Source organism: Xenopus laevis, chromosome 2L (genome assembly GCF_017654675.1).
Source record: "Xenopus laevis strain J_2021 chromosome 2L, Xenopus_laevis_v10.1, whole genome shotgun sequence".
Lineage (NCBI taxonomy): Eukaryota > Metazoa > Chordata > Amphibia > Anura > Pipidae > Xenopus > Xenopus laevis.
This window is the reverse complement of record NC_054373.1, coordinates 143,482,931-143,726,723: the sequence shown is the minus strand read 5'-3', so window position 1 is coordinate 143,726,723 and position 243,793 is coordinate 143,482,931. Positions and strand designations below refer to the sequence as shown.

At 39.3% G+C, this 243,793-nt stretch overlaps 4 protein-coding genes and 1 long non-coding RNA gene across 8 annotated transcripts; 1 reads left to right on the top strand and 4 right to left on the bottom strand.

The window, feature by feature from the left end:
• Positions 1 to 2,773: 2,773 nt before the first annotated feature.
• On the bottom strand, positions 2,774 to 12,262 carry LOC108708559 (protein S100-B). 2 transcript variants are annotated; one of them, XM_041582494.1, is made up of 4 exons: positions 11,612 to 12,262; positions 7,274 to 7,425; positions 5,931 to 6,066; positions 2,774 to 3,299 (listed from the first exon to the last, which is right to left on the bottom strand). In XM_041582494.1, exons 2-4 carry the CDS (start codon positions 7,324 to 7,326, stop codon positions 3,162 to 3,164), a joined length of 327 nt encoding a protein of 108 aa, XP_041438428.1. In that variant the 5' UTR covers positions 7,327 to 7,425; positions 11,612 to 12,262; the 3' UTR covers positions 2,774 to 3,161. The 2 variants fall into 2 exon arrangements, with proteins under 2 accessions (XP_041438428.1, XP_041438427.1); XM_041582493.1 differs by having other exon boundaries at positions 2,774 to 3,302; positions 11,612 to 12,258.
• Positions 12,263 to 13,404: 1,142 nt separating this feature from the next.
• Positions 13,405 to 34,825, bottom strand: kcnh3.L (potassium channel, voltage gated eag related subfamily H, member 3 L homeolog). Its single transcript, XM_018247385.2, has 16 exons — positions 34,512 to 34,825; positions 32,637 to 32,750; positions 30,329 to 30,562; positions 29,944 to 30,078; positions 29,608 to 29,735; positions 27,983 to 28,232; positions 27,376 to 27,533; positions 24,184 to 24,391; positions 23,233 to 23,502; positions 21,546 to 21,745; positions 20,831 to 21,080; positions 17,501 to 17,718; positions 15,731 to 15,984; positions 15,569 to 15,660; positions 15,359 to 15,399; positions 13,405 to 14,273 (listed from the first exon to the last, which is right to left on the bottom strand). Exons 2-16 carry the CDS (start codon positions 32,701 to 32,703, stop codon positions 13,776 to 13,778), a joined length of 3,003 nt encoding a protein of 1,000 aa, XP_018102874.1. The 5' UTR covers positions 32,704 to 32,750; positions 34,512 to 34,825; the 3' UTR covers positions 13,405 to 13,775.
• An 8,946-nt stretch (positions 34,826 to 43,771) lies between these two features.
• spats2.L (spermatogenesis associated, serine rich 2 L homeolog) lies at positions 43,772 to 110,563 on the bottom strand. Of its 3 annotated transcripts, none has more exons than XM_018245137.2 (13): positions 110,417 to 110,563; positions 89,266 to 89,430; positions 63,067 to 63,146; positions 60,968 to 61,076; positions 60,348 to 60,397; positions 59,406 to 59,667; positions 56,879 to 57,079; positions 56,370 to 56,505; positions 50,344 to 50,402; positions 49,467 to 49,576; positions 48,452 to 48,554; positions 46,026 to 46,225; positions 43,772 to 45,839 (listed from the first exon to the last, which is right to left on the bottom strand). In XM_018245137.2, the coding sequence occupies exons 2-13, from the start codon at positions 89,288 to 89,290 to the stop codon at positions 45,531 to 45,533; spliced, it is 1,644 nt and encodes a 547-aa protein (XP_018100626.1). In that variant the 5' UTR covers positions 89,291 to 89,430; positions 110,417 to 110,563; the 3' UTR covers positions 43,772 to 45,530.
• A 6,666-nt stretch (positions 110,564 to 117,229) lies between these two features.
• dnajc22.L (DnaJ heat shock protein family (Hsp40) member C22 L homeolog) lies at positions 117,230 to 123,661 on the bottom strand. Its single transcript, XM_018247384.2, has 2 exons — positions 122,692 to 123,661; positions 117,230 to 118,043 (listed from the first exon to the last, which is right to left on the bottom strand). Exons 1-2 carry the CDS (start codon positions 123,532 to 123,534, stop codon positions 117,864 to 117,866), a joined length of 1,023 nt encoding a protein of 340 aa, XP_018102873.1. The 5' UTR covers positions 123,535 to 123,661; the 3' UTR covers positions 117,230 to 117,863.
• A 39,613-nt stretch (positions 123,662 to 163,274) lies between these two features.
• LOC121399659 lies at positions 163,275 to 164,438 on the top strand. The gene is made up of 3 exons (XR_005965245.1): positions 163,275 to 163,364; positions 163,993 to 164,047; positions 164,373 to 164,438. It is a non-coding gene; the product is annotated as an uncharacterized LOC121399659 (long non-coding RNA).
• The last annotated feature ends 79,355 nt before the right edge of the window (positions 164,439 to 243,793 follow it).

The window sequence follows — 243,793 nt, the reverse complement described above, 5'->3', positions numbered from 1 at the left end:
GCATGCCACTGTCCAGGTCGTTGCACCCTTTAAACAACTTTAAAATCATTTTTCTGGCCAGAAATGTATTTTCTAGCTTTTAAAATTCGCCTTCCAATTGAAGTCTATGGGGTTCGCGACGTTCGCGAACCGTTCGCATTTTTGACGCAAGTTTGCGAATATGTTCGCGAACATTTTTTCCGCCGTTCGCTACATCCCTAGTCATTATTGGAATAAATGTGAACCACTGTCCCTGAATCCAAAAGCACCTGTAATGTGGAATAATGTTGTGGTGGGATTGGGGCAAAGATAAGCTGCTGCTACAGGTTTAGGTCTTGCTGCAAACAATCTTGCTCCATAGGCCTAGCATTGTTCCCGATTTAATTGGTTAGAGCACAGAGACCCTTCTAAATGTTAGGAGTGATTATATGTTTTAAGGAGACATGGTGGGAGGTAACAGTGAAAATTTTAATTGTATATTAAAAGAGAACTATTGCGCAAAATGAAAATGTAATATTAGCTTTAGCATACTGAAATAACAAAATTTCTAAATACAATCAAGCTAAACATTCTGTATCATTTCTTTTGCCTAGAAGATGTATTAGAGCTCACTCTATTCAAATCCTGTGTCTCTACATGCAGAATTTGTGCAAAAGGCAGTTATTTTGTTTATACTGGAATCACTTATTTGGGTGAGCTCTAATACATCTGCTAGGAAAGGAGCCCCCCTATAAGATATATTGGATCATTCATCTGACATCCAACTGCTGCATGAATGAAGAGAAAATAGTGAATATAAACTTGATTATTTCAGACACAATGTCGAATTTTTAATTGATTGTATTTAGAAAGTTTCTTACTTCAGTATGAAGAAGCTTATATTACATTTTCATTTTCGTGATAGTTCCCCTTTAATATGCAAACATTGGAGCTTATTTATAAACACTGGGCAAATTCGCATCAGGGCAGTAACCCATAGCAACCAATCAGTGATTACCTTTTTTCAGTCAGTTGCAGGTTGAACAGTGAAGGCAATCATCTGATTGGTTGCCATGGATTACTGTCTAGGTGCCAATTTACCCAGTGTTTATAATAGATACCAGTTTTCACTAATACAAGAAGTTTGACTGGTAAAATGGTAAATTTGGGGTTTATGGAACTTGATAAGAAATATCATGGTATTGGTACTTGTACATGGGTGAATGACAGTACCATGCTTCAAATGGGATTATGTCCATGGTAACCATGCTGCAAACCTTGCTTAAAGGAAGCATTTACTGGCGTCTAACAACAAATTTGGGTTATAAAACTGGAAAATAATGAGCGTTACACAGACAAACATGTACTGGGTCAGCAAAATTACTAAACATCAGGAAAGAGACATTTTAGATCCCTTCAAGATCATTGCTTTAGTGTACGTAGTCTAGTGTACTTAGTCTAGTGTACTTAGTCTAGTGTACTTAGTCTAGTGTACGTAGTCTAGTGTACGTAGTCTAGTGTACTTAGTCTATTGTACTTAGTCTAGTGTACTTAGTCTAGTGTACGTAGTCTAGTGTACTTAGTCTAGTGTACGTAGTCTAGTGTACGTAGTCTAGTGTACGTAGTCTAGTGTACTTAGTCTATTGTACTTAGTCTAGTGTACTTAGTCTAGTGTACGTAGTCTAGTGTACTTAGTCTAGTGTACGTAGTCTAGTGTACGTAGTCTAGTGTACTTAGTCTAGTGTACAGCTAGTGTACTTAGTCTAGTGTACGTAGTCTAGTGTACTTAGTCTAGTGTACTTAGTCTAGTGTACGTAGTCTAGTGTACTTAGTCTAGTGTACGTAGTCTAGTGTACTTAGTCTAGTGTACTTAGTCTAGTGTACTTAGTCTAGTGTACTTAGTCTAGTGTACTTAGTCTAGTGTACTTAGTCTAGTGTACTTAGTCTAGTGTACTTAGTCTAGTGTACTTAGTCTAGTGTACTTAGTCTAGTGTACTTAGTCTAGTGTACTTAGTCTAGTGTACTTAGTCTAGTGTACGTAGTCTAGTGTACTTAGTCTAGTGTACTTAGTCTAGTGTACGTAGTCTAGTGTACTTAGTCTAGTGTACGTAGTCTAGTGTACGTAGTCTAGTGTACTTAGTCTAGTGTACGTAGTCTAGTGTACTTAGTCTAGTGTACTTAGTCTAGTGTACGTAGTCTAGTGTACTTAGTCTAGTGTACTTAGTCTAGTGTACTTAGTCTAGTGTACTTAGTCTAGTGTACTTAGTCTAGTGTACGTAGTCTAGTGTACTTAGTCTAGTGTACTTAGTCTAGTGTACTTAGTCTAGTGTACTTAGTCTAGTGTACGTAGTCTAGTGTACTTAGTCTAGTGTACTTAGTCTAGTGTACTTAGTCTAGTGTACTTAGTCTAGTGTACTTAGTCTAGTGTACGTAGTCTAGTGTACTTAGTCTAGTGTACTTAATCTAGTGTACTTAGTCTAGTGTACGTAGTCTAGTGTACGTAGTCTAGTGTACGTGTGCGTGTTAACTATCTGTAAATGAAATAGACCACCTGTGAATGGGGAGATATTTTCTAAGTTCACTTAAATTATAATACATTTTTCTTTATTTTTTGGCACTATAATCATTTTATCCTGTGCCGATCCTGTTGTAACCTTACCTCTGACTGGAATATCTCTTTTACCCCCAATAATAACATCCTTGCGAGGCCTACAATGTCTGTTCACTAGCCTTCTGATATTTAGTTCAGGTTGTGGCCTACAAGTTAACAGGGCCCTACCAATCGAGGGCCCTAGTCATGGGTCAGCAAGAGCTGTTAAGGTGTAATATAGCTTTTATTTACTTTTACACTTTCCCCCTAATTTGCTTAAAAGTATGTCCATATCGTCCAACATTTTCTGTTTGTACCATAAGGTACAGAAAGCACAACATGAGTTTCTGTCTCAATTTAAAGAGAACATAACTACCAACAATGTTTCTTAGTCATCCAAACAGGTGCCGGTGCCATTCCCCAATCTGCGATTTCTACTCACCAGAATCTGGTTCCAATACGCTTACTTGTCTCAGTGTCAAAGGACAAGTCTAACAACCTTCAATTTAGATTCTGGAATAATATTTAATAACATATTATAATTGAATTGGGCCTTCATGGTATATTTCAGATGAACCCAAGCTGTGCATTTTGTATATGTGGCTACTGTTCTTCAGTCTTCATGGAATGACTTATGGCAGGCAGATGTGACCATAGCAATGAGTGCAGCATATTCACTGAAGTCTATCTCCTGGTCATGGTTCTCATCCAGGTCTGTGAAGATGACATCCAGTGTCTGGGAATCTTGGATCTGCTGCATATAGAATTAAAATTTTAGCAAATATGCCGTTTCAGCAAAGTACAGGTATGGGATACATTATCGGCAAACCCGTTATCCAGAAAGCTCCAAATTACGGAAAGGCTATCTACCATAGACTCCATTTTATCCAAATAATCCAGATTTTTAAAAATAATTTTCTTTTTCTCTGTAATAATAAAACATTAACTTGTACTTGATCCAATTAAGATATAATTCACCCTTATTGGAAGCAAACCCATTCTATTCACTTTATTTAACATTTAAAAAACTTTCTAGTAGACCTAAGGTATGAAGATCCAAATTACAGAAAGATCTGTTATCTGAAAAACCCCAGGTCCCGAGCATTCTGGATAACAGGTCCCATACCTGTACAGTCAATCTACAGAAACGGTATGACTTTATATCTGTAGATAATAAATGACCTACTAACTACATGCTACTGTTTTGTGAAAGGTGCTTAACTTCATATTTATTCTTTACATAGTACATTAGAAAGCATGTCTATCTACACAAGGTAGTTGTCATTCCTGTGACTCATTTCTATTACTGCTCTTGTTATCTGCAGAGCTGGCCTTAGGCCATTAGAACATACAGGGCCCAGTTGGGTCTTGCAGGTGTCTGAGCCAGGGGAACTTATACCATCAGCACCAGCAGCAGCGGATTCTTTCACAATTATTTCCCAGGCGGTTCAGGAAACAGAAGACTTTCCAAAGCAGTATGTTATTTAGTGTGTGTAGAACAGAACACTTCTTTCCCTCAGCATCTCAGAAGTTTTGCCAACTTATCAGTGGTTGTACGTGTATGATTGGCAAAATAAATATTGAAATCTCATGCACAAATATAATAACCAGTTTGTAACTGTGAATACATACAAATGCATAGACCATATTGATGCCCCTCCTTTCCCTTTAATCCACTGTATACAAACGCACAAAAGCATGTATAGTGGCAGACTATTCAGGCCAAGTGACTACAAGAGGCCCCACTTAGCATACACGCCTAATGCACAAACACAAAACTCCTTAGAAATAACTTCCAGCTCACACTCCCCTATCAAATAGCCCCAGGGCAGAGCTCCAATATACACACATCAAATCTGAAACAGGAAAATAAAAAAAACAAGTTTTTCTAAAAAAGAAAAAAAGATAAAAAGAAAAGCAGATGCAGAACTTTAAAGGAAACTAACACTCAAGAAAAGTGTGTAAGGGCTCATTGCACAACGGTGGGCTCACCATTCAAAGGACATGTACATGTTTTTCTTTTGGCACAAGTCTGCACAAGTCTGTCAATGCAAGCAACAACTGCATTCATTTTTGAGCAACTGCAATAGTGGCTGTGATCATAAGTGAGCCCTGTAGTCTCTAGCCACTATAGACCATTGTTTTCACATTCTTCATTGGGGATCATTGGATGTTTGCCACTCCATCATTGGAAGTGGATTTCTACAGCTGTGGCCATTCATAAATAAATGTTGGGGCAGCACTGGCACTGCATTGATGTAGAGTTCAGTTTTATGCTGGGGGCCATCAAATATTCTATCTACAAACTCAACAACAACCTGCTGTGCACAGGTCAGTGTTGTATAGTTGCGCTGAAGGCTGTGTGGTGTAATTATGGTAAACATACACTCCCGAGATTCACACCCTTTGCAAAACCATCATCTCATTTACAGAGCTAGGGGGTAATAGATCTATTCAAATTGAGCAACCAGTCAGCAGGAAACATTTCCTGGTCACCTTTGTGAAAGTAAACAGCTTGATTGTTATGGATTACTACACATGAGCAAACTGTGCATCTGTTAGTACATTCCAATTCTGTTATGACACACATACGTTTAACCGTGGCAGTTTTTAAAAAGGCCGACCGCTGTGTAAATACACTAACCTTAACTTGAAACTGCGGTAGGCTTTTTTAAAAACTGGGGCACAGAGTGTCAACAATGCCAGATTTACATAGCAGGCAACCCTAGGCCCACTGTTGTTCATCGCCCTGTCCCCTCCCTTTTATTCAATCAAATTTTCATCATCAGGACCAGAGCAATGGTTTTAAAAACTATTGTATCTCCTGCGCCTCCCCAGTGTTTTCGAACCAATGTGGGTGTGCTTGGTCTACATGCCGCCCCCTAAAATCCTGCCACCCTAGGCCGGGGTCTTAGTGGCCTCTCCACATATCCGGGCCAGACCGTCGCGGTTAATCGTATGTGTGTCCATAGCCTAAGGACTTAACTGACGGATGGAGTTGAATCAACAGAACGCATCCTAAAAATCACGTATAGTCTCATGGGTCACAATATAGTGGAATTGATATTAAACTCTGATGTGTAAACTACATGGAAGCTTTGCCATGTGATGCAACATGGCTGTTGGAAGGGAACACTGCATGCTGCATCTGATGAGATGAAATTCAGTGGTGTCTAACCAACTTTTTCCTTCTTGAAATACATTGAATGTCTGATGTAGATGCATGAACAAAACACACCATTGACTTAACCTTACAGCTATGGGGATCTGATCTGTAGGATCCTACAAAATATTGTGCTGTTACATGACCCACAAAATCTGATCAAGATCTCCCATGTAGTTTAGCCCTTAGACAAATACCCAATCCACACTCTGCCTTTACCTTAACGAATGTAGACAGTTGACTGTTGATAAGTTCTTTCAGATCCCCCTTTTTCAGCTTGCAGTTTTTCCCTGAATAAGAATGGAAGATCTCAATAATATTCACCATGGAGTTTTCAAGTTCTGTCAGGTCCTGTCTGAAAGGAAGAGGGAAATTCATGACTTAAAACATGAACATATTAATATATTTACTCTATGCAAAACTAAGCAACCTTCCTCTTCAGTTGCACCTGTTGTTGCCTCAGATTTGCTTATAGTACCGATATTATTTAGCTTGCAGTTATCTGGTTGAAATATTTCTATACAGTAGGTAAGGAGCTAGTAAGTTCTCCTTCACTAACTTCCCTTACAGGCCAATGAGTGGCGTAGACAATTTCTGAATGCTGTTCCTATTGGTCACTATAATGGTCACTGTTATTCATCAATCATAGCAGTGTAGTGTTGGGACAAAGCTTTAGACAGAGGTTTGGAGTTGTACCTGTGCAGAAGTTTGAAGGAATGCTGGCATGTGGTCTCATGGTGGAGGAAGCCCAGAAAGCAAGTAATCCCTGTTTTGCCCAGTCTTATTTGGTGAACAAAAATAGAAAGAGAAGGCGCACACCCTTTTAAATTAAATTACAGGGTGCTAATCCATAGGTGACTCCCCATGAGGGTCTCCATGTAATATATAACTGCTGCAAAGAATGGATAGCACAACCGATTTGAAAAAGCCAAAATTAGTTTATTACAAAAAAGAAAAAATATCTAACAGAAAAAAATATCTAACAGAAAAAAATACACAAAACAAAATCATAATAAGCCCAACGCGTTTCGACCTTAAGGGCAAAAATTTTTTGTTTATTTTTGTGCCCCTGATGAAGACCCTTAAGGTCGAAACGCGTTGGGTTTAATATGATTTTATTTGGTGAACAAAACAGCATAGTGGTGGAGGTCTGAATATGACTCTGCAAAGCTCAATCAAAGTAATTATCATGCTCAGAAGAATAGCAAAAGAGAGCTGTCTAATTAAAAGCTTCCCCAGCACAGTGAGGATCCCAGAGACCCTGAAGAAAGGCTTCGGCTGAAGGTCTTCAGAAAGAATTCCTATTCCTTAATACCAAAAGTATTGGCTCTTAAAGTGTGCCCAGTAGGGGCACTACTAAAGGGGTCTATGTAGGAATAAAACAAACTCATTGCTCCACAGCTGGACAATATTTCCCCTTGACCCATCCAGTCAATAATTCTATGTTCTCTAGGTGGTTTTCTTCCATAATAAGCAAATGGAACATTTCATTAACGTTCAAACATGTTATCTCTCAGCAGAAAGCTAATAAAATAACTATAGCATCAGTAAAAATACTTTACCTGGCATCTACAGACAAAGTAGCGGTACCCTGGGGCTTCAGTGTATTATCCATCCCCAGCTGAAGTGCCAGACCCTCTCACCAGCCAAACCCAACCTGCACTGCCTCCAAGCTTCACTCCAAGCCTCTTTTGGCAGATTTACTCTTGGCTCTCTGTAAATCAATAAGCACTTAGCTCAATTTCCTCCTGCCTAGTAATTAGGACTTTGTGATCTTAATGGTGTATTAATGCAGGAAAACAAGACATTAGAATTTTGAATGCATTTTTACATGCACAAAGAAGACAACCATGACTGCCTGGAATTGTTGGAACTACAAATTAACCCCATGCTACCCACAGTTCGGAATACATTTCCAATTGTCATATAGATTTACTGGTGGTGGGTGAAGTCAAGTCAAGTTCAGGTTTATTGACTTAGTACTCAGTACCTAGCAACTAGGGATGCACCAAATCCAGGATTCAGTTCGTGATTCGCCCTTTTTCAGCAGGATTCGGATTCGGCCGAATCCTTCTGCCAGGCCCAACCTAATCCGAATCCTGGTTTGCATATGCAAATAAAATGTTTTTCCCCTTCCCACCCCTAATTTGCATATGCAAATTAGGGCTCGGATTCGGTTCAGTATTCGGCCAATCTTTCACAAAGGATTCGGGGGTTCGGCCGAATCCAAAATAGTGGATTCGGTGTATCCCTACTAGCAGCTGGCTTTTTGAGTGGACAGGCAGGGGTATAACATAGGATACAGTAACAAGGAAACACTTATTTTAATATAATACACAAGAGCCATGAATATCCTGTAAATGATGTCCTTATAAACAGTGCTTAGTGATGTCATTGGATATAATCAGGGCTTAATGATTTCATTTCTGTCACATGACTCACTGAAACTTAAAAGTCAAATCGGAGTTCCATGACCTGTCTAAAAACCAGCCTTTTATATGGTCATGGAACTCTTCGGTAGCTTATAATATCCTTATATTTCACAAGAGGGGGTATTTATTTATCTTGCTGGAGCAGTGAACATGGTAGCCTTGTGGTGGAACATGGTCATAGTTAATAGATATTTATTTTCTTGAATAATAGATAAGAATATGCATGCCTGTAATATACAGTTTCATATAAATTTATATAGTGAGAAACTTATTGGTGTTTTGTAGCAAACTTGTTCTTTAGTTGCATTGGGTGATTCATTCCTGGAACAATAAGTCTTACCGCTGTTTTTTTTTAAAGTGGACCAGTCATCCAGACATAAAAAGCCATATATTAAAAGTCTTTTTCAAATTAAACATGAAATCCAAATTCTTTTTTTTTTTTATTAAAGCATTCATAGCTGTTTTAAACTCATTTAAAAATCTCAGCTGTCAATCAAATATTGCCTGCCCCGCCTCTATTCCTTTAGCATAGGGGCGGGACAGGCAATTACTTTCACTTTCCATTCAGCGCTTCCTAGATGTCACTACTCTCCCCACATTCCCCCAGTTCTCTTGACCATTTAATTGTGTAGCCAGGGCATGGGGATGGACATTGGGTCCCCCATTCTGGTGCACAAACAAGATTCTGAGATGATGCAAGGCTTGTCTTAATAACAGTGTCCACAAAATGGCTCCTGCCTGCTTGCTATAATTATGAGTTCCCAGACAGATGGAAACAAGATCGAAACAATTTATACAGTGTAATTAAAGTTAATTTTGCTTGACGAACATGATAATAGAATTTGGAATCGTTTTTTGGGGTGAAGGGTCCCCTTTAAAGAAATTTTCTGTCCTCTTGTTCCTCAGATTATATTTGTGATCCTTCCATATCAAGAGGTGAGGTGAAGGGAGTGATGTATCCCTTGTAATCAGTTTGAGTCTGATACTGCAGCATGCCAGATCTAGACTGTGCAGACGGGTAGGTTTGGATCTTCTCTACAGTCTTGATGATTCTTTGCAGAGTGTTCTTATGCATTGTGCTGCCAGACCAGACAGGGATATATTATATGAGTGTGCTTTCAATGGTTGCTTAGTAGAACATAAAAAGAGCTGCCTTGTTGTGAACACATCTTTTCAATCTTTTGAGGTAGTAAAGCCTCTACACAGCCTCCTTCCTTATAGTTCTACTAGTGTCTCTTATAGTGTCTCTCCAGAAAAGGACTTTAGTAATATTCAGTCCAGAAATGTGATGTTTTCCACTAGATCTATCACTGTACCATTGAAAGTTGGTGTGTTTGTTCTGAAGTTCTCTGTTATCTCTTTAGTTTTTTGTATATAGAACTTCAACTAGATCACCGTATTTCCTTTACTTGATCATTTCAGACATCAGTTAAATATGTAACGGGGCTACTCAGCTCAGACAGCACTCCATTACAGAGAAGGGAAAAAAGAAGGCCTTACTTGTGCAACGTAGATATCTCATATTCAAGTGCAAAGCCAAACACAGATGATCCAACTTTGTTGCTTTACAGTTACATACACACCAAATAAATGCTTCACCACAAGGGTTCTCATATACCCTCTCTCAGCATTCCTCTCGTGAAGCCTTCAGTGCCACTGTCATATGCATGAACACTAGCAGAGTGCAATTAAACATTGATGACTCCCCTCTCCTTATCTCACTGCTCCCCCTTCTTTGTTGTGTCCACATACAGCACATAAACTTCTCCCAGCTGTCTCACTACAGTCCTTAGGTTCCCTACTAACCTATACCTGAACACTCAGTCCCTAACTAGTGCACAATCACCCAGGATACTAACCCCAATCACTACCTCCTCAATGGCACCAAAGATTGCCCTTGCTAACTAACAGCTACCTAACCATCTCTGATGTTATTCTGGCACACTGAACTCCTAGTTACCCTAGTCCCAGCTAAATACAGCCATCCTTACGGTCATGTGCAGCTGCTTGCTATCAGATCTTTATTGGCCAAACATGAAGTACCAGCTCAAAAACACACTTTTATAGACTCCTGCAGGAGAATATAAACCTGTGTGCAATCTGTTAATGGGCCTTTGACAAAGTCATGAAATGCGTCAGATCTTGTGTACCTTTTAACCTAGGAAACAATAAAGGTTGAAATTTAATCCATAATGTCTGTACTGCAGTGCTAAATGCCAGTTGTTTTGTGATTGGAGGATTTGGAAAATACTGCATGCATATTAAACTGAGAGCTATTATCCCAGGGAACAGGCCAGAAAGCTACATTAAATAACATGTCAAATCATAAACACACACGGGCACCCACAGAAGATTTTCCAAGGGGGGACAAAGTCATCAACCAAAAGTGACTTGTTTTTAGACTAAGCTTGTATGCAGATACTAAAGTAATTGGCAGGGGCATACAAATGTATTTATTGCACTGTTTAACAAAATAATAGGTGATATTTGGGAAGAAAGTTTTTTCCACCTGACGCAGTCCTGTCATACATGGGGGCCCAGGCTGGATACCCATTTCACATACTTACAAGTACTTGGGAACTCTTCTAGTTTCCTCTGTGTTCTCATTGTCCCCTGCCTACACATAATAGTCTAGATGAGAGAAAAGCCACAGAACTTTCCATTTAAGCAGCAGGGAAACAAATAATACAGATTTCATTCCCTTCAGGTGCAGGAAAAAATACAATAGTTTCATTTACAGCAGAAAACAATGGTTCTGGGGTCTTTGGTCCCCTATGGTAAAACTATTCCTAAATACACAGATATTAGTTATCTTTATATACCTGTAGTGGCCACATTCAGTGACTATCCAGGGTGCATGGGCAGTGACAGCAAAGCTCATGTGGCCACATGATTAGTTTATATAGTGAATAAAGTACCCCCTCTTGTAAATTATAAGGATATTATAAGTTACAGAGGAGTTTCATGACCATATAAAAACACGAGGCCGAAGGCCGAGTGTTTTTATACAGGTCATGGAACTCCGAGGTAACTTCTAATATCCTCATATTTTACAACTGGGGGTACTTTATTTATTATAATACACAAATTTCAGTGAGTCATGTGACAGAAATAACATCAGAACTCACCGTTTATAACTGATGACATCAGAACTCACCGTTTATAAGGATATAATTTAAAATATATTCATGGCTTTTGTGTATTATATAGTGGATAATGTACCCCCTACTGTAATTTATAAAGATATTATGTTACCGAGGAGTTATGTGACCATATAAAAGCACGAGGCCGCAGGCCGAGTGCTTTTATACAGGTCACATAACTCCGAGGTGACTTAATATCTTTATAAATTTTCAGTGGGGGGTACATTATTCATTATAATCTACAATTTCTGGGTTCAGTTTGTACTTTCTGACGAGTTCTTTGCTTTTTAAATTATGCCATACTTTAGTATATTTAGCTGGGTACCTTTATTTCTTCTTGCTATGGTCATGTCACATGTGTGTTGCAGCTGGGATGTAGTTCTTTCCTTTTTTTCTTCACAGGATTCCTCTCCATTTTTTGCGCCCCCCCCCTCTGCATTACCAAAGTCTCCTCCCCTTTGTATACACTACCTGGAGTCTCTCTCACCCTCCCTTTACATTATCTAAGTCTCGCTCCGCCTACCATCCACTCTGAAGGCTAGCTCCCGCACTGTGTGACATTTTCTTTCACTGCATCACAGACGGGTGAAGGCAAGGGAAGGAGGCGGAGCGAGTCTTCAGAGAGTGGACGGGAGGTGGAGCGAGACTTTGGAAGGGTGAGGGAGGGGGAGCGAGACTTCAGATAGTTGATGCGAGGGGGAGTGAAAATGGAGAAGAGAAACGTTAGTGAGGCAGCTGCAGATTTTTTACTGGAGTGAGATCTGCTATGAAGGAAAGAGAAGCCGAAGGGAGGGGGTGGAGCGCGTTGTGGGAGGTAAGCAAATGCAGAGCCGAAAGCTATAGTGGTGGGAAGGTCGGGTAGAGGCGATGGCAGCAGCTGCGAGTGCTGTCCCTTTAAGTTTATAAACGGCGCGTTCTGGCGTCAGAACGCGCCGTTTATAAGGATATAATTTACAGTCTGGTCCCATTGGGAAATGACCAGACTGTAGATTATATATAATATACATACATTTGAGTCTTTAATTAGGAATATGTTTTTTAAATCGTATTTACAATTTATAGATCCATGGAGAGCAGAAGTAATCACCCCTTTAAGGCCAAAAAGTCCACTACATGGGTTATATGAGAGAGTTTACATAGACACATGGCCAGCTACTATTTTAAACATATAATTGATGGTAAATAAATGTTTATATTGAGATATGTATTGGGATGGTTTCGAAGCAGGACAGGCAAACAGCAATAGAACTGCTAATCAATGCGGAGACTGAGTCACAACATAAGACTTTATGGGAAGTGATATCTACCCAATAGCACTTACATTCTTATTATAAATTATATAAGTATTAAATCTATCCTTAACTTGCATTTAAAGGGGCAGTATATCCTTTGTTCAACAGGAGTGCAATGAATCGCATATGTGTTGATTTTACTTTTTACCTATTGTTCTGATCACAAACATTGTTTGTTATTTCTTGTGTTTAATAAGAGTGATTTTTTTTGTGATTAAAACAATAGACAAAATATACTGTATGTTTAGCACAAAGCTCATTTAACTCATTAAAAAAATGTAAGGATGTTATTTCTGGCTTTTCATGACAAATATTCATTGGTTTCTGACGACCTCTGAACCAAATCCTGGACCAAATCCCTACGTAGAATCAAGCAGCAATTTATTTATTAGCCCTTTTTTATTTGGCTCAGCAGCAGAGCAAGTTTCAAAGCTCATTAGACATGAAACAGCTGCAAAGTTTCCTGAACATTCCGAACTTAAGGGCTATTCTCATGCATAAATAATGAAGCAATTGTGGATTTGGTAATTAGCAATGGACAGTACAGTCTGAAATTACAACACTAGCTCATTCACTCAGTAATGGCAGTTGTCTTGTGGCCTGCTCCATGATGTATTTCTCATTGTATCCTGACACCGCACAGATGCTGCAATAGAAATATATTGTGGCTGCCTCTGGCTGTGTATATGCTGATGTGCTGAGGGCCCTGAGTCTGGGTAAATACCCACCTATTGTAATATTTGTGTAGCAAATAGCCTGACTGGTCTGTAGCCATCAGACCAGTCACTCAGAAATCTTCAAATAATGCTTTTCACCTTGGTGTGAATATAGTTCACATGCTCAGGATTCATTTATTCAACATGTATTATATTTAGCTTATTGTAACTACATAAGCCACTGAGGATGCAGCTTCCTATAACTGCGCCAAAGACAACAGCACAGTTTAAACAATTTATACACATGCGCATTGAAGTTCCATCAGTACTGGAGCTCTGATTTAATTGTGCACCCCTGACTCCAGGTTTTTCCTTGGCCCTAGTTCCCAGACTTGGTGGAGAGTCACAGCAGAGGCCACTGGAGGCTGCTCTTGACCTGTCTCATATATTAGCTATTCCTTGCTAATGCCTGCCCTTTAAAACATTCTGAGAAATTATATTAAAATAGTCGGAATAGGCACTATACTGTGAGGCCATCGTGTCATACTCCTGTTCCTTTGTCTCTAGTACAGAAGCTTGAATCTGTGTCACCTCCTTTCTGAAAAGGGATGGGATGCATTTCTAGAGCTTGTGGATCAGAGGTCATATATTCTTGCTTGACAGTTCTGTCATTTGGATCTTCTACTGAAGTCGATGGAGGCCCAGAATGGAGCAGGTCTTTCTGTTCAAATCCTCTATAATGGAGCCACAATGGGGTAGGTGGGGCCCAAAGCCAGGATAAAGGTCTCTCTGAGCAAGATGGGACAGGACTTATATAGCAAACATGGGAAGTCTTTTCTAACCTTGGAGGATGAAAGAGTGATGGGCATGTGGTTGAAATATCTCCGGTAGCGCGTGCACCGGCCTCACACTGCATGAGCAAGTCTCTTCCATGGAAGCAGGGAGAGGCACTACAAGGCATGAGAGATAGATGCATTGCATGACGTAGAGCCTGCAGCCCTTCCCTCAGCTCCTGCACCTGGGAGGACAGATCTGACACCTGAGGGAATAAAGTGATTTCTCGTTCAGTCTTTATTCCTATGTTATGATTTTTGTGATACTGACACACTTGCTGCCTTTCATAGCAAGCTGTTAGTACCACTGTACATTTGTATAAACCCAAATATGAATAAAAAAAATATAATGACATTTAGCAATGTATCTAGTGAATTTAGAAATTGGATGGTGGCCAATAGTCACAATATAATGACAGGACACATTATACACTAAAACAGGAATAAGTTAGAAAAGGAATGTCTTTTGACCTGCAGAGTCAATGTGTTGCCCAAAAAAAGTCGCTGAAAGAATGTCACTTGTAAAATACCAAAATAACCAAACCAGGAACAATAACCTGGGGATAAACAACAGGATATGATCCTGTTTCACATAGAGGTAAGGGTTACATTATCAGGAAACCCGCTATCTAGAAAGCTCCAAATTACATAAAGGCTGTCTCCAAAAGACTCCATTTTATCCAAATAATCCAATGATTTCCTATTTCTCTGTAATAATAAAGCAGTACTTTGTACTTGATCCAAACTAAGGTATAATTAATCCTTATTGGAAGCTAAGCCACTCTATTGGGTTTATTTAATGTGTATATGACTCTCTAGTAGACTTAAGGTTTACAAAGATACAAATTATGGAAAAATCATTTATCTGGAAAAGCCCAGGTCCTGACTATTCTGGATAACAGGTATGCCAAGCAAGTTATTTTGAGTAAATCGACTTTTCCTCATAAACTATGTTATAGAATTTAAAAAGCCTTCATGTTTTATGTGCGTAATGCTCTAATAACATGTATATGTGCACACAATCAGGAACAATATAAATGTTCACAGTATGAATATTTGCTTCAGTTTGCTCAAGATCTAGAGCAGCCAATCATTAGGAAGCCTTTACTGGTTACAACAAGCATTTAATTGGTTGCTATGGGTTAGTAGCCAGGCAAAAGTTAGACATTCTATCATATTTTAAAGTTAAAAAGAGACATATTCAAACCCTATACATTTTATACAGTTTTAATACAGTACTGGAATTTTTAATGTTAATGCTAAAGTTCTTTTATGAGAGCGTTGCACTCACCGCTTGGCTAAGTCTGTCCATACTGTCAGTAGCTCTCGGCTCTGTGGATGAAAACAAAGGCTGTTAGCAGAATGAACAAATGGTGAACAAATAGAGATAAAATATTGCTTAACTAAAAATATGTTCATATTCGTGGCTACAGCTACACCCCCAGTAGGCATATGGTCTGCTCCTGAATAAATGCCTACACAACAGATTGCGTGCAGTTACCTCCGGAAGTAGCTGCAGGGTTGTTGCAAGCTGGAAAGTTAAACCTCTCCTGGACTGAAATGGAATTTTCCTCTTCTATCCCATCTACCACCCTGCAAAGAAGAATATCATGTTTTAAATATGAACAAAACTAGCCGAGACAACAAATGAAAGACTTCCTACCTTGGGCTCAGCTCTGTAGGTCTGGCATAGGGTACATGTTGGATGCCCATTTCTCTAGCAGAAGTCCTGCTGGGTGTGTGGCTAAGTGTCATTTCTTTAGCAGAGTGCTGAGGGCTACAATGACAAAACCGTGATGGAGAGGAGCACAGATGAGGGGATTTACGGGGCGTGAGGGACACACTGAACCTTGGTGAATCTTGTTCTTTGTCATGAGAGTGCTGAATTCCAAATGATTGTTGAGTGCAGACTTCACTCTAAGAAAGAAAACCACAATGTAATCTCACAAAACGAAAGCTTTTTGCAGTCTTGCCCAACTATATTTCCTGGCCCACTGCTTTCACTTAGTATTCACTTATACTTCGAATAAATTGACAATTTTAAAAAACACAAATGTTACCTTATTTAATAAAAAAAGCCAAAATACCTCCCATTTTTTTTACTCATCATTTTAGTGAGTTTTCAAGCTGAAGAGAATCCGAAAAACTTGAATAAATAGTTTAGATATTAGCTAGGACAGTTCACATTGATTTCTACATGGCCTCTTGCGCTTTTTTAGATGCCAAAGTTTTTCTTTAGAGTTTAGATAAATATCATAAATTCATATTCAGGGTTTTTTTAAAGGTTTTTAGGTTCTATCGTCTTTAAATAAGCTCACATTTTTAAAAACCTCTAATGTTTGCTTATTTATTACAAAATTTGAATATAAAATACACAATTGAATTAAATCACGGACAAAACCTAAAATACCTTGAATTTGTAAGTTTAAAAGCTCAGAAAAGATTCAGTTGCTTTAAATTTGCCCAAATGCCATTGACTTCTACATGAACTCAGCAGCTTTTAGATGCCGTATTTTCCAATTTGAATTTTTGAGTTTTTTTGGTGCTCAATAAAGCTCTAAAATTTGAGGTTTTGAAACTCTAATTTGAGTCTGATTTGAATTTGTGAGTTTTAATATCAAAAAAAGTGGTAAAAATCCAAATTCAAATGTTGATGAATCAGCCCCTTAATGTTGCTGTGAATGGAGAGCAGTTGTGGTCTCTTTATATTCATATTTTTATGCAGAGTCCAAATTAAATCAGCAGCTTGCTATTAATAAAAAAAAAAGTTCCCAACAACTGTAACTTTCTATGTATTTATTCTGAATGTGTCTTCTTTTGAATTCAGCAATTAGCAGACTTTTCTGCAGATCTAGCACACTGTTTGGTTAATTAACTGCCTGATAAACATTACTATTTGACAGTATTGCCACCTTCCTGCAGATTTGGAATAATGTTTATCTGTTGGCATATAGGGTTACTAAATTCCCTGCAAATTGACTGTGACCTGCTTTCCTAGAGATGGTGGATGAGAAAATAGAAAGAAATTAGATAGAAGATGAAAGCAAGGGAGATGCAAAGGAGGAGGAAAATGCAAAAAAACTGGATATATGAGAATTGTGAGAAAGAAAACAGTTGAGAGAAAAAGACAAGTGGAGTGGAGAGAGAATAAACATTAAGGCATAAAAAATAGAGATAAACCAGGGTTTCTTAACCTATGGGTCACCACCCAAAAAATGTGCAAGGGTGGACCCATTTGGAGGGCTATTTAATGGGGAAGTTGATTCATTCTAAACAATTTATGGGTCTTGCTACTAACTGCCACCTGCGAATAAAGAGAGTAGGAATGCAAGAGAGAAAGATAGAAAGGAGGAGGAGGGAGATCTACTGGAGTGGAGGAGAGAACAGAGATGTTTTCCTTAACATGTTAATCTTTTGTGTTCTTCAGTCTCACCTCATGTGCACACTTGCTGCCTCCCAGGTTGTAGCTCAGTTGGTTTGTGATCTGACATGCAAATTTCTGGGCATATTCAGGGTAAAGGGATAATGTGTCACGGAGGCCCCTTTGACTGATCCCCTGGAGGTCACAGTAGGTTAATGCTTTGACATCAGCATTTGATTTAATTACTACATCCTCAGAATAGAGCTCACAGCCAATTAAATCTCCCTTTCCTAAGCAAACAGAGAAATAAAGAAATGCATTTTGCTGTATGACTTGTTGTACTGAACATTCACTCTGAGCAAAGCCATTTATCATCAACAAATATCAAAGCTACAAGATTTAAGTTACCAAATCAATGACATTTTGCCACATTGTATATATATATATGTATTCATATATACTATATGTCTAACTTATGTATATTTCTTCACCAGAAATGGGAAAATGTACTTCCCCTACCTAATTTTCACAAAAGTCAAGTTGTCGTTGGCACATTCACATGAACTGGACTCATGAAAATTGTGGCCATAACATTTCTTAAAAATACTAAAAAAAAATTTCCATATCAATAAGATATGAAACAATTGACATTAAAAATAATGAAAACTCCCACAAATCAATACTTGTATCTTTGATGTAGAAATGGTTCTGCACAGGGATGGCAAATCATTGAGCTATGCCCAGGAGGAACCACTTACAGCTCTTTACTTTTAGCTTTGGGAGCAACATATATTTTTCCGTTTCATTAAAAAAAAGGAGCAGTTATGAAATATTAAAACACGTCAACACTGCATTCATCCATGTTGTATTTCCAATGTAAATATTCTATCTTCACAAGTCTTACCTCGTGACAAAAAGAAAATATATATTTCCTTTATGAAGGACATCATCAGATCAGAAACAAATAATTGCTATAAGACAACTATTAAAAATGGCATCATAACTACATGTGTCTGTGTTTATTCACAGCAGAGAAAGAAAGGTCACATCAGAGTGAGACCTATAGATGGAAACAACAGGCCAGTGCTGGCTTTGTTGGCAAATGTCATGCCAAACTAATGATGTTCAATGTTAAGACAGGGTGTAGGAAAATCAAATAATTTTGGACGTACAGAGCTGAAGGTAGTTTACCCTATAGAATTAGCTGTCAGTGTGATCAAACTCTTAGGCAGAACCCTGACATTAAAGGGCATGTAAATGCAAAAAAATAAAATCCCATTTTTACTTAAATAAAAAAGAAACCTATCTCCAATATACTTAAATTAAAAAATGTGTACCGTTTTTATAAGAAACCTGACTGTATGCAGTGAAATTGTCCCTTCATTTACTGCTGTGGATAGGAATTGTCAGACAGACCCTACTGCTCTGCAGGGAAACAATCATACTTATAAACAGTAGGGTGAGCCCCCACCTTACTTCCCAGCCATGCAGACTTCAAGCAGACTTTGTTTGTTTGCCTGTAGAGCAGTCGGCGTCTGTAGAAATTTGTATTGGATTTTTTTTTTTGCCTTTACAACCCCTTTACTGTTTCCAACTCCAGCTACAGGGACAAAGATCATGGAGCCAGATTTAAACAGATAAACTGGGATTCTATTTGGAGGATTATTCTGCTGCAGCCACTGGTTCTGCAGAGTTGGAGAAAGTTTATATTAAACAATAAAAAAAATCCACATTAGATTACATGGCAACACAGGACCCAGTGCCGTTTGCATATTCTGATTATTAACCAGTCTTGCTGGATCGGCTTCTGGCAGATATTATTTGACTTGAGCTGTTTTGATTATTTATGACGATCCCTAAGCAGCCCAGACCACATTGAGCATGTGCACAGTCTTGGTCTTGCAAAGATGTATAACAAAGTTACAAGATGGTGACCCCCTGTGGCCAACTTTGAAAGCATAAATCATTTGTTTGATTAGGCTCGTGGTGCAGTAAGTTCATGTTTATGTTTAGTATAAAAAAATACAGCGTTTCTAGCCTTATTCTATTTTAGACGTTATGTTCCCTTTATCCACAATGTAAGCCGTCAAAGTAATTTATGGAAGTTGTATTGCAGGTATAATAATGTTGCAGGTATAATAATACCTGAGAACTGTCAATGGCTTAGAGGTGTTCAAGGGGTGGTTCACCTTTAAGTTAACTTTTAGGCATGTTATAGAATAGTCAATTATAAGAACATTTTCAATTGGTCTTGATCATATATTTTTTATATTTATTGAATTATCTGCATTCTTCTGACGATTTCCAGCTTTCAAATGGGGGACACTGACCCCATCTTAAACAAATGCTCTGTAAGGCGACACATTTATTGTTATTGCTACTTTTTATATTCATCTTTCTATTCAGACCATCTTCTATTCATATTCCAGTCTCTTATTCAAATCAGTGCATGGTTGCTAGGATAATTTGGACCCTAGCAACCAGATTGCTGAAATTGCAAACTGGGGAGCTGCAGAATAAAAAGTTAAATAACTCAAACCCCACAAATAATAAAAAATGAAAACCAATTGCAAATTGTCTTAGAATATCACTTTCTTCATCATACTAAATGTTTTGCTCAACTTCAATCATTGGTGCCACAAACAATGCATGAAGCAAGAGAGGGGTTAAGGACAGTAACGCTAGCTTGTGTTTGATTTTATTTATTGGTTTCTTAGATTTGAAAACTGTAATAAGATTTGGTCATGAATTTGATATTTGTGCATTTTTGGGGAGATTTTTTGGTAAAATATGTTTTATCCTGAATTAAATGTGATCAGCAGTTAAAATGCCTACGGGCAGCTAATACTAATTTATGAGTAAAAGCACTGAGGCCTCTTTTTTGATTGCTCTTTAAAACTTTAATGACTTTGTTTGTTAAGGTTACAAATGTTGCCCTAGGCAGGGATCAAATCACTTTATCTCTTAGAATCTTCAGGGCTGTATGCACAGAGAATTCTAATTCATTAAAACAGGATTAAAGAGAACAAATGATCATTAGAGGGCTATAATATTAAAGCTTGTTGTACAGCCAGCATTATTTGGCAAGTGACCTCTTTAGGCCAAAGTTGCATTTTATAGTCCTATGTACAAAGGTAAAATTATCACCTGTCGGATACATGGTCAGGAATTGTGACCAGATATCTATTAATGAGGACCAAATTGCTTTGAGGCCAAATGATTGTTTCAGCCTCATCTGACTTGGTATTGAGCTGCTTGGTCCATTACTTTATACTGACTGCTCTGTCTCTGTATTACTGATGTGATTGCAAGTGGCAAGAATCCATCAGTGACCTAACATTTGACTGCAAATAGAAGGCACAGGCTTACAACAACACAGCACAGGCTTGCTCTCCTGCAGACCTAGAATTGCCAGCACCACTCCATCCTTGAGAACTTCCATAGATCCTGAGCACACACAGTATAAGGCCTCCAAAGCATCACCCTGTCGGATTAGGTACTCTCCTGGGATACAGAAGGAACGCCTGATGTTTAGCGACAAGGACCGCAGACAGCCACGACTAGCCAGGGAAAACAGTGGGGACTGCAAGAGCTCCCTGTTGAGATGCATGGCAATATCAGCTCGCAGTTCATCTGGAAGACTCTGCAAAAGCTGTGAAATGATGAAACATTTTATTAAAATGGAAACAGTGGTTTGACCATCACATATTAAAGATCTCTCTGGGGTAGCTCTTTCACTGCATTGTGAGGACCACAGTATTACTGCCTTGTTTATGTTGAGATTTGAATATATAGTGAATAAAGTACCCCCTCTTGTAAAATTGAAGAATATTATAAGTTACCAAGGAGTTTAATGACCATATAAAATATGGTCATGGAACTCTGAGGTTACTTCTAATATCCTCATATTTTGCAACTGGGGGTACTTTATTTCTTATAATACACAAGTTTCAGTGAGTCATGTGACAGAAATGACATCAGAACTCACCGTTTTTAACTGATGACATCAGAACTCACCATTTATAAGGATATAATTTACAAGATATTCATTGCTTTTGTGTATTATATAAATATATATAGATACAGTATATATATCTAACACAACAATTGCTCCCACCTGATTAGTATCAATGCCATTGTTCACGGTCCATGTGGTCTGCACATACTCCAGCATGCGCTGTTTGAGAGGTTTTGGGATCCCATGGATACGGATGTAATCTCGTAGATCCCGGGTGCGACTATGATAGAGGAAGCGTCTGGCGTAAAGGCGCTGGATTATTGCAGTTACATTTCCAAACACCAGGGCGTGCATCAATGCTGCAAATAAAAAGATCCATTGATGAGAGGGTCAATTGAAACCCTGTGCTTTTAAAATGCTGCATGTACAATGCTTTAAGGTATATATATATATATATATATATATATATATATATATATATATATATATATATATAGTGAATAAAGTACCCCTCTTGTAAAACATAAGGATATTATAAGTCACCAAGGAGTTTCATGACCATATAAAAACATGAGGCCACAGGTCATGGAACTCCGAGGTTACTTTTAGAAATGACATCAGAACTCACCATTTATAACTGATGACATCAGAACTCACCGTTTATAAGGATATAATTTACAAGATATTTGTGGCTTTTGTGTAATATATATATATATATATATATATATATATATATATATATATATATATATATATATAGATAGATATACAAAGTATAATGAAGACAAACCTTTTACAAAACTGCAGTATGCTTTGCAGCAATGTAAATTTCCTGGCAAGTTTGGATTCAAGTTAACTTACTCGCATTCATATAGAAATCTTTTTAAATTAGCTCTAATTAGGTTCTAAGTGGAAATGTGATGACCATGGCATACTGTAGCTCCACAAGGGATGCATTAAATCCAGGATAAAGATTTGGCCAAATCCTTAAAGCCAATTCGAACTATCATTCCCATTATAAAATCCGTGCAAAGCTTGCCTATCTTTCTGTGAGGTCTTTTTCAAATATTAAATCCATGTTACTGTTTTAATTTGTCTCCCTGCAAATTGTATTTGGGTTAACGGTACCTTGGTTGCCTTGCCTATCTTGAAGGTACCCAAATAGACCTAGCCAACAAATGGTCACACAAGGTACATTCAGTTAGAAGGGAGCAAATATTTCAGCTTTACATATTGTTTTAGATAACAAAAAAAGTTTCGGGGTGGATATGTTTTTTTTATTAAAGAGAATGTCCCCCCTAAAACTTTTTTTCCATATTGAAAGAAAATGTTTAAAGCCCAAATCTCTGTCCTTCTAGTGGTGGAGGGGTGAGTAAGACATTAGTATACCTATATATTTTGTTAATTTTTGAATAGGTGAATATATTTATATATAATGTAGACAGAACATTTGTAATTCAGCTAAATCATATTTTAAGCTACTGTTTAAAGGTAATAGTGATTGTAGAACTATTTATTTTCATGGCCCCATTGGAGGTCTATACTTTGGTCAGAGTTCCCCTTAGCTCGTAACAAGGTTACAGATATAGAAAAAATTTGTTGTGCCTCTCATTCAGCCTTAGTTTCAAAAACATCTGGAACAGCAAATATGCTTTCTCTACAAATCTCATCCAAACTGACCTCCAATGTAGGTTTTCAAATATTTTGCAAAAAGGCAGCGCTAATGACTCCAAGACCGCTCAGGGGGGCAGTTCAACAGATTGGAAGCCAGTGCTGAACAGTGAGTCTATAGCATATTGTGAAATGTGTTTTTAGTATTTTCTTTTGTTTGTTTTTCAAATCTTACCCCCAATCAACATGATACATATGGAGAAGATCTTCTCTGTGTCAGTGTTGGCAGACACATTGCCAAATCCCACACTAGTCAAGCTACTCAGCGCAAAGTACAAGGATGTGATATAAGAACTCCTAGGTGAGGGTCCTCCAAGTAACACCATCTCTGTTCTGTTTGCTGCCTCCTCACTGTTATTATTCTGGGGAGTCAAGTATTGGCTGCTGTTTCTTTTTCCAACAAAGTAAGGAGTTTCCAAACGCCTGGCCAGCTCCTGCAGCCATCCTGCAAAAAGTTAGGACAGTTGTTAGTCTTCATTTTCCCATCCTGCCAGGGCATTTTCCTATGTTTATATATATATACATATATATATTAAAGGGGACCTGTAACCCTAAGAAATACTTCCAAATTCAATTCTTTTATATTTTGCCAATCAAGCAAAACTTTACTTACACCATATACATTATTTAAATCTTGTTGGAATTCACAATTAATGGCAGGAACCATTTTGTGAATACTGTTATTAAGGCATGCTTTTCATCATTTCAAAATCCAGAACAGGGGACGTGATGCCCATGCACTGGCTACACCATTATAGACAATGAGGAGAGAGGAGGAATGTGAGGAAGGCAGTGACATCTCGGAGGTACAAAATAAAAAGTGAAAGTAAATCGTCTGCCCCACTTTTTTGCCTGAGGCATAGGGCGGGGCAGGCAATATATGTTTGACAGCTAAGACTTTTAAATGAGTTTATAACAGATATGGATGTTTTAATAAACAAAAAAATTTCGGTTTCATGTTTAATTGGAAAATTACTTTTATTTTACAGCTTTTTATGTATGGGTGACAGGTCCCCTTTAAGATGACAGACAATGTAGGCAGTAAAGACAATAAAAAGTCTTTATACCTGATAATCATAAGAACAACCGTCTCAGAACAAATCACTGTATATTCTGTATGTCTTACCAATCTCCGGCACTTCTGACTGATTGCTCTCAACCTCCTTTTGACCAATGAAGTACCAGATACAGGCCACCCAGTGCGCTAGGAGAGCAAAGACTACCATGAGAAGGCTGAGAACCACAGCGCTATACCGAGAATAATGATCCAGTCTCGGCAAGAGGCGGAGCAGGCGCAGCAAACGCACGGTCTTCAGTAGGTGAGCCCCAAAGTACTTTCATGTGAAGGAGAGAAAAAAAACGGAAGCAGGTTTTGTACAGTACAATTTGTAGCTTAAGAAAATGATTTAAAGAAACACACATTCTGTGGCTTGATATAAAATCATTTTTAACGTATCTAGACTTTCACCAAGTGCACTTGCCTGTTTATAGATCAAGCCGTGCTGCAAAACGGGACAGCTTTTCAGAACCTACGATGAATTTTCCACACTTTCACCAAACCGATTATCCACAACAAAACAGTTGCTTTGAAAGCTGAAATTGTGAAGTGGCTTCAGATAACTAATCTTCCACCCAATATACCAAAATATTCATGGAACTGTCATATATTAGTGATGGAGGCACAATTCCCGAATTCCATGAGTCTGACTATTGCACAGTTGCTTTGAATTTGGTAAATGGGCAAATCTCATGTAATCTGACTACAAGCCAATGACTGGACTGCCAAAAGGTTGGCTCCTGTGTGATTAGCTCTAATTGAAAGCTGCCCAATTAAAGGAGAAATAAAGCTTAACTGTAGACATAGGCAAGAAATGTTGTACATTATGTTTTGGGCTTCTGTACCAGCCTTTAGCAGTAAAGATCTGTGTCTTCAAAGATGCCCCAGTAGCTCCCCATCGTCTTTTCTGCTGATTCACTACACATGCTCTGTGCTGCTGTCACTTACTGAACTTAGGCACCCATAGTATACAGTACACATAGAATAGAAATGTCACAATATAAGGCTGATTAGTAATTAATACAGATAATTACTATACAGCAGCACAGAAACCAGTGCAACTAACTCCAGAATTTAATAATCATTTTATATTACAGACAAACCTTATTTTCTGCTGTATAGTTTGCCCTGTGCTCAATCTGATGGTTTCCAGCACCATCAGATTGAGCACAGGAGCTCCTCAAGGATGTGTTCTCAGCCCATTGTTGTACACATTGCTGACACATGACTGCACAGCTAGACACAGCTCAAACCGCATCATCAAGTTCGCCGATGACACAACTGTGGTGGGGCTCATCAACCACAATGACGAGTCGGCGTACAGAGATGAGGTTCAGCAGCTGGCAGTCTGGTGCAGTGAGAACAATCTGTCATTGAATGTGGATAAAATGAAAGAGATGATCGTCGACTTCAGGAGAACTCGCCCTGCTCACACACCACTCAACATCAACGGCTCCACAGTAGAGACAGTAAAGAACACCAAATTCCTGGGAGTCCACATCTCTGATGACCTCACCTGGACCACCAACACCGCCTCCATCACCAAAAAGGCTCAGCAGCGTCTTCACTTCTTAAGACGACTGAAACGGGCCAGCCTTCCGCCTCCTACCCTCACAGTGTTCTACAGGGGCACCATAGAGAGCGTCCTGACGAGCTGCATCTCCATCTAGTATAGTAGTGCCAGCTCTGCTGACCGGAAAAGTCTAGAGCGGATTGTCAGAGCAGCTGGCAACATCATTGGAGCGGCTCTTCCATCACTGCAGGACATCTTCCACAAGCGCTGTGTAAGAAAAGCCTCCTGCATTGCACTGGACTCCACACACCCCTCACACGGACTGTTCACGATGCTTCCATCCGGCAGACGCTTTCGCAGTATTAAAGCCCGAACAACCAGGCTGCGCGAAAGCTTTTTTCCGCAAGCTATCAGACTCCTCAACTCACTGCCTGTCCTCCCACTACATTCCAGACACACCCGAACTGTGAACTTAACTTTGTGAACTGTTAATTTATTTGCATAATTCTAAAGGTTTACACATGTATATCCAATTTCTGCCTATATATTGCACATTTCATGTTTACATATTTATTGTGTATTTTTAAGTGCCTTTTTGTGAAATGTACTAGCTGGAGCCACGTCGTCTCGTCTCACTGTATATTTGTATACTGCTGAGATGACAATAAAGTTTACTTTACTTTACTTTACTTTACTTAACCCCTAAGTTTAGCTTCTCAACAGCTGTTCAGAGCCCACTGAGCATGAGAGTGTCACAGACACTTTCCAAGATGGTGACCCCTGTGACAAGTTTGAAGTCCTGGATCATTGCTGCTATTGACAAGCTGAAACTTTAGGCTGGTGCAATAAGTTCAGTATATAAAATATGGTATTTTTAGCCATATTCATTTTTAGGGTTTAGTTCTCCTTTAAAGAGTTTAAGAACATATACTTTATCTCTTTTTTGTATTATTTTCTGCTCAGACTGAACTTCAACCTAGTATGTATTCAGGTGTACAGAAACAACATCTGTGGCCCCCAGGGAAAGGCAAAAGTAATAGAAGTCCAGGAATTATTAAAATCCTAAAATAGGTGGAGCATCATTTAATATTTAACATAGTATAGTGCTACGCAATATGTTGGCGCTACATAAATACATGTTAATAATAATAATAATAATAGTGACATATGAAGACTTATGATTGACCTATTTTTAGGTTTTATTGTTTCCTATGGTAATACCCATGATGGCTTATTTATGAATGCAAGCACAAGTAAAAAAAATTCTCTGGGGTACAAAGTAACAGTAAGAATAGGCTGTCTCACTGGGAACAATAAATCCTCATTAAGCAGTCAAGTGATGCAAGAAGCTTAAATTGGCCCTGTTTCTAATGGAGGACAAGTGAAGGCTTTTAATGCCTGAAGCTCACACTTATGCACTGATGTATAATATTAATATACCATCTACAATAGCTTAATGAGTACTGTCAAAATGCTCAACATTGTGCATTGGGATTTTTGGCCAATCAGAGCCTCCTGTAGACTGCCAGTCCACATAGGGGCTACCAAATAGCCAACCATTTTTTCATGCTTGTGTGTGAATGTGGCTCACGGGTAAGGTTGGGTACCCCTGGTTAAGATCATCAATGAGTGCACTTTGTATTCATAAAACAAGATATTCTGAGTGTGTTCCTGACAGTACCTTTTAATTGTGAAGGTAAAAGGAGAAACTTATGAGACATAAGAGGAGAAATGAATGACTAACTTACCACATTGACATTAAAGCTATAGAGCAAATCCACAGGCAAAGCCGCCAGCAGGTCCAGCAGGAACCATGTCCTGAAATAGTGGTATACAATGAGACGAGGTGAGAACACCACCTTTCCCGACTGACTGACAAACGTGGTTCGGAAATTCAGGACTATGTCTGTTGATTAACGGAAAGTTTGTGAAAATGACACCTATGAATATGGTTGCTAATATTATTTCTCATTTCTAAAGATGAGCAATATGATTCAGAAACTTCCCAGAACGTGGAATTGTTCTAGCTTCTGAGACAGTTCTACTAGTTCAGGAAAAATCTTAGCTGCTCTGTTTCAAACCCCAAGATTGTGATGCCTGACACAAAAAAGCCTGGCAGGTTGTGTTAACTTTGTTATGTAACAATGGCCTTGGGATCAGAAACAGACTCTGTTGACCTGTGAATGTGATCATGTACTGTACACTGAGCTCTTTACAATTTATTGCAGGATCAACAATAAGAGCATGCAATATGTGCTTATGCATTTCATTAACTCGTTTAGCAACTGGTATCGTTGTTTCCTAGCAAGCAGTCAACCAATCACTGAACAGATGAATAACAGTTGAAATAGTTACCTAGAATAAAGAGGATTTCCACAATAAGGTCACATGCAGTGGGTGGGCAACGTGGAATGGTTGCACCTTCCTCTTTGCTGTTGCTGAAGCAGACATTATATGGCACAGTTACGGCTACATACAGCGTGGCTAGAAAAATTAAGCAGTCCCAGCATGCCTTAAAGGTTCCATAGTGCAGAAAAATGAGGGGAGACTTTCGAACCGAAACCACCTTGTATTCTGGAACTTGAAGCTTCTCACCAAAAACTCCCTATGAAGCAGGAAAAAGGTACATTTCAAAGGCAGTCATCGGTCTGGAATCAGCCCATGTTTAATCATAATCTCTACATACAAAGTGAAGAATGGGGTTTCTGTACTGGGCCAGTATCTCTTGTACTGTAAGCTGAGCTGGTTGTTTTGCTCAAAAATAAGAAGGTTCTTGTGGCCTGACATAGTAACATGATAGTGTTTGTAAATCTGATCATAATGCTACAATTGCATTCTATATCTCATTTTCTGAGTGGTGATATAATAAATAATAACAATAATAATTGCTCAAAGCTTATTTAAAAAGAACCTCTAAATAAATATTATGAAATACTGTAGCTTCACAATATCCAAAGAATAGAAAAGAACCCCCACTAGAACAGACTAAACTCAGGCAGTCACAAAGTATTATTGACACACTTATTTATAGTTAGTTAAATAGTAAACACTTGAATAAACACCACTAATCAGTGCATGAGGCTGAATATGCCACTTATTAAATTGTTATAAAGTGCTGTGCAATAAGTTATAAAGTGCAGTGCAAAGGATTATTAGTGAGGAGCTTGAAAGGCCAAGTTTCTTTTTTCCCACATTAATATTCGGCAATTAATAAAGTGATACCAAAATTGATCACCAATTTCTAAATTACTAGTAATGCTAAAAGAAAATAAGTTGATAGTTATAATAGATTGACTAAAATGAGAATATTGAATACATTAGATTATAAAGTGCTACAGTGCTGAATGAATTTAGTGAATGAATTTAGTAATCCTTCCTAATTAATAAGGTTCGTTAATTAACTAGGCTGCCATTGGATAGGATAAAAACTCACTAATAATCCTTTGCACTGCACTTTATAACTTATTGCACAGCACTTTATAACAATTTAATAAGTGGCATATTCAGCCTCATGCACTGATTAGTGGTGTTTATTCAAGTGTTTACTATTTAACTAACTATAAATAATTGTGTCAATAATACTTTGTGACTGCCTGAGTTTAGTCTGTTCTAGTGGGGGTTCTTTTCTATTCTTTGGATATTGTGAAATTTTTGAATACTGACTGCAGTCAGACCTCCACCGGAATTAGAAGGATAAAAACCAAGGGGTGATTCGTGTTTGTATTGAAATACTGTAGCTGTGATTATTATTGCAAAATGTATATACAAAGATATCTGGTGTGTCAGAAATACCAAATGTGAATAAATTGTATTAAAATGATGGTTTCATACAACTAAATCGATGGGCCCTTGTCAAGTCCTGAGGCCCAAGGGTCACTTGGTAACTGCATTTTGCCAAGGGGCCCAAGCTGGATAGAATGCAATAACACAACATGGTCCACACTGTACGTTCCATCCATATCCAAAAAATCAGTTAATACCTTGCCAAATTTGCCTTTGGTCCTGTTCTGTCTTTGCAGTTGACCAGAGAGGTGGTACAGAATGGTCCTGCTCCACCTGCGATCTGCTTTATATCCGTTGCCTGCTGGATATTCCTGATTCCTGATTTCTGTCAAGACAACAATCTATAAACAGCAAGTACTAAAGTAACAGTGGCATGTCCAAAATGTATATTTCTAAATTAGCATTTAATCATGCTTTAACAGCTAAATAGTTATGGCACAATACAAATCAATACAATATTGATGAATCCCAATTGATATTATCAGCCCAGCCCCAGAATGTCTCATTAAACAGACAAAAGTTCTTTTTTATACCTGTTTCCTTGCAGCTTTTTGCACCTGTTTGAACTTTGGTGTCTGTGATGTCTTTAAAGGAGATGAGAAAGAGAACCACTTCCCCTTTTTCATTCTTGATTGGCACAACATCCAGTAGGCACCAAAAGGAACAATCTATTAAAACCAGAAAATTAGATTTTTCCTTATTATAATAATCAACCGGAGGACAATGTGGCCTTCAAAATAGTTTTGGCCCAAGCATGCTTACGTCCTCCATTTACCAATCCATGTGGCATCACATCATTGGCAATATATATAATTTCACCCATATCTGGTATATCATACTACTAGATACTGTATCATGTCCTGGATGATGTACTGTTATTTGTACAGTACATGGTTACATTAGCAACAGCATTCTCACCATTTTTCTTGTTCAGAACCAGCTCTGCTTTGAGCTCCTGTTTCTCGCTGAGAGCTTGCTGGATGCAGTGCTGAATCTGCTCAGTGGTGTCGGCTCCATAGAGAAAGGTACAGGCACACGATCTCTGCATGACTTCTGCTCGGGTGAACCCTGTGAGCTCACAGAATCCATCTGAACAGTACACCACAGGAAAGGATGGAGGAAGCTGAGCGTTCCCAAGGACAAAGTTACTGTCTGCAGAATAAGAGACATTTAACATATTAAAGTCTATAGGATAAGTCACACTACATTCATTCAGTCTAAGTAAGCAGAATATCACATGTCCTTTCATCTCTATGGTACCATAGAGAATTATTTTAATATAAGCAATGTTCCTTTTTTAAAAAGGAACCAGTTTCTTTATGTTTACAAATATTACAACATACCCTAAGGGCAATGACACACGAAACATGCTACTTCTGAAGTATCACTTTTCACATATGCTTCCCCAGCAGCATTTTCATGTCAGCCACTGGAGAGGAAACAATGGACATTTTATCTTGCAGTGCAGACAAGATTAATAATGGGCGACAAAACAACAGGTGTGTCATTGCCCTAAAAAGCTAGATAGGCCTCCTATGTCAAGGCAAATCCTATATGGTGTCTCTGGTTATCGTAGGCTGGGGACCTCCCTGAATGTATGGCATTATCTTGGGAAATGTGTCTCCTGACCAATGAATTTGGGGAATACAAGATGTTCTCTGCACTCAACCCACTAGACATTTTTGCAGGAAATGTAATAAAAGTCGCAAAGAGCAAAACAATTTGAACAGATAAGAATAAAATTTTGCATTTTGCGATGCAATACTCTTCCTTAAACTGTTACTGCATTGCGAATTTTCATTGCGCATTGCCCACTTTTAAGAAGTGCTTGAAGGTATTGTAATATTTAGGAGCAAATGTAACAACTTTTTCAGTAAGAAAAGTACATTGGCGCAAACTATAAAAAGTACATTGGTGCTATATATAGCGGAAGTGGTCGCTAAACAGTTTCCGGGTTCGCAAAAGCTATATTAAATTCGCGCAAAGGAAATTTTCTTGCACAGAAGCATAACTTTTCGCATTGCGAATATTTTTTCCGTTACCGAGTTTTATTACATTCCCCCTTTTGTGCCTCATGCTACTAAAAATGTCCTCCCCTTTAAACATACTGGGATTGTTTGTCCATATATTGCAATATAAGCTGGCCAACTACGTCAAAGTCATTGGTCGGATGGCAAAAGAGGCATTTACTAGTTGGAAGACAAGGGTAACTGCTTTTGGCGCTATCAACTGCAGTAACAGTTTACAAAATTACATTTTGTCTTTTTTTTAATATTGAAAGGGTTAAAAAAATCAAGGCTGGGCTCTAGGGTCTTCCAGGCATTGGTTATTTATTTAGATTAGTAACACTTTGCCTAACTATTAAAATACTGTACATAAAATAAAAAAAGAATGCAATCTTTTATATTTTCTAAAAGAACCCATACTTATTTCATACTGATAATATAAAGCTTCATCCAGCTGTTGGCTTATTTCCCAAGTTATCTAGTTGCTGAGCTTGTTACCCATTGCCACCCTCTGTATAAATAACATGTTAATGTTCTCCGAGGAAGGGAGAGAGCTAAAGAGTGTCATTATTGCTGCATGCAGCCTTCCCTGGCACTGCTGGTTACACAGGAGGAGGACAGAATGTGCAGAGCTGAATGTGTCTCTTCTATGTGGAAGCGGCTGAAAAAGAATCGCTTCCAGCTCTTGATTACATTGCGTCGTCTTTATTCAGAATAGACTCAATGCTCACCTGCCAAGGTCCCTCATCATTGCCAGCGCTTGCACATATAATACATAGGAAACATATAATTAAGGAGGTGTTCGATGATTAAACCGCTCTCCTATTGTTCCGCTCTGAGGCTTTATAAAAAATTATTACTGTGCAATTTTTAACCTCTTGAAATCCAAGTTTGACACAAATATACTGTATATGAGCAGCATTATGGGAAGAAGTACAATTGTGGAGAAAAGGAATTTATTTGGAGAAAATATTTATAACCAATCCAAGCAGTGTTTTAGGCCAATAGTAACACTTTATCAAGCTGATATTGGCCTGAAACGTTGCGTTGTTCAGTGCTGTATAATATCCTCATTAATACATTCCTACAAGGTGCAAACTTCTAATTTTAGACAACAGCGCAATGCAAAAAGAGCCCGCACTATATTATGTGTGGGAAAGAAGTGCTAATTTATGAAATGAGAGGAGTAGAGCATCTGTAATATAGCAAATATGACTCACGAGTTCCATCAAACCTTGTCGCTATGGTATCTAAGAAGGTATTTTGTGGAGCAAGAAGACCTCTCATGGTTAGTGTTAGGCTAGACCTCTCTATGCCAGTTCTTCATTGCTGGACTGAAAAAGAAAACATAGCATTTCATTTATAGTATGAGGCATTAAGAGGGTACCACTTAAAAAAGAATCCTTATCAAAATGAGTGTGTGTGTGTATACATATATTATATATACTATATATAGTGTATATTTATATTTATATATTTATTTATAATGTCACTGTATCATTACATCACAGCAACTACTATTGTTTATCTGTCCTTCTGTAACGACAAACCAACCAAAATGTCAACATGTACTGCATGTTAAAGCTAAGGGCTTGGTAGGAACTATCCTGGCTGCTACATTAGGTCTTGTTGCAATATAGATATAAACATAATTGTTCTTTAGATTTGAACATCACTTGCACATATATACACTCCAGGGCAGATTTATCAAAAGTCGAAGTGAAAATTCGAAGTAAAAAAATTTAAATTTTGAGCTATTTTTGTGTACTTCGACTACGGAATAGTCCAAATTTGATTTGATTTTGAAAACATTTCGAAAGTTCTAATATCATAATTCGTCAGGTACTGTCTCTTTAAAACTTCGACCATTCGCCATCTAAAAAACTGTCGAATTGCTGTTTTAGCCTATGGGAGACCTCCTAGAAATGATATGGAGTCAATTGGTAGACTTTGAAAAATCAAAGGTTTTTTTTTGAAAATACATCGAATTCGATCAAATTTGATCTTACTGCCATTCGAACTATCAAATACAGCCTATTCACCCGCAAAAAAACTTAGATTTTTTTTAATAAATTTAGATTGGTCTTTTTTTAATCAAATTTAAAAAAAAAAAACCCCATTACTGCGAAATTCGACCCTTGATAAATTTGCCCCTTAGTGTTGAAACTGAATTAGATGCTGACATATTTGGGAGCAAGGAATCTGAGCCTTAGTTGTTACAAACTGCAGGTATGGGATCCATTATCTGGAAACCTGTTATCCAGAAAAACTTCATTTAATTCAAATAATGCAAATTTTTTTAAAATCATTTCCTTTTTCTCCATGATAATAAAACAGTAGCTTGTACTTGACCCAAACTAAGCTATTATTTAATCCGTATTGGAAGCAAACCCAGCCTATTGGGTTTATTTCGTGTTTTTATGATTTTCTAGTAGACTTAAGGTATTAAGATCCAAATTATGGAAATATCTGTAGTCCAGAAAACCTAAACATTCTGGATAACAGGTTCCATACCTGTTTTATGCATAATAACATGAGAATATGAATAACGTCTCAACTCAAAGCAAGGTTCGGACCATTCCCATGATATGCTATTGAATGTAAGGCTTCATTGATTGCAAGCTAGTGTCATTGACAGTTTTTCTAAAGTACATACAGATTTGGGAAAGGACACTGCTATTGTAAGTAAAATAGAGGACTTGGGTGCCACTGTGGTACTACGGGTTGTTGTTGGGAGTCACAATCCACAGCAGCTGAATGGGCAACATCTCAGTAGTGCAGATCTATTAGACGAGCCATCGATTATCTCAATAACTTTTATGCAGTGGTATACATGCCCAGGTGTTTTATGAAAGAGCCTAAAGTTAATATATAAAATTTATAAAAACAACCTTCATTTTAAGTGAACTATACAGTTATATATTAAGGCTCCAACAAATGATTCACGGCTTAGACAAGTGTAAGAGACCCTGTTATTCAGGATATTCACTTTCCTGAGAGACGTGAGTGATGGCATGAATCAATATGAGGGAGCACACACGCCAAGCCATCTTCTCAAAGTTATCTGCCCCAGCTCTCTGACTAAATCTGCTCACCTGACATCCAGTTTCCCGTCCAGTGGAGCAGCAGAGGCACAATGATGTTGGCTCCTATAATGTGGCTATGGCAATGGCCCTTCCATCAGGTCTCTCCCAGCTCTGCCTCTTCTTCTACCTCATCCCTCTGGCTCTGTGAGCTCTGCTGTCTTTTCTTAGCGGGTAGGGAGCAGATTTGTCTTTATTCCCAGCTTGAAGTTTCCATAGTTACTCATGGCACACCCTGTCTTCTCCTTTAAAGGAACAATGCACAGGAAAAATAAAGTAGCTCTTGCTTATATTAATCCAGCAGATGGGGGTTACGCTGTATCAGAGATAAGACATTAACTCCTCATGGTAGAGAGAAGCAATTTCTATTTTTCTAACAGCTAAATAAAGAATCATATAAAGACAAAATATGCAGAAAGTAATGTATATATATTTTTGCTTTTAGTGATATGGGGGTCTAAACACATGGACAAGTATGCGAGGGATCTCTATAGCTGTTGCTAAACTACAACTCCCATCAGCCCCTAACAATCATTATTAGGGATCCTGGGATTTGCAGTCTAGCAACAACTACTATATGAAACATGTGTATAATTCATCTGGATAGACTGAGCTGCAAATCCAGACTTCACCCGTATAATATAATATAACATAACATAATATATAGTGCATAAAGTACCCCTTATTGTACAATATATAGTGAATAAAGTATCCCCTCTTGTAAAATATAAGGATATTAGAAGTTACTGAGGAGTTTCAAGACCATATAAAAACACGAGGCTGAAGGCCGAGTGTTTTTATACAGGTCATGGAACTCCGAGGTAACTTCTAATATCCTCATATTTTACAACTGGGGGTAGTTTATTTATTATAATACACACATTTCAGTGATTTATGTGACAGAAATGACATCAGAACTCACCGTTTATAACTGATGACATCAGAACTCACCGTTTATAAGGATATAATTTACAAGATATTCATAGCTTTTGTGTATTATAACATATTATAATATAGGGATACATTTATCTTGCTACTGGGACAATAATGGAAATGTTAACACTGATGCTCTTTTATATAAGAGTGGGGCAGTTGTCTGTAAACAGCAGCACAAAGTGACCCTGCTAAGGACCTGAACCCTCCCCCCATTCACCCTCTGCCTTCACGGCCTGAGGGTGAAAGACTGGAGGGTAACATTATGGAGCATATTTATCATACCTGTGTAAAATGAGTGACCCTAAGGGAAACAGTGTAAAAAGCTGTGTAAAATAAATGCCATATTTATTAAAGGGGTTGCTCACCATTGAGCTAACTTTTAGTATGATGCAGAGAGTGATATTCTGGGACAATTTGCATGTTTTTCATTTTTTTAAATTATTTTTGGTTTTTGAGTTATTTTGTTTTTTTATTCAGCAGCTCTCCAGTTTGCAATTTCATCACTCTGGTTGCTAGGGTTCGAATTATCCTAACAGCTATGCATTGATTTGAATAAGAGACTGGAATACGAAAAGGAGAGGCCTGAATAGAAAGACAAGTAATAAAACGTAGCAATAACAATAGCTGTATAGCCTTGCAGAGCATGTGCTTTTTAAATGGGGCCAGTGACCCCCATTTGAAAGCTGAAAAGAGTAATAAGAAAAAGGCAAATAATTCAAAAACTATGAAAAAGCAAGAATAAAAACCAATTGAAAGGTTGCTAAGAATATGCCATTCTATAAGATACTAAAAGTTTACATAAAGGTGAATCACTCCTTTAATGTGTGTGTTTTATTTTATGCCACCTTGACGGCACATTTGATGCCATTATTTTATACCACTTCAGACCTTGCATAATCTGTTAAAGTCAATGGGAAAAATTCAATCGTCAGGTAAGTTCCAACAGAAGTTGCTCTGGGAAAAAAAGTGTAAAAAAGCACGATGGATCATATCCACGTCATCTCACTTGGTATGCTACTTTTGTTCATGCTATTGGTTCCAAGGAATCTTTGGGAGCAGAGGAGGAGTGCACTTCTTCTGTCTGACCCAATCCTAACCCACTATAGTCACCAAAATTCAAACCCAAACCCACCCAACAGGTGGTAATCGATGGGCCCTTGCGGGTTTGCGGGCACATCACTAGCGGTCACTGAAATCAGTACATAGCTTGATAAATATACCGTTTGTTACATAGTGTTGCCTGGTGATGTGTGGTGTATTTGGTCGCCATGCTTTTACACAGTATGATAAATAGGCCCCTATGTATAGGGGATTGCGAATATTACGGCACCTTACGCCACTGTTTCCACTTCATCAGTCCAGATTCTGATCTTGAGAAGTCTAAGAAAATAATGAAGTTTGAAGTTAGGCAGAATTCCAAATAGCTACCTTTATATAAAGCAATATATAGAGTGAATACCAGAATATATAAAGAAATACAAAAAGTGAAAAAATAAAATGTAAACACAACAGGTAGAAATGTAAACAGCAGAATTACTTAAGGATTCAGAAAGCACAACTGCAGTATTTCAAACTGCAAATTCTAATTAAAGCAGAGAATGTTGATATTACACTTGACAAAGGACTAGGCTTAAAACATGTACAGGTATGGAATCCATTATCTGGAAACCCGTTATCCTGAAAGCTCCAATTATAGCAAGGTAATCTCCCATAGACTCCATTATAAAGTGAATGAACTACCCCCTCCTGTAAAATATAAATATATATATTACCATGGACTTCCATGACCATATAAAAAGCACAAGTCAGATCACGGAACTCAGAGGTAACTTCTAAAATCCTCATATTTTGCAACAGGGAGTACTTTATTTATTATAATACACATATAAAACTAAGTTTTAGTGAGTCATGTGATAGAAATGACATCACTAAGCTCTGATTATAACCGATGATATCTCTAAGCACCATTTATAAGGATATAATTTACAGGATATTCATCAAATAATTCAACATTTATAGCATTTTTCCTTTTTCTCTGTAATAATAAAATAGTATCTTGTACTTAATTCCAACTAAAATGTAATTAATCCTTTTTGGAGGCAAAGCAATCCAAGAGGGTTTATTTAGGGGCAGATTTATTAAGGGTCGAATAGTAAATTTGAATTTTAGGATTGTTTTTTGGTTTCAAAATTCACATTCAAATTTTAATCCCCCAATTCAAATGTAAATTAGAATGTGACATTTATCACACCTCGACCATGGAAACAGTTCTAATTTTAACATTCGCCACTTAAAATTTGCAAACCATTTGAATATGTTTATTGCCTTCCTGACATTTGAGTTTTCTTTTTGGAGGAAAACTCGATTCGCACGATTAGAACATTATCCGAATTCAATTTGAATTTTGCTATTCGATCACATATTAGACATTCACATTTTTTCTTAACCTCCCATTCAAGTTGTGAGTATATTCAAATTTTTTGTTAAAAATGTTTTATTTTATATTATAAAATTTTATATTTTTTATATTCAAATTTATTGTTTAAAAAAAAACATGAGTTTGAAATTCGACCTTCGATAAATCTGCCCATATAAATACTTTTTTTAGCAGACTTATTAAAGTATGGAGATCCAAATTATGGAAAACCCCAGATCCTCAGAATTCTGGATAACAGGTCCCACACCTGTAGTGTATGTCTTCACTGCTTTAATTGGAATTCACAGTTTGAAATACTGCAGTTGTGCTGCCTGAATCCTTACTTCATATCTCTACAATTAGCTACTGTTACCGTAAGTGTAGCACAGACTCCATTTGGATCTGCAGCCTTACTGACTTTTCAATTGTTATTTGAGACAAATGTTAATGATTAAATGCTTTACAATGTCAGCGTTACCAGGAATCTATGGTTCAGTGTGAAGCTTGCATCATTTCATGTTCTTTTACAGTTTATGGGGCAAAAATCCCTACCATTGAAGGAGCTGACCTGCTAGCTTAATATAATATAATAGCCATCCTTACTCTAAATATATAATTCATATGTAGGGAGACACAGGAGCTCACAGCCATGGTTATCAATGTCACGTGTCACTTGCTTTCAGCCCTTCTGCACTGCACACATAGACAGCAGCTATTTAAGTTTCCCAAGAGAACCAATCATCTTACATCAGGTGATGGAGAAACATTCCCATTAGGGCTTTAAACATAACGAGAATCTTTGTTTGTTGCAGAATAAAAAAGCATAAAGCAGCAGGGATTCTGGGTAACACAATTTGCTGTTCAGGGGAATGTACAGTAACCTCACATTATAGAGATGGTCACCCTCTTGCTCAGATTTTGTTGCATTACAAATGCCATCTTATTATCCAGGGATTCTGGGAGCTATAATTTAACTGCAGCAGTTGAGCTTTAGGCCAGAGATCCCTGATGTATTAGATAAGTGTTTATACCGAATAAAGCGCTGCATAGAAAATAGAAATACACAGAGAAAGGCCACCCTGAATACTTTACACAGAGGCTTGGCCCAGATTTCACAGTTGAATGTGGGAGTCTGCTCTGCTTGAATGCACTTCTACAAAAGTATCAGAATATAAAATAAGGCTAAGTTGTAATCACCGATGATTTCAATGTATGAAATGATGTGCTGCTTCCATATGATATCCTATATGAGGAAGGGATTCAAGATATTCCATGACTAATTTATCTGAAGGCCACAGCAAACAGTTTGTTTTGTACTACAGTATTCCCATTACTAGTGTGTAGTTACTTGGCAGGACACGTGGAATAACAGTGGAAATACATGGAAAGAAACCCAGGACACCAATCCAATCTGGGAATCCAAAGGCAGGTTGACTTTTATACAGAAAAAGAAAATATGGTGCAAAGCAGATTCTCTGCCCCTGTGATATGGAAATAAAGAAGATTGCTCAAGGGTGACATAAAAAAATAAACCTGCAGTATATTTTGGTATTACCAAAAACACAAAACTACTAAATCAGTCAGTCAGCCTTTGTTTAATTAGGGGTTCCGTGCTATGGAGCAATTTCCCTCAAGTTCTCCAGATACTCGAGGTTGGATGCACCTGTTATCTGTACTGGGACCTGGTATCCAAAATGCTTGGAGCCTGGGGGTTTCTGGATAAGAGGTCTTTCTTTAATTTGAATCTCCATACCTTAAGTCTACTAAAAAATAAGCCAAACATTAATGAATCCCAATAGAATTGTTATGACTCCCTTAAGGATTAATTATATCTTAGTATGGGATCAAGTACAAGGAACTGTTCTATTATTACAAGTACAGGATCAGTTATCTGGAAACCTGTTATCCAGAATTCTCTGAATTACAGAAAGGCTATCTCCCATAGGGGTATATTTATCAAAGAGTGAAGTTAATAGTGAAGTTCCGCCACTAGAGTGAAATTCCGCCACTCTCCATTCATTTCTATGGGATTTTTATAGGCATATTTATCAAAGGGTGAACTTTCACTTTCACCCATTGATCAAAATCCCATAGAAATGAATTGAGAGCTGCGGAATTTCACTCTAGTGGCGGAACTTCACTCTTTGATAAATTTACCCCATAGACTCCATTTTAGCCAAATAGTCCAAATTTTTAAAAATGATTTCCTTTTTCTCTGTTAAAAATAAAACAGTAGCTTGTACTTGATCCCAACTAGTGATGGGCGAATCTCTCCCGTGAAAAATCGTGAAATCAGAAAGATCACGAAAAATTTTAAAATTTGGCCGTTTTCCTGAAAAAAAATGTAAAATTCAACCGTTTTCACAAACAAATTGTGAAATTCGAACGTTTTCACTCAAAAATCGAGCAGTTCGAATGTTTTTCACTATAAAATCTAGCAATTCAAACCTTTTCACGCAAAAATCAAGCAATTCGAAAGTTTTCACGAAAAAATCAGAAATTGATGCTGGTGAATTTTCGTGGGAGATTCGCGAATTTATTCGCTGGCAGTGAAACGCGGGAATTCATGCCAGCCAAATTTATTCATCCATCACTAATCCCAACTAAGATATAATTAATTCTTATTGGAAGCAAAACCAGCCTGTTCGGTTTATTTAATGTTTACATGATATTTTAGTAGACTTAAGGTATGAAGATCCAAATTACATTCCAAAGATCTGTTATCTGACAAAAACCCCTGGCTAAGAGGTCCCATACCTGTACTGAGCAAAAGGAAATAATTTTTTAATTACTTGATTAAAATGGAGTCTATGGGCGATGGCCATCCCGTAATTCGGAGCTTTCTGGATAATGGGTTTCCAGATAATGGATCCCGTACCTGGTGCTGTACTGTACATTGGCACTACGGCTGAGTTGAAAAGTTGGGAAAGCAAAATCATTTTCGCTGAATATATTTGGATTCAATTTCCTGTTTTTTTAATGAATATTTTAAAGATGTGTATCACAGAGTGGTGCTAAATATCTGCACAAATGTGTGTGTGGCACTGCTAATATAAATCTACTTAAAGGTGAAGACACACAGAGCTAATAGTAGCAGCAACTTGTCACTGCTACAAAATAGACAATAGTGATAATTGCCTTTGCTAAGACACTATTTATCAAAGGTAGAATTTCTAATTTATGTGAATTTTTTACTCTAATAAATTTGAATGTACTCACAACTCGAATGGGAGGTCATTTATGAAAAAACTTGAACGTCTAATATTCAATTAAATTCGAATCCAATTTTCCTCGGAAAATAAACCTCTGTCAGGAAGGCAATTAACATATTCAGATGGTTCAATGGACCTCTGCCATTGACTTGTAAATGAACTACATTTATCCCACTGTCGGAATAAAACACTGCGTTTTCATCCGACAGTCGGATAAATGTAGTTCTTACCTGCGGTTTCTCCTCCACCTCCTGTATCTTCAGGACATCCGACATTTCACATGCGTTTCATTGCATGGCGATGGGTCGGCTCGAGCAGCACTGCGTTCTAACCTGGCGAATATTCTAATAAGAACTGTGACATGGTCGAGAGGTGATAAATCTCACATTCGAATTGATTTTAAATTCGAATTTGTGAGTTTTGACAAAAAAATCTATAATGAAGCATTTTCCCCCCCAACTGTAACATAATCGTTGCCACACACAGATTTGTGCTCTTTACAGTTGTGTCCAATGCCATTAATTATGTGCAATAGCGCTTCTTGTGCATCTTCACGCATCTACTACAATAATGGTTTCCCTTGGCTTTGTTTCTTAATGAGAATTTTACATTATCCTGAAGCAACTTATGTAGACCTGAGCTGCCCAAACACAGCCAGACGGTTTTTTTTTAGCAAGGTCACCACACTTAGTGGATCTGGGTATGACTTGGCCACCCATGTGCTTAGAGGGTGGGGCTTACAGGCAATTGCCAGACATCCGCAGTATCAATGCGCTTACCTGATAAGATATTCAAACCTGGCTATTGATATCAGTCAGACAGGCCTGTCAGTGGGCCCCATACACATGTATTTAGATTACAGATGTTCTGAGCCATGGTAATCAATGGCGTTGCTTGTACATGAATCTAGGCCCTTAAAGAAAATGACAGCTTGGTGATCATACATATTGTGCTGACATAGCAGTAGTTCTGTCTGTATTCCATGTATTATGACTCTTAAAGTGCTGTCAATTACTTCATATGTAATGATTTCTTATAAGTATTTGTATTGAGCATCTAGGGTACCCCCGGCCTGGAAGCTGTTTATTATCAGTTCTGAAATTCTTCCTGTCACCTCTGATTACATCACTTCCTGGTGCAGAGAGGAAGCAGCCATCACTAGAGTCTGTAAAATCCTCATCCATCCTTGTTTCCAAGCAGGCCTATCCAAGCATCGTTTGTACATTTGCATTTTGCCTTTATTATACTATGTGTATCATTATACTATGTGTATTTTACTGCTATGTGCATCCAGGTTGTAGTTTGTGACTCAATGTTTCCCTCCCAGCTGTAACTTGTGTAAAGGTGGCCACACACGGGCCGATAAAATCTGCCGACAGACTCGGCAGCTTATTGGCCTGTGTATGGAGCTTCCCCGATTGATTTCCGACTGAAAGTCGGTCAGACAACGATCGGACGGGACTATAAATCCTGTCGGATCGCGGCCACATCTGTCCTGCGATCCGACCGCCCGTTAGCCATCGTTAGGATCCGATCATTGGGCTCTAGGGCCCACGATCGGATCAGCCTGATATTGCCGACCTCAAGGTGGGCATATCAGGGAGAGATCCGCTCTTTTGGCGACATTGCCAAACGAGTAGATCTCTCCGTGTATGGCCACCTTTAGGCCTCATTAAAACTGTATTACGCATATCAGATGTTTATATATGTTTAATTGTATTTCACCTGTATCTTCTGTATCCATAGTGTATTCTGATACCACTGTATTATTTGTATGTACATTTCTACCTTCTTTTGATCATCATTAATCCAGAATGTATACAGTGTGGTGATTGAAGGGCGAGTAAACTGTCTGTTGATTCACTTCTCACAGTGACGGGGACAGGACACATATGATACATATATAGTTAATGTTAGACTTTGTGGTTATGTTCAAGGCAGAATAAACATTAAAGCACTTTAAAGCGGATTGTGTAATTATAACTATAATTTGCCTTTCCTTCCTAATGTATAAACAATGTATTGGGGAATAACCATCATGGCTACCTCCTCAGAGGTCACGTTCCAGTATCTTGCATTGAGCCAGGCAGTCTGCAGGTTTGGATATATGGCTTCCATCAATCTTTTGGTTTAAAGGTAGGGTATGAGCATGTGAATATCTTCTGATTTCAGAAGGTTACACAACAGTGTATTGGCAGACACTCAGTCTGTGTTGTATTATGTTATTTGCCTTTTTTTTTTAAATTGTTTTCTGTTCTTCAGCCTGTTATTGCCATGTAAAAGAAAGCACATGCAGTAGCACACTGCAACAGTCTGGCACATGCAGTTGGCAGCCATAACTTATGGGGGTACAGTTAACTCAGCACCTCCAGCCCACAAGTTTTCTATGTTAAAACGGTTTACAGGTTTGTATTTCTCAGTTAAAGAGCAGAACTCCGCAATCCGATGGGCTGGGTCGCGCTGCCAGGAAATGCAGGGACCAGTCGGAGGGGCAGAATATAATGTAAGTTAACGAAACTTTGCAGCTACAAACTATACAAGCATGCGGCTTTCACACACCACATCGGATCAGGGAGTTCTGCCCAAAGGGGTAAATATACCCCCTCTCCTATTTTGCAGGAGCTCAAACTCCTGGTTATCACACACCATTTTGTTTCCTTAGGTTCAGTCTCCTTACTAGGTCAGCAATAAATATAAAAAGCCACCCATTCCCAAAACCAGAATGTCCCTTTAATATTGGATTACAGCACTACAGGAATAACTTCATAATATACTTAAAGGGACAGGAGCCACATTCATGGTATTTGATTCCTGACAGAGCAATAGTACTACGACGCACCAAAAACAAATTCAGCTCTATGGCAACTGTGTATAATGGATTATAAACCTTTCTAGACTGTGTCATTTTCTTACTAATATATAAAAAAAATGTTTTGCTATGGTATATGAATGGAGAAGACATTATGAAAATGCTTCATCTATATCTGTAACTAGAGCCACCATTGCTGTGTAATGTTACCACCCTGAGGCTACCTTCCTATGCCCAGGCAACCCATTTTGTTGCACTGATTATTGCTTTGAATTGGATAGTACAACGCCAAAAGCTCTTGGAGCATATACTCCAAACGTATGGCGGCAATGTGAAAATGAAAACAGAAATGTACATATTGTAATGTTGTAAATAGAAAACTGAAACATGAACATTGGTGAAAGTTGCATCTTTGGACAAAAGCAATCAGGAACAGGGAACCGTCTGAAGGATGTTTAAAGGATCCTAGAGAAATGGGCAGCCCCAACTGCCATTTACAGTCAACTACGGAAAGCGCAATGTCACTCTTTGGTCCACATGCACATTTGCTTGGCAGAAGGAAGAAGACAGACTAGTTTGGCTCCAAATGTATATTACAATGCTTCTGTTCCTGAGCAGTAAGAAGTTGCAAAGTGAAATGTATACACTTCCAGTCAGAACAAAACAACATGTTGTGATGTGACCCTGTATTGGACACGGTCAGCCTTCTAAATTAACAAGCTAAACCAATGTCTACAAACATCCAAAAGGTAATTTGTGAAGTGGCTGCTGTTGGTTTCACCACTACTGGTGCAGAGTTCTTTCCCTCCATTATTCGGATTGACGGTATTGAGAATAGAAAGCACATCCGTCTCTATTACACTGTGTCCCCCACCAACAAAGGAGGAAACTGATGAAAGGTGTTTAGAGGAATGTAAAAGAGAAAGGGAATAAGAAAACCTTGCAGACACCAGTACAAAAACAAGGCACTTTGAAGAGTGAGGAAAGTGAAGGGTGAGGCACATATTATTTTATTATATATATCTATGTGTGTGTATATATATATATATATATATATATAAAATAATATGAGTCAAAAGTAATTGGGATTATTAACAGCAAAAAGAATAAATCCCAAATAACTGCAAAATACTATCTGTTGAATCTTCAAGTTTTACTAAACTAAATTAATTTAAGAAGCATTAGCAGCCAGGTATCCATGAACTTTGTTAGAGGGGACTACAAATGGAAACAAAATGCATTTGAGAGCATAGTCTAGCTGAAGCATGTGAGGTTCCATTCATTGCAAGGGATGAAAAACATTGTCTGCTCCATCTGCACTTATGGTATATTGCCTCAGCTAGCATATTCAATTCATCCCAGGTGGGGGAGGAAATCTTAGAAATATGGCAATGCAGAAATAATGCAGAAATTTGTCAAAGAGCTTACTGTTATATTGGAAGCAATGAAGTGAAAACTAAAGCAGCGAAAAGAACAGGTTCTGAAATATATGAGAAACAGACAAGGTAATGCAAGGTATATAGAGAAGACAAAGAAAAGAAAACAGTGGCATGGAACAGCTGGCTGTAAACGTTTCTCTGTTAATAACAGTTCTCTAAAGTCACTTTATGGAACTGTATATCGAAAGTGCGGGCTAGAGGATTGGTGCTCGTGCTGTTTCAGGATGCACTTGCTAAATTCACCCTCGGTTTGCGTTGCGGTAGTGCCTTGTTATCAGATTCTGTGACTTCTGTTTGGGCAGGCTCTGAAGTGGCAGTGGGTCCATTCATTCCAGAGGGGTGAGCAGATGTTCTACCACTGTGCTGGCGCGGGCCTTGTGATGGATAGCTCTGGTTTCGAGAGTTGGGATGATACCATGAAGCGTTACGGTTCCTGTTCCCATTATCATATCTCATGTTGTTGTAATAGTTTTGTCGTGGGCCTTGAGGTCTCAAGCCCTGCCCTTGTCTCTTATTCGTTGGAAAACCCTGAGAAGCAAATTTGAAAATGAAGAACAGGTTATATTGGGTTATTTTATTTTTTTAAATAAGGTCAATTATACTGATAGTACACAACACTACAATACCAAGAACATTTCTATTTTTCTTTACTGGATATCTAAATTTGCTACAATAAGATTTAACAGAAGAAAAACGATTTCTGAGGTTTCATACTTGTCTAGGTGGCTGGACTGGACGGGTGCCATAATGGTTGGTTGCTGTGTTAGCTTCTACTGCAGACGTAGGCTTCCTATTGGCTGAGGATATGTTGGAGGTTGATGAAAGCTCAGGAGTGGATGGAGCAGAGATGTCACTAGGAATTGTGAGAGAACAGCCACGAGAGCGAACAGAATAATTGTTCTTTGGGTGGGAAACTGAAAATACAATGAGTAAAAATAGTCACAATGAACATTAATTACTGCTAAACAGGTGATAATACTTTCAGCAACCACAAGGTTTGAATTCTTCCTACCATTTTGGCATAAATAAATAGAAACTATTTTGTTTGCTGCATGCAGCAAGTGGAAAACAAGACTTTGTCTATTTATTAACAGTCCCACAATCGTATGTGCGTTGACAGAGAATAACAGCACAGTGTGTGTGTGTGTGTGTGTGTGTGTGTGCGTTAGAATAAAGCATCCCTGGGCCAGCACTTCCCTTAGTGAAACAAGTGTATTTTATTTTCCACACATCACAGTGCTCCAACGTTTCGGTCACTCTTGGGCTCAAACATTTGGGACCTTTCCGAAACATTACAGAACTGTGATGTGTGGAAAATAAAAATACACTTGTTTCACTAAGGGAAGTGCTGGCCCAGGGATGCTTTATTCCAAACTTTGATTATATGATTGAGAATTGGCCGTGCACCCTTGAGATTGCTTTATAGAGATTATATTGTATTATATATACACACACACACACACACATAGCAGTGGTCTCATTAGTGATTGTCATTGGTGTATTATATATTAAATTCTAGGGATTTCATGCAAAAGAGGTGTGTCAAAATCTAAAAATGGCACCAAGAACAAATTTCCCAAGATTCAAAAGCTAATGAAAACCCCTTACAAAGGGCATAAGAGAAAGGCAGTTTCCCCCATGAAGGCACTGTTTTGTCTTCTAATAAATGTTGAAAAGAACAGATGATAGATCAGCAATAAAACCCAGAGTTTTACATGTCTATGATTTGCCTGGCAGTGCACTTGTCTACACGAAAGCTAGATGACATTATTATGCCAGTGCCCCAGCACCCATGTGTATAACAGGTAGGTGACCTCTGTAACTGCTCTCAGATATACAGCCCTTATATTGCCTTTTAAACTGGCTGAAAAGCAGTTTAAAAGTGAGAGAGTGAATGGTCCTTCCTACTAGAACTGGGCTGGTGCCTACAGTATTTTAGTTCTTTACTTTTTTATTCTTGGGGTCTCTGTTTTTATCTTTTTAAATATACAGGGGAGAATATGCAGATATAAATATGTGGGTGTCTCTGAAACTTCCAATGAAAGCAGGATCCTCGGATCTCTGCTAGAAGATAACTTCTAAAATAAAGTTATCAGTTTTAATAGAGACCTCTATACCCTGATAATATCTCCCCCTATCTTAATGGTGAGAGTGGTGTGTCACTTTTCCTGTACCTTCCCAGAAAACAAACGCCTAGCACTAGGATCAAGGGAGAATTCAAATTCAAACCTGAACTGTTCCCCACAGCTTTTAAAGGGGAGGTTCATTATTATTACTCTTATTTCTATTCAGACCCTCTCCTATTCATATTTTGACCCTAGCAACCATACTGTGGACATTGCAAACTGGAGAGCTGCTGAATAAAAAGCTAAATAACTCAAAAACCACAAATTAAAAAATTAAAACCAATTATAAATTGTCTCAGAATATCACTCTCTACATCATACTAAAAGTAGGGATGCACCGGATCCACTATTTTGGATTTGGCCGAACCCCTGAATCGTTGGCGAAAGATTCAGCCGAATACTGAAGCAAATCCTAATTTGCATATGAAAATTAGGGGTGGGAAGTGGAAAACATTTTTACCTCCTTGTTTTGTGACAAAAAGTTATGCAATTTCCCTTCCTGTCCCTAATTTGCATATTCAAATTAGGATTCAAATTCGGTTCGGCCAGGCAGAAGGATTCCTGGATCCCTAACAAAGTTAACTCGAAAACATGAGGTGCAAAGGTATTTATTTGTAGCAGATCGAATAGGTGAAGAAAGGGCACGTATGGGTGGTATGAAATGTCCAGACAAAGGAATAGGCAAATCTCAACAGAATTTACACAATGCTTAATATCATCATCATTGCGCATAACTATTTCATGGCACCCATGCCCCTAATATAACCGATTTGTTCTTCCTTTACGGAGGTACTTGCATCTACTTCTGAACCATTTGCCTAATTCTCTGAGCCAAAAGTCAAATGCTTGGAGCATTTGCAGACCCACAGAAAGGCTAATAATCAAAAGGGGACAAAGCTACAAAACAATAGACACATAAAAATAATGGTACTTAAAAAACCTGGCCTTCTGTTGGACAAGACTGAGGTGTCATAGTATTAATATATTACATACATAAGGATGATACGTGCTTACCTTGACCAAAAGACTCTACACTCTTTTTCAGGGTATCTAGATCTGCAGTGAAGCGAGCGGCTCGACCCAGTTCCTCATCATATTTCCTTTCACTAACAAAATGCTGAATTTAGAAAAAAATAAAGAAAGACTTTAGAAAAGTATTTAGAAAAAAATAAAGGCTTAATGCCAAACTATGCATATACGTTATTGCTTGCTTATGCAAGGACAGAAGACACCGTTTCTAACAGTACATTTTATAATTGATCACCAAAGCTTTGAATATTAAATTGAGGCATTTTGGGGAATTAAATACTTTTGTGGCATATTGATGTGAATATAAAAAAGTACCAAAAGAAACATGCTGAATTGCTGTATAAGTCAATGGGAGAGGTCCAGTGAGCAATTTGGAGATGTTTGCAGCCTTTTTTTGTATATAGACAGCACCATCCAAAGTAATTTTTCTTAAAATCCTTTATTTGAAGGGCTTCACCTCAGACAAGAATACAGTTCAGCAACGTTTCAGGCTTACACCAGCATTTCCTCAAGCTGGTGTAAGCCTGAAACGTTGCTGAACTGTATTCTTGTCTGAGATGAAGCCCTTCAAATAAAGGCTTTTTAAGAAAAATTACTTTGGATGGTGCTGTCTATATACAAAAGTTGCAAAATTTCGTCTGGAAGTGGCTGCCTGAGACGTGCACCTGATTGACATACTAATTCGTTGGTGAGTGCTGACTTTTTATCTACTGTGATGTTTGCAGCCTTCCTAACATTCGAGTTTTTTTTCCAGAGAAAAAAACTCAAATCGAGTTTGATCAAATTAATTTCTAATTAGATTCGAGTTTTAGACTCTGTAAAATTTGTCTGAGTTTAAGATATTTGATTTTTATAATACATGACAACACTATAAAAATGGAAATAAAAGCTAAAATCATACATGGGACACATTGCTCCTTGGTAGATCTAGTGATTTGGGATTTTTGAAACATTTTAAGTTTGCACACAATTTGCACAAAACTGTTTGCAGCTTAATTACCTTGATATCTGCTCGGAGTTCTGATAGCTTCTCTTCAGACATGCGCACAGCCACATCGGTCAGCTTCTTAAGCTCCTCTGCCTTTTTCTGTCGGCTGTCCAAGATTTCCACTACACAACAGGGTAACAAACAGAAACAGACTTGTTAAAAAATATCTTGTATTGAGAAAGTTGATAATATGGATTATGCATCTAAATGGAAATTTAGCAGCAAATCCCAACTATACTGCCTCATTACCGTACTTCCATATCCTAAACATATTAAAATATTTCCATGGTGCTTTATTTATAAAAGGGTTCTGGGGGTCATTTAGGTAAAATGGGTGCACTGATCAGATTTTTTTTTAAACTATACCTGCAGTAGAATGCTCAAAGCTAATTTGTTTGCTATTGTTCACTGCACTTGTAAAAATTAAGTATTGGAAATTCAAAAAAGGTGCAATTTCCTGGGTGGTGTCAATTTGTTTTCAATGAGGGCTGCCTAACAATTACATATTTTTTATCCCAAAAAAAACGCACCAGCCCTGGTTCGTTCACCTCTGAGTGTTATTCGCATAGTAATATCAGAAGTTTCCTGGACAGTAACAAGGGATTTCTTTTAAGCAAAAGGAAACAGCAGACTGCATGTCTGTCTCGCTTTTGGCGATATTATATCAGTTTATATATGATGACAAGTTAATGCTATATAGTTTCCAAACAATTAATAACTAACTGAAGACTTAATATCACTGCATTTAATACAATTAGAAAGTAACTATAATGTGAGATATTAAAAAGAGCACTTAGTAGCAACGATCATCAGGCCAATCAACAGAACATATTAGCCAAGAAAGAACCACTATAAAACAAAACTTTTTAAACTGCATGGCAGTGCTTACTTGCTTCTGCTTTAACCTTGTCCATTTCTGCAAGCAGTGCTACCTCCCGATCCATCATGCTGCAGCAGAGAAAAGCAGATAAGAGGTCAATTAGGGAGCACAATCACATTCTGTCACCAAAAGAAATAATTCCAAATACTTTTCTATGGTTTCCTTCCGACTTGGAATTAATTTGTTTATATAAACTACAGTAGAATTTCCAAAGCAACATTACAATTTCACCAGTGCAGCACATTACATTATATTTTCATTACTTTAAGGTCAAGAGCATTCTAGCATTCAAGCTCCTACGTGGCAGATGTCAGATTATTTAGCTGCAAAATGCCATTACTTTGTTTGATTTGTGTATGGTTTACTAGCAGGCAGGAGTGACTGTTTTTGGTACTGATCACTTTAAAGTCAGGACTGTAGTTTATAGTAGGAAATACCCAGGGTAATAGGTAAAATTCAAAGAATTCAGACTACTATTTCAGAGCTGGTAGCTACAATTTACTGGGTGGGCCAGGTGTGCACAGGTGATCACTATATCCTAATAAATGTACCACTGGATTGAGAGCGAGTCTAAGCAAAGACCAAGGCCTGCAAGGTATATGATATAGTGAATAAAGTACCCCTTCTTGTAAAATATAAGGATATTATAAGTTACCGAGCAGTTTCATGACCATATAAAAACACGAGGCCGAAGGCCGAGTGTTTTTATACAGGTCATAGAACTCCGAGGTAACTTCTAATATCCTCATATTTTGCAACTGGGGGTACTTTATTTATTATAATACACAAATTTAAGTGAGTCATGTGACAGAAATGACATCAGAACTCACCGTTTATAACTGATGACATCAGATCTCACTGTTTATAAGGATATAAAGCACTGCGTATCTTGACAGCGCTATATAAATAAATGATGATGATGATATAATTTACAAGATATTCATAGCTTTTGTGTATTATTTATATATATATATATATATATATATATATATATATATATATATATATATATATATATATATATATATATATATATATATATATATACACACACACACATACACCCCATCACCCCATTACTAAAAGGGAATTTTTTTTTTTATCTTTGTTAACAAAAATGTGATACTTTGAATCTAGGTAGAGAAAACAATGGCTTTCCCAGGCAGCGCTGGCAGATTTGCAATGAAAGTCATGATCCATGAACACATATCATTCACGTGTCGTGCACCCACAGAGAACAGGACATTGCCTATTCGTTAGGATTGTTACGTATCACTTCACTGGATGGGGCAACCAAGTCACAAGTAACTTTATTGCGCCTTGTTATATTCAGTTTCGTAGAATTAAAATTCACAAAACACCAGAGTCTGTTTAAGAGACGACCTCTTCAAGAAAGGTTTTAAAATTTAGGCAGATTTACTAAAGCCCCATTGTGGACTCCTGGATACCATCATCAGCTGTGATTTATTCAAGTTTTAACAGGCAACTACAACCTGCCTTAAAGAAAGGTCAACTTTAATTCAGATTCTATATATATTACTATATATATATATATAAGCTGTGCACCTTGCCTCAGCAAGCAAACCTATATTACAAAACAGAGCCTAATGATCTGCCCTCACTAACTTGTATTTCTGGAATACTGTACACTTAACCACCTCCTGAAATGAGAACAATGTACAAGCATTTGCTTCAGGAAAGGACCGAGCCAGAACAATCTTGCCGTTTTTTGTAATTTAAAAATTCAAGGGTATTTTGGGAAAAATGTAATCTCCTGGAAATCAGGCCCTGAAGAAGATAATAAATTTGTGATAATGAGCAGGGATATACTGAATCCAAGCCAATTTCTGCAAGGCAGAACCAAATCCCTGGACAACGGATATTGCAGCTAAATGCATGTAAGTAGCCGATGTGTTTAGATGCATTCAAACATGCATCTCAAACGTGTGCCAAACTGATAGAATGATGCCTGTGTGCAAGAGCCCTAAAAGAGAATTCCAAAAAGGAAAGTTGAGTTTTGGCAAAATTTGCTTTAGTCTAATGCCATCATGCCACAGTCACATTTAGAAGTAACACACAAACGCCCAGCACTGTTGAATGGTCTTGATTCACACGGGTGCTCCGTCACTGGCAACCACAAGATTAAATTCAATATGTAGAGTGAGTGAACCAAGAAAAAGCAGAATACCTGCTATTTAGTATTTATTGTGCATCCACACGACATGTTCGGGCAACAAGGGCCCTTTTTCAAGTGTGTACAAATTAAGTGAAAAAGTGCTTTAAAGGGTCAAACAGGAAGTCCCACCTGTGGTGGCGATGTAAGAAAATCCCTTGGACAACGGGAAGCGTATTGGATAAAAAGAATGAATACATTGGCTCCTGCAGGCTTGAATGATTTTTGGAGCTTTTCTCCCCTTTTATAGTTAGATTGTTTATGCATGTATCTCTTTCTTCACAGATATTGACCACAGCTTTGATTAGAATACATTGTTGCGAGTATTGGCTAAGGGTAAGACCTTTTGTAAAATGTGAGCAATTTATAAATAGCAACTATTGTACAGGCAGTTGAAACAAGGTAACCTTAGGGTATGCTCTTTCGATGAGCAGTTCCTACAAGTAATTCTCTATTGTTTTTATCTATATTTATGTGTAGTTTGACTTCACTTTTTCATGAAATCATTTGGGATGATTGTATTTTATTGGTTAACAAGTTTTGGCACTACGGATTGAGCCGGGAATTCTGTACAGTTACAAGAACTTTTATGATATTCTGGACTTTTTATACAAATTTTATACAGTTAATCTTATATTAATATACACTGTGCTAATATTTTAATTGTATTTAAACCTGATTGTAATACTCCACAGTGGTAAGGGTTAACTGTGGTTCACATCATTGATTAAGAGGTGAGACTTCCTGTATGACCCTTTAAAGCACTTTTTCACTTTGAAACACACTTGAAAAAGGGCCCATGTTGTGTGGATACTCAATAAATACTAAATAGTAGGTATTCTGCTTTTTCTTGATTCACTCACTTCATCATGCCAGAGACCTGATGAAATTTCCTTTATTAGTTTAATATAAAAATAAGAACCTTAATTATGTACCGAAACACACTGCTATTGTTTTCTCTGTGTACTCTGCGTATAAAAGGGCAGATAAACACACTTTCTGGAATGGCGTTGCTGTGAAATCCGGTCTGTAGCGCAAGCAAGAGTAATTCCGTTGCTGTTTATTGAAGGAGGTTCCAGCTGGCACCAATCCAAAGCAGCTGGGAGAAGTTCTGCATTCTCCTCCACCATACGGATCTGAGATTCCCGGTTCACATTCACAGTACATGCGTTTGCGCACCGAAAATGAGCCTGCCATTTAGGCAGTCAAATATAAACTGAATACACTAGTCTTTTGGCCAGTCTATAGCCTTTAACAGCAAAGCTTGATGCTGTAAATACAGTTCAAAGACAGGCACATTGGACTGTTCCTTATAAAAAACAAACAAAGTATATACTGAAGTAGTAATGGCCTTGCAATACTCAGAATTACAAGAAGCCTCCTTCCAAGTACTGTCAAAGCCACTTCGTCATTTGCAAATATTGGGGTAACAGTGAGTAATACATAAAGCTTGTGAACAGACATTGATAAAAAAAAAAAAAAAGTAAATCTTTGCACAGTTTGACCACCTACGAATGGGGCCAAAATGGATGGTTCGTGGGCCTATTAAGGCAGTCACCTCACTATGCTTATGCAGTCCTCATCCAGTGGAATTTTTAAACCTGCCCAATAGATATCTGTCTGATTTTGTGTCAGATGTCAGTTGGCCTGGTAGATGGAAAGTGCCTAAACAAGACTAATGCGTTGTGATTTTGGTCTGGAGGATCATTCCTCAAATATACAAATAACCACTTATAAGTTGATTTCTTGCTGTGTGTATCCAGGCTGTGTGGCAAAACCTTGACTGCAGCCTTGCTTATACGAGTTGTTCTCTGTGGCTGGTTAAATAATGATTTAGCCTTATAAATCTTTGAGGTTTGCATATGTGTTTTTCAGGTTCATTTACATGTTGGTATCAGTTTGACTTGAGCCCAGGTGTTCTCTGTAGAAGAGAAGTAATTGCCACTAGAACAGGAGCCAAGCGGGATGACAGTTACTTCATGTGGGCTATAATCTTTTAGGTCTTGGCCGTCCAACAGAGGCCCTTGGTCCAGATGTGGCTTCTCCAGGGCTCTAGAGACTTATTTGTATGGCATCATTAACTAAATTTAACCTGGCTCCTTGAACATGCCCATTACACAAGTTGGACAGCACTGTTCTAGGTGATACAACGAACAATGCTTTAGCATTTCCAGTCTAAGGACACCTTGTAAAAAATACCAAATTAATTACAAAAAGGCCCCTCAAGAAAAATTTTTATTAAAGGGATCCTGTCATCAGAACGCATCAGGTAATAGTGCTACTCCAGCAGACTTCTGCACTGAAATCTATTTCTCAAAAGAGACATTTTGTCAATTTCCCAGCTCCCCCTGGTCATGTGACTTGTGCCTGCACTTTAGGAGAGAAATGATTTTCTGGCAGGCTGCTGTTTTTCCTTCTCAATGTAACTGAATGTGTCTCAGTGGGACATGGGTTTTTACTATTGAGTGTTGTTCTTAGATCTACCAGGCAGCTGTTATCTTGTGTTTACGGAGCTGCTATCTGGTTACCTTCCCATTGTTCTTTGTTTGGCTGCTGGGGGGGAAAGGTAGGGGTGATATCACTCCAACTTGCAGTACAGCTGTAAAGAGTGATTGAAGTTTATCAGAGCACAAGTCACATGACTTGGGGCAGCTGGGAAATTGACAATATGTCTAACCCCATGTCAGATTTCAAAATTGAATATAAAAAAATCTGTTTGCTCTTTTGAGAAATGGATTTCAGCGCAAAATCAGTATCCTTTTAATACTCTCCCAGAACACTGGGTTCATTTATGTCTAGTAGTGCATGGCTTGCACCCACCTATGGAATGGCTCATGTCTACGGTTGCCACGTTGCCAGTAAAAATGACGCTCAATGCTAATGTTATTAATAGGGAACGAAAAATAAAAATATGGGAAGGACATAATTTTTTTTTTCCAGGAAAGGGGGCAACTTAACTCATGTTTCACCAAAGTGCCAACCCTAACATGATGAGAGAGTGTTATCCTCCAACAGCAGGTACAAAGACTTATACCTACTAACAGTAGGCCCAATCACTACAGCATGACCTGAGAAAATAGAGCATTACAGGTTCCATATATACTTTGCAGCTTGCATCACTATAGTAACTGAGCCATCAAGACTAAACTTCTTTGATAATAAGCAGCAGAATTTCATGGAAATCTGGGGTTAAAGTCCTCACGTTTTTGTTGTGCTTTAACATTCTACAGTTTACCTTGTCAGTATGAAGAGGTGGAGGGTATTACGGGTCAGAAACACTCCCTTATAAGATCAAATCCTACTGTAACAAGTGCGTGAAACAAAAACAGCCGAAGGTCAGGCTTCCTGAGTCACTCACAGCACACGGATAGAAAGAAACGAAACACAGAAAGGCAGAACAGAAACAGCTTTACTTATAGCTGACCATTAGGAACAAAGGGCCACTGTATTATTCACTTTCTATTTTATCTTTGTGTATGCCTAATGGAAATATTAAAGAGGTAAACATATATTTATTTTACTTCAGGCTTTCTTGTCTCAATTCTAGAAGTGTTAATAATTTGTCTTGAATTTTTAATGCACTCCTTCTTGGAGATTTTTTTTCCAGATTTAAAAAAAAAAAAAAAATGCTGGGAAGTGTCTAAGAACAAGTGTATATTACCAACTGCTGCAGTTATAACCCCTCCACAAAAACAGCAATTGCTGCCTTATGATATCCAGCTACCTAGCCAGTCTGGTATGTTGGTTCTTTTTTTGTATGTTTATTGCTTAGGAACCCTGTGTAGTCCAGTTTGCAAGAAGTTAGCAAAAGACCAAACTCTGTTGCTATTTCATTACTTAAACCCAGCCTATTGATCCATACCAGCTCTGCAGCTCAGAGAAGGTTTGCTTCATCTTCTTAATAGAGGCATCCATTTCTTCCTTCACCACTATGCGATAACGGGCAAGAGAAACGGAACACCGCTGAAGGTCCTTCACCGACCTCTCTATATTGGAGCCTGTAAAATAAAAAAGTAGTACTGACATGGATAAAGCAATCCTAATGTGCTGCCATGCAAAGGTGTTTTTGGGTGTATTGCCTTGCAAAGAGATATTCAATGGGCAACCAAATGCCCCATCTGCCTTTCCTCTTATAGCTATACACCAGTGTTTACGTTACCCAAAAGGATGTCTAATATGCCGTATCCGAGGAGGGGAACAAAAAAGTCCTATTCATGAAGTTTTGAAATATTAAACTTTTTACTTGTGAATATTTTCATGGTGAACATAAAAAACGACTTTACATTTTAGTTTCAGTCTTGAAAATGTAATATAATGTATACACTGCTAGTAAAAAGAGAAAAAATGTTGTGCAAAGAAAATTGTGCATACCAAGCTTTTTAGATCCTGAGGATGAAGGGACATCGTCTGCTGCTGATGAAGCTAGAGACTGGGAGCTTGATAAGCTTCCAGAGCGTGTTTTGTTGTTGTGCCTATGATCAGACGGACCTTTCTTGCTGGAGGAACTGTGAGGGAGGTGAGAAGCTGTGAGTTTTAAATCCAACTCTGAGCGGCCATTCTGGTATGTAGCAGCTGCAAATAAAAAAAAAAAAAAGTTTTGTATTTAATGGATTTTACTGTACCAAAATGTACATGAACTTTACTTGACATGATCAGAATTACAAAAAAAAAAAAAAACTTAAATGGCTGTTCACATTTGAGCTAACTTTTAGGATGATGTAGAGAGTGAAATTCTGAGACAAATTCCAGTTGATTTTAATTTTTTATTATTTGTAGTTTTTGGGTTATTTAGCTTTTTATTCATCAGCTCTCCAGTTTGCAATTTTAGCAATCTGGTTGCTATGGTCCACATTACCCTAGAAACATGTACTGATTTCAGCAAGAGACTGGACTATGAATAGAAGAGGGCCTACATAGAACAGTGAGTAATAAAAAGTAACATTAATGGGGCTGTTCACCTTTGAGTAAAATTTTAGTAATAGGGAGTGATAATCTGAGACAATTTGCAATTAGTTTTCATTTTTTATTACTTGTGGTTCTTAAGTAATTTAGTTTTTTATTCAGCAGCTCTCCAGTTTGCAATGTCAGCAATCTGATTGCTAGGGACCAAATTACCTTAGCAACCATGCATTGATTTAAATGAGAATATGAAATATTAATAGGGGAGGTTCGGAACAGAAAGATGAGTAATAAAAAGCAATAACAATATATTTGTAGCTTTACAGAGCATTTGTTTTTAAAAGGGGTCAGTGACCCCCCTTTTGAACGCTAGAAAGAGTCAGAAGGCAAATAATTCATAAACTATAAAAAATAAATAATGAAGACCAATTGAAAAGTTGCTTAGAATTAGCCATTCTATAACTTTTTTTCAAAATAAATCTGCACGCACTCCTGCAACCATGGCCATGGAGGTTAAAAATGTAACTTTATTCCATATTAGTTAAAAGATATGCGTCCTAACGCGTTTCGTATCAACAGATACGTAATCAAGTGCCTATGATTACGTATCTGTTGATACGAAACGCGTTAGGACGCATATCTTTTAACTAATATGGAATAAAGTTACATTTTTAACCTCCATGGCCATGGTTGCAGGAGTGCGTGCAGATTTATTTTGAAGACAGAGTTTGCCTAAGCTACGGGTTCGGGGCACGGCACCCGGACCATTCGGCTAACTTGGTGAGTGTAAAGCTCTCTGGCTGTTTTCTATTATCTAACAATTGGAGTGAAGGGCCTGGGGTCTGGACACCCAGGTCAGATTTTTCTGCTTGGTAAGGATTGCCTAGCGGTTTACATCAACGTAAAATTTGAGCAATTTGAGCAAGTTTATAAGTGGTTTTGCTCTATTTATATATTATAATCAGTCCAAAGGAGATTGGAGCCGGCATTTTCTCTTTTTTGTTTACATGCCATTCTATAACATACTAACAGTTAACCAGAAGGTGAACTACCCCTTTAAAAATAAATGTGTAGCCTTACAGAACATATGTTTTTAGATGGGGTCAGTGAGCCCCATCTGAAAGCTTGAAGGGGTCAGAAGAAGAAGGCAAATAATAAAACTATATAAAAAAAATAATTAATGAAGACCAACTGAAAAGTTGCTTAGAATTGGCCATTCTATAACTTGAAAGTGAACCACAACACTGCTCATAGAATGAAATCAAAAGTAAAATTAAACCACTAAAACTTTTAATGAGTTCTAATAACCATCTGTAATGTATCTTAAAGCAGGAAGCAAAATAAAATAATCAGGTGCTCATTAGTAAAAAGTGAAGGTTAATTAGTGGTAACTGATTCAATTATATTTAGCTAGACAAATATTTCTTAATTGAATACAACTTGACAAAGTGCACAAAACTTGCTGCTTAATGGCAAAAGGCCACACTTGTGCAGCATTGTGACTGCAAATTATCACCTCCACTTTTGTTCCCAACATGAATGCTATACTCATACGTGCATCTTCCTCCACTCTTATTTCTTTCCAGATCACTTCCTCCAACACATTTCTGTGCACATGGCAGTAAAATCAGCTACAATTTTCTAATCTTGGACAAATCATCTCAGGTATGTACAGAGAAATGCCATGAAGCAGGTTCCTAACTTGTTGATGTAATGATGTAATGCTCCCTGGAAGAATTCTCCTAGAAAATGGCTTTTCCGTTGTTGTATAGATATACCAGCAGAAGTAGTAATGCAGTTCAGTTTATACCACGCAGCAAGTGCATGCTGAGCCTCCAATAATTTCTACTATGAAGGACCACGATTGGAAAGAGGTTGGAAAACACAGGGCTAGAATTATATACAACTAAGTGGTCCTCAGTCTAAGGCATCAATTATACATACAAATTCATAAATGGGCATTGGCTAATTTGTTTACATACTAACAAAATCTTCTTACCTGGGACCTCAGGCACATCAGGAGTGGTGGGCTCAGAGTCTTCCATTTCTCTGGCATCTAAGGAAAGTGTGTCTAAGCCCTCACTGAGAGAGTCTACAGATTCTGTATCAATGGTAGAGCCATTGAGGTGGTAACCGTTTACCTCATCCTTTTCGGGGACTGAGGTATTCTGTTCTCCATCAGTGGGTGCCATTTTACCAGCATCTGCTGTGGCACTGGTCGCAAGTGCCTCTGTCTTAGGTTTACTCTTCTTCTTCTTATTCTGAGAGAAAAGATACGAACAGGATATTTATTACAAAAAGGGAAAAACTATTAAAGAAATCCTAAAATATTAAAAACATAAATGGCATTAAAATTTACAGCTCTCAATATCACTGGACCATAACCAGGAAGAAAGCTTTTGCCAATGAGAGCGGTGGCTGTATTAGTGTGTTAAATATATCAGGAAGCCTTAGTTCAGTGATCCCCAACCAGTAGCTCGTGAGCAACATGTTGCTCTCCAACCCCTCAGATGTTGCTCCCAGTGGCCTCAAAGCAGGTGATTATTTTTGAATTTCTGACTTGGAGGCAAGTTTTGGTTGTATAAAAACAATATGGGCTACCAATAGCCAATCACAGCCCATATTTGCCGCCCCCAGGAATTTTTGTCCTGCTTGTGTTGCTCCCCAACTCTGTTTACATTTGAATGTGGCTCACAGGTATAAAAGGTTGGGGACCGCTGCCTTAGTTTATCAGTCTCTATCTAGTATTGCTGCTACTGACATTACATGGCATGCGTTACTATGGAAGGTGAAAATGGTTGAATCATACTTTCTGAAACCATATTCAAACAGGTGAAGGAAAAATGTGGTTTTATCAGAACACATAATGCCTCACAAATAAAAATACATGTCGTCTATTCATGCATGGCTTAAAAAATTAATATGTATTCTGCTTAATTACCTTTTTCTTACCAAGTACAGTCCACTCTTTCAGCACCTCCACAGCATTACCTGTTGGAAGAAAGAAGATTATAGTAGGATAAAAAAAAAAAAAAACAGGAAAGGCATTCAGTAAATTTGCCTGAAAGGGAGCATCACCTAATTTCCAAGAAAAACAAATGATTTTGGAAAAATGATATATTCCGTATTTATATATGTGGGTGTATGTGCGTGTAAGCGTAAATGCACTTGTCCTTGCATTAATACGTTTTTTTTATTACATCATAAGAATGTCATATTCAGAATCCTGCAATCTTTGTATAACAGATATAAATGATTTTAAACTTCTTGTATTATGAGTAAATCCTACAGATGAAGGAAATACTGGGGGAGTATCTCTCTGATATTTATCATCCTATAGAGCAGAGTCATGGGTTAGATTTGATTCCCCGCAGACCTGGATGGGATAATCACTAAAAACATGTCATGATTATTAGCTCCCAGCAATTTACATTACAGGAATAATAATCTAAGACAAAAAAAAGCTGAAATAAAAAGTACTGCTCTCATCCTGAAACACAAACCATGACTTAACCTATGAAGACCTTAGCGATGCCGGTAAACACAGAAGATCTGCTATACCTTCCATAAAGGCCTGCACGGTCCTGTCCACACAATTATCAAAATGCTGGAGCACAAGGATGATCTCATTGTTGCTTTTGTTGGGAACAACGGCTCGCACCGCATTGATCTAAAAAAAAGCAAGAAACAAGGTAAAACAAACAGATTTTCATGCATAGATCCTTCACAGGGATATATGCAAATGTGGCAGGAAATATCCAATCTATACAGGCACAGTTTATAGAGCAAAGAAATACTTCTGTTAAAACCTAACCATAAAGTAAGCAGGATTCATTTAGCGTAACGGCAATGTTTCAATGCTCTAAAATGCGTTGCTTTGGTGAATTGTAAGAACGGATTAAAGTCAGTTCCTACAACAAGCATTAATTGTTTTTGAACTATTTACCCTTTTAGATTGTTTACTTCCCTCACTTGCTGGCACTGTGAACTTTGCCCATTCTCACAAGTCATGCAGCACCGTTTATCGGTTTGTCCCTTGACAGCTATGCCTCAGATCCTTTCAGACATAATCAGCTGTGGAGTATTGCTTTTGCTTCCTCACTGTTCTGCTGCCTGAAGGAGAGTATTTGGATATAGTCCAGCTATTGTGTAAGGAGTCTTTTGGCAATCATGTATGAACTCCAGATGAGCTTCAGTGTGCCATGCCAGCTGGTCTCCAGTGGATATTGTAACTTTACCGGTGTCAAACCTTTAAAGCAATAGGGAGGGGGGAATGTTGACCACTCTCATAATAAAGAAGGATCGGTGATTGGTAGGGATGCAACAAATCCAGTATTCGGTTTGGGCTTCGGCCAGGATTCTGCCTTTTTCAGCAGGATTCAGATTCGGCCAAATCCTTGGGCCTATCTAAACTGAATCCGAATTTCCCTATGGGACGGGAGATCAGGTGACTTTTAGACACAAAACAAGGAACTAACATTTTTTTTCCACTTTTTCCTTTCCCGTCCCTAATTTGCATATGCAAATTAGGATTTGGTTCTTTTTACGGCCAAATCATTCACCAAGGATTCGGTGCATCTCTAGTGATTGGTGCCAAAAGTCTGCTGTGAGCAAAAGTTAGCTCATGAATTCTGTAGATAGGACTTCACTGATTTTTGCTTTTAGTTTCCTTCAGTCAAATTCTGCTGCTGCTTAAATGGCAGTCACTGGTCAGTGGAGTCACTGGTTTAAGTGAAGTTGTACAAGAACAGAAAAATATTCTTTTAAATCTACTTTACTTTAAAGTCCCGATCAGTATTTCATTCCAACATGATGGGAAAGGCTGATGTAAGGGTCCGTTTACTGTTCCTTCAGAGGGCACTGAAAACATGCCTGGCTTGTCTGAATTAGCATACTGTAACACATACTAAATAGATTTCCAGCAGTGTGTAAAGATTAAAGAAACATTTTGTCCCTGAGTTTATATTGCAGTGGAACGAAGTGTCCTTTTCCCCCACAGCACTGTGGAATATATTGGATATTATAAACAGGATATACAATTAGCTCATTTTTTAATTTCAGACTTTGTTCAAAGGGGCCATGTCTGAGATATTGGGGCATGCATTTGTAAATTAATTGCCATATTTGCAATGCTAAACCGCCTGAACTTCTTGGGTCAAGTCACTAAGGAGCACTGAAAATTAGGTTGCTGCCAATTCTGCATAAAAATGTAAGCAGAAACCAGACTTTCAACAGGATTTCTTGAGTCATGAATTTTGGGTCACGGTTGTTCCAGAAAAGGGTGTGTTGGAAAAAGTACCCACACTACCCACCAGACAGCGACATACCGGGATTTTTACATTAAAAAAAGTCAGTACACTTCAAGGTGAACCTGGCCCTTGAAATAAGAACCAAGAGACTATTGTAGTTAATTTCTAAGCAGTCTAAGCGAATATCCACACCACAGCAACTGGGGAAACTGTTTTCTTCCACGGTACAGATGTTTGCTATGGCAGCATAAGAAACCCATTACACTGATTTAGGATGCTGTGGTGCTATCAGACAAGGCAAGTATGCTAATGCCATAGGGACATAACAACTGAATGCTGAAAATGCCTTTTGTAATTGCAGGGATGATACTCCAGTTGGCAGCATAGAGAACTAGACAAAAACATATATACCTTTTCCTTCATATTCTCGTAGGATCCCCCTTGGGCCATCACAGTATTGGATTGGACGTCAAAAACAAAGCCAATTTGATCTGTAAACAGAAAAAAGGGTAAAAATATGAATCCCTTTTTAAGAACTGAGAAGTATACTTTAAACAGAGGGATACAAGTAAATTGTGCTACTTGGTTAGTGGACACAATGGTATAACTCAAAACAGAATACAGGTATAGGGCTGTTATCCAGCATGCTCAGAACATGGGGTTTTCTGGATATGGGGACCTTCTGTGATTTGGATCTCCATACCATAGGTCTACTAAAAATAATTTAAACATTAATTAAACCCAATAGTATTGTTTTACCTCCAAAAAGGGTTAACCAAGTTTTAGTTGAAAACAAATATAATATACGGTTTCATTATTATATACAGAAAAAGGAAATGGTTTTTAAATGTGAATTATTTGTTTTTAAATGTGAATTATTTGATTAAAAAGGAGTCTATGGGAGATGGCCTTCCCTTAATTCAGAGTTTTCTGGATAACAGGTTTCTAGATAAATGATCCCATACCTGTGATTGAAATCTTAAAACTGCAGGTTAAGGCTGATGGCAGTGTGCAAAGTGCTATTTCGAGTGCAACTGCCATGTTTTTTCCCCACAATGAATTTCTACACAACTCACTGTAGGCCAAAGCAAAAGTTGCAACTGTGCATGCAAACGTAAAATAGCCCGGAGTTGTTTTATCCTATAATGTAGATCAGGCAGAGAAGCACTTGAAACCAGCCACCCCATTTCTAATTCAACTGTAAAAAAACAGGAGGAGGAGTGATTTGTAGCATTAATACAGGGCAGTAAGTGTTTTCTGGATAAAAAGCTCCAGTACTGATGCGGTCAGGATTTTCCCATTCAAATGAATAGTTGTTGGGGTTCATTAGTTCATTAGCTGTTGAGTTGTTGGGGCTCATAAAATATTCTGGAAATGGCTCATGGTGCATTTTGTAACTACTATCTTCCTACTCAGTACTGTGCATTTGCACCAAGCCCTAATAGCCTTTTAAAAGTATGGGATCCGGAAAACCATTGTCCAGAAAGCTCAGAATTACAGAAAGGCCGTCTTCTCATAGACTCCATTTTATCCAAATTTTTTTAAATTTCCCCTTTCTCTGTAATTATAAAACAGTACCTTGCACTTGATCCAAGCCAAGATATGATTAATCCTTATTGAAAGCAAAACCAGCCTATTGGGTTAATTTCATGTTTACATGATTCTCTAGTAGACTTAAGGTATGAAGATCCAAATTATGGAAAGATCAGTTATCCGGAAAACCCCAGGTCCCGAGCATTCTGGATAACAGTCCCACTTGGAAAATATTGAGCATAACTGCATTTTGTTATTGGCCACAACCAAGAAAGACAATGATGCAGATCAAATTCTAGAGCAGCACAATAAAGTTGCCCATACACAAATTAGTTAGTGTTTAGTTTGTGAAGTCCCCAGGGTGATGACTAGATCATAGTAGGGGTCCACGCAAGCCTACTGAGAGAAAACAATCCCATGTTTATAAAGTGAAATGCCAACGGTGGCCATGCACGGGCCCTTCAGACTGATTTGCCAGCTTATCTGCCCGTGTATGGGGCCCATCTGAATTGTATGTGGTCAAAAATCGAGCAGACGTTTTAACAGGCAAGTTTGATTTTCCCATCGTATTGAGGTCTGCAACTGCTCGATGATACGATCCTCAATCTGACCACTTGCATAGCAGCAATTACGATCAGACCGTTTGCCCAAGGGCCAAACGATTAAATCAGCCAGACATTTCAGACCTCGAGGTGTGTATATCTGTGAAAGGTCCGTCCATTGGAGACCCCTTTTATAATGTATGGTCACCTTTAGTCAGCTGCTTATGTCAGCCAAGGCATTCCAGCTTACAGTTAGCAATTGTTTATGGGTAAAGAAAGTTTAAATTAGACCTGTGTACATTATATAGGTGCGGGGAAGCACACACACAACTGATTAGCATTGGCACACAAAGAGAACAAATGTGTGAAGATTGTTTACAGGCTACAAAATGCAGATAGAATTTCAAGGACAAAGCAGTAATAGTGTTTACAAGGAAGAGAGTCTGCGTGCAATTCTTTGGTTCAGAAAGCCTATATCACAGCCAAGGCTTTCCAGTACTAAATGTCAAGCAATTTACATCTGGTCTCTGAATAAAACCTGCTCCAGTGACAGAAAGCTGCTCCACCCCAAAACCAAGCTGGTCTACAAACAGGATTATGTCAAGCCTGTTGCTGGCCACATCACACATTCATCCAACATGGAAAACACTTAGAAGCTCAGTCTTCCACTGTAAACTCTTAACCACTTCAGCCATCTGCACGGAACACACTTAACCAGTTATCAGCCAAACCAGCTAAAACTAACTTTAAAACAGATTATACCCTGATAAAGACAACAAATTATAAGGCAACATCACAAACGGTGATTGGCACGTTTGCCTTCCCATCTCTACTAAAGGGCAACATACCACCTTGTTCAGCATGAATTCAGTAATTGGGGCTTGGGCTGAAAATACTAGCAATTTTTTCTAGAGAAGGTGGATTTATTGCACTGTACAGGATAGAACAGTGAAACTGAAAATACATTTATTTTGCAGCTTCCTGCTGCAAAAAGGAGGAGGAGAAGGCTGTAAGGCATATTAACAGTCCACAGATAAAACCCAAAAGAAGGCTGTAAGGCATATTACCAGTCTACAGATAAACCAAAAGAATATTTAACTCGGCCTTATCTGTAAACCCGAGACAAGAGCGGGAGCTCATTAGCTCTGTGTTAAACCAACTATAAGAATATTGTATAATACAAATGTGCAGCATAACAAAAAAAAGGCACAGAAATCATTTTGTGTGGTCACTAGTTTTAATCTGTGGGTATTAATAGAAATAATGCAGCTCTTATTTTAATATATAAGGAATTAAATCACCTCCACGTTTACAATAGGGATACACAAAAAGCTACTCGTGCTTGCTATCAGACGTAAAGGTACAACGGACCTGCTATTTTTTAGGGGATCCTTGCCTACATAACCTTAAGAACACTACAAGACTTATCTTCTCCTCTTATAACTTCCAGTGTTGGGTGAAGGTTTTGCAGTGTTACAGGTCTGTAGACACGTTAAAAAATGGTCAACAAAAGACTCTGCTAGGACGGGCAGAATTTATGGATTTAAGGTCGTAATTGCTCTGAAATAACTGCTAAGCTTGTGCAACAGACCCTACAGTGCATTATGGGACATGACAGACATAGGAGCATGGAACTGTGTAATCAGTGGCAGCAAAAAGATGTAAATGGCTGCTTCACTTGCACCTGGTGCCCCCTCAAAGTACCATGGGAAATGTAGTAGATACAGAGGGGTGCAGCATTATGACTGGTAATAAAGATAGGTGATGCTCGACCCTATCACTGGCGTTCTGACCTGCGCTCCCCTGCGTTTCGTTTTTTGGCGTTCAGCCGCAGGGGAGCGCAGGAATAGACGCATTTCATTATTTCAAATGGGGCTGTACTCACTGAGGCGCATGTAGGCTCCGAACGCAGGAAAAATGCAGCATGTTGCATCTCAACCTGCGTTCGGCGCCTACACGCGCCTGAGTGAGTACAGCCCCATTTGAAATAATGACATGCGTCTATTCCTGCGCTCCCCTGCGGCTGAACGCCAAAAAACGCAACGCAGGGGAGCGCAGGTCAGAACGCCAGTGAGTAAGAGCCCTTAGTAGGATGCAGAGTGATATTCTGAGACAATTTGCAATTGATTTTCATTTTTTATTATTTGTGGTTTTTGGCTGCTAGGACCCAAATTACCCTAGCAACCATGCATTGCTTTGAATAAGAGACTGGAATATGAATAGGAGAGGGCCTGCATAGAAAAGAGTAATAAAACATAGCAATGACATTTGAAAGCTGGAAAGAGTCAGAAGAAGAAGGCAAATCTTTCAAAAACTATGAAAAAATAAATAATGAATGCCAATGGAATAGTTGCTTAGAATTGGCCATTCTAGAACATACTAAAAAAGTGAACTTAAATGTTGAGCCCATTAGCAGGCATAGCATTCGCAGCGGGCAGTAGTATATCAGCCCTCATCTTATTTGTTACCAATTCGGGCCCTTAACAACTGTTGGATTAGAAAGGGAGACTGGAGTCAAAATATCCAAAATTCTCTACACTAAAACAGACAGTGGGTGTTGTCCAAATAAAAGACCCAAACTGATGTATTATCCAAGCTTAGGACATGCATTGTTTTATCTCTGTGCTGAACAACTTATTCCATGTAATGGGCCAATTATTCAATCTAACACATCTGGGGCCCATTCTGCTGAAATAATGATTTCATACATCTATAGGAAGGGCAGGAAAGGAAACCATTAAGCTCACGGGGCACAGCTGTACAGACCTCTGTATTAGAACACTCTACTAAAGTCAGTGTGCTTACAGACAGACCTTGTATAAAAGTGCAACTGCTGAACATCACAATGACTGATGGGAGCATGTGTACAGAGCCACTGCTGTTCCAAATTGGCCAAAGATCCCTAAAAAGAAACATCTGGAATGTTCACAGCAAGACATAAATTGTGATGGAATGAGGAAACCGAACACAAATCAGTACAGCGAGACTTTCAACAGGTGCCTCTCGCAGCTGAAGTCTAGTATCCTAGAAGGGATTTTTTTATCACCAAAACAGAACATAAACATTGTTGAAACTATCGCGGAACCATTCTATAGAGATGAAGGATGCAAACTTGTTAAAGGAACAGTAATATCAAAAAAAATTGAAGTTTTTTTAAGTAATTCATTTATAATTCGGGATGCACCGAATCCACTATTCTGGATTCGGCCGAACCCCCGAAACCTCCACGAAAGATTTCGCCAAATACCGAACCCTAATTTGTATATGCAAATTGGGGAAACAATTTATTTCTTCCTTCTTTTATGACAAAGTTATACAATTTAATTTCCCGCCCCTAACTTGTATATGCAAATTAGGATTCGGTTGAGCAGGGCAGAAGGATTCGGCCGAATCCTGGATTCCTTGCATCCCTATTTATAATGTACCATTGTGCTGCACTGTTAAAAATTATGTGTTTGCTTCAGAAAGACCACTATAGTTTACATAAGTAAGCTGCGGTCTTATCAATTGGGGCAGCCATCAAGATGGATAAGCTCAGGTATGCATAGCAGATAACAGATAAGCTCGGCAGAATACAGTGGGAATTTTCCGATATCTACTATACAACTTGTGCCTTTTTTCAAACTGAATGGCTGCTCCTGTGGCTGCACAGCAGCTTGTTTATATAAAACTATAGTAGTGTTTCTGAAGCAAACCACTGCAAGGCAACACTGCATTATATTTTATTTACTTTAAAACACATTTTTTGGTGTTACAATTCCTTTAAGATATGGCGTTCCCTTTAAAGTCACTTAATAAGATAAAGGTGAGTGATCTTTATGGGTTTTTTTGTGTGTTTTATCTTGGTCTTTTTTAAACGAGTTAGCTTTTTGTTGAGTGGCTCTCTGGTTGCTCATGCAGTGGTTTGAATGAGACTGGAAAATTAATAGGAACAGGCTTGAATACAAAGATAAATAGAACAAGTAACAATAAAGAATATTGCAGCTTCACAGAGCAATATTTTTATGGCTGTAAGGTCAGTGACCCCCCCCCCCCCCCATTTGAAATCTGGAAAGAGGCAGAAGAATGCAGCAAATAATTCAAAACATGAAAACTTGCCAAGAATAGAACATACTGAAAGTGAACTACCATTTTAATATTTTTTAGGTATTTAACTACCTGCGTGTGATTATTCTTAAAAGGTTCTGGCTAATGATTTGCATATACAGGTATACAGCCCTTTAGCAGTAACGATCTGTGTCTCCAAAGATGCCCCAGTAGCTCCCAGTCTTCTTTTCTGCTGATTCACTGCACATGTTCTGTGCTGCTGGGGGGGGGGGGGGAACCACTCACAATATACAGTACACACAGAATAGAAATGCCACAATATAAGGCTGATTAGTAATTAATACAGATAATTACTACATGACAGCACAGAAACCAGTGCAATTAGCATCAGAATTTAATCAGCCCTGTAGCACCAGCTTTTATTAAAGGCCAACCTCATTTTCTGCCAGATAATTTGTGATGACCCAACAGCTGCTCAGAGCCCACTGAGCATGTGAGTGTCACAGACACTTTCCAAAATGGTGACATTAAACAGATTGTGGAAAAACTGTAAAAAATAAACAATGGAAAGCAATTGAAAAAAAAAAAAGACTTTCTGGAGAACAATCTGAAAACAACTCAACTGAAAAAAGTTTAACATTTGCATATTATTACTGAATATATCGTTGTAAAGCTTTACTGCTATTACTCTATTATCTGGTTTTACATAAAACACCACAAGACATTTTACATTATGAAAGAAACTGTAATAAGTACATTTCCAATATTTATTAAAAATTGTATTTATGAAGTTTGCAAGTGAAAGCATCTTCAGACTCTTATAATCCCACTCACACACTTCTGGAACCACTATAACCTTATATCTGTTCTCCTCTGGCCAAGACTCCCATTCCCACAATGCCTTGCAGTGCCGGACTGGCCCACCGGGATACCAGGAAAACTCCCGGTGGGCCCAGGTGTTAGTAGGCCCTCTTGTTTCTAAACATTTGGCCTATTTCATGGTCATTCCCTATTTCTTTATGGGGAAAAATGCTTAATAATGGGAGAATATTGTAAGTATATATACAAGCAGGGCCCGGGGCTGAAGTGGGGCCTGGCAGTGCTGCACTTTTCGAAGAGCCGGGCCCCCCTTGACCACTCCACAGCTGTGCCTCTGCTTGTGAAGTCCCGAAGAGGCAGAATGTGGAAGTGCCGAACATACAGAGAGACCCGAAGTCACAAAAGGAGCATACACTGAAGTCCTGAAGTGGTGAAAAGACCCGAAGTCACGAAAACAGATATAACTGAAGTCCTGAAGCCACGAATTCAACTCTACTGACACCAATGTGGGGGTTTTTTTTTTAGTTTTTTTTAACCCCTGGCCACCAATGTTTTATTTTAATAATCTATAGGCCCCTGCCACCAATTTTTTTAAAAAAAATATTTTATGGGGCCCCAATTTTTTTTGAACTTGTAAGGGGGGCCCTGGCGAAAAGGTTTTTTTTTTTTTAAAACTAATTTTTGGGGCCCCAATTTTTTTTTTAACTTATAACGGGGGCCCTGGCACCAATGCTTTTTTAAAAAACTTTTATGGGGGGCCCTGGCCCAATGGTTTTTTTTTTTTACCTTATAAAGGGGCACTGACCATCAATATGTGTGGGGGGTTACTTTTTTAGCGCGGATGTCTGTGTGGTCTTTTAATTGTGATGTGGAGTGGGCGGGATCAGGGGTGGGGCTTAGGGCCCAGAAGGCCCCCCAAAATTTTGTTGTATGGGCCCCCGTGATTTCTAATGGTGGCCCTGTATACAAGACTAGGAGAATAAAGTGGGTGAGTGAGTAGAGGAGGAATAATAGTTTGGAAAGGTCCACTGTCTAAGGTTTTCTGGTGGGCTCACAGTTTTAGGTTTTCTGGTGGGCCCAAGGCTTTCTGGTGGGCCCCTGGCATCCCAGTCCGACACGGGTGCCTTGCATGTTCTGTGCAGAAATAAAACAATGGAAACATGCAATGCATTGTGGGAACTGGAGTCTTGAAGAGGTGTAAGTTCTGACACATTGTGACAGACACTGCTTTCAATTGCAATCTATTTATTTATATTATTAAATATTGAAAACTATAGATTATTTTCTAGACATTTTCTTTCATACACATCCACAAAATATAATTTTCTTGTACAGGAAATAAGAAGGTAAAAAAAGAAAATATAGCAGTAGAGCAGAAGAAGATGCAGTGGAGCTCAGTTGAAGTTTTGATGCACACCAGTGAGAATATCAGACCTGGGCTTGTATCCAGTAAGAGCTGACACACAGAACTGTGCAAATACTACGTGGCTGCTGGGGGAAGAAATTCTAGGTACCGTTCATTTTTAGTACATGTCGCCTCTGTGTGGAAGAAAAACCTTGCATGCAGTGTTCATCATTATGCCATACTTTTACAATATGGTGGCTCAAGTATAAACCAAGGAGCAATCTAAAGGCACTGCTGACTCCTTATGGATTTGCAATTTCTCAGTACTGAGGTGCCCAAGTAGCAGTATGGGGTCGCCATCTTGATCCCCCGTGAAGAGTTAGGACAAATGCGTATTAGCAGTCTGGGATATTCCCAGAAGTAAAGCAGGGAGCTTGAAAAAAAGTTTGGCTCAACCTATATACTATACTCTATTCATACACACTTGGGCTGACTGAATGTTGGACATACATCCATACTATAAGGACCCCTGTTGCAGACATGACTTACATTTCTAAAAGCAACATTAAACACATGAATCTAAATTGCATCTTTATGTCCTTTTTGGAATATCTATACCGGTATGGGACCTGTTATCCAGAATGCTCAGGACCTGGGGTTTTTTCGTAATTAGGATCTTCATAGCTCAAGTCTTCTAAAAAATAATGTAAACATTAAGTAAGACCAACAAAACGGTTTTGCTTCCAATAAGGATTAATTATTGGAATTTGAATTATTTGATTATAATGTAGTCTATGGGAAAGGCCTTCCTGGAAATCAGAGCTTTCTGGATAACGGGTTTCTTGATAACAGGCTCCACAGAATCGCTCTCTCTCTGTTAATATGGAGAGATTCTCTGAGCTTAACAACCATCACTCACCAGAGCAAGCCAGTGTCATTTCCTCGGTGCTGAGATGAGAGAGGAGCTGCAGTTTTCAGTTTGCCAGGTGACAGTGAAGTGCAGCCAAAGGTAAGAGAACAGCGCAGTGTAGTGAGCCGTGTGTCACTCATGTTACAGGTCACAGTGTTGGGACACGCCTCCTATTCTAATAGCAACCCCAGGCGGAGCAGAACCCGCACCCAAAGCAAGCACAACTATCCCTCATCATAAATGCATAGCATGCCGGCTGACGTCAATTCAGCTGGGAGGGGGTGTGGTGTGCTCGATAATAAGCAATGGACTTGGAAACACAGGTTCAACTCCAGCTCCATAGGTTTTTATCAGTTTACCAAGGTATAAACTTGTTCCTTCTTCACAAACAACGAAGAATTCCAGCCATAAACAGAGGTGTACTAAAGGATAAGTAGAACTGCCGCTTATCTGCAAGATAATGTCTAATGTTTAGCTTAATGTATTCATGCCAACATCAGAAAAGCAAGGAGCCAGAGAAGCAGAAATCACATTATTTTGAGGGATAAATAATTAACAAATTTCTTACAAATTTCTTCCATGCAATGCAATAATACTGTATTTCCTATTGCTAAAATGATCCAATTGCCACTGAAATGATTAAGCTAAGTTTGAGGTTAACAACCTGAAAAAAACCCTCAAACTGCTTGAGTTTTTGGGCAAAACCCTTCTAAAAAAAACTTGATCAGGGAGGCTATTAACATCTCCAAATAGTTCGAGGGACCACTGCCATTGACCTCTACATGACAGGTTTTAGAGGATGTATTTTCAGATTCTAGCTATTTCCAGGGTTGGGGTATAATAAATCTTGAAAACAATTTGTGGTTTTTTTTTTTTAAATAACCTCGAAATGTTTTTTTTTTTTTTACCCCCCCCAAAAAAATATCTGTTTTTGAATTAAAAATAACCTCAAAAACTCAATTTTTTTCGTGAAAACACTTGAACCTTAATAAATCTGCCCCATAATGATATACATTTACGATACAGGTATATGGGGGTTTTCCAGGTTTACTATAAAATCATTTAAACATTAAATCAGTGATCCCCTACCAGTAGCTTGTGAGCAATGTTGCTCTCCAACCCCATGGATGTTGCTCAAAGTAGGTGCTTATTTTTGATTTCCAGGCTTGGAAGCGAGTTTTAATTGCATAAAAACTATATTGCCAAGTAGAGCCTCCTGGGGCTAGCAAACAGCCAATCACAGCCCTTTTTTTGGCACCCCAAGGACTTTTTCATGCTTGTGTTGCTCCCCATCTCTTTTTACATTTGAATGTGGCTCATGGGTAAAAAAGGTTGGGGACACCTGCATTAAATAAACCCAACAGGATTGTTTTGCCTTCAATAAGTATTGTTATAGAATTATGTAGAAAAAGTTAATCATTTAAAAAAAAAAACTTGAATTTTTTCAATAAATGGAGTCTCCGGGAGACGTTCTTCCTATAATTTGTAGATAATAGGTTTCTGGATAATCTATCCCATACCTGTACAAATATATTGCCTCTTTGACATAGCACAGCACCAGACAAACTCAATTCTTATTTTTTTCAGAAAAGGGATAGTAATTTAGTATGTTATAATGCCATAATTAGCATTTTAACGGACTTGCCTACTAATGGTTCATGTTATCAGAGAGCTAAGTAACAAATCCTTTCTAGCCTGGGAACAATAAGCCTCCCCATAAAAGAGATTAAAGCTGGCCACAGAGGGGCGAGGCGAAAGATATCGGACCTACCAGTAAACAGGCTTGAATATTGAATACATTGGATATTAGTCCAGTGGCAAGTTTGCAAAGCTATTACTGCACTGGTATAGGATCTCTTATGCAAAAATTCAATTTCCAGAAAGTCATCTCCCATTTTAAGCAAATAATATCTTTAAGGGATCTTACTCACTGGCGTTCTGACCTGCGCTCCCCTGCGTTCCGTTTTTTGGCGTTCAGCCGCAGGAATAGACGCATGTCATTATTTCAAATGGGGCTGTACTCACTCAGGCGCGTGTAGGCGCCGAACGCAGGTTGAAACGCAACATGCTGCATTTTTCCTGCGTTCGGCGCCTACACGCGCCTGAGTGAGTACAGCCCCATTTGAAATAATGACATGCGTCTATTCCTGCGCTCCCCTGCGGCTGAACGCCAAAAAACGGAACACAGGGGAGCGCAGGTCAGAACGCCAGTGAGTAAGAGCCCTAATATTGGGTTTATTAGTTTCAAATTTTCGAAAAACACCAGGTCCTGAGCATTCTGGAAACCAGATCCCATACCTATAGTCACATTTGAGCTCAGCACAGCTCCCCAAACATCGACAAAAAGGACAGGACCATGGGCAGCTGGGTGAGTAGAGCTATTCAGAGGGCCCATATGTTTTTGCGGTGGGGGAATAAGAATTTCTAGTTAAACCACTTCTACAATACGGTGAAAAATGTACAAACCAGAATGAGCTCTAGGGTCGTGTTCCTAATCTGCAAATGCTTTTACTGAGGAGTTTAAAAAGGGGGTAGGAAATGTTTATGAAAGTGTTCATGCTGTAGACAATGGTCTTTAGAAACTATTAGCATTTTTGTTTACTAGCTCTACCCCATTTGTCCTTTAGACTGTTCTATTGACCAGACTCAGAGAATAGAAAATGAAAGTAGAGTGACTACAGAGAAATGAAAGTAACAGTCATACAAAACGTAGCCTGATTGTTGACTTCCTTGTTTCGGGGGTTACTTACCCTAGCAACTGGACTGGCATTAGTATGTACAGAGGGAGGAAAGGAGGTCAATAATTCAATAAAAAAAAAAAAAATAAGTTCAACATTCATTTCTCTAGTTTAATATTTGAGAATTATGAAAGATTAATAACTTTTAAATAGCTCTGTGTATAAGCAGAAAAAAATATCAAAGAATTTGGAGGTGATTTTCTTAAGACTAATGACAGCTCATAAACAACTTAATTGGGGAGGGACTACTCAATCTGAAATAAAGCTGGCTTTTGTAGCTAAAAGACTAGTGCCATAAATTACAAGGAGGAAATGGAATGTTGCTTCCTAACACTGTATGAGCAGGAGTCACAAATTGAGCATTACAGGGATTAACTAAAGCACAAAAACAAAATATTGCAACATGTATCTATGCTAAGGCTTCTACAGGTTCTTTCAAAATTAGTTTTTATGTCCACTATCTTACTATAAGGACTCTATAGTAAACCAAGGGACACTGCTCAGATTATAAAGCGTGCCGATGAAGTCTGCATTTAATCTATGATATATAAAAATTAGGGGAGGGCAGGCCCTAAAGCTGGCCATACACAAGGTCAACAAACAAGCAAATCTTTCACCAATATGCCCCACCTTGAGGTGAACATATCACAATGAAGGAGATACAGGCAGAGGGATAGACGACCGCATCAATGAGCTGATGCAGCCCTTGCTCCGACTGGATTTTTAAACCTGTCCAACGGATATCTGACCTGATTGTCAGGCAGATATTGGTGGGGGATGCCTGCGATGGGTTCAATACATGGGCCAATAAATCACCCCGTGTATGGCCATCAGGGCCAGGGCCAAATGGAGGCCGAAATCAGCAAGCTGAAATCTGCTGCCTCCTCTCTCTTCCACTCTGAATCAGCTCGTTGCAAACAAAATTCAGCTCAAATTACAGACTCATGTTTCTTCTCTGAAACCCGTAGCGTCTGTTCGCATGGGCATACCGGGATCGACTTCGCCAAACGAGCGGATCTCTCCGTGTATGGCCTCCTTTAGTGTGTACCGTTCGGCAATTTTATTAACGAATATGTACAATTGCAAATAATGGAATGAATAAAGGCTGATTAAAGGATTCCAAAGGTGTACAGTCAATGTGTAGGCTTCTTACATATAGTTCACATCCTATCTCCTTAGAGTGCATAAACAAAAAAAGGGTTGTAAAACCTAATAAAATACCTCTGAAAAAAAAAACAGTCCATGTTTGAAATGTGGTGTTTCTCTCTCTACCTTTCCATGGGCAGTTAACTGAACTATGTATCAGATGTGGTATAGTTGGGGACAATCTCAGTCCTAAAGTAATGCCACATGGTCACTGTAAATAAATACACGCCAGGGACTCTAGTCACTAGCTATGAGGTGGCACACAGCATTTATTGTACACCTCTAAAAACAGGAAATTTCCTTCAATGAAAATGTCTCAAAATACCGTTGTAGCCACACCAGCCGCTTGACGTGCCGCATTCCCAGGCTGTTCTAGAGAGTCGCTGGAATTATGCATTGCAGGATGGCAACCAATCCCCATCTTGCGGGCGGAAGCCAACAGCATGCATATGCAAATTATGATTTGGGATTCAGGTGAATTTGTCATGAAGAATTCAGCCAAATGTTCAGCCAACCAACTCTTCTCCCCCATGTGTGTGCTGTCATCTCTTCTGATTGGTTAAACACGTAGAGGATAAATCTCTATTTTTTTTTTTAAAGATATATTTAATACAGTTAACGGAGGAAACGGGGAAATTGAGGGAGTGTGAGATCTATTAGTTTGAGGTCCACCTTGGGGTAAAAACGTTATTTGCTTTCTAAGGGTTAAACTACACAAGAGATTTTGTAGGATGCTCTTGGATTGATAAAACGCATCCTACACATCAGATGTAGTCACATGAGTTAAATTATAACGGGACAGATACAAAACATCTGATGTATAAATTATATGAAATATTTGCTGTCCGAAACTACTCGTCTGTCGGATGGGAAAACCGAATACAGAGTCTTCAATCGACAAGCTAAAAATTGATGGTGTCGGAAAGACTTTTTTCCCCCTCATTGAAATACATTGCCAGTCAGAAGTAAATGTGTAAATAAACCTTTAAACAAAAGGCCCCATCCGATATTACATTACAGCTGGGGGGAATCAGATTTTGTAGCATCCTACAAATTGTGTGCGGTTGTGTGGCATTTTGCTGCGTTGCATGGCAAGATCAGATAAAATCTGACTCTGATCAAATTCTCCAGAGTTGTTTAGCTCTTTTTTTTTAGATTTTCTAAGACCCTTGTCTGAATGGCAGATACCCACTTAGACTGTAAGCTCTACGGCGCAGGAACTTCCTGCTTACGGAGTCTCATACCACCTAGAACTTAATCTCAATGTCCTTATATAAGCTGTGTACTGTGCATTTATTGTATTATGTGACTTCTTTGCATTATACAGGTATGGGACCTGTTATCCAGAATGCTCGGGACCTGGGGTTTTCCAGATAACGGATCTTTCCGTAATTTGGGTCTTCATGCCTTAAGTCTACTAGAAATCATTTAAACATTAAATAAACCCAATAGGCTGGTTTTGGTTCCAATAAGGATTAATTATATCTTAGTTTGGCTCAAGTACAAGCTACTGTTTTATTATTACAGAGAAAAAGGAAATCATTTTTAAAAATTTGGATAAAATCGAGTCTATGGGAGACAGTCATTCCGTAATTTAGAGCTTTCTGGATATCCGGTTTCCGGATAAGGGATCCTATACCTGGTGCGGCTCCCTAACAGTGCTTTACAAATAAAGTTATACATACAGCAATGTTTTCATAAATCTGTTCCCCTTTGTAGCTAGCCAGGAGATTTTGGATCTGAAAGGGGCCTTCAGATTGCTACTACATTATGGAGATAGTGGGGGTCATTTATAAAGTTCGCGCAGGGCAGATTGGTTCGCAAAGTGAATATATTTGCCCTGCGCATGGATATATTTATAAAGCTGAATAAGACGGTGCAAACAGAATTGCAATTTTTTTTTCACAATGCAAATGTCTATAGGAGCTTTTTAAATATGTCACAATTCGCAAATATTTATGCGCACACTCTACGACTCAATTACGCCACAACTTTGGTGGCGGATAAAATATTCGCAAAACAGTTTCGCAAACTGCGAATTTAAGTTGCTGTCAACGCTATTTCCGTGCACAACAACCTTGCATATTGGGTGCGCTCGCTCAAACTCCCGTCTTATTTGCGTGCCATTTGCGAAAATTTATTTGCAATGCGAATTCGCAAAAACCGGAAAGACGGGCAGAGCAGTGCAATATATTTGCTCTCAGGAAAAAACATGCGCGATACAATCATTTGCAAAAAATATGCACTGTGCGAACTTTATAAATGACCCCCAGTATTTCATACAATATGGTCCCTGCTGGTATAAAATATCACCAACATAGAACACCATGCTTTATTGAGATAGTGCTGTCTTTCAAGTGAGCTTACAATCTTATTTTCCAAATAACGTAGCTATTGATAGAGAACAGGGAACGGTGTAGTTAAAATACAAACTTGTCCAATATGATCCATATACACACAGACATATTCACAGAGTCTGTTTTGTTTGACTACACAGTTCTTAAATGTTGTTAATATGTAGAATAAATATGAGAACTGAATATATTTGCTTGCATATATTAACAAAGCTTAAGATATCCAATCCTAGCAATATAATTTTTCTTAAGTGTTCATGGGTTCTTGTTGTGCAAAACTAAACCCACCTGCCAACTACATGAACAAAAGGTCTTTACGGACCATGAAGAAACCATTCTGTGCTTTCTCTGATTCACTGCCCAGTATGCCTGCATTGCAGTCTTAAACAAATTGCTACACACTCAGAAAATAAATCATACTGACGTGTATGTCTAGTGGGATTATTACACACCTCCTCCCACTTTATTTGCATGGACATAATACAGGTTAGATTTGTAATGGAACGCCCCAGTGAAGCAAGAGAGATTATTTAGGATTTCTTGAAGGCATCAATGCACTGTACAAACATATTCCATTCAGATTCTAAACAGAATGCACCCCCCTCCCCAGTGTACACTGGAGAAAGGTAAGAAAAAAAACGTACGCATCGTATAACCTTAATTACAATATAAGACAGGTTTATGTTTACTTTGTGCTGGTATGGGACCTGTTATACAGAACGCTCAGGAACTGGGGTAACGGATCTTTCCTTAATTTGAATCTTGATACCTTATGAGTCTACCTCATGAGCCTATGAGTAAGTGCCGCAGGAGGCATGAAACACGCCTGGCTTTGGTCCTCATCTCCTAATAAATGATTTTGAACTTTTACATTTTTTATTATTTTTGGGACTACTCACATTTCTCTTTTTGATTTGTTTCTTCATGCCTTAAGTCTACTAGAAAATAATTTATTAAATAAACCCAATAGGCTGGTTTTGCTTCCAATAAGCATTAATTATATCTTAGTTTGGATGAAGTACAAGTTCCTGTTTTATTATTACAAAGAAAAAATGAATTTTTAAAAAAATAATATTGGATTATTTTGGAAATAATTTTTGGATTATTTTGGAAATTTGTATTATTTTTTGGATAAAATGGATTCTATGGAAGATAGCCTTTCTATAATTCCTCTTTCTAGAGGTTTCCGGATAACAGATCTCATACCCATATGGGTAGAGTTGCAAAGCACTAGCTATTGGTCTTCCATGAATTATCCTGTAATGAGCACAAATATGCCTTAAAGGCCACCAAAAGAAGGAAGAGTAGGCAAAAATCCCTAGAACAATTAAAGGGGGGACTATAGCAAAAATGAAAAATGTATATAAGATTCATCATGCTGAAGTAAGAAACTTTCTAAATACAACCAATTCAAAATTCTGCATTGTTTCTGAAATTGAAATAATCAACTTTTTTCTTCACTATCCCTCTCTCAGCATCTGTTTCTCTTCATTCTGTCTTCATGCTGCAGTTGGTTGTCAGGTGAATGATCCAATATATCTTTATAGGGGGGCTCCTTTTGCCTAGATGTATTAGAGCTCACTCATTTTGTTCATTTTCGTGATAGTGCCCCTTTAAAGTGCAACACTGATCCCATGACATTATTAAATCAATCCAAGTGATATCTGGCCAAATAAGCTGCTGATTCTGTCTAAAGGGACTAAGTTGGCAGCTTTCACTGACCCTTGTAAGACCATCTTTTGGTGGGTACAAAAAGGTGTTTACAAGATGTAATCTGTGCACCCTAGTAAGTCTCTAAACTGACTTCCTAGTGTGTCCAATGTTTTGCACGACACTATTAAAATTGTCTTCGTCCTATGGTTTAAAGTTCATGGAATAAAATGTAACCGTGCATTGATATTCAGAAATGGGTTGCTTTTAACACCCGGATTCCTGCAACAGTAGTTTACTACCATTCACTTACAAAACCAGCTAAATATGTAAATTTGGCCAGGGGCGCCTGAACTTTTGCATTTGACTAAGTCATTATTTATACTGCAGCTAAATGAGAGGAGACGACAATTTCCAAAGCAAGGAAAATGTTTTCTTTCAATGCATTTCATCTAATTTGGCAGAGAGTGAACTGTGTCAAAGTGACCTGCTTCTAAGCTGATAAGAAGATACCTTGTGTAAAGTAAAAATAAAAAAATACAGTGGTCCAGCGCTGACATTTTTTCCAGGAGGCCTTTTATTTAGTCAGAGGTAGGTCACTGTGACCCCAAATAACTTTACATAAAAGTCAATAAATCAGGTTGCAGGACAAAGTGTGGTTACAGCAGCTGACGAGAGTGTTTTAGGCTTTAGCAGAGTTAAGGGAACCTATTTGTGAAACTGTACATCACAGACTGAGGAAAGAGCTGCTGGTTTATAAAGTTTGTATATAACAAGAAAAAATAAAAAATAAAAACTATAAACGTTGGTTCAATATTGATAAGTTTTTCCAAAACTAACCCTGAAGTTGATGAAGAGACCTATACTAATTCATCGTTCTCTTATCCAATATTTTAGGTTCAAACCAGATCAGTTCAGTGTACTTCCATAGGCTTACTGGTGGGAGGTAAGAGAACAACTGCCTCATCAATTATAAAAAGCTTTCATTGTAGATTAGGGTACCCTAAAGTAGACTGACTCCACTGGTGCTCCAGTCCAGCAGATGTTTCAATCCACCAGGTGCTTGAATCCAGTGACTGCAAAAACTGGGATATTCTGCAGCGATATCTTGCATTGATGTCCTTTTTTGCATTAGCACAGGGGTCCCCAACTTTTGTTTTACCTGTGAGCCACATTCAGAGTTTTGGAGCAATACAAACATAGGAGTGCCAAGTAAGGGCTGTGATTGGTTATTTAACAATGTGTACAATGTGGGCTGGCAGCCTACAGGCACACGCCTGGTTTTATGCAACTAAAATGTTCCTCCAAGCTTGCAATTAAAGCTTGCAACATGGACAACCTGCAGGGCATCCGATTCACTTGAGTTCCAAGCATTCGGCAATATACACCGGACATACATATCTCCTCTATAAAGAAGGCTACTGCAAATAACACAAATTGAACCAATATAAATCCCCAATGACACAAATGAGTATCAAAAATTTGCTAAAAAAACCAAGGATGACAAAGCAGAGCAGTGATGCCTGCCTTTGACAGGGGAACATACGCAATGACTTGCTGGTGATCCATTGGCCTGTGACCGCCTCTCACCACTTCCCTCTTCCTAAACATTTACCCAAGCACAGGAACGGCAAGGAAAACAGTTTATGCACCACCTTAAAAACAATCCATGTCCCATAATACCGAATGCCTGTTCAATGCCAGAAGAAAGCTGGGGGGGGGGGGTAGAAAGCAAAGGGTGCCACTTACCTTGAGGTTTTGGACCTGAGGCTAAAGAAAGGGTCCTGTTTAATGGTTGCCTGGTAAGAGTTGATAACATAAGATTCACAAAAAGTGTGTGTTTGTGGGGAGAGCAAATGTTTTAAATTTTCTCTAAAACGTCAGCTGTGGATTTGCATTCGTTATTTATAAAATACGGATACTAACATGGGGCTTTCCCTCTGCCTACCAGAGAAGAGGCACTGCTTAACTCCTCAGTTTTCAAAAATTACCTTCTCACAATGACCCTTTCTTAGTGCCAAATGGCAGACCCCCACTCCCCACTGGGAATATAGCGGTCACCCTGCAACTGCCCAAGGACGATACAGCTGTGGCTACATGGACGGAAGCAAATCTTAGTGGGCACTGGGCCTGGCAGCACCCCAGATAAATGATCTGGCAGACAGAGGTAAAATTTTAGTTTGTATGTGTACAAGACACAAGAAAGACACACAGGCCGCACACATAAAGAACAACAATAGTAAAGAGTTGTAACATTAGATAAGTTTGTGTGCATTATATTGTACAGTCACAATAATTTCAGATTGTCCAACTTTCCTGTTCTTTGTCTCTCCCCTTTCCACCAACCTTCTCTTAGGCAAGTAAAATGCAGGGACATTTGTGAAATTCTTTGATATATGTTATGGTAGGGATCTTTCACTGTAGAGGCATTAACCTTCCACAAATGTATTTTTCCTTTTCTGTTAGAGGTGCCTGACTCCATCTGCAGGCCAACTTTGAAACAGTTTGCAAGCGGCATTCTTTTTTAGAGATGTAGATGAATGAAACGATTTCTTAGTAATATTTTAGCTTTAGCTAACAACAGTTGAACACACACATTATTTTTCCCATAAAGAGAAATAACGCCATCCTATCAATGCTTAAATCATTGTGAAACAAGGGACCAGGGAGCCTACAATCTAACTTTAGAGTTTAAAGCAAATAAAAGTGACTTTCCTAAAGGTGGCCATACATGCAACAATTACAATCTTTTCTGTGACGATTGTTTTCATTACATACCTTAAAGGAGAAAGAAACCCTTAATTAAAAAAAACATACCCCCTACATAGACCCCCCCCTCCCTGCTCCCCCCAGCGTAGCTGTGAACTCCGATGCCCCGAGTTAAGGGAATTTACCAGGGGTGACAGCTAGGCTGGGGGTAGAGTTTTTTTATTAAGGGTTTATTTCTCCTTTAAGAGCTGAAACATCATACATGCAGGTAGAAACAATATATTTCTACCTTTAGCGGACGATTCTGCAGTAAACCCTGGGCGATGTTTAGGTGCCTTCAAAGGTGCCAGATTAAATGTTTCCGACTGATATCCAAATCTTTTACATTTATCGGTCGGCTCTTCTTCAACCATACAAGCACCAAATATCGTACGATAATATCTGTGCGTGTATGGCCACCTTAAGAATCCATGCCCTTGGGCATGTTGATACAAACCAAATACAGTAGAACCCCAATTTTACAGTTACCCCGCAGGAACAAATCAAAATTAAACACACTAGTAGCGGCACTTGTCAGGCAACGCTTGCCCCAAAAAGACAACATGCGTTCATGTAAAAAGTTCTGGTGATGTGGGCAACCAGTTGGAGTGCCAGAAATAAATGCATGAATTTGTTGCCATGTTACTGAAATTACTTTGCAATGAATAACTTCCCAAGCATATCTTGGTTCTAGAACTGTTCAGTATACATATACATTGGGAATGCTTATAACAGTACTGCCAAATATTCAGTGGTATTCAGTTAAATTTGTATGGTAAAGCAGGACGTATGCAGCCATAAACAGGCAGATAGAACTGGCTAGTTCTGACCTGACTGACATTTGCCCATGGGAAAGGCTTGATGAACCGATTGGAAACCCATTAGCCGGAAACTTGTGATGTGTGGGTCGAGAAAAACTCAACCAACACCCGACCGTTACCTGTGCTCTCCCATTTATATACCTGCGCCAGCCCAGACGTCATGGAAGGGGGGACCCCAGTAAATAAAAAGGAATGCATCTGGCAGAAAGCGGGGCACTAGGAAGTCGACCCAAACAAGTCGAACCCGTGGGCTTCGAGTCAGCCCTCACATCACTACCAGAAACCCATTACGTAAAACTCAGGTTACAGAAAGATCCCTTATTCAGAAAGCCAGACAACAGATCACAAATCACCTACAAAGACAGATTCTAAAATGCACGTTTTACCTGTTTTTTTGAGCAACAATTGAACAGTGTCCAGCTGCAACTGCCAAAAATACAGTTTAAAATCAAATTCATAGTTTTAAGCTCATATAATTGGCCTATAATATGAAAATGTATGAGTCATTACATATTTTGAAAATAACCTGAAAAGTAGAAAAAAACATACGGATAGCCAACCTCCAATAGTAACAGTTATACAGTAAAAAGGCAAGAAATCGAGCACATTAATGCTTGTAATCGCACCTTTGTGAACAATCTGATTAGGAAAATGTGGCCTGCATTCAGTAGGCAGGCAGAATAATAGCAGCAAGCTGAAAAGCAGCTATTTTGAGCTCTACAGAAACCTTGTATGTTTAAATGACCATACTGTATATAAAAGTGTGCTGTGTCTGTTATACATGTAACTACAACTAAAACTGATCACTGTAATACATCATCTGACAGGTAGATTACCAGTGCAGGAACTGCATGCAAATAAAGATCAGTTGGACATTAGGGCCCCAGCATTGTAATGCAACAATGTATATTTCAAATTTTAAAGCATATAATGTCCCAAAGTATTTCTATAAGCAACTAACATTATTTAGTTGTTACCGTATATACTCGAGTATAAGCCGAGTTTTCCAGCCCCCAAAATATGCTGAAAAACTGTACCTCGGCTTATACTCGGGTCAAGCACATAAACGGTCGCCGGCGCCTAAGAATAGTCGCCAGCATCCAAGAATGGTCGCCGGCATCCAAAAACGAGACGCGGCACCTCCAATGGGACCAGAAACCCTCAATTTTTTGTTTGAAACTTACCAGAAGCTGCTGCATTTCTCACCCTAGGCTTATACTCGAGTCAATAAGCTTTCCCAGTTTTTGGAGGTAAAATTAGTTACCTCGGCTTATACTCGAGTATATACGGTAACCGAATTATAAAATCCTCGCTTTGGTGCACCACCAGCGATATATGTGCGGCCCCGTGTTTGCAGAAGTGACATCACATGATGTCCGACGTATAAATACAGCTCTGCACACACCACCTCAAGGGTCAAAGACAGGATTGTTTGCAATCTTACCAAATGAGTAGATATTTAAGTGTCTGAATGCCAAAAACCCGAAAAAAATCTTGTTTTTTTAGTATTAAATCAGAATTTGTAGTGGGGAAAAAAAAATCCACAAATTTATTAAACCCAGAGGATGGAAAAAGTCAGAATCCAAAAATCCGGCATCTCGGAAATACCGAGGTTGCATATAAGTCAATGCGAGAAGTCTCAAAGATATTTTGATCTGCGCTGTGTTTCGTGCAATAATCTGAAGATTTCATGGTTTTAGGGCAAAAATCTGGGTTTTCGGGTGGAAAATCAGAAAAATTTGTATGATTTTTTTCAGTTTTTTTTTCCCGCAAACAAAACTTTTGGGAAAGTGTATTGATCAAAAAGGAGGAGAAGAAACCCGTAAGGATTTGGTCTGAGTTGTTTTCAGAAAATATTGAGAAAAATGTTACTTTGATAAATGGGCCTCCAAGCCTTATGCTATTAAAAGCTATTGTGCTTAATACAGCAGTCTGTTATCCAGAAAAATTCTCCAATTATCCATAACTAAGGAGGCTCTGAACATTACGTTTGTTGTCGCTAGTGTCCCTGTTCACATGGCAGCGACTGAGCTTGCTTTGGGTGATATTTCCACAACATTTAGGTTTATGTCACAAACAGTTGTCTTAATGGCAAGGGTCATCTTTGACATAATTGCATGGAATCCCCAAGGACATGGTATACACAGGAGATTAAAGTCTAAGAACTCAATACAAGTCACCAAGACAAATCGTTCTTTGATCATGATGGAATTCACTAGCAGTGGCGTATCTACAGAGAAAGCAGACCCCGTAGCCCTCTGTAGGGGGACCATGGCCGACTCATGATACACAAGAAAACATGGGTCATCCAAGGAAGGTGGGGCCTGGAAAAAAATATTTGCAGAAAAAAAAACAGGCCCCCAAAGTAACACCATTGCTGTTTCACTGGCAATATAAGTGCTGCACATTAGTGATGTGAGGGCGACCCAAAGCCCGTGGGTGGGGCAGGTATATACATAGGAGCGTCCAGCCGGTTAGGGTCGGGTGCAGGTTCTCGGGATTGGGTTAGGGTCGTGTGCAGGTCAAGTTATTCTCGACCCGCACATCACTACTGCACATATATTTGATATTCAAGAATGGAAGAAAACTGCAATCCCGACAATCACATTGTTGATAAAAAGACAATTGAGCTTGACACTCCATAAGTCAAACAGGATTTGGCAGATGTCATTTCAGAATAAATGCATAAATATCAGAAAGGGGACAGTCAGCAAAAGGAAGAAAATACGATTTAGTACATCCCTATGTATAAATGTTCTAAAATTATTCAAAATTCTGCACCTTTTGGAAAAAATAATTTTCACTCTCCTCCAACACAAGTCATTGTCTCTAGTGCAGTGACTTTTGGAGACAAGTTCCCCTTCTTACAACACAATTACAAATATAGCAAGAGGGTCACACCAGATTTGGTTTTTTTTTGTTTGTTTTTTTAAATGTAGTAACACAGAATGAGCTATTGTATTATTAAACTTAAAAGCTTAATTTGTGTTATAGTAGCTGTTTGACATTAGATCTCATTGAAATACACTTCGGGGAGTGAGTACAATATAGATAGTACAATGTAGTAGGTATTAGGATTAGGGTTGCCACCTTTTCTGGAAAAAAATACCGGCCTTCCTATATAATTTATCTTTTTTCCCTATTAATAACATTGGGATCAACCATCATTCTTACCAGCCAGGCCAGTAAAATACCGTTGTTATTTATCAACAAAAGTTTAGTTAATGCCCATTGTGGATATATTTCTTAAATATAAAGAAAAAAAAAACATTTGGGTTTTAGCAGTTGTTCATCTGACCTGAAACAAAGGGGGAATATGGTTGAATCTTAAAGTAGACCTGTTATCCGGACATAAAAAGCTGTATAATAAAAGTAATTTTCAAATTAAACATGATATCCAAATTAGTTTTTTTATTGAAGCATCCATACCGGTTGTAAACTTTTTAAAAAATCTCAGCTGCCAATCATATATTGCCTGCCCCTCCTCTATGCCTTAGGCAGATTCAGTCTAGAGCCTTCTTTCGGCTCTACGGTAATCTTCGGAATAAGAGCAGAGCTTCTGCAATTTCCGTGACTTTTGGCGCGAAACAGAAAATTGCTCCAACTGCGCATGCGCCAATACGGCACTTACTGCTGATAGGGGGGTAGGGTTTTTTATTTACTTTACAGTTCAATTCTCCTTTAAGGATTTAGACAGTCCAATCCATGAAAGCTCTGAAGACATACAGTAAGACCCAAAAATCTTTGGACAGAGACAATTTTTTCTAATTTTGGTTCTGTACATTACCACAATAAATTTTAAATGAAACAACTCAGATGCAGTTGAACTGCAGACTTTCAGCTTTAATTCAGTGGGTTGAACAAAAAGATTGCATAAAAATGTGAGAAACTAAAGCCTTTTTTTTTTTTAACACAATCACTTCACTTCAGCAGATTAAGAAGAATGGGGTGTATGGTAAGATGAGCGAAGCTGCAAAAAAACTATTAAATCCTTTGAATCGAATGATTCAAAGGATTTTAATCCATCGATCGAACGATTTTTATTCGACTAAAAAAAGCTTAGAAAGCCTATGGGGACCTTCCCCATAGGCTAACATTGAGGTTCGGTAGGTTTTAGGTGGCGAAGTAGGGGGTCGAAGTTTTTTTTAAAAGAGACAGTACTATCGAATGGTATATCGATTTTTAGTTCGAATCGTTCCATTTGAAGTCAAAGTAGCCAATACGATGGTCGAAGTAGCCAAAAAAAACACTTTGAAAAAAGTTTTTTGCATTCGAATCCTTCACTCGAGCTAAGTAAATGTGCCCCTACGTGTATATAAACTTAAGAACTCAATTGTGCTACTTGATGAAGGGGCTTGTCCCCGAAATGTTTGCCGAGATCTCACTTAAATAATAAGCGTTTTTGCAGAAGCATTGAGTGGAGTGTGCCTTTGTTTCGTTTGGATTTGCATATTTGCAATCTGAAATAAAACAGGTTAGAAACTTCCCTGGGGCCAAAAAATTAAAGAAAAAAAATATAGATTAGAAAGCTTTAGCTTTGTTAAGAGAACATTTTCAAATGACAGCGGTCTAAAGAAAGAATGAATCAACACAAAGATATACAGTAACAGCGGCACCAACAGAAATGTGTACGCTTTACCTAGGGAGGTGGTAGTAGGTTATCTTGATTGACTGCCTAAAAGGCTATAATTACAAAGAAAGAGGTTTATAAATCACTGATGTGTAAAGAATACAGTATAATACTGCAGAACACTGCACTGAAACAGACGCACTGAGCTTCCAGTGGCATCTGTTCAGTTTAAAGCGGCTGGAGATTTCAACAGTGAGTGAAACCAGTTTTTCATGTTCCTGACTTAGAAAAGACTATTTCCTTAAAGGCTTAAAGGAATTGTTCAGTGTATAAAATAAAAACGGGGTAAATAGATAGGATGTGCAAAATAAAAAATGTTTCTAATATAGTTAGTTAGCCAAAAATGTTATGTATAAAGGCTGGAGTGATTTGTTGTATAACATGTCAGTCAGAACACTACTTCCTGCTTTTCAGCTCTCTTGGTTTACACTGACTGGTAACTCTGGTTACCAGGCAGTAACCAATCAGAGACTTGAGGGGGGGCCACATGGGTCATATCTGTTGCTTTTGAATCTGAGCTGAATGCTGAGGATCAATTGCAAACTCACTGAACAGAAATGTACCATGTGGCCCCCCTTCAAGTCGCTGACTAACTCAGAGTTATAGAGCTGAAAAGCAGGAAGTTGGAGTCTGGCTGTTTTATTAGGCATCTCTTCACTCCAGCCTTTATATATTTACATATTTGGCTAACTAACTATATTAGAAACATTTTTTATTTTGCACAGCCTATCTATTTACACCGTTTTTATTTTCACACTGAACTGTTCCTTTAATATGCACAACTGTCTCAAGTACCCATGCTTTCTTTTTTATTCAGTCCACCTACACAGCATGCCTGGGTGCAGGTAACCTTCGGTCTCACACAGAGTGAAAATGGGTTGTTTTCCACTCCAGATAAAGGTCTCTGTGTGATTTTTTGTGCATTCATATTTTTTTTTTGTGGATTCTTTAAATCCAAGATGTGCTGACCTTGCTCCAGTATATATTTTTTGTCCTAGCTCCCAGGTTTTGTTGCTACACATGGTGCACACCCTTTGGATTAATTTTATATATAAAAAAAAATTACATTGTGACTGCAGTGTTGTCAGATATTTTCATACACAATATTGTGAGAGTCAGTAGAACCACCCTCCAGTTAGGAATATTTGAAACATCCTCCCTCTTTGAATAGTCTATTAACTGTTCAATACATTCAAAATGGTTTACATTCATTACGACAGAATTCAAGTTATGATCCAAGACTTGAGAGAACAGTCCACACACCAGGCAGCATAGTTGAATCACATAAAAAAAACAAAAAAAAACAAAAAAAAAAAAAACAACTTACCCTTGTGGCCATGCTTACGAGACATCTCCCCGTAGATACGAAGCTCCAAAGAAAAAGTGCCCCCTTCTTACAACACGTTATTTTGATACTTCAACAGGACACGTTTAATCTGGCTGGCTGTTCATAAATCCCAAAGAATACACATTTCCTATGGTATTACAGGTTCTGCAAAGATAAGAGCAATTGCATCAACTTCGTTTTGAACAGGATATTAATATCATAGGTATTTAAATGACATACACCTCTGACTACGCCCTAACCTGCATAAAAGTTTACAAGGTATAAAAACAAACAGAGCAAAATATAGTGGAAACCAAAGAGGAAAAGTTAAAAGCCAATGAACATTTTGCATCAGTAAACATAATACAGGTAAGGGACCTGTTATCCAGAATGCTCGGGACCTGGGGTTTTCCGGATAATGGATCTTTCCGTATTTTGGGTCTTCATGCCTTAAGTCTACTAGAAATTCATTTAAACATTAAATAAACCCAACAGGCTGGTTTTGCTTCCAATAAGGATTAATTATATCTTAGTTGGGATCAAGTACAAGATACTGTTTTATTATTACAGAGAAAAAGGAAATAATTTTTAAAAATTTGGATTATTTGGATAATAATTCGGAGCTTTCTGGATATCGGGTTTCCGGATAAGGGATCCTATACCTGTATTGTGATTACATGGCAACATCAAAGTAATCACAAGCTTAGCATATGGAGGGTTATTTGCAGGTGGTCTGTAAGTTAGTGTGGAGTAGAGTCCTACACGGAACCATTTCTAAGACCCAGACCCGACCCCACGACCCGAACCGCAAACAGCACATTTACCCACTTTGATCCACTAACCGACCCGGACCCGCAACTGCCTTATCCGCAACCCGACCCGCAACCTGCCGACCACCATCAAAAAGGAAGTGATGGTGCTGCAAACCAGAAGTGACGTCATCAAAAGTGAGCGGGACAGAAACAAGTTTTGTAAAACTTTAAAAGGAGTAAAACATAGACAATATTACATACGATAAGAAATGTGGACGAGATCCGCAACCCGACCCGCGGCTATACCCGTACCTGAAAATCCTCCCCTCATTCCACAGGGTGCCCGCTTTTTTTGCGGGTAACCAGCGGGTACCCAACCCGCTGCACGACTGGGTTATTTATCAAAATCCAAAAAATTATCTAATTTAGGATATTTCTGAAATATACTCCGACCAAATCTGCACGTGTTATTTCTGGTTATTTATCAATACATTTTCCCAAAAATTCCAGTTCTGGAAAAAACTTGCGAAAATGGTCCGAAAATTCTAATTTTTTACCCGACAAATCAGATTTTTTCTGATTTCTGCCAGAAAACCAGCACAGATCGGGATATGTTCTGAACTTTTCCCACTGACTTATACACAACCTTCGGCAGGTCTGAGATGCCGGATTTTTGGATTCTGACTTTATCCATCCTTTGGGTATATTAAATAACAAAAAAAATATTGAGTTTCTTTTCCCACCAGTTTTTGGCATTTGGAGTTTAATAAATAACCCTGTTTGTCACAGCCATTGTCCTTAATAGTGCATGCGACTTTGCACAGTACCATGCAATTCTTGCAAATGAAACATTTAGCTGCCCAGGTTTAAACTTCAGAGCGGGCGACATCACGTCGTGCATGGTTTTATTCAGGAATCAGTGCCAGTTACCGGAAGAGAAGCAGCCAAACATGGTGGCTGACAACTTTTATGTAACTAGCGCTTTAAATGCAAAACATTCAGGGAAAGACAATTTGTTTGCAGCATGCAATTGCCAACTTTACACCCCCTGATGGCGAGCAGTTTGGAAATCTATGTCCTTCAGTAACCATCATAATCTCCAGCTCAAACAGCAACAATGTGTTTGTGGTTTTAAATCATTTCACAAAAGAAAAACCAGAAGATCTTTAGAAAATCTCCATGGAGAAAGGGAGCAGGTATCCCTAAAGACATGCTATAACCTTGTTATAACACCATAGTAACAACTGTATCTGTGCAAGCAAAGAGAAAGGTGGAACATAAAAGCACCTATTGTAATGCTGTCATGGATGGATTTTAACACAAAACCGTTTGTGAAACATTTCCAATATCAGAGCAAAAATGATAAAGTCGATAAAAAAAAAAAACTGGCATACAAATAAACATACATGCTTCCCACTGCATTTATTACTCTTCACCCAAAACATTTTATTTTTCTTTGCATAATGAAAGCGTCCTTCTAAGAAACTTGCCAATATAAACCACTGAAAACCTTCTTATTACAAAATTTTATATTTTTATGTAATTGCTACAGGTATGAGTCAATCCAGGCATTTACATTCTTTAGACTGATGAAAAGGACCATATACCAACCCCCCCCCCCATGACATGAGCTCATTTATTTGGGCTTATGTATAAAACATGCATAAATGTCTGACTAACCATTTGCCATGTATTGCAAATGATCCCTCAGCTTGGATGGATTCTAGGACTTTCCATAGTGGGCAGTGAACAAAACAAATTTACATGTCTCTCTTTACACGAGAGCTTTAACTATCGTTTTATTCCCTATCCCTTATTTGTTAATTTATCATTAAGATCTCTTGTATTATATTATTGTTAAACACAGAGCAACATGACAACAGTATTGTTATAAATTATGATTATCTGCCCAATAGAAAACCAAGAAATCTATTTCCAGCTAGCTTAAAGAGGTGGTTCACCTTTAAGGTAATGTTTAGTATGTTATAGATTGGCCAATTCTAAGCAACTTATCAATTGGTTTTCATGATTTATTTTTTATAGCTTTTTCATTATTTGCCTCCTTCTTCTGACTCTTTCCAGCTTTCAAATGGGGTCACTGACCCCATCTAAAAACATATGCTCTGTAAGGCTACAAATGTATTGTTATTGCTACATTTTATTACTCATCTTTCTATTCAGGCCCTCGTTCTTATTCATATTCCAGTATCTTAGTAAAATCCATGCGTGGCGGATATATGGTAACTAGGACCATAGCAACCAGACTGCTAAAATTGCAAACTGGAGAGCTGCTAAATCAGATAAAACAGCTAAAAAAAAAAAAAGAAAAATATATACAAATCAATTGAAAATTGTCTCAGAATATCACTCCATACATCACACTTAAAGTTAATTTAACGGGGTTGCTCCCCTTTGAGATAACTTTTAGTATGATGTATAGAGAGTGATATTCTGAGACAATTTGTAATTTGTTTTCATTATTTATTATTGAAGGTTTTTGAGTTATTTAGCTTTTTATTCAGCAGCTCTTCAATTTGTATCTTAACCAAGCCAACCAAATTACCCTAGCAACCATTGATTGATTTGAATAAGAGACTGAAATATGAATAGGCCAGGGCCTGAATAGAAGGATCAGTAATAAAAAGTAACAATACATTTGTAGCCTTACAGAGCATTTTTTTTTTGTAGCTCCTTTTTAGAAGGGAGCTACATTCGAAAGCTACAAAGAGTCAAAAGAAAAAGGCAAATAACTAAAAAAAATAAATAAAAATCATTTGAAAAGTTGCTTAGAATTGGCCATTCTATAACATTATAAAAGTTACCTTAAAACTATACCACCCCTTATAATTGTGAACACCCCCTTTAAGCAACAACTAGTAGCCTCCTGCATGCTCCATGAAGACACAATAATTCCCACTCTACAACCGCTGTATTTAGTGCTAGAATTACTTAAAGGAACAGTAAGATCAAAAAAATTGAATTGTTTTATAGCAATACAAATATAATGCAGTGTTGCCCTGCACTAGTAAAACTGCTGTGTTTTCTTTAGTAAAACTACTTTTTGTTTATCTAAATAAGCTGCTGTGTAGCAATGGGGGCAGCCATTCAAAGCAGATAAGCTCTGTAGAAAAAAAATAGTGTTTCCACTATTTAACCTGAGCCATATAGCCTTTGCTATACAACAGCTTGTTTATATTAGCTATAATAGTGTTTCTGAAGCAAACATATTCGTTTTATCAGTGCGGGACAACCGTAAATGATATTTTCATTACTTTAAAACACTTTCATTTATTGGGGTTACCGTTTCTTTTACAGGTTATGCAGTTAAGGAAAGCTATCCATAAGGCTGCACATACAGATGAATGTGGAAAGAAAACCTGTAGGACACAAACTCATCTTTAAAGGCGATACATCCTCTCTCTTACTTCAGTTTAGAAATTACTTGCTGAACGTATTTGCCATGTTTCCTAATTCATGCCTCATTTTTACCATGAAAGAAGCAGATATTCAGCTTTGGTTCAGAGGGTGTAAATTAAAACGCATATTTTCAAATATCTTTAATCTTCGGGCAACCATTTTATCTGGCATTAGAACCAGAAGATTTGCCAAAAGCTTGTTGGAAGCACAAGCAAAATCTGCAGCCTACAAGATTTTATTAAATGTCACTAGAGATTTTGCAGCTTCAATGTGTTTTGCTCCTTGACTTAAAACAACAAAGTCAATATCTTGAGGTAACATCTGGCTAATTGGCTTTTGATTAAAGCTGTCCCTAAACAAACTATTTTCAGCCTGTTAACTGAATGCTGGAAAATAAGCTTGGCACAAATATTAGCTGTGCTGTAAATGCCTTTGTAAATATTGATCCGTCACTAGTATACGCAACCAGATCCCTAGGAGCCTGGGCAGTGGGGACATCTTGGTATTCACTCTCAGCTCTGCCACAAACCATCCCAAAGTCAGATGATACTAAATTAACACCCCAATTCAGCATTTTATACTTCTGCTCATACACCAGCTCTGTGAGGTATAAAGCAGTTAAGCATTGCATTGGGTTATGGATGGAACCAGAGCTATGTACTTCACTGGTAAGTCATTAAGTAGAACCTTGAAGATTAAAAATTACTTTGAGCTAGTGTAAAAATGGAACTGTACTGCTACTCTAGGCAATACAGTATGTTCATCCCCCACTGGGATTAAATTTATCCTAACATTGTTCTACCTTTTAAGGTGGCCATTCACAGACGCAACAAATTTTTGTAGGATATTCGATGCGTGTATATCAGACCAGCCAACCGATATCGACAGAAGGTTTGGATATCAGTCGGCTCGTCGATCTGGCTGGTTGCAAAATTTTATTGGTTGCCTTTGAAGGCACCCGAACTAGTGATGTGTGGGCCAGCCCGAAACCTGCCACCTTCAAATGCTGGCTTCCCACTTCCAGGTTAGTCTTTTATAGACGCTGCACCTGCTCACCCCGTCCCTTTTGTGACGTCATTGTCGGGGCGGGTCTATAAAAGCAACACGGAAGTTCGGATGTGGGCAGGCGCGGGCTAAGGTAGAGCGGGTTAGGGTCAGGGAAATCCCGACCCGCACATCAGCCATTGTTAGCGCTGAATCGTCAGATATTCTATTGTTTCTGCCTGTATATCCGACGATTCAGCTCTACACGTGTGTACTGAAACAAACAATCTGTTCGTTTCAATACAGAAAACAATCTTTTCCAGGAAAGATCATAATTGTTACCACCAACGTTACCTACACAAAGTGGAAGTGGAGATCAGCCAAAAAGGTTTTTTTTTCAGGCCGGCCTCTACTTCCCCCTGTTAGCTACAAACTGTGATTGTCAGTACAGCTACACAAAGATGCAAAAGGGAGCAGATCAGCTTCTTTCAGCCTGCAGCAAAAAAAAAAAAAAAAAACGCATCCATGCTCCATGCAGACACGTAATGGTAGACATCAGCTGTAGTGAATGCCACTTGTCGCATTTAATGGCCTGACGGATAATGTAGATCTCGCAGTATGTCTCTCCAGATGGTATACTTAGGCAATGAACACTTCTGAATCCAAGCTTACATTTATGTTTTTTCCTTCATATTGTTTTTCACTGGAGATTGCCGTCATTGCAAATAACGTAGATTAAATAAATAAATCTTTTAACTGGGTTATGGTAAACTAAAATAACTGGGACGATTTATTTTTACACCTGGGGAGGTGGGGCTCCCAAAAGGCTATGCTGATGGAACAGCTGGAGACAAAAAACCATGCAATAGCAGGAACAAGACAAAAATCATCATACATGGAGGAGCAAATTTGCCCAATGACACCCAGCAACTGATAAGGAAGTGCCTGTTGTTTTACCAAAAAATTTTAATTTACTTCACTTCAGTGCAACTGTGCAAGGATGAAAAGGTAGTTAATCAAACCACCAGTCCACAGAAAAACCTCCTGCATAATGAACTATTTTAAATTGTGAGTTCTACTGAGCAGGGTCTTCTTTAACTCTTATGTCATTAATAAAAAATAAGTTATAAAGTTTGCACCTAGGCTAGTAACCTATGACAACCAACTGCATTTGCTTTCTCAGGCAAAGCTTATTTTAGACACAAAGATACCATCATATGAAACAAAGGTTCTTATGATTTTCGGATTGTGTGTGGATTGTCCAGACATTTTTTTTACATACCATGGCGATGGGTCAGTCGATCGGACACGTTAAAAGATTTATATTGGCTACCGATAACATCTCTGCATGTATTGCCTGACGATATCAATAGGAGATTGTCACTACTATTTGTCGGACATAACTTCCGTATGATTGCCATCTGTGAATTAAATTGCCAGAAAATTGTCTAATTTGTTCTTTTTACTACTTTATTTAATCTGAATGGTTAGTGGTAGGTCTGGAGATTGCAACGTACAATCGTTCGTCGGACATAAGGATATATCTGCACGTCTATGGCCAGCTTAATATCTGCAGTGTAGCAAGAACAGATGAACAATCTCCCCCCTCAACAGGCATAACCCTAAACACCATTTATGGGGCTTACAAAGCGCCTACCAGTATAAACTTACCCCACGAAACGCCAACACTGGTTATCTTCAGTTTTCCTGCACAGTATTTTAAGGACATACACTTTTGTGTAGTATTTACAAATATTAAATATTTTTTAGTTATGTTGTTGCTAAGGGTGAGTTAAAGTGTATAAAACTACTAGTGGGTTAAAAAAAAAAAAAAAAAGACCAACTCCCATGAAATGGAGAAGAAAAATCCCAGCCTCCATCCCGAATCTCCATTCAAAAACCATCACTGGGAACATATCACTCCTGTCTGACTGGGCAGGAAAGCTGAAACCAAAGGCTGCGACTGCCCAGCTGCACAAAGGAGGCCTGTGTGAAACAAGACAGCCTACCTGAAAATAATCCCAGCTATGGCAAAAAGTCTCGAAAAAGGGAACGCTTAACCCTTTCCCTGCCAGAAGGATCACTTGTCACTGCCATAAAACATTTCTCAGCTGCTATTCATCACGAACACGGAGTCAAGGCCAAATGGAAAATATTAGCAAACCCTGACAATGCACAATATATTGAAGTCATAAGGCTCTATCAGATTCCAAGCGGATCTTACAGCTAGCAAAATTGGCAGTCCATTTCAGAAGCAAGTGCGTGCGTGGCATAGCTACACCAATGATTCGCCAAGAGCTAACAGGTACATATCTAATCTGCATGGGGAAAAAAATTAACATTCACTACAGGTTAGAAAATAATTGGCAGCAAAAATCAGATTCTTCCCCACCGGCCAGCCCGTCTGCTAAGCCTTGGGGTTGCAGGTAGAGCCTGTTGGTCTAGTGTAGCCGTGCGGCCATGATTTTGACCCCGGTGGGTGTTTCCACCATAGGGGGCTAACTCAAAAGAAACAGGTAGCCCTGTTCTTGGTATCACCCCTGGTGTCAGTGCTAGATCTGACCGTAGAAGAGTAGTCATCCCTAGGAATGAGCTATCCACCTTCCTGGAAGCAGGGCACTTAAAAACCGAATGGAATGGGTACAGTGCAGGGGTAAAGCCACACCTGGCACGCCCCTTAACTTCTTAGTGTCCCTGTATCCCCTTGAGACAACAGAGAGATGCAAGGTTATGCACTTTGGCAAACAATAATAAGTAATACACTAAATGGCAGTGTGTTGGGAGTTTCTTTAAAGGAGAAGGTAAGGTTAAAACTAAACTTATTAGAAAGGTCCACCTAAATATATCAGTAAACCCTTAAGGTAGTGCTGCTCTGAGTCCTCTGTCAAAAGAAACACTGCATTTCTTTCCTTCTATTGTGTACACATGGGCTTCTGTGTCAGACTTCCTGTTTTCAGCTTAAACCTCCTTGTCCCAGGCGTGAGCATGCTCAGTTTGTTCCTCTTCCCCCCCCCCTCTTCTCTGCTGTAATCTGAGCCCAGAGCTATAAGTGAGCAGGGAGAGGCTCGGGGAGGAATTGATGTCACACCAAGCTAATACTGCAGCTGCTATCCTAAACAAACAGAGCTTCTAGAGCTTTTTGCTCAGGTATGGTAAAACATTCTACAGAATAAATATAGCATTCTAGCTTGCACTATTGGAGTTAATCTATTGGCAATAAAATGCCTCAGTAGCTTCCCTTCTCCTTTAACTGAGAAGGATCTTGTGGTTTTTGTAGATAACAAGTTGTCTAATTCTGGGCAGTGTCATTCTGTGGCTAATAAAACAAATAAAGTTCTGTCTTGCATAAACTCAAGGGATGGAAACATAATTATGCCTCTTTATTGGTCTCTAATAAGGCCTCACCTGGAGTATGCAGTGCAGTTTTGGACTCCAGTGCTTAAGAGGGATATAAATGAGCTGGAGAGAGTGCAGAGACTTGCAACTTAACTAGTTGGAGGGATGTAAGATTTAAATTATGAGGGTAGACTGTCCTGGTTGGGGTTGTTTTCTCTTTTTACCCATAAAGCAGATCACTGCACTAGAGGCCACCCCATCAGACTAGAAGAAAAGAACTTTCCTTTGAAGCAACGTAGGGGGTTCTTCACAGTCAGGACAGTGAGTTTGTGGAATGCACTGCCGGGTGATGTTGTGATGGCTGATTCAGTTAACCTTTTAAATGCCACAGATCGTAGAATCTACGTTCTGTGGCAAAGGTACTTGAAATGCCACAGAACGTAGATTCTACGTTCTGCAGCATTTCCTGGTTCAGGAGCGGAGGAGCGGCTGTTAGAGCCGTTCGCTCCGTTCCTGCTCGATCCCCTGCCCCTAGGCAACGAGCAGAGCAGGGGATCGAGTGGCCCCTGGGGCGGCGATCGCCCAGGGGCCCAAAACAGCAGCAGGCACGTGTTACTTACGTGTCCTGCTGCTGCAGCCTGCACCGGATCGACGATCTCCGCCCCCACAGCACACAGACAGGAACCACGAGGCAGATGTCTTCCAGAGGCTCTTCCTGATCGCCTGCAACAGTCTCCAGCGACTTTTTCAGGTTAGTGCAACAATTATACACACAAACACACCAACACACACTTATTACAGTAATACACACTTAGATTCACACATACATTTTTGGGGATTGGGGGGGTCACTTACACTCACTGCACTTACAAACATGTGCACACGCACACACGCGCACATAACATGTAATTTACCATTTGTACACACGCACACGCACATACATGGCATTGTGGCTTTTTTTTTTTTTCTTATCGCATCGTTTCTTTTTTGGCTGAAAAAAATGTTTTATTGCCATTACGCATAGCGTATTCGCTAACCGTACTGTGCAATACCTTTTGTATGTTTATTTCGGTGATTATATTGCAATTTTGGGTATTTTGGTGCATTTTTAGCCATTTTATTGAATTTTTAGCCATTTTATTGCATTTTCAGCTCTGCATATGTTGTGTTCACTTGTTTCTAGCCGTATAACCTGTTTGGACCATCTAAAATATTCAAACTGTGATTCTGACGGCCGATAACACTAGTCTGGAAAAAAAACATTGATTTTTGTGGTTTTATTGGATTTTTTGCATTTCACCCTTTACTGCCTTATTTTGTTTTGCCTTGTAAATTTTATCTACTATATATCCATTTGGGGGTCTCTGTGCGCCACATAGTTTGGTATATCTATGCATATTGGGCATCAAAGTGTTCAGTAGACCTCTGGCGTTCATATTTAGGATGTTTTATGCTGATACGTTACGAAATGTGGGGCATATAATGGGGTAAAATTCAAGCTTTCTGACAATTTTCAGAAATTTGATAAAAACCGTTATGTTCAGCATTGCTTTGCAGTTTGGCAGTTTGCAGTAGAAACACATATTTACCCATATTGGATTCGTCAGAATGTGTACTTTCTGAAAATATATGGTTTTCTGGGGTCTCTGTACTGTTAGGTGGTCTAATGTCGCATATTACACACACCAGGTGCTTATATTGCAGCAGCCAGCGCGTCAGCCGTGAAATGTATATACACTATTGTCATTTGGTGGTCTCTGTGCGCCGCATAGTTTGGTATATCTATGCATATTGGGCATCAAAGTGTTCAGTAGACCCCTGGCGTTCATATTTAGGATGTTTTATGCTGAAACGTTACGAAATGTGGGGCATATAATGGGGTAAAATTCAATCTTTCTGACGATTTTCAAAAATTTGATAAAAACCGTTATGTTCAGCATTGCTTTGCAGTTTGGCAGTTTGCAGTAGAAACACACATTTACCCATATTGGATTCGTCAGAATGTGTACTTTCTGAAAATATATGGTTTTCTGGGGTCTCTGTACTGTTAGGGGGGTCTATGTCGCATAATACACACACCAGGTGCTTATATTGCAGCAGCCAGCGCGTCAGCCGTGAAAATGTATATACACTTTTGTCATTTGGGGGTCTCTGTGCGCCACATAGTTTTGGTATAATCTATGCATATTGGGCATCAAAGTGTTCAGTAGACCCCTGGCGTTCATATTTAGGATGTTTTATTGCTGATAAGTTACGAAATGTGGGGCATTATAATGGAGGTAAAATTCAAGCTTTGTGACGATTTTCAGAAATTTGGATAAAAACGGTTACGTTCAGCCATTGATTTGCAGTCTGGCAGTTTTGCAGTAGAAACACTTATTTAACCATATTGGATTCGTCAGAATGTGTACTTTCTGAAAATATATGGTTTTCTGGGGTCTCTGTACTTTTAGGGGGTCTAATGTCGCATAATACACACACCAGGTGCTCATATTGCAGCAGCCAGTGCGTCAGCCGTGAAAATGTATTACACTATTGTAATTTGGGGGTCTCTGTGCGCCACATAGTTTAGTATATCTATGCATATTGGGCATCAAAGTGTTCAGTAGACCCCTGGCGTTCATATTTAGGATGTTTTATGCTGATACGTTACGAAATGTTGTGGCATATAATGGAGTAAAATTTAAGCTTTCTGACAATTTTCAGAAATTTGATAAAAACCGTTATGTTCAGCATTGCTTTGCAGTTTGGCAGTTTGCAGTAGAAACACTTATTTACCCATATTGGATTCGTCAGAATGTGTACTTTCTGAAAATATATGGTTTTCTGGGGTCTCTGTACTGTTAGGGGGGTCTAATGTTGCATAATACACACACCAGGTGCTTATATTGCAGCTGCCAGTGCGTCAGCCGTGAAAATGTATATACACTATTGTCATTTGGGGGTCTCTGTGCGCCACATAGTTAGTATATCTATGCATATTGGGCATCAAAGTGTTCAGTAGACCCCTGGCGTTCATATTTAGGATGTTTTATGCTGATACGTTACGAAATGTGTGGCATATAATGGAGTAAAATTCAAGCTTTCTGACAATTTTCAGAAATTTGATAAAAACTGTTATGTTCAGCATTGCTTTGCCAGTTTGGCAGTTTGCAGTAGAAACACTTATTTACCCATATTGGATTCGTCAGAATGTGTACTTTCTGAAAATATAATGGGTTTTCTGGGGTCTCTGTACTGTTAGGGGGTCTAATGTTGCCATAATACACACACCAGGTGCTTATATTGCAGCTGCCAGTGCGTCAGCCGTGAAAATGTATATTACACTATTGTCATTTGGGGGTCTCTGTGCGCCACATAGTTTGGTATATCTATGCATACTGGGCATCAAAGTGTTCAGTAGACCCCTGGCGTCATATTTAGGATGTTTTTATGCTGATAAGTTACGAAATGTGGGGCATATAATGGGGTAAAATTCAAGCTTTGTGACGATTTTCAGAAATTTGATAAAACGGTTACGTTCAGCATTGATTTGCAGTCTGGCAGTTTGCAGTAGAAACACTTTATTTAACCATATTGGATTCGTCAGAATGTGTACTTTCTGAAAATATATGGTTTTCTGGGGTCTCTGTACTTTTAGGGGGGTCTAATGTCGCATAATACACACACCAGGTGCTCATATTGCAGCAGCCAGTGCGTCAGCCGTGAAAATGTATATACACTATTGTCATTTGGGGGTCTCTGTGCGCCACATAGTTTAGTATATCTATGCATATTGGGCATCAAAGTGTTCAGTAGACCCCTGGCGTTCATATTTAGGATGTTTTATGCTGATACGTTACGAAATGTGTGGCATATAATGGAGTAAAATTCAAGCTTTCTGACAATTTTCAGAAATTTGATAAAAACCGTTATGTTCAGCATTGCTTTGCAGTTTGGCAGTTTGCAGTAGAAACACTTATTTACCCATATTGGATTCGTCAGAATGTGTACTTTCTGAAATATATGGTTTTCTGGGGTCTCTGTACTGTTAGGGGGGTCTAATGTTGCATAATACACACACCAGGTGCTTATATTGCAGCTGCCAGTGCGTCAGCCGTGAAAATGTATATACACTATTGTCATTTGGGGGTCTCTGTGCGCCACATAGTTTGGTATATCTATGCATACTGGGCATCAAAGTGTTCAGTAGACCCCTGGCGTTCATATTTAGGATGTTTTATGCTGATAAGTTACGAAATGTGGGGCATATAATGGGGTAAAATTCAAGCTTTGTGACGATTTTCAGAAATTTGATAAAAACCGTTACGTTCAGCATTGCTTTGCAGTTTGGCAGTTTGCAGTAGGAACACATATTTACCCATATTGGATTCGTCAGAATGTGTACTTTCTGAAAATATATGGTTTTCTGGGGTCTCTGTACTGTTAGGGGGGTCTAATGTCGCATATTACACACACCAGGTGCTCATATTGCAGCAGCCAGCGCGCGTCAGCCGTGAAAATGTATATACACTATTGTCATTTGGGGGTCTCTGTGCGCCACATAGTTTGGTATATCTATGCATATTGGGCATCAAACTGTTTAGTAGACCCCTATGTTTATATTTAGGATGCTTTATGCTGGTAATGATACATGGACAATACGATGCTGGAAAGTTGAAGCTTTGAGGCAATTTCCAGATATTTCACCAAAACCGCCAAATTTGGCAAAGCCTTGCGACTCAGTAGTTTGGAGCAGAAAGGCATGGGTACCCATTTTAGATTCCGTAGAATGTGTACTTTCCAAAAATATATGGGTTTGGGGGTAAACATATATTTCTGTGTTTTTACCCCGCAAAAATGCAGTCAATGTGTTGATTTTCATTAGCTGAAGTTACCCACGGGACTGTTGTATGCGCTAACTTCATTTTGGGGCCTCTAAATGCCAGATACTTTGGTAAACTTATGAACAATGGTCACTAAAATGTTCAGAGGAACCCTGGCAATCATATTTAGGGTGCTTTTTCTTAGTACGTAATGACACATGGGTGATATGGTGCTGGGAAGTTGAAGCTTTGAGGCAATTTTCAGATATTTCACCAAAACCGGCAACTTTGGGAAAGCCTTGCGACTCGGTAGTTTGGAGCAATAAGGCATGGCTACCCATTTTAGATTCTGTAGAATGTGTACTTTCCAAAAATGTATGGGTTTGGGGGGTAAACATATATTTCTGTGTTTTTATCCACAAAAATGCAGTCAATGTGTTGATCTTTCATTAGCTGAAGTTACCCACAGGACTATTTGTATGCGCTAACTTCATTTTGGGGCCTCTAAATGCCAGATACTTTGGTAAACCTATGAACAATGGCCACCAAACTGTTCGGAGGAACCCTGGCAATCATATTTAGGGTGCTTTTTCTTGGTGCATAACGATACATGGGTGATATGGTGCTGAGAAGTTGAAGCTTTGAGGCAATTTTCAGATATTTCACCAAAACCGACAATTGTGGGAAAGCCTTGCGACTCAGTAGTTTGGAGCAGAAAGGCATGGGTACCCATTTTAGATTCTGTAGAATGTGTACTTTCCAAAAATATATGGGTTTTGGGGGGTAAACATATATTTCTGTGTTTTTACCCCACAAAAATGCAGTCAATGTGTTGATTTTTCATTAGCTGAAGTTACCCACGGGACTGTTTGTATGCGCTAACTTCATTTTGGGGCCTCTAAATGCCAGATACTTTGGTAAACTTATGAACAATGGCCACCAAAATGTTCAGAGGAACCCTGGCAATCATATTTAGGGTGCTTTTTCTTAGTACGTAATGACACATGGGTGATATGGTACTGGGAAGTTGAAGCTTTGAGGCAATTTTCAGATATTTCACCAAAACCGACAACTTTGGGAAAGCCTGGCGACTCAGTAGTTTGGAGCAATAAGGCATGGGTACCCATTTTAGATTCTGTAGAATGTGTACTTTCCAAAAATGTATGGGTTTGGGGGGTAAACATATATTTCTGTGTTTTTACCCCACAAAAATGCAGTCAATGTGTTGATCTTTCATTAGCTGAAGTTACCCACAGGACTATTTGTATGCACTAACTTCATTTTGGGGCCTCTAAATGCCAGATACTTTGGTAAACCTATGAACAATGGCCACCAAACTGTTCGGAGGAACCCTGGCAATCATATTTAGGGTGCTTTTTCTTGGTGCATAACGATACATGGGTGATATGGTGCTGAGAAGTTGAAGCTTTGAGGCAATTTTCAGATATTTCACCAAAACCGACAATTGTGGCAAAGCCTTGCGACTCAGTAGTTTGGAGCAGAAAGGCATGGGTACCCATTTTAGATTCTGTAGAATGTGTACTTTCCAAAAATATATGGGTTTTGGGGGGTAAACATATATTTCTGTGTTTTTACCCCACAAAAATGCAGTCAATGTGTTGATTTTTCATTAGCTGAAGTTACCCACGGGACTGTTTGTATGCGCTAACTTCATTTTGGGGCCTCTAAATGCCAGATACTTTGGTAAACTTATGAACAATGGCCACCAAAATGTTCAGAGGAACCCTGGCAATCATATTTAGGGTGCTTTTTCTTAGTACGTAATGACACATGGGTGATATGGTGCTGGGAAGTTGAAGCTTTGAGGCAATTTTCAGATATTTCACCAAAACCGACAACTTTGGGAAAGCCTTGCGACTCAGTAGTTTGGAGCAGAAAGGCATGGGTACCCATTTTAGATTCAGTAGAATGTGTACTTTCCAAAAATATATGGGTTTGGGGGGTAAACATATATTTCTGTGTTTTTACCCCACAAAAATGCAGTCAATGTGTTGATTTTTCATTAGATGAAGTTACCCACAGGACTATTTGTATGCGCTAACTTCATTTTGAGGCCTCTAAATGCCAGATACTTTGGTAAACCTATGAACAATGGCCACCAAATTGTTTGGAGGAACCCTGGCAATCATATTTAGGGTGCTTTTTTTTTGGTGCGTAACGATACATGGGTGATATGGTGCTGGGAAGTTGAAGCTTTGAGGCAATTTTCAGATATTTCACCAAAACCGACAATTTTGGGAAAGCCTTGCGACTCAGTAGTTTGGAGCAGAAAGGCATGGGTACCCATTTTAGATTCAGTAGAATGTGTACTTTCCAAAAATATATGGGTTTGGGGGGTAAACATATATTTGTGTTTTTACCCCACAAAAAATGCAGTCAATGTGTTGATTTCTCAGTAGCTGAAGTAAAGTCCTGATCAATTTGGATGTGCTAACTTCATATTGGTGTCTCTAAATGCCAGATACTTTGGTAAACCTATGCATAATGGGTATCAAACTGTTCAGTGGACCCCTGGCAATCATATTTCAGGTGCTTTTTCTTGGTACCTAATATAGTTTGGGATATGCGGAGCAGCAAAATAAAACCTTTGAAATGATTTTTCAGAATTTTGAATTTTTTTTTGAAAAACCGCTATTTTCAGACAAGCTTTTATGTTTGGTAGTTGGGAGTAGAGAGACATAGTTACCCATTTTGTAATCGGCAGAATGTGTACTTTTCAAAAATGTATGGTTTTCTGGGGTAAACCTACGGTTTCAGGATTTTTTGCCTTGGAATCTAAAGCATGCCGTTTTCTGCCTTAGTGCTTTCAAAATTCGGTAATATACTGCCGGGAGTTTTTGCTGTACAGAAATCCTAAATCTCCCTAAAACTATACATATCTGGTATTGGCACGTTCGAGAGACATAAGGCTTTCCAAATCAGTTGGATTTTCATCCCTAAAATGAAATATTTTTCTGGTATAAATTGATATACGATGAAAAATGGTAATTTTTCATTTTTTTTTGGTATTTAGCACTATAAATTTTTTTGCACAGGTGGAAATACATGAAAACTCAGGCAGATTTAGAAAGCTCAGTTTCTACCGAAAAAAACAATGTATAGTTTTCCTAGGTAAACTATAGGTTTCCCCTCAGAAAATGGCCCTAAAGTGAGAGAGCACAAAATGTTTCAAAAACGGCTGGCATTTCGCGTAACCAAAATGTGAAATTCTGCTGGCACTTAAAGGGTTAATGCCTTTTTAGAGTGGCTTGGATGGTTTTTTGAACAGACATAATATCAAAGGCTATTGTGATACTAAACTCTATAGTTAGATAGATATGGGTATATAGAATTTATGTGAAAGTAGAGAGGGGATGTGTGTGTATGGATGATGGGTTTCATTTGGAGGGATTGAACTTGATGGACTTTGTCTTTTTTCAACCCGATTTAACTATGTAATACAATATGTAACTATTAGGCAATGTGCCTCTGCTTCTCACTGCCCAAGTTCTGTCCACAGGCAGAGAGAAGCTGTTGCGCTCTCATCCACGTCTTTGTGTCTCTGCACCAATAAGTATGGCGTCAGCTTGTCTGCAGATAAATGTAGCAAATTTCAGCATAAAACTATGCATTTTTCCAACAAAATCTGCACAAAGGCTGACGACTCCTGTAAGCAAATAGGAACACATTGACTTCTCTCTGTGGAGAAAACGCAATGGTGTAGTAAGAAAATTTCCAGAAGCTAGGGACGTATTCTAACAGAAACATCAATTTCATGGATTTGGCCAAACAACAGACGTCCCATATACCGGACATGCTGCATTCAAAATCAGTTACCTGGGAACCATTACCGACTAACCTTTGTCATTATGTAATCAATAGATTTTCCTTTAATTATTTTACGCAATTCAACCCATCTGGCAAGGTCACAAAACAAACGGATCTTCCACTCTACGGCATTCAGGCACAATGTGTATAAGCTGTGCGCCCTAAATTCCCATTGTAAATGATGGGAAATGATTTTGTGCACCCAGCTTTGAACAACTTAAAACAAAGCTAACATACTTGAACTAGCACATACGTTATTTAAAAAAAGGAATGGCCCTGTAAAAGGCATACTTATGAAAACAATAAGGCTGAGAAGTGATGGAGAGAATGTACACACAAGGCATTCACTTTTATCCATGGTTGACATGGTAGGCATTCCAGTAACTACAACCTCTGTCAACAGGTTGGTGAACAAATATAGCCACAGCCCACAGAGGATACCTGCATCATACCTACTATTTTGGTTACCAGGAAACCCGTTTTATATACCGAAAACTCTGAATTAAGGGAAGCCCGTCTCGCACAGATTCCATGTTATTCAAATAATCCACATTTTTCAAAAGTATTTCCTTTTTCTCTGTAATAATAAAACAGTAGCTTGTACTTGATCCAAACCAAGATATAATTAATCCTTTTTGGGAGCAAAACCAGCCTATTGGGTTTATTTAATGTTTACATGATTTTCTTAAGGTATGAAGATCCAAATTACAGAAAGATTCACTATCCGGAAAACCCCAGGTCCCAACATTCTGGATAACAGGTCCCATACCTGTACAAGCATCACTCCAATTTCAGCAGCCAGTTGTCAATACAGGCAGTCCCTCAGTTACAAACATCTGACTTACATACAACTCGTACTTACAAACGGAGGCTATTACAGTAATGTACTGTGGTTTGCTTGGCCTTTATTAGAATTTCTCTTAAAAACTGCCCGCACAGGCCCACTCTGGCGTGTTTTGTCTACTGCAGAGCACTCCCTACCACTCTCTTGCTAACATGCATCTTCACTCAGAATGCACAGAAAGGTAAAAATAAATACTACGTTTAAGGGGTTGTCCACCTTTAAATTAACTTTAAGGATGATTTTGGGATGCATTGAATCCTGGTTTCGGTTTGGGATTCAGCCGAACCTAATCTGAATCCTAATTTGCATATGGGCAGGTAGGAAAATCACACGATTTTTCGTCTCAAAAGAAGACTTTTTTCCACTTTTTCCCTTTCCTGTCCCTAATTTGCATATGCAAATTAGGATTTGGTTCAGTATTCGGCCGAATCTTTCACCAAGGATTCGGCCGAATCCCAAATAGTGGATTCGGTGAATTCATAGGATGATGTAGAGAGTGATATTCCGAGACAATTTGCAATTGGTTTTCAATAATTTGGAATTATTTAGCAGCTCTCCAGTTTGCAATTTCAGTAATCTGGTTGCTAGGATCCAATTTTCCCTAGCAACCATGCATTGATTTGTATAAGAGACTGGAATATGAATAGGAGATGGCCTGTATAGAAAGATGTGTAACAAAAAGCAGAAATAATAAATGTGTAGTCTTAGGGAGCATTTATTTTTTAGATGGGGTCTTTGACCATTGACCCCCCCCCCCATTTGAAAGCTGGAAAGAGTCTGAAGGAGAAGACAAATAATTAAAACCTATCTAAAATAAATAATGAAGACCAATTGAAAAGTTAAAACAGGCAATTGCACAACATACTAAAAGTTAACGTAAAGACGAACCACCCCTTTAAGACAAACATCTAAGTTGCATTTCATAGGTACCTGTTCCAATTTACATACAAACCTACAGACCCTATCTTGTACATAACTTGGAGACTGCCTGTACTGGAAAACGCTACATTACATGCATCAATGCCCTAAAGTACATGTCCTAAATAAGCAAAAAAACTCCAAACAAAATGATTTTTCAATTTGGCAACGCCTGCCAATGGAAATGAATGAATATGCAGGTGAAATTCAACCCAGCCCTGGCACAATCTATCACACTCAATATGCAACCTGAGCTAGGGTTAGTAACAGGGATTGGCATCGTTACACATGTCCAAATTTTGCTTGGGTTTTTTGGTACAATGCAATCAATATACAGGTATGGGACCTGTTATCAAGAATGCCAAGAGGTTTTGCAGATAAAGCAGGAAAGGAAAGGTGAAAAATTCTTCTTTTGTGACGAAAAGTCACGTGATTTTCCTACCCGCCCCTAATTTACATATGCAAATCAGGATTCGGTACGGCCAGGCACAAGGATTCGGCCAAATCCGAATCCTGCTGAAAAAGGCCAAATCATGTATTCGGTGCATCACTAGTTTTATTATTTCAAAGAGAAAAAAACATTTTAAAAAAAAAATTGTAATTATTTGAAACTGAAATTATAAAAAATTTAAATTGTGTTTCTGGGAGATGGGCTTCCCATAATTTCTAATATATATATATATATATATATATATATATATATATATATATATATATATATATATATATATATATATATATATATATATATATATATATATATATATATATATATATATATGTTTTCAGTTCCACGCATTCTAAAAACTTAATTCATAAACTTAGATGTTCTAATTCTCTTGAAGCGATCAGGCAATAGGATTAAGTGAATTAAAAGCCCCAAAGCCCAATCACATTACATTTCACCAAAATTTAAATATTTGACGCTGTAAGTCACAACCATTATCCTGTAGCAGCCTCTCACTTTTTCTCCAACAAACTTATGTTTTATTCCATGCCACATTACTACCCCATCATAACTTCAAAAATTCATATGAGAAGTCACAATTTTAACCACGCTGAAGCATATTGTGCTGATTTTTTTTTTTTTTTTTAAAGATGTAACGTGTGATTTTTTTTCTTTTTCTTTTGAAAGAGCAATCACATTTTGTTAAAGGATGGCATGGCCCTGTGCTAGATGCTAATCCTGCCCATCATTAGTCAAGAGCATCAGACAATTCGTGAAACTGCCTGTTCATTTTCAGAGGCTGAAGAATTTGCGCGGCTCCCTCCCGAGTCTGTTCTACAAAGCAAGCGATGGGTTTGTCCCCTTTGGGAAAAATGTACTTCATGTCTCCAGCAGACAGCAGTGACATCATTTCGGCAAAACGGTTTGCGTTTGGCTAATAAAAAATCGAGGGGGGAGGTTAGTGGGAGGAGAAGTGCCAAATCAGTGCCAGATGGCAAGAAACTTGAGCAGGTCACCCCAAAATGTCCAGTTTAGCCCTGTTCCACAAGTGTGCAGTATGAGAGGTGACGCTGCCCTGAAATCAATCCTAATAGCCATTGCCTGATATGAAAGGGATTCCCTGTAGAGGCCACATAAAGACATAGCAGACGGTTGCCAAATATACACCCATTCTCAGCCGAGACATCCCAAAGCTGCTCCCATCATAGGTCACTGGGCACATGTACCTTCCATCAGATGCATTCCAGTGTCAGCCTACAATGTGAGCACCCAGCCCTGTCTTACTGCAGTCCCCACACAGCATTCACATGCCAGCAGCAGCAGCAGCACCCATTGCTATGGACTCTCTGTACAGGTAACACAGGCAGCTTTGGCCCTCCAGCAGCTGCTTTATTACAACTCCAGGCACCAGTTGTATTCAGAGGATGGAGGGCCACTGGTTGGACGTCCCTTGCCTAATAAAAGACATTGCATATAATGCTGAGCTGTGCTGCCTTTGCACGACACCCTCCGCCCATACATTGCTGCACACACTGCGGCTATAAGGCTTGCTGGACTACAATTCCCATCACCCCCATCCCTCCGCGCAAGCTATTAGCATCCTCAACTACTAATCTCCCCAGTAGCCTCTGCAGCCACATTCCTCCGCCGCTCTCCGGCCCCAGCAACTCACAACACACCATGGCAGCAGCACAAACGTGTTTTCTCTGCTCTCTCGGGAGTATCGGGGCCTGCTGGTGGCGACATATGTGAGGTGATGAGGCCAGATAAGCCACACACCTGAAAGACCATTAAAATAAAGGCTCTTAAAAATGCTTACTGAGGCTCACTTGTTCCCCTGTGGCCCACTGATGGGCGCGCCAAACACAAGGCCGAGCTACAGGACCATACCTTTACAACGTTGCCGTGGGGTCCGACCACAGCTCAATAGAAGCGCCGTGTCTCCGGTGATGGGTTCCGCTGGATTTATGGAGGAGGAGAATCTCGAACGGAGTTGGAAGGCGGGGATTGGGCCAAAAGAAAGAATGGACGCGGGGCGGGTTTATAATTCCAGCCAATCGAAACGCCGTATTCCGCGCGCCTGGAAGGCGGGACCAGCACTAGAACAAAAACGCGTAACCCTCAAAGTGCTTTCCAAGAAGGAGGCGTAAAACGACTTGCTTCTCCAGAGTGCGAAGTTGTGGCGGAAATAGTGACCACGACAACTTTTTGGACATTTTTAAATACCGAGCTTTTCATAGGTTTTTAATAGCAATATGGCTTTGCTAAAGCAATGGGTACTGTTCATTACTGTTCATAACGGGGACTCTTGTCCTTTTTGGGGAGCTGTCTTTATGGGGGTGGGGCTAAAGATTTGAAATCTGGGGCCACTGTGTGGGTATTGTCTTTTGCTTGTTCTTACTTAGCAGAGCATCATTTTCATGGGGACTTGGTGGATTTTGGCTGGCAAATGGTGACCAGTGTACAAACTTCACCCTGTGTGTGTGCAATGTTGTGGGGCATGTTTACTTGCATTGGATATAAATAGCTAGAGAGATTTCTGGAGGTGTTGCCCATGGCAACCAATCAGCAATTCGATTTAAACAGCCGTCTATAAAGGTGGCCATACACGGGCTAATAAAAGCTGCCGACAGACAGAGTCAGCAGTTTATTGGCCTGTGTATGGGGCCCTCCGATGGGCTTCTCTGATAGATATCTAGCCTAGGGTTGCCACCAAAAGCCCGGTATTTTGAAGGACTGCCCTGGTCAAAACTCCCTGCGCAGTATTCCAAATAAGGAAAACCGGGCAGGATTCCCTGGATTGACACGGCGATCGGCCAAATGCATCATAGCCCTGCCCCTGACATATCCGCTCCTATCTACGTCATGGCCCCGCCCACTGATGTCACATCCCCCCGCCTAGTATCAGCCATATGGAAAGGCAACCATAATCTGGTCGAAAGTCAGCTACATGTCGATCGGACAGGACCGCATCTGTTCGTTGATAAATTCCTGCGATCCAACCACCCGTTTACCCTTCATTATGATCCGATTGTTGGGTCCTACAGCCCACGATTGGATACCTCAAGATGGGTATATTAGGGAGAGTTCTGCTCGTTTGGTGACAAAAGAGCGGCTCTCTCAGTGTATGGCCACCTTAAGTTGCAAAGATCTGATTGGTTGCTATGGGTAACATCTTCAGAAATCTCTACAGATATTTATCTGCAATGTTAGTAAACATGCCCCAAAGAACATTTCTTAGGCGAAGTGCAGGTGCCAATCCACTGGAATCGGCCCACAAATAATCTCAAACCATTAAGCAGAAGCTAAGGGATTGCACACTCCAAAAATAAAAATACGAAAGTTTTTATTAAATAACTACATTATAAAAAAGCTCAAATTTGTTTAAACCACAAAAGTTGGTCTTCATCAGGGGAAAATTTTAGAAAACGTGGCACTGCCACTCTGTGTTGCAGAAATGTGTCAGCACTATATAATAGAATTTCGGAAATGGACATTTCCGAAATTCGATTGTATTTGGTGGATTGTGGCCACTACTGGAGCGTGCACCGGACAACTTGAAGGAGTGTGTGCTGACCCAAGTATTTCTCAGCACTATATAATAAGCAAAAAAAAAATAATTAGACATTCCAGCACTCAGTCCCTTGCTTATCTTATTCACAGGTTAGAAACTAGCCCAATCACAACCTAAAACAGCCCCAACAACCAGAAATACTCACTGCAACCATCTACAGTACTGTTGCCATAACCTGTATAGAATCTATGTGGATAAATCTATTTGAGAATATGATTTAACAGTAACTCAGTGCCCCTTGTAGGTTTGTAATTCACCAAATGTTAGGACTTTCTTACCAATTTATCTGTCAGGACTAGACCAAGCATAAAAGCATGTAACACCATAAACTGGTCAAACATGTTCAGATTTTAATCGTCATATGGCAAACGTTCAGATATTGATTGTATGTTTTAATGCCACAATCTAAAACTAACATTCAGATTTAAGATTCAAGTAGGAAAAATAACAAATTGGACAATGTTCTGACCATTTAATATATTATGATATACAACAATTGTGTATGATAGACAACAATCGTATGAAAGTTATGTCCCAGTGATGGTCACCCATGAATATCGTCAGACAGGCAATACATGCAAAGATATTATCATTAGCTGACAGAAATGTTCTAACCTGTCCAATAAACTAAACAACCAATTCATAAGGCCATACAATTATATATGTGCATGTTTGGTGCGAGTTAGTCTATAAACATAGATGCTGGCAAGTTCCAGATGGTAAGTAAAGGGACAGCATGCCCTATTTTGCACATTTTACTTCCTGCAAAGTCAAACAAACCAGTAGTCCACTAAGAAGCCTTCTGTATAAATAAACCCCTCCCTCGTTGTACAGAGGCTTCTCAGTGGGCTGTTTGTGTGTTTGGCTTTGCTCAGTGGGACCAGGAAGTACAATGTGACTTTTGTTTAATTTTACAGTCCCTTAAAGGGATAATGTCATGGGAAAACATGTTTTTTTTACGAAACGCACCAGTTTATAGTGTTGCTCCAGCAGAATTCTGCACTGAAATTCATTATACAAAAGAGAAAACTGATTTTAAATCTGACATGGGGCTAGACATATTGTCAGTTTCCCAGTTGCCCCAGTCATGTGACTTGTGCTCTGATAAACTTCAGTCACTTTTTACTGCTGTACTGCACGTTGGAGTAATATCACCCCCCCTCCTACGTTTCCCCCCAGCAGCTCATCAGCAGAAAAATGGGAAGGTAACTAGATCCCTGATAGATATAAGAAAAAAATCCATGTTCCACTGCCAAGGCCGACATTAGAAATCATGAGGCCCCATACAACAAAACTCTTTGTGCCCTGCCCACCCGAGTCCCACCCCACAACACAGTTAAAAGACCACACAGACAGCAGCGCTAACAATGGTAAATCCCTCCCCCACACACACACAGGTAATAAAAAGCCATTGATGTTCAGGGCCCCCTTATAAGTTAATAAAAACCTATTTGCACCAGGGCCCCTCATAAAAGCTTTTAGAAAAATCATTGGTCGTCAGGGCCCTCCATAAGTTAAAAAAATGTTGGCAACAGGGCCCCCAGAAAAGTTTTTTTAAAAAAAACATTGGCGCCAGGCTTCCCCCTTACAAGGTAAATAGAAACATTGGGGCCCCAGAGAATATTTTTATAAAAAAACTTTGGTGGCAGAGGCCTGTAGAGTATTAAGATAATACATTGGTGGCCAGGGGTTTAATAAAACATTGGTGTTCAGTAGAACTGAACTTGTGGCTTCATGACTTCAACTTCAGGCTTTTTGTGGCTTCGGGTCTTTTTGCAACTTTGGGGCTTCGTCGCTGTCAATGGGGGCCCAGCTATTTCAAAAAATGCAGCACAGCCGGGCCCCCCTTTAGGCGCGGGCCCGGTACAACAGTACCCCCTGTGTCCCCCTGATGGCGGCCCTGCCACTGTGACAGAAAGCAGTTCCATAATGTAACACTGCCTCTTTCTGAAAGCACATGACCAGGCAAAATGACCTGAGATGGCTGCCTACACACCAATATTACAATTAAAAATATATATATTTGTTGGTTCAGGAATTACATTTTATATGGTAGAGTGAATTATTTGCAGTGTAAACAGTGTAATTTATAAATAAAAAGTACACCATAAAAAGCACGACAGAATCCTTTTAATCTCCCACACAGGGACATTAGTTGCCAATCGACAAATCTTCGCTACTGCTGGCGACATCTCCCGAAATGCCTTCCCGCCGGCAATAGTGTGAATCGCTGGCAGGATGGCATACATGTCACTTTGGTTTTCTGAAGTCACCCAAAGTTTCCTCGTGAGGCATTTTGGGGAGATTAGTCACCCGCAGTAGCAAAGATTTGTCCCTTGTCAACGAATCTCCCCATGTGCCACTACCCATAAGAAACTTCTGTTAAATGATCTATCTTGTTTCTTTTTTTACAAGCAACACTTTGAGCTGTGCCAGTTAACCTTTACCTGGCTTCTATTATCATCATATTCTTAGGGACCCTTTGTAATTTATAATCCAGCAATATGGCATCCTAATTAAATTATCAATTGTTTATCAATCTATCAGATTGTGATGATGTCCGTACTCGCCAGTACACTTCTCCTGGATTATGCTGTGTATTATTATCACGGGATCCTGTAAATGCAATCTACTAAATTAAATAGCAGTGACACATAATATATAATGGAGTATCCTCTATATTCCCTTTACAATTGTTGTGAGTTTAACAGTGAAGAGACATGCCATAATTTACAGAGAGAATGTTTTTTAATGCTGATGAAAACTCAGTTTTTGTAAGAATCAGTTGATTATTGAACCCAGTCCCAGGGCTGTGTACTACCACTAACTGCTGAGACACAGGAGTAGCTTGCTCAAAAGCTACAGTATGGTTTGTAATATTGTCATTTCCATTAAAGCTGTTATCAGTATTATTATTTCACCTGTCTCTTGACTTGGATCCTTGGCCAAATGGATGTGCATTGTGGTTTATGTGATCTTGATTTTTTTAGGGTTATTTTCAAGTAATTGATTTTTTTATCTTTAATTAATAACTCTTGTCCCACATCCAACTTATTCCAGGGCTATATAATCTTGCTGAGACCTTATTTTCCTTCTGTATTTCATCTCACAAGAGGTATGTATAATGTATACCTAAAATGAATACACTGGACATCAGCATCCCTTATGAAAATCTCTCACACCTTCATTGACCTTTAATTTAAAGATAAATTTGTTTTTCTGCTAAAAATGAGATATTAGTTTCATTTAAATTAATGAATAATAAACAATTTATAAACAATAAAAAGAAACCTGCATACCTGGGACTTAAAAGTAAATATTGGAATGATTATATCACATTCTTCATTTCTCTATTAGTTCATAGATTCTACATTGTATAATACTACTGAATCCCATCAAGTGCTCACTAAACTCTTCCGGGATCATGGGAGTAATTTAAAATAACATCGACAACTTATAAAAGAAAATATTTATTGTAGAAAACATTTTACAGCCACTTTGATAAAAATAATTTTATTCGCAACATGAATTGTTATTGTAATAGTAGTAGATAATCTCCTTAAAAGACAGTTATATCCTGTACATGGTCCCTTCACATTGTCTTGAATAGGTATGCACCAAATCCATAATTTTTGTATTTTTGCACCCAGAAATTATCTCCCTGAAAAAATGGAATTCAAACACGACTTTACATAAACAAATTTCAGGGGAAAAATACATTTTGAAAAAAATTGGGGGAAGAGGATTCAACCAAATTCCACAAGAAGTACTAGGATTCGACCAAACTAAATCCAGTTTCAAGAAAAGATTGGATGTATTAATAATAATTGACAAAGTACACTACTACTGATATAACCTCAGTATAATTTTAATTGTGGATTTGAGCATTTGCGAATGGGAGTCACTAAAGATTCAAGCAATTGCAATTTTGCAATGGAGTCACTAAAGATTGGAGCAATTACAATTTTGAAATGGAGTCACTGAAGATTTTTTTCCCTTTTGAGGCAAATAGTAGCTGGATCATCTAGAAGTTATTTAGGGTTTACTTGTGTTTGAACTTGATGAGCATTTGTCATTTTATAATCTCAAAGGGGAACTCTGTCTTTCAAACGAAAATTTGAGGCACACATAACACAGAAACCCCTAATATACCCATCACAATTACCTGTTTCTTCAAAAAGTATGAGTAAATGCCATTTTCTGTGCTAGAATCCAGCTGTTTAACAGTTCTTTCTACAACTCTTTCTGCATCATTTGAAATCCTGGCAGGGAAGGTAACCCTAATGTTACAAATTGCAAAAACTTCTCCACAGCTTACGGACAGCATGCAGGAACCACATAACCCACAATGCATTGCACTGTAATGTTCAGTTCCTTATCTTATTGAAATTATGTGTGCAGGAAATTGTGAGGTTTGGAAGATGCAGGCTAAGGACAGATGGCTGCCGATACAAACTAGCAGTAGTCAGCCAGCTCAGAAAAGTAGTCAGACATATCAGCAGGAGAGCAGGGAGCTAGGCTTAGGGAACTGTTCCAAACCATTAAAAATCATGAAAAGTCTGCATATTTTTGCATATATTCAAAAAGCTTAAGTTATGTTTGTGTGGAGTTCCCTTTCAACTATCATATAACTATGTTTTCTATAGTTCCCCAAAGGAAAGATTTTACAGTATAGAGCTTTTGCTGGAGACATTTAAAAGCAAATCGGACTATAGGAGAGGGAAGGGGGTTTGTAATATTTTTTACCTGGCTGAAGGGCAGTACCTTTTATAAACTTATTAAAGATTTTTGTTACCTGTAGGCATTGGTCAGTTTTAACACCCAGAATCCCAACACAAGCAAATGGCTGTCAAGGGGTGCTGGGACCTGTAACTGAGAAATAACTAGAGAGGGGGGTTTGTAATATTTTTTACCTGGCTAAAGGGCAGTACCTTTTGTAGACTTACTAAAGATTTTTTGTTACCTGTAGGCATTGGTCAATTTTAATACCCAGCATCCCAACATAAGCAAATGGCTGTCAAGGTGTACTGGGACCTGTAACTGAGCAATAACTAGAGAGGTTTCCAGATTTCCTTCATTTATTTTGCTGTTTAGGGTCCAGACATCCTGCTTTTTCTTGGGACCATTTTCTATATGGTGTAGCATGTGATGAATTCAATAACTCCCGGGCCCATGAATGCTACAACAAACTACAGTATGTGATTTGAATGTACTCCTTAGTGAAAAACACCTTGGTCTAGTAAGGGAGTAGGAGTATACCCTAAATTCCATACAATGAACACAGTAAGCCAAACTACTAACCAGAACAAATGATAATGTGAGCCAAAATGGTTATCTTGAAGTTCACATACAGTAAATATCAAAAAACTCTGGCTTGGCAATGTACATGAAGAAGAAAAATCAATTATAGCGCAGATTACTATTTGATGCCGCTTCCCTGATGCAGTACAGGCTACTCACATGTTAACATGTTATTACAAACGCTATGCTTTTTGTGTGCATTGCCATGCTTCCTCAAGAGAAGAGAAAAATTGCATTTCCACAAAAGCATTTGGGGGGTAGGTGACGTTGCAGCAGCAATCAAAACTGCTTTTTAATGTTACTGGGTTTTTTTATAGCGGAGCACATTAATCTCTGAATTCTTTTTTTCTACCTCTGACCTTGTCTGGTGTAGTTTGAAAATGAAGCTATTTTACAATGCTTTGCTTCTCCTGAGGTGCACAAGAGTCTCGTAAGCTGCTTGGATCTCAAGAAAACTTTCTTGAGCCTCTTCTAGACGATGCCGGTTGTGATCTGGATGCCATATCTTCACAAGCTCCCTATATTTTCGAGTGATGTCGTCCATTGTAGATTTGGAGTCAATTCCCAGTACCTAGAGAATAATCACAAAATGTTATGTAAGAAAGCTGGGTTTTTCTATACAGGAATGGGAGCCATTATCCGTAAAAACCCGTTATCCAGAAAGCTCTGACTTAGAGAAAGGCTGTCTCCCATAGACTCCATTTTATCCAAATAATACATTTTTTTAAAAATTATTTCCTTTTTTTTTTAATAAAACAGTACCCTGTACTTGCTCCAAACTAAGATATAATTAATCCTTATTGGAGGCAAAACCAGCCTATTGGGTTTATTTAATGTTTACATGATTTTTTTTAGCAGACTTAAGGCAGGAGTGGCCATACTTTACTAAGGTGAGGTCTACTTTTAGTGATGTTGTCTCATTATGATCTACATCCATAAAAGCATTGTAAGCATTCTGTTCCATGGAAAATATTACTTAAATATTATATTGATTTATGAGAGAATTTATATTTCTGTATTTAACAAAAAACTATTTCCTATGTAACTGTAACATAATAAATATCCGAATGAAAAGAATGAAAAAGGAGGGTGATCTAGACAAGCTGTTTGTTGACAGTGTTGACTACTGATCAGCAGCTAAAGGTTTACTGGTAGATCCCGATTTACCTTTTGGGCATCTCTGACTTCAGGTATGAAGATCCAAATTATGGAAACATCCATTATCCAGAAAATCCAAGGTCCCAAGCATTCTGGATAACAGGTCCCATAAGTGTACACTTACAACACATTAATATTTGGTGCAATACTGCTACGGTCAAAATGCCCTTCTACCTTAACAAGTAATAGGATTTGCCTGGACCTACAGTGCTGGTCTCTTAGTTGCCTTTGACTTCACACCACACATGTAAACTTTTGTTTTTTTCCTATTGTAATGACCATCCCCATTCTGCCTCAATAGAAACAATTTGAACAATGCAAATATTTTTTTCCGCTGTGTGAATAATTATTCCTATTGGTCATAGTTAATATATGATTAGCAAATTCCATGCGACCAACTGAAGAAAGATTACATGCCATTCTCACTAGGCACAATGTATGCCATGTTACAAATGAGCAATGTGCAAATAATACTATTAAGTTGTTAGATTACAGTTTTTCTTATTATTTTTTCAGATTTCAATGTTTTTTCCACATTGAAGACATTTTGTAGTGATGCTTGTTATGTTTAAAGCTTCTTTTCTGTGATAAAAATGTCATTGGTGAAACAGGGTTGATGACTGACCTCTAGCTGACAACATGTGAAAAACAAGAATGTGCTAGTACATTATACTATTTCTGCAAATCCCTGCTAGTCCCATCCATCTGTTCCACTTCCTGCTTCCTCCTTTCCCAGGCTGTGCAGGGGAGCCAGCTGTACTCAGCACACTGCACTGTAGGACAGGAACCAATCAGAAGCTAGGCTGAACTGATAAGGAACTGAAGCCTGCATTTTATGTGTGTATGTATAAATTTATAATACACAAAAGCCATGAATATCCTGTAAATTATATCCTTATAAACGGTGAGTTCTGATGTCATCAGTTATAAACGGGGAGTTCTGATGTCATTTCTGTCACATGACTCACTGAAACTTGTGTATTATAATAAATAAAGTACCCCCAGTTGCAAAATATGAGGATATTAGAAGTTACCTCGGAGTTCCATGACCTGTATAAAAACACTCGGCCTTCGGCCTCGTGTTTTTATATGGTCATGAAACGCCTCAGTAACTTATAATATCCTTATATTTTACAAGAGGGGGTACTTTATTCACTATATTTGTAAAGCACTGTTAAGGAGCCGCAGTGCTGTACAGTGCATAAAAGTACAATATATATAAAAGTATATATGGGGGTGACAAATCACTTAATAAATATATACAGAATCATATGACAAAGAGCTTAAGTGCTATGTGGTAAGAGACATAGTGTGAAGGAGGTCCCTGCCCCATAGAGCTTACAGTCTAAGTGGATGGGAGGTTAACATACAAGTACAAATTGGAGCTAAAAAAGGGCACAAGGTAAGGCATAGTCAGTAGGGACAGGACTAGGCTAATGGTTTAGTGGTCCAAAAGGTAGACTCTTAGTTTTTTCTTGAAGAGATTAAGAGAGGATTCCTTAGGAAGGAATTCAGGGATGGAATTCCAGAGGTAAGGAGCAGCAAGATAGAAGGGTTTGAGAAAAGTGGTGGCAGTGGATGGTGTGAAGAGATTGTGGCTCTGAGAAGAGCGGAGAAGGCGACCAGGAACGTATAGTGAGATAAGAGAAGAAATGTAGTGAGGAGCAGAGGAGTGAAGAGCTTTGAATGTTAATAGAAGGGTTTTATATGCTATCCTATGCAGCCATGCTAAGTAGTTTAGTTGGGGTTGAGCAGGTTCCCTTTTAGGAGAGAGCAGAAGGATCCTGGTAGCAGAGTTTAAGATTGATTGGAGGGGGGAGAGAGAGAGATGCTTGTGTGAGTGCAGGGCTGTGATTGGCTATTCCCTTTCTACTGTACTTCTGGCAGGGACCATAGCTGATCTATAGTGAGCTCCAATATAGGGCAATTTTTAATGCTAATCATCATTTTTAGCTTAAAGTGAAACAAGCTCCATATATTATTTGTTACTGCCTACAATATTAGGGAGGGGGTTCACATCCTATATGTCGCCTGGTTTTAGGGCAGGTCAAGTTTGGATCTCCATACATTACCAGGGGTTATTTACAAAATCTGAATTTATCTAATTTTTAATTAAACAAAGCTCGACCAAACTCCCATCCACGATTTTACCTAATTTAGAAGTCAGGTCGGGGAGAAAAAAAATGAATTATTTGATTAAAATGGAGTCTCATGTACCTTCAAATGTACCTTCAAATTAGAACATGTGAGATTTCAGCTACAGCAATGGATACGTTTTATTGTGAAACTACTGAAGTTGTAAAATGTTGTGACGAGAGATACAGAGAGGATCAAATGCCATTTTCTAAAGTGAAACAATTCAAGGTTACTGGTATTAATAGTTGTATTGCAATATTGCTCTAGGGGCTGGTCTGATAGTTAAGAAGGAATTATTCTTAATCTTTTAAGGCTAACTAGAGAAAAATTCATTGTTTTGCCATTTTATGGATTAATAAATAAGAATTATATGAGGGTTTAATGATTAAACTGTTTTGTTTGAGAGTTGCCTTTTCAAATATATCCACTTTTCTACTTTGTAGTAAGTGTATAATGGAGCCTCTATTGACCTTTGTAATGTATGACCTAATTATTGAATGTGGTGACCTCTAATATCACTATATACAGAAACACAAGGTGTAGAATTTGTACTATAATTTTTGTTATAGCTTTAGTTCTCCTTTTATTATGTAAACTGCAGTATTCTAAAACAATTTGAAATGTGTGATTTATTCATGTTTGTATTTGAAAGATTTCCTTCTTTACTCTGCAGATCTCAAGGCTAGGAACTTTAACTACTTGTTGCCAGGGCTTATAAAACTCTAGAAACCAATTAGCAGTTTGGAAGAATAGAAGATCAAAAGAATAGAAAAAAAGTAGAAAAGTAAAAAAAAGTAATATCTATAAAATTGAACCCTTACACTCAATCTGTTTCAGCTACTGGATCGGTGTCCCCAACAACTATATAGTATTTTCATTTTCAGTCTGTAAATAGGCCGTATAGGAACATAATTTAAATACAGGCTTGGAACCTGTTATTCAGAATGCTTGGGGCCTGGGGGTTTCCAGATAATTTGGATCTCCACGCCTTAAAAGGGGTTGTTCACCTTTAAATTAAATTTTAGTATGATGTAGAGAGTGATGTTCTCAGACAATTTGCATTTGGTTTTCACTTTTTATTATTTGGGGTTTTTTTTTCAAAATGTATTTATCTTTTTATTCAGCAGTTCTCCAGTTTGCAATTTCAGTAATCTGGTTGCTAAGGTCCACATTACCCTAGCAACTATGCACTGATTTGGATGAGAGATTAGAATATGAATAGGAGATGCTTAATAAAAAGTAGCAATAAGAATATATTTGTAGCCTCACAGAGCTTTTGCTTTTTACATGGGCTCAGTGACTCCTATTTGAAAGCTGAAAATGGTCAGAAGGGGAAGGCAAATAATAAAAAAAATGCTAAAAAAAAAAATGAAGACCAGTCGAAAAGTTGCTTAGAATTGGCCATATCATAACATACTAAAAGTTAACTTAAAGTTAAACCACCCCGTTAAGTCTACTAGAAAAGCATGTAAACATGAAATAAACCCAATAGGCAGGTTTTGCTTCCAATAAGGATTAGTTATATTTTAGTTTGGATCAAGTACTACTAGAAAGCATGTAAACATTAAATAAACCCAATAGGATTGTTTTGCTTCCAATAAGGATTAATTATATCTTAGTTTGGATCAAGTACAATATTCTGTTTTAATGTTACAGAGAAAAAGGAAATAGTTTTTAAAAATGTGGATTATTTGGCTAAAATCAAGTCCATGGGAGACAGCATTGCCATAATTCGGAGCTTTCCAGATAATAGATATGTATCATACCTGTACCATACAAAACAAATAATGAGGCCCAAATAAATAATTGCTTAGAATAGCTCCATCTATAACTTTAAAATGCATGCTTTGTGACCAAGAGAAAAAAGTTAAAGGTGCATGGGCATGAGTGTGTACAGAAGGACATTGGAATGGCACAGTTTTTACCTTGCAGGCCAACTCTTCCTTCTCGTTTTGAAATGTGGCCACAAACTCATAGATCTTCTCCCATTCCTTAAAGTATTGATCTCGAAATACCCCTCCACCTGAAAACATTGCCCAGACCCTATAAGGCAGAAGCAGCAGCCGCTCCACTAGTGCACTGACACTGGGAAAGATACTAAGCCATTCAAGCATAGATCCAATGCTCCCAGCAACATAGCTCACAGTGCGACTTGTGTTCAGCAAAGCACTATAGGCTAACGGGCCAGTAAAGGCCAAATACACAAGACCAATGCGGTAGAGACGGAGACTAAGTTTTTCCTGCTTCTGTTGGTGCAGCCTATATCTTCTGTGTTGCTGAGAGGTAATGGTTGCAGTGAGGCTGATTGGGAATATGGAGACAGCACGCCCGTAGAAGATTGGGGAGGTCAAGAATGCTGCTATAAGAGTGTTTTTCAGATCTGAAGTTTGTTCACCAACAGTGGCCACAAGGTGCACTCCCAGTCCAACTGCCAGTGGCAAAACTACCATATAGAAACTGCTAAGGAAAGAGAGTCCAATAGCTGACACTATCCCAAAGTAAACCCCTGTTGCCACCTGTCCTATAAAACGAATGGTACTAGAAGGTGGTTCCCCTTCCTTCACCTCAGAATTTTTTTTCTCTTGACGATTATATTTGTATACATGTCCAGGAATCTTCCAGAAATCCCACACCCAACCCATACCAAATCCTCCAAGTGTGAGCATCCAAAGCAAGGCATGGCTGTCTCGTTCAAGGTAGATATGATAGAGTCCTAATGGGCCCCCCAGTGCCCAGAGTCCATATGTAGCTAGAAGACTTTTCCCCATGCTGAAATATCATAGCAAGTACAATCCCAGAGGGCAGGATAAAATTATGTGCATTTTTCTTGTTTGGTATATTCTCAGAAATGGAGCTGAGTGCAGTTTAGTGCAAAATGACTTACTATTCATGCTGAATCCGGAATGCAGACTTTGCACTTATCAGCAGTGACTTCCTTCAGGTGTTCAGAGCTATTGTCCCAAAGGTCACATGTTGCTGCAATCCTTTTACCTCTGCTGTTTACATTAATAGTTACAATGCAGTGAAAATATACAGTAACATCACCAGCATACAGTATACATTTGTAGCTGTGTAAATCCCTTTAAACTTTCATCCACAACCACCTTTCCTAATTTCAGATATTGTACAAGAAGAATAATTTGTTGAATTATAATCTCTGCACTTCCTTGCTGAAACTCAAACAATAGAAATTGTAATCATATTCCTGCAACATAGTGAAAAAGAGAATGGCTGCTGACTTTTGGCCCAGGGCAAGCACAGATAGGTGGCCCATAAATCAGTGGCACTAATCCACATGGCAACACTTAGGTGCAGATTAATCAAAATGTGAATTAAAGTTTAACAAATGAAAAACCCACGTTCTGTTTATTCCTAAGGGATTTTTATAATTGTATTTGTTGAATGTTGAGTTCTAACTTGCACCCATTGATAAATACAATTCTAATAATCCCATAGGAGTGAATAAAACGTTTTAATTTATTATGATCTAAACTCACTTTTTTATAAATCTGCCCCTAAAGTGATTGCTTTCCTTTTTTGATAAATGGTATATGCCCTTCAAGTTTCCTTCAGTGCTTATAAACTATAACTACAGAAAATGTATTATAATAAATGCCCCTCTGCGGCTTCATAAATGGTATTAGTGACCAATTTTTGCAATTTTGCCCATTGAGAACTAGAACTTCTGTATGCTTTCCAAAAGAAATATAGGCAGACCCAGTGCATACAGGTTATTGTTACCACTTAATAGTGAAGCTGTGGAAATAATCCAATTTCAGTTTTCTGTTTATGCTCTTCTTGGTTCATGGAAACATTGATTTGATTGCATTGGCCTTTATAAAATAGCAAAAATACAAATTACAAACTGAAAATGTTATTAAATGTATCTAGAGAATGTCAGGAGATGACCGAAGTAAGGACTAAAGGCTAAATGGGGAAAAGAAGTACTGAAATATAATTAAATATGGTGGAATATTATGGATTTAAATGTACCATTATCAATAATGGGTTATCAGTTGCCAAAGATGTTTAAAGTGATGCATTATTTTTGGTGAAGAGAGGCCTCTTGAATTTTAAAGGCACAGTGGAAAGGCTCCATAATAAATCACATGTTCACATTATTCACACCCTTGTTGTAGCCTAGTGAAACCAGAATAGTATGTGTAAATATTCTAGACATATGTATTAGACATATTTCTTTTGTCAAAATACACATACTCATTGTGGACTGGCCTTTAGGGCCTTCCAATGTGGCACTTGGAAGGAGGAAGCAGACTTATTTCCACTGTATGAAATCTTCCAACAAAATATTACAATGTGCTGGTTTGTCCAATATATCTGCCAGTAAGTATCCACTAAAAGAAAAGAGATGTAATATGAAAGAAAGAAAGGTTTAAGAACCCATGCACTGTTGGCTCTGGCCTAGCTTAGCTTGTAGTGTGATGGTTTTATAGAAACTAAAGCTGCTCTTCATGCTCCAGATTTCCTCCTGCCTTTGTAAAGAAGATTATTCTCAGTACATTTCACATCTAATGTATCTTGTCGTGAAAATTAGCAACACTGCACTACGAAGGAGTATAAGTAAATCGGGGGCATGATAGTGGCTAGAAAGCACTATCATCATTTGGAGATCATGGGTGCAGTCTGTAAACACAGCATTGCAGTTCCCCGTGGTGCACATTATTATACTGTGTAAACACTTCTCATCATGTGTTGTTTGACTTTTTAAGAGAGACACAGCAGTGCCTTGGAAATGCCCCATTATCAGCCATAGCAGAGTGCAGTTTCAAAGCATGCTTTCCATTAACGCTTTAGAGGCTCAATGGGCTGTATTTCTAATCTCAGAAAATGTCTGTACTCAAATTCGATCCTTTTCAGGTTTTAGTATGTATGGAAGCTTTTCTAAAAAGACATACTGACTCTTCTGAATTTGTAACTCAGAGGGAGAATAGTTGCCTGTGTTCTCTAACACACTGCCATATCAGTTCACAGACTGTGGTACTGGCCCCTCAATGGAGGCCTAGAGCAATGGCTAAGAATCTGTTCTATACACTAGTCTGGCCATGTGTACATTTTGTGCACATATGTGTATATGTGGTTCGAGTGCATGGGGCAGTCGCTTCAGTGCTAAATCAAACACAATTTGTTGCAAATTAGTTTTGGTGCAAATGAAAAAATGACTGTGATGACCTTATTTATACAAGATTGCATCTGTCTTTGTAGAGATCTTGCTGAAGCCTTTGTCCTTGCTTGATTTGACTTACCTGCCCAAAATCTGGACTACGCTTTGCTGCCTGCCCAAACCTTTATCACAAATCATGCTTTACTACATCTGCTGTCTGCCCAGGCTAGTCACCCATTAGTCCTGTGTTTGAGCACTCTGGAATCCAAAACAGGGAGGAATCTTTGTAGGTGTCACTTGAGAAGACTGGAGATCCAAAAGTGTGTTGATAAACAGCTCTCTAGCTACATTGGCAAAGCCTAATGCTCAGTAGTGTGTGAGTCCACACAGCCCACATTAAACCTACGTTTCTCACTGGAATGTCAGTTTAATGAGAACTTTTTTAGAGGACCTCTACATTTGCTAAGCATTGAAGTGGGACTCAAACCCCAAAGTTTGAAAACCTCCACTCTAGGGATTTTTTGCAAAGACTGTTTTTTGCAATAGAAAATGTATTCCTCTCATCAGGCATCCTTGGCAGCTGCACCTTTAATAGGATCTCTAATAGTCTGAATTGAACTCTTTCTCTTTACAAGGCAGTACTTGGTTTCCTGTTGGCCCATAATAGACTGTTTCTCCTCAGAAAATAATGCTACTTTTTTGCTACCATCTAATATATGGCAGCTACTAAAAAAACATTTGTTGGCATTAGCCTAAGTTGGGAACAACTTGAGAGCAACTGGGAGTGCCTTATATAGATATATATAGAAGTTGGTTGTCAGGTTCTGTTTGTTGTTTTTTTTAGTACTGAGCACAAGGTAGAATGACTTTGTATGTTTTGTCATGGGAACTGGAGAGGTCACTGGGGCATGCCTAAAAATGAGTCTTTCCTCAATATTTAATGAAACATTTTTTTAAGTTATTTGTAAATGTTATTTGTTACTAAAACCAGTGCTCCAGCCAAGAACCGCAATTCCCTTAAAGGCTCACATTGTTTACAGGTCTGGCTTTTAAAAATTCTTTCGAACATCAGAAGCAGCAGTGCAAATAATAAGAAAAAGATAACGCTATTAGCACATTTACAAATAACCAGGACCAGACTTAAATATACAGTGCCGCTAGGCCAACCTGCCCCCCACACCTCACAAACACCCCTCCACTCACAAACTCACACCCCCATTGCTTGCACCCCTCTTACCAATTTGCTGCTAGCAGATTCCCCCAATTCGCTTCTTCTGGTCAAGCGTAATAGCCTCCATTGTGATTCAAACAGCTGGGAGTTCTCCTTAATAAGGATAACACTGTATTGCAATACACAGTGATAGACTGCCCACTGAGATGCCAGAAAACTCCCAGTAGGCACAGATGTCAGTGGGCCCTCCTGCTTCTAACCATTTGACCTGTTTTGCAGCCAGTCTTTAATTTCATAATGAAATAAAGATGCATAATAGATGGGAGGATACATTATAGTATGTAAAGAAAAAAAAAACTAGGAGAATAAAGAGATTGAGTGAGGAGAGGAGGGGAAATAGTTTGGAGAATGGGCCTATGGTTTTCTGGTGGATCCCTGCTGGCATCCCAATCTGACAATTGGCAATACATCCTTTCAGGGGCACAGCTACCTCATGCCATACACTATAAACAAGAATGCCTGGTTATACTGGGACCTCTGGCCAATCCAACTTAAGTACATAGTGCCAGCAGGTAAGGTAGGGTTAAAACATTCTTCACCCTAGGAAATATACCCACATACAAAACCAAAAAAATAAAGAACAATATTGTGTAAGATACATTGGACCTCATTTACTACTGCCCATGCTGTTAAAATTACACCCCTTAGTGCTCATTCACTTTGTAATAGTGGCAGGGGGCAGTGCTATGCTTAGATCTCTTGTCTATGTGCTTCCCCCTGCCCTCCCTTCATGAATGCATTTGCTGAACATAGCTTGGAATGCTAAGTCCTGTGGCTATTCTAAGTAGAGCAGGGCAGGCTGCAAATGTGCAAAAAATATGGTGTGTTGGACCTTGCACTCTGACCTGCACTCTGTAAATAAGATTTGTATTATCACAAAGAATAAAGCAGTTTTAGGTTGTATTTCCAAATAGGGGCAGTAGAGGGCAGTGACATATCACTAGATAGATTATTTTAATGGCCAGTAATGTGTAAGCTGTTTCCCTGGGAATTTAAAATGCAAATAGACAATTGTACACAAGCAAATGCTGACTGGTAGGCAAATAATCAGATGTTTTCATTATATATTAGGCTGGAAAATACCAAACAGTACAAAACACAGTTAAGTCTGCGTACTTTGCAGCTCAAAATTGGTTTTAGGCAAGAGTACATTGGCTATTTTGCCAAGGAATTCAGCATTAGCGAGGTCCCTGATGGATTAAAGTATAAAGGGCACATTTTGCTGTGTACTAATGTCAGCATATGTATATCACACAAAGAGTTCCTTGGGACGCAGGAAGTTGTAGTTCAATAACAGCTAGAGGGTTGCAGGTTGGCTAGTCGATATGCTGTTAGGTGCACCCAGCAAATGGAGTGTAGACATTTCAATAAACAAACTGGTGTTGCATCACATGAAATAGGTCCCTGGTTTTGTTCATTTATGTATGAGTATTTAAACTTTAGTGATATAGCCATCTCCTAGTACTTTTACTAGCTATAGGTCACTTATTCAGCCAACAGAGAGTGCCCTTGTTTCATTACAGAACATACAACCTATAACTATTACATTCACTATCAGGAACAGGAAAGAGATACACTTCTAATCCAGTTCTGACCAAACAGACAGCTGTATAAAGTTATTTTGGAGCAAGTAATTTTAGAGTAATTTTAGAGAGTTCTGATACTAATTTCTGTTGCAACTTCTTGTCCGAGTATGTCTGCCTTCCATCGTGGCAAGGGCCTAATTTCCAGGTATGTTTTTTACCCCCACATTTAGTCTAACTTATTGGTCTTTAAACATTATGGGTTTCGACCCATTTGCGGTCAAACATATGGTTGGGTCCCCTATAACAAGGCTAGTCTGTAAATATATGAAAACATAGTTTTATCAGTCACTCTCCTAAAGTTCCAGGAATGTGCGAGATTACATGTCTTATATGTATGTAAGCATTTGCTTTCAGGTACCTGCAGAATAAAGCGGTTAGGAATCAGGCTGAATCAGGCAAATTCGGGGGCAGGCTGGTCCCTTACAAGCAGGAATTTATAGGTAGAAGAGTGAAAATTTACACTTCCCTGAGTAACCTGTCAACATTGTGATGTCATCACGTCTGGTTTTCATGACATTTATTCCATTTTTGGTAATGCTGTGGAAGTGAATTGGGCCTGAATGGGTGTAAAAAGCTCGGATTTCACTTTTGGTTCTTTGTGGTTGTCCAGCTGTTGCTTAAGTATAACTCCACACTGGTTAAGAATCAGGCTGAATCAGGCAAATTTCGGGGGCAAGCTGGTCCCTTTCAAGCAGGAATTTAGGGGTAGAAGAGTGAAAATTTACACTTCCCTGGGTAACCTGTCAACATTGTGATGTCATCACTTCTGGTTTTCATGACATTCATTCCATTTTTGGTAATGCTGTGGAAGTGAATTGGGCCTGAATGGGTGTAAAAAGCTCGGATTTCACTTCTGGTTCTTTATGGTTGTCCAGCTGCTGCTTAAGTATAACTCCACACACTGGTTGTGTCTAGTGATGAACGAATAAATTCGGCAGGCGCGAATTAGCGACGATTTTCAGCGTTTCGCCACCGGAATCAAAACATTTTGGACGTGTGTCAGAAAAGTCGCTCTCGTCAAAACCATCGCGCATCAACATTATTCAGACGCCCATTGACTTTAATGCCGGAATCAAAATTGATGCGAGTGCCAGAACTGACACAGGCGTTAACATTTGCATTTGCAAATTTTTCGCTGTTTTGTGAATTTTGCTGAAAATTCGTTCATTTCCTGGTGAAACAGGACAAATTCACCCATCACTAGTTGTGTCTTGTGTACTGTGAATTTAAGATCAGAAATAGCTTGAGAACGGCAGAGTGAAGCTTCCTACCTTAAAGAGAAAACATACGCCCCTATTTGACATGAGCTCATTCAGTTGGACTTACATAGAGAATGTGAATAAACACTGTCTGAATTCCAGAAATAAATATATAGATGTGTTTCTTAAAGCTTTGGTTGTCAAAACAGTGTATAGGGAAGGCCTTACATACTCAGATCAGGGGCTCTCTCCTGGGGGTAGATTTTTTAAACAGCGAAGTGGCTAACGCTAGCGACTTTTCACCAGCATTGCCACCCGTAGGGACATCGCCAATTTACTAACAGGTGCAGGCGCCAATTAGCTACCGATAAAGACCGTCACTAGCGGTCATTCGCACTCTAATGCCAGGCAACTTTTCGCTCTGACAGACGGACGCTACTCCGCAAATTCACTAAAGTGCGGATTTTACTGAACGTAACCTTTTTCGCCAGAGTTGCCTTCGCCACCTCAGACCAGGTGAAGTGCTATAAAGCAGCTAGATCTTCATCAATCTTCTGTCACTTACATCATATCCTGTGAGCTGAAAATGCATCAAAGTTCAAAGAACACTGGTGTCTTTTCCTTTTTTCAGCGTGCTTGCCTGCAAAAGTCCTAACAAACTTTTTTTTGGGAAACCGTTTTTTTCAGACATTTCATAACATATGGAACATTAACTTACAGTGGGCTCATGTGTAGGGCATTATATTAATTCTCTTGTCTTTATTAAGGTTCCCTGGACATGTGTAATATAAACCGCTAACTTAAACCATTTGCAGCAACATTTAGCTTAATATCTCAAAAACCACAAATAATAAAACATGAAAGCCAATTACAAATTGACTCAGAATATCACTCTCTACATCAGGGGTCCCCAACCTTTTTTACTCGTGAGCCACATTTAAATGTAAAAAGAAATGGAGAGCAACACAAGCATGAGAAAGTCCATGGGGATGTCAAATAAGGCCTTTGATTGGCTGTTTGGTAGCCCCTATATGGACTGGCAGCCTACAGGAGAGTCTGTTTGGCAGTGCACCTGGTTTTTATACAACCAAAACTTGCTTCCAAGCCTGGAATTCAAAAATAAGCTCCTGCTTTGAGGCCACTGGGAGCAACATCCAAGGGGTTGGAGAGCAACATGTTGCTCGCGAGCTACTGGTTGGGGACCACTGCTCTACATCATACTAAAAGTTAAGTCATAGGTTAATAAGCTCTTTAATGTCAACAATCCCTCATTTTTTATTTCCCCGTTTATAATATCACTTGTATTGTCTGGTTAATACACCTGTGCTTATGTTTGCTAACATGGTCAGCATACCTCCCAACATTTTGGAAATAAATTCTTTTATAAACTATTATAAATAAAAGTTGAAAATTTGCTTAGAATAAGCCATTCTATAACTTGCTAAAAGTTAACTGAAAGGTGAACCACCCCTTTAAATTGTTACAAAAGTATCTAAGTGCAACTGCCACATATTCTTGGCTCTCTGCCAAAAGCCAATTAAGTTAGTATCTTTTTCTGGCTGTTTAATGCAGGACATCAGGACATTTCAGTAAGAAACCAGGACTGCTGGCTGGGCTGTCAAAATCGGTGGTATGGGTCAGCACTATTCTGTTCATGCTATGTTAATGTCATTTTTGTAACATAAAAGTAATCCTAAACAAAGAGATTTACTGGTGCTGGAAAGAAGCAGAATATGAAGGCAAGTAATAATAAACTAGAAAAAAAAATAGAAACTTAAGACCAATTAAAAAGTTGCTAAGGATAGGACATTCTGTAACAAACTAGACAACATCTTTAATACATAATATCTCTGCTTTATACTACAGCACACAGCTCAATGACAGTCTGAATGGCTCACCTGTAGTTACACAGAGACAGTATAGGTATGGAATCCATTATACAGAAACCCAGATGGCACCCAGACCTGCCCTTCCTTATCTGTTATTTGCTAGAGAAGCCTATCCCAGCCAAACTCAGTAACTAAATTGTGCTAAGGAACAGGATTTCCTAGAGAGGCCTATCCCAGCCAAACTCAGTAACTAAATTGTGCTAAGGAACAGGCATTTACATAGGGAATATAAAGAAAGTTAGCATGATAAGAACATGATTTACACACAGTAATATCACAATAATCATTTCTGGCACACAGCAGCCCAACATATTCCACCTTACATGCCCCATACAACCCATATTAAATAATGTAGGAAAAATACATCTATCACTGTAATAACAGATAATGGCCTAGTTACATAACATTATTCTGTTCTTTGAAAAAAAAAATACATAACCATTATTCTTTCCATGACGTCTTTCCATGTATTATTTATATGGGATGGATATAATCTCTGTAGTTTTACATTTTTTTTGCCATTGTATTGTTGCATCTCCATCTATTTTCAATCTTTGTTCTGCCTTGGGCCCACCCTGAATGAGACACTACTTAAAAGCAAAAGACATAAACTGCTATTTATAAATTGTAATTGTTTTTAACTTAGTTTCCCTTTTGTGTGGCCTTTGTTTTTCCCTATAGGTCTGCTGGAACACTTCAAGTGTTTATTTCTTGCGGTGCAAGGTTTTTGGGCAAACCCCTTTGTCAAGCATTTTGGACTATTGCTAGGAGGTGGCCGAACCTCCACCTGTGTGCACCAGGCATCTCTGAACAGCCTATTGTGCAAGGTCCTACACCATTTGTATTCTGTACATCTTTATAGCACTCCAGGCATTTGGTGTCACCATTCTGGCTGTCTGTCATAGACTTGAATGGCAGCCATAGGCCTAAGGAGGTATGTACGATCAGAATTATTTAGATAAAAAGGGGCTCACAGGAATGCCCCAAAAATATAAATATAAATAAGGAATTTACAGCCTGTGTATAGGGAAGGGACCAATGGACAATAGCTTGCCTGTTTTCTGGAATATGAAGAAGTAGAGCATTGTACCTGGAGCCATTGTTAAAAAAAAGAGAGTGTTTTGCAACGGTATCACGTTATCCTTGTCTTGAATATGAAGGAACTGACAATGTCTCAACTGTCACTGAGTCCATTGTCCTCACACAGATCTTGAGGCTAAAGCAAATAAAAGAGGGCACACATGTCCATGTTCCAAGTGACAGCAGCCATGGTCTCAGCAGATATGGGGCTGTGCACTGAGGCTAGCAGCTGGAATGATCTCTTCATACTGTACATGCACACAAAGGATGCACAGTAAATGGTGATGGATGTCCCACATTACCATATTATTCTGTAATTTCAAATTAGGCTTCCAGAGGGTGGAAGAGGGAAGGAATTGCCATTCCTAAGCAATACAAATTTAATAAGGACATTGTCACTATATAAATAATCACCCCCTCCTTCCCTGGCCTCAGGGGGGTGGCTGGTTCTGTCCGTCGTACACAGTCACATAGCGCTGTCTCCCCTATTTACACAGATTAGCATCGAGCATGCAGCTAGCTCCAGCCAATTTGTACTAATTCATTATTAATCAGAGAATTCTCCTTCGTTAAGGACACTCAAGGGGGGGTTATATTGTGTTTAACCCTTGATTTACTTTTCTGTCCCAAGAGATCATATACAGAAGGGAAGATTTATGTCCCAACATGTTAGGCAAAGTAGTCCAAATGATGAATATTTCTTTATTTATGTTTAAGTACATAATGTAAAACACACGTGCAAAGAAATCGAGCTTGACCTGGGTTATATAGCAGGGACAGCAAACTCCAGTGGCTTGCTGAGGATCATGGGAGATGTCGTTTACACCAGATCTTTGTTATAAAGTCCCCCGGCCACGATAGACAGTAGACTTTGTTGCCTGTGGGCCATGTAGTTGCCACAAATACCAGCCCGTCCACACATACACATTGGAATCCCTGCAAATAAAATGTATCACTTTACACACATGTGGCAATCCCAGGATCTTGCACAAAAAATGTGGAAAAATAAATTTTGGCATGATTATCTTGGGGGCCCCAAGTAATAGGGGAAGGCTGGGAAATTATTATGAGTTGCACACTACAGAATGCATCGTTGACACCATATAAATTGCACACTACAGAATGCACCATTAACACCAGTGCAACTTGCACCTCTTTTTACACCAAGGATGGGTAGGTCACGGGTTGCTATATATAAATACAGACAGCTCAACATTTCAAGTTGGGAGCAGGGGGATTATGGGTGCATCACTATTACATACGTTAATTAAAGTCTGTGCTGCTGTTTGCTAAAGTGCTCCAACCAGGGGTACTTCTATATGAGCACCACGTAGGGATCATCTTCTTCCACTTCTTCTTCCACTTCATCATTCTTCAATGGTCAGCACAGGCTAAATAAAAATAAAAAGGCCGGCTTTTCAAACCCGGCATGAAGAACAAAAAAGTGAAAGAAAATTGCTACATGGTGCTCCTATATCCTGAGAAGGAACAGTAGAACAGGAGAAATGGCCTTGGTTATCAAGGTAAGTGATTATAATAACTGGGGTGTGCACCCCTCCCAGTGATTATATGTTCACGTCTCCTTTAATATTCCTGAGTCTACATTATACAAAGTTATTAAGAAGTTTGAGCCATGTGGCACTGTAGCCAATCCCTCTGGACATGGACACAAGAGAAAAATTGATCAAAATTTGCAGAGAATGATTGTTTGAATGATGGGTAAAGAACCTTGATTAACTGCCAGGCATATTCAAGCTGACCTTCAGACACCAGGTACCATCCATCACACACTCAATAAGGGGGGGCACTGTAGTAGGAGACCCAGCTAGATCCCACTGCTGACGAAGCATAATAAAGTCCAACTAGATTTCATCAAAAAACATCTGATCAACATTCTGGGAGAATGTTCTGTGGACAACAGAGACAAAATTAGAACATTTGGGAAAGTACAACATCTCTTTGTTAACAGGGTTAAAAATGAAGGCTTTATAGAAAATAACTCCATGTCTACAGCTAAACATGGAGGAGTTTTGCCAATGTTTTGGGTTGATTTGCTAACCCTGGAACTGGGTACCTGGAATCAGTGCAAGACTTAAAATCAAGAGATTACCAAGAAGGGCAAAAGATAGAAGGCTTGGTCTCAGTCACAGATCATGGATCTTCCAGCAGGACAATGACTCAAACTACAACCTCCCCCAGTCTAACACTGTATCCACCTGTCCTCCCCAGCACTTCCCCAGGCCTGCACCCAACCCACCCAAGTGTACCTGCTTCCCTACCTCCTCTCATACCATTGGGCCCTTTGGAAAACATCAACCCCTAGTGATATATAGTCAGAATATTTTTCGCTACAAGAAAATATCAGTTTAATATTATATGTAGTCCGTTAATGCAAAATAATTAAAAATGGTGATACTCAGACCAATGAAAGGGCAATGCTAGAACCTATAACTGAGTACAACCCTGAGGGCAGCTGAAGGCATATCATAATATGGCCGGTGGCCTCCTCCCATCACATTACTGTTAAATGATAATCAGGTCCCTGCAGTTGATGAAGATCGAGGCTGTAGCTGGAAGAAATCCCCTGACTGACTTAGGATACAATGTATGCAAATAACTGACACATCGGATATGTTCATTGCAATGTACTCTAGACATTAGATTAATATATGTAAAAAAATGTACCATTCAAAGAGTCTTGATCTCTTTATATTCTCCACACAAACTGTGTTTGGTTTAGTTAAAAGAAAAGGCAGATATGCAGTATAGTTAAAATTACAACAGTATTAGATTGTCCTGAGCTGGTCTTTATAGGGCACAGGGCAATACCCTGTATATGCCCATTATTTATATTATAACTTGGCACTAGCTGTTACTAAAATACAGCGCTTGGCTATGGGGATGATGCATTTCAACAATAGCTGGAGGCTGCAGATTGGACAGTTCTGATATGTGTCATTCCTTCCAGCAACCCAAAGGACAAAGAGAACATTTTAGCCCATAGACGGATCCACTAGGCCATGCTTACTTTCATCAAGCCAGGCTCTATGTTTCTTGACTTCCCTGTTGAATACAATTACTGCTGGGGTGTTCTAAGTGGTTATTAAGTGCAGGGCTGAAAAAATAGATATATCGCTTGAAAAAGCATATATGCTCAAAACACATAAAGAATTATTGGTGCGAGATCTCTGAATGCCTCCCCTGGTTGCTATCCATACCTGACGCCATATTTTGGATATTGTGTGGTTGTGTGAATGTGACTTTTTGGATATATACTGGCTGAAAGAGATCTCTGGTAGCAATTAACAATTAACAAGTTACAATTATTTCCGGCTGGGAAAGTAATTTTAGCATAGTCTAGCTTTTGAATTTATTTTATTGTTGCAATCAGTACATACAGGATCCAAAGCAAAGCATTATAACAGCTTTTTTGGTATACTGGCTAATAATTACTGTGTCTGCCTCGGAACCTCTTGGGATCCACATGTCAGTCATTCATCATTCTGTTTATTAGCCTACGGGTGTGGCTTCTAGAGCAATGCTGAGACTGACAGCTCTGTTCCCAAAGCGCTTGTGTAGCTGCTATATTCTGTCACTCAGACATCCTACCAGATCATAAATGACAAAATCTGGTAAAACACTGGCATAAGGAATAAATTACATGGATTTGTTTTAATACTAAAGACGACCAATCCTCAGAGTGTCAGCTAAGACTTCAGCTCCTTTTATGACTATATCATCAAAGTTGAACAGAGGCTGATGAGAGTTGTAGTTTTGAAACAGTCCTATTCATCCTTCAATATGCAGATACATGCTGCTTGGTTTCTAGGCCCCAAAGCCCAGCATGTATAGGAAAAAAATATGTCACCATTTGTCGTTCTGGCTTACAAATTGTCATGTATGGAGATTTATTTTGCATTGCTATTTCCAGTCTCTACCTAATTAAATGTCCCAAGCCCAATTTTTTGCTCCCCCATGGCATATTCCATCAGTGACCTTTAGTAAATACCCATTAGATCAATGGCAGTGCATTTATATGACGGCGCATTGTCAGCACGCCATGCAAATTGCTGCACTTTATATTCCTTCTGCTAAACGATGAGATTTCTATTTATGCAAGTAAAGCTGCCAAATTCTCATGTGATTTTCCAGTTGCATATCAATTTGGACCTTAGTGACTAGTGGCCTTTATTAAGGTACGCTCTAAGTCTAGAAACACCACTCTCCTTGCTATTCTTTACCAGCCTGGAATTTGATCTTCTTTAATTGAATAAAACAACCTTTGGTTAAGATAACAGAATAGTTGCACAAATCCGAGGAGGAACATTAATATCAATCAGCGGTATCTGACCTGCAACTGGGCTGGGAATAATAGTTCAGCAGCTGAAGCGCAGCAGTATGGGTGTGCCTGATGTATATACTGAAAACCTAGTACAATTGTTTTGCAGTATATAGTTTAAAAGAGAGGTGTAAAGTGACAGATGAATAGAACCGTAATGATGTGCTTGGGTTTGGCTATACTGTGTTTAAAGGGGTGTTTCACGTTTAAGTTAATTTTTAGTATGTTATAGAACGACTCATTCTAAGAAACTATTTAATTGCCCTTCATTTTTTCTTTTTTTATAGTTTTTGAATTTTTTGGCTTTTTCTACTGACTTTTTCCAGCATTCAAATGGGGGTCACTGACTGACTAAAGAAACAAAGGCTACAATTTTATTGTTATTGCTAATTTTTGTTACCGGTACTAATTTTTCTTGTCATTCCCTCTCCTATTCATATTCCTGTCTCTTATTCAAATCAAAGCATGGTTGCTAGGGTACTTTGGACCCTATCAACCAGAAGGCTGAAATTGCAAACTGGAGAGCTGCTGAATAAAAAGCTAAATAACTCAAAAACCACAAATAATAAAAAAATGAAAACCGATTGTAAATTGTTTCAGAATATCACTCTCTACATCATACTAAAATTAATGTAAAGGTAAACAACCCCTTTATCCATTTAGTTGTCACTGTGAGATGGAATAAGAACATGGCTACAACTGTAGTGAAAGTGTTAAGAAAGAGATTTTTAAAGGGGACCGGAATATGAAGGTGTGAAAGAAGGGGAGCGAGACAGACCTGTGAAGCATATTCCCGCACAAGCCACTTTCTCCCTCCCCTCTACGGCTCATATGTCACTATTATTGAGCTGTCGTTCTGCTACAATTGTTTTCCTGAAATTGTTGTTTTATTAACTGGCTGCCTGGAGTTGGGGGCCTGTGACCTTGCGGTGTATGTTTTTATATTAAATGCCATTGAACGGCAATCACTGTATGCATGTCTCCATTCATAATCATAAGTGGACGTTTATGTTGCTAAGCCTGTCCTGATATGATTACGGGTAGGCTCTAGGCAGCAGTGCCACCTGATGATAGAAGGTGTTGAAATGAAATGGCCAAGGTGGTAGCCTGATACATATCAATCTGAAGCATCTTCTTTCTAGCAAGATAACTATACATCACTGGCCAGGAGATGGCTGTGGCATGCTTAGTAAAGGTATAAGAGTGCCAATACAGTTCAGCGTTACAATGCTGATTATAATTGCCTATATAAAAATATCCCTATAAATAAAATACATTACTACTAACTAGAACCATTTGTGCCTCCAGCTAATTGATTAAAGAGATGGCTCATCTTTAACTTTTAGTATGTTTTAGAATGGCAAATTCTAAACTTTATTCTAGCAACTTTTATTTTATAGTTTTTTTAAATTATTTTCTTTCTTCTCTGACCCTAGGAGCCAATATACTATTGCTTTTTGAGACTACAATTTTACTTTCACCTTTTTATGAATTATTTTTCTATTTAGGCTTCTACTATTCATATTCCAGTTTTTCATTCAAAACACTGTTTGCTAGGGTGATTTGGACACAAGCAACCAGATAGCTGCTAAAATTTCAAATTGGAGAACTGCTGAATAAAAAGCTAAATAATTAAAAATAAAACACCAATAATAAAAAAATGAAGACTAAGTGCAAATTGTCTCAGAATAGCACTCTATACAACATACTGAGGGGCCGATTCACTAACTTCGAGTGAAGGATTCGAAGGTAAAAAACTTCGAATTTCGAAGTTTTTTTTGGGCTACTTCGACCATCGAATGGGCTACTTCGACCTTCGACTACGACTTCGAATCGAACTATTCGAAGTAAAAATCGTTCGACTATTCGACCATTCGATAGTCAAAGTACTGTCTCTTTAAAAAAAACTTCGACCCCCTAGTTCGCCATCTAAAAGCTACCGAAGTCAATGTTAGCCTATGGGGAAGGTCCCCATAGGCTTGGCTAACTTTTTTTGATCGAAGGATATTCCTTCGATCGTTGGATTAAAATTCTTCGAATCGTTCGATTCGAAGGATTTTATCCTTCGATCGAAGGAATTATCCTTCATTTGTTCGATCGAATTATCTGCGCTAAATCCTTCGACTTCGATATTCGAAGTCGAAGGATTTTAATTCCTAGTCGAATATCGAGGGTTAATTAACCCTCGATATTCGACCCATAGTGAATCGGCCCCAAAAAGTTGAATAACCTGTCTTATCTGTTCCCCATTATGAGCAACCCCAGACAAGTGAAAGCAGAGTTGCAGGGTGCCCAAATGAATCTGTTTATATTTATCAGAGTGTTGCAAAAAGCTGCTTTGACAGACACATATTTAACATGACTGGTACATATTAGGTGGCATTTGAGGCCCTTTGTGAGGTTCTTGCAGGTGCAGACAGTAGGGTTTACATTCCAGTGCAATATACAGTTAGCAGAGATAGAAAGCAGTGGGGCTGAAGACATATTGAAATGTGACGTGTAGTACAGGGCAAGTTGCTGAATATATAATCATGTATTTTGCCCTGTGAATTCTGTTTTGTCATAGGCTACTCTCACATGGGCTGTTTCTCGGTATGCATATAAACACCTTATAGGCTTATAACATGGATGGACTGCTCAAGGCACAGAGTTGCACAAAAAAGATCAACCCCATGAAAGTACTCTGTACACTGTAAGTAAGTGTATTGGTATTAAAAATAATGACAGCTTTATATGTGAGTTGCACATATATGTAATAGAGAAGGAAGGAGAGGCTTCACTCATCCATGTGAGACAGAAACATTCAGATTTCAGTTCTTCCTAGAAAGGACTTGCTATGCGGGAAACCTAGGAATCCTATGGCTTTGTGCTGTTTTGTGATGGTAGGTAAGGACATTGGCGCAGTCTTCAGTGTAGCTGTCATTCATGGCTGGCTAAGAATTTACCTTCTATTGCCTTTTTTGCATAAATACACCAACCTCTCACTTGCGTCACGCATTGAGTACAATTCAGCACAGACGTGGACTGTTAATGAAGTCAAAATCTCTACTGTCTATAGGAAGTACTGTTGTTTTATACAGCATTTGATACCCCTTACAAGGTCCAGCTCAGATCCATATTGACATTAACTACATGTCTTGCAGAGCACTGAGGGAACCTTTGGCATCTGTGATCACTTTGCTACATAGGCGCTTTGAAGTTGCAAGAAAATTATGACAGTCTTTTCAGAAAATCTGTCAGCTGTGATGGCCTTCTTCTTGTCCCGCGTGAATAGCTGTTGCACAAACAGGGATTGTTCTCCTCCATGGTCTCATAGAGTTCTGGGTCTGTTCCTGTCCATTGACTCGTGGATCATGGCATTACAAAGAGAAATGATAGATAGATAGATAGATAGATAGATAGATTACATTATCTCAGAAGCTAACCCTTACTGGACACCAAACTCAAGGTTAAGCTGCCCATAGACGCAAAGATTTTTCTTGCCGAACGACCAATTTTAGCGAAGTCCGACCAATCCTTCGAAATTATTGTGCGGTTAGTAGGATTCGAACGATCGTACATCTTACGATTTTTCGGCCGACATCTGTCAGAAAATTGATCGGCCAGTTTAAAAAATCTTTGTCGGTCCCAGTGCAATCTATCTATGTTTGCAGGGCCAAGCAGGCAGCTCCCCTTTGTTTTCCTGGCAAATGGTCTTTTTAGTTGATGGACAATTCGTATGATCGTTTCGAGATAATCGTGGTCACACGATAACGATCGGATCTTTTAAATCTATGGCCAGCTTTAAAGTGTCTGGGAGAATATTAATTGGTGGATATGTATGTATATTTGTATGGCTATGATTAGTGGGTAAATTATTGGATCCAGTGGCAGCCTCCCAAAGGGAACTTCTCATTAACTTGGGGGGGTTATTTACTAAACTCTGAATGCAAAAATCACGTAAAATTCGTGATTTTTTTTTTATAAAATCTGACTGAATTTTTGAAACCCAGAGGATGGAAAAGTCCAAATCAGAAAATCCAGCATCTCAGACCAGAAGTCAATGGGAGAAGTCCCAATGATTTTTTGTGATGTGCGCTGGGTTTGGTGCAGTACCCCAAAGTTTTCTGTGTTTTTGGAGAAAAAAAAAGAAAATCTGAGTTTTCAGGTGAAAAATCCCCAAAAAAATAGTTTACATGGGATTTTTTCCTACAAAGCAAATTTTCGGGAAAACGTAATAATAAATAAGCGCAAAAAACCCCAAGTGGATTTGATTGGAGTTTGCAGCAGAAAATGTTGACATAAAATCTGACTTTGAAGCCCTATAGTGTGTTGTCTACCAGGAACACCCTCCCACAGTCTTCTTCATCCTATAACCAACTGTAAGAATTGAGATATATATATATATATACATATATATAGCAATATTGCTCTTAATGCAGCATTGAGTAGATTACAGTAATAATCTTACTGGATATGGCTTGTCTTTTGATGTTGGAATCAAAGGTGTACTAGATTCCCTGAATCTGATTTGCTCTCCCTCCTTATAGGCATAGCTTAATAAAGGCTATTAGTGTTCTTGGGAAGCACTGGACATAAATTTGGAGCAGATTTATTAAGGTTCAAGTTGTGTTTTACACGAAAAATGTAAGTTCTGGAGGTTATTTTTGAGTCAAAATTTTTTCAGGTTAAAAAACTTTTTGGAGCTTTATATACCCTGACCCTGGAAATAGTTCAGTCCAAAAATACACCATCTACAACCTGTCAAGGTCATGTAGGAATCAATGGCAGAGGTCACTTGAACCATTTGAGACGTTAATAGTCTTTATTATGTTTAAGTTTTTTTCAGTGGGTTTTGCTCGAAAACTCGATCAATTTGAGCGGTTCGAGTTTTGTTTCGCTGATAACTCTATCGATTTGAGTTTTTGGGTTTCACAGAGTTTTTTACATTCAAGTTTTTTCTTAAATAAGATGCCATTCGTTGTGAGTTCATTCATGTTATTTATGAACATGTTCTGCTATTTATAAATAGGAAACTTGAGGCTTTATCTGTTCAAAGCATGCATTCCAAAAAAAATAGTTTTCAGCCTGCAAGATTAAAACTATTTCACATCATCACTATCATCTTATAAATGGGCACATTTCATTTACTAATACCTTATTGGGAATTCTTAATTTCACACAAAATATTCTTTCTCAAATGGTGAGGGAAGTTTCCTCCCAAAACCCTCTCTTGCAATCCTAGGGGCGCTCATACCAACTCCTTGCTCCACATATCAGGCTCCTGACAATATTCTGCACTACAATGTAAAGACCAAAATTGTATCTTTTTTGTTTCTAAGCCAAGACTTTGCGTTCCAGTAGGCTTTATGAGTAGTTCTATAGAGGCAATCTAATATTTTCTGTAACATTAATGTTTTGTTACTCTAACAATAATGTCAATAATGACGTTTCGAGCAAATGGGGCCTGGAACTTTATTAAAGTGGTGGTTCACCTTTAAGTTAACTTCAGTATGCTATAGAATGGGTGATTCTAAGAATCAAAAATCAAATTTAGAATTGGTCTTCATTATTTATTTTTTTATCATTTTTTAATGATGTGCATTTTTCTTCTAATTCTTTTCAGTTTTCAAATGGGGGACACTGACCCCATCTAAAAAACAAATCCTCTGTAAAACTACAGCTGTATTGTTAATGCTACTTTTAATGACTCATCTTTCTTTTGAGGTAATTTCCTATTCATATCCCAGACACACATTCAAATCAGTGTATGGTTGCTATGATTATTTGGAACCTAGCAACCAGATTGCTGAAATTAATGGAGAGTTCCTAATTAAAAAGCTAAATAAATCAAAAAACATAAGTAATAAAAAATGAAAACCAGTTGCAAATTATATCAGAATATAGTTCTCTACATAATACTAAAAGTTGATGTTGAATGTGAGGCCTTGTTTAAAAGGGATTGGGTCTCCTTGAAGAAACAGCAGCTTTTGCTTCCATAGGTTATAAGGAACATATAGAGTCCACTTGGGACCACAGTTTCAGAAACACTTCTTTGGACATTAGAGGGTGAAACCAAAGTCAAAGTTACACTTTGACAGATATACCAAGAAATTAGAAAATAGACTGTGACTGTGCACTTTGTCACTTGGCTGGGCCTTTTTATTTGATTATAATACACAAGAGCCATGAATATCCTAAAAATGATATCCTTATAAATGGTGCTTAGTGATGTCATCAGTTAAAATTGGAACTTAGTGATGTAATTTTTGTCACATGACTCACTGAAACTTGTGTATTATAATAAATAAAGTACCCCCAGTTGCAAAATATGAGGATTTTAGAAGTCACCTCAGAGTTCCATGACCTGTATAAAAACACTTGGCCTTTGGTACTTTTATATGGTCATGGAACTCCTCTGTATGTCCCTTAGAATATCCTTATATTTTACAAGTACTTTATTTTACAAGTACATTATTCATTATATATTTTGGCATCACTTGACCCCAGGCCTGTGGCAATGTATTTTCCGTGTGCTGGGGTGAAGTGAAGATTATTGTGGTTGACTACAAGCAGGGCCGGGCCAAGGTATTTTGGCATCCTAGGCAAGGGCTTCAATCAATGCCCCCCTACCCGGTCCTTCATTACCATTTCCCACCTTACCATTCATATTGCCCCCTGTACCTGTGCCAGCACCTATCATATTGCCCCCATTTTTACTTGTGCCAACGGCAGTCAATCCCTCAGATTACCCCCAAGGCCACAATCTGTGTCTGTGCCAGCAGAAGCCAAAAATCCATCATATTGTTACCCCCAATTTGTACCTATGCCAGTGGCAGCCAAAGAAATCCATCATATTTTTTTTTTTAAAAGTGTTTTTATTGGTTTTCTCACACACAAAAAACAAGACAGACAGTGTCCCATAAAGGAAACAAAAAGTATACAGAGTCAGTAAAAAAAAAAAAAAAACCAACAGAGGAAATAAGAAAGAGGGGAGAAGAAAGAAAGAGAGAAAGAGAGTCAAAAAGGGTGTGGAGTGTGGAGGGGGTGGACAGTAGACACGACTAAAATCAGATGGAGCTAGCACAGATCATCCTTTCAGAACACATGAGGGCTATTAGTGTCAGAATTCAATACCCATAGCATCCAGACAGCTATAAATTTGTCCGTGCATCCTCTAGACATATATACTGCTTCATAGTAAGGGAGGGCTTTATTGACAAGGTCCTTCCAGTCCTCGAGAGTGGGTGCTTCACACTTATTCCACCGAAGAACAATCATTTTCCTAGCATAGAACATCAGCAGCTGGAGCAAAGTCCGACAACCAATTGACCCCACATCTCCATCCATGCATCCTAGCAGCGCTAGGCTGGGCTGAGGCAATATAGGGAAAACCAGAAGTTTAGAAATAAAGGAGAAAACATCAGTCCAGTAGCGAGTCAGTTTGGGGCACGTCCACACCACATGGAACCAAGTCCCCGGGTGCCCACAGCCTCTGATGCAGTTCTGATCCCTGGTAGGATCCATATGATGAAGTCGCACCGGCGTGAGGTAAGAACGGTGCAGAAACTTCAGTTGTATCAACTTGTCTCTAGCCGAAATTGTGGTGGCTAACATGTGGCGCATAATCAGCTCCCAGGACTCCTCGTCCAAATTCTCAATGTCCCTGATCCACTTCTGGAAACATTTAAGCGGGCGTTTTTCCTCAGGTGCCAACAGGATATGATAGATGGCTGAAAGAGGTTTGACGACTGCCTGAAGTTGCAGAGTGTTTTCCAAAGAGGTAGCTACAATAGTAGACTGCGGATCCGGGAATTGCGCCTGAGCAGCATGGCGAAGTTGACCATATCGAAACTGTGTAACATGCCGTGTTGGACAGGAGGCCTGAAGTTCCAGAAAGCTTTTTAGCTCTCCCTCACTATACAAATCTTTCACATATCTGAGTCCATTGCCTGCCCAAAATTTGTAATCCAGGTTAGTGAGAAAATGTGGGAGCAGCTTATTACACCACAGCGGAGCATGGGGAGAGTAGTAGGTCAAACCTGTGGGAGTCACCAATTTTTGAGCCAGCTGCCAGGCTCTGACTGTTGTGTTCATAGAGTGGGTAGCTTGTGGGTGTGCCTCCTGCCCTCTATAAGGCAAAAGCCTCAAGGCTTCCCTCGAGCCCAGTATCCCTGCTTCTAAAGTACAGGATGCATTAGTGCAATCAGATTCAAACCACCATCGCACCGTTACCAATAAAGCAGCCAAGTAGTATAAGTACAAATTTGGGACGGCAAGACCCCCGGCCTGAGTGGACCTGTGCAATGTTGCCATACTTATTCTGGGAACCCGTTTGGCCCAAATAAAGGAGGATATAACTGAGTTCACTTGTTGAAAAAAGGATTTGGTAAGCCATATAGGAGAATTTCTAAACATATAGAGAAATTTAGGAACATACTTCATTTTCAATAAGTTGATCCTACCGTATAGTGACAATGGCAAAAATTCCCATTGGGCAAATTTGGCAACCATATCGGCAGTAATAGGATCAACATTGACCGCCTTATAGCGGGTTATCTCTTGAGTAATCCAAATTCCCAGGTACAAAAAGGTGTCAACCCATTGCAGCGGAGAATCCGGAGATAACTGTCTTTTGGCCGCCTGATCCAAGGCAAACAATGTGGATTTATGCCAGTTTACACGAAGCCCAGAGTATTTCCCATTCTCAGTTATAATCCCCAGTAGGACATCAAGGGCCAGGCCAGGGTTCTCAAGGTATATCAACATATCGTCAGCGTACAACGATATCTTTTCGGTCAGAGTACCAATTTTCAATCCCGTAATCCCAGCAGAATTGCGAATTAGTTCTGCAAGCGGCTCAATCGCCAAACAAAATAAAAAAGGAGAGAGGGGGCAGCCCTGCCTGGTACCCCTCCCCAAATTGAAACTGACCGAGAGCATAGAATTTGCCCTAATCTGAGCCACTGGTGAGTGGTACAGTGCCTGAATCCACCCCACATATCTAGGGCCAAAACCATATCGCTTCAAAGTTTGCCACAAAAAGGCCCATTCGACTGAATCAAAGGCTTTCTCCGCATCTAATGCCACAATGGTTCGGGAGCCAGCATTGTCGTGCCTTACCTGTAGATGAGTGAGAAGCCTCCGAATGTTGATATCAGTCGCCCTAGAGGGAATGAAGCCAGTTTGATCCGAGTGGACTAAATCTTGCATAAATGGCTTAAGCCTGTTCGCCAACACTTTAGCTAAAATCTTGGCGTCGCAGTTAATAAGCGATATAGGCCTATAAGAAGCACATTTCCGCGGATCTTTGCCTTTTTTAGGGATAATGGAAATATATGCACGGGACATGGACTCAGGCACTGCACCCCTCAGAGCAACATCGTTAAATATCTCCGTAAGTGGCCCCACCACCAAAGAGAGATGGTGTTTGTAAAACTCACCCGGGAGGCCGTCAGGGCCAGGGGCCTTGCCTGTAGGTAGCGATTTAATTACCTGCTCTACTTCTGACTGCGTTATGAGCGCATCTAACCGTTCCTGTGTAGCATCAGAAAGGTATGGCAGTGGGACGGCCCCCAGATAGTCAAGCAACTGTACGTCAGAACATGTCACCTTTGAGGAATAAAGTTCTTGATAAAACTGCCGAAATACATCCACAATGCATCGAGGTTGGGTTATCAACTCACCAGCATCATTTTCAATACATGGAATGGAAGCCGTACTACACTCGTCTCGCACCAGCATGGCCAAAAGCTTACCAGCTTTGTCCCCCATTTCAAAAAGCCTATGCGATTGCTTCTGAATGTACGCCCGTGCCTGTTCGACATTGGCCAGTGCAAGTAAGCGAGAGGACTGCAACCAATCATTCCTATTCGCATCAGAGGGATCGGCTAAATATACCTGTTCTTTGGCAGCAGTGTCTGATTCCAAAGAGCCAATCGTGTTACCCAGTTTCCTTTTCGCCTGGCTGATGCCCGACACGTACACCCCCCTTGCTGTTGCTTTAAACGCCTCCCAGACCACAAACGTATCGGCAGTGCCCGGGTTAAGCTGCCAATATTGCACTAAAGCGGGTTGAACTACGGGTTCAGTGGCAGTGGTACCAATCCAGTGGGAGGGGAGCCTCCAAATCTTATCAATAGGTTCGGCCCGTAAGACCAATGTGAGCGTTTAGGGGGAATGATCCGATATGCCCCTGGGCAAGTATTCCACTGAGGACAATTTTGCTAATATATCTGGGGATACAAAGGCCAGATCTATACGGGAATGCGACTTATGTGTGGCCGAGTAACAGGAGAATTCCCTCGAATTCGGGTGTTTCCACCTCCACGCCTCAGTAAAGGCACTGCTATCCGCCCAGCTCTTTAGAGGCAGCTTGCTGTAGTGCGAGCCAGAAGTCGTATCAATCGCTGGGTTCAAAACCGCATTGTAATCCCCCAACAGTACAATAGGAGACGGGACCATGTCTGCCAGAAGCGTTACAAGATGGGGTAGGAAGTGGGGTTCAACAGCAGGGGGGGCATAGATAGAGGCCAGTAGAAGCCTAACCCCATTAAATCGGGCCTGGACAAATATGTATCTCCCATGGTGATCCTGTTTGACCTTCTCTACTTGGCAATCAATATTCCTGTGCACCAGGATCGCCACTCCCCGAGAATAGGTGGAGTAAGTGGCATGAAAGGCTCTCCCTACCCATGCCCGCTTAAGTGCTAAAATTTTTTGCCCCGAGAGGTGGGTTTCCTGGAGCACAAGAACATCTGGTTTATGCCTTTTCACAAACTGGAACACTAATGCTCTTTTTTCTTTCGTACCCAAACCCCGTACATTCCAAGTGAGTAGTTTCAGAGACGCCATAAGTGTACAGTGCAAATAGGAACCGTCCGACTGCCAACCCATCTAGATCCCCTCCAACACTCCAAGACAGAAAAGAGACGAGAGGAAGAAAGAGAAGGAGAAAGAGAGGAGAGACAGAAAAAACATAGAAAAAGTAAACCAAACAAAAAATATACAAGAGGAAGCATTGTTAAACATGACATCACATCATACAGGGGAATCCCCCTAGGCAAATCAAGCATAGGCCTACAAATCAGCCCGTAAGGCAGACCTAACTGCAAATTCCCACTAACTCCCCCCCCCGCCCTGACCTACCGAACCAAAGACGGAGGCCCTAATCCCAAAACCTGTCTAACTAACTAAGGAGGCACACCGTAACTATCTAAGGTGTAACCAAAACTTCCTCATGGTGGCTGGGGCTCCAATGTGTCTTACCCCGTATGTTGTCACAGTCCTGCAAACACTGCGTAAAGTGCACTAGACAAGGAGGCCATCCGGCCTTAACGATGGTGATTGTCGATCCATTGGCTGACTTCAGTCTGTTCTGTAAAGTAGCGGGTAACTGCACCATCAATTATCCGCAATCTGCTGGGGTAAAGCATGCTGTACTTAATTTCTTTCTCACGTAGTCTCCGTTTAACATCCTGGAAAGTGCGGCGTTGCCTTTGAATCTCCGCAGTAAAATCAGGATAGAATTGCAGCGTAGCGTTGAGAAAACGAACTTCGCCTTTTTGCCGAGCTGCAGACAGAATGGCGTCTCTATCTCTGTAATTCAGGAGACGTAGGATAAAGGGCCACGGCGTCTCACCTGGTATGCGCCGCGTGGGGATCCTGTGGGCTCTTTCCACGGTATACGCAGCGGACAAAGCAACAGGCGCCAACACATCTTTAAGCAGAGCTTCAATAAAATCAGTAGGAGAATGCCCCTCTGCTCCCTCCGGCAAACCCATAATGCGTACATTGTTTCTCCGTGAGCGGTTTTCAGCGTCTTCCGCCCTTTGGTGTAGCAACTTTACTTGTCGCTGCAACTCCGCCACCAGTGGCTGTTGTCTTGCAAGAGTATCCTCCGCATCCCCCACGCGGCGCTCAGCTTCCGACACCCTCTCTCTCACCTTCTCGAGATCCGCCCGAAATATGGAGACCTCAGCCTGGATCTCCATGCGAAGGTCGTCCATTTTGGAGGAGAGGGCCGTCTGGGATTCCCGGATAGCGTTGAGCAGCATAGTGGACTCCGGCGAGAGTTCTTTGAGCTGTACTGAGTCGGCATCTAAAGCCCCAGCCGCTGACGGTGGAGACGCCGCTCCTGGAGGTGTCTCCGTCATACCCAAGATGGCGTCCGGCCCGCTGTTGCGTAGTTGTTTTTTAGAGAGTCGCGGTGCCCTTTGGGATCGCCTCGAGCGCTTACCGCTCATATGGACGAGATAAGTAGAGTATCCGGTGCAGTGCCCACTCACTTTCGCAGTAAAAAATCGGTGTTGGGTATACTTCAGGATGGGTTAAGTGCGGAGCTCCAGCCAGGCACGTCTGCTCCGTTCCCTCACATAGCCACGCCCCCCCAATCCATCATATTTACCCAAACTTCTGTTACCTGTGCCAGCAGCCACCATATTGCCCCATGTACCTTAGCCAGCAGCAGCCAATGCCTCATATTGCCCCCAATCTGTACCTGTGTCAGCAGCAGCCAAAAATCCATCATATTGCCCCTAATCATCTGTTTACCTGTGCAAAGAGCAGCCCAGATATTGACCACAAATCTGTACCTGCGCCAGCAGCTGCCAATAGGGAGGCAGGGAGGGCCCGCAGTATGAATCACGGGCAAGAGGGGGTTGGAACAGGGTATTTGAAATTGGAAAACTATTAAAGGCCAAGCAAAAGAGGGTTATAAAAAAGAAAAAAATTCCCCTTAAAAGTGCACCCCCCCATGATTGCGCCCTAGGCGGACGCCTACTCTGCCTACCCCTAGTTCTGGCCCTGACTACAAGAATGAGAAGGCAAAAGAAACAGAAGGCAAAAATGGAACCTACTGTATATGTTTGACAGAATATGGTAGATGCCAAGGAAAGGTCAGTGAAGGGGGCCAGTTTTGCTGAAGAACTGTTCATATTTATAAATTGCAGGGTTAGCACGGCAGAACTCTAGCACTGCTCAGCTCATCTCTCTGTCATTTTTACTCTCATTTTAATGCTCACATGGACTTGATTACAAATATGATATAGTTGAATTTACCATGAAAAAACATCTTAATGTTTTTTGAACAAAGATTAGAACTGTTGGAGACATCAGGTTTCTTATTTGTGTTAATATACAGGGACCTTGCACTATAACCATGAATATTTATAGGAATGGCAATCGTCACTTGCCTCCACATGGTCATGTCCTACCTCAGTCTACTTATTAAATGGCCCTGTGGCCTTGCCCTTTCTGTATGCAGTGAATTCCTGGTGATGTGGGGTGTATTTGGTTACCATTTTTTATACAGTATGTTAACTAGGCCCCATGTAGGAGGCAGACCTTTTTCAGGGCAGGGTTAGATTTGGAGCTGGTTCTGATGGGTGTGGGGGATGCCTGATAATAAATGGCTTATGTAATGTAATATGGAAATTGGCTGAGGAAGTGCACTGGTAAGGACATGACCCACACAAATCCTCATGACCCACACAAATAACTCACCTTTGAGTTAACTTTTAGTATGATGTAGAGAGTGGTATTCTGAGACAATATGTAAGTGGTTTTCAATTTTTATTATGTGTGTTTAAGACTGTGGGAGGCAGTCGCTTGTGAGCTAACATTTAAATATAACACAAGACTCAATTTTCCCTTTTCGTGGATGGAGGTCGGCCACAGCTTTTATTAAAACTATCTTTGCCATAATCGGCCACCATTAGGGTAGACCAGACACGCTGCCAGCCTTCACATCGATCCAGGTGCCCGTGACGTCACAAGAGGAGGAGGGTAAGCAGTTTCCCCTTTTTATAACAGTCCTCCCTTAGTGCCATCAACCAATCCTTCCACCCCATGTAGCCAGTCCCAGGGTTGCCTCTGCTCCCAGTACCTCCCCACAGTCCCGGCACCCTTCGTTACCCACTTTTGTGCCTTGCATTATAAAGCTTTTTTATTCAACAGCTCTCCAGTTTGCAATTGCAGCAATCTGGTTGCTAGGGTCCAAATTCTCCAGAAACCAGGGGCGCTCCACCAAGTGGATCAACTCGCCTCAGGTGCCAGCGCCCCCCTGGTTGCCAGGGGCGGCAAAAATGGAAACCCGGAAATTCTGCTCTTCTAGTGCAGAGAGCGCTATTGCATCGTGCAGCGCCCGACCCCCTCCTGCGCAGAAAATGTGAGGAGGCATACGGAAGGCCGTCTCAGGCGGCATAAAGGAGCGGATCGGCACTGCCAGAAACCATGCTTTAATTTCAATTCTAAAAGATTTTGGCATTTGAATAGGGGAGGATCTGAATAGAGAGGCGATTAATAAAATGAAGCAATAATAATACATCACATTTATAGAGCATTTGTTTTTTTAGATGGGGTCAGTGACCCCAATTTGAAAGCTCTAAAGAGTCAGAAGAAAAGGCAAATAATGAAAAAAACATATTAAAACAAAAAAGCAAAGACCAATTGAAAAGTTGCTTAGATTTGCCCATTCTATAGCAAACTAAAGTTAACAACATTTGCTAAATACATCACTGCTGACATTATTGTTAGGGTTACAAAATATTAATGTTATGGAAAATATTACATTGCCTCTATAACATACTAAACGTTAACTTAAAGGTGAACCACCCCTTTAATCCAACATGAGTTACCTGTACTGATGGCTCCCTGTGCCAGTCTTGTATCAATATGTGATATCTATTGTTACTGGTGATGAGTGAATTATTTTGTCAGGTATGGTTTTGTAGAGAAGTTCAGCACTTTTAATGGAACTGTAGCCAAATTTCAGGGGCGAAAAAAACACTGCGGAAAATAAAGTGCCATGAAAAAACACCAACTTCAATGCATTTTACGTGAAAGAATGCCACAAAAAAATAAACACTGCGAAAAAACACCCACTGACTTTAATGCATTTCGTGATTTTTCGCCGTTTTGAACATTTTTCTGTGGATTCAACAATTTTATGGCAAAGTGAAACGCAATCATTTTGCTTATTGCTGATAGCTACATATTTTACTTCTCTTCTGTATTTCCCTTACTTGTTCTTGTTCTTTTCTGCTTCTGATCTCAGGGTGAGTGAGGATCAGCTGCCCCCTCCTCCTTCCCTGTTATATATGCGCAGCCAAATGAGGCAAAGAAAGAAGTCGCCTAATTAGTTTCTACCTCTCTCTTCCCTTCTGCTCTCGCACCCTCTCTGTCTCTCTTTCTTCATGTATTCCATACTCAGGGTGAAGACTGGCTGCTCTCCCCACCTCCCTCAAAAGTGAATCCTCTCCTGTGGCATCCACCTTACCTTTGTGAGCTGCCTTGACCTAAGTGTGGGAAGGGGTCAGCCCAAGAGGTGGCAAAGCTGAGAGACGTCACGTTACTGAGACACTGATCACTGCTATGGTCCTTAGGTGTGATGGACTTGAATAGGCAAAGATGTGCAAAAAGGGGGCATTTAAAATTTAAAGGATAGATTAATATTAAAAGGAGCTTTGCCTTTCTGTATACCTCAGCAATTAATTATGTATTAAGTTTAACTGCTGTTCAGAATAGCAATCACACACAATATATACACAGACACACACATACCGAATAACAATCACACACACACCCAGACACACACACTGAATTACAATCACTCAAAAGGCATATTCAAACACCCAGTGAATAATAATTACACAAATGGAAAGTAACATTATCGTAAAATATTAAATCAAATTGCAAACAGCCTTAAGTATCATTATCCCACTTTATTACCAGGCATGGTGTATATGTATATTTGTTGCATATATGCATTTGATGTTGCAGTACATGACTAGAGCTTCTGGAGATGGTGACATGTGAGAGGGAAGAACTTCACTCATTCTTACAAGACAATCCCCACTATAGTTACAAGGCCTACACAGTTCACTATGGCACCATGAGTAACAGGACTACAATCCACAGATCGTGATCGCAAGGCCTGTGATGAGCCAACCACTGCACTGCCACAGATAATATCTTGGTTAGTCTAAGTGCATTTTATTGTCTCTATATGTTACCCAATATGTCCAATGCTGGCTTACGGATGGCAAAAGGTGACTGGAAATTTAGCATTTCTCAGAAAGCCATTCAACCATTTGACTCTGCAAAGGGTATTCCCTACAATATTTAAGAGAAGGGGAATTATTTATATAGTGCTTTTATTGTGGAACTCATATTTGTTAACAGGGTGAAGATGGCCATGATGCTGGGACACCAGATTAAGGGGTATATTTATCAAAGAGTGAAGTTAATAGTGAAGTTCCGCCACTAGAGTGAAATTCCGCCACTCTCCATTCATTTCTATGGGATTTTTATAGGCGTATTTATCAAAGGGTGAACTTTCACTTTCACCCATTGATAAATACGCCTTTCAAAATCCCATAGAAATGAATTGAGAGCTGCGGAATTTCACTCTAGTGGCAGGAACTTCACTCTTTGATAAATTTACCCCTAAGTGATTCCAGGGTCCAAAAATAGCACAGGGCATTGAATTAGGGTCTCTAACATGAGAGTCTACATCCAAGGCTGATTACAACCACTAGGCTAATTCCTCCTTCCCACCAGTGGGCACAAGAGGGTGGTACCATTAAAGGAGAATGAAAGGCAAAAATCACTGGTAGGGGGGAGCCTAACAGTTTTCACTTACCTGATAGTCTGGGCATGTGCTCCAATCAGCAGCAAACTACCGGGCCCAGGATTCTTCAGTGAGTACCACTTAGCGATCCTCTTCCCGCTGCTTCTTTTTTCTTGTGGGTGACATACTTTAAAAAAGTAAAAGCCAAAAAAAGTAAAAAGCCAAACTTTACCAAAAAAGCCAGCTTTTTCTTTCTACTGCAAATGTGTGGGCCCTGGGATTTTGAAGAAAGAAGAAGTGGTAGAAGAGGATCAGCCAGTGGTGCTTGCTGAAAGGAACCCAGAGATGGGGCAATTTTCTACTAACAGGAGCACCAGCCCGGAGTATCAGGTAAGTGATTACAATCATTTGATGGTGTCTAACTTTTGGTACCCCAAGTGATTTTGACTTTCCTTTTCCTTTCAAGTAAATGGAGGGCAGCAACAACAGGATTGGGTGTAGGATTGCCACCTGGCCGGTATTTTACCGGCCTGGACGGTAAAAATTATGGTTGATCCCAATGTTATTAATAGGGAAAAAAGATAAAAATATAGGAAGATCGGTATTTTTTTCCAGAAAAGGTGGCAACCCTAATTGGGTGATTCACAATGATCCTCTTTCCCCACCTCTCTCGTAGTTCAAGCCCGGATTGGGTGGTCAGTAAGCAGAGGATCTGCTCAGTGTGACAGAAGCCTAAAGGGGAACTTTTGATATAAATATGCACCTACACCATTGCTAACTCTTTTTCAGATACAGGTTTTTTAGTTTTGTTATTATTATATGTATATTTTTATATAACTGGTTTATCAGTATGTTTCTCAACCCAACTGCTGTTCGTCAGTTAGCCATTGCAATTAGCTAACATGTTTTTATCAGCCAGCAGCTTCAATCTGTCAGTGACTCATGGCATGGGTGTGTTGGTTGTACTGAAAAAAAAATGGTAGGGTGAGCAGCTCACAAATACATTAATACATATAAAAAGTTATGATCTATCTACCTTTCATGCTGTATAGAGGGCCCTAAGTTCCTGTGTTTGATCATTTCCCTGGGATAAATATGGACAAACTGGGAGTCATAGACCAAGGCACCTGAAGTGACGTGAGTAGTTCTGTAACTGAAACAATTGAAGAGCCAATACCTTGAATGCAGCAAATAGGGTGATCCCAAATTTATTAAATGATGCTCCAGACATTTTACACACGATCAAACATTTCGGGACCACATGTCCCTTCCTAGGTCTGTAACTAAAGCAGTAGGTATACAGTATATTAAATACCACTCACTTGAAACCTCAAGATCTTTAATTGTCCATTTTCTGATGCAGTTTCTCCACGTCTGTCTCATCGTATCAAAAAGAGTTGGGATTGTGGCAACTTCGTGTAATCTATAAACTGATATACAACAACAACATAATATATAAATATTAGAACACTAAATAAATCAGCTTGAAATGTTCTCTATGGAAAAGGCATTATGCTATAAATTTATGTGACTTCATACATAAAATTTACAAGAAATCAGCCAATGGTCACATAAAAATAAGCCTCAGGTCATAATAAATCAGCAAAGTGCAACTTTAAATCACCCTGGGCTGTCTGTGGTTGTCCCTGCAATCTGCTGCGATAGATCCAGCTGTATTTCACATCCAATAAATGGAATCAGCTACGGTTATCTACAGCCAAAGGCACAGAGTGCACAAAATCACCAAAGGGTCATGTAAAATCAGTTACAGGTCACAGAAAATCAGCTGGGGTTTATCAAAGATCATCCATTGACACTGAGCCATACTAAGGGGCCGATTCATCAATAGTCGAATATCGAGGGTTAATTAACCCTCGATATTCGACTGGGAACTAAAATCGTTCGACTTCGAATATCGAAGTCGAACGATTTTGCGCAAATCCTGCGATCGATCGATCGAAGGATTATTCCTTCGATCGAACGATTAAATCCTTCGAATCGAACGATTCGAAGGATTTGAATCCAACGATCGAAGGAAAATCCTTCGATCAAAAAATCACAGGCAAGCCTATGGGGACCTTCCCCATAGGCTAACATTGACTTCGGTAGGTTTTATCTACCGAAGTAGGTGGTCGAAGTATTTTTTAAAGAGACAGTACTTCGATTATCGAATGGTCGAATAGTCGAACGATTTTTACTTCGAATCGTTCGAATCGTTCGAATTCGAACGAATTTAACCAATTCGATGGTCGAAGTACCCAAAAAATACTTCGAAATTCTAAGTTTTTTACATTCGAATTCTTCACTCGAATTTTGTACATCTGCCCCTTATAGTCAGCTGTACTTAATGCAATGGGATTTCAGTGTTTAATCTGTTTCATGCTTAATGTGCATACCATTGTCATTTCATAATCTGGTCAGAAGAGACTAGGTATACTATATATGGAATTTCTATTCCTTGTTAGCTCTTCCATTTAAGCACAGGATACACAGTAGATAACAGATAAGTACTACTATAGTTTATATAAACAAGCTGCTGTGTAGCCATGGGGGCAGCCATTCAAGCACAGGATACACAGTAGATAACAGATAAGTACTACTATAGTTTATATAAACAAGCTGCTGTGTAGCCATGGGGGCAGCCATTCAAGCACAGGATACACAGTAGATAACAGATAAGTACTACTATAGTTTATATAAACAAGCTGCTGCGTAGCCATGGGAAAGCCATTTAAGCACAGGATACACAGTAGATAACAGATAAGTACTACTATAGTTTATATAAACAAGCTGCGGTGTAGCATGGGGGCAACCATTTAAGCACAGGATACACAGTAGATAACAGATAAGTACTACTATAGTTTATATAAACAAGCTGCTGCGTAGCCATGGGGAAGCCATTTAAGCACAGGATACACAGTAGATAACAGATAAGTACTACTATAGTTTATATAAACAAGCTGCGGTGTAGCATGGGGGCAACCATTTAAGCACAGGATACACAGTAGATAACAGATAAGTACTACTATAGTTTATATAAACAAGCTGCTGCGTAGCCATGGGGAAGCCATTTAAGCACAGGATACACAGTAGATAACAGATAAGTACTACTATAGTTTATATAAACAAGCTGCGGTGTAGCATGGGGGCAACCATTTAAGCACAGGATACACAGTAGATTACAGATAAGTACTACTATAGTTTATATAAACAAGCTGCTGCGTAGCCATGGGGAAGCCATTTAAGCACAGGATACACAGTAGATAACAGATAAGTACTACTATAGTTTATATAAACAAGCTGCGGTGTAGCATGGGGGCAACCATTTAAGCACAGGATACACAGTAGATAACAGATAAGTACTACTATAGTTTATATAAACAAGCTGCTGCGTAGCCATGGGAAAGCCATTTAAGCACAGGATACACAGTAGATAACAGATAACTACTACTATTGTTTATGAACATAGGTTTTAAAGGGATTCTGTTATGATTTTTATGGTTTCGTTTTTATTCCTTAATTACACTGTTTACACTGCGAATGATTAATTTTTCCAAATAAAATTTCATTCCTAATCCAACTAGTGTATTTTTTTAGTTGTAATATTGGTGTGTAGGTGTATCTCAGGTCTTTTTACCTGGTCATGTGCTTTCAGAAAAAGCCAGCACTTTAGGATGGAACTGCTTTCTCGCAGGCTGTTGTTTGTCCTACTCAATGTAACTGAATGTATCTCAGTGGGACCTGGATTTTTCTATTGCTGTTCTTTTATTAACCAGGCAGCTTTTATCTTGTGTTAGGGAGCTGCTATCTGGTTACCTTTAGTGATGGGCGAATTTCCGTCGTTTCGCAGAAAAATTTGCGAATTTCGCGCGAAATTTGCGAAACGGCGAAAAATTTGCGAAATCCGTTTTCGTTTTTCGGAAATTTTTTTTTTGCCGCCGGCGAATTTTTTGCCGCGAATTTTCGCGACATTTCGCAAATTTATTTGCTGGCAGCGAATCACGCAAATTCGCCGCTAATTAGCGCCTGGCGAATAAATTCGCCCATCACTAGTTACCTTCCCATTGTTCTGTTGTTTGGCTGCTGGGAGGGAAAAGGGAGGGGGGTGATATCACTCCAACTTGCAGTACAGCAGTAAAGAGTGATTGAAGTTTATCAGAACACAAGTCACATGACTTGGGGCAGCTGGGAAATTGACAATATGTCTAGCCCCATGTCAGATTTCAAAATTGAATATAAAAAAATCTGTTTGCTTTTTTGAGAAATGGATTTCAGTGCAGAATTCTGCTGGAGCAGCACTATTAACTGATTCATTTTGAAAAAATTTTTTTTCCCATGACAGTATCCCTTTAACTATAACTATAATCCATTAAGCTAAAATGTGTGCCCTGATCTATTTTCGTCTCTTAACCAGGTACAACCTGTTGATTCTGGAAATACTATCTGCCAATAAGTACTGAATAAATCAAAACACCAATCCCTAAATATTACACAATTATTTGCACTTCTTCTCCGAAAAGCTGAATTGTTTTGATAACTTCACTTTTATCTTTTAACCAGGTACCATCAGAAAAACCAGAGCAGAAACTAGAGCTGGCTGAAACCATCTGCCAGGTAAGCACATCAGAAAGAGTGTCATTGAGAATAAAAAAAATCACCCTATATTTTTTGCAGTTTAGCTTCTTTGTAACACCAATAATACAATGTTTTTTCTTTCCCTTTCTTAACCAGGAGACTCCAGAAACTCCTGATGTCAACATTGAACAGGTAAGAAGAATTGCTATGGTTGTAATATATAAAAAAAAATTGTAAGGAAATATGAAACCCAGATTTACATCTGGGGTGACAATTTGTTAGGTGCCACCAACTTCAGCACTGGTGAGTCTGTGCATTCAAGTGGCTGAACTTCTGCAGGGGAAGCCTGGAGCTACTTCCATTTTCAAGCTGGTATTACTGTAGCTCTATGGTTCTCAGTGACCACTTTGAAAAAAAAAATGTTTTCACGTCCCAAACCTTTTCTAGAGGGCCCAGTTCCACAAGTTTGTAGCCACATTTTTAACATGAGCATTGGTAGCTCATTGCTCTTATATCATTGCTCTTCACCTGGATAATCTGGTGAATATTTTAGGAAAGCAGTTTATTGAGCAAGATGGTTACTATTAATGGAAACATGAAAATTTAATATGATGGTTTGCAAACAGTTAACTATATTCCATTAAGCCAAAATATGGGATATAAAGATGATTTACATCCACATATGGATCTGTACATAGAGCAGTTATAGCCCTGATCTATTTTCCTCTCTTAACCAGGTACAACCTGTTGAGTACTGAATAAATCAGAACAGCAATCCCTAAATATTACACAATTATTTGCACTTCTTCTTCTCCAAAAAGCTTAGTTGATAACTTGACTTTTATCTTTTGACCAGGAACCATCAGAAAAGCCAGAGCAGAAACTGGAGCTGGCTGTAACCATCTGCCAGGTAAGCACATCAGAAAGAGTGTCGTGGAGAATAAAACAAATCACCCTATATTTTATGCAAGATTGTAGTTTAACTTCTTTATAACAGCTATAATACCATGTTTTTTTTCTTTCTTTCTCTTAACCAGGAGACTCCAGAAACTCCTGATATCAACATCGATCAGGTAAGAAGAAATGCTATGGTCGTAATATATAAAAAATATTTTGAGGAAATATTTTGTTACAGTATTGAGCTGGGAAATCTTTTTTTAAAAATCGGTTTTTTTTTGTCTTAAACAGGAGGAACAACAAGTGGAGCAGGATCTGAGAGCTTATAATAGCCCCTGCCACTCCCAGGTAAGAAGGACATAACCAATTGGTAACAAAGATTTATTTTGTAATAATGTCCGCGGGTTGAACTTATAAATTAACATTTTCAAAACCTTTTTTTTTTCAGGAAGAACAACAAGTGGAAGAACAACAAGTGGAGCAGGATCTGATAGCTGATAGCAGCCCCTGCCACTCCCAGGTAAGACAGACATAACCAATGGGTAACAAAGATTTATGTTGTAATAATGTCCGCGGGTTTAACATATAAAATAACATTTTCAATTTTTTTTTTCCCTTTTCGTAAACAGGAACAACAACAAGTGGAGCAGGAGCAAGATCTGATAGCTGATAGCAGCCCCTGCCACTCCCAGGTAAGAAGGACATAATCAATGAGTAACAAAGATTTATTTTGTAATAATGTCCGTGGGTTGAATTTATAAAATAACATTTACAAAATCTTTTTTTTCCCTTTTCTTAAACAGGAAGAACAACAAGTGGAGCAGGAGCAAGATCTGATAACTGATAGCAGCCCCTGCCACTCCCAGGTAAGAAGGACATAACCAATTGGTAACAAAGGTTTATTTTGTAATAATGTCCGCGGGTTGAACTTGTAAATTAACATTTTCAAAAGCTTTTTTTTTCAGGAAGAACAACAAGTGGAAGAACAACAAGTGGAGCAGGAGCAGGATCTGATAGCTGATAGCAGCCCCTGCCACTCCCAGGTAAGACAGACATAACCAATGGGTAACAAAGATTTATTTTGTAATAATGTCCGCGGGTTGAACTTATAAAATAACATTTTCAAAATCTTTTTTTTCCCTTTTCTATAACAGGAAAAACAACAAGTGGAGCAGGAGCAAGATCTGAGAGCTGATAGCAGCCCCTGCCACTCACAGGTAAGAAGGACATAACCAATGAGTAACAAAGATTTATTTTATAATAATGTCCGCGGGTTGAACTTATAAAATAACATTTTCTCTGTTAATTAGGAAACCGTCGATAGATTTGAAGAGCCCCAATGTGACACCTATGAGGTAACCAACAATGAATTGTTCAGTGGCCCCAATGTATTTAAAAGAACATAGTTACATGCCTCATAAATAATCTCTATCCCAATAACAATATTTACCGAAATTTATTACCAGCATAGGTGCTAAATTGCCTATTCCAACCAATCACCATCTGTTATAAAAACTAGAAATGAAAATTTACAGGTTGTGTTGACTTTTACTGGCAATGCCCTAATAACATTGCTCCTTATAGGCCTCTTATTATTATTATAATCATTACCAAAGTCTTTTTTGATAAGCAAGGGTTACTAGGTTGGATATTTAGTCTGGCTCTTTCTAGTGGGGCACCCTCCACAATTTTCAGCCATTTTTTTTAAACATGAGCTCTGTTAGCTTGATGCTTTCCCATTACAACATCATCATATTCCCAGAGGAGAGTGCTGAACTAACAGCCTGTTTTACCATTGCTCTTAACTAGGGTAATCTGTTGGCTCTTTCAATGTCATCTGCCAAGTAACTACCGAATAATTACAAATAAAACACCAATCCCTAAATAATTACATATACATTTTTTGCGCTTCTTCTTTAAAATGTTGTTGAGTTGATTTGATAACTTGACTTTTATCTCTTAACCAGGAACCATCAGAAACCCCTGACGATACCAACTGCCAGGAAAAACAAAAGCAAGAGCTGGATCTGGGCATGAACAACTGCCAGGTAAGAATAGGAGAGGAAGATTAGGGGCAAATAAAAATCAACCTATGTTTTATGCAAGATTGCATTTTAGCTTCTTTAAGCATTTCGCAACACCTTTTTCGTCTCATTTCTTAACTAGTCTCCAAAACCACCTGACACTAACATTTGTCAGGTAAACAAAAAATCATATGGTCTCAATAGAACAAAAATGGACTTTGCATTTAAGCACTACAGGGTTCAGTTCACATAATAAAAATGTTCCCGCTAAAATTATAATTTTAGCACTTCCCAAAAACAATTGATCTGAGAAAACCTTTTTTGTCTTCCCCAGGAGTATCAGCTTGAAGAAAAGTTCCCGGTAAGCAGCTTTTAAACTGTATTTTGGAACACTAAACAACGCAAAAGCACAGCAAATGGTTTGACTTAAATATTCCAGCCCTCAGCCTTCTACCCTAATACACCAGTTACCAGCTCCCCTACACCTCCTGTTCTTCTCACATATTGGAAAGGTTGCACTATATTAATTCAGTTTTGTATTTATCATGTTTTTAATACAATGTTATGTTTTAGACGCCCAGGACATATCTGCAAATCCTGGAGCCAACAGGACAGGACAGCTACGGGATGAATTATACCGTAAAATATTTTATGGCTTAACTTGTGTCATGGTTTTGGGTAATTCTGTTGATTCTGCCGATTGTTGGTTGTACCCTCTAGAGTTTTTGTCCCTTCTGTGTTTTCCTTGTGCTTCTGAATCTGCCAATAAACCTTCCCATATCCACCCAGTATGTGTATAAGCTTTCCCTAATGTTCCGACACAGTAATGATCAGAGATTCATTGGCTACTTTTGTTGCAGGGTTGGCACCGTAAAGAACAACTGGATGTGTCCGTGACCATCATAAAGGACATAGAGGTAATGAGTCTTGATAATAATAATTATTAGCTACAAATAAACTTTTTTTATACCTGATTTTTAGTAGAAGGAGAACTTGTTTGAAAAATGTATGGGATTTAAGAAATAAGAACAGAGAGAGGCAAACATATTGTGCAATTCTCCTGTAGGGATATTATAAAACTGATATTTTTCAGAACTACAAGTTAGGCTGGGGTATTTGAAATTGTAATTGTATCCATTGTACTGACTTTGCTTCTTTTGTTTGAAACTAGAAGAGAAAAGACATCCTTCAAGAAGTGGAAGTCCTTGAACTTATTAGAGGCCACGAAAACGTCATTGGCTGCTATGGGGCTTATTACCAACATGCCTCTTTAAAGAAGCCCCACTATGAAGGACCGTGGGTAAGGAAGTGTTTATTCAGGTTACAATTTATGCACCAACATGCCAATCAACAGCTCTAATACAAAGAAAACATTTTGGTTGCAAATATTATTCCGTTTGATAAGAAAGAGTCACGGTGCATGTGGATCACTTTGTTCTCAGTTGCACCTGATATTGCAGTTACACCCAGAATGCTTGTGTAGGTCTATTTCTGACTCACATCCACACAGCCTTTTCCCAGACTTCCTAATATAATTATAGACCACATAAATTTATGTGTCAAACGTTCTTTGATTGTTTTCTAGATTTCTATGGAGCGTTGGAATGGTGTAGCGGTGGAAGATCTAATCTACACAAGTGAGCAGTACTCCTTGCATGAAAGCTGGATAGCGTACATCTGCAATGAGGTATTAAAGGTATGTCTCATGTGATCCTCCTTGGCACTTTTCTGGCTAAATCTAGTTAAATTAAGAGCATAAAAAATATTAATATATTTGCTTCATTCATTTCCGAGGGCCTGTGTCATCTGGAAAACAAAAGGGTCATCCATCACGACCTGCGGCCCCAGAACATTATCCTGACAACATCGGCAGATATAAAGATCAGTAAGTGATGCTTAGAATCGGAAAAAATTGATTTATCCATGTTTTTTATTTGATACATTTATAAATGAATATTACAATTCCTGCTTTTGTCATACAATTTTAGGTGATTTCAGCTCTGCCACTATTGGGGAAATGAGTCACAGTACGTCTGGGCGGATTCCATACCTGGCGCCAGAAGTACTGGCCAATTTTGGCAAGAAGACCATATGGTATAACTCTAAGGTATTGTGATATCTTCTCTCTCACTTTATATATAATGTATGTAGCTTACACGAAGTGCACTGCATGGACTTTTTCACTCACTTCACGTGCCCCTCTCATAACAGTGAATCCAAAGCTGTAAAGTGGTTTCTGTGACATGAGAGGGAGAAGCGGAGAGAGAAATTCTCAAATCTGAGTGCAGTGCACAGGAGTATTAGAAACCAACTCCACTTGATTCTTTATGGGGTTTTCCAGCTCAGCCTGGGGTCATTCTTTAGTGATGACGGTCACATCACTTTACTCCTTTAAATGTTTTATATTAGTACAAAGGTCAGATTTTGTATTGTACAGTGAAACCTTAATTTCACACCTTTTGATTTTATTTCCCACATTTTACACATTTTTGTGTGTGGCCCCACTTTTATATGATGTATAATGAATTCCCCTGATTTTCCACTTTCCTGGATCTTACACCACTTTTTTTATAGCCCCCTGTAATACATAAAATGGGAGTTCTACTGTATTTTGTTACTGTGCATTCCAAATAGATAGAAAAAGTATTTTGAATGATCCGCCACTGGAATATTTTGTATGCACTGTGTGTTTTCTTATCTAATTTTTGCCTTTTTTCTTATGTTTTAATACCTAGGCTGACATATGGTCCTTGGGAATATCAGCACTTCAAATGGCGGAAGGCTATTACCGTAAGTAAACCCCAGTGGGTGTGTATGTTAGTACATAAAGAACTGTTTGTTTAGAAAAGTTAGAGGGCATTTACTGTATGTGTCATGCTGTAACACTGAATATTGTTAAATATTAAAAAGTAATGGGCTGAATTACACAAATTTTAATTTTCCAGTTTGTGAATCCGTTATTTTTTCAGTGTGCTGGCAATCGAGAAAGAAAAACAAAATTTAGTAAATTTGAGTTTTTACAAAATTAGAAAAGGTTTCGATTTGAGTAAATTGCCCTCCAACTGTTGCGATTGTCAGTCATTATGTTCTTATGTTGTATTCTCTTACAGCCTAGCATTCAGCAGATTTCCCCAGCAAAAACTCATGAAACGCATCATGCATGGACCTGCACCAGTATTATTGTGGGACAAATGGTGAGTCATTTCAACTGAAACAGGAAAAGAGGGTGAGGTAGAGAGGGTGGGGAAATAAAGGGGAGATGGGAGGGAAATGAAAAGGCAATGAGGGGAGGGGTGGGAATATTAAATGTGGGGAAACAAGCAAGGGATTAGCTTTGGTGAGGCTTATATTAAGGTATTCAGGGCACATGGTTGTTTATTTAACATAAACAATTTTCATTTTGACTTTTGTTTCTTTTTTCCAGGAGCGACAACTTCCATTCATTCGTCGGCCATTGCCTCCAGAAAGATCCAGCTTGGAGGCCGTCTGCTGGAAAGCTCTTATCACACCCCTTCATTTGTAAAATCTTTAATGAAAGGGGTGTGAAGAGCAATATCAAATGGCACCTGCAGTGAGAGGTAAGGGAACTGCTCATTCTCATTACAATTCACTTGATGTATAGATCATATCCACCTTCTGCTCTTATTCTTACTATAGTCTCTGGCTTTACTACATATATTATAATTCTGTAACTAATGCCGCCCATTATATAAGGCTGAGATTTTATTAGGGCAGAGGTCACTGAACTAGGCCACATCTATAGAGAAATGTTATTATTAGTTGTAGTAGTTGACCTTTAAATCAGCAGCAATGGGAATGGGAAATAAATAATAGTAAATACACATAGAAAGAGAATTGCAGAATTATTATACAGATAACCCTTCTTCATGGCTAACACTGAGTATTCTCTCCTTAGGACTGAAGAACTGAAGTTCCAGAACATCATAGCAGCCATCGGGGGAGGGACGGGGGCACAACTGCAGGGCCCTTATGTCATCTTTGGGCCCTGCAGACTTGGGGCATGTTTACTAGGGATGTAGCGAACGTCGGAAAAAAAGTTCGCGAACATATTCGCGAACTTGCGCAAAAACGCGAGCGGTTCGCGAACGGTTCGCGAACCCCATAGACTTCAATGGGAAGGCGAACTTTAACATCTAGAAAAGACATTTCTGGCCAGAAAAATGATTTTAAAGTTGTTTAAAGGGTGCAACGACCTGGACAGTGGCATGCCAGAGGGGGATCAAGGGCAAAAATGTATCTGAAAAATCTGCCTGTGTGTGCTTGGAAGAGATAGTGTAGGGGGAGAGCTGTTAGTGATTTCAGGGACAGATGATAGTAAGTTTGCTGGCTAGTAATCTGCTTGATACTGCTCTGTATTGGAGGGACAGAAGTCTGCAGGGATTTGAGGGACATTTTAGCTTAGGTAGCTTTGCTGGCTAGTAATCTACTGTTCTCTTTAAACAACTGCCATACGTTGACCTTGTAGGCATTGTTTGGTGTTTTTTCTGGAGACGGTAATATTATGGATATTTAGACAGAATGTGAACAAGGTCACACAGCTCGATGGCGGGTTGAAGAAAACAGTGTGCAAATAATGCCTACAAGGCCAACGTATACACTACTACAGCGGTGGATACGGATTACGTAAAATATATTATGGCTGCTTGAAAAAAGTGACTCCGGTGTTTTTTTCTGGAGACGGTAATATTATGGATATTTAGACAGAATGTGAACAAGGTCACACAGCTCGATGGCGGGTTGAAGAAAACAGTGTGCAAATAATGCCTACAGGGCAAATAATGCCTAAAAGGTCAACTTATACACTACTACAGCGGTAGTAAAATAAAAAAAGTAAAATAAAAAAAAATGAATATTAAAAAAAAAAAATTAAAGTTGGTGCTGCTGAACTACTAGGAGCAGCAGATTAGCACACCAGTCCCACTCCCCAACACTGCTAGACTAATAGCACTGGGCTCTTATAGTAGTAGTAGTAGTAGTAGTAGTAAAACAACAAAAAAATAAATAAAAGCAGTCCTTACAAGGACTACTGTTATTGCAGCAGTCAGCAGATGAGATCAGAAGCAGGACAGCTGCCCACTGCAGCTACATACAGAGCACTGCAGTAGAAGGTAGATTACTAGCCAGCAAAGCTACCTAAGCTTAAATGTCCCTCAAACCCCTGCAGACTTCTGTCCCTCCAATAACAGAGCAGTATCAAAACGATTACTAGCCAGCAAACTTTCAACTGTCCCTGAAATCACTAACAGGCAGCAGCTCTCTCCCTACACTATCTCTTCAGCACACACAGGCAGAGTGAAAAAACGCTGCAGGGCTTCGGTTTTTATAGGGAAGGGGAGTGGTCCAGGGGAGAGCTTCCTGATTGGCTGCCATGTACCTGCTGGTCTGGGGTGAGAGGGCAAAAAAAAGCGCCAACAATGGCGAACCCAAAATGGCGAACGTCGCGCGACGTTCGCGAACTTCCGGCGAGCGCGAACAAGTTCGCCGGCGAACAGTTCGCGACATCTCTAATGTTTACTAACATTGGAGATAAATATCTGGAGAGAATTCGGGAGTTGTTGCCCATGACAACCAATGTTAAACATGCCCCATGGTCCCGATGGCAGCTAATTGACAACAGCGGCTGATTGACATCAATATGATCTTGTATATTATAAAAAACAATAAACATCTTAAAATATCATTGACCTCTATTGTATTTTTTAATAGGGAGACATCCCTTATAACCTATAATCCCACTGTTGGCTCATATCCATGTTCCTTTAAATGACTTGTTAGGGAAGAGGGCATAGCCCACATCTACCTCAACAAAATCCCATAAACAGTCTTTCTGTGCTGGTTTTATTCATCCTGTTCCTGCTGGTAATTCCCATGTTCTCTTAATTTTATTTTGGTAGTCTTCCATTAATATCTATTCTTGCAGCAAGCAAATAGTGGCTAATACCATTATTAATGCTACAAGCACTGGTGCAGTGTGCCAGGCTAAATGTCTGCAATGTTAGAATCCTTCTAGTTGTAGTTGTAATATTGGTGTGTAGGTGCATCTCAGGTCATTTTGTCTGGACATTTGCTTTCAGAAAGAGCCAGCACTTTAGAATGGATCTGCTTTCTGGCAGGCTGTTTCCTGCTCAATGTAACTAAAGGAGTCTCAGTGGGACCTGGATGTTTATATCTACCAGGGAGCTGTTATCTGGTTACCTTCCCATTGTTAGGCTGCTGGGGCGGTAATGGAGGGGGGGGGGTGATATCTCTCCCACTTGCAGTACAGCAGTAAAGAGAGACTGCAGTTTATCAGAGTGCAAGTCACATGACTGAGGGCACTTGGGAAACTGCCAATATGCCTAGAACCATGTCAGATTTCAACATAAAATATAAAATTTTTTTTTGAAAAATGGATTTTAGTGCAGAAGTCTGTTGGAGCAGCACTATTAACTGATGCATTTTGAAAAAACTATGTTTTCCCATGACAGTATTGATTCAATATAAAAAAAAAGTAATAACATTATAGACGAGGTTAAATAAAAAGTGGTCAACGAATTCAACCGTTTATGTGTAAGTGAAACCTGATTAACTGCTAGTTGATCCAGAGGAAGGCAAAAAATCTTATTAACTTTTTATTTTCTCACTTTCTAAAAATCTACCCAACCCCTTCTTGAAGCTTTATAATGTATCTGCCAGGGAAGGAATTCCATAGCTCTCACTGTAAAAAAAACTTTTCTGCAGCCTTAGATTAAATTTCCTAATTTAAATAGATGCCCTTCTTCTCATCTTGTAAATCACTCTTTTAAGGGATTGCCTCTTATTGTACCCTGGGAGGAGGTCATCTTTGAGATGGGTGGGTTCTGTAAAAGTGGTTTATTAGAAGGTAAGTACACCCCCTGTTTAACATGAGTGTAATGAATATGGCTTATACTGAAATGCTATTGTGCTCATTCTTAAATCACTACTCCATGTTTGATGCTTGCATGGTTACATGGTAGTTAATTTGATTATTATACAACTCCATCATTTTACCCTTTGCTATGACTGTTTTGTTAGCAGATTATCTGTGCACTCCTAACCTAATTCCCAAACTATGTAAGGCGTCAATATGGAGTAGCTTTAGTTTCCCTGTTGCACTGTTTAGCACAGTAAATTATAAAATCCTTATGTATAATGACTGATGTCCAAGATCAGGGATCCCCAACCTTTTGAATCCGTGAGCAACATTCAGAAGTAATCATTATCATCTACAAGGACTCCAAGGTCCTTTTCCATAATGGATTTGCCTAGTGCAGTGCCATTAAGGGTATAAGTGGCTTGGATATTTTTACATCCCAGGTGCATGACTTTACATTTATCAACATCGAATCTCATTTGCCACTTAGCTGCCCAGATTGCCAATTTGTCAAGATCCTGTTGCAATGATGTCACATCCTGGATGGAATTAATTGGGCTGGATAGTTTTGTGTCATCTGCAAACACTGATACATCACTTACAATACCCTCCCCTAAGTTCATTAAGGATTAATTATATCTTAGTTGAGATCAAGTACAAGTTACAATTTTATTATTGCAGAGAAAAAGCAAATTATTTTTAAAGATTTGGATTAAATGGAGTCTATAGGAGATGGCTTTTCCATAATTTGTAGCTTTCTGGATAACAGGTTTCCAGATAAGGCTATATATATATTATCAGTTCCAATGGTGCCAGCTAAAGAAAACAGATATTTTCACAACGAGCAACACTCACTGGATCATCTTGGATGCAAAAATGTTTTTGTTTATTCCACTCAATGTTTCGATCCCTCACCGGGATCTATGTCTCGAGATTACAGGCAAACAACCAGAAAACCACAGCCGTTTAATGTCTCCAAAATCTGTTTCTAAGCAACCACCGTTCCGTGTGTATAGTACGCGTGAAGCAACATAGAACTGTGCGGGAAGTAAGGGGAGTGCACAGAACATGTAGAGAGAGTATTAGTGTATCAGCTAGAAGTAAAAAGAACAGATTTGGGGATCAGAAAAAGAGTTAAATGAAGATAGGTTGCCACCATGCCAGAGCATAGCTACCCCTAGGGCCGGACCCCTTGTCCAATCAGAACCGCAATGACATATTAATTGTCCAATTAGAGGACAGTATAGTGGTGGGTGTGCATTTCAGCGCACTAGAGCTGTCTTGCGCCGTCTCTGCAGATACCGAATATTGCTGGGGCAACCGAAGTAAAGCTTTGTAGTGTTACAAGTCACTTAGTGCTGCTCTGGCTAAGCGCATCCGGCCATTTAACATACAGATTGCGCTGGAGACTCCCAGCTCTCATACTTTTTTCTAGGTTCAGGGGGGCCAACGGAACGCGGTAGTGCCTGCTACACATAATTCTGAGATGCACACCCACCTCTATATTGTCCTCTGATTGGACAATTAATATGTTGTTGTGGTTCCGATTGGACAAGGGGTCCGGCACGAAGGGGTAGCTAAGCTCTGGCATGGTGGCAACCTATCTTCACTTAACTCTTTTTCTGATCCCCAAATCTGTTCTTCTTACTTCTAGCTGATACAATAATACTCTCTCTACATGTTCTGTGCATTCCCCTTACCGCACAGTTCTATGTTGCTCCTCACGTACTATACACACGGAACAGTGGTTGCTTAGCAACAGGTTTTGGTGCCATTGAACGGCCTGTGGGTTTAAATTCTGGGGTGGTTGTGGTTTTCTGGTTGTTTGCCTGTAATATCCAGACGAAGATCCATTGATCGAAACGCTGAGTGGAATAAACAAAAATTTTTTTTGAATCCAAAATGATCCCGTGAGTGTTGCACTTCGTGTATATATTTATATAAAAAAAAAAATATATATATATATATATATATATATATATTCAGTTGCATCAATAGGTGCAGCAGACCTGCGACAAAAGAATCACGGGTGAATGTCAGTTTAATATCAAGCAGCAGAAGCACTCAGAGCATGGCTGCGGTGATTCTGTTGAAAACTTGGAATTATGGATAAAAACATGTTGATTTGAGTCTCAAAATGTAATTTTGCTCATTGTGATCATAACAACGATTATGATACAGCGCCAGGCTGTTATTGTAGATAATCAGGTGTACTCCTGCCTCTAGAGCTGGAGGTACCATTATTATTTTTAGAGACCCAGAAAGTTTTATTTCAATCTTATAACAATACAAAAACCACAATTGCAATCACACAACCACCCATATTTAAAGCAACAATACAAACACTTTACTTTTGTCTCTGTCACTTGCTCAGATCATCGGTTTGCTTGTTTTTTTTTTGCCTATAGTGTTGCTTATTCTGCATTCCAAAAACAGCCCTTTTTTTAAGGGTGGTTCACCTTTGAATTACCTTTTAGGGAGTTATTTAATAAATGATTTCATTATTCCATTAAAAAAACACAAGCAAATTCCCATGTCTGATTTTACCTTATTTATTAATAAAATAACTCAAATTAATCGGATTTGGAAAAAACCTGATAATGTGATTTTAAGTGAATAGCCCCCTTTTTACCAAAAATGTAAAATAATTAATTGGCTTGTATACCTTTGGTATTATCCTGTACATGTAAACAATGATTTCTTTAAAGTAAAAGCCCTCTTTCTATTGCAGGGAGGTTGTTTTACTTTGTTCAGCAATACTTTGGGGGTCATATATGTAGTCAGGCAGATGTGCAAGAGCACTAAAGGGGCACGAGAGTGTGTCGCTTAAAAATAATCTGCTTTCTGGCAATGGTGCAGATTTGGAGATTTAAGGGCAGATTTATCTAGGGTCAAAGGGAAAATTCAAATAAAAAAAGATCTAATTTCCAGCTATTTTTTAATTACCTGCCCAGCGAATAGTCCAAATTCTATTTTAATGTGAAAAAGATTAAAAATTTGAATATCAAAATTTAAAAATTCGATTCAGCATCTAAAACCTCCCGAATTGCTGTTTTAGCCTATGGGGGACCTCCTAGAACCAATTTGGAGTCAATTGGTGGACTTTGAATGTGCTATTCCTTCAATTCGTACGATTCGAATTTGGCCAAATACAGACCTATTCGATCGAAAACTGACCTATTCAACCGAAAAAAAAACCCTTTGACTTATTTTCGGTTGGTCTTTTTGAATTTGAATTTCAAAGTTTTTTCAATTCGAAATTCGACCCTTGATGAATATGCCCCATCAATGTAGTTGCGTTAATAGCTCCACCAAAAAAAGCCTAGATGTTGACCAATATTTATTGAAATTATATATGAATTGGGGCCTTATGGGGTCCTTCTACTTCCTGGGCCCCCCTGCAGCCGCAGGGTCTGCTTCCTCTGTAGTTAACCACTGTTTCCACTCTAACCTGCCCCAGCTTACATTACTTTACCACTTCCAGGACAGAACTCATGTACTGACTTTTCAGCCCAAGTAAACACATTTCCCGTTATTCTCTACATCTGCTCTATTTCATAAAGCATTCTTTTAGAGATATACCTTACATCTACTGTGCCACAGTATATACACAAACACAATTCCCTACAGCAGACACAATAGGGTGTGGCTTACCAGAAATGGACTGGAATTTTGGCCATATTTTTTCCCAGCAGTCCATGCAGTATAGCCAATATGTGGAAATTGCCAAACTTGAGCTCAGAAATACTAACCTCAGTGGTGCACCATTATGGCACATTTGTGTTTGAATTACATATATATTGTATATAAGATGCTAAATGACATCTCACTACCACCACTGACACTTGGAAAGGCAAATTTATTGGATTACATGAAAATAAAATTGCTATATGATTATGGTATACTGTACTGTCATATTTTGATATCCCATGGGAACGGTGTTAACAAATATTTTCCAAAAGAAAACAGCGCAATCCCCAACCTTAATGATCAAGAAGAGACTTCCATGACCTTTTGTAAGTGACCCTTTTCCATTTCCAGATAATTACTATAAGGTCCTACAACTTCCTACTTGTGCAGCTACCTCACACCAGGCAGACGCATATAGTTCTTGTTTAAATGTTGCTGATGATCCCAAAAACTGAATTTGTTGGCTTGTGGCAATTACATGTAGTTACAGAGGCAGCGGGATTTCAGGCGACAGTGAATCCATGTCCAGCTTGTGATATCCCCTGGGCAACATGGACGTCTGATTATCTGTACAGATTATCCTCTCGTGTCACGCACGTTGGCAGCATGCCCTGCTCATATTCTCACATACAACTGCACTGTTTGGTTTCTGGCCTCTCAAGTGTAATCCAAAAGTATTATTTTTCGTTTTTGATACATGTAACTACTATTCTTTATCTGGAAACCCTTTCAGTACTAAAGCAGGTTTGGAAAAATGTCAATCTTTACAATAACAAAAAGCAATTATAAAACAAGTTTATTTGTTTAACATTTCATAAATTGGGCCAGATTCGGTTCTACGAGAATACATTGTTTTTTGGATTTTTATGGCATGAAAACATATTGGGTGAAATTCAATTTAAGGGGAAAAACTTTTCTCCTAATTCAGTTTCAGTCTTTTTCCCCATAGACATCAACTGAGCTTTCACGTATGATACATTTTTCTCATTGAACTGCATCAGGCCATTAATATACTGTCCATTGATATAGGGTCATGGACTTCTTCTTGGCAAATGCAGAATCCCTTATGCAAAAAGGGGTTTTCACCTTCCAACACTTTTTTCAGTTCAGTTGTTTTCAGATTGTTGACCAGAAATAAAGACATTTTTCCAAAATCTAATTTTAAAGTGTAATGTTCCTGGTGTGTGTCTAGTGTCTGGTGTTTCTATGCGGCAGTTTAGTAATTTAGGTGCAGATTCTGAACTGTTACAATTTGCTACATTAGTTGATACATTTCTCAGCAGCATCTCTGGAGTATTAGCAACTATTGTATCAATTCTACAGCTGCCTTTAATGAAACTCAGGGATTCTGCTCAGCAGGGACAAAGATAAGAAATGTATCAACTAAATGTATCAATTTAAAACAGTTTACAGAGTCAGTGACCCCTTTCTCAGAGCTGCTTTAGAAAGACAAATAGGTAAATATTGAAAGTTTAAGCTTCAATACTAGGAAAAATGGTCACAAATGAATGATGGAAAGTAACTGAAAAAAACTTTGTTTCTGGTGAATAATCTGAAAATAACTGAATTGGAAAAAGTGTTTGGAAGGTGAACAACTCCTTTAAATTACAGAAAGGTCATCTCCCATTGAGCTAAATCTAAATTTAAAAATTTCTAAATATAAAAATGATTTCCTTTCTCTCAGTTATAATAAAACAGTACATTGTACCTGACCCTAGCTAAGCTGCATTAATGGCAAAACAATCCTATTGTGTTTATTTACTGTTTAATTGGTGATTCCAATTACAGAAAACCCCAGATCCTGAGCAGTGCCGGATTTGCACTAGCGCGTCCCTCCTACCCCAGCTCACAATGATAACTCACCGCTTGTTCTGCTGATTCCCACAATAACTCCACTCTGGGTGTCCTGCTGGAACCCTGAAATATAGATGCGGCTGGCGGGTAGGCCTGGGCCTTTGTGGCCTTGCCAGAAATCCAGGCCTGATCCTCGAACTTTCCGGATAATAGATCCTATACCTGTAACTAGCTTGCATCAACCAAAAATATAGACCAATGGTTTACTTTTGTTGTACATTATTCATCACAAGTCTCAGAATGTTTGGGATTTTCCACATAAGGGGTCTTTATGTAATTTGGATCTTCATACCTTAAGGGAAGATTTACTAAGCTCGAGTGAATGGTTCGAATGTCAAAAAGTTCGAATTTCGAAGTAAAATTTTGGGTACTTTGACCATCGTATAGGCTATATTCGACCATTCGACTTCGATTCGAACGATTCAAAGTAAAAATCGTTCAACTATTCGACCATTTGATAATCAAAGTACTGTCTCTTTAAAAAAAACTTTGACTTCATACTTCGCCAAATTAAAGCTACCGAAGTGCAATGTTAGCCTATGGGGACCTTCCACAGCACTTTTTTTTTGGTCAAATAAAAATCCTTCGATCGATTGCTAAAATTGTTCGAATCGTTCGACTGTAGGATTGCCAAATTTGTTGAAGAAACTTCGAATCCGATATTCAAAGTTTTTAAATTCGATGGTCGAATTTCGACGTTTTTTGTACTTCGAAATTCGACCCTTAGTACGGTAAATCTGCCCCTAAGAAAATCATATAAACTTTAAATAAACCCAATAAGCTGATTTTGCTTCCAGTAAGGATTAATTATGTCTTAGTTGAGATCAAGTAGAAGGTATTGTTTTATTATTAATATTTAATAATATTTAATATTTTAATTAATATTTTTTTTTAAATTTGGATTATTTGATTATAATGGTGTCTATGGAAGATGGCTTTTCTGTAATTCTGAGTTTTCTTTATAACGGTTTTCTAGATAATGGATCCCATACCTGTATTACAAAATTGGCATTTCATACATCAACTATCATTTCAATTCCTCATTGGTGTGCTGTCCTGGATGCCTAAAACTTAGATATGGAAAGTTGGTTAATTTATTGGCTTTGTAGACAAAGGTTGTGGGACCTATTGTTAAATTCATGGCTAAGGCACACATTAAAGCATAATTAAGGGATCTGTTGTCACATAACTTGTAAATATCTCATGGCTGCTCCTTGTGCCCCCTAGAAAACTAAAACCTCCGATTCTAGAAGTACTTGATATAGGGCTTATTTATCTCTTAGTACCATGGAAGTCAGTACAACCGCATCATAAAGATTTTATGAATAGAGCAGCACAGCACCATATTTTTTATTACCTACAAGTTTGCAGTTAATATGGCACTGGTTCACCTAGCTATGATTTTGTGTACAATACAGAGATCTCTCAATAACTGCGTTTGACCTTTGCAATACCCGGGATTATGGTCTGACAATTCCCTAGTATAAGGTCATGGGAAAGTATAATATTAAAGTCAAGGATGGTTTTTGCACAACAAACAGTAATTGTTTTTTTTTGCCACCTAATGAGCGCTGCTTTAGAATCTCTGCTTCAGCTTAATGATTATATATGTTCTGAGCCCTAATCACTATTAATGTAAAACAGACTCTCACAAATTCACATCAGCAATAATATGTGCAGATGTACTAAATGTGAAAAAGGGGGTCTAATGACCGTGGCTAGGCGTCTTGCATCACTTTTAATCCAAACATCTCTAATTTTAATAATGTGACACCAGAAGGTTCCCTTTAGAGCAACTACAGCATTGTCCCATGGAGCCATTCATCTAGTCATATGCTGGTATATTTATTTCAATTACGCTCTCAAATTGATGCTGGAGAAAACTGAAGGCATAAATATTGACAGCTTGATACATTGCCCACTTCATCTTTATATTTCATTTCAAAGTGCATTGCTAAAGTTTATCCAAATGAATGCTAAAGCCTCCGACGCTAATATTCCAATAAACAGAAACAAGCATCAGTGCAAAAGGGCAAACATCAGAGGTGAGAGCATAAAATAGGATCGGAGTGGCCTTTATCCTGCTCTAGTCTCAAGAAACCAAAAATAGAAAGAGAAGGCGCACACCCTTTTAAATCGAAGATACCCAGGTGACGCTGCTTTACCTCCTAAGAGTTGAGGGGCGGAAGTGAGGTCAGACGCCGGATTCTCATCGCATGGACTCAGCATGGACTATAAAATGATACAGACAGTAAGGCTCGTTCTGCCTTTTTGATTTTTTGTTTATTTTGTGCCCCTGATGAAGACCCTTAAGGTCGAAACGTGTTGGGCTCATTTTTGATTTTGATTTTTGTTTATGTTTTGTGTATTTTCTCTGTTATATATTTTTTCTTTTTTGTATTAAATTAATTTTGTTTTTTCAAATTGGGTGTGCTATCCATTAGCTAGTCTCAAGAAAATCAGCAGGTCAGACAAGTAGGCATTTTATTTTTGGTCTGTAACCCTTGTTTTGAGGTTCACTGAAAGCAGAAAACATGTGGGTTGCTTTGTTTTGCCACATCCCTGTTCCATGTAGTTCATTCCATTGGAAAATTGTGTTAAAATTATTATACAATACAGCTGACATCTGACCTCTGTACCTGGATAAAAAAAATTTCTGTGTCACTGCATAGCCCAAAGGGACATTTTTATCAAAGAAGGAAAATGGAATGATAAATCGTATCAAACTGGGTATGAGTTGATACAGAGTGGGACTTTTATTCTGAGCCTAGCCCAGTTCAAGAGCACATAATATATATATCAAAATAGGTCAGAGGTTGGACCTTAAATAACACAATATAATAATAGCATTCAATCATTGATGCACCTTTTCTTTTTTCACCATCAGTTATTCGTTCTGAATATTTCAGTCATAAAAAGTACCCCCTCCCCAGTAAATACAATACACAGTATACCCTGTATACAAGCATTGTAAGGATAATCGGCCTAACTAAAATAACTAAACACAACAGTTTTCCCTGTAGAATCAGTGCTTTTTTTTTTTTCCTTTTTATAATCAGTTGCCTTGCCTCCCTGGACTACTGTAGTGTGCTCTAAGGAGGTGTTGTGGAGAAAAACAGGACCGATAGACCGATATATACCTCTCATAGACAATTTACATTATTTTAGTGATCATGAAATTAGCAGTTTTACAATGCTATAAATGCTATAAATTTTAAATAAAGGTTATCCAGAATGCTTGGGACCTGGGGTTTTCTGGAAAAGGGGTATTTCTGTTATTTGGAATGTTATACCTTAAAGCGATACTGACACCAGAAATTAAACTCTTTTATCTATCATAATATTGCATAAGCTACTTATAACTTTGCCATAAAGTATTTGCACAATGCTTTTACATTACCTGTCTGATGTTCCTGTATGAGGGGGCTGCCATATTTGTGCAGCAGGAGTCCATTAGCATTAGAAACTGTAACTGACAGGCTGAGATGGGACAGTCAGGTTGGCAAAACAGTCAGGTTTAGGAACATCAACTATCAATAACTTAGATAAATGTACATTTATATTTTAAAAAAGTAGGTTAAAAGGTAAATAGATAGGCTGTGCAAAACAAAAAATGTTTCTAATACAGTTAGTTATCCAAAAAAATTAAAAATATTGGCAAAAAAAAAAATATTGCCACTTTGACAGATACAAATTTGTTTTTAATTCTCTAAATTAGCCATCATAAAGGGCAGAGAACTTCACCAAAATGCCCCACAATTACTAACGTTGGCCTATGTAACATCTGAGAATGAATTGTGATTGCAGTGTGTTATGTCCTGTTTTTAATCATCAAATTTGCATTGCATTTTATGCATCTCCATTCTGTATTCATTTTATTTGTCACCACACTATTATCTGTATCCGTACAACAGCAAAAGAGGCCATTAAATGAGGCAGTAAAGCATCTATATCCAATAAATGTCGAGCAATCCCTCAACTTGCAGTCTAACTGCTTTCATTTTTAAAATATATGACAAAAATATGTTTGGAAGTAATGAATGAGTTAAAATATCCCAAACGATTTAACAGCTACAGCTAAGCCTGTATCGCTTCCCAATCACAAAGATTGATCCCCCCAGTTCTCCTGGGGGCTATTGAGTTTTTAAGTATCAGGATTTAAAAATGTCAGATTTGCCTTCCGCCCGTTCAGTCCGCCCTCAGTCCGGCTGCGATGTGAAATACAAATGGAGCAATCAATGCCGGCATCTGCCAGCTGTGTGTGGAATGAGAAAGTGGCAGAGTCGTGCCTGGAATTGCATCAATGCATGGATAGCATACCCACCGCTCACCTCTACCCTCCCTGTATTGGCTCTTCCCTCTCTCAGGGCTGTAAAATGCTTATCTGCTCTCTTCTTTAAATCCCCAGCCAGGTTTGTGTATGGCTTCCCTTTGCTCCCCTCCATAGTCTGATGCAATTGTCTGGATCAAAGTTTAATTAACTAAACAGTATCATGGGTCCTGTCAAGTAAAAACAACATAAAAGTTCAAAGGATGGATATGAGTAGATATTTTCTGCAACTTCAACCCACTTTCACCTGTCAGAATATTAGGAGATACAATATAAAAAATGCTGGATGGCCACCGATTGGTCTTATTGGTCTAATTCTCATTTCTGTTGGAATGGGGTTCCTTTATTGCTGAGGCAAAATCTTCTCAAATTTTCTCACTATTCTCACTAATGTGTCAATTTAGATGACTGTGACTTTCCGCTCCCCTGGGTGACATCCAGCTGTTTTGTTCAACTGATTTTGCCGCAAGGAAAATCACAATTTTCTTAAATCAATTTTTTCAAATCCATAGGCAGATTATTGGAATTGTTGTATATATAACAACCTTCTACATAAATAGACACAAGAGAAAGAATAACAGTTCATAAATGATCAAGGTTATCAGGATCTTCACCCAATTTTCATGCCCAGTTATAGGCATTCTGCCTGATACTCCATGTGTTGGAGGGACTTGTGCAGCCAGTGTAACTGAGCAGTCATCTCTCACCCCTGTACCTTTGCCCAAGTCCATTGCTTTGGATGTAATATAGATCTATATGTAGCCATGCCCAAGCTGTAGCAGATGCTTAATACATGGTTTAATAGTCTGGTTCCTTAGCCTAATCTTTTTTTCCTATTTCAAACACCTCAACCAGACTGTGTCAGTAGCACATAGCAAATTGCTAAAAACAGTTGTGCAGGTGACAGTTTGGTCTTCCCCACAGCAGGAGATACCACAACAAATAAAAAAGACAGGGAGAGAAACAGAATAGAAGTATATGTGACCAAGTGTCTTAGTTACTGGCTCAGATGGGGTTTTGTTCTCAAATTTCTTGAAGAAATTTAGGGCAGGAGGGGACATGAAATTCTTTTAGGAATGTGGACTTTCAGGAGTTTAAACTTTCAGGAGTGGGGACTTTCAGGGATGTGGACTTTCAGGTGTTTGTGCTTTTAGGAATATGGACTGTAAGGCATGTGAACTTTCAGGAGTATGGGCTTTTAAGAGTGTGAACTTTCAGGTGTCTGGGCTTTCAGGAGTGTAGACTTTCAGGAGTATGAACGATTAGGCATGTGAACTTTTAGCAGTGGTCTTTTAGAAGTGGACTTTCAGGAGTATGAACTTTCAGAAGTGTGAACTTTCAGGAGTATGGGCTTTTAGCAGTATGAACTTTTAGGTGTCTGAGCTTTCAGGCGTATGGACTTTCAGGAGCGTAGACTTTCAGGAGCATGAACTTTCAGGCATGTGAACTTTTAGGTGTGTGGAATTTCAGGAGTATGGGATTTTTGAATTGTGGACTTTCAGGCATCCGGGCTTTCAGGAGTTTGAACTTTCAGGTATGTTGACTTTTACAAGTGTGGACTTTCAGGAGTATGGATTTTCAAGCATGTGGATTTTCAGGTATGTGGACTTAACGGGGTTGTTCACCTTCCAAACACTGTTTTCAGTTGAGTTGTTTTCATATTGTTCTCCAAAAATAAAGACTTTTTTTCAATTACTTTTTTTTTTTTTAAATCACTCCATTAATTCTTTTTTTACTGTTTTTCCAAAAGTTTAAAGTTGAATGTTCCTGATCTGGTGTTTGAGTCGGGCAGCTCAGTAATTCAGGTGCAGACTCTAAACTGTTACAGTTTTGCAACATTAAGTTGATCCATTTCTCAGCAGCATCTCTGGAGTATCAGTAACTATTGTATCAATTCTAACAGCTGCCTGTAATGAAACTCCGGGATTCTGCTCAGCAGGGACAAAGAGAAGAAATGTTATCAACTAAATGTAGAGCAGTTAACAGGGTCGGCGTCCCCCCTCCCACAGCTGCTTTAGAAGGTGAAAAATGGCACTTTACACTTCAATATTAGAAAAACGGTGACACACAGAAAATAGAAAGGAATTGGAAAAAGTTGTTATTTCTGGTGATCGATCTGAAAACTACTAGTTGTTTGAAGGTGAACAACCCTTTTAAGGTGTGTGGATTTTTCAAAGATTCAACATAACATCCATTGCAATTGGAAACTATATAGACAGTTGAAGGTCAATTTTTCTATGTCAGGCGAGGGTTAGAGCCCTTGTGTTTGAAAGCCTGGCACGTGCCAGCTAGCCACCTATCACCTGATGAAATTCCCAACTGACTTTTCTTGACCTTTACATCACCTAAAGTATACATCACTAGGTGCATTTTCTTGTTGACCACAAAGCAGCATTAAAGGGGTGATGCACCTTTAAGGTAACTTTTAGTATGTTATAGAACTTTGTAATTGGTCTTCATTATTTATTTTTAAAAGTTTTTTAGTTATTTGCCTTTTTCTTTGGATTCTTCTCAGCTTTCAAATGGGGGTCAGTAACCCCATCTAAAAACAAATGCTCTCTAAAGTTATACATTTATTGTTATTGCTACTTTTTATTACTCATCTTTCTATACAGGTCCTCTCCTATTCATAGTCCAGTCTATTATTTAAATCAGTCAGTGGTTACTAGGCTAATTTGGACCCTAGCAACCCGATTGCTGAAACTGCAAACTGGAAAGCTGCTGAATAAAAAGATAAATAACTCAGATAAATAAAAATGAAAACCAATTACAAATGGTCTCAAAATATCACTCTCCACATCATAATAAAAGTTCATTTGAAAGTGAACAACCCCTTTAAGCTTATCTTGTTAAAGACACATTGAAATTGTGTGTATTGTGTTACAGTGGATGGTCCTGTCACAGTGGCATGAAGCTGCCATAATGCATTGTTGTTGCACTTTTGGTGAAGTAGTTATTTCATTCTTACCATTCAAATAAACAGATATGGGATATGCCATAATGGGTTTCTAGCTTTTTCATCCCCCTGTCAAGGACCCCCACTTGACTAGACTGGGGCACCCAAGACTCTGGGGATATAGTGGATTTTAGTAGCTATTACAGCATGATTTATGGCATTTCTTACCATTTTCCAACCTTTCCAACCTTTTTTACCCATGAGCCACATTCAAATGTAAAAAGAGTTGAGGAGCAACACAAGCATGACAAAGTCCACGGGGATGCCAGTTTACTTAGTTTTTATGCAATTAAAACTTGCCTTCAAGCCTGGAATTCAAAAATAAGCAGCTGCTTTGAGGCCACTGGGAGCAACATCCAAAGGGTTGGAGAGCAACATGTTACTCACGAGCTACTGGTTGGGGATCACTGCTCTAGATTATGTTGAACAATAAATCTCGTGACAGTCAATGTCTGTATGGCCCGCAGGCTGAAAATCCCAATAACTATATGGCCTCAGGTTGGATACTATGGATCCTATAGGTTTTGTGCCAGTTTTCAACTTGAGTATGTGCCGGACACACTGGTTGGCTGGGTGTGGGTATGCAGATGAATGAGTTGGGCATATTTTTTAAAAGAAGTGTTGGTCTTCTTCATTCACTGCCTCTCAAAATCACAAATTATAGCTTTAAATGTTTCTTTTCCCAGACTAAAGCAGATCCTTTTAAACAATGTACTTCTTTTTTCCCTCAGATTTTAGTTGTCATGGAAATATTGTATTGGCAGGTCTCAGAGGGGTCTGGGAGAGAGGGGGTGAGAAGAGTTGAGGAATGGCCGCACTGACATGCAGAGGATAGATAGGGAAAAGGCATACGCAGAGGGGACAAGAGGCATTGTAGGAGTACTACACATACAGGACAATGGTAGGAAAGAGAGAGATAAGAGAAGTGACAAAGGACACGGAGAAATGCAATGTGTTGCGGATAAAAGGGATGAGCAGAGAGCAAGGCAAAGAAATGAAAAGACAGCAAGGCTCCACATTTTGAGGGTCTCTCCTCAGCTGCCTGTCAGGCTGACTCAATGAATTAGGCAAGCGGCTCAGTGTTGCAGGAGGGAGCTCAGTGCTGTGAATCAGACCTCGGCAGCCAGCTAAAGGTCAGAATTATTGATTTCTTTCTACAGGGGGGGTTGTAGCTGTCCGTCACTGACAGCCCCCTCTATGAGAAGATGGCAGGAGCAATACTAAAGAGGCAGCCAGCACAGGCATGGGATGCTTTCTGAAACACCCTGTTATTAAGAGAATGTGTTTAAAGTAGAAATACTGCAGCACCAATGGCTGAAAAGTTTTATCTCCAAGGTCAAACGCATTGCCCTACAGCCAGGGACGGATTTGCCTCTGCGGCACCCCGAGGCCTCGCTGCCCTAGTAGCTGCTGTCCGAGGCCTCGTGGTTCTAGCGCCCACAGTCCGTGCACACCCCCCGTGCGAGCGCACATGCACACATTGGCACTGGGGAACGCTGTGTTCCCAATGAGGCTGGAAAGCATGCTGCCTCTAAAATTTAGCCGCCCTAGGCCCGGGCCTTTGTGGTCTCGCCACAAATCCGTCCCTGCCTAAAGCTGTTACAAGCGACATTTCCCAATATACTCAGTGGGGCTCATTTATAAACATAAGACAAATTTGCACCTAGGCAGTAACCCATGGCAACCAATCAGTGACTGCCTTTTTTCAGCTACCAGCAGGGTGAACAATGAAAGCAAATCTTTGATTGGTTGCTATGGGTTACTGCCCAGGTGCAAATTTACCCAGTGTTTATAAACGAGCCCCAGTTACTACAATTCCTGATTTAAAATTTGGTCATGGGACAACATTTTTTTACTCTAAATTGCCCATGCAAAGGAACAGCATTAAATATCTAACTTCCCACTATATTATTATTATTAACATGTAATTTTAGAGCTCCAACACATAATCTCCCGTTATCCCATATTTACACAGTTTTTGATTTGATTTGACTCTCTGCTGGTACACAATAAAAGAGGCAAATTCTGTTTACTGAGCTAAAGTTGAAAAATAGTTAATTTAGATGACACAGATAGAGTTGTATTTACAGTTAGGCTTAACGCTCACATAGATATTCTATCCCATATAGGAACATTTACTTGGAGCCTTCCTACTTGAGACCCAACATGATATGCCTCAGTGGAGCAGCTGATTGTCTACTAGCTACCCTAATTTGTTTGTCAATCCTAGAGTGAGCTTAAAAGTAAGAGGTGTCCCACCCCAGACTTCAGTTACAGTATATCAGAGTCTTACACAGGTCCATTTTTAAAATCCACGACCCACATCAGGACCTGCATCCTGCATTTTTACCTGCTTGGAACCACTACCTAAAACACAACTACCTTTTTCATAAACCTCTGCCCACCTTTAAATAGGAAGTACTGTTGCTGCAAACCCAGAAGTGATGTCATCAGAAGTGGGTCAGGCAGAACATTTGTTACAGATAACTGCAAAGCAACCCAAACCATGACCCACAGACCAGCCAACCTGCATCTAAATTTACAGTAGATCCAAAAGTCCTACTTGCAACCTGCAGTTTGCACGCTTTTTGCCTGTACCCACAGGCAACCCACTGCAGGACTAGTATACCAAGTATATCTTTTTTTCCCAGGGCACTTTCTTATTCACTGAGGCCTCCCAGAATAATCTACCCTCCTTCATAAGTGAAGTCCAAAGAAGTCTAACAATTTTAATCTCCTTGCTCTTATAAAATAGGAGACATTTCATTGTCATATGACAATTGATATAGGGAATTCCAATTCCAATGGATTAAAATATCTCAAAATCTTTCAGATATGCAGGAGGTTTTCTGCCAGTTCTCACTGAATATCTGTTGGTTATCATTGTCAGGGCCGCTTTAGAAATCACAGGGCCCCGTACAGCAACATTTTCTGGACCCCCCCCCCCGTGGCTTTGGGTCTTTTCGCCGCTTCAGGAGTTCAACTTTATCTATTTTCTTGACATCGGGTCTTTTCGCCACTTACAGGTCTTCAACTTAGTCTATTTTTATGGCTACAGGTCTTTTTGTCACTTACAGGATTTCAACTTCAGCTATTTCCATGGCTTACAGTCCCACAGACTGTAAAAACAGACAATGGCCCACCCTTCAATGGAGATCAGTTCAAGCACCTTGCTTCATACCTCGGTTGTTTGTTTATTGCTATGCAGCACTGTTGACAGTAGAGGGCACCCTCTACGGCAGTCCAGAGAGTATCCTAGGCATTATGGTTTTTGACATAGCCACGTAGAGCAGGTCTTGCAGTTCTTCAGCTGTTGAATACATCCTACAACCAAAGCCTCCTGTGTGTGTGGGTGGGTCAAGATTTTACACTTCTCCCTCTAACACTTCTTAATAGGCACAGCCCAGTAGACAGAGCTACACTTGACATCAACTTTGCACCTGTTTGGTTCCAATACATACAAATAAAGTTTCCCTAATATTTGTTTTGCTCCAGTTTTTGTGCATACTGTTGTCTGACAACATTGTGCTAATGACAAGTGACCTGTTGCCTCCTTGCATTCCTATTATTTCATTTATAAAAAGCCCAGTATTGATGCCAACAGCCAACCAGAAAAAAATGTGTTTACTGAAAAATTGTAGCCAAACAATTTATATCTTTCCCATTCACATTTCACAAAAAATACATTTTAAATGTGTTTATGCATTAGCTTGTCTGGTTGGTGTTTCTGTGGGGCCCTTGTCATGTAAACTGTTCAGTGTAAAAATAAAAATTGGGTAAATAGGTTGTGCAAAATAAAAATGTTTCTAATATAGTCATTTAGTCAAAAAGACTGGAGTTAGCTGAAGTCTAACATAATAACTAGAAACCAAATTCCTGCTTTGCAGCTCTTCACACTGCACTCTCTCTTTTCACTGATTTGTTACCAGTCAGTAACCAATCTGTGACTTGATGGGGGCCATATGGCCATTACTGTTTGCTTTTGAATCTGAGCTGCATGCTGAGGATAAAAAGCAAACTCACTGCACAGTTAGGACCAATGCACCCCCTTCAAGGTGCTGATTAACTGAGTTAGAGTGTTGCAAAGCAGGAATTTTGGTTCTGTTCTGTTCTGTTAAGACATCCCCTCACTCCATCCTTTATAGATGACATTTCTGCAAAACTAACTATATTAGAATTTTTTTTTATTTTGCACAGGCTATTTACCCAGCAGGTGATGCTGTTGTAATAAAATTCATTCATATTAATAGTAGGTTTCCCTTAATATCTTGGTATTAAAAAAATAAATAAATAATGAATGTACAATACATTGCAAAAGTTCTTGGAGTAGCACTCTCATCAATTTTAGATTCACTTATCTTTAAGGTTTACTTATCCTGTAAGGGATGTTGGAATAATCCTTCATTTGGATTAGGTGTCCCTTAACTGCCATATTCTTCTTCTTGCTTTTTCTGTTTTTCAATGACAATTACAAATAGAAAAAAAACATGCAGGGATTACATTGCTGCTTCCTACGAACATTGTTTATCCTGCTCAATTCTTCTGCAAAAAGAATTCATTCAAATATACTTAATTTTGTCCTGATTCATCCCCCCTTATAGCCCAGTACTCCATGTATCCAGGGATCTAATGAGGGAAATTGATTATCATTAGCCCCTCCAGCAAATAATAATTAAACAACTGATTTCCATGATGCAAGGGAACTAATTAAAGTTCCAATTAGGAGACGTTAATTTTAACATAAAATCAACATTATGAATAGCTTTTGTTATTAATAGCTTCTGCACGTGTGTTTTATTAGCGTGCCAAAAATATCAACTGTAAAAATGCTTGGAAATATGGAGGAATATACCAAATACTTTTATGTGAAAGCACTGATATGAAGGCTTTTCATGTGGTTCATACTATACATATAGCCTTGCCTTAAAGGAGAACTAAACCCTTAATTAAAAAACCCTACCCCCTACCCTACATAGACCCTCCTCCCCCTAGTCTAGCTGCTACTCTGGGCAAATGCCCCTAAGCCTTTACTCGTCCCTCTGTGCAGATTCTGTACAGCAGAGTTGACGAGCGCCATCTTCAGCCGCTTCGGTATCTTCAGAATGAGACCGTCGCTCTGCCAATTTTCATGAGTTTTGGTGCATGCACAGTTGACGTGAAACAGAAAATTGCTCCAACTGCGCATGCCATTCCGGCCTCATTCCGAAGATTACTGAGGAGAAGAAGATGGGTACCACAACATTAATATGTATGTAAGTGCCTGCATGAACTAACAGCAAATACCCAACCTAAATATGAGCATAATCCATAGTCACATGAAAGTGTAGAGCTAAATCAGTCTCATGAGACAGACAGCCCTAATCCCCACCACATTTAGGGATAAGGATGTTGTGCTGAAAATTATATTCATATTGCATGGTGTGCCGCCCTCTCTAAATCCTTAGTAGCACTATGTTAATAAGACCACACCAAAAGCAAATGGGATTATGTAATAAAAGGCACTAAGTTTGCTCAGTTTTACTGGCCACTTGTTTAAAAGCAAACATTTTATTGGTTGCTATGGGTTGCTGCTCCTGGGCAAACTTAGTGCCTTTTATTATAAATGGGGGTAAATATTCTCGAATTCACCTCCTGCCAAGGGTCGTGGGTCAAAGTTATTATTGATCCCATTGATGTAAAATAAAACCCAATTTTTACTTTCTTTAATGAAAAAGAAATCTATCTCCAATATACTTCAAAATGTGTACAGTTTTTATAATAAACCTGACTGTATGCAGTTAAATTCCACCTTTGTTTTACTTTCTCTGACTGCTGCAGTTAGGAAACTTCAGGTGCTCCCTAACTGCTCTGCAGGTAAAAGATCATACTTTCAAACGGCAGGGGGAAGCCCCCGACCTTACTTCCCAGAACTCAAGCAGCTTTGTTTGTTTCCCTGTAGAGCAGCTGGCGACCATATAGAGATGTGTGTCCATAGACCCGGTGCAGTCTGCATATTCTGATTATTAATCATTCTTTTTGTATCGGCTACTATGGCAGAAATTATTTGACTTGTGCTGTTTTGATACAGCTGAAGCCACTTGGATTTGTGTGTTAAATGCATCGTGACTCAGGATTAATTGAAGAAACTGTGTTATCTAAAGTCATCTTGACTCATTTAATGCATTTAACCTTTTCATTAGCATACCAAATCACCATTCTTCACAATAGTGAATGCTTTAATTAGATGGGATGCTGTGACATAATTTTCTGTGTTTAAATGGGATAAGGGGGATATCTGAGTTTAGTTATTATGTGTCAAACAGACAAACCAAAGTGTCTTCATCTGTAATTTATAACAATCCCTAAGATTAACCTCCCAAAAGCATCTGAGCATGTGCATTGGTCTTACATAGATGTTTAACAAAGTTACAAGATGATGACCCCCTGCGGCCAACTTTGAAAGCATAAATCATTTGTTTTATTAGGTTTCTGGTGCAGTAAGTTCATTTTTATATTTAGTATACAAAATACAGCATTTCTAGCATTATTCTATTTTAGATTTTAGTTTCCCTTTAATGAGCCCCATTGTCTAAGGCAAAGTGTGGTGTTGGTAGGTAATCCATGGTATTGTATGTTGCTTCTGCAAATGCTTCTCAGTTTATGTAATATGCATTGTGTTTAATTGCTTCAACCTCCCTATGTACAGGATCAGTTTCATGGATTTTCCTTGTGTATATCCAAGATTAGGGAAGAAGTGTAAACACTTAACAGCTCTGCTTCTGTGCTCTCCGAAATCTTACAGCTGCATTGGAGATGAAGAGCAATTAGCAGATTTATTCTATTGTTCATTAAATGTACAGATTGAACATATTCTGTGTTACATTTACAATTATATCCCATTCAGTGTCACACATGTACTGTATATGTATTAAATAATGTTTTACTCTTATAAGTAGCAAAACTCTACTAGCAATTTCCTTGACTTTATTTGTTCTTTTCTCGGGGGCCCTTTTTCTGTCTTCTTCAAAAGACTGACAGGTGGGGGCATCAGCCAGAGACTACTGGGAGGTATGCTGGATGAGCTGTAGGAAGAGGATGGGTTGAGAGATGAGCTGTGACAGACAGGAGACAGGTCCTGGGAAGGGGCAATGAGAAACCACAATGTAAATGAGACACAGGCAGATATTGACTTGAGACGCCAAGATGTGGCAAAGCTTTTTACTCTCTCCCCAAGCACATCAAGGGATGTCTTTAATTCTAGACGTGCAGCCTTGTAACCTGTGCACCACCGAGGAACAGAGACATAAAATCAGTGACAGACTCAAAGAGGAAGATAAAGCCAAGAAAGAAAATGAGAGAATGAGGAAAGTGTTTTGCCCTCATCGGCCGCTTAAAAAAATCTCCCAAGGCTTTATTAAGTATTTCCTCACAGTTTACACAAACGTTTAAAGGTGCACAACCTATTGATTTATCTACCAAAATGACCGCAATCATTTATCCATTTACATTTTATTGTATGTCTTTCCTTGTACAGTATCTGCTCAGCATATTGTGATTGTGAATAGGAATTTATTAAGCTGAGCAATGGACATGAAGGACAGTGAGAAGATCTTCATACGTTTAGTCTACTAGAAAATCACGTAAACATTAAATAAACCCAATAGGCTGGTTTTACTTCCAATAATGATTAATTATATCTTAGTTTAGATCAAGTACAAGCTACTGTTTTATTTCAGTATTATAGAGAAAAAGGAAATCATTATCATATTTGGATAAAATGGAGTCTATGGGAAACAGTCTTTCTATAATTCAGGGCTTTCTGGATGATGTGTTTCCAGATAACGAATACAACAGTAAGCACTGAATAGAGGTATCATGATGGTAGGTATATCTAAAAAGAAGTAGGAAAATTCTACTGGCTGTGCTAAGTTAGCATTAATGACATTCATGACTGTGGTTGTGGTTTCGACTATTGGCTGTAACATACAACTCTGTGGGAGAAGGGACAAAGGAATTGGCTATACTACACTTTACCTCTGTTGACTTGTAAGCTTCAAGGCATGGAGCAGTTTTGGGGCATGGCCATATGGCTGCATTATGCATAACTAAACTTGTATACTTGTAGCTGTATACCATATTATTTTTACCGTTATACCAAGGGTGCAGAAGATTTCTATTTTTATGAATAACTGGGCACAGGTATGGTTGCCACCTTGCTGGTATTTAACTGGCCCAGACGATAAATCACCAGCTAGGGCAGGCACCATTATTACAAATATACCAAAAATGTAGTTGCCATAAAACTATAAATTTCTCCCCACATTTACCCCTTCTGTTGCCAGATTCATCTCCTAGCCACAGACCCACCCTTCTCCCCCACCCAGATCACCTACTTCCCCTCCCAGATTGCCAATTTCCCTGCCAACTTTCCAGCCCCTTTCCACCCTTTCCCACCATGATACGTCATAACTCTGCGTCCAAAAGACGTCACGTGCCTCCCCCCTACCCAAAGGGCGTTATTGGGGTGAAAAAAAGGTGGCAAACCTAGACTAACAATTGGTACATTATCATTAATCTTTACTCTAACCACAGCAAGCACTGAAAACCATGAAACTGTGTTTCTTAAACTTTACTGTAACTTAACAACAAATCGAAGATAAATCCTCTATATTAAATCATTTTACCTTTGAAGGAGTGGTTCACCGTTAATTTCAATGACTTATTCCTAGCAACTTTGCAGTTGGTCTTAATTATTTATTTGTTATTGTTATTATTAAATTATTTGTCTTCTTTTTCTTCCTTTGCCCAGCTGTCACATGGGCATCCCTGACTCTGGCAGCCAATTAACTATTGCTCTACTTTTTCTTATTAATTTTCTATTCTGGCCCTTTCCTATTTCTTATCCAGTCTCTGGTTCAAACCAATGTCTCGTTGCTATGGTAAATACGACCCTAGCAACCAGATAGTTGCTGAAAAACCAAACTGGATAGCTGCTTAACAGAAAGTTAAATAGCTGAAAACCCACAAATAAATTAAAATAAAGACTAATCGCATATTGCCTCAGAATGTGAGTGCCTGCATCATACTAAAAGTGACATCATTCTAAGACTTTCCTCCATATTTAAGAAAAAGCACTAATTTTGCCCAGGAGCAACCAATAGGATGTTTTCTTTTAAACAGGTGATCAGTAAATGCTTCTTGCTGATTGGTTGCTATGGGTTACTGCTCCTGGGCAAATGGTGCCTTTTATTACATAACCCCATTTGTGAGTCTATACGGGACAGCAGAGGTTTAAAGGCCTGAAATGCAAAGGATCCTGCTGCCTCTTGGGATTAGGAGGGAAGACAAATAACTGTCAACTTCTATTCTTTTTCCTTTCTTTATATTTTTGTAAGTGTCGGTACACAAAAGTGATATAAGAGTAAATGATCGGTAGCGAGAGTAAAAGTGCTCATTCTTTATTGTTATGTTTATTAGCTTAACAGAGCTGGTTGACTCACCTTTAAAAGGGATCCCACAGGAATAATTTTCTATCCATCCTATCCGGTAAATAAATGCTATTTTAGTTTACAAGTTTAATTAAAATGAAATTTACATAATCTGAGAATTAGCAGGGTACACATTACTATGAAATGACTGTCATGTTATTTTTTATAATACTTAACATGTTTATTTACTAGATTTCTATGGCTCTGAATAGATTATCACATCTACAGCAATTTGTCTGGTTGGCAATCCTTTAGAATTTTACATCTCTCCCTCAAACAGAAAATTTTTATTTTTTATCCGATCCTTTTTAGATGGCTGGAGTTCCTCATAGACGCTAGACCTCATAAGTCTTATATGAATGAAAGGTATCGGATGATCTGCCCATAGGCCTATCAGGCAGATACTGCACAAGGGGCCATACCAAGCCTGCCTTGCCTTTATTGCGTCAAAAAACATACAAAATACAGTAACTACGTCTATTTCCATCTTAACTGGTGCTCTCAGACAAGCCCAAGTGGCTTGTTGTGTCTTTGCTAAATCAAAATCCTTGCGTGTAAAGAACTTGTATGCCTTAAATATATTTCCTGTTTTTATCAAGGTATTTAGTAAAGGAACTAATATTGGTTCTCAGGGTCACCTATTCGGTAACAAGTGCAGTCTCTTGATTTTGAAAAGAACAGGACAAGAAAATCAGGACAAGAAAATAAGATTTTCAAAGGATGAGCTGTGCTTTTTGTCTGTGCAAGGTGGAGATTCCTATATATTTGATTTAATTACATCTATGTCAATGCTTCAGATCAATGGGAGTTTATTTAGGAAGCTTGAAAGTGATACCTGAGTTAAAAAAGACCTAAAGAATTGGAGGCTTCAATCAAGAGCAAATAGTCCTGAAGATAAATGATCACTGGCTCACACATTTGTTTAGAAGTAACCAGCACATAAATCAAAAAGTTCTGGGCTAATCACGAAACTAAAAACTGTCAACCCCCCCCCCCCCCCAGCACGGTAAGACCCACAATACTTTTATCTGACTCTGATGATACTCTACTAGAATATGCAGATAGTAGATATTGATGTTATATTCGCTGGATAGCCACAATCCTTTGGAACAATTTATTTGGGTGAACTGTAATGGAAATTCTTCAGGTAGAATTAAACCATTTATTTTTTCAGTTTGGACATTTTTTTTGGACAGTTTGCAATATAATGGATCCTCCAGGCACTAAAACAAGGGAATGAGCAAGGGAGTAATAATGAATCTTTTCTGCAGTTCTACCATAATGAGCCTCTCTTCAATGTCAAGTTTGCTGTTTACCAAGAGCCAAGATGTGGACATGCAGGTGGCTTTAAAGACTCTACTCGTTTTAGGATGATATTTACTTCTTTCATTTTTCTGTGATTACAGATAATATATGTAGGATTTAAGATGTCAAACTCTATGGTGCATGTTGTTATTATAAGAAAAGGGCTGTTGGGTCACATAGTGGCTAGAAGTGTTATTGCACAACAATAAAACAAGCTAAAAATGTAGAAAGAGAGAACTCTAAATGCCCCTTAACTGTAAGCTAAATTGCGATGTGCTTCTGTTTCCTGTTCAATAACATTTCAGCCTGATTACACTTCCCTTGACCTCCGTGGATCACATAGAGGCAGAGCCTGGCTGCACAGTCCCTGTATTTCATATCCCAAAGGCAGCAGGCCATATATTCCTGGTCCTACCAGAACTGAGTGAACAAATCAAACCAAACCATATAAGGTCTGTATAATTAGCTAGTGGTGTCTATATGCACAGCACTAGTATGTGGAGCTCTGAGAATAGTCACCTCAGCCCTGGGAATCAAAGAAATAAAGGACTCATTTACAAGTGCAGTCATTCTAAAATAGATACAATCAGTTTCTATATTGAGGTCTTTCATTGCATCCAAACACAACCCCTGTACACTTTTATGACGAATCATGTGCAAGTAGGGTTGCCACGTTTTCTGGAAAAAAATACCGGCCTTCCTATATATTTATCTTTTTTCCCTATTAATAACATTGGGATCAGCCATCATTTTTACCGGCCAGGCCAGGTGGCAACCCTATGTGCAAGTGCACCTTTTGGTACACTTGGAAGTCTGGATTTAGACCACCCTAATGGCTCTTACACACGGCCGTTTTTACCTGCACTCCTCGGCATTGTGCTTTCTTACATTCAGCCGCAGGGGAGCGCAGGAGTAGATGCAGTCAATTATTTTGAAAGGGGCTGTACTCACACAGATACATGTAAGGGCTAAATGCAGGTTGGGACGCATCATGTTGCATTTCACCTGCGTTCGGCTCATACATGCATCCGTGCAGGCCAGGACTGGTAATCTGTGGGTTCTGGCAAATGCCAGAGGGGCTGCTATAAGGTCCCATCGGAAGTCAGTATTTAGTGGGCTGGTGGGAGCTGTTTGGGCCTCAATGTGGGCTGATTGGGCCTCTGTGTACATGAAATGCCAAGGCCTATTTTAATTCTCAGTCCGGACCTGCATCCAGGCCCGGACTGGAAATCTGTGGGTTCTGGCAAATGCCAGAGGGGCTGCTATAAGGTCCTATAGAAAGTCAGTATTTAGTGGGCTGGTGGGGGCTGTTTTGGGCCTCTATGTGGGCTGATTGGGCCTCTGTGTACTTAAAATGCCAGGGCCTATTTTAATTCTCAGTCCGGACCTGCCTGCATCTGTGTGAGTACAGCCCCCTTCAAAATAATTGCCTGCGTCTACTCCTGCGCACCCCTGCAGTTGAATGGAAGAAAGCACAACGCAGAAGAGCGCAGGTAAAAATGGCCGTGTGTAAGAGCCCTTAACCTGGTGGTAACTGGTAAGCCCAAGGTTCCTAAAGTGGGCTAAGCCAATACACACAGCAGACTTAAACATACAGATTCAGTCCTGACTCCAGAAGAATATATAAACAATAGTAGCAATAATGCAGCTCTGCTCGAGCACAAAAGATATTCATGCCCTGCTTTTCTATCAACAAAACCAAGAAAAGATAGTCTTTGATGTTTAAATGCCAAGTTACATGGGCACAAATAATTAATCTTCTAGTGTTGGTGGCAAGTTTAGTAAGTAAGTGGCAATCAAAGCAATTGACTGCAACAAGAGACATTGTACTCTATATTAAGAGATGGGGCGAGGTTAGTAGCTAATCCAGTTTGTTGAATGAATGGCTAATTAATTCTTCCAACTAAAGGAGGACAAATCAAGTTGCTGCTGTAATAAGGTTACTGGTTTCTGAATAAAAGGGATGTAGTTATATCTGATTCAGTAACACTGCTGGTTAGGAAACAGATTAAGATTGTATTCAGCAAGGGGATAAAATCCCATGCCTATTCTGTACACGCATGCCACCTAATACAACATATGGACACGCACACAACATATGCATGCACACGTCTAGCCGCAATAACACATACACACAGAATTCTGAGGAAGGAGAAGGCTGCGGTTAGGAAGCTGCTTTGTAATATTTAATGTCAGGTCGGCTTGTCAGTTTTCCGGTAATTAATGCGAACGCAGAGTCGCAGCCTCACTGGAATCATATATCAGTGCCAGCCTTGCATGGCGTGCTGAACCGCGGAGTGCTATTATGGGAATTTTATATGTATTAGTAGCTGATGCACATTAATACATTAAAAATGTCAGACGATCAGGTCTCTAATTGTCGGATTTAAATGTCTATTTGTCAGGAGTTGCCCAGGTGACAGGAAACAGAAGCACATCGCAATTTAGCTTAACACAAGACACACAAGGCAGTAGAGGAAGAAGGGAGGGGAGGAACATTTATCCTTCATGGCCTCCAGGGAGCAGGAAGAGGGATTTAAATGGTGATATGTAAAGAGCATCAGTCGCAGAGACAAAACTATAATTGTCAACAGTTTGTAAGCAAGTGGAATTCAACATGCAATATTAATGCAACTAATAAAAGAACTGCCCCCATTGCACAGGCTGCAAAGAAAGCTAGACCTGGTCTGTTGTTTATTATTTTCCCTTTAAAAAGCTTTTTAAACTGATTAGCTTTCTCACAACAGAGCATCTGTTGTTTCTATCAGTTTTGATTTCAGCTGTCATTTAGAATGAACCATGGTGTAAGTGCTAGAACAGGGGCTGGTTTTCTAATGCCTTAGAGCTCCAGCATTCCGGTACAAAAACTCAGAAGAATTGCCGGCAATGTCCAATCAATAGTGACGGCGAATCTGTCAATTCTTCAATTTTTATATGCGTGAAAATTTTGTCGCTGCGGATTTTTAGCCAGCAAATTTTTAGCCAGCAAATTTTTTGCCACAGTTTCGAGAATTTATTTATGGGCGGTGAAACACAGAATTTCGCCAGGAATCCATGCCTGCCAAATTTATTCACCCATCACTACAAATCAATCAATATTAACGTGATTACATTACATACTAAATGTTTTTTTTTTTTGCTGTTTGCACCCTTTCCCAATTAAATTTGTACCTTGCACCCATATATGCAGCACTTTTCACTCCCAAAATGAACAGCTAAGAGAGGGACAGCCTAGTTTTCCTATCATTCAGAACACAAAAGCCAGAGGCACAGGGACCCGGTATTTTCAATAAGGCTCAAGGTCATACCACAGACTACACTGGGCAAGACTTCGCACAAGTGTGGCATTGGGGCTGCACTTTTCCTTCCATAACACTCCTGTACTTGCACCCAGCCCTTGATACATGATAATTATTTTATCCTTAGTACCTATTTTCATCCTCTTCCAGTTCCATTGCCCCATTCTCACACACCATAAGCACACTACCTCTTTAGCCACGACTCCACTCCACTATATAGACACAAGGATCAGACTGCTATAAAAATGGCTCCATGTAGTGCCTTAATAATGAAGAGTGCAGCTCCTAAAGTTTCAGGGGTATCTGGAAAGAAGCAGCAGAATACCTAGCAATATTTGAAATCTACCGCACATAGTGCATCAAAAATAGTTTTGACCACACCCATTTTATGGCCACACCCCCTAAATACCACGTCCATTTTACAAAATTTGGCAGGTTAAGGAAAGTTTGAACCAATTTCTGGGGGCTTTAGGGTCATGTTTTATGTGTTATTACAGTTTTGTAATGAACTGTAAAAATGGGATTTTATTTTTTGTCTTTACATACCCTTTAAGCTGCAAGACACAGCTTCCCCTAGAGACCTGCTTATCTTAAATAGTTACAATTGTATCTTTCCTTATCTCGTATCTAAGTGCAGGAGTATTCTAGACTCTCTGCCAAAAGCCTCTTATTTCATTACATTTCAGAAACATTGGATATTTTTCTGGCTGTTCATCGCAGGAGATCAAACAGAAACTGGCAACATTTCTGTAACAATCTGGGACTGTGGGTTGAGCTATAAAAATTAGGATTGTCCCGCAAAAAAAGGGCTAGTTGGGAGGTATGCAGCAGGGATTGCATGTAGTGTGTATGGTACAGGGGAAATCACAAATATTTTTGTGCTGGGGAGTGGCCTGAGGAGGTCAAGCTGGTCCCATGTTCTTAGACAGAGGTGAAGTGCTGTCTCTTTCCCACTGCCCTGAAAGAACAACATACATTATGTGCTTTTGCCCAAATCAAATTAGCAGTCACAACATGTAGCAAGACATATCTACATACATATAATTCTGCACTTGGGAATGTTTTCCTGACATAGAAGAACAGAGTCATATTAAGTTAGAATGAGGCCCTGGGGACATGTGTGAGGTACCTAAGCCATCATTTAAACTGCTTATGTGCTCGCTGCCGTCTCTGTTAGAGAATAATGAAATTCTGCTAAATTATAAAAATGCATCCATATTTATAACCCCATTATGTAGGCAAGATACGCAGATATTATTTTATAAATCAAGGATATATTTTTCACAGAGGATATAATCTGTCACCACTTTTACATAATTTCCACACTTTAAATACCTGTAATTAGGTTTCTTATAGTAGGTGTCATTGCTATATAGTAAATAAATGTGTAGATCCACTTTGAGGTAAACATTTCCTTTGAATATTATATTTTTGTTTTAGGAAACAAGTCTTTTTAAAGGGGCAGTTCATCTTCACTAATTTTCAAATAGTATACCATAAATAATGACCTTTTTATTGCTTTTTTTCTAAAATGTGTTAGCAAGTTTGTAGTGTTCTTTTACCCTACAAATTGCAAAATATAAATTTGCTCATTATATTCATATACACAATATTTTAAACTCTCAGAATGGACCACTATATGCAGATCCCCCAGAACACCCTGATGCTCATCAGTCAGCATGCAAAAGTCATAAGAATGGGAAAACCAGGCATTAAAGAGCCCTGTGCTTAATCAACCCCAAAATAAATAAATGAAAAATTTATTCTAAGCAACTTTACAATATACATTTATTACAAATTACCTATGGTTTTTAAATTATTTTTATATGTATTGCTATTAAAACAGTGTTTGTCTGTCCCTTTCTATTCTTTGCCCTAATGTCTGGGACTGTTGTTACAATTTAACACAAAGCAGCTGATTAACAGACCTTCTTTGCTGGGGAACCAAGACTTAAAAAAGTAATATTGTTTAAAAAGTAACAACTGGGAGTTAAGCCAATGCTGCTTTCAATATCAATTGTTTTTACAAATAACTTTAAAAGCACTGAAAGCACTGAAAATGTGTAATGAATGTATAATGGAAAGTTGCTTAGAAGTATGTTTTCTTTTATTAGGAAATTTTTTATTTTGGGGTTGACTTGCCCTTTAAAGCATAGGGCTATCTTGTTCCTTCCAGCACTGTGTCCATTGATCTGTGGGTACCTGCAATTATGTTGGAATTCTGGAATTTAACATTGTTTTGTGAGTGAAAAACTGTTGCACTTAAAATTTTGAAAAATGAGCCCAAATGGTAACTAAGTTATCATATTTCCAGGTTGATGACAAAATAATCCTGTTGGTATTTGAATAGTTGGTTTAATTTAATCTTGTTGTGTTTTTTAATTATTTTTGTATACCTACCTAAATAATATATAAAGTTACATTAAATGGGTCATTTATGACATCTGTGCAGTGTGGAAAGTAAAAAGGCACAGGCACAATGTACCCATTTTCTGCACCTTGCACACTCTTTTATTGCAGAATTACATCAGGTCTCTGCCCTCTGTTTTGCAGCACAGAGACCTGCACTCAGTTCAAGAGGGGCAGACATAGGCATCCCCCCTCCTGCCTTCTATCAGTCCCCCAAGTTGCTCATCATTCAGACACGAAAGTTAGGAAGTAAGGACAGAGCTGGCCTGAGCCCTCTAAAGCTGCACTGTATACCTTTTGCTGAATTTTCGACCCACTTTCACAGTGGCATAACTACAACCAACTAGGTCCTCCTTGCAACAAAAATCATCAGGTGGCCCAGCACACACCATCAGTCATGGGCACACCCAGGTCTGGACTGGGATCCAAAATAGGCCCTGCAATTTCATGTACACATAGACCCAAACAGCCAACACCAGACCACTAAATAGTGACTGTCTATGGCATCTTACAGCAGTCCTTTTGGCATTTACCAGAACCTGCAGATTACCCATCTGGGCCTTGGCACAACCCCCGTCAGCCCTGGTCGGAGCCATTTACAGCGGGCGACAAACTTTTATGCACTGGTGAAGGGGACTACCATTAGGGATGTAGCGAACGTCGGAAAAAAAGTTCGCGAACATATTCGCGAACTTGCGCAAAAACGCGAGCGGTTCGCGAACGGTTCGCGAACCCCATAGACTTCAATGGGAAGGCGAACTTTAACATCTAGAAAAGACATTTCTGGCCAGAAAAATGATTTTAAAGTTGTTTAAAGGGTGCAACGACCTGGACAGTGGCATGCCAGAGGGGGATCAAGGGCAAAAATGTATCTGAAAAATCTGCCTGTGTGTGCTTGGAAGAGATAGTGTAGGGGGAGAGCTGTTAGTGATTTCAGGGACAGATGATAGTAAGTTTGCTGGCTAGTAATCTGCTTGATACTGCTCTGTATTGGAGGGACAGAAGTCTGCAGGGATTTGAGGGACATTTTAGCTTAGGTAGCTTTGCTGGCTAGTAATCTACTGTTCTCTTTAACAACTGCCATACGTTGACCTTGTAGGCATTGTTTGCCCAGTTTTTTTGGACGCAGCCACTGAAGCACAGTTGCCAGAAAAAATATGCCATATAAATGCTGAAAATAGTCATTTTTCGCCATACGTTGACCTTGTAGACATTGTTTGCCCAGTTTTTTTGGACGCAGCCACTGAAGCACAGTTGCCAGAAAAATTATGCCATATAAATGCTGAAAATATAAATTTTTTTGGTTGCAGCCACTGAAGCACAGAGGCCAGAAAAATTATGCCATATAAATGCAGAAAATATGCATTTTTTTGGTCGCAGCCACTGAAGCACAGTTGACAGAAAAATTATGCCATATAAATGCTGAAAATATAAACTTTTTTGGTTGCAGCCACTGAAGCACAGAGGCCAGAAAAATTATGCCATATAAATGCAGAAAACATGCATTTTTTTGGTCGCAGCCACTGAAGCACAGTTGACAGAAAAATTATGCCATATAAATGCTGAAAATATAAATTTTTTTGGTTGCAGCCACTGAAGCACAGAGGCCAGAAAAATTATGCCGTATAAATGCAGAAATATGCATTTTTTTGGTCGCAGCCACTGAAGCACAGTTGCCAGAAAAAATATGCCATATAAATGCTGAAAATAGTCATTTTTGCCATATACGTTGAGTCAACGTATGGCAAAAATGACTATTTTCAGCATTTATATGGCATATTTTTTCTGGCCTCTGTGCTTCAGTGGCTGCGGCCAAAAAAACTGGGCAAACAATGCCTACAAGGTCAACGTCGTTGACCTTGTAGGCATTGTTTGCCCAGTTTTTTTGGCCGCAGCCACTGAAGCACAGAGGCCAGAAAAAATATGCCATATAAATGCTGAAAATAGTCATTTTTTGGTCGCAGCCACTGAAGCACAGTTGCCAGAAAAATTATGCCATATAAATGCTGAAAATATAAATTTTTTGGTTGCAGCCACTGAAGCACAGAGGCCAGAAAAATTATGCCATATAAATGCAGAAAATATGCATTTTTTTGGTTGCAGCCACTGAAGCACAGAGGCCAGAAAAATTATGCCATATAAATGCAGAAAATATGCATTTTTTGGATGCAGCCACTGAAGCACAGTTGCCAGAAAAAATATGCCATATAAATGCTGAAAATAGTCATTTTTTGCCATACGTTGACCTTGTAGACATTGTTTGCCCAGTTTTTTTGGTTGCAGCCACTGAAGCACAGAGGCCAGAAAAAATTAAACCAGTAGGGTTTGCACCCTAGTTTGTAACGGTGGCGGAGGGAGGAGGAGGACGCTAAAGGACAGCTGTGTGTGGAGTCATGAGGCTTGAAGAGAAGGACAGCTGCATAGAAGTCAGAACAAGTCTTCCGGCGTGCAGTAACCCTCCGAGATCCACCCCTCATTCATTTTAATAAAGGTCAGGTAATCGACACTTTTGTGACCTAGGCGAGTTCTCTTCTCAGTTACAATCCCTCCTGCTGCACTGAAGGTCCTTTCTGAGAGCACACTTGAGGCTGGGCAAGACAAGAGGTTCATGGCAAATTGTGACAGCTCTGGCCACAGATCAAGCCTGCGCACCCAGTAGTCCAGGGGTTCATCGCTCCTCAGAGTGTCGATATCTGCAGTTAATGCCAGGTAGTCCGCTACCTGCCGGTCGAGGCGTTCTTTGAGGGTGGATCCAGAAGGTTGTGGCGCTGCCTTGGACAGAAAAACATTTGCATGTCTGACGTTACAGACTGGCCAAAGGGCTTTGTCCTTGCAGGTGTGCTCGTGGCAGGATTACTGGCACCTCTGCCCCTGGAATGTTGATGAGTTCCTGAAGTGACATCACCCTTAAAAGCATTGTACAACATGTTTTGCAGGCTGGTTTGTAAATGCCGCATCTTTTCGGACTTGTGGTATGTTGGTAACATTTCTGACACTTTATGCTTGTACCGAGGGTCTAGTAGCGTTGCGACCCAGTACAGGTCCTTCTCCTTAAGCCTCTTGATACGGGGTCCTTCAACAGGCATGACAGCATGAAAGACCCCATTCTCACAAGGTTGGATGCAGAGCTATCCATCTCCGCTTCCTCATTATCAAGGACTGCATCATCCACGGTCTCCTCCCCCCAGCCACGTACAAGACCAGGGGTCCCCAAAAGGTCACCACTAGCCCCCTGGGAAGCCTGCTCCTGTTGGTCCTCCTCCTCCTCCTCCACAAAGCCACCTTCCTCCTCTGACTCCACTTCTGGCACCTCTCCCTGCGTTGCAGCAGGTGCCTGGGTTCGTTCTGGTGATTCCGACCAGAAATCGTGCGCTTCCAGCTCCTCGTCACGCTGGTCTACAGCCTCATCTGTCACTCGTCGCACGGCACGCTCCAGGAAGAAAGCGAAGGGTATTAGGTCGCTGATGGTGCCTTCGGTGCGACTGACCATATTTGTCACCTCTTCAAAAGGTCGCATGAGCCTGCAGGCATCGCGCATAAGCACCCAGTAACGGGGAAAAAAATCCCCAGCTGTGCAGATCCAGTCCTACCACCCAGTTCAAAAAGGTACTCGTTGACGGCCCTTTGTTGTTGCAGCAGACGTTCCAACATAAGGAGCGTTGAATTCCAGCGAGTCTGGCTGTCAGAAATCAAACGCCTGACTGGCATGTTGTAGCACTGCTGAATGTCAGCAAGGCGTGCCATGGCTGTGTAGGAACGTCTGAAATGGGCCGACACCTTTCTGGACTGGGTGAGAACGTCCTGGAATCCTGGGTACTTGGAGACAAAACGTTGGACTATTAAATTTAACACATGTGCCATGCAGGGCACATGTGTTAAATTGCCTAGTCTCAACGCTGCCAACAGATTGCTTCCATTGTCACACACCACTTTTCCGATCTGCAGTTGGTGTGGGGTCAGCCACCGATCGGCCTGTGACTGCAGAGATGACAGGAGTACAGATCCGGTATGGTTTTTGCTTTCCAGGCACGTCATCCCCAAGACAGCGTGACAACGGCGTACCTGGCACGTCGAATAGCCTAGGGGAGCTGGGGTGCACAGGTGTGGAGGAGGAGAAGGAGGACCCAGCAGCAGAGTAAGAAGAAGAAGAAGACGAGTAGAGAGCGATGGAGGAGTAGAGGTGGTGGCAGAACCGCGTGCAATCCGTGGCGGTGACACCAACTCCACTGTTGTTGTTGAGCTACCCATTCCCTGCTTCCCAGCATTACCAAGTTCACCCAGTGGGCAGTGTAGGTGACATACCTGCCCTGACCATGCTTGGAGGACCATGCGTCAGTAGTCATATGGACCTTTGGCCCAACACTAAGTGACAGAGATGCGGTAACTTGGCTCTGCACATGTTGGTACAGGTGTGGTATTCCCTTTTAGAAAAAAAATTGCGGCTGGGTACCTTCCACTGCGGTGTCCCAATTGCTACAAATTTGCGGAAGGCCTCAGAGTCCACCAGCTGGTATGGTAAAAGCTGGCGGGCTAAGAGTGCAGACAAGCCAGCTGTCAGACGCCGGGCAAGGGGGTGACAGTCAGACATTGGCTTCTTACGCTCAAACATGGCCTTCACAGAAACTTGGCTGGTGGCAGATGACTGGGAATGGAACAGGTGGTCAAGGTGGAAGGCGGAGTGGAGGTGGTTCAGACGGGTCAAGGAGAGCAGAGGTAGAGCAGTAAGATGCTGGACCAGAAGGAGTGTGGCTTTTAGTTTGCCTGTTGCCTTTGAGGTGTTGCTCCCAAAGTGCTTTGTGCTTGCCGCTCATGTGCCTTCGCATAGAAGTTGTACCTATGTGGCTGTTGGGCTTACCAAGGCTCAGTTTCTGACTGCACTCATTGCAAATTACAATGCTTTTGTCAGAGGCACACACATTAAAAAAATCCCACACTGCTGACTTTTTGGAAGTGTGCGATCTGGCGGTAACAGTAGAAGTTGGCGGAGTTGGCGGTATTGGCGGCAATGGCGGTGCGTTGGCCGGCTGAACACAGGTGCCGATACATGTTGTTGCCCTGCTGATCCCTGCGGGCTGTCCTCCCTGCTTCTTCTAAGTCTTATTCTCCTACTGCCTCTCTGACTCTCCGTCTCTCCATCTGAACTACCCTCCTCTTGCTCTCTTCTACTAGGCACCCACAAAACATCAATCTCCTCATCATCATTCTCCTCAGATGCATCAATTTCTTCTGACACATCACAGAAGGAAGCAGCAGCGGGGACCTCCTCCTCATCACTCATTATGTCCATCTCTATCGTGTTCTCTGCCAGAATTAAATCTGGTGTAAGGTCCTCATCTCCTTCATCTTCTTCTGGCAATAATGGTTGCGCATTACTCAGTTCAAGAAACTCATTGGAAAATAACTCCTCTGACCCCAGTGAAGAAGGGGCACCGGTGGTGGAGGAAGTGTTACGTGGGGTGGCCATAGCAGTGGAGGATGAGGAGGATGTTGTGTAAAGTTAGAAACGGTAGAGGATGGGGTGTGCTGTGTAAGCCAGTCAACTACCTCTTCAGCATTTTGGGAGTTCAGGGTCATTGGCTTTTTAAAACTGGGCAATTTGCTAGGGCCACAGGATTGCATAGCAGCACGGCCCCTAGCACGGCCTCTGCGTGGCGGCCTGCCTTTGCCTGGCATTATTTTTAAAAAAACAACAACAACAACAAAACTCAGTTGGTTTTTCTGGAAACGATAATACACACAGCTAGATGGCGGGTTGAAGAAAACACTGTGCAAATAATGCCTACAAAGTCAACGTATACACTACTACAGCGGTGGATATGGATTACGTAAAATATATGAATGCTGCTTGAAAAAAAGTAACTCAAGTGGTTTTTCTTGAGACGATAATATTATCAATATTTAGACAAAATGTGAACAAGGTCACACAGCTCGATGGCGGGTTGAAGAAAACAGTGTGCAAATAATGCCTACAAGGTCAACGTATACACTACTACAGCGGTGGATACGGATTACGTAAAATATATGAATGCTGCTTGAAAAAAAGTAACTCAAGTGGTTTTTCTAGAGACGATAATATTATCAATATTTAGACAAAATGTGAACAAGCTCACACAGCTCGATGGCGGGTTGAAGAAAACAGTGTGCAAATAATGCCTACAAGGTCAACGTATACACTACTACAGCGGTGGATACGGATTACGTAAAATATATGAATGCTGCTTGAAAAAAAGTAACTCAAGTGGTTTTTCTAGAGACGATAATATTATCAATATTTAGACAAAATGTGAACAAGCTCACACAGCTCGATGGCGGGTTGAAGAAAACACTGTGCAAATAATGCCTACAAGGCCAACGTATACACTACTAGGGATGTAGCGAACGTCGGAAAAAAAGTTCGCGAACATATTCGCGAACTTGCGCAAAAATGCGAGCGGTTCGCGAACGGTTCGCGAACCCCATAGACTTCAATGGGAAGGCGAACTTTAACATCTAGAAAAGACATTTCTGGCCAGAAAAATGATTTTAAAGTTGTTTAAAGGGTGCAACGACCTGGAAAGTGGCATGCCAGAGGGGGATCAAGGGCAAAAATGTATCTGAAAAATCTGCCTGTGTGTGCTTGGAAGAGATAGTGTAGGGGGAGAGCTGTTAGTGATTTCAGGGACAGATGATAGTAAGCTTGCTGGCTAGTAATCTGCTTGATACTGCTCTGTATTGGAGGGACAGAAGTCTGCAGGGATTTGAGGGACATTTTAGCTTAGGTAGCTTTGCTGGCTAGTAATCTACTGTTTCTCTTTAAACAACTGCCATACGTTGACCTTGTAGGCATTGTTTGCCCAGTTTTTTTGGACGCAGCCACTGAAGCACAGTTGCCAGAAAAAATATGCCATATAAATGCTGAAAATAGTAATTTTTCGCCATACGTTGACCTTGTAGACATTGTTTGCCCAGTTTTTTTGGACGCAGCCACTGAAGCACAGTTGCCAGAAAAATTATGCCATATAAATGCTGAAAATATAAATTTTTTGGTTGCAGCCACTGAAGCACAGAGGCCAGAAAAATTATGCCATATAAATGCAGAAAATATGCATTTTTTGGTCGCAGCCACTGAAGCACAGTTGCCAGAAAAATTATGCCATATAAATGCTGAAAATATAAATTTTTTTGGTTGCAGCCACTGAAGCACAGAGGCCAGAAAAATTATGCCATATAAATGCAGAAAATATGCATTTTTTTGGACGCAGCCACTGAAGCACAGTTGCCAGAAAAAATATGCCATATAAATGCTGAAAATAGTCATTTTTTGCCATACGTTGACCTTGTAGACATTGTTTGCCCAGTTTTTTTGGTTGCAGCCACTGAAGCACAGAGGCCAGAAAAAATTAAACCAGTAGGGTTTGCACCCTAGTTTGTAACGGTGGCGGAGGGAGGAGGAGGACGCTAAAGGACAGCTGTGTGTGGAGTCATGAGGCTTGAAGAGAAGGACAGCTGCATAGAAGTCAGAACAAGTCTTCCGGCGTGCAGTAACCCTCCGAGATCCACCCCTCATTCATTTTAATAAAGGTCAGGTAATCGACACTTTTGTGACCTAGGCGAGTTCTCTTCTCAGTTACAATCCCTCCTGCTGCACTGAAGGTCCTTTCTGAGAGCACACTTGAGGCTGGGCAAGACAAGAGGTTCATGGCAAATTGTGACAGCTCTGGCCACAGATCAAGCCTGCGCACCCAGTAGTCCAGGGGTTCATCGCTCCTCAGAGTGTCGATATCTGCAGTTAATGCCAGGTAGTCCGCTACCTGTCGGTCGAGGCGTTCTTTGAGGGTGGATCCAGAAGGGTTGTGGCGCTGCCTTGGACAGAAAAACATTTGCATGTCTGACGTTACAGACTGGCCAAAGGGCTTTGTCCTTGCAGGTGTGCTCGTGGCAGGATTACTGGCACCTCTGCCCCTGGAATGTTGATGAGTTCCTGAAGTGACATCACCCTTAAAAGCATTGTACAACATGTTTTGCAGGCTGGTTTGTAAATGCCGCATCTTTTTCGGACTTGTGGTATGTTGGTAACATTTCTGACACTTTATGCTTGTACCGAGGGTCTAGTAGCGTTGCGACCCAGTACAGGTCCTTCTCCTTAAGCCTCTTGATACGGGGTCCTTCAACAGGCATGACAGCATGAAAGACCCCATTCTCACAAGGTTGGATGCAGAGCTATCCATCTCCGCTTCCTCATTATCAAGGACTGCATCATCCACGGTCTCCTCCCCCCAGCCACGTACAAGACCAGGGGTCCCCAAAAGGTCACCACTAGCCCCCTGGGAAGCCTGCTCCTGTTGGTCCTCCTCCTCCTCCTCCACAAAGCCACCTTCCTCCTCTGACTCCACTTCTGGCACCTCTCCCTGCGTTGCAGCAGGTGCCTGGGTTCGTTCTGGTGATTCCGACCAGAAATCGTGCGCTTCCAGCTCCTCGTCACGCTGGTCTACAGCCTCATCTGTCACTCGTCGCACGGCACGCTCCAGGAAGAAAGCGAAGGGTATTAGGTCGCTGATGGTGCCTTCGGTGCGACTGACCATATTTGTCACCTCTTCAAAAGGTCGCATGAGCCTGCAGGCATCGCGCATAAGCACCCAGTAACGGGGGAAAAAAATCCCCAGCTGTGCAGATCCAGTCCTACCACCCAGTTCAAAAAGGTACTCGTTGACGGCCCTTTGTTGTTGCAGCAGACGTTCCAACATAAGGAGCGTTGAATTCCAGCGAGTCTGGCTGTCAGAAATCAAACGCCTGACTGGCATGTTGTAGCGCTGCTGAATGTCAGCAAGGCGTGCCATGGCTGTGTAGGAACGTCTGAAATGGGCCGACACCTTTCTGGACTGGGTGAGAACGTCCTGGAATCCTGGGTACTTGGAGACAAAACGTTGGACTATTAAATTTAACACATGTGCCATGCAGGGCACATGTGTTAAATTGCCTAGTCTCAACGCTGCCAACAGATTGCTTCCATTGTCACACACCACTTTTCCGATCTGCAGTTGGTGTGGGGTCAGCCACCGATCGGCCTGTGACTGCAGAGATGACAGGAGTACAGATCCGGTATGGTTTTTGCTTTCCAGGCACGTCATCCCCAAGACAGCGTGACAACGGCGTACCTGGCACGTCGAATAGCCTAGGGGAGCTGGGGGTGCACAGGTGTGGAGGAGGAGAAGGAGGACCCAGCAGCAGAGTAAGAAGAAGAAGAAGACGAGGTAGAGAGCGATGGAGGAGTAGAGGTGGTGGCAGAACCGCGTGCAATCCGTGGCGGTGACACCAACTCCACTGTTGTTGTTGAGCTACCCATTCCCTGCTTCCCAGCCATTACCAAGTTCACCCAGTGGGCAGTGTAGGTGACATACCTGCCCTGACCATGCTTGGAGGACCATGCGTCAGTAGTCATATGGACCTTTGGCCCAACACTAAGTGACAGAGATGCGGTAACTTGGCTCTGCACATGTTGGTACAGGTGTGGTATTCCCTTTTTAGAAAAAAAATTGCGGCTGGGTACCTTCCACTGCGGTGTCCCAATTGCTACAAATTTGCGGAAGGCCTCAGAGTCCACCAGCTGGTATGGTAAAAGCTGGCGGGCTAAGAGTGCAGACAAGCCAGCTGTCAGACGCCGGGCAAGGGGGTGACAGTCAGACATTGGCTTCTTACGCTCAAACATGGCCTTCACAGAAACTTGGCTGGTGCAGATGACTGGGAATGGGAACAGGTGGTCAAGGTGGAAGGCGGAGTGGAGGGTGGTTCAGACGGGTCAAGGAGAGCAGAGGTAGAGCAGTAAGATGCTGGACCAGAAGGAGTGTGGCTTTTAGTTTGCCTGTTGCCTTTGAGGTGTTGCTCCCAAAGTGCTTTGTGCTTGCCGCTCATGTGCCTTCGCATAGAAGTTGTACCTATGTGGCTGTTGGGCTTACCAAGGCTCAGTTTCTGACTGCACTCATTGCAAATTACAATGCTTTTGTCAGAGGCACACACATTAAAAAAATCCCACACTGCTGACTTTTTGGAAGTGTGCGATCTGGCGGTAACAGTAGAAGTTGGCGGAGTTGGCGGTATTGGCGGCAATGGCGGGTGCGTTGGCCGGCTGAACACAGGTGCCGATACATGTTGTTGCCCTGCTGATCCCTGCGGGCTGTCCTCCCTGCTTCTTCTAAGTCTTATTCTCCTACTGCCTCTCTGACTCTCCGTCTCTCCATCTGAACTACCCTCCTCTTGCTCTCTTCTACTAGGCACCCACAAAACATCAATCTCCTCATCATCATTCTCCTCAGATGCATCAATTTCTTCTGACACATCACAGAAGGAAGCAGCAGCGGGGACCTCCTCCTCATCACTCATTATGTCCATCTCTATCGTGTTCTCTGCCAGAATTAAATCTGGTGTAAGGTCCTCATCTCCTTCATCTTCTTCTGGCAATAATGGTTGCGCATTACTCAGTTCAAGAAACTCATTGGAAAATAACTCCTCTGACCCCAGTGAAGAAGGGGCACCGGTGGTGGAGGAAGTGTTACGTGGGGTGGCCATAGCAGTGGAGGATGAGGAGGATGTTGTGGTAAAGTTAGAAACGGTAGAGGATGGGGTGTGCTGTGTAAGCCAGTCAACTACCTCTTCAGCATTTTGGGAGTTCAGGGTCATTGGCTTTTTAAAACTGGGAAATTTGCTAGGGCCACAGGATTGCATAGCAGCACGGCCCCTAGCACGGCCTCTGCGTGGCGGCCTGCCTTTGCCTGGCATTATTTTTAAAAAAAACAACAACAACAACAAAAACTCAGTTGGTTTTTCTGGAAACGATAATACACACAGCTAGATGGCGGGTTGAAGAAAACACTGTGCAAATAATGCCTACAAAGTCAACGTATACACTACTACAGCGGTGGATACGGATTACGTAAAATATATGAATGCTGCTTGAAAAAAAGTAACTCAAGTGGTTTTTCTAGAGACGATAATATTATCAATATTTAGACAAAATGTGAACAAGGTCACACAGCTCGATGGCGGGTTGAAGAAAACAGTGTGCAAATAATGCCTACAAGGTCAACGTATACACTACTACAGCGGTGGATACGGATTACGTAAAATATATGAATGCTGCTTGAAAAAAAGTAACTCAAGTGGTTTTTCTAGAGACGATAATATTATCAATATTTAGACAAAATGTGAACAAGCTCACACAGCTCGATGGCGGGTTGAAGAAAACAGTGTGCAAATAATGCCTACAAGGTCAACGTATACACTACTACAGCGGTGGATACGGATTACGTAAAATATATGAATGCTGCTTGAAAAAAAGTAACTCAAGTGGTTTTTCTAGAGACGATAATATTATCAATATTTAGACAAAATGTGAACAAGCTCACACAGCTCGATGGCGGGTTGAAGAAAACACTGTGCAAATAATGCCTACAAGGCCAACGTATACACTACTACAGCGGTGGATACGGATTACGTAAAATATATGAATGCTGCTTGAAAAAAGTGACTCCGGTGTTTTTTCTGGAGACGGTAATATTATGGATATTTAGACAGAATGGGAACAAGGTCACACAGCTCGATGGCGGGTTGAAGAAAACAGTGTGCAAATAATGCCTACAAGGCCAACGTATACACTACTACAGCGGTGGATACGGATTACGTAAAATATATGAATGCTGCTTGAAAAAAGTGACTCCGGTGTTTTTTCTGGAGACGGTAATATTATGGATATTTAGACAGAATGGGAACAAGGTCACACAGCTCGATGGCGGGTTGAAGAAAACAGTGTGCAAATAATGCCTACAAGGCCAACGTATACACTACTACAGCGGTGGATACGGATTACGTAAAATATATGAATGCTGCTTGAAAAAAGTGACTCCGGTGTTTTTTCTGGAGACGGTAATATTATGGATATTTAGACAGAATGGGAACAAGGTCACACAGCTCGATGGCGGGTTGAAGAAAACAGTGTGCAAATAATGCCTACAAGGCCAACGTATACACTACTACAGCGGTGGATACGGATTACGTAAAATATATTATGGCTGCTTGAAAAAAGTGACTCCGGTGTTTTTTCTGGAGACGGTAATATTATGGATATTTAGACAGAATGTGAACAAGGTCACACAGCTCGATGGCGGGTTGAAGAAAACAGTGTGCAAATAATGCCTACAGGGCAAAAATGCCTAAAAGGTCAACTTATACACTACTACAGCGGTAGTAAAATAAAAAAAAGTAAAATAAAAAAAAATGAATATTAAAAAAAAAAATTAAAGTTGGTGCTGCTGAACTACTAGGAGCAGCAGATTAGCACACCAGTCCCACTCCCCAACACTGCTAGACTAATAGCACTGGGCTCTTATAGTAGTAGTAGTAGTAGTAGTAGTAAAACAACAAAAAAATAAATAAAAGCAGTCCTTACAAGGACTACTGTTATTGCAGCAGTCAGCAGATGAGATCAGAAGCAGGACAGCTGCCCACTGCAGCTACATACAGAGCACTGCAGTAGAAGGTAGATTACTAGCCAGCAAAGCTACCTAAGCTTAAATGTCCCTCAAACCCCTGCAGACTTCTGTCCCTCCAATAACAGAGCAGTATCAAAACGATTACTAGCCAGCAAACTTTCAACTGTCCCTGAAATCACTAACAGGCAGCAGCTCTCTCCCTACACTATCTCTTCAGCACACACAGGCAGAGTGAAAAAACGCTGCAGGGCTTCGGTTTTTATAGGGAAGGGGAGTGGTCCAGGGGAGAGCTTCCTGATTGGCTGCCATGTACCTGCTGGTCTGGGGTGAGAGGGCAAAAAAAAGCGCCAACAATGGCGAACCCAAAATGGCGAACGTCGCGCGACGTTCGCGAACTTCCGGCGAGCGCGAACACCCGATGTTCGCGCGAACAAGTTCGCCGGCGAACAGTTCGCGACATCTCTATACACTACTACAGCGGTGGATACGGATTACGTAAAATATATGAATGCTGCTTGAAAAAAGTGACTCCGGTGTTTTTTCTGGAGACGGTAATATTATGGATATTTAGACAGAATGGGAACAAGGTCACACAGCTCGATGGCGGGTTGAAGAAAACAGTGTGCAAATAATGCCTACAAGGCCAACGTATACACTACTACAGCGGTGGATACGGATTACGTAAAATATATGAATGCTGCTTGAAAAAAGTGACTCCGGTGTTTTTTCTGGAGACGGTAATATTATGGATATTTAGACAGAATGGGAACAAGGTCACACAGCTCGATGGCGGGTTGAAGAAAACAGTGTGCAAATAATGCCTACAAGGTCAACGTATACACTACTACAGCGGTGGATACGGATTACGTAAAATATATGAATGCTGCTTGAAAAAAAGTAACTCAAGTGGTTTTTCTAGAGACGATAATATTATCAATATTTAGACAAAATGTGAACAAGCTCACACAGCTCGATGGCGGGTTGAAGAAAACACTGTGCAAATAATGCCTACAAGGCCAACGTATACACTACTACAGCGGTGGATACGGATTACGTAAAATATATGAATGCTGCTTGAAAAAAGTGACTCCGGTGTTTTTTCTGGAGACGGTAATATTATGGATATTTAGACAGAATGGGAACAAGGTCACACAGCTCGATGGCGGGTTGAAGAAAACAGTGTGCAAATAATGCCTACAAGGCCAACGTATACACTACTACAGCGGTGGATACGGATTACGTAAAATATATGAATGCTGCTTGAAAAAGTGACTCCGGTGTTTTTTCTGGAGACGGTAATATTATGGATATTTAGACAGAATGGGAACAAGGTCACACAGCTCGATGGCGGGTTGAAGAAAACAGTGTGCAAATAATGCCTACAAGGTCAACGTATACACTACTACAGCGGTGGATACGGATTACGTAAAATATATGAATGCTGCTTGAAAAAAAGTAACTCAAGTGGTTTTTCTAGAGACGATAATATTATCAATATTTAGACAAAATGTGAACAAGGTCACACAGCTCGATGGCGGGTTGAAGAAAACAGTGTGCAAATAATGCCTACAAGGTCAACGTATACACTACTACAGCGGTGGATACGGATTACGTAAAATATATGAATGCTGCTTGAAAAAAGTAACTCAAGTGGTTTTTCTAGAGACGATAATATTATCAATATTTAGACAAAATGTGAACAAGCTCACACAGCTCGATGGCGGGTTGAAGAAAACACTGTGCAAATAATGCCTACAAGGCCAACGTATACACTACTACAGCGGTGGATACGGATTACGTAAAATATATTATGGCTGCTTGAAAAAAGTGACTCCGGTGTTTTTTCTGGAGACGGTAATATTATGGATATTTAGACAGAATGTGAACAAGGTCACACAGCTCGATGGCGGGTTGAAGAAAACAGTGTGCAAATAATGCCTACAGGGCAAATAATGCCTAAAAGGTCAACTTATACACTACTACAGCGGTAGTAAAATAAAAAAAAGTAAAATAAAAAAAAATGAATATTAAAAAAAAAAAATTAAAGTTGGTGCTGCTGAACTACTAGGAGCAGCAGATTAGCACACCAGTCCCACTCCCCAACACTGCTAGACTAATAGCACTGGGCTCTTATAGTAGTAGTAGTAGTAGTAGTAGTAAAACAACAAAAAAATAAATAAAAGCAGTCCTTACAAGGACTACTGTTATTGCAGCAGTCAGCAGATGAGATCAGAAGCAGGACAGCTGCCCACTGCAGCTACATACAGAGCACTGCAGTAGAAGGTAGATTACTAGCCAGCAAAGCTACCTAAGCTTAAATGTCCCTCAAACCCCTGCAGACTTCTGTCCCTCCAATAACAGAGCAGTATCAAAACGATTACTAGCCAGCAAACTTTCAACTGTCCCTGAAATCACTAACAGGCAGCAGCTCTCTCCCTACACTATCTCTTCAGCACACACAGGCAGAGTGAAAAAACGCTGCAGGGCTTCGGTTTTTATAGGGAAGGGGAGTGGTCCAGGGGAGAGCTTCCTGATTGGCTGCCATGTACCTGCTGGTCTGGGGTGAGAGGGCAAAAAAAAGCGCCAACAATGGCGAACCCAAAATGGCGAACGTCGCGCGACGTTCGCGAACTTCCGGCGAGCGCGAACACCCGATGTTCGCGCGAACAAGTTCGCCGGCGAACAGTTCGCGACATCTCTAACTACCATATACAGTAGCATGTCTTGGTCTCCTTGTCCCATAGGTCCTCTGATGTATAGTAATTACATCACTGCTTTTGCCTGGGAGAATCTTAATGACTCATATATTGTTTTGTTGTGTATGTAATTTAGTAACACTAAACTTTTGTTTTTATAGGGGACATGACCCACTCCCTCCAAACTTTGGATTTGGATCTCCTTCACATGAATAGAGCCATCAAGGAGGTGGATATGTGCCTTTGTCTCTCTACATTACATACAATGATTCACAGTTAGTTGTACTCATTTACTGGTGCACTTTTGCACCCCTTTGGGCTCATGCCCCGAGGTCTCAGCAAATCACCCCAATGAGTTAGTCTATAGTCCTTCACTTTGTCTTTAATACACGTGGAAAGCAGCAATGTGGCCAGTCCCGCTGTCTCACAGGTGCTCCGTCCACACACCTCAAATCTTGTAAACAATCGAAAGCGGAGAACAGAGGAACAAACTTGCAGAATAACTGCTAAAGTGCAATTTTATTATAGTCCACACAACATGTTTCGGGCCTCACAGGCCCTTTTTCTATAGTCCATTTTGTGTGCAGCCCAATGTTTTAAGATTTCAATGCACATTACATTCTGTACTGGAGAAAATCCCAGCCCTGTAGTTAGTAATATTGTTACTTATCCTCAGCTGCAGGCTGTAATGTTAAGGGAAATTGTACAGATTTCTTTCTAGCAAAGGAGTAGGTATAAATGACCACAAAACAACTTCATTTTGGGAAATTTCTTATTCTGTGGAATTTATAGTTTTAACAGTTGTTGTATAAATGGCATGGCTGTAATTGGTCCTCGCAAATAGAGAAGGAACTGTTAACTCTCCTTGAGTTCAGGGCATTAAACTTAGATTTGGATCTCCTCCATAGGAATAGATCAAAGCAATCAAGGAGGTATATATGTGCTTTTGTCTCTCTAGAGGAAGTATTTTGCAGTTAGATTTGCTACTGTCAAGATCAACAAAGCAATTTACTGGCCTTCTGTCTCACATACTGCAGAGGAAGAAATGCAACACCTTCCTGTCAATTATTCCCATACCAATGATAAAAGCATTGGATTTCTTCAACTGACTTGGCCTTTTATATGAACCCACTCTAAATAACTTTATATAATGATGCTTCATGTTGAGGATGCAAGGGGTAAAAATGGTATTGAAATGCTCGGCTTCAGCCCTGACATTCGAGAGGCAACCTGTTGGCTTTTTTTTACCCATCATGATGGTCTCAGATGGCCATTGGATTAGTTCAATGGTCAATTCTCAATGAAGAACATCCTTGGGCCCTTTCTCGTTGGCTGCAATTTCAAGCAATGTAAGAAGCTACAAGCTGCAATTAGTTTGTGGCAAAAGAACGTAGACAGTAAGGAAGATGATTTAATAGAGTTCAAGATTGTGATTTAGCAGATATTTTAGAAAATCGCTGCAAACATTTGAACATTATTATATATTTCTAAATTACCCAATAGTACCCAAAGGTACTTGAAGGTGCTGTATGCTCCTGCAACTCCCTACAGAATAATAATCAGTTGGGGGCGCCAGTGGTTCTCAAAACGAATAATAATTCTTTATTTACAGAAATGTAGTACAATCTCTTAGAAGATGGTTACATATGACACAGTACAATAATTCAGCATTTACTCACAAACAGAACTTCCTCAAGTACTTGCCCAAATTAGGGGTCTCAATCAAAAGTGTCCAGCCCTGATTACAGGCTTCTCTGTGGGAATACATCTATCCCTAGGTCTATACACTTGGGTCCCTACTCTGCCAGATGACATCCAGAAATACTAATTCTACTTTCCTCATCAGAGCATCAGGCTGCTCACCAGCTTTCCTGATCCCCTGAGCTATTACAAAGTGATCCCCACATTATCTTCATCTTCTGGCCTACTTCCATCCAGGCTTTAAGTACCATCCACCTCCTCCAACAGGTGGGATCTAAAGAGGACAAGCACATGTTGACTTCTCCTTTAAAAGACTAGGAATTTGACATGGCCAGTTACTGCAGGGTAGGGAAACAGCTTGCCCCTCCCAACTGAAAAACTTACAGACAAAGACAAGAGGTCCTCTGTACTCAACTCATTATCAATTTATCAAGGACATTGAAGCATTTTGTGCATTAAAAAAATGCTCTTCCTTTTAAACAAAACAGGGATTGTTTGTCCATTTATTGCAATATATTTAAAGGACCAGTAACATCAAAAAGATTTAAAAAAAAAAAACATTAGTATACTACGAAAAAAAACCACCAAAACATATTAAACTTTAAAATCAAAAAAAGACTTTATTAAGAAATAACTTACCGAAACTCCGCTTGCGCTCCTCTTCAGAAAAGGCGATCGGGTGATCCATCATGCGGTGCTTGATTTCTCCTCCCTGCCTTCCTTATAGGAGATAGCCAGGGAGGAGAAATCGAGCGCCATCACCCTGTCGCCTTTTCTGAAGAGGAGCGCAAGCAGAGTTCGGTAAGTTATTTCTTAATAAAGACTTTAAGATTTTAAAGTTCAATATGTGTCTAAACTAATGATTTATTTAAAAAAAAAATTGATGTTACTGGTCCTTTAAACTGGCCAACTATGTCAAAGTCATCCCTGGTCTGGCCAGTCCAACACTCACTTTCATCCGATTCGCTAAGAATTCTACTGCTCAGGGCCATGAGTGAAAAGCAGCCCTGGAAAAAAAATCAAATCAGCCCACAGATAACTGCAGACTTGGTGGCCAGTCTTCCCCCCTTACAAGTTAAAAAGAAAAAACATTGGCGGTCAGGGCCCCTATAAAACTAGAAAAAACATTGGTGGTCAGCCCACCCCCATAAAAGTTTTTAAAAAATAGTGGCCAGGCCCCTCCAAGTTAAAAAAAACTCATTGGTGCCCCCCCCATACAAGTTAAAGAAAAAAATTGGTGGCCAACCCTCCCCAAGTTAAAAAAAATTTGGTGGCCAGGGTCAAAGTAAAAGTAAAGTAAAAACAAAACGATGGTCAGGGCTCTTCCCCATAAAAGTAAAAAAAATTGGCATGCTACTGCTTCATTATACATTTTACACAGGGGGTTTAAACTGTAACTTGCTGCCTTCAAGGTTAAAACTTCCAAATGGTTGTGCTTTTATTGGCCACCACTGGAATCACCTGCCTTTAGCTGGAAAAGTGGGAGCTACAACATGGAGCTGATCACTGCTCCTTTATAAACTATAGCAAAAAAGTGACATTTGTGCTCACCACTACAAAACCATTAGGCAGAGGTGCAATAAATCCAAACCTTGCGGGACTACCTACAAAATAGGGTAACAAAGCCTTGAGTCCCTTAAAACAGCTAGAAATCTTGAAAATGGAAATTATAATCTTTGCCAGCTAAAACCTGCTGAGAATCTGTAGAAGCCATTGGGAAGTACATTTCAGCATTCCAGCAAATTCATTTGAGATTGTTGAGATTTTACAGCCTCATTGAAAATAAATGGAACAATAGAATTTCTGTTTGTGACACATTTTTTCCTTGCGGATGTGATCAACTGACTTGATTTTTAGCGATTTTAGTCACTGTATTTTTTTGAGCAATCGCTTTTTTTTTTTTTTTTAAATGTGGTTACGAAAATTGACAAATCTCCCCTTTGCAGTGCCTTATTGACAATGCTTAAAAACCAGTCCCTTCCTCTGTTGAGTCAGTACAGTGCCCAATCCCTCTTCTCCCCCACCCCATGTCTTACATGGCAGCCTCACACAAATGACAGCTTTCACCACTGTAAAGCAATAGAAGCCGGAGTGATGATTAATAAATCCAGAGACACTTCAGATTTTCTATGTCATACACAAAATTGCAAATCAGATGTGGCTGGATTGAGTTTTAAGAGGAAAACAGGGATGTCAGAGTCATTTTGTTGTGAATAGCTATTTTGTTCTGCAGCCAGGGTATTTGTTCGAGCCCTTTATTTTGCTTCTAAACAACAATATCCCCTGTGCTCTTGTAACTTGTAAATATCCATTCTTCAGCCTGGGATAAACCAATGTTAGGAGTATGAACTAAGAATGTATGAAAGAAAGTAGGTATATTTAGCAGTAAGAGAGATGAACCTATTATTGCCAGTTAGGTCTATTATTATTATTGTAGTTGTCTTTATTGCTTTCCTATTTATAATAGGTCTATTCATTTTGCAGACTTCTATAAGAATAAAAGGAAGCCTGATCAAATGAAGAGGGATAGATAGTAAATGAAAGTGTGGGCTTACCAAACTCTACATTTATGAGACATTATCTACAGCTAAAAATCACTTGGCTTGCCCCCAAAAGTCCATAGGTTACTTGTAAGTTAAAATAACCATAAACGTATCCCCCTAGCCTCAGTATTTATGTAATCAATATAACATATATACACATTTATATAATCAACATCTCTGACTCATTTCCTTTAATGAAGTAGAAATGCCGTACATATGTTTTGGGCTTCTGTACCAGCCCAAGGCAACCGCAACCCTTTGCAGGAAAGATCTGTGTCTCCAACGATGCCCCAGTAGCTCCCCATCTTATTTTCTGCTCATTCACTGCACATGCTCTGTGCTGCTGTCACTTACTGAGCTTAGGGAGCCACTCACAATATACAGTACACATAGAATAGAAATATCACGATATAAGACTGATTAGTGATTAATACAGATAATTACTACATGGCAGCACAGAAACCAGTGCAATTAGCATTCAAATTTAATAATCAGCCCTGTAGCATCAGCTTATATTACAGTTCAACCTCATTTTCTGCTTGATAATTTGCGAAGACCCCTAAGCTTAGCTTCTCAACAGCTGCTCAGAGCCCACTGAGCATGTGAGTGTCACAGATACTTTCCAAGATGGTGATCCCCTGTGACAAGTTTGAAGTCCTGGATCATTGCTGCTATTAACAAGCTGAAACTTTATGCTGGTGCAATAAGTTCAATATGTAAAATATGGCATTTTAAACCATATTCATTTTTAGGGTTTTGTTCTCCTTTAAAGGGGTTGATCACCTTTGAGTTAACTTTTAGTATGATGTAGAGAGTGATATTCTGAGATAATTTTCAGTTGGTTTTCACTTATTACTTGTGGTTTTTGATTTATTTAGCTATTATTCAGCAGCTGTTCAGTTTGCAATTTCAGCAATCTGGTTGTTAGGGTCCAAATTATCTTAGCAAACATGTATTGATTTGAATAAGAGAATGGAATATGAATAGGAGAGGCCTGAATAGAAAGATGAGTAATAAATATTAGCAATAACAATAAATTTGTAGACCTGCAGAGCAATTTTTTGATGGGGTCAGTGACCATCCACTTGAAAACTGCAAACATTTTAAAAACTATTAAAAAATAAACAATAAGGACCAATTTGCTTAGAACTGGCCATTCTAGAACATTTTACTTAAAGGTGAGCTACCCCTTTAACTCTCATTTTACTGTAAATAGTCAGCAAAGCATAGAGCATAGATCATGTGGCACATCATGGACATTTGTTTATTGCATGTCTGCATTCTCTATTTGCATTTTATTAATATGGACTGTGGTTGCAGCAACAAGAGGTCAGGAGAAGTTGCTGCTGTTATTGTGGCCTATATATATATGACATATTGACTAGTGGGGGGCTACTTTTCTGATCTACAAAATGCCTTTCATGATTCCTTTGGTTTTGCATGTTGGAGAGGTCTGGTCTTGAATGAATTATCAACCCTGCTGAATTATAAACTCTTTATGCTTTTCATCATTTTAAACACTCCCTAAAGACCCATCTTTTCAAACAAGTGCCTTCACTCCCTCATTATACTCCTAATGCATCACATCTGCCAATTCTTACTTTGTGTCTCATCTGTTCCTCCTGCCCCCTAAAGCCCACAAGCACCACTCTCTCTTCTATTAGTACTAGACAAGTATCTGTATGGAACTGCTTGAACTGCCCCCAAATGTGCCTTGCTGTGGATTTACATTTGATGCATAGTACATAAATGCTATGTGATTTGGTCCTGTTTAGCATATTAGAAATGTAAGACTTTGGTCATTAAACATTTGAACCCAATTCTGCAACAGTATGGGATGAATATGCTCATTCATCTATAATGTGTCAGGTCTTACCATGCTTATTGTCCTCACTTATCATTAGAATGAGTGGAATTCTCATACCTGAGTGTCTCTTTCCTAATTATAATTTGCATTACGCTGTAATTCATGGAGGTTTGACTCCTTCTTTCTCTGTACTGGCTACTTGTGGTCAACGACTGATTGGGGTTGAACCTAAGATAAAGGCTAATTTCTACAGGTGCTGGTGATTATTAGTGCTCTTTTGTGGCCCTGGACTTCCTACAATAAAGCCAACAAAGATCCAACTGCCCTCAGATGAACAATAGCAAAACATTAGAAACCAATGACAAATTACATGGTTAGGCCATAGCACCAATGATTCCTCAGTGCTTTATAGATATGGTACATCCTTCACATAAGTCACTGCAAAGGAGCTTACAATCTATTGTCCTGATCACATTTACACACTATGGACAGTTTTATCATGAGACAAATAACCTGCCTCTATGTTTTGGAGTGTGGGAGGGAACCAGAGTACCTGGAGTAAAGCAACGCAGCCATGGGGAGAACACACAAACTCCAACCAGCTCAATAATGGAGGCTAAGGGAGGTTTAAACAGAATATTTGGTGCCAAGTTTGCTGTGAATGTGGCCTATCATGTGAGTGCTAACTGGTAGGCACACATATCAGTATGTAGAAAGATCAACAGGAGACAATGGCATCTATGTCTTTACTTTCAGAGAAACCTACCAACACACAAGCACCCATACATACACATATATACATACACATATATACATACTGTACATGCACATCCATACATACATACACACATACACACAGACAGACATACAGAGAGACATCCTTACCCATGCATACAATCTCGACAGCCTTATTCTTTCCAAAAAAAGCTTTTCCACTGCGGAAGGATGCACACAGACTGTAAATTGGCCATGTTCCCTGACACCCAGTTGTCCAACCTTTCCCTGCATTCTCAGCCTATAAATACCCTTTCTCCATTTAGCAGAAAAAAACAACATTCAGTTGACAGAAAAGAGAAGTGAGCCGGTTACTTTCTTACACGGTGAAACCTGGCAAGCTTGTTGACCTTTCCACCTATTCACCTTCTTTCTTTTAGTTAATTCCTTGTTGAATGTAGTGAATCGCTTACACTGGCAAAGGGACGGGCAGCCATTTATCTAGATGTTTCCTTCCATAGCGAGTGGTTCTTTCTCTAGGCTGTATTTAATAAGCTGCATTTGTAGGTTTTTTTCTTGCATTTTGTAGTGCCTAGTGAGATACAATGCAGAGCCTTAGATGAATGATAGCAATAAAATAATGCTAATTACAATGTATCGGCCAGGTGGAAGTATGAGAAGGCTGCTGGGGGAAGGGAGATTGGTTATCCCTGTAATTGGCTCACCTGTAAAAATGGTGTTTTTTTCTGCCTTTTAGAAAATATAAATGTTAGTGTTTTCTTCATTATCTCAGAGGATACACACAATAAGTCACTGTTTTGAAGTTTAAATTGTGTTTGCCCAATAATATGGCTAACCTTTTAACTCTGTTTGCATTCATTAAGACGCATTGTCCTTTTCATTCCAGCTGGATTGTTTACTGCACCAAATACATATTTCAGCAACAGCTGGAGAGCCGCAGTAGACAGAACTGTGTTATTTACCAGTTTCCCCAACCAGACTCATAACCAGCATTTTAGCAGCTCTGATCCGCTGCCTGATCTGGCTACCCGCGGCTTGTCACAAAAGTGACGCCATGATGAAATTGGCAAGTGACATCAGGGGTGTAACTACAGAGGAAGCAGAGACTGTGACTGCAGGGGGCCCCGGGATGTATAGGGGGCCCATGACACCCTAGTTAATTAGCAATTTCAACATATATTGGTAAAACAGGACAACCTCTGCATATGTTAGGGGCCCTAAAATGAATTTGCTGTGGGGCCCTGTAGCATCTAGGTACACAACTTAGTAACATCATCAAAGGATGGAAAGAAGTTGAGAAGGGAAGAGGAAAAGCCCTATTTTAGGACCTGAAACCTAACCTAGTCCCCTACTTTGTTTACAGACACCTGTGAGTATAACACTCTGTATCCTGATCTACACTTGCATCCACTGTTTAGATTACAACAGCTATTATAATGTCAACCCAGGTCCTGTCCAGATCGATTAGTGACAGCTAACAGTGATCATAGGAGATCATAGTACAACAACAATCATGGATAACTCATGTTATAGCAGCACGGCATCTCAGAGTGCATGAGCGGGTCTGGCCCGGCGGAGCCCAAAAGAGCCGGGGGCCCAGTCTGATTGTAGCCTCATATCGTACACATGATCGTATGGCGCAATCTTCCAACCTGCAACTAACCATTCAGATGATGTTCTGGGCATGACAGCAAGTTATACTAGTGAGAGTTGCCCATTGATACATGCAGAGATATTATCGTTAGCCATCAGAAATCTTCTAAACTGTCCTCTTGACTAAATGACCAATCACCATGGTGTGAAAAATGTCGGGAGAATCCACACACTGTCCGAAAATCTTAGGAGCCACTTTATCTTTGTGTTATGGCCAGGTTTAATCTGCCTTTTTTAAACATCATAACACTCATTTGCAACTTTACATTCAGTGATTGTTTTGCAATTTTACATATAATGGCAGCATATTTGAATAGTGAAGATGGAAGGTAATACAGGTATAGGAACTGTTATCCAGAATGTTGGGGACCTTAAGTCTACTAGAAAATCATGTAAACATGAAATAAACCCAATGGGTTGGTTTTGCTTCCAATAAGGATTAATTATATCTTAATAAGTATAAGCTACTGTTTTATTATTACATAGAAAAAGGTAATCATTTTTAAAAATCTGTATTATTTGGATAAAATTGAGTCTGTGGGAGAAGGCCTTTCTGTAATTCAGAGCTTTCTGGATAACGGATCCTATACCTGTACCTTTTTTGGAACAACAATGGAAATAAGATTTAACAGGACGTCTGGTTATTTTTGCTCTCTGTATTCACTACTTCGCCCTTCCCCATGCCTGGGTCTTGGAAGGATGATTGCAGCCAAATGTAAAGGTGGAAGGAATGGCAGGGTTTGTTATAAGGCTGAATGCTTAGGGTGGGAACATGCACAGGTTAAAAAACAGGTCAGTTGTAGGAGAGTACCAAGGAGGACAATGTAAGGCAAATTATTTATTGTACAGGTATGGGACCTGTTATCCAGAATGCCTGGGACCTGGGCTTTTGAAAATCGAAGTCGAAGGATTTACCGATATTCGTTCGATCAAATGATCAATGGAATAATCGTTCGATCGACCTTCCCCATAGGCTAACATTGTACCTCGGTAGGTTTTAGTTGGCGAAGTAGGGGGTCGAAGTTTTTTTTAAAGAGACAGTACTTTGACCATCAACTGGTCGAATAGTCGAACGATTTTTAGTTCGAAACGTTCGATTCGAAGTCGTAGTCGAATTTTTTCTTCTATTCATTCACTCGAGCTAAGTAAATGTGCCCCTATATCTGCTAAAAATGTTAAACATTAAATAAACCCAACACTGTTATTTTTCCACCAATAAGGATTAATTATGTTTTAGCTGGGATCAAGTACAAGGTACTGTTTTGTTATTACAGATGAAAAGGAAATGTGTTTTCCAAATTTGAATTATTTAATTAAAATGGAGTCTATGGAAGATGGCCTTCTCATAATTTGGAGCTTTCTGCATAATGGGTTTCTGGAACAAAGCTGTACAGTCCAATTTATAACCAGGCAGTAAGTACAACTCTGCCTTTGTACCATGCCCTGTTAAAATTGCATGGAAATGAAGGGCATGTAAGTGTAAGCCCATGATTCCCCATGCCATATAAGTCGCACCCAAAAGTATATAGTTCACTAACCTGTCCTAATTGTTGTGCCTGCACCAGTGGAAAGTGACCGCTATTACAATGGAATTTTGGGGGGGGGGATTGGGGATTTGGGCAGAATATGGCAAACTGAAACTAAATTAATCATTTTGCAATAATTTGGTAAAGGAGCCCTAGAGAAAGAAAGAAACATTGGCTTTAAGAGTAAAGTTTTCATAAAATATTTCCTATATTAAAAGAATGAAGACTACAGAGGAAAAGTATATTTTTGCAATATAATGTTATACTGCATCTATAAGTATACTATTATTTATTTACTAATACACAATCCAATAGGTCGCTAGGTCATTCCTTTATTAGAGGCCCTTCAAGTTGATTAATGAACAGACCCACCATTTGTTATATATAAAGACTGCCTACAGGGCCAGTACCAGGAGACTGATGTATAGTATATGCGCTGCCAGTGTTTCAAAAAAGAGATACAACCGAGAAATAGTAACTATTAGGCTAATAGCACACAGGGCATTTTTTCTACTGGCATATTGGCACCAGGATTAGCCTGTCAGATATGGCATACAGCAGATTTCAGAGCAAAAATGTGTACTTTCTACACCAAAATCCAGTCCTGGGATGCTCCCATTCCTGGCAGAGCACACACATACAATAAGTGGTATTCATCAGATCTGCTTTTTATCTCCTGGCATATATATATATGTAGTCCCGCAGTACCAGCACTCTGATCATTGAACTGGTCCGTGGTGCACGATCAAATTCAGGATAAATAGAATAAGGAGGATCAGCACTCACTATATTCATGTGAAGAAATATTCGCTTTTTATTATTACATCATAATCCGAAGTTTCAGTCCCACCTGGGGACCTTTTTCAAGGAAACGTCGGATTATGATGTAATAATAAAAAGCGAATTTTTCTTCACATGAATATAGTGAGTGTTGATCCTCCTTATTCTATATATATATATATATATATATATATATATATATATATATATATATATATATCAACCAACAAAAGTCCACACTCATAGGTCTTGTGATGCAAAAAAATGGTGATTTATTCAACGTTTCGGCTCTTAGACATGAGCCGTCATCAGGAGGTGCAGGCCAAATTACAAACACACATATTTATACACGTAGAACAGACAAGAAAAGGTGCTAAACAAACTCAATTGACGCTGGTAGTGGGTGTGAGTTAATTACATCATCAGTGCTGTTCAGCCAATAAATAGCTAATACATAATATATACCCTATAATAAGCAAATATCTAAGTAAAAAAGCAGGTTAAGTATATTAGCTGGAAGATCACCCTGGCGGAGTTTAGTGACAACCCTTCCCCTGAACCCACCGTAAGACACAACGGGGGCTTGTGTTTGATTTTATTTTTCACCTAAAAGGGGTACACACCCAGCCACCTATGCACTTAACCTGCTTTTTTTGATGTAATTAACTCACACCCACTACCAGCGTCAATTGAGTTGCCTTTTCTTCTATTTTATATATATATATAGTTCCAGTTGTGGTGCACTCCAATAGAGTGTTCTCTTCATGTCTGGGTGCTGTGACATATATTATAGATAATAGTTAGCCCAAAATTGACGCACTCCAGTACTTCATAATGCAGTTAAAAAGGAAAATTTACTGTCAATGTTTCGGTCCTTTTCTGGACTGTGAAATGTCTTGAGAAAGGTCCAGAACAAGACCAAAACGTTGACAATAAATTTTCCTTTTTAATTGCATTATGAAGTCCTGGAATGCTTCAATTTTGGGAACTATATATATATATATATATATATATATATATATATATATATATATATATATATATACTGTGTATATATACTGTACACAGTATAAATGTGCACTATTATATCGCAGTCCTTTGAGTGTTGGAATCTTCTTGAATATTTATGCTGAACTATAGCTCTGCACCCAGGCCCTCTGCTCTATCTAGTAAACTATATAAACCATACCCCCCAACTGTCCTGTTTTTTTAGAGGGACAGTCCCACTTTTGACAGCTCCACCCACAGTCCCTCGTTTGTACTGGAAAGTCCCGTTTTTCTCTGCACTGAACAGCCAGAAAATTGGCTTTTGTCAGAGAGCACAGAACAGCCACAGCAGCAGAAAAGATACTTTTGTAACAATTTCAAGATAAGTAAAGAAGTAATTGTAACAATATAAGATAACAGGTCCCATGGGAAAAGTTAGACTCACAGCTTTAAGGGCTATTCACCCTCATTAGCAAAACTGTAATAACTGAAAAAACCACAGATATAAGTTCAAACTTTTATAACCTGCAAAATTTTGTAAAATGAACATGGTAATTAGGGGGTGTGGTCACACAAATGGGCGTGGTCAAGAAAATTTCGGCGCGTTGCGGGCGCCAACTTTTTTGTCCCTCTTTGTATTTACAAAATGTTGGGAGGAATGTATAAACTAATATTCAGAAACACCTTAAAGAGAAAATAAGCCGATTACATAGCACAAGTGTTATTTCCAACTGACAGTGACTACAATTGTGTCTGATCCCCCAAAATTGGATGCAAAAGGTCTGTTGGGCATTATTTGTGGTGTTCACCATACAACTGACACCTGTGCCTAATTATTTAGGTGAAAGTGTCCTGCACCTAATGAGGCAGGGTGCTGTGAGAACCCTGGAGCCATTGCCTGATCAGTAGGTGGTGGTATTGCCAGGGTTCTCCTGCATCAATAGGCTCAGCTGGTTCCTAACAGTACGGAAAGCAGGAAGGGCTGATCGGCGCAGATCACAACTATAAGGAAGTGCAAGGAGCGCATTTTTTTGCAAGTAACTTTAATGAATGAGGTTTTAGGCACAACTCACTGAAGACCTAAAGAAGCTCTTATGTTCACTTGCCAAACTTTCCCCCATATTACTATATTCATTTTCTGGTGCATAGTGGTGATCAGAAGGGTAGAAAGGCTGGTGCACCCAGTCTTGACAAAAATGTAAATCTTGAATATCTCACTGTAGTTCCCTCCCTCAACCCGATCACCTAAGATGCCAGCTTAGATATTTAGAATAATTAGAACATTGAATTAATGCAATGGAGCCAATGCACATTAAAAAAAACACTTATGAAATAAGGGACAAAAATTATTTGGGGCCAAAAGAGGTATTTTTGTAAACAACCTCCAGAAATAAATTTCAAAAAAGATGTATTGATTTAAACTCCTGCTAATTAGGCGGCTATAGACTATTCCTTAATGTTGCTCACATAGTATAATAACAAAAGCACCACTTTTAAGGCAACTAAGGGCACTATTAATATTGAGTTCTGTGGAGCATTGTAGTCAGCAGTAGGGCCATTCCTATAATCATAACATGTGTAAATTTCTATAATCATAATATGAGTAAATAAAGCAGAGGAGAAATCATCGATGCTCAGAGTAAGGTCAAACAGTAACGTGTAATGTCTCAGACTAACACAGGGGGCAGTGTATACACAGCCTGTGAGTATAAGAAAGCAGACGTGTCCTGCAATGGCAGAGTTAGAGAGAAGCTATGGCTGCACGGGCTGCAGTAAGTTAGATATCTGGGATGAATTCAAGAAATCGTAAGTCACAAGAAGAAATATGTGGGAGAAACAAAAGGGAAGCAATTGGTTGTAGCCGTTTGCCATTCTGATCTTCCCACCTCTCTCACTCCAGCTGCCTCCCTAATTGCCTGCAGGAGAGAATTGCACCTCCTCCTCTCAGAATCTCTAATAAATGCTGCCTGTCCACAGGATGGATGGTTGGAGGTGAAGGGGGCTCGGAGATAGATGTCTTGTTAGTTCAATGAGATATATATATGAGGGACTTTCAATTCATACCTGTCACTATGATAATGAAGCAGATCACTGCTGGGGAGGATTAGAGAGCAGTTCATATTAGCTGAGCCCCGGAATTGCCAATGAGGGCCAGTATACATAGGTGGGAATACACCCGACTTAATTCTGTCATGCAGTCGAAATGAGAGAAATTGTCTTTCCATATGTCATATATAAATAGCATCTGTGTGTATCTATATAGATCTCCATCTATTTATCTGTGTGGTTCTATCTATTTTTATCATTATATCTATCCATCATCTATCAAAATATCTATCAATATCAATCTATTTATTTCCATCACTATATCTGTCTATCTATGCATCTATTTATTTCCATCACTATATCTATGTATCTATCTCTATTGGGGGCATGTAATACGGTATGTTTTGCTAGCGCAACAGACACAATAATAGGGCGCCAGTGGTTCTTTATGTTTAACCAGAGAACATAGTTTATTCAGCAACTTCATCCACATAGGAGTTCATAGAAATCAACAGGAACATAGAGCAACAGAGGATAGCATATATTTACAAGCACCAATGATCAGCTTGCAGGCAAGGGAACATGCACAGCAGCAAATGAAGGAACACCCTGCTTTCAGCCTTTTCCTTAAGTGGAACCCAGGGGAATCTCGACATCTGTACACTTAGTCCCTACTTCTGGGCAATTAGTACCCGGGACCATAATCCCTCTAAATCTCCTCATTGGAGCCTTAGGCTGCTCAACTAAATAACCTGTCACTCCTAGAGTCACCTATTACAGAGTATAGTTTATCGTTTACTAGGTCTAATGTACCTAGGTTCTACTACCCATCCCCTTCCTGCCTGCTTGGTAAGGGCTAAAGCAATGGCCCTCAAGCACATGGTTATCCAGACCTTTATACTATAGCACAGTGTCATCTACTGGTCACTTGAGAACTCCAGTGGCACAGCAGGGGTCCGTTAGCATTAGAAATTCCAACTGACATGTTGAGAAGGGACAGTCAGGTTGGCAAAACAGTCAGGTTTAGGAACTTCAAGTAACAATTAATTACAAAAACAGACCTATCAATGAAAAACGATCAACATGAGCTATAGGTAACTTTTAATGTACATTGATATTTTGAAGAATTATTTTTTAGTATCGGAATCACTTTAAGGTAGAACAATGAAATAGGTCCCCCATTAGGACCCATTTAGACGTCTATGATACTGGGGATTTGCCTGCCAATATTACTAAGGGTGGCTAATTTACCAGACCCCTACACAGTAAAATTTCATAATGACCCCAACAAGTCCTAGAACCTAAGTAAAATCCCATTGTTTATGCCATTGACACCTGCTCTCTGTCAGGAAAATATGTTGGTTTGGACGAGCGCTATAATATTCTATTATGTCACAGCTTTATTCAATACATACTTCAATCTGAGGTTATTATATATATATATATCTTCCACATAGAGCCGCACATCCTTGAAAAAGGCCCTAAGGAGGGCCAAAAGTTGGATCACAGACTTATGCAAATAAACATTATTTGATTCACTAGAAAAAATGGAGTGCGGCTCTATGTGAAAGCTATACATAATATTTGAACCAGCACCCAGCACAAATCCTGATCTGAGTGCGGCTGCCTGCAGGAAACTATATATATATATATATATATATATATATATATATATATATATATATATCCATGTGAGCTGATTGATGCATTGATGCACCATGCACGTATAAAGACATATTTATAAACGCTTGATGGTTGCAGCCGTGAGTGCTTTCATGGATTGATATGATATATAATATATATATATAATATTTCAGAAGGACCCTCAATCCATTTTCTTGTGAATAAATTGTGCTTTATTTAGTGCATATCAATTTATTCACATGAAAATAGAGTGCGGGTCCTTCTAAAATATTATAGGAAGCAATTTTGACCCTTGCACCCAGAAATATCCCTAATCCGGTAAGAGTGCATACACTGGACTTTGAGTATATACTGTAGCATGGTTGGGAAAATCATAGATGGAAAGTATATCCCTCCCAGAATCCTCTATGAAGCAGTGCAGAGGGATGTGAAAATGAGGCTCTGAGTAGCAGTGAGGTGATTAGCCTCACCTGGAGTAAAAAGGTGGGGGCTCAATTAAGGAGAGAGAGAAGAGAGAAGAGAGAAGAGAAAAGAGAAAAGAGAAAAGAGAAAAGAGAAAAGAGAAAAGAGAAAAGAGAAAAGAGAAAAGAGAAAAGAGAAAAGAGAGGAGAGAGGAGAGAGGAGAGAGGAGAGAGGAGAGAGGAGAGAGGAGAGAAGAGAGAAGAGCTACTGGAGGGCTGTGTTAAAAAGTTTGCATAGTAACTGCATGTTACCTGTGTTAAAAGCATAAGGACTTTTATTGCTGGGCACAAGTTTCCAGAAGGAGACAAGTTATCTGCTAGCAAGGACTGGCTACCAGCTACTGCCTTAAGTGTTTGGGGGAGCTGCTGCTTCCAGGAGAAAAGCACAAGGAATCTCCAAAGGACTGTGAGTTAACAGTTAATTTTGTTTGCTGTACTTATATTGCCCAAGTGGGAGACTGTGGGACCTTTGGGAAAAGGACACACACACACACACACACATATATATCTATATATCTATATATCTATATATATATATATATATATATATATATATATATATATATATATATATATATATATATATTTGCCTTATGTGCTTTGCATAGAATACATGCTGTGGATAAAGCAATGAGAGAATTGGTGTAGATATGAGCTATATGAGCTCTTCCCGTGGCATGAAAAAGTGAGTGGCACTGCATGCCTTTCTTCTGTGACCATGAAATAGGCAATAAAAAGCATTCTCCATGTCACTGCAAATGTGTGTATGACTGATGTGTGTTCTTTTCATATGTGCACTTGATGAGAAAGGAAGAAATATGTGTGTGTCCCTGGTAAAGTTATTGAAATATAGCAGCATGTGTTTGGATGCTCCCAAGCTCGGAACATGATGAAAACAAAGTGCAGCCGTACCATTAAACAGTCTGCTCAATGCAAGTGATGTATAGTTACTGCTACTCTGTGAGGATTGACCCTCTGGGAACCTGACAAGTTTTAACTCTAGTATCTTCATAGTATCATAACTAATTTGTGTCTTTCTGTGTAAATATGGGGAGGAATGTTTCATGCATGTCATTACTGAGAGCTGAGCTATAATAGGGACTGGCCGGGCATTTACCTGGGGTAAAATTACAAATAAGAAATCTCCTAAATAACTGCTAGATTTACCTTTTTTAACTAATTACTCCAGATATATCCAACCTTCTCCCTCAACTGTTGTCTAACTTCTACCCTCTGCCTCCCCCTGAGCCAAAGCCAAGATTTCACCCCCTCCCTTACGATTTAATATTTTCCTTAGCCCGGCAGCCTGTCTGTCATGCACACTTCATTATGTCGCCCATTCCAGACTCGCTGGTTCTCTCCCCCCCCGTCCCACTGTTTCCTTTAACTCTAATAGGAGAAAGTGCTGTTTTTCAAGAATATAGGACCTGTCACCATCTCCTTCTTCATGTTTGTTAATATCTTCTTGCTGCCAGGTGACGGGAAAGGGGTGGGGGGTGAAAAGACTTGTCCCTTTAGGGAAATGATACTCTATCTTCCATCTCCCATATGCTCAGCCTCAAAGGGACCTTTAACCACTGCAGTATCTCAATTTCTAAGTTTCTTTTTAAGGCCGTAGAAGTCAATGGAGGTTTATTATAACAGGCACAACTTCACTTCCTTTGGGAGAAGCGTTGACATATGCTGAATTTTGCCATTCTTATGCACTGGCTTACAACAAATAATGGCATAATATGTGCCAGTTCTTGGGATTACCAGCTGTCCTAGAACAAACTCTAAGTCTTTGTTTCTGACAAAAGGAGCCTTGTCCCCTAAACATTATTGTTCACTTTCTGGGGCTGAATAAATGGAGTAATACCCTGCCCTTGTAGAGAATGATGCCAAGCCTATATGCATTTATTTTGAGATTAATGTTTGGCTATTATACATTATTTCTAGAAATTATGGCATTTAAATATAGCTGATACAGTTTGGTGTGTGTCAGGGAGATGTTTTGGAAACTGGTCTATAAGTCTATAGTGTTCAAAATTTAGCCTGAATGATTTGATCTGAAGATTAAATGAGTTGAAAATTAATTAAATACAAAAATTACATTCTACAATTGAAGACGGAACCTGAAACACTAGTATAACAAATGTAATTAATAAGGCCTGAAAGGGGACTTGAGCTAAGTGATTGCTTAATATATTATAAATGAGACTGGGCCACACAAAGTCAGCTACCGTCACACTGCATTGTGACATCAGTTTGGGAGAATGGGGTTTTTTTTCATCATGGTAATAATGCATGTGAAATTTCTTACAACCGTCATAGAACAATATTCTGTTTCAGTTTATTCCGAGGGACAAAATGCAGACCTGAAACCCAAGAACAGCTCCAAAATTGGATTTATCATAAACCCTTTTAGGTATTGGATCCAATATCAAGAAACCCATTATCCATAAAGCTTCAAAATACGGGAAGGCCATCTTCCATAGATTACATTTTAATAAACTAATCCAACTTTTTAAAAATTATTTCCTTTTTTTCTGCTATAAACAGTACCTTGCACTTGTTCCCAACTAAAATATAATTAATCCTCACTAGAAGCATAACATCCTAGTAAGTTTATTTAATGTTTAAATGATTTTTTAGTATACTTAAGGTATGGAGATGCAAATTAAGAAAAAATCCTTATCCAGAAAACCCCAGGTGCCAAGCATTATAACAGGTCCCACCCATACCTGTTACAGGTTTAGTGTGGGAATTCTGACTACAGTATATCCCTGAAAATGGTAATCAGAGTTCTACATGTGTCTGGATACATACTGTAAGCAAGGAACATGGATAGTCTCTGTCAATAAGGGATGATTTAAAGGAGTACAGCACTAGCAAAAGAAAGGGGACATGACACCATAGGGGTCGTTTACATTTTTGCAAGTGTGAGTTTTGGTAGTATCTAGATCATCTAGATCGTTTTCTGTCAGCCAGATCTTAAGAAGTGTTGCTTAATAACCAGATATCAGCTTTGTTTTTGCTGTAGGAGTAACAGTACTAATCTGAAATTCATCTGACTAGGTCCTTCTGAGTTAACGTCTTGCAGCTTTATAGTATATTCCATCCTAGAGCCTCCTTTGTAACTGGCCATTTTGTATTAGTGCAAGACGAGTGCTAGACCTGCTGATATGGTTGCCACCTTTTCTGGAAGAAAATACAGTCCTTCCTATATATTTATCTTTTTTCCCTATTAATAACATTGGGATCAGCCATCATTTTTACCGGCCAGGTGGCAACCCTACCTGCTGAGTAAAGACAAGTTGTGTTTAAAAAAAGACCTTATATGTTTCAGTGTTTTTGATTATATGATATTAATAAAAAACAAATAAATGATAGTAAATTGACATACACAGCTTCCTTGAAATGCCTTGCTTAAATAATAGTCAGCATTAAAATATAGGAGACTGCTTCTGGGAACTTCATAAAGCAAGTTTGACATGAAGGCCAAAACAAAATCTTTGTTGTTCAAGTGTCATCAAACGTAATGACCATCTCCTGCTGAAATGCTAAAGCTAAGTGGAAGAGCAGGTTTATTAAAGTTTCAAGTCATTTGGCGTCATCAGACATTTTAAAGCAGTTGTGGAGATCTGATGTGGAGAAGTCCAGCCACGCCATTTTTTCTCAAATACTGCCTTATCTTACCTAGTGCCTATGTGTCCAACGGGAGGAGCCAAGCTTATCTAATTCTGGAGAATGTGCAGAGCCTAACCTCCAAAGGATGCCACTTACCCCTCATGCAGGGGTGCAGGCTGAAGCTTGCTTCTCACCTTTTATTATGCTCTTACTATAACTCTTAAAGGAGAAGTAAAGCTTAACTAAAGAGTAGGCTACAAATGTTGTACATTATTTTCTGGGCTTGTGTACACGCTCAGGGCAACTATAACCCTTTAGCAGTAAAGATCTGTGCCTTCAAAGATGTCCCAGTAGCTCCCCATCTTTTCTGCTTATTCACTGCACATGCTCTGTCGTGCTGTCACTTACTGAGCTTAGGGACCCACTCACAATATACAGTACACATATAATAGAAATGTCAGAATATAAGGCTGATAATTACTACATGGCAGCACGGAAACCAGTGCAACTAGCATCAGAATTTAGTAATCAGCCTTGTAGCATCAGCTTATACAGTATTACAGGCCAACCTCGTTTTCTGTTTGATAATTTGCAATGACCCCTAAGCTTAGCTTTTCAACAGCTGCTCATAGCAAAACTTTGACCCCCTGTGACATGCTTGAGTTCTTGATCATTGCTGCTATTGACAAGCTGAAACTTTAGGATGGTGCAATAAGTTAAGTAAATAAAATGACATTTTTAGCCCTATTCATTTTTAGAGTTTAGTTCTCCTTTAAAATCAGCACTGTTACTGTGCAAGGAAGCACAGAACCAGCAAGTGGCTATCGCCTCAGCGCCCAACACTAAGTGGTTGGATTTCCCTAGTAAACCAGGCACTCCCATACAGAGCAGTAACCTACAAAAACAGAGGGTGTCCTGATAAATACAAACGGATATGGAACCCATGGCTAGAAAGCCCCCAAACTATACTACGCCCAAGTTGAATGATCTCAGGATATAAAACAATCAACAAATGCATCTCTTTGCGAGTGTGGTGTCCTGCATCTAGTTTTGGATAGTATAAAGTATAACTGTGTTAACCTAAATTGGAAAATGGTGTTTCGTAATCACTTAAAACGTGTATGGAAATATGTAAACAAAGAGGATGTCTTTGAACCAATATATGTATATGCCATCTCAGTGTTAAACCTTGTAAATAATAATATAATAATTAAAAGCGTTTGAAACAAAATAAAAAAAATCAGCACTGTGATTTCAACATGTAAGTCACTTTAAACCAAATGAGGGTGCCACACATTACCCGTTCCAGTACATCTTCCCACAAATAATGTAAATGTTATGAAATCATGTTAATAAACCCTCTGGACCTTTGGAAAAAAAAATAAAACCATGGTTTGGCATTCACTAACAAATCACCATGAGAAAAATCAGCAATGTGATTTAGACATTTACCTTTGGGGAAAAGAGTCAAGTTAATGGCATGGCTGAAAGCTTTACCTAGTTGATGTTGTAATTCTCTTTGACTTGGATATTTTGTTATTGGCTAAATATACATTAGTGTGCACACACAATGCTCAGGACCTTTCCATAATAATTTAAACATTAAAAAAGCCCAATAGAAATGTTCGGCCTTAAATAAGGATTAATTATATTTTAATTGGGATCAAGTACAAGGTACTGTTTTATTATTAGAAAAAGGAAATCATTTTTAAAAATATGAATTATTTGATTAAAATTCCTCTCAAAATTCAGAGCTTTCTGGATAACTGGTTCTGGCCCGACAGGTTATTCGATGAATTACGCTGTGAATTTCTGGCTTAGAATGTATAGAATACTTTATGACCAAAGCTGAACTAGTTTATGTTAAGTGAACACTTTTTAAAGCCCTCTTCAGTTACGTTGTTTTTATATTAAGGCAAAATATTTACAAATGCATAGTATTTCAATGAAACAAGACTACTACAAAGGACAAAGCAGTAGAAGCTCTAATCAGGTAAATTCTGCTGGAAGTTTATAACAATGTAAGATATTGATGCTCTCTAGCTACCAATAGGAACAGAATCCACAGTTATGTACAATAATCAATGAAGTTCTCTCTCTGGCATGCTCCTAACTCTTTTATCATTTCAAGAAATGCTGTACTGCACTTTGCTAATGCTGCTCATACACAACGTTGCCTAATACCCAGATCTTTCTACAACGTTCCAATAAAAGACTATTAGGTAATGTAAAACCAGTTTATGCAGGATGAATTCTGTTACAGAAATAATAGAATGTTATATTGCTTTAAGGTCAGTTTGGACAAAATGGTTTTAAACAAAAATCTCATAATTTTGACATCCAATACAGCTGTACGCAACCATATATGTACTTATCACGATTCTGTGCAATTCACAGGAAATGGGGGGATCTTACAGTGTGTACAGATTAGATCAGACGGATCATCAGGTTAGTCATTATTGTAAATATCCAGTTGGGAGGCCATGCATATGATCTGCATCATATTACTTGGATTGACATAATGATTCAAATTTAGAATCGCTAACAGTGATATAAAGTTAAAGGGGAACCTCCACAAAAACATAACTTAAGCTTTTTGAAAAGTAAACATAATTTTAAGCAACTTTGCAATATACATCAATTAAAAAAAATGCAGACTTTTCATAATTTTAAATGGTTTGGAACAGTTACCTAAGCCTAGCCCCCTGCTCTTCTGCAGATCTGTCTGACTACTTTGTTGATCTGGCTGACTACTGTTACTTTGTATCAGCAGCCACCTGTCCTTAACCTGTATCCTCCAAACCCCACAATTCCCTGCACATGTGATTTCAATTAGGAACGGAACATCCTAGTGCAATGCATTGTGGGTTATGTAGTTCCTGCATGTTGTCTGTAAGCTGTGGAGAAGTTGTTACAATTTGTAACATACTGTCCCTTCTTCCCTGCCAGGATTTCAAATGATGCAGAAAGAGAACTGTTAAACAGCTGGATTTCAGCATAGAAAATGGCATTGATTCAACTGTGATGGGTATAATAGGGGTTTCTGTGTCATGTGGGCCTCTTTATCAAATTTTGGTTTGGAAGTCGGAATTCTCCTTTAAAGTTATTGATATACAATAGAGCAATAAAGGTTACAATCTTTTGGATTTACATTTTGTTTGCCACAATATACGTAGTAATATTTGGATGACAGTAACCTTTAAAGTCTTCCTGCTGGAATCTAAGCAGCCTTTATAAAAGGATAAGCAGACACTTGACTGAGTGCCACTGGCACCTGTCAGCACCCCTTTATTTCACCAGGACAGAAAGAGAGAGAATGAAACCGGAGCTCATACCAGCAAATCTCCCCGGACTGCTAGAAATAAACAGCTCATTTTGTATCGTCTCAATAAGAAGTGCCAGTCTCCATGCTGAATGACAAGAGAAATAACAGCAACAGGAAATGAAAACCAACACAAGCACCTGTCAAAGTGTCTCACTCTCACTTCCCCCCTCCCGGTGAAAGGCTTGGCTTTGGGAAGCCTCTTCTTGCTGTATGGGAATGTGGCATGTGAGGGAGCTTGCAAAAGTACTGTAAGAAGACTTGGTCAAACCAGGAGCCCATAGTCTTCATGAGCAGGTAATAGGCCAGACACTACATATATTCCCTTCCATAGGAGCATATTTACCTGGATTAAAAGAATGACATATAGTATTGAAGTGTTTTACCAGCAAAGTGAACAAATGATTGTGAAGTCAAGGGAAGAGATGAAAACAGAAAGGATCCTGTAAACATAAGAGATAAAGTGGCCAGAGTGAAAGTGGGTAATCATGTCAGGATAAAGTAAAAGGTGGTCTACATTAAAGCATTTTGTATGTTACTTCTTTTAGTCCGCAAATCCCAATAATAAAAAAGGAATATTAAGTCACTTAGGGGGCAATTTATTAAGGTTTGAGTTGTGTTTTCCACAAAAAATTGAGTTTTCGAGTTGATTTATTAGGGCAAAACTCACATTTTCGGGTTTTGAGTTTTTTCTCGTTTTTGAAAAAAAAGATTTATTATACCCTGGAAATAGCTCGAATCTGAAAAAACACCATTTAAAACCCGTCGAGGTCAAGTCATGTAGCAGTCAATGGCAGAGTTCTCTTGAACCATTTGAAGATTCAAGGTTTTTTCCCATGGAAAACTTAATCAATTTGAGTATTTGGGTTTTGCAACTCCAACTTACAGAATCAAGTTTTTTTTTCTCTTCAAGTTTTTTGCTAAATAAGATACCATTCTAAGAAAAAAACTCCAACATTCGACCTTTAATAAATAACCCTCTTAATCTGATTTACCTCCCAATCTGACTTACCTTCTACCCATCTGATTTACATCCACCCATCCATTTTAGAGCTATGCTGCAGTTTGTGACCTCATACTCTCGCCTATATAAGGGACACTATTAACCTAAATTAAGTTAGAGTAGGCATATACTGGTTTTTTTCTCACCATCATGATACAATAAAGCATATGAACAGGGTCGGACTCGCCCGACGGGACACCAGGAAAAAACCTGGTGGGCCCCAGCCCTCATGGGTCCCCGACAGGCCAGACCCCTCTCCCGATCTCCTGTCCCTACAAAAAGAAAAAACTATTTGTGGCGCATGCATGCAGCTCCTTTTGAGCATGTGCAGCGTCGCAGTAGGGGGTCCGGAGGGGGGCCCTGGACAAGAGTCCTGGTGGGCCCCGGGCCCCCAGTCCAACCCTGCATGTGAAAAATAATACCTGGTGCCTGATTTAAATTTGGGATATATCCTCTCTGGTCTATATCTGTTACATATCCGCGTTGGGATGTCCTAACAATCAGTTTTTATAAGCACAGGAGAACGTGGCTATGTGATAGGGTTGCCACCTGGCCATTGTATTACCAGTCTGGCCAGTAAAAATTATGCCAATGGTATTAATAGGGAAGAAATACAGGAAGGCTGGTATTTCTTTCCAGAAAAGGTGGCAACCCTAGTATGTGATCACAGATCTGTCTTCACACAGGGAAAGGTAAGATTCACTTCCCTGTTAGGTCTGCTGAGCTTCTGGGTCCCTGGCCAAAACATGGGGATCGACTGGTATCCTACAGTGCAAAGTGCCTGCTCTGCTAAACAGCCAGGAAAGAAGCCGAGGGAAGTTGAAAGGCTGGTCCTAGCAAATGTTTTGAGGAAAATGCTTATTTAAGCAGTAAAGTTACTTTTAATGTGACATTCTTTTTATTTTTACATGTGCATATTCGGAAACGGCACTTTACGGCCTTTATCTACTCTGTATAGCTTGTTTAATTGAAAAGAGAAACACTCTGTTTTACAGTGTATTCTTTTCCATAATACGACGACCCCATTTGAAAGAACAGGTAAAAGAGGGGAGGAGCAATATACGGCTTCTCGTGGCACTTGTAATAGCAATGTTATAGTGGGTGTTTTTGTGCATAGTAAATGCTTTCTTTATTAGAGAAGGAAAATAATGCTTTCAACAAGGAATCACAGATCTGCTTTTTTGCCAGCAAATTCTGTTCCATTATTCTTATTCTAATGACCAGCTCTTGATCCCATCAGTCATTAATATAAATGAATATTAAAACATTTACCCTTTTTATTATTCAGTTCAAGTGGAATAGAAGAACTAACTACAGAGTGAGATGCTTGTAAAATAAAAGATGTATTCTCCAGGAATAGTTGGTTCCACCAGCATTTTCCACAAAAAAAACACCTCTAAGATTTGACTTTGACAGTTGTGTTCGATGTACAAAAAAATGGCAGACGGCAACTTTTCCACGTAGTTCACACACTGCTTTCTGGTCATAAATATGCCCTAACATCTGTCACTCCAGCAGATGAACAACACGGTATTTCTTTTTTATTCAGTTTTATTTTGGATAAAAAAAAAAATTTAATTCTCTATGGGGTAGATTCATGAACATTTCCTGCAGGATTCCAGTACATTCAAACTTTAAAATAATTTTTAGGAATCAAGTCAGTGGGCCAATTAGATCAGATTTAAAAATATAATTTATCATTGTTAGCTATGCCAGACCAGCCAAAATTATAACTGAAATAATTAAACTAAATGAGTACATTTGTAACGCCCTCTCTTGGCCACAATCCCTGTTTATAATCCCTGTTTATATAGACCTTCACTAGCCCTTATAATGACACAATCCTGTCCACTTCAAATCTTTCATGTCATCAGCCCACCCCTATTGCATCATCATCCCGTCTCCTTGCATCATCGACCTGCCCCATTTTTTCTTTGCATCACTGTCCTGCTCCACTTCTGTTTAAAAAAGGTGGCTACCCTTATTGGGATGTTGAATCCCATTCAAGGCTATGACAATTTTTGTTTGTAAATGTTCCAGTTTATTTATTTAACTAATGCTTTTTGTGATGATTTATCACAATTAGATAAATTCAGAAAAAACGTGTTGATAATCAATCTGGATTTGTTATGTGGGATAGTAATGTCCAAAATCATTATGGATCAGCTATTAACCATTGGATTCTATACAGCTTATCTGATTTCTGCTATTAAAAGTAGGTGCTACACAATGTTTCATACATGGTGGACCTGTTCGGGAGCTCTGAGATTTTGGATCAGTGTTTTTAACATGATTTATTCTGTTTTTGAGGTTTCCTTGCCCAGAGACCCGGTGATAGCCCTACTTAACATTAAACCTCAAGAGCTCACCAATACCCAGTTTCGCCTGTTCTCGTTTATAATGTTGGCTGCTAAGAAGACCTTAGCAGGAGCTTGGAAACAGAATCAAATTCCTATAAACCCAATTAAATCCAGAGTTGACTGGATTATGTCCCAGGAAAAACAGCATTCTATTAGATACCCATCTTGTTAACCTGGAGCCCATGGATTGAGTACAGATATGGGTCTGGAGCTCCCAATATCCTTTTTCTCTATAGCTCTATTAGGGTTTATTTGGTCTCCGTGCAGGAGAGGTATATTATTTTGTTTTATTACTTTAAATTATTGTTTTACTTTTTGTTTTCTTTTTCATTAAAAGGTGCTTTTATACTCAATATGTTCATATACTGAAGTACGAACTTTGGTTCACACAACAAATGTACGTTAACAGATGATATATGTCTAATTGCTTATTGTATGTACATGTTGGCATGTTGATTTGTGCTATTTGAGACACAATAACTGACGGTACACAAATGTTGTGATAAACAATAAAAATTTATTGAAGTAGAAAAGTAGGTGCTACAGCCTTGTGTGGCTACTTCCATATCTCCATAGGAGTTTATGTATAATATGATTTTAGAACATCTAACACAAAACATTATACTTACAAGCACACAGTAATAATTTATAGTTACATATTAAGACGTAAACAAATTTGAAGCCTATCATTTTTCTATTTTTCTTTTTTGTGTTTTTGGTCCTTTTTAGAAGTCTCGAGGTCCATATAATCTTCTCAAGTAGAGAGAACTTGTTTCTCTTGCATTCTTTCTGGAGAATTAGCATTGTCTGGAAGCATTCAATAGCACTTTCTTTTATGACAATACAAGAATTCTTGCTTTTAGGAAGGAGTACCATTGTACTTTCTTTGTTGAGAAGATTAAGGGAACCCCCAGGCCAGTGTTAAGCCGACATGCCATGGGAATATGTGTTCCTGATAACTGTGTAGAAGTTGCCGGTATCATGCAGTGGCTACATGTGCAGTTTATTGATTTTTGCTGCATCCCATATTGAAAGGGTTAAGCTGCCTTGCCGGCCTCCTGTGTTTATCGACCTGGCTTTGGCGGGCTGGGGCTCGTTTATCAGGCAGCAGTTCAGACACCCTTAGTGGGGGGGGGGGGCATGACACTGTTTAAATTGCTTTCTGCTGAGCCCAATTTAAGTGGCGTGATAAGAATGTAAAGTTCTTCATACTGACAGCTCAGAGACTGCTGCGCTCCCAGGGATAGATTTAATAAATAGGAACCTCCCCAAAAATAGCAGCTTTTACTTTAGGGGGGAGCAGCCCCTGGACTTTGGCTGGTAGGAAGGCGCACCAGTGTCTTGTGTAATTAGAGTGGGATCCTGTATGGTTACACAGAGATTATCACCAATTATAAGCAGAACGTTAATTGATATTGTTTGCACACACTGCGGCTGGGGGATACAGCGCGTGGATCTGAGAGGCTAAAATGATGTACTGAAACCGACACAGCCTAGAGCATGCTCTCACCTACCCACAGGCCTTGTGTGCCATGTATGTGCTTGCCTGTATATGTATGACTCTGCTGCATTCAAAAACATTACAACCTATGTATAAAGATGAACACTGGAAAATAAATATGTATATATATATATATATATATATATATATATATATATATATATATATATATAACTGACTGTTATACAGAATAACACAGAACTACAAATGAGTCTTCTGTTCTTAAGTTGTTAAATGTTAACTGCGCAAGAAGAATAGTGTCTGGGCCAGTGAACAGCTCACATTGCAAACATGCATGTATATTTCTGTTCATATATCAATACTATGTATGGAGATAAGATATATTAAATAAGGGGAAAGGGTCTGCCCAGAGGCATTTATTTTCCAGAAAATAATTGATTTCCAACAATTAGAAAGCAAAAGTGTTAATAGAGAATTTCCAGGAATGAGGACTTTTTCCAAATTCCATGTAGTTCTGGCAAAACTGCTCTAGGATATATGAAAAGAATAAAAGCATACATTGTGGGAATATCATAGAGGGGATAAGGAGAAAGGCATGAAGATGAATGTCCATTTTGAAAGCTGAAGGACTTCATGCATTGCTGATTCTAATAGTATTGCATTTCATTTCTAGGGTGTAAGCTGCGGGGGCAAGCAGTGTTTGCAATGGAATGGCACAGACTTTGCAAAACAACACAATCAAATTAACAAACAATTGCAATGGACAGTTATTACTGTATGAGTACATGTTTATCATCATCATGATTATTAATATTAATATCCTCTGTCAATATATCATAAACATATTCTGCAGTGCTTTACATTTTATTATACAAATTATACATTATTCTTTGCTCCAGGGGAGTTTACAATCCAGACATAACTATCACTCACACACTTTGTTCACTTTTATCACCAAACATACAAACCAATGCATTTGCCATACAGACTAATATTTCCCCTACTAGACCAGGAGTCTCCAACTTTTCCTTTTTTACCCATGAGCCACATCCAAATGTAAACAGTCAGGTAGCAACATAAACATGAAAAAAGTTCCTACAGTGCCATATAAACGATATGATTGGCTATTTTGTAGCCCTATGTGGATTGACAGCCTACAGGAGACTCTGTTTGGCAGTACACTTGTTTTTTATGCAACCAAAACTTGCCTCCAAGCCAAGAATTGAAAAAAGGCACCTGCTTTGAGGCCAGTAGGAGCGATATACAAGGGGTTGGTGAGCAACATGTTACTCACAAGCCATTGGTTGGGGACCATGTCTGACCTAGATCAACATCTACTCCCATAAGAATAAAAGCACCATGAGACCAGTCCTCCCCACTACAAACTAAATATTCACATTACTTTACATTCCTTGACATGACTGAGTCTGGCGTCTCAAGTTCAACAGAGAAAGTCGACTTTGGAATTAATGAGTACATGTACTAAACCAACCAAACTGGAAGTGCTAAATTGCAGTGTAGATACCCTCATTTTCTGTAACAATGACATGTATTGTTTACTGTTGCTTACTCAGTTGCAAGTGTTTTCCAGCTGTGATTTCTATGTAATGTGATAAATCACATGATTTTGGTGCAATGTGCATATTAATCACTTATGTGTGACAGTTCTAGGAACAATGGAATATAGGGAGAAAGATACAACAGATTCTGGTGGCTTCATATTGGTATCAATAGGGAGAGCTTAGCTAATGCCCTATGCAGTGTAGCCATTGTGGCACAAAGAAGGGATTTTTATTTAAAAAATAATTACTGTAGAAAGCCCATGACATCCAGGCAACTTTAACAGTAATCTGTTTTATTCACAACTGAGTTTTCCAGAGAGAAATAACTCATACTGTACCTCCCAACATTCAAAAAGTGGTGAATATTTTTTGACCATGCCCATTTTACGGCCACACCTCCTACTTACCATGTCCATTTTACAAAATTTGGCAGGTTATGAAAGTTTGAACACATTTCAAGTTTTAGTGCAATGTTTTATATGTTATATAACAGTTTTGCTAATGAAAGTGAATTGCCCTTTAAGCTGCTAGTGTCAGCTCTCCCAAGAGACCTGCTTATCTTAAATAGTTACAATTGTACCTTTGATTATCTTGCACTTGGATACTTATGTAACAATTTTTCTATGAGTGTTCTGGGCTCTCTTATTTTATTTAAGTATCAGAAACATTGTATCTTTTTCTGCCGTCTGTGCAGAAGATCACACAGAAAGTAGTTTCAGACATTTCAGTAAGAAACCCGGGACTGCAGAGAGGTCTCCTCCCCCAAGCGATGACATTACTCCTCGCACCTGCAGCTATAATTCTCATAGAGCATTCTGGGAGATATGAACCTTCCCTCCATAGTTCTCCCAGACACAGTATTATCCCACAAATAGTTTAGACATCTCATTTGAGTGACTATTTTCTATTGCAGAAAGACATTGACCATTATTAAAGGGGGTAATTAGGACTCAATCTAAACAGCATAGGGAACCATTTTGGAATGCTGATTGACCCAAAGGTTAAGAGTCCCTGGTCTAGACCTCCCAACTGAATGAAATAAAAGTGTTTTCCAACAATGCAACCCAGCAGCTCTGCATTTAGTTTATTTAAAAATGGAAAAACACAGGGTAGGTTGGCCATAGAGTTTGGCCATTTATTACCTAAAGCAACAGTAACACCAAAAAGTTAAAGTGCTTTAAATTAATGAAAATATAATGTACTGTTACACTGCACTGGTAAAACTGATGTGTTTGCTTCAGAAACACTACTATAGTTCATATAAACAAGCTGTTGTGTAGCAATAGTGGAAATTGGAAAAAAGTCTATATGGCACAGGTTCAATAGTGGATAACAGATAACACTATTATGTTCTACAGAGCTTATCTGCTGTGTAACCTGAGTCTTTTCTCCTTTGAATGGTTGCCCCCATGGCTACACAGCAGCTTATTTATATAAACAATAGTAGTGTTTCTGAAGCAAACACATCAGTTTACCAGTGCAGGGCAACACTGCATTATATTTTTATTACTTTAAAACAATTTCATTTTTTAATGTTCCTGTTTCTTTAATTGGATGGCCATCAGTCAAAGAGTGGGGCAGCAAAACAAGTGCTATGGATGCTCTTGTACGACTATTTGACTGACAATATGGCAAAACCAGGGTGAATAATTACAACTCTATAGCCACACATATTATCAAGCCATCAGAACAGGGCAATCTTACCATACATTTAAATACTGTATAGTTGTACAATGTCCTGAAATCAGCTCGTGTTTGTTCAGATGAAGAAAGATCACTGAGGTGACATGGGTGATTTCAAGGGACTCTATGCAAGTGAAAATATACCAGCAGAAAAAACGCCTCATCTCAAATTAACCAACAGAGATAACTCAGGTGAAAGATGGTTTCAAGCAATATAAAGGAATTTAATGCTGTGCCAATGTGTGCAATTAAATGCAGTGTGCTGTTACTATAACTTGGTAAAATTTGTG

Coding starts and splice junctions, on each gene's coding strand:
- dnajc22.L (XM_018247384.2), bottom strand. CDS start 123,534: ATGGGGAAAAGTCTTCTAGCTACATATGGACTCTGGGCACTGGGGGGC. Junction 118,044..122,691: donor AGGAAGAGTTGGCCTGCAAG/GTAAAAACTGTG, acceptor ATTATTCTCTAG/GTACTGGGAATTGACTCCAA.
- LOC108708559 (XM_041582493.1), bottom strand. CDS start 7,326: ATGGATAATACACTGAAGCCCCAGGGTACCGCTACTTTGTCTGTAGAT. Junction 6,067..7,273: donor ACTTTGTCTGTAGATGCCAG/GTAAAGTATTTT, acceptor TCTTCCTTTCAG/ACAGGACCTGACAGAACTTG. Junction 3,303..5,930: donor AACTGTCTACATTCGTTAAG/GTAAAGGCAGAG, acceptor TTCTATATGCAG/CAGATCCAAGATTCCCAGAC.
- kcnh3.L (XM_018247385.2), bottom strand. CDS start 32,703: ATGAGAGGTCTTCTTGCTCCACAAAATACCTTCTTAGATACCATAGCG. Junction 29,736..29,943: donor AAAAAGCTGCAAGGAAACAG/GTATAAAAAAGA, acceptor TTGTCTTGACAG/AAATCAGGAATCAGGAATAT. Junction 14,274..15,358: donor TGGACAGACTTAGCCAAGCG/GTGAGTGCAACG, acceptor TTATTCCCTCAG/GTGTCAGATCTGTCCTCCCA.
- spats2.L (XM_018245137.2), bottom strand. CDS start 89,290: ATGTCTCGTAAGCATGGCCACAAGG. Junction 50,403..56,369: donor TTCTCTGAGCTGCAGAGCTG/GTATGGATCAAT, acceptor TCTCTGCTGCAG/CATGATGGATCGGGAGGTAG. Junction 46,226..48,451: donor TGTAGAGTCTTTTGGTCAAG/GTAAGCACGTAT, acceptor TTGTATTTTCAG/TTTCCCACCCAAAGAACAAT.